The sequence below is a fragment of the Tachysurus vachellii genome, chromosome 3, assembly GCF_030014155.1.
Source record: "Tachysurus vachellii isolate PV-2020 chromosome 3, HZAU_Pvac_v1, whole genome shotgun sequence".
NCBI lineage: Eukaryota > Metazoa > Chordata > Actinopteri > Siluriformes > Bagridae > Tachysurus > Tachysurus vachellii.
This window is the reverse complement of record NC_083462.1, coordinates 24,254,055-24,498,861: the sequence shown is the minus strand read 5'-3', so window position 1 is coordinate 24,498,861 and position 244,807 is coordinate 24,254,055. Positions and strand designations below refer to the sequence as shown.

At 39.0% G+C, this 244,807-nt stretch overlaps 10 protein-coding genes, 1 long non-coding RNA gene and 1 other non-coding gene across 28 annotated transcripts; 7 read left to right on the top strand and 5 right to left on the bottom strand.

Moving 5' to 3' along the window:
• The first annotated feature begins 4,156 nt into the window (after positions 1-4,156).
• On the top strand, positions 4,157-51,643 carry myt1la (myelin transcription factor 1-like, a). 4 transcript variants are annotated; one of them, XM_060866380.1, is made up of 24 exons: positions 4,157-4,365; positions 16,366-16,487; positions 16,686-16,740; positions 17,820-17,853; positions 19,266-19,328; positions 29,224-29,687; positions 31,112-32,089; positions 35,710-35,844; positions 37,744-37,834; positions 39,775-39,882; positions 40,921-41,141; positions 43,231-43,287; positions 43,443-43,726; positions 45,030-45,248; positions 45,796-45,914; positions 46,052-46,120; positions 46,215-46,277; positions 46,843-46,926; positions 47,019-47,240; positions 47,336-47,427; positions 47,564-47,667; positions 47,754-47,897; positions 49,428-49,490; positions 50,105-51,643. In XM_060866380.1, exons 3-24 carry the CDS (start codon positions 16,686-16,688, stop codon positions 50,243-50,245), a joined length of 3,810 nt encoding a protein of 1,269 aa, XP_060722363.1. In that variant the 5' UTR covers positions 4,157-4,365; positions 16,366-16,487; the 3' UTR covers positions 50,246-51,643. The 4 variants fall into 4 exon arrangements, with proteins under 4 accessions (XP_060722363.1, XP_060722365.1, XP_060722364.1 ...); XM_060866382.1 differs by lacking the exon at positions 43,231-43,287 and having other exon boundaries at positions 16,686-16,731; XM_060866381.1 differs by lacking the exon at positions 43,231-43,287.
• Positions 46,925-77,785, bottom strand: LOC132843218 (uncharacterized). Its single transcript, XR_009648106.1, has 3 exons — positions 77,478-77,785; positions 51,607-51,652; positions 46,925-47,222 (listed from the first exon to the last, which is right to left on the bottom strand). It is a non-coding gene; the product is annotated as an uncharacterized LOC132843218 (long non-coding RNA).
• cep43 (centrosomal protein 43) lies at positions 58,424-77,959 on the top strand. 7 transcript variants are annotated; one of them, XM_060866386.1, is made up of 20 exons: positions 58,424-58,549; positions 60,069-60,122; positions 60,214-60,268; positions 60,365-60,453; positions 63,959-64,096; positions 64,590-64,619; positions 67,842-67,898; positions 68,154-68,224; positions 68,609-68,658; positions 68,760-68,821; positions 70,305-70,385; positions 71,423-71,485; positions 72,760-72,959; positions 73,338-73,406; positions 74,100-74,171; positions 74,302-74,411; positions 75,522-75,587; positions 75,730-75,766; positions 77,496-77,574; positions 77,785-77,959. In XM_060866386.1, the coding sequence occupies exons 1-20, from the start codon at positions 58,466-58,468 to the stop codon at positions 77,857-77,859; spliced, it is 1,542 nt and encodes a 513-aa protein (XP_060722369.1). In that variant the 5' UTR covers positions 58,424-58,465; the 3' UTR covers positions 77,860-77,959. The 7 variants fall into 7 exon arrangements, with proteins under 7 accessions (XP_060722369.1, XP_060722368.1, XP_060722367.1 ...); XM_060866385.1 differs by having other exon boundaries at positions 74,082-74,171; positions 75,733-75,766; XM_060866384.1 differs by having other exon boundaries at positions 74,082-74,171.
• Positions 77,960-78,091: 132 nt separating this feature from the next.
• Positions 78,092-82,176, top strand: ccr6a (chemokine (C-C motif) receptor 6a). Its single transcript, XM_060866391.1, has 2 exons — positions 78,092-78,260; positions 79,745-82,176. Exon 2 carries the CDS (start codon positions 79,760-79,762, stop codon positions 80,918-80,920), a length of 1,161 nt encoding a protein of 386 aa, XP_060722374.1. The 5' UTR covers positions 78,092-78,260; positions 79,745-79,759; the 3' UTR covers positions 80,921-82,176.
• A 643-nt stretch (positions 82,177-82,819) lies between these two features.
• On the top strand, positions 82,820-82,893 carry trnai-aau (transfer RNA isoleucine (anticodon AAU)). Its single transcript has one exon. It is a non-coding gene; the product is annotated as a tRNA-Ile (tRNA).
• Positions 82,894-83,263: 370 nt separating this feature from the next.
• Positions 83,264-94,792, top strand: acbd3 (acyl-Coenzyme A binding domain containing 3). The gene is made up of 8 exons (XM_060866379.1): positions 83,264-83,602; positions 85,991-86,132; positions 87,711-87,851; positions 88,512-88,670; positions 89,399-89,573; positions 90,803-90,989; positions 91,199-91,483; positions 91,967-94,792. Exons 1-8 carry the CDS (start codon positions 83,335-83,337, stop codon positions 92,176-92,178), a joined length of 1,569 nt encoding a protein of 522 aa, XP_060722362.1. The 5' UTR covers positions 83,264-83,334; the 3' UTR covers positions 92,179-94,792.
• Positions 94,793-97,561: 2,769 nt separating this feature from the next.
• On the top strand, positions 97,562-193,513 carry nhsl1b (NHS-like 1b). 5 transcript variants are annotated; one of them, XM_060866371.1, is made up of 8 exons: positions 97,562-98,013; positions 177,110-177,262; positions 180,210-180,340; positions 181,862-182,048; positions 183,498-183,629; positions 184,988-188,167; positions 189,503-189,620; positions 191,362-193,513. In XM_060866371.1, exons 1-8 carry the CDS (start codon positions 97,728-97,730, stop codon positions 192,023-192,025), a joined length of 4,851 nt encoding a protein of 1,616 aa, XP_060722354.1. In that variant the 5' UTR covers positions 97,562-97,727; the 3' UTR covers positions 192,026-193,513. The 5 variants fall into 5 exon arrangements, with proteins under 5 accessions (XP_060722354.1, XP_060722357.1, XP_060722356.1 ...); XM_060866373.1 differs by lacking the exon at positions 97,562-98,013 and adding an exon at positions 145,020-145,513; XM_060866372.1 differs by lacking the exon at positions 97,562-98,013 and adding an exon at positions 145,020-145,555.
• A 638-nt stretch (positions 193,514-194,151) lies between these two features.
• On the bottom strand, positions 194,152-197,835 carry hebp2 (heme binding protein 2). Of its 3 annotated transcripts, none has more exons than XM_060866376.1 (5): positions 197,704-197,835; positions 197,451-197,551; positions 197,209-197,344; positions 196,025-196,205; positions 194,152-195,910 (listed from the first exon to the last, which is right to left on the bottom strand). In XM_060866376.1, the coding sequence occupies exons 2-5, from the start codon at positions 197,520-197,522 to the stop codon at positions 195,724-195,726; spliced, it is 576 nt and encodes a 191-aa protein (XP_060722359.1). In that variant the 5' UTR covers positions 197,523-197,551; positions 197,704-197,835; the 3' UTR covers positions 194,152-195,723. The 3 variants fall into 3 exon arrangements, with proteins under 3 accessions (XP_060722359.1, XP_060722360.1, XP_060722361.1); XM_060866377.1 differs by having other exon boundaries at positions 197,451-197,530; XM_060866378.1 differs by having other exon boundaries at positions 197,451-197,604; positions 197,704-197,824.
• Positions 197,836-201,546: 3,711 nt separating this feature from the next.
• Positions 201,547-207,760, bottom strand: kif25 (kinesin family member 25). The gene is given in 10 exon segments (XM_060865106.1): positions 201,547-201,834; positions 201,919-202,080; positions 202,606-202,754; positions 203,410-203,430; positions 204,398-204,499; positions 204,620-204,726; positions 204,959-205,062; positions 205,629-205,770; positions 206,325-206,451; positions 207,744-207,760. Coding segments are annotated over 10 exon segments (1,086 nt in total). The 3' UTR covers positions 201,547-201,679.
• Positions 207,257-213,304, bottom strand: acat2 (acetyl-CoA acetyltransferase 2). The gene is made up of 9 exons (XM_060866370.1): positions 213,138-213,304; positions 211,415-211,549; positions 210,856-211,037; positions 210,413-210,530; positions 210,104-210,247; positions 209,866-209,988; positions 209,546-209,700; positions 209,225-209,335; positions 207,257-208,176 (listed from the first exon to the last, which is right to left on the bottom strand). Exons 1-9 carry the CDS (start codon positions 213,178-213,180, stop codon positions 208,006-208,008), a joined length of 1,182 nt encoding a protein of 393 aa, XP_060722353.1. The 5' UTR covers positions 213,181-213,304; the 3' UTR covers positions 207,257-208,005.
• A 493-nt stretch (positions 213,305-213,797) lies between these two features.
• On the bottom strand, positions 213,798-221,705 carry wtap (WT1 associated protein). Of its 2 annotated transcripts, none has more exons than XM_060866368.1 (8): positions 221,508-221,705; positions 220,246-220,283; positions 219,432-219,487; positions 219,279-219,337; positions 219,056-219,183; positions 218,036-218,214; positions 215,732-215,886; positions 213,798-215,092 (listed from the first exon to the last, which is right to left on the bottom strand). In XM_060866368.1, exons 1-8 carry the CDS (start codon positions 221,515-221,517, stop codon positions 214,434-214,436), a joined length of 1,284 nt encoding a protein of 427 aa, XP_060722351.1. In that variant the 5' UTR covers positions 221,518-221,705; the 3' UTR covers positions 213,798-214,433. The 2 variants fall into 2 exon arrangements, with proteins under 2 accessions (XP_060722351.1, XP_060722352.1); XM_060866369.1 differs by lacking the exon at positions 221,508-221,705 and adding an exon at positions 220,916-221,092.
• A 660-nt stretch (positions 221,706-222,365) lies between these two features.
• sod2 (superoxide dismutase 2, mitochondrial) lies at positions 222,366-224,601 on the top strand. Its single transcript, XM_060866367.1, has 5 exons — positions 222,366-222,510; positions 223,114-223,316; positions 223,455-223,571; positions 223,722-223,901; positions 224,230-224,601. The coding sequence occupies exons 1-5, from the start codon at positions 222,482-222,484 to the stop codon at positions 224,373-224,375; spliced, it is 675 nt and encodes a 224-aa protein (XP_060722350.1). The 5' UTR covers positions 222,366-222,481; the 3' UTR covers positions 224,376-224,601.
• The last annotated feature ends 20,206 nt before the right edge of the window (positions 224,602-244,807 follow it).

Here is a 244,807-nt window from a genome sequence, read left to right as displayed (position 1 = left end):
GTATGTATCTGTACAAATAGCCCAGTGATAGATCAAAAAATGTTCAAGAACATCTAGCATCTTCCAAATAAACCCGTAAAGAGAAAATTTAGCTTGTATTAAAAACAGTAAAATGGATGTTTGATTACTGGGTTTACTACATGAACTAAAGTTGTGAGTAGAGAAGTTAAAAATGTCATATGATACATATATAAGGCAACTGGATTTGCTGTTGTTGCATGTGATTCCTAATCTACATAAAGTTGAGCAAATCTCACCTTACTTCACGCATCACATTGTCGCTTTGCTGCTTGTCACTATTGCTGCAACATAGTACATCAAAAACGCATGATCGGCTGTTACTAGTGTGAACGTAGGGTCACACTCCCACAATCTGTCATGTCCACACTCGCATCGTTCATTCCCCTGACTATTTACATTTTCTAGTAGCTTAACAGTAGTTATTCAATAATTGATGCATTCAAATATGCTTTGAAATTATTAAATATAATCATCTTGAATTTATAAGAAGTGGATCTATATTTTAGTGAAAATAGTTTCTGGGCTTGGAAATCGATCAGAAAAAAGGAAAACATCTTTTTAGGGGTCTATAGAGAACCACTAAGGGTCCCCCTAGAGGTGAGATAGTTTTTTATTCTTTCCTAAAAATTCTTGATTAGATTATGCTGTTTTGTGGTGGGTTTTTTGGCCCATTAATCTGCTTTGGTCATACAGACCTGACAAGCCTGACAGTGAGAAATAAGAAATGTTATAAGGGTAGTAATACAACTGTGTGTGTGTGTGTGTGTGTGTGTGTGTGTGTGTGTGTGTGTGTGTGTGTGTGTGTGTGTGTGTACCTTCTGTGGAAGCAATTCAGGTCCTATGAGGCTCCTCCAACCTATCATTCTGCATTTGTCTTCTCTGCCAGGGAAGACATGTCTGCCCCCACCACATCCACACATCCATACACCACTGCCTCAGCTCTTTCCCCATGCCTGTGTATGTCTGTGTCTCTCCACTTCTCAAGCTCCCCAGCCTATCTCCTTTAATTACTGCTTATGGCTCCCTACACCCCCCTTCCTTTCCTCCTCCTCCCCAAATCCCCACCTTCCCTAGCTGCATCCAGCCACTCTGCTTCTTTGTGCCTGTCGCCTCTATTGATGCTGTTTTTCCTCCAGCTTCTGAGCTGGGATCAGTCTGCTCTTCCTGGTTTGGGACTCAGAGGAAAAAAGAGCCAGGCTGATCTCAGACCAGTATTTACAGTTGCTGTCACAACCTGTGCAGCCTTTGCAGAATAAAACTGAGAGTGACTGAGATCAGCGAAAGCACCAGACACACTTGCAGGCTTCTCCAAATGGCAGGCTTTGATGCTGGGGCTGTGAAAGAGCCTTGAGAGGGGTGTGATTGCTCTGTGTGTGTTAGTGTGTGTATAATTGTGTAGTGTGGTGTCTATCGATCGATCTGTTTTCCAGGCTGTGACAAGAAGGCTGTGCGTTGAACACAACACACATAAAAAAGCCCATGTATGTACAATCTTTGAGAGAATTTGTTTATAAGAACCTTTCCTTTTCCAGACAGTAGTTATAGGTTTATAAGTAGTCAACCCTGTTATTTACATCAATGTGTGGCTTTTTGAACTGGGACGATGACGTAGAATACCCTTCACAAGTGTCCTCGGTGTCAGGTGTTTTTGTTTTTTTGAAGCCAGTCTACCTTCCTTTAATTAGCCTCTCTATTTTATGCTGGCCACTGTGACATTTCCTTGCTGCTAATTCACTGATTAAGCCTATTAATGTGAATACAGAGGCATTTCTAAGACAGCTGCCAATATGTACAGTACATGGAAGACAGGCAGTCCAGTTGCTCAGTTCATCTGTTTACTCAAACAGAACAGATATAGAGGAGAGATGGAGCAAAATAAATAAAACTGTTTGTCTCCCAAACTGCCTTGTTTAGCTCCTGGCTGTCTCATGCTAAATCTGTGTGTGACCACTTCAGTGTTTCAGTGCAAACGCATGATGGTCTGTTCTTTTTGGATTGTACACAAGTCTATTAATTGTTGCCAATGTTGCCAAAACCTGTTTTTGTTGCAGTTTGAGTTTCTGATTCAGATTTCAATAACAAAAAATCTGATTCTGAATATGATTATTGTATGATTATATAGCCCTGATAAAAAAATTGCTCATTCTAATACAATACAAAATAATATTTCAGTCTGTACTAATTCTTCTGTTGATAGTTTCTGATTTAAAATGATCCGATTTAGAATGATTCTGATTCTTTAAATCATACAAAAATTAGTTCTAATCCTAATTTTCTCTCTGATTCACTGTATGATTCCTATTGTCATTTTGATTCCTAGTGGTTAACTGTGTTCTCCACACTGGAGAGAATCTAGTCCATCCAGATCACAGCTCACAAGAGCAGACGTCTGCCTCTAGGATGAGACAGAATATTACGCATTATCAGTAAACATACATTGAATTGCCAAGATGAATGTACACTATATGGCCAAAAGCTTTCAGACACCTGATCATCACGCCCTTATTTGGGAATTCCTCAAACTGTTTCAAACAGAAGTGCACACAATTGACTAGAATGTCTCTGTATGTGGTAGCAATAAGAATTTACCTTTACTGGAACTAAGGTGCCTAAACCTCTACCAGCATCACAATGATGTTAACCTTGAAGACTGAACACTTTTCAAATGAGCTGGAATCCTTACCAGGCTTCCTTGTCCCACTTCAATAATGCTCATGTGGTTCAATGAGTAAATCCCCTCAGCCATGTCCAAAATCTAGTGGAAAGCATTCCCAAGAGAGTGGAGGTTATTATAACAGCAAAGAGGGATTAAATTTATAATGGCATTCTCAAAACACACATATGGGTGTGATTACCTACTGCGTTTGGCCAGATTGTGTGTATAGTGTGCTATTTACATATTCCATACAGCTGATAAACATTAAGGCGTTTCAGAATCTGAGTATGAATCGGACACTGATTTATTTGTATTCTAATTCCAGTACCACTTTATCAGAGCCAGTACCACACCATTAACAGGTTGTTTTTCAGTTTCTAACCTTAAGAAGCCATCACTGACAAAGAAACAGCACTGATTTACATTTACCATAAAGTGTTGAATGTAGGCTTTATATTTATTGTGTTTAATTGTCCTGGATTTAAAAGTATTCACTTTCATTGATTATATAGATACACGTACATGCTGCATGTTCTGTGTCCTTGCCCAGATCTTTAAGGTTACTGTCCTGTGTATAAAGTGATTCCGAATCTGATTCTGACTCTGATTCGAATTCAGCAGGCACTGCTGTGTGTTCTGCAGACGGAACTGTCCACTCCTTTTGGGATTTCAGCACCAGGAGCTGTCCATTAGCTGATCCTAACTCCACACACACACACACACACACACACACACACACACTAGGGGATGTTTGCTTCTAGGATTGCTTTGGATTAAAGCAAAATTATCTATAAAAATAAACTTCTACTAATCTATAAAAAACATTAACATATTCTAATGTTATATAATCTGTATATAATCTCAAATTAAATCTAAGTAGAAAAAAATTCTGACAATATGTAATCAGAGAAGACTCTGTCTCTGTATAGTATGTACTTATATAATATCAAAATCTATGGTGATGAATTAAGAAAAGAATTCTTTACCACCAGCACCACCACCCCCCTCTCTCACGTGCTGTGGTCTAAAAAAACTCTACAGTCCTGACTGAATACAGCAGAGAGAGAGAGAGAGAGAGCACGAGAGAGATGAAGAAAGTGTTAGATGTTTTCAACCTGCCCTCAATTCCCTCACAGGTTGCCTGGTGGAGAAGAGAAGAGGTAGGCTAGGTCTGGCTCGGCATGCTCCATCCGTCCTCCACAATTTCACTGCTGCTGCCTCTGCTGCTGCTGCAGTGTAGCATCGCTTCTTGAGGCTTCAGTCGAGCTCACGCTTTCTTCCTACTGCCTCGTACATTCTGCATCCAGCTCCCTCCCCTCCATCTCTCGCTCCCCTCCTTCCTGTCTGTCTGTCTCTTTCTCGCTCTTCCTCCCACCCTCTCTCTCTCTCTCTCTCTCTCTCTCTCTCTCTCTCTCTCTCCTCTAGAGCGGCTGCAGCTCCCCCGCTCCTCCACTCCCTCTCCCTCCATCTCTCCAAGTGCTGGCGGAATACACTGAGCTCAAACAAAGAAAGATTGATAGAACAAGGGAAGAGAGGAGCTTAAGAGCAAACAATAAGGGAGGATAGATAGAGAGAGAGAAAAAGTGTGTGTGTGTGAGAGAGAGAGAAAGAGAGACACAATCGCAGCATTTCAGGCTACAGGAGAGAGGAGGCAGACTGAGAGAGTGTGTGAGAGAGTCGCCATTTCAGTAGGTTTCGTTTTGTTCACTTCTTCTCTTGTTTGGATTGAACGTTCTTATGATCCAATCAAAATTACTGAGTGCGTATATGTGTCTAGATGTTTTGGTGAATGCTTGTATATGTGTGTGTGTGTAAATGTCTCTTGATGTATGCATATCTGTGTGTGAGCAAGGGAATGGTTAGATTCATGTAGAAATCACTTGTGCATTTAAGCACACTGAGCTGCAGACTACTTATCTAACAAAGTGATCACGACCGATTCAGCGCATTTGTAAGACTGATGCTAGCTTGTTGACATCATGCTTGATTTGAAAGTCGACTTTTTTTTTTCCAGTGTCAGCATCTTTTCAGCCTGACAGAAGAAATTTATGAAAACTAACATTGCATTTATCTTGATCATGCACTCATTCACAGGGTTGCTTCATGACTCATAGCAGAGTGACAGAGGTAACTTTTTATTCTGAAGATATATCTGAAAAGTATCTGAAAGTGTTTGGAAGAAATTTGAACTTGAGCAAGTTGCAGCTACATTTTGCTGGACAAACTTTCACTTGCCTGAGGTTGGGCGTATGTAAAGGAAGCCTTACGGTATGTGAAATACAGATTACAGATGCTGCGTATTTATTGTTCTTGTATGAATGTTTTACATGTATGCTTTTTTAGGTGTTTGGAAAAGATCTTTATTCATAAACAGCAACAATTTTTCAACTTACATCTTAGGTAATTTGTACAATTTAATTATTGCATTGCAGGTCACAGAATTCCTTTTTGTGTGCAGTAGTAAATATGTGTTATTAAATATTAACTTGTAAATGCATTAAATCAGTTGTTTATATGTGGCTGTTGAACTGAGAAAACTTCTTGCCATTTGTGTGATTCTGCTGAGCTGAATTTTAAGAGTCTGTTATTGTATCAGTGCTATGCGACTCCTGCAGACCTCCAGACTTAAAAATGAACAGGTTTGCTACTCAGAATAACAAAAACATGTTTAGATAGTTTATCACTTCTGATTTTTTCTGTCTCTTTTTATTTATTAAATTGTTTTTACCCAGATTTATTTTTTGCAACACTGTCCCTTCCTGAAATTTAAAGTGAAGGACAAAGTTAATATCTAAAGGTCCCTTGCTTATTATTCATTTGCAAAGTATATTAATTTTTTAATACTAGTAGGAGACGCTCGTTATTTATGTATGCGGAATACACACACGCACACACACACACACACACACACACACACACACACACACACACACACACACACACATACATACATATACATATATATATATTATAGAATCAAATCCTTATTTTAGTGTTTGGAATTGATCTCTTTTTTTTGTATCTTTTATAACGTGAGGTCAGTTACACATTCTTAATGCTTTTTTATTGAGGCTTAATGGTCCAGCATAATGCTGGTTTCGAAATTTCTTGCTAGACTCTGAAACTTTTGAGAGTTTGTATGTATACACACACACACACACACACACACACACACACACATGTGTATAAATATATATATATATATATTTCTCAGTTCATATATGTATATGTATATAGTATAAATATATATGTGAATTTCAAGGTAGTTGCTTGAAAATAAGACTAATTATGGATTTGTTTGAGCCCATCTGAATTATCTGTCTGTGAGCTGTATGACCCCAGAGGGTTTTCCTGCCTCAGTGAGCCAGACTCAGTGAGTCATTAATAAGATAGCTGGCTGAGAGGGGGAGAGAGAGAGAGAGAGAGAGAGAGAGAGAGAGAGAGAGAGAGAGAGAGAGAGAGAGAGAGAGAGAGACGCCCTGCCTGTTTCACAATGTTTCAAGCTTAATGAACACCCCCACCCCAATATTCACACACACACACACACACACACACACACACACACACACACACACACACACACACACACACACACACACACACACACACAAGCAGAGTCTGAGCTGTGGCTGTGGTGGTAAAAATAACCTATTTGGTGAATGCAGCTTGGAGAGGAGCCGTATCAAGTGTTTATGGTCGTGTAACATACATGCGTGACATAATTATCTCATTGATTTTCTGACCTGTTGTCTCCAATCATGGTCCGAGGAAATTCCTCATACCTTATGATTTTGTTGGTATTTGCTGTGGGTGTACAGAGCTACAGCAGTCCCACTTAGTGATATGAGTGACACACTAGCTGCAGTGTTTCCACAGCTATTTAGTTCTGCATAAACACACACACTGAGAGAGAAAGAGAGAGAAAGAGAGAGAGAGAGAGAGAGAGAGAGAGAGAGAGAGAGAGAGAGAGAGAGAGAGAGAGAGAAAGCTGCCTTTGGCTCCCGATCTACAATATTATACCAATTCATTAGAACTACTCTGAAAGCTCAGAAAAAAGCCATACTGCTGTATTTTAACTCTATACATATGTTTGTGTGTGTGTGTGTGTGTGTGTGTGTGTGTGTAGGTGTGTGTACGTGTGTTTGCACGTGTGTATATGTGGGGTTTTATGGCGGTTTTATGCTATTTAGCATTACAGCATTTGCTTTCTTTGCATCCTCAGACAAATGCACAATGTCTTTGCCAGTCCTTGACTGTGATTGCAGCTTTGCACAGGTCAAAGTCTGTGCTCTGAATGAACCTCATGCATAATATAAGCATGTCATGAATCAAAGAACAATAAGAAAATTTTTTACTGAATTGACGAGGGTCAGAAAGAGACTCTTACTGTACCTCCTTTTCATCCTGTCACTTTTTCCAAGCTAGTAAAATCGCAATTGTATGAGAGCATTAAAACCTGCCATCGAACCTACATTTATAATGACAATCAAATTAGTGCAGCACATCTGACCAGAATGGAATAAGATATGTGCTCTCTACTCAGATATTTGCTAAAAGCTGTAGAGAGAGGAATAGAATTACCATATGGTGGACCAGTGGAAGTTATTCTCGAAGGACACAAAAAGAAACGAATGTAGAGCTAGATAGAATATAGATTTGTATATAGTAGTTTCTCTAAGTTGAAAGCAGATTCGTTGTCATGTATGAAGAATGCATAGATGATAACATGCTCTACAAAGTTATAATGTAGAATAGACAGAGACGATGCTGTTTATATTCCAGAAATGCACCGTAAACCGCACCATTCAGCCTCAGTGAAGATGTACAGCATTATCCAGGCCTCTGCGATGACAGTCGAGCTGTGCAACATTACTAAATCAGTAGTCGCTAAAACCTTGTTTTGGATATTAGACCCTATGTCAGGTAAAAAATAACACACAAACGTCTGGACTGTTACACTAAAATAATCCATGCCGGATGTGATGTAATTATATTTGCTCAACAGCACATTAAGAATTAATTAGTTATTAAGAAATCAGAAAGTGCAAACACATCTGTCCTGAATTCTCTTACATAATGGAAACTTACAGACTGTTACAAAGCGCTGACACCTGAGACTCTGTCTGCAAAAGTTACATAAACATCTAACGGTGCTTCAGGAAAACGACAATTCTACAATTTTTACATTTTGTTTTGAATCCGTTATATTTCCATCATTTGGAGCTTCTGCCATTCGAGTCCCTGTCAGTGAGTTATTACGATACATAACATTAGAGCTTAATCCGTTACAGAAAATGAATTCACTGCTTCTGAACCAAGAACTCAACAGCACTGTGGTGTAACTTCTTAAAATAAATACAGTATATTCTTACTTATCTGTAGCTGTAGTGAACCTGAGAACAATGTCATTTCACTTAAGATATTAAATTAGTATTTATCTCTTAACAAGCTGGAGGCGACGGTGGCAAAGAAAAGCTCCCTGAGATGATATGAGAGGGAAACTTTTAGATGAACCAGGCCCAGAAGGAAACCTCATTCTCAATTGGGTGACACTGGACAAGAAATAATGTAACTGTAAATAATGTCCTTTCTAATAGAAACAGAAGACATGCAGTCATATAAAAAATTAATGAACTTTCTCTTCACTTAGTTCTTACACTTTTCCTGTTTAGCTACTAGTTGAATCTTTATTTATCTTGCTAGCTGTGATGTTGTGTACCATGTTACACCAAGTACATAAAAAACTTCCACATGAACTGCTCACTCATGTTGCACCACTTCAGAAATCCAAACCGCAACGCCATATTCTCTCTCAGTATAGCTGCGTTCATGGAGATTAAGCTTGCATGTAATTATGGTGTAATTTTCTGATGGAAATGTGGATGTGGTATTTTCACTATTATCCTGCATTTACATTGTTTGTATAAAACTTAAATCGTTAGCCTCAGTCACTAGCTACTGAATGCTCAGTGTCAATAAATCCTAGTTTCCTAGCAACAGTACTTTCATGACTTTAACCACTTGAAAGTGCTCGGTCTTTGCCGTCCAGCACAAATTCACACGTTCCATTTAAACACAACATTTACTACAAGTAACGCTTGATGTCTGCACTGCATGTAATTCAGCCTCCCAGAATTCATCTATCTTGCTTTTTTCATCTATATGTTTTTTCTTTTTTACTGCAGTCTGATAGAACAAACAATCAGAGGAACAATACTGGAAGATTAGAAGCAAGAAAAAAAAGCAATAGCATAGCACTTCTCTTGCATATGGACCCCTGCAAGTTCACTTTCAATTCACATCACTGTAACTGAATCCATAGTGGAGCTCTGGTTGTTCCAGCACACACGTACAGTGCATTGCCATGCAGCACACACCTCTCCCTCTCACTAACGATCCTATCTGAGCAGGCGGCGCGTGTGCAGTAAGCCAGACAGAGATTGCAGTAGGTGCATTAAAAGCAAACTTCTCATTCACGGCCATCTGATGATGTGGATGATGATTCAGACGGATCTCAGAGAGGCTTTCTGTACCTGAGTCTAGGTAGCGTGATGAGGCCACTATCCTGCTAGTGAAGCTGAAAAAAGGTGGGAGGCAGGGTAGTGGGTCGGGGGAGTTGTTGGGGGGGCAGAGGGAAAGCTGTCATCATCACCCTGCTCTTTGAAGGCAAAAAAGGACTCTGTGTGTGGGTTTTGCGAGACGGGGCATTTTTCCTAATTACTCATCTCAGGTGATTATATGAGTCCTGTCTGGTTTCTCTCACCTCTCTATGCTCCTCCAAAGAAAAAAGGACATAGAGTACATTAGGATGCCTAAATTGGGACAAGTGGCTACTTTGCAATTACAGACAGGCAGACAGTTTGCAGGGTTTTTGTAGTGATGGACTGGCAGAAGAAAGGGGTAGTGGAACAGTATTTTAAAAAAAATATGTATTGCATCCCAGAGCTAGCTAACATCGTTCATTTTATGTGATTTTTTGTATGAGCTATGTACTGCACCATTATTTGGTTGCAGAAACGATATAGGTTACATAATAATAATAATAATAATAATAATAATAATAATAATTCATCCGATTTACAATGTTGATGTAACGTGAGAAGTCAGAGAGCTCAGTTACATCATTTTTCATCTCGAGTCATGAATGTCTCCATCTTCTTTTATTAGCAGCTAATTATCCAGCTAACTGTGATGAGTGACGTCTAGATTCCTTTTCAAAACCGTGAACTATACAGTCGGTGTTATCCACTTGTTAAATCAATATGTCTCTATGCTGAATGAGCTTAAATAAAAGCCAGCAGATACAGTGTAACTCATTTAAAGTAAAAGAATTAAGAAGTAAGAAGTGCTGCTTTGTATACTGCTGAATTTGTATGCAGCTACATTGAACAGACTTCACATGAAAAACCTGCAGTTAGAGAGAAGGAATTCTTTGCTTTGGCTTAGTCTTACGAGTTATGATCTTTAGTCGAACACAGTGTATGGGAATAATTTTTTTCATTCGCATTGAAAATTGTTTAAATTTATGTTCACAGATATTTAGCTAAATGTGACCTTTCTGCTTTTGTGTAACTCTATAAGATAGAACATAACAACAGCTTAAAAGCTAATAGTTCAGTGTATAGCAAGTAGACAATAAAATGGCATTTGACTCAGTAACGATAAAAAGAATAACTTGATAAAAGTGCCTGTTGTAATATGATTTCAAGGACGCATCTGGTACGATTGTTTTTAATCTATTAGAAAAAAACACATAGATTTATATCGGATTAGAAACCGGGAAACGTGCAGTGGAATTCATTCTGAGAGCCCTGATGTTATGAAAAGTAGTTCATGTGTAGAAACTGTAACTGTTTTTTTTTTGTTTTTTATTTGTTTTAATGTAATTCAATCATCTTCAGTAAGTGGTGGGACATGGGACATGGTGGGATATGGTGGGACATGGGACATGGTGGGACATGAGACATGGTGGGACATGGGACATGGGACATGGTGGGACATGGGAACTCTGCGGTTGAGGCAGAAACACACCCTGAACAGGACACCAAACTTACACAGCACTGCATAATGTTCAATCGACGTTTAGAACATTTCTCCAGTAATCCTAATTCAGAATAAAGGATTTAGTTCAGGCTAAATCAAGCTTCTTCTGCTTCCATGACGTGTGCAGGAAACCTCTGCTGTTACGCAATCACTGTGTTTAACAGGGCATCGGTGAAGATTTGATAAAGAACCACATTGAATCTATTCTGTCATAAAAGCTGGCTAGGTTGACATATTGTAAGCACAGCTCACATGCAGACACACACAGACACACACACGCAGATATGCAGATTAATGAACGATCAGTCTGTAAATCAAGGAGCTGGCTGCAGGGATCTTTTCCAGACGTTGTTTGGGAGAGTCGGACAAGCAAGCAAACAGAATGAGTCACGAAGTGGGAGAGTGGTTATTTTTACCACACACACATACACACACGCACACACATACAAACAAACAAAAAAAGCCACGATTCACCCAGGCCACTGTGCAACTGGCTAACCAGAGACAGATTTGTATTGGGCGATATGAGGCAACACCTCCATTAGAGTCCAGTGCGGTCCCTCAAGCATGATGACTCAGCAAAAACACAGTGCTAATTATTCATTAAAGCCAAATGTCTCCACAGAACACGGCAGCACAAGCCTCCAAACACACGCTGGAACATATTCCCCCATAGCACAAGTAGGTACGGTGCTGAAAATGGCATTTTAACAAGATGAGTAATTTTGGTTATTCTTACGTAAATGGGAGAAGTCGAATAAAAATGGCAAATTATTGCGTATAATTATGCGAAGGCCTCTAGCCTTTTCTCTGAGCATGAGCAGCGCGAGCGAGAGAGAGAGAACTAGATAGATAGATATATAGGTAGGGAGAGACAAAGAGAGACAGAGAAAGAGAGACAGAGTGAGAGAGATCCTGTCTTAGCTGGTGGTAATTAAAGCATGTTCTTCTCCGTGGGATGCAGTAGAGGTCTAGCTGATTGCTCCATGCCATTGCCATCTCTAAACGCGCTGTGAATAAGACATAGAGAGAGAGAGAGAGAGAGAGAGAGAGAGAGAGAGAGAGAGAGAGATAGAGAGAGAGAGAGAGAGCGCAGGGAGCAGCACGCTGATTAAAATCATATTTCCTCTAAGTCTTGGCCCAATCTGCCCTGATTTGCCTTGCTGATTAGCACTCACTCACGGCAAACCAGGAGATCCAATCAACAGCCGGAAACCGGTCACCACTGTACATTACAGCGAACACATTTATGCAAACAAATTATTTAGTATGTTTTTAATGTCCAACAAACTACTACAATGGCCTAAAAACATCTCCACACCCTTCCGCTTTTAATTAAACCTGTCGGATCGTGTGAATATACATAACATTCAATGTAAAAACATCCCTTCATACACTCAGGAGAGATTGAGTAGTAACCGAATGCATATAAAAAGTGCTTATAAAAAAGCTTTTACTTGTGACTTTACTTTCTGGTTCTCTATATTGTCAGTGATTTATTAAATAGTAGACAAATCTGGAAAAAAAAATACAACATAATCAACTCTAACAGTTATAAGGAGAGGGATTTTATTATCAAATTCAGATACTAGTCTTTGTCATATACTCAGAGATTTATTAAACATTAGCTCAGCCTGTCTAAATACAGCTAGCTTCAGGTTTTGCGGCAAAATGTCCGCAGCTACAGTTTCATGGCTTCTGCTGCCTGAGATGGTGCTAAATATTGTTTATTAGATGTTACCAAAGAGTTACAAAGCTATATCTTTTTTTTTTTTTTTTTTTACAAGATTTCTTTGTTGACATTCGAAAGTATTTTCTTTGTAAGTAACTAAGTATGGTTGAATGTGATAACGATGAGTTTTATTTTTTAGAAATTTTAGTAGATTTTATTCATATTCATCTTTTTTACCTGAACATATGCTTGTTATATAATCTTTAGTATTTTAAGTCTTTAAAATCTAGATACATATTTGTAAGTGATATAAACAGACCACAAATGGACCTCAATTGTGGAATCACCCAAATGATCTCACCACCAGTCAGCTAGAAATGGAAAAAACTGCGGTGCACTAATTTGTACGAGCAGAATTAACCATCCAAGCATTTTTAAATTAAGCATTTAAAAAGATTTTTGTGTTCAGGGGTGAAAAGGAGACAACAGCAGCATGTGTACACACTTTTGTACTTTTGCATTCTGTTCGAAATAGAGAAAATAACTGCCTGATCAAGGTGTACACAGCAAGTCAATCTTTTACAGACACACACGCACACACAGACCTGTGGAGAGAAGGCTTGGTGAAGCCCTCAGGCTGCTATGGTGCAGCGAATGTGCTGTAATTGGCAGGTGTGGTGTGAAAGAAGGCAAACAGACAGTGCTGCACTGTGGCCTGCACTGTGAATACGATATGAGAATCAGGGTGATATTTTCACCCGTCACCTGACATTTCGTGGTCTTTTCTCAAGTTAATTTTGAGTGTTAAATGTAAGTGTTTCATTAATAAAAAAATCTCACTGTTGTAGATATTGGTGTATGTGCATCATTGGCACATAATAAGCACAGATTCAGGATATGAAGGAGACAAGAAATCAGCTGCTCTTTTACATTGATTCTGTTTCTTACATGTCCATGGCTAGCGAGAAATTAAACTCACATGCCTGTTTTAAAAAAAAATAAAAAAAGGCCAATGCCTATTTCTCCCAAAAACATTCATTTATGTTTAGTCTGCTTAATCGTGTGTTGAAAGGGTCGGTCATGGCCTGGTGTTACCCAACAGCAGGGATCAGTGGGCCAAAAGCTTTTCTTTGTCCATGAAATGACGTTCCTCTCCCTCCCTTGGAGGACATAGTGTCTCAGGGAGGTTTTGCCTCTTCTGTCTTTGTCAGAGAAGACTTCTAGCACCTCGGTTGCCATTGACAACGTGTTGGTCAGATCTCCTGCCGTTGCCAGGCATCATTAAGACTTGCTGGCATGAGCTTCTCTGTCTCCATGAGTAGGCCTTGTACATGGAAACGGCAATTAAAGATCCTCTCAGCCTGATGGAGGAAAATGATGCCCTGATATGAGGGGGTCGAAGGGAGAGGAAGGGAATAGAAGGAAATGGGAAGGAGGTGGTGAGAATATGACTTTGTTTCTAGGTCTATTTTGGGTGGATGAAGTGGTTGTGTGCTTAATGGAGGGTGACTTATTCATGCTGAGGATGAAGACATCATCATGGATAATGTTTATGTTCATAATGTTCATGGGAAGGCAAACAGATACGTTATTTAAATCAGATTATACGACTGTTGGCTTCTCTGATGGTATTTGACACTGAACTACCTCAAAGCATTGCATTATATTATATTATATTATATAATATATATATTTTTTTGAGTTTCTACCACTCGAAACTGGGTTCTGGGCAACAACCAAAAATTTAGATAACATTATTCTCAATATGCTAATCTATGCCTAATTTTAAACAGTGCTGTTTTTTATGCTCTCTTCTCTTCCGAAGTCTCAGGGTAAAGTCACCGGAGCCTGTGTTTTTGTTGCAAGCTGCTGTTACATGGGCAGTCGTGCAGCTTATGGTGAAGAGCTCTGGTGTTTGTGCTCAGAGAGCAGATGAAAGCGAGAAAACACCATTAGCCTCAACTCACAGCTCTCAAGGCTGATTGGAATTCTTCCTGATGATTCCACGAGCATCTCTGAATTACTGCAGGCACCAACACACAAACACATCCATTCTGCAGTCACCCAGAGTGAGTCAGGCTATTTGACGCAGGCAGTGATAAAGCCTGAAGTCCTTGTCAAGCTTCTAATTGAGCCATGTTCCAGACATCAGTCGCCACCAATCAGATGCTGTCTTTTTTATTTGTTTGTTCGTTCTGATGTGCTAAGCAAACTAAATCCCTGACTTTATAAGAAAGCTTATGTTTATCCTTCTGACGTGAGAAAAATAAAATATCTCATGACACATGACTGATATTTAAGGACACTAGACAAGGAATAACCATCAAAGTAAATCAAATGAGTCACATTACATGTGCTAACTGGTTTGAGGAACACACGTGAGTGGAGGTTTCATACAGACCAGGAGAGATGTCTTAATAAATAAAAATGTTCTACCTTATGGAAGTTATCTATGGTCACAAGCCCAACCAGTTGGTTACCGCTTTCTCCCGGATGAAGTGGTCTTTGTTTTCCCTAGAACCCTACAAAAGCCGGCCAACTTCCAGAAACTGCAGCAACAACAAAAAAAACATGGTGTTTGTCATAAAATGAAGCAAATAATCCTCTGGAATATGTGAAAAGAAAGTGGAAGCATAATCCCTATTACTACTAATAAACTCCTTATTCACTATGTCCTTAACCAAAAAATCCTTAACTCTTTAAAAAACCCCTTTTTTCCCACTGTCGGCTTGCATAAATTATTTTTACTTTTTGGATTCATCAAAAGTCGAAAAATTTTACATAAGCCAACTTTCTGTAATACTTGTAAGAATTCGTACAGTCTGTGGCAGAACTAAAAGGTGACAAAAATGATATTCCTGGTAAAAAGGATTTGTGTCAAAAGCTCTGACGCAGATATTTGTCATAAAGTTCATGATGACTGATAAAACAGTACAATTTCCTGCATTTATAATCAATTTATATGAATAGTTACGAATAATAAGCTTGATATTAAGGGCGCAGATAGATCTCTTTATACGCTTCCATTAGTATGAAATCACCTGAACTCTAATCAAAATTCTTATGAATTTTACATGAGTAAATTTTACAAAGGGGACATGTGTGTTTTTGTGTATCATTCCTTATGAAAGCCCTAAACACTTATTATCAGTATTTGTCTTAAAGTCAGTCTGACGCATGACGGGAATCAGACGTCTGGTGAAACAAGACGTGTTCTGCAACAAGGCTGCAGGTGCACTAGCCACTCATGGCGAGACTGTCTTTTGAGACGGCAGGCATAGAGGTTTAAAAGTGCAGTCCCTGTCTCGACCAGCCACCAAATAATAAGCGAGAGAGAGAGAAAGAAAGACAGGAAATGTGCAAGAGGGAAGAGCAGAAAGTCGGCAGAGCCTGCTTTGGGACTGTGGCCCACTTTATGCAGGGGAGCACTGTATCATATTATATGAGACAGATGGGAGCTTGGCAAGAATACTAAGCAGTGTTTTCCCCATTTATGGCCAGACTGAGTTCGCCAACAGTGGCTGGGGTACAACTTCAGGCTCAAATGCATCGATCCAACCTGCTGAAGAAATGACGAGTGCTTTCTACATCATGCAACGTCCTAATATGAGAGAACATGGGCCGAGCGCGTATGTGGTAGGAGGTGCCGTGATATTCACAAAAGGACTGTGCTTCAATACAAAAAAATTTGAGTTTTTTGTTGTTATTGCTGCTTTCAGGACATGTCTCCTGACCTTGCAGAAGACACACACACACACACAAATAGATACAGACATAAGACACATTCACCCAGCAGTTATTGTGGTAACTTGATTTGTGTGTACTGTGGTGGTGTGTACTGCTGGCTATAGATCTATGCTTTATCCTGTAAACAAATTTCATGTAAGAAAAACAAACTGACATTTATGCTGAAAAAGTCTTATTCACAGTAGTATATGTTTATTACTTTTTTCCTCTTTTATTTTTTAACCAGAAAATGAATTTTGAAGAAGATCACTATCACTGAACACAATATAAGGGACATTTCAGCCAAGCCGCAGGATCACCAGAGGAGAGCTCCAGACACCGCTACCCCACCCTCACTCCTAATCTCAGGTAGCACTGCCTGAAATGTTCCACTGTGTGCTTGAATGGCTTAGGCAAGTCAAAATAGCAGAGTTAGAGTTAGAGTTGAGAAGTTCTCCTTCATCCAGAGCCTCATAATGACAGCTCCAATGAGAAATAGTGAGAAGAAACAATGAGAGCATGATCCAGTCTGGATTGCTGTATGCTCACGCTCGCTCTGTTCTGCAGATGGAGGTGGATGCAGCCGAGAAGCGCCATCGAACACGTTCCAAAGGTGTGAGAGGTATAATGCTGCATCTGAACTCACTCACTCTCTTAGTCTCACTCACACACTCACTCACTCACTTTGACTCACTCACTTACTCACTCACTCTGACTCACTTATTCACTCACTCACTCACTCACTCACACACTCTCATGCACTCAGTCACTCACTGTGACTCAATCACTCACTCACTCTGACTCACTCTCACTCACTCTGATTCACTTATTCACTCACTCAATCACTCACTCACTCACACACTCACACTCTCATGCACTCAGTCACTCACTGTGACTCAGTCACTCACTCTGACTCACTTATTCACTCACTCACTCACTCACTCTGACTCACTCTGACTCACTCACTCTGACTCACTTATTCACTCACTCAATCACTCACTCACTCACACACTCACACTCTCATGCACTCAGTCACTCACTGTGACTCAGTCACTCACTCTGACTCACTTATTCACTCACTCACTCACTCACTCTGACTCACTCTGACTCACTCACTCTGACTCACTTATTCACTCACTCACTCACTCACTCACTCACTCTGACTCACTCTGACTCACTCACTCACTCACTCTGACTCACTTATTTAGTCACTCATTCAGACACTCACACTCTCACTCAGTCACTCACTGTGACTCACTCATTCACTCTGACTCACTTATTCACTCACTCACTCACTCTCACTCACTCACTCACTCACACTCTCACTCACGCAGTCACTCACTGTGACTCACTCACTCACTCTGACTCACTTATTCACTCACTCACTCACTCACTCTCACTCACTCACTCACTCACACTCTCACTCACGCAGTCACTCACTGTGACTCACTCACTCACTCTGACTTACTCATTCACTCATTCAATCACTCATTCACTCACAATCACTGACTCCCACTCACTCTAATCTAGTACAATAGACTACTTCTTTGTAATTTATATTTGGCCTTTTATGGCGATAACATTACATTCCACAGCGCTGTAGCTATACCACTGACACTGATATGATTGGACAAGTTAATATTACTATGATGGTGATATTGATGTTTGTTCCCTCTAATTGGCTTTTCTTTTCTCTTTTAGTTGCCGTGGAGACTGCAGCACAGGAGCTGTTCAGGTTAGTCTGGATGCAATGAAAGGTGCATTAAAAACACAGGAACCTTCAAACCACCAACGTATTGCCAATGAATCGGCCGCTGAATATCCAAAGCGGACCTTGTATTACACAGCCTCAGCAAAAATACAGACAGCTGTGTACTTTTGATACAGTTCGATATGATTCATTTCATATGACAAGTACCATAAGTGCAGTTTTATAAATAAACCTTTTATAAATAAATGTTTACAGTGTTTCGTAAGAGCATATGATTCTCCCAGTTAGTATTCTTAAATATCCCTGAACTCTTAATGAAAACAGGCAGAATAACAAGAATGAATGGATTGGTTTTCCTCAAGGGTGGGAAAGAGATTTTATCAGGCTTGCGCTCCCCTCACTTCTGAAGCTATAGTGCCACTCTTGGCACACTTTACAAGCCTTTTGTAATGGCAGCATCTCCATCATTAAGAAGTATTTAACACCCATGGACCTGTAAAAGGAGCTGTAAAAAAGGTTTATTTTTATATTGTCTTGTTACTCTAAGATGTCTTCAATTAAAATGACACCACCAAGGACGGCATGGTATATGGTATATGATGTAAGAAGACACTGAATAGCCGTTGCCTCGTTCTCTTTGTCACATCTCTTTTATTTCTTCGCTATACAAGAGAACAAATAAATAATCCACGCTTTCTCACTAATGCCACCGACATGAGCTGCTGCCTCAGCAGACTGGTCCAGTGTAACACACGGGTCACCGGTCTGGATCCGACACAGATAATAGGCAAGGATGATTTTGGCAATGAGAGATAAAATGCTTGAAGGGTACCTTTCTTATTGATGACCTGCGCCATGCGAATGAATGTGTTGCATTCTCATGAGGCATTTAAATTTTTTTCTTATCATATGTAAGACCAAGAACTTGATCTTCAATTGGTGCATTGCCAATCAGAGACAGAGATATATTAGTTTGGCTAAAAATAGAAAGTGGAGCATTTGCTGAAGGCTCTGAAGGTGCTGCATGGTGGTGTGCTCTATGCAGTCTGTGGTGGTAGAATAAGGAGGATTAGGTTAACGGGTCTGACCGCACATTCGAGCAGGTCAAAGAATCCAAATCTGGCAGCATTTCAGTGTTGCTTTTAGTTGGCTGGTGGTCTAAATAGAGCAGCCAGAGAGTGAAGTATGAAATATGAAATATGCAGCCTAGTGAGTCACCAACCGGGAGGTCACTGACAGCTCCGTAAATTTGCAATGAAGGCTGATGTGCCTTGGCTCAAATGCTGAGTGAGTGTGTGCGTGTTTGTGTGTGTGTGTGTGTGTGTGTGTGTGTGTGTGTGAGAGAGACAGAGAGAGAGAGAGAGAGAGAGAGAGAGAGAGAGAGTGCAAGTGTGTGCCAGCATTTAAAATTAATTCCTTCCTCCTCTTGTCTACAGCTGTCCCACACCAGGGTGCGACGGGAGTGGACACGTGAGGGGCAAATACGCCAGGCACAGGAGGTAAGAGTCACAGCAGCCCAAGAAACACGGTGAAGAAAAGGTTTACAGATTTTTGGTAAAAAGGCAGATTTTTTTATTCACAGACTTTATAAGTCTCTTTGTCAACACATCGCAAAATTCATATTTTTCTATTTAAAACAGATTTTCCCCAGACTTTTGACAAACAGCTGACTCAGGAAAACTCAAAAAAAATAGGCTTTTCAGCACGAACATTTTAGATCTGATTTGCAAATTATAGAGGATGATATTTTACAGTCATATATATATATATATATATATATATATATATATATATATATATATATATATATATATATATATATGAATCTACTGGATTCGTTTGCATATTATGCCGGCTCATATTCAGTATTTATGCATTTTCATGACAGGGCAGAGATGTTCCTCAAACATTTTTCCTTATATACTTTTCTTTAACATTGAAGCTTTTTACATTATTAATTATTCTCCATGGATTTATTTATTTATTTTGTAACTTTTGAATTATTTTAAACTTAGATATCCCTTGTCACAGAAACGTAAATCTACATAAGTGAAAAATCAAGAAGATTCGAAATACCCAAGGGAGTTCACTACATTTAGACATTTTATAAATGTTTAAAAAGTGTGATGTGTTTAGTATTTAAAGAAGATGTAATTGCTGGTAAATCGCTGTTACGTAAGAAGAATAAGACACATTTGAACTGTAATCTCACTCCCTGGATTGTTTTCCTACACCAGCTCAGCCCAGAGCTTGTTATTATTTACTTATTTATCAGAAGAAATAGACTTCTTGATATTAATGCTGAGTGGATATGAAATACAAAAAAATGCAGACTAGTAAAGAACCTTCTAAGTTTTCTTAAAGTGATCTATTTTATTAATTTGTTACCTGGTTTTAAAAAAGTATAGAAGCGACTAGTTTACTAACTTTGAAAGAGAAGAATAAGAATAAGACTCATTTTACTTTCACGCCACATTTACTCCAACAAATCCTACTCTAATTAAAGTAGTGCTTGACATATCTGAACAACCGCATTTTTGTTTTTTTATCTATTTAAAGTTTTTTTTGCTTTGTTTTGTTTTGTTTTTATTTTTTGCAAATGTTACAATCAACCTTTTTTTATTTGTTTATGTTCATGGTGAATTTGAACGTTTAAAAAAATATTGGTGCCAAAATTCCAATGTAGTTTGTATTCTAGAAAAAATCCCTGTTGGAATGCGAAAGAATTTCTGTAATTATCCAGTGAAGAAATTAGAGGTGGGAATTCAGCAGTCAGTGCACACCAGCAATAATCTGGCTTATTGACTCAGCTCTTGAGCCAACGGTGTAAAGCCACCATCCAATTAGCCTGTTAGCTTGGCACATTCCTTAAAAATGCACGCTCCGTATGAAGCAACACAGTCTCGCCGCTCTGTGAAAATGGGAGCAGTAGATAAATAAAAGTGATGTTAAAGCATAAAAGCTCTGTATTGTCTGGCTCACCGCTATGCACGGATGCTCTTACGCGCCTCTTATTAGCATGTTTCAGGAACATGTGTGAGTCTGGCACCATTAATATGCTAATCAGCTTGAAGAGGGTTTTTGCAGAAAGTGTGCTGCTTGTTTCTGCATGTTTTTCTTTTTGTTACTCGCCTTTGCCAGTAGGCTTAAATAAACAGCGACTCAGACACACCGCTAGACCATGACCCACAGTGACTTTTACGTCAGCTAGGGGAGGACACGTTTAAATGTTTTCTTAGTAGGAAAAGATTTCCAGTTGAATATTGAAAGGAGTTCATTTATTGCTACATCTTGACATACAGTAAGGATGAGGAATCTTCTTAATGCTGATGCGTGCCCTAGTGTCCAGACAGGGCTTTTTAGCAGAACTGAATTATGAAGGTCCAACTGCTTTATGACTGCTCTTTTCTAACACCATGTTTAACTTGATGCTGTTTACTCCAGCGAGAAAATAAGGAGGAGAAGAAAGGTGGTGTGTGTGTGGATGGGGGGTGGGGGTGGGGGGTGAGACTGATGGCTATGATTCTGATGTCAACCTAGCAGCGGGACCCTGTGAACTGCAAGACGTAATTGCATTTCTGCAACAGACAAATGACAACTCCAGGAGACCTCTCACTCAAGAGGGGAGTGTGTGTGTGAGTGTGTGTGTTGGTGGGTGGGTGGGTGGGTTCATACCTGAATGTCTCTGATGAATTAACAGCAGTAGGAGGGAAGGGATTGATGCGCCGGTGTTGTTTCTAGAGGCCAGGCCTATACGTCAGGGGCATCACAGGGATGCCGTGGCACAGCTGTAATGAGGACACTGTATCACCTGTGAAGAGTGCACTGCATCTGCTTTGCCCTAGCCAGCCATTACAAAACCATGATGACAAAGCAATTGCTTTTTCTGGCCCTTGCTTTTCTGTATATGAGGTTAGCTCATGGCAAAGGTTCTTTCCCCTTTGGAGGAAGGCTAATGTATAATGTATTACGAACATATAATCTATAAGGCTGCATTAATCCATCTAATAGCCTTTAGAGCCAGAGGTTTTCCAGCCGGTGGTATGTGTATGCGTACACACATACCTGAGGTCTTCTGCATCTCGAATCTGCTAACAATTCCAACTACTGTAGTTCTGTGTATTTCAGGCAAACAGACAGCTACAGAGAGACTAAATCATCACAGATAGTGACTCATTATACCTGTCCAGTACACGTCATCTGCCTGTGTTACTGAATATATTGCTGTATTATTGCACTTAGCAATCCAAAGGGGACCAAACAGGGATAAGAGGTAGTGAGGGAAATTGCGAGTTGCTTTATACACTTTTTTGAGCTTGTATTCATTTCCTCCGTAGCCTATGTGGGGAAGGCGGTTCTAAAAATAGCTCAACACAAAATAGTCCAAAATCGCACCTGCCTTCAAAAACGTGATTTTTTTTTTTTACATACAGTACTTAACTCAACAGTCATTTTGTTTCTAAATAAAATAAATTAAATAAATAAATAAATAAATAAATAAATGCTCACCTCTGGCTTGCTCATTGGGGATAAATTAAAATTTAAATTAAGCAGGTTTTTGAGGACAAGCTTGATTAATAGGCTTAATATTTGTTTGATTATAATCTCCTAATCAGCGATATTAAGTCATTTTGTCTATATTAAATATATTTTCTCTTGTTAAGAGACATATTTTGTAGTGTGAGTACACACTAATTTTTAACCTATCATATGCTACAAACTAATGATTAGATGATATCATTGTGGTAACCAGATTCCACTGTAGCTTCTGAACCTGTGTAATAAATTAGCAAGATAGAAATATATAATATTTTAATAAACAAACTCTTTCTACTGTTCAGTAAATGGCTAAGAATATGATCAAATCAGATGTTAAAACCCCATGACTGTCTACCTGTAACAAATACATTCAGACTGGTGGGGAATGTGTAATGGTGTGGGGAATGTTTTTACTGAGCCGCTTAATATCAAATCGAGCCACAGCCTATTTGAGTATTGTTACTGATCATGTGTATCTCTTTATAGCCACAATTTTCCCATCGTATAATGGCTTCTTCCAGCATGATAATGTACCGAGCATGCACTATTACAAACTGTTTCCATGAACTGAGAGCTTAGTGTACTGTACATGAAGAACTGAGTCTAAAGGAATGAGCATCACTGTATTATTATTATTAGTGTTCCTAATAAAGTGTCCAGCCAGAGTTTATTATTTTACATATTCACGAGTATGTTAAAGACTCACATTCAATTTGTCTTACATGTAGAATGTTTTCTGTGGTCAAACTGTGGTTTTTAAGTATTTTTGCTAGCAATTTGTTAGTCAAGAGAAAAAGGGAGTTGCTGAGTTGCCAGTTTTATGCCCTGCTTTCGATTTCTCTTCAAACCCTCAGACTTACTGCAGCTCTTTCTATTTCTCTTAAGCACTCTTCTCAATTCATTTTAGCTCATTATCTTTGTACATCCTCACTCCTTTGTCCTTCTACAACCCTTTCATTCTACTTCCCCTTGTTTTCTTTCTCCCTCACCCCACCTCTCTCTCTCTCTCTCTCTCTCTCTCTCTCTCTCTCTCTCTCTCTCTCTGATGGATGATGACTCACATGGACCGGAGCTGGATAATTCAGAGCCTGACAGGTAGCACTCACTAAAAGGATTGTCAATGAGCCAAAAGCTGTGGCAAGGTCCGGCGAATGATAGTGTTGGGTTCCTTTCTGTCTCTTCGTTTCTTTCTTTCTTTCTTTCTTTCTTTCTTTCTTTCTTTCTTTCTTTCTTTCTTTCTTTCTCTCTCTCTCTCTCTCTCTCTCTCTCTCTCTCTCTCTCTCTCTCTCTCTCTCTCTCTCTCTCTCTCTCTCTTGCTCTTTCTCTCCTTCCACCTGCATCTCTCTTTGCTCATGTTCTTGACAGACGGAGGTATGTGCTCCACACAAACACTTTCCTCCTATGTGATGACTGCCGGTGACAGGTTTTCAGGCATCATGGATCTTTTTTTGTTTGACTTTCTTCATAGCACAGGAATTTCCAGCAGCTGATATTAATCAGTTAAAGCTTTTGAAGCATGTTTTTTTTGCAACTATAACTAAAATGAGTACCAGAAACTCAGGAACAGGGTGGACCATAAATAAATCTCTGAATGATAGACAGATATAGATATAGATATAGGCATCTAATTTACAGCATCAAGCTCTAATTTGCATCTTTGCACGTCGCAGAAGAGGAACATGCTTGTGCGGTAGTTCATTTCTAACCAGCAGCACGCCAGCAGATGGGCTCTGGACTGTGTGGGAGGCATATGCCATCCTTTTCTCCTTTCTCTTGCTCTCTCTCTCTCTCTCGCTCTCTCTTTCTATCTCTCCCTCTTTCTCTCAGCCTTGAAGATGGAGACTGTGCGGTCTGTTGGCTTTGCCGCTTGTCAAGTCACTCTAAATTGCCAGTGCTATACATGCAGAGGGCTTGTGAGGGCTTGTTTGTTATCTATGACTGGTATGTAATTTCCTCAAACTGTTTATTCAGCTGAGGTTTAGCCAGATGTCACTTTTATTTGGATGATGTTCATATTTAGTTCATACAATACACATACGAGCGTGCGTGTTTATGATCACTTGCTGTATAAATCGCAACAGCCCCCTGTTCACTTGATACCCCCGACGTCCCCATGCAGCCACCTTCCGTCTTCCCTTCATCTCTATTTTTATTGTAATCTACCTGAGGAGATAGTGAACAGATGGGCAGAAGTTTCAGGAGACTTCATTGTCGATGAAATGCTTATACACAATGTGACAATCTCCTCCTGCATGTTCCTACTCGGTTGATTGAGGCTGAGAGAAGAAGGCCGAGCCTGCGAGACAGACTGAAATGCTTAGCGCCGGCGCCTCTTTTGTTCTCTTGCTGGAACGGCTGCAGAGGATGGGAGGGATGCCTGTCAGACTTGCGATCACTGCTCTCACTCTCTCTCTCACTCTCTCTCTATCTCTCCCTCCCTTTCTCTCTCTCCCTATAGCACACTCTCTTTCTCTCACTCTGTCTATGTCTGTCTGCTCGAATGGCAAATCCCACTCCGGAGGGGGCAGATCACCATGGCGACGGTGCCTTGGCACGCATGCCTGTGGATGCTGCAGTGTGGAGACACTGAGACTATGCGCTCCTATAGCAACTCGTGCTGGGAGAGGCAGTGGCAGGCCCCCTGCACCGAACTCCCGGCTGCACGGGAGCCTGATTTGAGGATCTACGCAATGCCATTGAGACAAAAGAGACACTCCGTTTTTGAAAATGCTCGTGGCAGTCAGACCAATTAAAGTTGATGAAAAAGAAGAATTTTTACTTGCCATTGTTCTGCAATGCAATTTTTATTTTTTATAAATTTCACATCTTTGAATGGAACAAAAGAATTTTCCATGACCTTGTATGAGCTCCTTCGGATTATTTATTTATAGTAATTCTCAATTAAAAAAACGTGTTCAAATATCTATTCGGAATTTCTTATAAATGCCTTTCAACAGTCTATAGGTTATGCAGCAATACTGTGTCAGTAGCTGTAGAAATTATGGAAAAGAACAGGCTCCAGCAAATAGTCATTTTTTGACATTAGTAGAGTTCATCGGAGCATTTGTCCGCCAGGAGTTGTCTGGGGCTGAAGTCATTATTTCTCTCAGCAGCACTGAAAGGCTCACAGCCTCTCTGTCTCTCTGTCTCTCTCTCTCTCTCTCTCTCTCTCTCTCTCTCTCTCTCTCTCTCTCTCTCTGTGCATAATTACAGCAGCCACACTCAAACCCTGCCTGCACTGCTTCCTCATTCAAATGTGGTTTAATTACCTGTGGAATTTTAATTGGCGTGGCCTGCCAGTGGGAAACGCGAAGGTGTGCGAGGTCACTCCGTGCGCCTCATAAATGCTCTCCCCCACACACACGCGATCTGCTGGCTGCCTGCCCGTTAAACCCACCACCACCACCACAAGTGCTCTATGTTCTACACAAATGTTCAGCATGCACACAACTGAATAAAGGTGGAAATTTCAGCCGCTTGTTATTATACACTTTTGCCATTTCAATCCATTTATAAGGCATTTAAATGAGAAATGTCAGCGGTGGTTTGCAAGCAATCACAGGCCTCACTTTACTCAAAGGCTGTATATTATTCTTTGCCAAAGGACTCATTGAAATCAGAACTGCCCTTTTTGTGAATGATTCCTCAGCATCAGTAAGTATTTAAAAAAAACAAGACCAACTAACCAGTACAATAATGCATATTTAACCTGAATATCAGGATGTACAGCATATTTCCTTCAACAACTCATTTAAGAGGAAGAGGAAGGTTTAACACGTCATAAAAATGACGGTGTTCCAATACAAATGTGTTATTACAGTAAGAGTAAAGAGTAACTGTTGATAAGTCGTATTTTATGGCCATGTGAAGAATATATATTTTTATTATAAGATTTTAAGTTAAACTCCTTAAACCCCTTAAACAACTGGCTTATTTATCTTAAGCATCTTTATCGGCGTCTACTGTATTTTTTATTTTTATTTTTTTGGTAGCTGCAGTGAAAGTAATTAGTTCCTGTGAGTTTATGGGAGTGAAGCTATATTTTCTGAGCAGAAAAACATCAACAAGGACAAACCCTTGTTTTGTACTGTACACTCTTACGTACAGCATTTACAGGTTAGTTTATAAACGCAGACAGACGTGAGAGTAATTATTATGAACCAAGGTTTATCAAACTTTTCCCAACTCCATTTTACTGTAAACTAAATTCCATGACACAACCTGAGAGAATACTCGACCCGTTAGATTATTAGTGTGGAGCCTGTTATTATCACTGCTGTGTGGGGAGTTTTTGGGAGCGTCTCAGGAGCTCGCACCAATGATTCACTCCAATCCTCACAGATCCTGGTTTTTTTGATGCAGCACAGGTCAGAGTGAGCGGCGTCAGGAATGCTGCGCTGCAGTCAACTCATTCCCACAAGACCTGAAGTCCCTGGATCACAGCTAAGGTGCTGGTGTGGGACAGGGGCCCTGAGGTGGTGATGCAAATGTGTCACAGGCAGGAAAATAATGATTACACTAAAAATGTACATGAGGGTGATTTTGGTTGTTGGTGTTCAGTGTAATAGATCACAGTTCAGTATTGCTTTAATTCAGGGCCTGTGAGGAAAATCTTTGCAATGAAACCATTGAAGAAAACTTGGAAAACTCTCTGTTGTATGTTAGATCCCTTAAAACATTCAAAATAAAAGACTGTTTATTAATAAATCAGTAAAAGACACCTAAAACAATTACTACATAAAAGAATGTGATTTGAAATAATATAAAATTATTATTATTATTATTAGTAGTAGTAGTAGTAGTAGTAGTAGTAGTAGTGAAATAATAATAATAATTATTATTATTAGTAGTAGTATAAAAATTACTGAATGATAATTTATAATTCATAATATTATAGTATAATATTACAATATTAATATTTTATCATTTATAATTAACACAAACTAATTATTAAAAAGTAATTATTCAAATTGAAAATAATTTTATAACTGTCCAAATTATAAAAAGAATATATGTACTCATTAATAATAATAATAATAATAATAATAATAATAATAATAATAATAATAATAACTAGAATGAACATTTCCTGAAGAAAATGTGAATGGTGCTTGCATGTGGCAAGTTCCCCTCATCGGGCTGAGTGTTTTGATATATGACATGTCCATGTTGTGCTAACTTTTTGATTTCGCTTATTTTGGGGGCGGGGCTACATGTGACGTCATTAAAATACACGTGAGGAAGTTCCCCTCATTGTTGTGAGTGTTTTGATATGTCACATGTCCATGTTGTAAAACAGTTTTTGATTTTGCATATTTTGGGGGCGGGGCTGCGGCACAACCTGAAGGCCAGTCGGTACACCAATTCAAAAGTTTGTTCAGAGTATCACCCTAAAGGAGCTGGCCGAGTTTGGTGTAGATCATTCGAAAGCTTGCCAAGTTATAAACCTCCAAAGTTTATAATGGGAGTCTATGGGGAAAAAGCCCACTTTGAGACCCAGTACCGGAGGTACCGGTACTCGGATCGCTTAGAAAAGTCATAGCACACCTCTCCTCAATGAGCCAGTCGATTTGACACGTCATTCATGGGTCTAGGACAAAAGCTGCGGGACAAGTTACGCGTCAAAGTTTTGTCCGGCGCAATAGTAATAATGTTGCTTTGCAAGCACCATTAATTATTATTATTATTATTATTATTATTATTATTATTATTATTATTATTAACATCTGGCCTGAATGTTTTCTGTAATGTTTTACTTAAATATACAAAACATTTTTAAAGCTTGTTTTCCGAAATGAATTGAAAATATTAACCTAATATATAGGAAAGAAATGATTTTTTTTATTTGTATCAGTTAATAACCCAATTATTTAGATTAGTAACTGATACAAATAATCCTAATCCAATTATTCCGTATGCATCTACCCTTTATAATCACCATCGCAAAGCCCAACCACACAAGTACACTCTCTGATGCACTCTTATGTACAGTATATATAATGTAGTGCATGAATGTAGAGAGACATATAAGAGTAATTACTGTATAGTGTCTTCAGGGCTTTAGTGGGATGAGTTTTGGACCCAGCAGAAAAATTAGCCTCATTATTTAAATGTGTTCAATTATATTCCTTTTTATTCCTGACCATTCCACCTACAGGGACATTACTGATAAAGGCTGTTTTTTTAGTTGTTGAATTATTAGATTGAACGTATTTTAATTAAATATTTAAATTAGCTAATAACGATAAGATCTGAATGATAAACATAATAATTTTGATAATGTTGTGTTGTGATTACCACCGCATTAAAAAAAAACCCAGAACCATCCCCTGGTTTGCGTGATGTGCTACATGTTTGTGAATCACTTTGGGCTACAGCTCTAAATTGAAAAAGATGAACCAAAATCCTGCCGATCCAGAGTCGTAGTCGATTGCTGATTCACCACCGAGAGAGCAGAACCTTCAACTCTCTTGGCAAACCACAAACAAGTCCTCTCAGACAGAAATGGGATAATTAATTTTATGAATTCCACATTTAAGACACATAATTGTGCATGCTGTTTTGGGCCAATTAAAGTGGAATTTCTCAACAGCTAACGATAATTATGGGATTTGTGTAATTGAGGGCTGTTTGGATGACTTTAGCTTACTCCATTTTGGTTTTGCAAATGCGGCTGGACAGATTCAGGAATCTTGAGGCAAGTGAGTTTGTACTGTTGTTATGAAAGAACGCTTGCTTTTAATATCGGGCTAGATGGTGCAAAACATCTTGCGTTAAAATGAGTTCTGTTTTGTTTTATGATGACTCAATAGAAAAAAACCCTTATCCTTCCTGGTGTTTGCATGCCCGCTGCAGTGTTTATGGATGCCCTTTGGCTAAGAAGAGGAAAGGCCAAGAGAAACCGCCACAGGAGCCGGCTACCAAACGGCAACCGTTTCTAAGCATGGCAGATGGAGAACCGGTGATATACGACAACTACGAAGCTATGGAAGAGAGTGAGGAGCGAGAACAGGAAGAGTTAGATGAAGATGTGGAGGAAGAGGAGGAGGATGGAGAAGACGGAGACGACGAAGAAGAGGAGTGCTCCGAGGACAATGATGAGGCTGGCGAGGAGGAAGATGAGGAAGACGAGGAAGAGGAAGATGAAGGAGAGGTCGAAAGGGAGGAGGTAGAGCAGATGGAGGAAGAGGTGGAGGAAGATGAGGAGGTGGTGGAACAGGACGGAGATGATGAACAAGAGGAGGAGGGAGAACAGGAAGAGGAAGATGAAGATGAGCATGATGAAGAGGAGGAATATGAAGAGCATTCTCATCATCAAGGTGAGTCATTTCTGCTAGTGTATAAAACAAATCTGACGTATATATATATATACTGTATATATATTTTATTTCATTCATTTATTTTTTTACTTAGCGCTGAGATTTTTTCTTAATGCTAAAAAAGAGAGATTTTCACTCTGCTTTCCAGTGTGATTGATTTTAAATTAAACAATGTCTATGAGGTTAAACTCAGATTTAATTTGAGCGTGTTTACATCTTGGAATAACATATGCAGAGTCAGGAACTTGGCTGCTTGTTTGGTTCTTGGCTGTCTGTTCTGCTTTGCATAATTAATTCATGCAGAATCAAGAAATTCAAAGGCCCAGAGTTGATTTCAGATAGGATATTTACATCTGGAATGTGTTGCTGCTGTCTCTAGACATGTCGCTCAAAGACGTGTCGATGTCAGAACTATAGAAACTCTCAGTCACACTGTCACCCTGCTAGACTCAACATGCTATTAATTGACTTCTTATTCAAGAAATCCGAATGTAGCAGCTAAATTCATTCAATAATAATTCTTTTATTCATTAATTTTCCTGAATGTGAAAGTTTTTGTTTCAGGACACATAAATGACTGAAGTACAATTGAATCGTTCCACAGTCTGTGCTGGCTGAGCAGCACTTAGCATTCTGACTACAGTGTGGCTGAGAGCAGGGAACATCCCTTTTACTCCCCTCTTGAACTTGTGAAGCCACTGATTGCTTAGTATGCATCTCGGCCTCATACTCAGACTTCCTCCATTGTTTTTGACAGTCTGTTCGAAAACAGTGGAGAGAGGGGAACTCTCTGCGTTATTAACTTTGTCTCCTTTCACATGCACACTGCCATTTTACAGGTGTCAGGTACATTCAGCTCCCCCTCGCTGTGGTAACCGGCTCCTCCTGAGGTTATTTCTGGCTCTAGAAGCAGAGCATTGCATCCTCCACTTATCCCTGCAGTCTCATCCTCCTGTGTCCCAAATACGTGCAATATTAAAATCCCTAAAGGAGAAATGAGAGATTTTCAGCATTACTTTCCTCACAGTTTCTTTAGTGTTTTGGGCTTTTTCTTTTTTTGTATTTTTTCAATTTACATCGCAGATAAAAAAAACAACAACAAACAGATAATTTACCATTGATTTCATGTAAAACTGCAGACAATTCTGAAATTTTGTTGCTCTTGGTAGCAAATGCCACACAATGCTAATAGTAATAGCCATACAGACATATTTGATTTTACAGATTTTCAGGATCAGACACCTACGCTGTATATGCAAAACACTCAGCCATTGCAATAGAAAGATTCTTGACATTCAGTTGTGAATCTCCAGAGAGAAATGCTGCTCTCTTCCATTTTTAGAAGGATGCCCTTCCGAGTTTATGTGCAACATGTAAAAAACATGTCCTGATATGCTGGTAAAATGTTTATCCTCTTACTTTAGAGAACACTTACTCCAGTTGTGGACAATCAAAGCCCAGCCAGATGTTTGAAAAAGACAACAACAACAATAACAACACAAACAGTGAAGAATATGAGAACTACGATGAGCTTGTAGCTAAGTCCCTGCTCAACCTGGGCAAAATAGCAGAGGACGCCGCATACCAGGCCATGACAGAGTCTGAGATGAACAGCAGCTCGTCCAACAGTGCCGGGGAGGACGAAGATGAGGATGATGACGATGGTCCTGAGCGGAAGGTTGAGTTAAGTGTGGACCTGGACAGTGACGTGGTGCGGGAGACGGTGGACTCACTGAAGCTGCTGGCACAGGGTCACGGAGCTGTGCTGCCCGACGATGGCTACCCGGAGACTGCTCCTGGCCAGGAACACCACAACGGCCAGCCTGAAGAGAACGAGGAGGGTGTGTGCCTTAGTAGTCTGGAATGTCTGAGGAACCAGTGCTTCGATCTGGCACGCAAGTTAAGTGAAACACAGCCACCCGAGCAGACAATGCTGCACCACCAGGCTGAGCAGCAGCACCTACAGAACCAGATGCACCTCCACCTGCCTCGCTACGAGAGTTGCCAGCAGGCACCGATGGAGCCTCAGAGACCAATGGAGAGGACCTACTCAGACATGGTGAACCTGATGAAGCTTGAAGAGCAGCTCAGCCCAGCATCCAGGGGTTACCCCTCCAGCTGTGCCCATGAAGGGGATGAAGACACAACGTCTGTGGCATCAGAGCATTCAGACGAGGCCTTCGACATCACCAAGGGCAACCTGTCACTGCTGGAGAAGGCCATCGCTTTGGAGTCAGAGCGTGCCAAGGTTATGCGTGATAGGATGGCGTCAGAGCAGGCAGTGGCTCGGAGGGACCATCACCGGCTCCATGGGGAGCACAGCCCCAGGCAGAGTAGTGGAGCTGAGGAGCGTAAAGCCCGACTACATCATGATGGGGCAAGAAGAGCCTATTACCCTAAAGGTAATAATAATAATGTACAAAACACAATGAAAAATATCTGGTATAAAATGTATTAGTTGAAAAGCAATGATTGACTAGAACATCCTAATTCAACACCACAATAAAATTAAATAAAATAATAGCAGAAATATAAACACCAATAATATTAGCATTAATTTAGACATGCAATTATAAGCATACATTAAAGCAACACAAAAAAACATTTTAAGGCTCAGTCTTCATTCAAACTTGGGTCACAGCTAACAAAAACAGGTCTTAGAATGTATGGAAATGTTTATATAAAACCTTCCAGATTTGTGTTGAATTTCTACTGAAAAAACACAACTGTCTACAGAAGTGTGAAGCCATACTGAATTTTAAAGTACACTTTAGCATGGACACTTCAAAGTTTCACTCATGTACTCATGAGCAGCTATTTCCACTTTTAAGGCTAAGAGTGAAATGTTGACACGGTAGCCACAACGGCACACTTTGTGACATGAGAACAAAGCTGTTCTTGCTTGCTTAGTCTCTAAAAAACAATTACAAGCAATCAGTGGACTTTAAGTTTAGCCATTTTAGTGAATAAAAATCCCTCAGTCAGGGTCTAAAGGGGTTACGGAGCAGCATATTTTTATATCTCCGAGGTGTTTTAGTAAGCGTCTTTGCATTAAGTCTTAGCTACATTACCCCAGTGGCATATGTACTAGCTGCAGGACTCCTTTAATGAGACAGACACATTATTCTGGTCGATCTCAGACGCTCAGATTGCAGTGGCAGTGACAGCAGAAGCAGCAGCAGCTTACGTTGTTAAAATAGGCCTGCACAGTAACATCAGAGGCTTGCCTTGTCAGGCATGAGTAATGGCAATCTGCACGGCCCGTTAGGACAGCAATTCTGTCCATGGCCTATTTCTCCAAAACTACTTTGATTCACACCCTCCTCCTCTGGGAGAGACACAGCTATGCTACGTGCTCTTATTATTATCTGTAAGAATCTGCCAGACTGTATCAGCATAACGTTTTGCAAAGGGTCGTTACGGTGTTCTCATCCTCTGCTCACCTCTAGATACTGGCCATTGTAATATTGCTCTGGCCATTGCTCAGGCTATGAAGCTTGCAGCCATATCTAAACACTATATATTTCAGTCAGATTGCAGCTCTGCATATGGAATAATCAACTCAACTCAAAGCATGACATGAGCAACTAGTGAAGCATTATGAAGCTGGGCTTTAATAATATTAAAGAGAAAGTCTTGACTCTCGTGTTTGGACTCCTCAGACCTGCGGCTAGACGTTTATAGATGAAGCACGAAATTAGAGTCATTTTAATATTATTTTCACTACGATTAGTTTTTTGGTAACTGTTTAATTAAAGGTTTGGTAATAAACTATTTATAAGCAAGTGATAGGAAGTTTATTGCTCGAAGATTGATTGAATAAGTGTTAGTTCGTATAATAATGAAGCAGATTTGCAAGGATTTTATCATTCTTTTCTCTCCACCCAATCTTCTTTATAAACGAATAAATGACTTTATTTACAACGTTTTTATTGCCAATTGCTAGTTTTATTGCTAATGATTATATAACGCTATGAATTAAATAACTTTAATTCAGCTTATTTATTATAAGATTTTATCCAGATCCTTAACTGTATATAAGTTATTTAAAATATATTTTAACTTCATGCAATGCTGACATCAAACTAATCATTATTAAACTTTATTATCAAATTGTGGATGAAAGTGTTACTAGTTTCATTGATTACTTTTGGCTAATTATAAATGTATTGCTCCATGTACAAGACCAAATTGCTTATTATATTTCATTATTTCAGTATAAATATGTTTTTTCAACACATACATAAAGACTGTCAGTACCTTGATTACGGAACTCGATTAGGGTTGCCTGTTTTGTACATTTTAATTATACAGTCCCAGGTATAGGGGCCAAGTCCCAGTGCAGGATTCTGACGGTGTTAGTGATGGTGTAAATAAAGATGCTATTAAGCAGTGACAGTCTGGATGGTCAGGACGAATTTCCATGTTCGACTGTAACAAAAAAGAAAACAAAGCAAACTCTATTAACATCCAGTGAAAGAAAGTTCCAAACTCATTAACCTTATATTAGCTTAACTATTTTGCATTGTTTTCCATATAGTTGTTGAATAATAAACGTCAGAATTCACATAGGAGCCGAAGAAGTTAATGATTCAGAAAAAAGTAAAACTCATTCAGTTTGCCACTGTAAATGTAGGGGAAATAAATCCTTCTTCCAAAGGTGTTTAATACAAATACTGTATATATATATAAATCTTATAAAAAAAAAAAATAACTAACATATTGTCATCATCATCAACAGTTACAACAATATCGTAAAACAAACCTTGATACAACAATATCAAGTAAAACAAACCTTGTGCTTTTATACGAGAAATATTTGAGAAAGTGGCTTTACTGTCTGAAGGAATGACAGCTTTTTGTGTGATGACGATTTGTAAAGAAAGACTTAGAATTATAATATATTTCCTTGCATCATATCTGCATACATGAGGATGGCACAGTACTGAGTGCTGCAAAGTAAAATCTATGTTCCAGCAATGGCAATGACACAAGCTTGGGCTGAGAAATCAGGCTAGCTAACTAGAGCTTTGCACAACATTTTATTTTTATTAAGAAGAAGAGGAAAATAATTTTGAACATAATCTTCATGAAGTAAAAAAATTCTTTAGATGATTAATTGAAATAGCGATCAGCAGATTAGTTGATCATCAAAACAGTTGTTAGTATCAAAGTGTGAGAGCACTCATGAGAGCAATCATAATTAATCATGAAAAAGCAATTAACAAAACTTTTTTAACCAAAAAGGATCAGAGTGCCTATGATGCTGAGCACAAAATTTCTTCTAAATTTCAAAGTCACCTTAAAACTTATTTTTTCACCAGATAGTCATTACAGTCAGGACATATCTTTTACGGGCATCAGTGATGAAAAACTGATCTAATTAAATAATAAAAAAATAAAAAAATGAAAAGTTTTATTGTGCAAATATTTGTTTGCAAATATATATTTATTCATATTGAATAAATGAAGTATTAATCCAAGTTAATACTAATATTAAATAATACTGGTCAAACTGAGAAAATTGTAGTCAAAACCATTAATTTCTGGTTGAATTCAGACTTTCCAAGTGGTTTTCTCAAACCGCCATGTATAAGTACTAACCATTTTGATTCATAATACAGACAGGATATGGTTAGTAGCGTTGTGGAACCACTTTCGCTGTCCAAATCATGCGCTCAGTTTTTAGAGAATCTTTAAAGCCTTATTTAGAGCGTAGACAAAAAAGCCTTTGAAGGGAAAAGCCTTATTAGCTGCTTTGACTCAGGTTTAGTCATTATACATTATGACCGTGCATTTTTAATGAAATATGAAATTCCCTTAGCTGTAAAAGCTAACACACATGAAGATTATATTCCTTGGAGTGCAAAAAAAAAGTGTATGGTATATTCACTAAGTATGGCAACAATTTAGCCAGTTTTCTTTATGTCCTCCTGTTTGGAGGGTTAATAACATGACATAAAAATCCAACTTCGAATTAGGAATTGTAACAGTATGCGGAAATGCTCTCTTTATTCTGCAGATCCTTCAAGAGGTGAGAAAAAAGAGAGCAAGTGCCCCACCCCAGGGTGTGACGGCACGGGCCACGTCACGGGCCTGTACCCGCACCACAGAAGCCTGTCTGGCTGCCCTCACAAAGACCGCGTCCCACCAGAAAGTAAGAGCAACCAGGACACGCTGTGGTTATTTACTGACCTTTTTCACACACTTGTGTTTGCACAAATGCAGAATCGTAAGTAGTAGCGGTTTAAAACCTCCACTGACACTGTTGAACAATGGTGACAAACAGTGCTGCAATCGCTGCAGTGTCCTTCAACGCACAAACAAGTCAAGGAAACATCCGTATTTTAGCTTTCACTCATTTCCCACTGATGAAAAAGTAACGGCTTGGATGAGAATGAGCATTTTAAGAGGCAGCACATTTAGCTAGCATTTATCTGTAAAAGTTATTCCTGCTCGATTGAATGAAGCAATCAAACTGTTGTCTGGCAGCACACACCCTGATTGTTGCTAATGCTAGAGTTTATAGTTTCCATGCTTATCTAGCTAGGAGTAAAAAATTATAGCTAGCTATTTCCAGCTTAATCTGGAAGATCCTGTTCACTGTTGTTCATACATTATATGATATAACGACACATTTGTTGTGAAAAAGGTCCATTGCTGTAAAAGTCCTGAGTGTAGTTACACTTTCGACTGGTATGGGGTGCTGTTTTATTTGATGTGCTTGTTGCCTGAAATGGTTATTGTATGTGCTGTTGTTCTATGCCTCTTCCCAAATGTGTGTTTGATGGCTAAGAAAAGCAGCTTGTTTGTGTGTGTGTGTTGTGCTTTGAGTTGGATTACATTGCATGTCTTGGTGTTGCTGATGAATTGATTGAGTAGGGAACTGAGGGAAGTACGGGACATATAACAAGCCAGCTAAAGACTAAGTTTAGATTCTACACCGTAAAAGAAAAGGCTGTTATGAGTGCATGATGATCATAATAGCTTACCATTTCGTGAATTTTATTTTCACAAAGCCAAGTGAATTAACAGTAAAGTTCATCCAATTCTTCAAAACTGCACATGAAGCTGGTCTCATGAGGAATGGTTTAGTGGAATTTGGGGATTTTGGATTATGGGATTTATGGGATTTTATTTTAGTTTATAGAAAATGTTCCAAAACTACAATTGTATCAAGCGCTGAGCATGTCTTGGATTCACATCATATGGAAATGGTAACAAGTCTGTTCTGTTTTTCACATCTGACCTCTAAGTGTTCCTTCATTCAAGGTGTGATTTTTTTGGGAGGTTTAATTTCTCCAAAGAACCTGGAAGTGAAGCCAATGGTACCATTTTTGAAGCAAATAACACCTTAAACTTGGTATGTTAGTGTACATTTATTTTAAAAAATGGATTACAACTGATCAAATATGTGTTATACTATATGTTACATGAAAGCTACTTAGTAAGTAACAAAATGTGTTGCACTGGTGCCTAATATCTAGTATTATATATTAGTAGTGATACAGTATTGCTTCTAAATCAGAATAATTTAGTTTTACTATGTTGCCGACTCTTTGTGTAAACTGACTTGACCAAATTTGCAAGAGAATAAACCTGGTAGTATATTACTTATAAAAAATACCAAACACTCATCCATAAACAGATAACTGCTACTGTAAATCCTTAGAGCAAAAAACATTTAGAGCAAATTTCAGTCATTAACTTGGTCACAAACTTTTACCATATTGGGTGAATTTTTCTTTTGAAAGACTGGTGAACTTCCACTCCGCAAGGTGAAATCCATTTCCAACTTGTACTTTGAGAATTCTCTGTTAGCATAACGCTGCACGCTACTAACATGTCTCTGCATTTAGCTGCATGCGCTAATTTCTGCATGGCCCGAATGATTTATCTTTCACTGTTTTTTTTCATGAACGTTATGCCAACTGTCTTCAAACAGCTAACTCAAACTCATTCAGTCTAATTAAAGGCAAAGCTCTTCTTTCCACCTTGAGTGTTCCTAACCTTCACTGTTTCTGGCCTTCTCCTGTCTTCTCCTGTCTTTCCAAAGTTCTTGCAATGCATGAGAATGTTCTAAAGTGCCCGACGCCTGGCTGCTCGGGACGCGGCCACGTTAATAGCAACAGGAACTCGCACCGCAGGTGAGTCATTGCCCTGAGGAGCTGAAGAGGCTGAAAGCGCTTATTGGTTAAGTGCTAGTGCAGGCTCAGGCTGTTTGTCTCAAGCGGTTTGTCTGGACAGTAGTAAAGACTGCACAGATGTGAAGAAGTGTCTCGGTGTCATGGCGTCTTTGACTTGCCGAGAGAAGTGACATGGCATGCCTGAAATTAAATCCTTTAATGTAAAGCCATTGTTTCTAATTCAGTTGTCATGCTTCAAACAAAATAATCTTATATTGACTATGAATGATTTAATCACAGCTGTAGAGACAGAATTGTACAAACTCTAGAATAATTAGTAACTATTTATTTTTTTAAAATACATTTAAAATGATTAGTTATATTTCATCACTAATTCTACCATACACACTGCCAACATTATACTTTTATATATTAACATTTAATGCATTTGACACAATTTTCAGACAATGCAAATGATTAAAGTGTATTAATAGACACAAAGCAGAATAAGACACAATTGTACCATCTCCTGTGTGCACTGGCCCACACACCCACACACTCAGCTCAGGTGCAGGTCTCCTCATCATGTGTACAGCTGTGAACTCCTGATCTCTCAGACACAGCTTCACACTCACAGCCGCTGCAGGCCATGTTATATGGAACAGGTCCTGTGGGACGGACTCACACCCACAGCGCCGGTGTTAAACAGGTTGAGATACAGGGAAAAGAAAAAAAATTAAAAAATAACATATAAACGTATATATATATATTTACGTGGTAGAGTATATGTGCGTATCTGTATATGTGGCTGCCGTGCTTTGTCTCTTGGTTGTCATGGCAACTCGGCATATTGATGGCGGTCCTGCTGTCTGCCACTCAAGATATTTTCTTTCTTTTTTTCTTTTACTAATTCAGAAAGTGTGCAGAACTATATAGATTATACAGACAGACTGTCTTCGTCTGTTCCACAGATGCTTATTTTTAAGAACGCTTGAGTGTATGTGAGTGTGTGTGTGTGTGTCAGTGTCTGCTGTGCAAACAATGTGTTATGATTAAAAATATGCAAGAACACAGCAAAATAGACAAAGAGATGAAGAAGACATGAGGTGGGGAAGCAGAGTGAGAGAAGCCTTATTGGCCATGTTGTAGTTCTATGTTGCAGTGCTACAACCAAAAAGACCAAGATAACTGTAACGCTGAGGCTTCATGCTATAGATAGAATAGAACATACATAATTCTTACATGTTGTTTTTATTACTATTATTCACTGACGCATTCAGTGTTTTTGCATACAGTGGAAGCGATTGAATATACTGACTAGAACAAGCCTTATCGTGTGTCTGTGTGTGTGTGTGTGTGTGTGTGAGTGTGAGTGGGTGTGTGAGTGAGTGTGTGTGTGTGTGTGAATGTGTTAGTGTGTTAGTGAGTGAGTGTAGATATGTGTTCAGTGTGTGTGTGTGTGTGAGTGATTAAGTGTAGATATGTGTTCAGTGTGTGTATGTGTGTGTGTATGTGTGTGTGTGTGTGAGTGAGTAAGTGTTGATATGTGTTCAGTGTGTGTGTGTGTGTTTGTGTGTGTGTGTGTGTGCGTGTGAGTAAGTGTGGATATGTGTTCAGTGTGTGTGTGTGTGTGTGTGTGTGTGTGTGTGTGTGTGTGAGTAAGTGTTGATATGTGTTCAGTGTGTGTGTGTGTGTGTGTGTGTGTGTGTGTGTGTGTGTGTGTGTGTGTGTGCGTGAGTAAGTGTGGATATGTGTTCAGTGTGTGTGTGTGTGTGTGTGTGTGTTTGTGTGCGTGTGTAAGTGTGGATATGTGTTCAGTGTGTGTGTGTGTGTGTGTGTGTGAGTGAGTGAATGAGTGTAGATATTGTTCTCTGTGTGTGTGTAAGGTGTGCGCGCGCGCGCATGTTTGTGTGTGTGTAAGGTGTGCTACCACTGAAACTATTGTCTTCCTGGTGTTGCAGTCTCTCAGGATGTCCTATAGCAGCTGCTGAAAAGATTGCTAAGGTTCAGGAGAAGCACCAATCCAGTGACGGAACCAAATCCAATCAGGCATCCGACCGCGTGCTGAGGTACGGCTTACACACTCCCCTGGGACTACAATCAATCCCACACCCTACACACACTTATATGCCCCATTAATAGCACCTTTCAAGAGCACAGGCCATTTTTTTCCTCTAATAAAAATCAGTCTTGTACAAATCATTGTTTAATAATTGCACTTCCTGTCAAACTGATGGAAGAATATTTTTAAATAAATGCAAACAAATCGAATGTAAATATATTTATTCACATTCAGTTTCCAGAATCTTTATTTCATGTTTCTCTGTGGTATAAATACAAGGTTGCACACATGTAAAATCCCTTCGTTTTCCATGGTCATGTGGAAAGAACTTCCAATACAACAAAGACTAAAAGTTATTGAGCTGCACATATCAGATACTGTAGTATATAAGAAATAACATCTAAAATACTGTAAACAGACAAAACAGCTAAATTGCCAGGAAGAGGAAAGCATGAAAATACTTTTCATATGCTGAGTGAAAAGAATGTTAAGGAATACAAGGAAGATCAGTGGGCCAATACATTTGAAAACAAAGAAGTGCCTTGCAACAAACTGGACTACTTGAGAAAGTGTTTTATTTTTCATTTGTAAGCTTGGGGTAATATGTTATATCGGGATTTATAATCTCAAATTAGCTCATAATTTGGAATTTAAAACATAATTATTTTTACAAGCGGGGCAAATAAATATGGAGGTGCCGGTATATTTATACATATACAAATTAATATACACAAATGTTGATGCTAGTATGTATTGGCATCAATGAGATCTGAAGTGAGTTTCTATATAGTTTTGGAGTACCTGCTAAAATGTGATAAGATATATAATTGAAATTAATTAATTCTAATTAATCACAGTATTAAGCTGTAATATACTGTTAACATACAAACATACAGGTTAACATCCACCCAAATTCAGCGTAGGTCTACAACGCTGAAGCTATAAATTCATAGCAGCGTCTCTGAGCTAATTAGCCTTTCTGCTAGCTCTGCTGATGCCCAGGCCGGGTTTTCCTCTCCCGCCTGTGTCGATGATTATCTTCCAGGCCTATGTGCTTTGTGAAACAGTTGGAGATCCCACAGTACGGTTACAAAAATAACGTCTCCACCAGCACGCCCCGCTCCAATCTAGCCAAGGAGCTGGAGAAGTACTCCAAGACCAGCTTTGACTACGGAGGCGGCTACGACGGCCAGCCTCACGCCTACAGCAAGCGCTCGCTCACACAGAAGAACCACGGACGAGACACTTCACCAAGAGGATACGAGGGTGAGCGCAACCTGATTACACTTTGACGTTTCTGGGAGTTCATTTCTGAGGTACTGGGGTAACAGCTGGGAGCGAAATAATCGTCAGTGTTCTGAATTTATCCTGAAAAAAAAAAAGCTTTTTATCAAAAAAAAAGTCAAATTTCTCCCATCAGCACTGAACACTATCAACTTACTGGATGTAGATTCTTTTTTTCCTTGCTGTAGTGCTGCTTTGCCTCAAGGTTGAAAATATCCAAATATTTGGCAAGCAGCAGTGAAGGCATTATTCTAAAATAATCAGTGTAGGTCAGTCTTTTTTTATACCAGTGTGAGTTCTTATTGAATGAAAAGACAATGGAGGAGTTGGAGTTCATAAAATAATTTCTAGCCTTCAGAAACAACCAAAAAAAAAATAAATAGCTTGCTTCTTCAGCCTCAATCAAGTCATACAGACTTTTAAGTACAAATAAAGACTTAAACCTTATCTGTATGTAACTAAATATAACCTGCGCTGTAACCCCGGGTCATCAGTTCCACCATCAGTGGAAATAATTACAGTAACTTTTCTTGTATTTACCGCAGACTGCTCCATGATCAGATATACAGAGAAACAAAACAATAGAGATACTAGATATTTTTTCCATAGTTAGACAGATCCTTGTTGATGAGCATTTTTCCAGTCAACCGACTGCTTATAAGAGCTACTGGACTTTTCAATTGCAGAAGGTGGGATTTGTCTAAATACACTTAGGAAAGCATTGCAGAAAACGAGTTTGTTGAAGGTCCCTGAATCCATCACATGCATGATTCGAACGTTCAGCCCAAATGACTAAAACGACTAGACTATTTTTAAACAGTGTTGAAGTTCATTCAGTCTAATTTACATTACGTTTCTTAAGTCTAATATTTCGGTCTTACATCAAAGGTTATTTTAGGGTTTGTTTGTTTGGGTTTTTTTTTTTCATTAAATGGCTTTCTTGAACTTTTTTTAGCTTTTCATGAAAAAAATGAAGTAAGAGAATCATTAAATAAGATTTCAGGCTTGTTTTGCACAAAGGCCAAAAATAACTCCTAAAAATCCACCAAAATTTACCCTTTACAATAACAGTACGTGAATAATCCAACAATAATACAGAAATGAATACTTACCTAAATATGAACTAAAGTTGAGTTAAGGCATGGACTAACCACGAACTAATAAAGAGCTAAATTTACAGTAACTCTGACGTCAGTCTTATGAATTCATGCATGAATAACCACCACCTTACAGTAAATACATGTTACTACATGTTTATTAGTTAATGTATATTGATGTATGCATTAACACATAGGTTCAAACTACATACATCAAATCTCTTTGGTGTGAGAGTAAAACACAGGAACATACTCATATTCAACACAGGATTTAAATGTTGATAGATAATATGGTCTGCTAATGAATAAATGTCAGTGTATTAATTTCACTCTTCTGGGTAAAGGAGCAGAGCCCCAGGGCCCGAGCCATCCAGAGCATGCACTAGACCTACAGAGAGATTGGAAGAGAAATGGATGTATGACGCAAAACTGGTTCAGATGCAATTATTGGTGTTTATTATTAGTATGTCTTCCTACGCTCGATAAGGAGGATCAGTGTAAATTATGAATGTAATCCAGAGCCATCCAGTGATGTTTGTGTACGTAGCTGCATATGGCAGATGATATAAACAATTTGAAATGATGCAGAGATTTTCATTTATATTCGTTCTTATAGAACATGTTTGAGATTACCCTGATGTGTTAATTAATATGTTAACTAACAAATGTTTTAACGTGCTTAAGGTGGTCGGGTTCCGAGTATGTCGTGGTTATGCTCTTAGCTCTTCATTAGTTCATGATTAGTACATGCCTTAACTTAGCCCGTAATTTTTAAGTATTCATTCTGGTGTTAGTCCAGATTATGTAGATTTGTTAGATCTTGAATAATGTATGTTTTTTCCTGCAAAATGTCTGTAAATGTGAAGTATCTCTCTCTCTATTTCTCTTACTCTCTGCTTTCTCTCTCTCGCTCTCTCTCTCTCTCTCGCTATCTCTCTCTTTCTCTGCTTTCTCTCTCTCTATCTCTCTCTTAGACTCATTTGCTCTCAGCATTCATCATGGAACATCAGACCATCCAATAAGCGAGTCTTGTAGGTGTCTACCTATCTACCCATCTATTCATCTGTTGTTCTCTCATTTTCCGACTTTGCTTGAACTCTATGTCATCTATCATATCTCCTATGTCACTGTGTTTACTGTACATATGACAGTAAATTTGCTTGTGTGTGTGTTTGTGTGTTTACAGCCAAGCGGTACTGTAAGACCTCGAGTCCTGCCAGCAGTACAACGAGCAGCTACGCTCCCAGCAGCAGCGGCAGTAGCCTGAGTTGTGGGGGAGGAAGAGGAGGGAGAGGAGGAGGAGGAGGAGGAGGAAGCAGCGCCAGCAGCACCTGCAGCAAGAGCAGCTTTGACTATACGCACGACATGGAGGCCGCTCACATGGCCGCAACCGCCATCCTCAACCTGTCCACGCGCTGCCGAGAGATGCCCCAGAGCCTGAGCGCCAAAGGCCCTGAGCTCCTCGCACAGGTGAGCCCCAAACACCTGTTCTCACACGCACAGACTGCTATACCTGTGCTGTGATTTTCTACTTCTGTGTCTCTGTACTTCTCAGTACTTCTTAATGACACAATTTCTTGCTTTTTATTCTATCTTTCTATTAATTCTATCTTTTACTTCAGCATCTCTGACCCTGGGCTTCTCTTTATTTCACACACAAGGACTTTTCTGTGTTTCTGTGCCTGCATGAGCAATTGATTTCCATGCCTTGGAGTTATTCTGAGTTAGTCTCCTCGATGCAGTGTTAGTGTATAGCTCGAGTGGGTGTAAAAGGTGTGGTGTTTTTCATGCCACATTGAGCTCCACTGTGTGATGAACAGCTCCTGATTTCTATAGTGACACGCTGAATGCAGAGATAATACGAACGGTGAGAAGCAGCATCCGACAGCTGAAACAGAATTGGTGCAGTATCAGCCGCCTGCCCTCTCTATCATTCGCTTTTATTCCTCTGTCTCTTCTTCCTTTTAAATCTGCCCATCTTTTATTTCTCTCTCTCTCTCTCTCTCTCTCACTCTCTCTTTCTCTCTCTCTCGCTCTCCCTCTCTCAACCTTCGTGTCACTCACTCTCCTCTGTATGAGACAGTTTAAATTGATGATGCTTTTAGCCCTTGTCCAGGCTTGGCCTGTTTTCTCATTGGGCCCAATAGGAAGGGTGTGACCTCTCTGTTAGGACGCTGAGGCTCACTGTAGTCTAGAGAAAGCAAAGAGCAGGATGACTCAGATTGAGCACTAATGAGAGTCTATAGATGGAGATGTAGAACAGTGAATGGTGCAAGATCATGCTCCTATTTTTTTCATTCTCTTTTCCTTTCTTTCTTCTGTTCCTCCTTTCTACCACACCCTTATCTCTGCCATGTATTTCACCTCTTTACCATTCTTAATTTTTTTTTCTACTCTTTTCCATTTTTCTTTTCAGTCTTCTCTTTTTATTTCCTGTTTCTTCCACTTTTTATTCATCTCTTCATCTATGTTTATCTCCTCTCTGGCCATTTATATCTTTGCATATTTAAATGAATTTCTTTTCATTTCTGTGCTACCGTACATACATTTCCATTACTCTATTCTTCAAATCTTACCATACTCTCTTTTCATTCTCACCTCTCCTCTCCTCTCCTCTCCTCTCCTCTCCTCTCCTCTCCTCTCATATTCTCTCCTCCCACTCTCATCTCCTTTTCTCAGTTTCTTCTCCTGTTCTCTCCTCCTCATTTCTCTTTTCTTGTCTTGCCTTCTTTCATTCTTCAATGCTCTTTGTCTCCTCCGGTCTCCTGTCCAGAGTCCAGTGGAGCAGGAGGTGGAGGAGAGTGGGACTCTGGACCTCAGTGTGGGTCGTGCAGGTGGCATGGGTGAGGGCACAGTGCTCACGCCGCTGCAGCCCATGTCTCCTCAGCGGCAAGCACTGCTCAACAGCCGCTGCTACCAGATGAGCCCAGACTGCTGGGACTTGCCAGTGGACTACAACAAGATTAAGAGCTTGGACGAGGACCATAAAGAGGTACGGCCTCCAGATCCCACCTGGGAACAGTGCTGCTTTATTGGAGTTTATACAGATGGATGGGAGACCAGGATCTGCTAGTGTTTAGTTGGTCGCCATATACCAAGCACTTTAGTGGAAGACAGTAATCTCTCAGCAGATAAAGCAGATACGAGATATATGTCATATTTTACATTCTGACATATGGTGTGTGCCGTGGAAAAAAACCCAGGGAGGAGATGGCAGAGTCGTGATGTGCCACCAAAAGACCTTTAGAGACATCTAGTGGTAAAGACTGGAAGTGCTTGCTGAGTGATTTCATTTTATTTACAACTTTAATTACTTCGATTTTTGTTGAAGCAAATTGAAATTTTAGTATCGAAGACATTTAATCCAGCAAATGTAATCTAGTAAATTGTGATTCATTGATATCTGGTCCTCGACTGAAAAGGATTTGGAATGAAAACTCCCAAATGACTGTAATTTAATACCACACTAGGATTGATCCTTATACATAGGCAACATTATTATTTATAAGTGCTTTATTGAGTTTTTCTGGCTTTGCTAGGATGAGCTGGACCCTTTCCAGGACTTGCTGGAGAATCAGCAGTACCCGGGTGAGGTGTCCCTACCCAGCCCCAAACATAAGTATGCCCCCTGCAAAGAAAGCAAGAAAGAACTCCTCACGTAAGAAGACTGACTTTACTCTCTTTATCTAAAAAAGGTTTTATCACATTGTTTTCTGAACTGTTTTTTTTTCTGTTCTTTGTTTTTTTTTGTTTTCTGTTAAGTGTCCATTAACTCTGGTTGAATTTTCACCCCAGACTCTCTAGTTGCCAGTTAGCTGATAAAGGCATGCGTAGTATGATGACAGCAAACTCACAGGATTTAAAGTAAGTCTTTATGATAACATGCTTATGTGATATATTGTGTATTCCTGTGCTGAGCAGACGTTTTCACTGGATACTTGTTCATGACTGTTTTTAGGTGTCCTACTCCAGGTTGTGATGGCTCCGGGCATATTACAGGCAACTATGCCTCACACAGGAGGTAACCACACACACACACACACACACACTTAAACAATTTATTTGTATCCACTCTGCAAAGTAATAATGCAGGACATGAAGATCCAGAAGAATACATCATTCTATAGTTATAACTGTAGATTTTTAAGATGATCAAGGATATGTGTTGCAACAACTTCTCTATATATGACCGATGCTATTAACTCTCTGTAAAAATGTTCAGTAAATAAATGAATTTTTAAAAAGTTCTGGATCAATGAATGTCCAAGCTCCCTATACAAGTGCCTCCAACATTGACATTAAATTGGGGTGGGGATATATATATATATTATATATATATAATATTATATTAATTATTTATTATATATTATATATATATATATATATTATAATATCACACACACATATTTAATATTATATTAAATATTATATATATTATAATATATATATATATATATATATATATATATATATATATATATATATATATATATATGCCAATTACTCTTGAGTTGCTGTATATTCTTGTAGGGAATGTTCTAGAAACAATGTAAGAATGTGAAAATGTAAACTTTTTTCGATCGTAGTCTGTCAGGCTGTCCCAGAGCAAAGAAGAGTGGAATTAAAATCATTCATAACAAGGAGGACAAGGACGACCAGGAACCAATTAAGTAGGTTTTTAATTAAGTGTATGTCAAGAATATCTTCTTTGCAGTTTGTAATAAAAGATCAACGTTAGCATGTGTACATTATTGTATTGCAGGTGTCCTGTGCCTGGTTGTGATGGTCAGGGTCATGTGACTGGGAAGTACGCGTCTCATCGCAGTGCATCCGGCTGCCCACTTGCGGCCAAGCGCCAGAAGGATGGCTTTGTGAACGGTGCTCCATTTCCATGGAAGTCTGGAAAAAACGATGGAATGTCATGCCCAACACCTGGGTGTGACGGCTCGGGACATGTCAGCGGCAGCTTTCTCACACACCGGAGGTTTGTATGGAAGGGGGATAAGGACACATATAGACACAAGTTATGAGAAGCATAAATGATTTCTGTAAATCAAATACATGTGTTTCTGGGTCCAGTCTTTCTGGCTGTCCACGTGCTACTTCAGCTATGAAGAAAGCACGGATGACTGGAGTCGAAATGCTTACAATCAAGCAGCGTGCAAACAAAGGTACATCATATGTAAATTAATTGTAAATGAATCAACATACATGCTGAAATGATTTCTCATTGTGTAGTTGTGTTTAAACAATGTCGAGTCACAAGATTACACTTTTGGCTTTAAGTCATGTTGCGCTCATGTCTAGGAATAGAGAACGATGAGGAAATCAAACAGCTGGATGAAGAAATCAAAGATCTTAATGAATCGAACAATCAAGTGGAGTCAGATATGATTAAACTTAGGACACAAGTAAGCTTTTTTTTTTTACCTACTTCTTTCACTGCAAACAATCGTCTGTCTGAAGTCTTAGCAATCCCTCCTCCTTCCTTGCCCAGATCACCACTATGGAGACCAACCTGAAGTCCATGGAGGAGGAGAACAAGGCCATTGAACAGCAGAATGACTCACTACTGCATGAGCTGGCTAACCTCAGCCAGTCGCTCATCAACAGTCTGGCCAACATCCAGCTCCCTCATATGGTACGATACAGACAGACAGCTCATCACCTACACACTACACTAAACACTTTATCAAAGGCTCCTGAATTGAACTCAGATCTAAAATGTTAATGCTAGAGGATATAACAATGAAAACCACATTTAATGGCTTGCAAATTTAAAACAGCACTCAACAGTGAAAGTTGTTTGGGTTCCCATGTGTGTAATGGGTCACTAATACGGCTGACTTTCTGCCATCTGCTTCTTTATGTATGTTGTTGAGTTTGTCCCAGCTCCATATGCTTCTGTGCTTAGGTCACTTTCCTTACTGATCATTCTATGAAAACAATCTCACACCTCAAATGACTGTCTTTCAGTTGAGTACGAACATGGCTTAAAGCGCCGGCACATACTCACGCGTTATTTGCTCGGGGCTGCTTCATACTGCCTGAGACAGGGTGTGATTGGACAATCCCTGTTTTTAATGCCTGCCATGTTGCTAAACAACTGAAACATGTCCTTTCTGAATATGGCTCCTCAGTTCTCCACCTCCACCTCCAGTGAAACGGGATTCAATCCGATAAGTCTTGGCACTCCTCACATCTCACCTGCATCGGATGACTGTTGGTTGTTTCTGTGCTGTTTCTAGTTCTCTACATTCTCCATTAGGAGTCTGAGGCAAACTTGGACACACGGGCCCTTATTCCTCAAAGTGTATCTGTCGCTCAGTTTTGGTGGATCTATCCGGTATCGTTAAACTCACGTCTGCTCTGAATGCATGTAAATTTTAGTGTAGTGTTTAAACAACCTGGAAAACGCTTTTTAATAATAATAATAACAATAATAATGATAATCAGTATTTTTAGTTGAATAGTATTATTATAGTTGCAATACTAAGAATTAAATTTAAAAAATGATCAAATAACATTACTAATCACAGATCTCAATAAAAGATCTTCCTTTTATCGCAATGTCTAGTGTCATGAGAGTTTGTAAAGCTGAATCAGAGCAACAGCCTTGAATCTTTATTAGTTTTATTGAGTAATATTTATCCTAGGGTTGCGTACGTAACTAGCATTTTAACAAGAGTCATAAAGTGGGCTGTATAACAGCGGTATATACTGTATTGCACAAACTACTTCATATGTCACTGTGTGACTTTGTACGAATGTCTCGGTAAGCATGTGGATGTGCACGTGCATAAATGTTCAAGAGGTAAAATAGTTAGTCATTGTTAGAAACTGATTCTTTTCATTAGACCTTTTATAAGTGTACTACTCTACTTAAAAACCTATATATTTACATGTAAATAAGGGGACTGGCTCTTTTTTTTTTGACGCCTCTTTCATGAATCTCAAATTTGTTTATGTCCTTGTGCACAACTCTGCGCTCTTTTCTAATGCAGCTTTGACAAATAAGGGCCACTGTGTTTCTCATGTCCACACTCAACTTTTGGCTGTCCATTCTTGTAAAGTATACAGACATTATTCGTTGAGATCTGCAGCATTTGGGGGGAAACAAAAAAACAATATGTCCAGCTAATAGTATTCTCTCTACACCTCTCCCCTGTAGAAACCGGTGCCACTGAAAGAGGCCCCTGTTAAAAATTACTGCTGTTTACAGATGCCCCACAGAGTAAGACATTCATTTTCCACAGTCTAATTTATCCTTTTATTGCTCCTATTATTTTGTTCCCTATAGCCCTCTTTTTCTCCGTTACACCCTCTGTGGTGTGTATATGCAGTTTATCAAAATAGGTCCATATGTGTTTATATGAGTTAAAAAAGAAGTATAAAGTGTATAGATTATAGCTGACATAGCTAGTGTATGCAGCTGGAGTTACACTATGAGCCATATTTACTTGTTTTCTGATGTTATGAACCAGACATTATTACATTTAAGTAGTCGGTGCTGGTTGATAGTCTTGCCTTCCATGGCCCTGCAATTTGTGTTTTTATTTCACTAGTATCAGTGCTGATACACTCATATGCATGATATTCACCATAAGGCATGCACTCATAACACATGCTTTTTTTTCTTGTTAAGTTGTCCATCTCTTGATGTACGGAGTATCCAGGACAGTTTAGAAATCTTATTGTTTCTTTGTTAGTTTTGCCCTTGCAGTTAGGATGCACAATACAATCCTTCCCTAAGATGTTCCACTTCCCTGTCTCATGTTTGTTGATCCATAAATGCCTCAAAAAACTTCTCCCTTCGTTGGCTTTCATTGATTCCAATCTGTTCCACAGGAGCCGATGAACGAGCAAAATTTTGACAGTTACGTGAGCACTTTGACAGATATGTATACGCATCAGGACCAGTACCAGAGCCCTGAGAACAAAGCCCTGCTGGAGAACATCAAACAAGCTGTGCAGGGCATCCAAGTGTAGCTCCCTGAGCCACTGCCACGTTTTTTTAAGGGCTTGCATTAAGCAAGCACTGATACACAAAAAGAAAGCAAACGGAAACAAGGAGGAAAAAAAAAAAACATGTAAAAAGTATGGATATCGATTATGTTTTTTGCTGCTGTAATTAACTGTATTATCTTTCATTATTTATGATTCTGTTATGCTTTTGAGGGGGAAAAAAACATGAATTATTTGTTGCCTTGCTTTAACGATGATTACCAATGGCAAATGTTTTGAGGATCATTCATGTTTTGTACATTTTTCATATGACCTGACATAATGTGATGTACTGTTTATAGCTGCTAATGTATGCACATTTTAGTGTATATGTATTTATTAATTGTAAACAAACAAAAAAAACATTCATTGTTTTAAAAGGCTTCACGACAAGAAGGAAAAACATAGCGCTGAAAATGTGAAAGGATGGGAAACGTCGAGGGCAATCAGCTAACATAAGCTTTTCCTTTTTAAAATAAGAGGAATTCGAGGCGTACAGTGTAGGTTGTTTAATGTATGTTAAACCGCTATTTTTTTTTTAAATAATATGAAAAAATTTCATAAAGGTACGTCATAGTGTTCAAAGCATTTTGCAGCCGTCAGTGTGGGCACTCTAATGAAGTACATGTGTTGCTCTTTGAGCGTTTAATTGTTTCACTTTCAGAACATAAAATGGATAAAAATGGATAGACAAAAAAAAAAAGTACATTTTTGTGAAACATCATGACACGGAAACCCATTGGTGCATATCCCAAGATTGTGAGAGAAATATTTCATAACTTCAATCATCCATATTGTATATTCTCCAAATGTGATTCCCATTTGGTTAACTCCAATCACTATGGAAAATATTAAGGAGACAATCCAGCATAAATTATGAATTTATGACCGTAAAAAAATATTAGTAGGTAGTAAAATAGCTTATCAGCAATATATGACAATGATTCAATCATTTATTTAGATATGGGATGCAAAAGTTCGGGTATATGCAATTTCTTATTGTAAACATCACAGAAAGCTGATTAATCTTTTTACTAAATGTAAAGTATTGAGTTTTATATAAATCTTTTACTACAATCATGTGTTAGGGTTTAAACATGAGTGAAGTGATCGAATCCAAATGGATGAACGCATATGCATTATAATTTTACATTTCTCATGTTCTGTTTTGCACAGGGACACCTTTGTTTCCATGTTTTGATGTTATACTGTACGTACATATATTCATACCCACACACACACACACACACACACACACACACACACACACAGGGAGGTGCCCAGAAACTTTAATGCAGAGACTTGCTTTGTTTGTCAGTGTTAGAATAAATATGTGTTGGACTTACAGGGTTGACATCACTGTCCAATTCATCACCATGTCAATGCATTATCCTGTAAAAAAAAACAAAACAAAAAAAAAAAAAAAACTGTATATCAGCATCAGATGCAAAGCACATGACATGTTTCTCTGTCAGCATTGCAGATATAAGCATTATGGGTATGTCAATTCAGAGTACCATGTACCAAGGGCAGTATTTATTACACTTGTGGAAATCTGTATTTTATTATCACATTCTTGATTTTTGGGTTTTGTCTACGGTGAATCCGAAGCACTTTAAAGTCTGAGAATCACGGAAACCGAAGCAAGGTTTTACAGAAGCTTTGTAATAACTTGGACAATGGCATGTTGTACAGGCCTAAAATCCTCCAATTCACCATTGGGGGATGACTATAAGAGCAATCGGTTCCAGAGCGAGCAGAAATGTTGACTGGCATGACCGGTTGAAACCACTTCATGATGTATAAGGAAATATATGTGCACTCAAGACTTGTAGACAGAAATGCACTTGACCTCAACATATTAAACTCCCCAAGCATGTCCCCATTTTTTTAAATATTGACAACACACGCTGGCATTAAGCAGTATCGTATTAATGCTTAAGTTTAGTGGCTTAAGAGTCGGTTGTGTGTACTAAGCATGATCTTCATAAAATACATCAGGTTACCATGCTGTCACCATTATTCTTAGCTATATTCTTTATTCGTTTTAAGCTAGTGCAGCATTTTTATTATTTTTTTAAAAAGAAGTCACGCCAAGGTGCTAATCATTCTCATGTATCATGCATTGGAACAGAATAACAGATCAGCTTCTTTCTCTTCTCTCCAAAGCTTTGTGTATGCAGCTGCCGATGTAGTAATGCTTCTAATAGACTGATAGCAAAATTTCCTTTCATAACCTCCCATTACTAATTCAGCAGGAAAAAGGACAATAAGCACAATTTTGCTGCTCACCTTTTGTTCTAACATATTGTAGTACCTAATTAAAAATGTTATCTGTAACTATTTAAATAGAAAACACTAAGTACAGTATCACATGCCTGAATGCGGAATACTTTTCTTATTATTAATTGTGAATTCATCAGGTTACAAGTTTCCATTTGAAAAGGACTTCAATGAATCATTTTAAAACGATTTTATATTCGAAAAGAAACATGGCTTTTTTCTTATCTTGCTCTCTAACTCTAGCTCTTTCTTTTTTTTTAATTACATGGCATGATTTTGGTTGATATGATACTTTCGGTTGATATGATACTGTAAATGTTTAAGATCACAAGTTGCAGTGATATTTCATTCTGAAATTGTGAACTTTGTACAATTTTTATTATGCTGGTGTTGACATCTCTTAATCAATAAAACTTGTGTTGCCACATGGCATATCTCTTTGTTTTGGTGTTAAGATCGAAGGAAAATTAAAGTCAGAACTTTTAGCGTTTGACGGAGATGCCTCTGCCACCGAGAGTTCTAGTTCTGCATATTACTATTTTGTATGCCAAAAATAACAGAGTTTATAGAAAGAAAGCTATGCTCTGAATTAGCAGATAACAAAACACAAAATACAAAACATTTGCTTCTTATTATGCTAGTTGATGTTAGTCGCTGATATAAACTAATGTAATCTATTGTACAACTTGCCAGCCTAACTAACTTCCATAGATGTTATAACTTTAATAAATCATAAATACATTACCATATTCACGTACTGAATTAATATGCGTTACTCAGCAAAGCTAGTTAGTTGAGGCTACATTCCTAAGATACTGAATTGAACTAACAGTGGTACCTAACCATTATGCCATGTGGTGCACTCAGCTGGGATAGATCTGCATGGCCAGGCCGTGACCCATGTGATTGTTGTAGATAAAACCACTTGGAGACTATCAAAGCATCTTTGAACTGCCATTGTGTCGGTCAGCTTTGTGCTCGGGTCTTCATCAGTGAACATTTGAAGACACCGGGAGGAAGGAATTACTGTAAAATTTGTAATGACCTCAGAAACTATGCTGACCTTTCGGTTCCTCAGGAGCTCTTGGTTGCTTAACTCCACTTGACCACATACTGCTGTATACAGGACAATATTTACGGTTACATTATTTACTGTCCAGTGTCACCCAAGTAAGGATGGGTTCTCGTCTGAGTCTGGTTCCTCTCAAGGTTTCTTCCTCATATCATCTCATGGAGTTTTTTATCTTTGATAAAAATCAGTGTCAAATGTTAAAAGTGAATTGAATTAACGTCATATCACAGGGGTATAGCTCACAGCTGTGGATCATTCAAGAGCTCACCATCTCTCTCTCTCTCTCTCTCTCTCTCTCTCTCTCACTCCCTCTCTCTCTATTTCAAAGTAAATGCATATCAGGGGTCTCCAACCTTTTTTGCCTGAGCCAAGAGCTACTCATATTATATTATTAATATCAATTATTTATTTAGATTATTGTACCGATCTAGACCAGCTAAATACGTTATGTTTGTGTGAACATTTAAGAAAAATCAGTTATTACTGCCAAATTTTGTTCATTCACATTAATTCTGTTATTTATCAGCAAATTGGTCCCATGTCACATCTGATAGCCTCAGCAAGACTGAAAAAGACTTTTTTAGGGAAATAATAATAATAATAATAATAATAATAATAATAATAATAATAATAATAAAACCAAAACCTGAAATTTTATTGGACTTTATGTGATAAAATAATAGTATTATTCTGACATTTTTATGCAATTTCAGTGGTAAAAATAAAACATTACTTTACTACAAAACACCACCTGCTCTAAGAAATATCTACACACACCCTTTCTTCATCTTTGTACAGCAGGATATATTTATTCACCGGTTTTGCTTAAACAGCTTTGTAGCTTTATTCCTAACGCTGTCGAATCCCCAGCAGCTTCGAAGATGAATGGATCTGCCATATGTTTTCTTTATCCTTTATCCAAACTACTTTAATTTGTGTTTATAAATTGAAGTTTATATAACGCTTCCATGTACGGCCTTGGTGCTAGCTCATGCATGAGGAAAGGAGTATGATTTGTCCGTGGAGTCAGATCTTAATGAAACACCAAAAATGGAGGTTATGGGTGTTATTGAGTTAATTTCATTTTATCAATTTGTACATATTCTATTAACCTTTAGGTGAGCTAATAGAAGTTCAGGAAATATGTGTGTAATCAGATTCAGCTCTATCAGACTTTCTGTCCCTTATGTGAGCATGAAACAGTTACTAAGTAGTGGGGATCCTCTTCTAGAGCTTTCACTACTACTGTTTCTTTTTCTATAATCACATATAAACAGATATAAACACATATCCCAAACAGATCCTGAACTCTAGTGTTTGGTAGAAGACTTTCTGAAGATTAATTAGAAGTCTGAAGTTAGAGAAAACTTATTTACACAGAATGTTTGAGTTGAGTTTGTTATGCTAGCACAAGCTGGATGCAGACATGTTAGTTGAGTCTCTGCTTTTTAGAGGGAAATGTTTACTGTGTGTTGAATGCATTTTTTACTATCCTGTGTGTGTTGAATGCATTTTTTGAATTTTAACTTACAAGCATTGTTTTGTAAAGTTTCAGTTAATGTTTATTAAAAGCACTGATTAAGCCATTCCACCAAATAGAAGGCATTTATATCTCCAAGTATAAATGGGCATTAATATGTCCTGCAAAATACTTTTTGTTATAAAGCATAGTGTCCTGCACCTAGGTCTAATAACAAATTTAAGATCTTCATTTTCAAACATTGAGAAAAACTGAAGTCCTCACTTTCCTGCCTTTCGTCTCTTCACACTCACACTCATCGTGATGAAGTGCTTTGAGAGGCTTGTCATAAGGCACATCAAGACCCAGCTACCACCTTCACTGGAGCCCTTAGTTTGCATATTGTCCAAACAGTAATTATTGATAGCATTCTGAGCAGCTGCATTTGGGAATTGCACCATCTTGGATCGCAAGACCCTGATAACCATAAAATAGATAACCATAACATTATTATTAACTGTGTAAATGGCTTCATAAGTGTGTGTGACACATAAACACTAATTAAATATTAGACATGAGTCAAAACAGTGTGCTAGTATATTTTTTCTTATTGTCTGACTAATAACAAGGGAGTACAAACTTTTTTATACAGTGGTACTTGAAAGTTTGTGAATCTGCATAAATATGACCTTAAACATTGTCAAGTTCTAAAAGGATATAGGTAAAAGTAGTAAAATGAGTACCCAATTAAACAAATGAGACATCATTTATTTATTGAGAAAAAATCTATTATTTATTTATTGAGGAAATATTGCATATCTGTGAGTGTAAAAAGTGTGACCCTAAAAATTTATAAATTTAACTGAATCTCAAAAATAATTTAAAATGAATTTCCGAAGGATTTTCAGGGTTTCTTAGTATTTATTGTGCACTTGAGCTGTCATGAACGTCAAGGATTTGTATAAAACATAACGATATATGTCTTATCAAATCCATAAAAATACATAAAATTCATAAAAATACTTATAATTCTAAAATAATATTAAACATTAAAATAAGCCAGAAAGACTCAGTCCTTGTCATATTCAATCAGGTCTTCATCCTGTTTCTCTCACATCTAACATGTCAGACTACGTGTACCACCTACTTCTCTATCATCTAATACATGTCTGACCTTTGTTATGAGATAATCAATGTTGTTTTCTTCACCTGTGGGTGGTCATAATGTTTTAGTTCCTCAGTGTACAATGGTCTCTAATGTCACTCTCTGACCTTTGTTATGTTTGAGATAATCAATGTTATTCTCTTCATCTGTGGGTGGTCATAATGTTTTAGTTCCTCAGTGTATAATGGTGTCTAATGTCATTCTCCAGTGCTACCCAGAAGAAGACAGTGGAAGAGTTTCCAAAGTTTCTTCCTTCTGCCATCTGAGGGAGTTTTACATCTGTACCTATATCTAGAAATCTGTAAAACTGATTTGGGATGAGGGGGGCTTAGTGGTTAGCACATTCGCCTCACACCTCCAGGGTTGGGGGTTCGATTTCCGCCTCCGCCTTGTGTATGTGTAGTTTGAATGTTTTCCCCATGCCTCGGGGGTTTCCTCCGGGTACTCCGGTTTCCTCCCCCGGTCCAAAGACATGCATGGTAGGTTGATTGGCATCTCTGGAAAAATTGTCCGTAGTGTGTGATTGCGTGAGTGAATGAGAGTGTGTGTGTGCCCTGCGATGGGTTGGCACTCCGTCCAGGGTGTATCCTGCCTTGATGCCCGATGACGCCTGAGATAGGCACAGGCTCCCCGTGACCCGAGGTAGTTCGGATAAGCGGTAGAAAATGAGTGAGTGAGTGATTTGGGATGTAATGTCTACTGATAAAATAAGACAGATATATAAAATATGAAATATTTTTATCGAATTGAATGACAATAAAGTGAATAAAAACGAAGTCAATAAAATTTAGTAAAATGAACTAAAGCAACTAACTGTTGTTCTTAGTTTTTCTATTGTGTATAAAAATATTTATTTAACCCCGGGGTTTAATGAGGGGTGAAGAGACATAATTCCTAACTTTTCTTATGGCTTTCATTAAATCTATTCCACTATTTTGTCTGAAATCTGGTGCTCTGTGGATGAAGGTAAAGTGTGATGGATAGTTAAAATGTACTAACATTATTGTACTATTTTAATCTTACACTAGTTGGAATATACTGAGGAAATCATTGTCCAGGCGTCTCAGAGAAATCTGCTTCCTCTCCATTCTTAATTATTAAAGCATATGTATGAAACTTGTACCGTTCACAGGATAAAGAGAGACTAAATACCATCATCATTATATAATATATTGAACTATTTGTGGGAAACTTCCTTTTCACCAGTTCTCTCTGGGTTCTCAGTGTCCTTGTGTTAAAAATGATGAATGGATGAATCTGGTTGAACAGATAGATAATTATCTTAACATATCAGCAGGATAATGACCACACCAAATAAACACTCTTCCAATTTTACATCCATGTCTACAGCACCATCATATCAAACTGTTTACATGCTGTTTTGCACACTGTTTTTAGCTCTTTGCCCATGCTGTCTCACATTTCAGTTGATTGCTGTTTTGCACAATACTTTACATTATCTCATGTAATCTCATGTAATAATACTGTGTTCATTCCAGTATTTCCGCACACGTACTATTGTTTGAACATACAGTATTTACACTTATCAGGGCTGTTTTTCTGTATTGTCTTTTGTGTGGTGTCTTATATTTTTTGTTTGGACTGTCTATTGTCCTTCACTGTCTTTTTGTCTTTGTCTTTTGTCGCACTGTTTGCTCCAGGTTGCACAGACACACTTTATGTGGCTAGGACTAACTTACTAAGTCCTTAGCTCTGTCTTTGTTTTATGTAACACCATGATCCTGGAGAAACGTTGTCTCGTTTCACTGTGTAATGCAACAGCTATATATGTTTGAAATGACAATAAAAGCTTCTTGACTTGACTTGACTTGGATATGAACACAATCTTACAGCAACATATTATAGAGAAAACACTTTTCTAGGTGTTCTTGTTCTCAAAGTACTGAAATCTGAAGTCCTGAAATCATAACAGATTACTTTCTGAGCCCTGCAATACACTTTATATACAGTATGTCTGTAACAAAACTTTTTGTGTGACATACAAAATTAGAAGAAAAAAAAATTTCATTAAACACGAAAAAATTAACAATAACTATAGCTATGTTACATAGAGATGCTGAAAACTAGTGAGCAGAGCACACAGGGCCATATGGTGTCGCGCATGCGCATTGACGCTGAAACGGTGACACTTTTATTTATTTATTTATTTATTTTTCCCTGAGAGCCGGTAGAGGGCTTGGTGTGGTCACGTGACCGGAATTAAAGATGTCTGCTACAGAAGAAGACACTGAGCTCAGAGACCTTCTGATTCAAAATTTGGAAAACAATGGCGTTCTTAACAAGATTAAGGTACTTATTTGTTGTTTATAAGTAAATGTAAACACACACAGTGTTGACTGTGGTATTCAGCCCAGCAAGTAAATGCTAAAGTTGTAGCTAACTTTGTTAGCTTAGCAGACTGAATGTCAACAAACCGTATCTATGGTGTTACCTGTCGGTTAACGGCTAGATTGTGTCCTCTACAGCTAGTTTGATTACTTTAAAAACACACATGTAAAAACTACTTCAGTGTTTAACAGAAGTAAAAACAAACGCTCATTAATCTCAAATATTGACTTAAGTCCCTAAAAATGAAAGCGCAAAAGCGTCTTGATTCACCCACCATTTTCTCATCACTATTGATGATGGTATTATGAAAGAAACCTGATCTGTTTGACGCACAGATGAACAGGTGTGTGTGTGTGTGTGTGTGTGTGTGTGTGTGTGTGTGTGTGTGTGTGTGTGTGTGTGTGTGTGTGTGTGTGTGTGTCTGTCTGTCTGTCTGTCTGTCTGTCTGTCTGTCTGTCTGTCTGTCTGTGTGTGTGTGTGTGTGTGTGTGTGTGTGTGTGTGTGAGAGAGAGAGAGAGAGAGAGAGAGCTGGAAATAATAAAGCGCTGCTGCATCAAACTCTTTAGCAGGTCACTGTCAGCACGTTGAACTGGACTTTTTTCCTGCCTCTGCTACTCTAACAGTAGGATATGAATGCTTTGTTTTCTTGGTGTAGAATTCTCTCTAGGTGAAACAGGTGAGTATGTATAACTGAAATGATTAGTCTAAAATAATAACACAGTACTTACTGTGCCATGAGATATAGATTATTTATGTCTGCAACTTAGCTTCAGGTTTTGTGACAACCCAAAAACACATACACAATAATAAAAGCAAAATGAAAACTGTCTGAATTAGGCCTTTACAGTAATAATAGGGAAATATTAGTTAATTAAACTAAGACCCAGTAACTAGCTGTGTTTCACAGACCATCTTCTCGTTCACTGTTGACTTGTCATCGTTAACGGTGGTATTTTGATTAAAAGGAATCTGATCTATTTGACGCTCAGACTAAAGGATTAAATGTGAACGGAGCCACTTTCAGAACAATGAACTGGATTTTTCTGCCGCTGTCTTTTGTTTAGTTTGTTACATGCCATAAATATGTAATGTACTTGACAAAATACAGAAATTGTGATCAGCAGGTAGTTGTACAGGATTGTGGGCAAACTGATCACTACAGTGGAAAATAGACCAAAGGAAAAATTGGCATTGAAAGAAGATTTGATAACGACAACAAAAAACATTCAACACAGTTTTTTTAAATTATAATACAAACTTTTTTTTTAGTCACTGAAGAACCTAAAGTTAACTACAAAAATTAATATTCACATGTTTAGAGCTTCTTCACTCACACTTTGAGAGCATGCATGAGCCCTGTATGGAACGACGTTGATGGAATACTATATATAATTTTATTTATTTATTTATTTACATGCACACATTCATACAGGTGATTAAACACTGTTTAACAGATTAGTGTTTGTTTGTCTATTTACAGGCTGAGCTTCGAGCTGCTGTATTTCTGGCTTTAGAGGAACAGGACAAAGTTGAGGTAATTAAATACAGTCTAACTTTTAACATTTTACACACTGTGAATGTCTAAGATTCTGAATATCTGTCATGTCTCGTTTTGGCCTCACCAGAATAAAACTCCACTTGTAAACGAGAATCTGAAAAAGTTTCTCAGCACTAAAGACGGCAAGTTATTTTTTTACTTAGCATTTTTTTTGTCAGTTATTTTGATTAACCAACCTACAAACACCAGTGTCTTAATTATTCTGTAATTCATTGCAGGACGCATTGTGACCAGTTTAATCACAGACTTTCTGCAAGTGTTCAATCTGGACTTCACCCTTGCAGTTTTTCAGCCAGAAATTAACACGGTATTACGATGTTTATTACTTCTAAGGAAAATTTGTGAGACTGGCTTTTATGTGGTAAGGAAATGAAATTAATCTCCTTTCCCTTCTACCGCTTTCATTTTATAAATGAATGATATTCTACGTGCCACCTTGTTCTGTTTTCTTTTTCTTTTCTTTTTGTTTGTCTTTAAATGTCTCGGAGGTTTATGAGTCGTAACGCTTTTTGCAATTGTGCAAATTCTCAAAGAATAGACTACATGATTGGTTGCAACAAAAACCTGATTGACATAGATCCTCTTTACTGTCTATCATATGAAATGGGCTATTCTTCATCATCATAGTCTTCCTTGTATATTACATCAATTATTTTTTTCTTTATCTATCTACCAGAAGAAAAAAAGAGCTCAAAAGTTCAATGGTGGCTGACTGAAATTCTCCTATTGCTTATATTTCAGCTATGTGATAAAAGTATAAAGCAAGACTAATACACACACAAACACAACTTGAGAACATCATGTGAACATAAAACAAAGTTCATTATTTGCTTACTCATTACTCACATTCTGGCAGCTGTATTAAAACACCTGCTCAGATGAGAAATTTGTGTCTGTGGAAAAAAATACAAATGTTGTGGTATACCAACATCCAGCCACTATGTGGGGACATCCCTACTGAAAAGCCTCACACCAATATTCAACTAACATGGTGCATTATCACGCTTAGAAAAAGGGCAAATAGTGAACATAATAAATTTGCACATGGTCAACAACGATACACAGAAAATGCTGCTGCATTCAAATGATGCTTGGTTGGTATATAAGAAGCCAAAAGTCTGCCAAGAAAATATTACCCACATGATTACACCAACTCCACCAGCCTGAACTACTGACACCAGGCAGGTTCATCAGCACACATGATATTGTAGTCACTATTCTAAAATTGCATAGCCTCCTCTATAAGAAAAAAAAAAAACAAACAAACTTTTTTTCCTACATTTCCTGTTTGCTTGATTCATGTCGTGATGATCACCTTATTGTTTAATTGAGTTGTTTACATTTACGGCATTTAGCAGACTCCCTTATCCAGAGTGACTTACATTTTATTTCAGTTTATACAACTGAGCAATTGAGGGTTAATTACCCTTGCTCAGGGGCCCAGCAGTGGCGGCTTGATGGACCTGGGATTTGAACTCATGACCCTCCAATCAGTAATCCGACGCCTTGATCACTAGGCTACCACATCCACATTATATTATGTCATGTCCAAGCATAAATTTGTATACATAAAAAGAAACTGCTGTAGCTCTCTTTATATTCAGTGATTTAATTCTGCAGGATTGCATATTGGTTTTTCCTCTGTTATGCTCCCAGTAATGAGTGTAGGTAATAAAACCATACCAACTCAACACACACAAAGAAACAAAACTAAAGCATCCATTATTGACGTAAATGACAGACGAGTGAGAAGTTCTTTAGTTCATCACACAGATTTCCCACTGCACTTTATAATAGAAACATTCTCCTGCCTTATATTGTGTGTATTGTTCCTACAGTGAAATGAAGCAATGCTTTCTATAGCATGTGGTAGTCTGCAGTATGTTTGGTGTTTACTTCATGGCTTACAGGACACTGCCTCCTAGTGGACACACTATTATCACATTATGTGGGATTATGAAGGCTTCGCCCCAGACATCAGTGTCATGCTCAGTTTGAGGCCTGCTTTCACTCGTCTGAGTTTCGCTCCTGCTTCCTTTGTCTATCACGTGTAAATCCCATGTGAATCTAATGTAACATGCTTCAATAGTTCAGCTTTTCTCTGTTCATACCTACTGAAAGCTGCACACCTTCAAATGGATTCTTGTGCTCGTTTTAACTTCACCAGCAAGCCTCACTTTTGTTTAAGTGGGTTTTTTTGTTGTTTTTTGACATGTGTTTTACAGTTTCTGGTATAATTGAAACAACAGTGGCTAGAGTATTGCTTTCTTTTTTTTTTTAATTGTTATCTTGATTCATTTGTTTTTTTATTTTTGTGATGCTGATTCATCAACACAAACCAATTTAGTTTCAGTGGAGTTTTTATTTAGAGATCATAATAGAGTTTACTTGTGCAAACCTTCCCCAATACACAAACTGCATATTGGACGTTTTCTTCCATTATTATTATTTTTATTTTTATTTTTTTTTCATTTCATTTTCATAGAACAATCACATTAACGTCACAATGTCAGGTGCATCATTCAGTCAAATTCTTTTTTCCATACTATACTATCCTCAACAACAGTGTTTAAACTTATCGCACTCTTAGTTCCTGACCTAGTGAACTAGTATGAGGATGTAAGATAAGATAAGAGAAATTTTATTGATCCCACAGTGGGGAAATTCACTTATCACAGCAGCTCATTGACAGTTAAAACACAGGTATTAAAGACTTACAATAGGCAGAAAGAATATAAAGCAATATTTTAAAAACAAAAATGCACAATAACATCATTGTAATGCAGTGTTATAAAGTCTGATAGCCACTGTCCAATGGGCATCCCAGGACAGAGCTGGTTCTCCTAACTAGTTGTTCAGACTCTTTCTGTCATGCTCTGTACTGCCTCCCACCCAGTAGACTACGGCGTAGACAATTGCAGAGGCCACCCAAGTATTCAAAAAATGTCCTTAATAATGTCCTGCACACTAAAAAGGACCCTAGTCTCCTCAGCAGGTGTAGGAGACTCGGGCCATTCTTGTACAGAGCATCAGTGTTATTCAGCCAGTAAAGTCTATTGTTTAAGTGGACACCTAGCCTAGTACTTAAACCTAACCACCAATTCAATGTCCAAGGCCTGGATAATCCCTGGTGTGTGGTGCGGTGTTCTTCATCTCTGATAATCAGTCACCATTTCCTTCGTCTTACTGGTGTTCAAGTGCAGGTGGTAACACTCACACAAGTCAAAAAAGTCCTTGATGATGTCCCTGTATTCTTCTTCATTTTTATCAGATACATATCCAACAATGGCTCTATCATCTGAGAACTTTTGGAGGTAGCAGCTGCTGTAGACTCACCTGAGACACAGTCACACAACCTTACATACTGTGGTCTCTTGGCGAGGCAGTTGATTGTCCATGTAGCCAGGTGATAATGCACCCCTGACTGCTCAAGCTTCCCATGCAGCAGTGCTGGCTGTATCGTGTTGAAAGAATAGGAGTCTCACAGTGCTCCCAGTGGTCTCCAGGTGTATCAGTGCCTTTTGCAGCGAGTAGATCAATGCTTCCTCCACATCGATGCCAGGACGATATGCAAACTGCAGTGAGTCAAGCACTGTATTTATTGATAGAGGCTTCGCAGCTCTTCAGTAAGTCGCTCTAGATAAGGGCATCTGTCAAAAGCCTTGAAAGGCACTGCGTATGAACTGTATAAATTCACTCAGATCATCAAACTTTAAGTCTTTTTGAAACGTGTTCCAGCAACCAAACATGACACACTTATTTGAAACACTTGTATTAGCAGTAATGTTTTTCGTCCATCCTGTGTTCCCTAGGTCAGTGGACTGGACAGTCGTGAAAGTTTGTCCAGGGAGTTTGGCTTCTCTGAATCTGAGGGGAATAAGAGCACACCTCTGCTCCTGGAGTTAATTAAGAGAGGAAGAAACAAGGAGAAACTCTCCATTTACTCAGAGGTGACTGTCGTTTCTGACTTGAGAAGAAAAATGAATAATTGCTGGAATAATTCTCTAACTTAGTCAAATGCATTGTCTGTCTCTCTCTCTCTTTTTCTTTCTTTCTTTGTCTCTCTCTCTATCTCTCTCTCTCTATTTCTTTCTTTGTCTGTCTGTCTCTCTTTGTCTGTCTCTTTCTCTCTCCTCATTTTTCTTTCTCTATCTCTTTCTCTCTTTGTCTGTCTGTCTCGTTCTTTCTTTCTTTCTTTCTTTCTGGCTTTCTTGTTCTCTCTCTCTCTCTCTCTCTCTCTCTCTCTCTCTCACTCACTCACTCACTCACTCACTCACTCACTCACTCACTCACACTCTCTCTCTCTCTCTCTCTCTCTCACTCACTCACTCACTCACTCACTCACTCACTCACTCACTCACTCACTCACTCACTCACTCACACACTCTCTCTCTCTCTCTCTCTCTCTCTCTCTCTCTCTCTCTCTCTCTCTCTCACTCACAGGCAGATCGGGACAGAACACGTATTCCCAAGGTAATTCCTCTGTACATTACGTATATAAAGACACATTGCTGGGCAGGTTTTTTTTTTTTGTGAGGTAAAACAAAGTGAAACCACAGATCAAACTAAGATGAACAAAACTTGTCCAGCAGACAGATCAAACTGAGATGCGAAGAAATTCTCCATAAACAGCTGCTGATTATTTGGAGTTAATCAGAGTACAGTGATGCCTCGAGATACGAGTTTAATTCGTTCCATGACCTTGCTCGTATCTCAAAACAATTTTCCCCATTTAAATGAATTGAAATCCCATTAATCCGTTCCAGCTCGCAAAATTCCACTCCAGTTGTTTTGTTTGTGTTTTGAATATGAAAAATGTACAGTACCTGTGTTTATAAATGACAAATATTGTATAAAAACATACAGTAGTAAAAGAGAATGTTAAAACAAATAAACTGGTTGTACTTTATGGAAGATGAGGGAGGAGTAAACAGGTGGAATTTTGTCTCGCACGTACACTTTCGCTTTCATTCACTTACTCGCTACTGTACACTCTTAATGCTACTTTATACTTAAATGGAACTTAACTAAACTTCACTAAAATTAACGAACTTAAATCAAGCATCGTGTTAGTTCTGGCAGGCCACGTCGTCAAGTGTGAATCAGCTGTTAATCAGCTGTCCACGACGCGCACCAATCCGGTTACGACATCCATATTACCCAACCATTTAAATTCCCATTCATAGAGCCGCTCTAGCGCTTTGCTGCTGCCGCGATCTAAACTCCCTCCTCCAACCCCGACTCCACCATGCCGGAACCTGTGTTCGTTGTACCAGTTTACGTCATAAATCTCCACATATTTTTCTCTCTCTCCCTCTCTCTCTAATTATTTAATTATTTATTTATCAATTCATTCATTTATTACTTTCCAAAAACACTTAAGCGAGCATATCTAATACTATGCATGATTAATGGTTCTGTTATACGGGGGGTCTATTCTATTTTCGCTGCTTTCTCCGCTCTGTCCGTGCATGCGCACGGGCGCGGGGATTCTTGCCCAGAACAGAACCATACTGCCACACTAACTGTATGCATATCATCTAATAAATTCTCTTTTGACAAAGTGGTCCTGACAGAACTGAAATTCTCTTAACTTAACTGAACTTAATTGCTACAATTTCTGTTTTCTTTACATTAATTTTGCTTAATTTTCTTCATCGCTTTTCTCTTCACTTGTTTTTGCCTTTTTTGTCACTCTTTCCTCACTAACATCTGCCGGTCGTTTTAATAAAAACCTGACCGGTCGGCACATCAAATGCAGTGTAGTCGCACAAGTGAAATTTTTTTAACGGATCCAACGCTTAAAACGGATCCGCAGATGGTCGGCACCTCACGCAGCCCCTTTGCGACTCTCCATAGGAAATGAATGACTTCCTGTTTATCGCCGTCGTTTGTCGTGTGCAGTGGAAAGGCGGCTTTAACCGAGTGAGACGCTGGAAGCTGAGGCGGGGGAAACAGCACACGTGGTTGTTGGGATCTTTGTTTCGGCAGCGGCGGCTCGGATGCTCGTATCTCAAAAATTTGCTCGTATCTCAAGCCAACAATTTGGTCGAATCATAGCTCGTATCTCAAAAAATTTGTATGTCAGAGCACTCGTATCTCGGGGCATCACTGTAATTTCAGCGATGACAGCTGTATGATCATTACTGTGAGATTGGCTTGAATGCGATTGGTTCTTTCTGTACACAGCCAAATCCCAGTTATAAAAGGATATGCAAACGTTTGCAACCAGGCCATGGTAACTCCATGGTAACTCCCCCCATTTTTCTTAAAATGTTATACGACTTTAATTGTATATGTTGTAATTTCACTTTGAGGATAGGAAAACGTACTGACATGATTCACTTTGGTTTCGTTTTTTTACATCATAAAAACATGCCATTTTTGACAGTTATAAAACACTTTATATGTCCATTATGCACATTCAACCTATTTTATACTCCTACAGCTTAGAGTTCCCACAACCGAAGTACAGTTCAAATTCATTGTTGTAATAAAGCCAGTTTCTCAACCCTGAAAGATGTGGTTGATCTTGGGTTGATTCGTCTCATGCTCTCTCTTTACCCCTACAGATTTGTGCCCTAGATGTATTTAGGTCACACAAAGGAAGGAGGAAGTAAATTAAGGTGTTTAGAATTGTCTGAATTCTGTTCAGCTACATTTTGCAAAACAACTTTGTCCTACTTCTGTGCATCTGGTATCTTTGCACTTCAGTGGCTTTACTTGTCATATGTCTGATTATTTCCTTGTGAAGTAATACGCAAATGTCTTGTACACTTTATATACAAAAAATGTTATAGACATTTATTTTATAAATTCTGCATTATTCAGTACAAAATTTGTCAGGAAAGGGTAAAAAAATCTTTATTTTTTTATTAATTGATACTAATTAATAATCTTAAGAGACCAACTTAGAAAAATTATAATGAAGGCTCCGGATTTTGCCTGCAAAATAAAATGAAGTAAGTGCGACAGAAAACTCTCTAGAATGAACTTTTTTCAGCTAATTTCCTTATAAAATTTATATTTCCACAAAGATTATACCTGGGATTATACCTGTAATTTAAGGAGAAAAAACACATCAGGGACACATCACATGAATTATACTTAACTTTTAGTTTAATATTGTTCATTGCCAATAGATTTAATTAGTTTTGTGTTTTTACACCAGTTCCGGTTGCTGTGAAGACTTTTTAACGAAGTCGTTAAAGCTGGTTGTGAAACTAGTTTACAGCTGCTTTTATACCACAGCGCTGTTTAGTCAGGAGGTCTTGATTAATTTTCTATCAGTCACATGAACTTTAACTATATTTCCAGCTGCAAGGCAAATCGTAGGTGTACATCAGTGTACTCATTTTGATACAGTTTTTTATCTGTAATAACGCCTTACTATAAGCTGTTTTTTTCTCTCTTTAACTTCATGAAATAGAAAGATGTTTATAACCGCTTTAATTAAAATAAAAATGTGCTTGTGCCTTTCTTAAATTCATTAAAAGGGGATTATTGGCAATTTGCTGTGCTATAAGGAATAAAACACTTCAACACGCATGCTGTTATAGAAAATAATCATTGCATCACACCAGCCTGATTATCTTCCTACAACAGCACGTCCGTAGGCCTTGTGTGTGTTTATTCCTTACATGAGAAATGTCTACAGCTTGTATTTCTATAACAAAAGACTGTTGGTTATTTTAGGAACTGTCTCTTCGTCAGATTGCTGAAGCACAAAAAAAATATGACTGCAAATGCAAGGTAATTCTGCAGCAAGCTGTAACTTCCTTAATGTCATATTTTAACAGTTCTTTTGTTTAGAAAGCTGTGTAATTCTCCTAATGTGATTTGCTGTGTGCCTTTTTTAATTTTTTACATTTATTTTATTTTATTTTTTTTCCTAGCCAGGATAAATAATGAGTAATAATGAGTTTTATTTAATATATTATGTATTATATATTGTATTTGTATTTTATATATCGTTATATATGTGCTTCTACTTGATTATTTACCCAGGATAGGAGTGGTGGTTTAAGCAAAGACGAAGTCATTGCCGTTTTCATAGAGCTTTTCCCCAGTTTTAGCCGGTAAGCTGCCACAGATTACACTGTACACCAAGAAGCCACAAGAGGAATTGGTAAAGTTGTTTATCTGCATCTTTATCTGATCTTATCGCTGACTCTCATACAATCTGTACGATTATGAAATCAAGTGTGTGAGGTTTCCACCACAACTTCTTTGTGGCCTTCTCTTTTGACTTCGCCTACACTGAAATGCCAACCATTTATCAATAAGCCTTTGAATACTAATATTTAGACACTTTTAATTAAATCCCCATCATCATTTAAGATATTCATATTCAATTAGCTATTCGCTTTTTTTTTTTAATGTGACTCCCATATTCATAACTCACCTCCAGTAAGAACAACAGTTAATAGCGTATTTTGTGTTTGTCCTGCTGCTAAATGAAGAGGCATGCTGGAACAATTTGTGGCTGATGAACTCAGAGCAAAAGATACTTGTGAGTATACTTGTGTGTGTGTGTGTGTGTGTGTGTGTGTGTTACACATGGTGGCTGCAGTATGGGTACTGAGGTTTTCTCTCAATTTTTTTTTGCCCTAGCTGTAGACTTTCAGGAATTCTTGGGGCTAATCAAACAGCTTTACTGTCAGTGCAGAAGTCTGGTAAGTTCACTTATTATTAAAATTACAAACTAACAGTTTAACAACATGTAGAATTTATATTAGATTTTAAAGCCACAAATTTTTGAATGTACAGTGTAATATATATTGCTGATATTAATTTCTGACAAGCCGCAGGATTACTTTCTTATTACTGATAGATTTCAGCTGTGTCTTGGCTTTCCATGTCTATTTGCACCTCCCTTTCTTCACATGTTCAATGTGTTTTCATTCGATGTTGTTGCACATAAGTTAATTTCTGAGTTTATTTGTTTTGTTTTTTTTATGGATGGATTGCTTAGGTTGTTACAGACATCTGGTGAAAATTTCAATACTTGGTTGGGGCTCTTTTTGCTTTAATTACTGCCTCAATTCAGCATGGCATGGAGGTGATCAGTCTGTGGCACTGCTGAGGTGGTATGGAATCCCAGGTCTCTTTGACAGTGGCCTTCAGCTCATCTGCATTTTTTGGTCTCATTTCTCATTTTCCTCTTTACAATACGCCATAGAGTCTCTATGGGGTTCAGGTCTGGTGAGTTTGCTGGCCATTAAAGCACACCAACACCATGGTCATTTAACCAACCTTTGGTGCTTTTGGCAGTGGGGTGAAGAATCCTGCTGGAAAATGAAATCAGGATCTTCTAAGCTGGTCAGCAGAAGGAAGCATGAAGTGCTCTAAAATTTCTTGGTAAACAGGTTCCGTACTTTTGGTTTTCTTTTGGACCAACACTAGCAGATGACATTGCACCCCAAATCATCACAGACTGTGGAAACTTAACACTGGACTTCAAGCAACTTGGCCTCCAGACTATAGGACCTTGGTTTCCAAATGAAATACAAAACTTGCTCTCATCTGAAAAGAGGACTTTGGACCACTGGGCAACTGTCCAGTTATTCTTCTCCTCCTTAGCCAAGCTAAGACGCCTCGGACGTTGTCAATGGTTCAGGAGTGGTTCAACAAGAGGAATATCACAATCTGTTTGTGGACCCTAGCCTCAGTCCATGCCTTGTGAAGTTCAACCAAATTCTTGAATCGATTTTACTTGACAAGCCTCTCAAGGCTGCGGTTCACTCTGTCGGTTGTACATCTTTTTCGTCCACACTTTTTCCTCCCACTTAACTTTCTGTTAACATGCTTAGATACAGCACTCTGTGAACAGCCAGCTTCTTTGGCTAAGAATGTTTGTGGCTTACTTTTCTTGTGAAGGGTGTCAATGATTGTCTTCTGAACAACTGTCAGATCAGTAGTCATTACAATTGCTACAATTGCATAAAATCATTACAATTAAAAGTACCAAAGACTTAAACTACTTCAGTCTGTGTGTACTGAATTTATATAATACACGAGTTTCACTATTTGAGCTGAATTACTGAAATGAAAGAACTTTTCCACAATATGCTTATTGAGATGCACCTGTATATATAATGTAATATAACTATATATTATTATTTAGGAATCTTTAAAAAAATCTGTATTATTTTGTAGGTTGCCAGTGATGGGAGTGCTGGAGTTCACTCTGTGAGTAAAGTTACTGAGGAGAAGATCAGTTCATCACCTACCAGCAAGGTTAGATCATTTCGAGTCCATTTCCAGCTGAAACTTATGTCCACTGTCTGTTAACAGATCGGGTCTCATGGATGTGACAAGTGTGTTTTTGACAGTCTTACATATTCCTTCACATCATCATTCGTTAGCGCTCTTAATCCTATATGCTTTAAATGATACCGTTTAACCGTAATATTTAGAAAGGACTGGTTGCGTTTATCGTATCAAAGGCAAACATGTCTTTCTTTGTTTGTCTCATAATGCACAAAGGGGCTTCCCCTGAAAAAGCTTAATTCTCATTTCTCAGCTCTTCATTTTTTTAATAAATTCTCAGTGACTAGAAAGCCTACATTCTGTCTGAACGTTTTGTCCGACTGGCCAGAGATGTAGACGTCTGTGTGTTTTAATCAAGCCTGTAGTTCTATTGTAACTACTACAACTCCATTGCACTGTAATTCAGTAAGCCACACAATTTCTGAAATTGTTGACATATTTTAAAAGAAAGGTTTATAAAGTAGATAAAGATCTTCAAGTATCATAGCTCAGCTCAAAAAGGCAGCCCGAATATCAAGACTAAAACTCATTCTAAATAGAATTCTCTTTAGGATAACTATTGTTCTACTATTATAACTATGTAGTATATGAATGTAGTATTGTGCAGATTTTATTTATATGCACACCGCAGATATGTGAGGTGAGGAATTTCAGTAAAATATGAGTAAAGTACAGTCGTGTTTTGGCATTTGGGAACTTAGCTCCATTAGCAGCATCTTCTGTCTTTATTTTATGTTTTTTTTCTTTCTTTTTCATTTTTTGTTCCATTTACACTGTGTCTGTCTGTGTGCCTGTCTCTGTGTGTTCCTGTCTGTGCATGCGTGCGTGCGTGTGTGTGTGCGTGTGTGTGTGTCTGAGACATTATCGGTCTTTTTTTGTTGTTTTTTTTTTTTTCCTTACTGTGTGTGTGCGTGAGTTTATTACTTTTTATTACAGCTGAGTGAGTTACTTCAGGTCCGGGTACTGAGTGCTGATGTTGGTTAAACTTGTGTTCTCATATTCAGATACCCAGGTATAAGGGATTTATAAAGGCCAGTGCAGCACAGGAAGAGCCACCTGGGTTTCAGGTAAAGCAGGGTTGGAAATGCTAGCACAAGCCTCTCGCACCATCTCATCCTGTTGCTTTCTCAAGTAACAAAAAAGGAGCTTGGATAGTGTTCACATGGGTGCAGAAACTGTCTGCCAAATCCTTTAAGCCTTTTCTGTCACTCTGTTCTACCCAAATCACACAAACATGGAAAACACGACTAAATTAATGCAGCCTTCCCATTAGCACAGGAAATGACTCAGCGCTCCAAACAGCTGCTTCACTTACATAAGCCTTTCAGCTTCCATTAATCAGTGATTCATTTAACATGACTCTCCGGTCTCAGCTCTGTATGAATCAGCATGATGTTCAGCTTGTGGCCTAGTTTTAATAATGCACCAGAAACAGTGGCCATGTGTAGGGTGTGTTCCTGTTCTCATGCCCAGTGTTCCTGGCATGAGCTCCAGATCGAGCGCAACCCTACCCAGGGTGAAACAGTTTTTGTGTGTGAAGAGCATATACAGTGTTAATACTTATTAAGGATACTCATCCCAAGTGGATAACACATCTGGACTTAATATAGAAGTGTGGCTAGGAGATTTCTTTCTCATTAGCATTTATTACTTTTTATTCATGTCATGTTTCTCTGCATTACATGTTCTGGTTACTCATAGCTGGATATTTTTTTCTGGGCCAGTTTTGGAGATGACAATTGTGTAGCCTACTCTTCTTGCTCCTGACGTCACAGGCAGCATTTCAAAGTCCAAATGTCAAAATGCCATTTCATTTGAGAATGTGCCGACCACCTTTTTTTTTTTTTTTTTTGGTCTATTTAATCCTTGATTGATTCAGCACTGGCAGTTGATCAGTGAATTGCATGAAGCCACATTTCATCTCATTCCACCCACAGCATTTTCGCTTCCTTATTCTCCTTTAAGCTAATCTCATTTAAAGGTTCAGAACAGCTGAAAGACTTTGGAGTCTAGTGGCACCTCAGGCTCTGTAAACAGATAAAAATCAAATGATGTGAACCATTGATTTCCAACCATTTCGTCCAAGGAGGCATCTCTGACTGACTTCTCTGTTATCGATTCCAAAAGCACCTCGGCTTATTCCTACATTCAGGTGTTCTAGCCTAGATGATGCTCATGCATGAGTGTTGTTTTATTAAGCTGGCGCTCTATTCGTTTACGTTTCGAATACCACTATCTTCAGCTCAGATTGCTAACCATACATCTCAACTGATTAAAAAAAGTGTTAAATGTGTAATTAGCACAGGAAATGTGTGATGTTTCTTTGGTGCTTCTACCACAGGCTGGAGAACCACCAAGTCACAGTGAGTCACTGATCTTTCAGAAGAGCAGAGCTTTTGTGGCCAGTGAAGGGTTTATAACCAGCAGAAACGAACCCTCGGCCCTGAGGAGACCTCTAGACCTGGGCCTGGAGGACGATGATGAGGAAGGGGACTCATTCTTTGATGATCCTCTTCCGAAACCTCAGAAAACCTATGGCTGGTAAGAACAGCTATTTGGAACAAATTTTTCATCACTGTACAATAATCCTCATATCAGCAGCATGTTTGAGGTTTCAGCTTGTTTGAACAGACATGTGTTCTTTTACTTTTAAATGCTTGTAAATGACACAGCTAAAAAAAATTCACACTCTATTTTTTTAATGACACCCATTCCATGTAGTAACTTGCATTTATAAGAGATTTCTAAACCATTTAACTTAAGATCAAAGTGCATTTTTATCATTAAAAGTAGTAATGTGTTTTAAGAAGCTTTGCTTCTGTTTCATTAGAGGTTTTTTCATCAACTGTTGCTTTATTTATCATGCCTTCCTTACATGCATTTTCTCTTTTATTGTGGCATCACTGCACTGGGGTACAGTAGTTTACCCTCCACTGATAAGCCATACTCAGGGCAGAGACTTTCTGAAAAGAGCTTTAGTCAGAAAGAGTAAGTATTTCCTTTATTCTCAGGGTGCATTAGTTGCTTCCACCAGCTGACTCTGAGCTATATGTCTGATTTTTTCCCCATCAGTGCTCCTGTCAGCTCTTGGTGCTTTTGTATTCCAGCTCTGTTGTCTACTCAACCTCGTCCTTCCTTTCCTTTGTTTCTCCCTTTTTACATGTTTCTCCCGTTCTGTCGCTGCCTGTCGTCTGTCTCTGCTTTCTCCCCTGGTCCCGTAAGGATCCAGCACTCGCAGAGGGAGGAGAGCCTGGCAGGGCCGTCCTTCTCCAAAATGAGGAGGGGTACTAGCCTCAATGAGTGAGTGTGCATGGAGTGATCACACTGCCATTCTAGCCCACTGCAGCCATCTTACCCATGGGTGCAAAACCAGGCTCTCTGGCCCTTTGGTGCCATGGACTCATCATTAGTGCATTATAAATCTCTTGATTTTAAAATGGTGTGTTGTTTGAATGAATAATATAAATTATGCAAGCTGATGACCTGATCCTTTTTGGTTCATCCTGATCCTTTTTGACCTTTTTCTCGTCTTCTGCACATCTGTGCATCATTTTAATCTTCAATGTGTATTGCTGCTCTTGTGTGTGTGTGTGTGTGTGTGTGTGTGTGTGTGTGTGTGTGTGTGTGTGTGTGTGTGTGTCCGCACACTCTGTCTGGCCTCAGTTTGTCTGCTATTGGCAGTGACACTGAGGGTGATGGAGAGGACATGTTCTCAGATGCTGAGAACAAGCCCAGCACTAACTCTGAGCCCAGGTGAGCCAGGCTCTGCTCTTCCTACTAACTTTCTCTTTCCATTTCTCCTCACATGTTACAGAAATCCATCCCACCTGTTAATAGACATGCCACAGTCTCTAACTGTCTGCTGTCTCTCTGTGCCCTGTAGGAGATCAGGATCCACAAAGCCAGTTGGTTTAACTCCTTCACTCCTGTCCGATACCTCACTGTTAAAGAGTGCAGAACACAACCTAAAAGACACTGTCCCCAGTAAAGATGGTACGAAAACAGGCACATGCCTGGAAATCCAACTACTCGTACATTGTCTGTAGTGGAATTGATCAAACTACAATACTCTAAACTCCTGTATATTTATAATCCCCAGACTTTCATTAATGTCTTTACTTACACTAGCAACTGCTCCTAAAGCATCCACTCACTATGTCTTACAGCTTATTTAATCCTTACTGCTTAGACAGTCGCATCTTAAAGACATATATTTAGACAAGTATGAGATCAGAACTGGAAATTAAGCTGGTTGTTGTAGCTGATTTAGCAGAAACTTTAAACTTAAAAAAAAAACACTTGTGGTAGAAAATATATAGTTCGTCTTTTTTTGTTTTTGTTTTTGATATGGTTATATGGTTAGAAATATTTGTATTTATACAGTAGTGTATTTCTGGTTGTATTTCTGTATTTTATGTGTTTATATATGTGTTCATGATGCATATATACAAAATTGGCATTTTGGGCAGTATGGTTCAGGTTAATTGGACAAGTCCTAAAATACAGTAACTGGAGAGAGGAAATTGAAAGGTGCTTAAACTAATCACTGATGGATTAAATGTGTATTGAATGCTGGTTTTATGAAGCCTGGTAAGAAACTGGAAATTGAGGCAGACAGGAAATCTAGAACCTTACTACTGTATTCATAAGATCATAAGAATAGATAGGTGGGTATGTGGGTTGGTTGGTAGGTACTTACTTACTTACTCCCTTCCTTCTTTCCTTCCTTCCAGTATATACATGTAGATACAAAGATTTTACACTGTACAAAACTATGCAAAATATACAGAAGAAATATTCAATTAGATACACAAAATGTACCAATATATAAAGAGATGCAGATTATGTATGAATTGATGCTTATTACAGCTTGATGTTGGTGTTTCTTTCTCTAAATCCTTTGCTGCTTCTGCAAGACTGCAAACGTGTTAGATTGCAATCATGCTTTTACTAGCCATTTAAGAATGTTCAAAAGTTACAGTTGAGTGAGTGTTAAGTCAGAATGCATGTATGAATGCATGTACCCTGATAACACATCTTGCAACAGATTGACACTGTGGTTTTTAACATTCTTGTTTTGTTTTTTTCTCATACATGCATTAGACTCTAAAGAAAAGGGCCTTCAGGGTTTAAAAACTCTGAATAAGAAAGCTGGATCCCCTCTGCCCGGTGAGAGATTTTTCATTCTTATGCTACATTTAGTGTAAGATTTTTGTTTTGTTTGTTTATGCGTGTTTTATTTTTATTTTTTTAAATATGTAGAGCATGTTTATAGCGTTCTGTTTTAAGACGCCTCCTTTCGTTGTTTCAGCAGACGAAGAGCTTGATTACGATGATGACTTCAACAGGTTAAGTTCATTCTGCTCTGTATAGCCTGTCTTCTAATATTTCCACTGTGAGACATGAAAGTGAAAGAAACTGATAAAATTGAAATAAGTGATTTAAAAAAAAGCAGAGGCCCATTAAACCAAATTGAGTTCACTTAAAGGAATGTTTGTCATTTAATTTGAGATATTAAAAATAATTTAAAATAATACATAATTAAGTATAAATATATGGTAGCTATAAATAAAGAATATATATACGTGTATGTGTGTGTGTACATATATATTACATATATACATGATTAAAAAAATTCTGATCATTTATATATATATATATATATATATATATATATATATATATATATATATATATATATATATATATATATATATATAGAATTTAGAATATATCAGAATTTTTTATATATAGACATATATTTAAGATGATTCATATGAATTTTATTTTTATTTATATATATATATATATATATATATATATATATATATATATATATATATATATATATATATATATATATATATATATATGATCAAACAAACAAAATTATACAAACTAATATTAATGTTTAGGGTTCTCATGCAGAATGGTGCAAGTTGTTAAGAAAAAATAAGACTTTTATTGTTATTACTATTAACAGCTTGTTGTTTTTATTATTAAATGGCTTGTTGATAATAATAAAATAATAATAATTAAATCAGATTAAAAGAATGAATCAGGTTAAATATCTCTTATTGGGCAAAAAACTGTTATCTTTTCTTTACAAGCTCACAAGTGATCTGCTCACAACACACACTAAAGTTGATCTAAGTAAACTTAAAAAAAAAAAAAAAGGGAACAACAAGTGATGCCAAGAACTAATTATAAAACATAAATGCTGTTTATTCGTAGAGTAAATCAATTGAATCATGGGTAAATTATGTCAGTCACCAAAGTCATCCAAAATCACATACTGTGTCAGGTACCTACTGCATTTGATTCAGTAGCTGATACATACTGATCAGTACATGTCTGCAATATAAATACAATCCAGACATATTGTATCCATCATGTTGGCTTTGTTAGGTGACATATGATGCCAGATTAACCACCAAAAAAAAAGCAAATGTTTATATTTTTTTTAATTGACCCTTCAACAAGTTACAATTTACTCAGGTATTGTTAAGCAAGTATTTCCACCGACTCCACACTTTAGAATCTTAGCAGAAGAAATCGATCATCTGGGAATTTCTTGCCTACTGGTTTATGAATACTGAGACTCTGGACATATCAATACTTTGTCATTTTTACGTACTGAGCTGTAGGATAGTATGGATATTCAGGAAAGTAGGATATTCAGCTGTAGCTGATGTGCTATTATTTTAAAATAAACCACTTGTGGCATCAGATCATGCTGATGTTGATTGTTTTTCTATTACAGCCTGCCCCTAAGTGCAAAGTAATTTAATTATATACTAGTTATATTTCTTTATTTATTATTATCATTGTAGATTGGTGATGCTCATGTTTTGTCCTTTGCAGCTTAAAAAAAATAATAGTTTAATAAAATAATCTGAGTGTGTAGTTTAGTTAGTTTGAGTGAACTGAGTGTGTAGTTAGTTTTTGTAGTGCACAAATGAACAAAAGCAAGTAAAGAGTAGCAGATTGACTCAGCCCAAAACAGTAGACTCCTTTTGTTGTTATTTGTTTTATTAAAAATAAAAAATTCTCACTTACCCTCCAATTCTTCCACAGTCACAACTCAAAGACTGAGCTGAGCATCAGTGAGGAGATCGAAGAGGCCTCCATCGAGGGACCAGATCTCAGTGACAGGGTAACTCCTGATAAATCTCCTTCATGTAGGCTCTTAGTGTAGCTTTATTAAGATGTGTAGGTGGCTCTTACAATACCAGGTATTGTATGACAAGCAGTAACACAGCCTGACACCTGTACGAGTGTGTTGTGGTTCTCTGCAGCATAACAGATACCAAAGCTTCAATAATTAAAGTCTCTATTTCTGACTCGTCTGTGTCTCTTCCTCCAGCTTGAAGAGATCACTCAGGATGTGAGCGTGTCTCAGACGAGTCAGGCTGCAGATTACATGGAAGACGTGGCGTGACAAGCACTAAACAGCTCATCCTCTTTTTTTTTGTGTATTTATGTAATTGTGTAAACTACATGTCAGCAGTTCCTATTAAAACTCGATTGTTCATGGTTGAGTTCCTTTTTTCGGTGGTTTAAGTATTTGCTACGTTTCAAACCTGAAACGTTATTGATTTTTGGTGTATGAAATGCATCAACCGTGTAAATTAGCCCAACATTGCTGTGTACATGTGTCTATAAAGCTAAATGTGGTGCTGGATAAGAGATCATAACATCAGCCAAGACATAACACGGCGATGATATTTAAAAGACTTCCAGATTGAATCAAAGACTCCACCTCATTCAGGTACGTGCACGCACACGTTGTCGAGCGTACAGTCTCGCACATCAACAGCTGTGAAGCAGACTTGCAGCAAGGCAAGTAGGCATTTTTGTTTCCTCTTTGCTTGCTTTCATGAGAATTTTTTATTTTTCATCTTGCAATAGATTGTTGTTGTTTTTAACACTGAATTAGACTCTAAAACTCTAGACGTCTTGTGCTTACACTAAGTCTAATTAAGCTCCTAAGTTTGTGTTTTTAGCTTATTTTTTTTTTTTAGCTTATTGTTTTTTTAGGTTATTGTTTTTTCTATTTATTTTACTATTAACTTAGTCAACAAAATTATTATTGTTAATAGGAAAATTGGGGTGTTCAGTCTGAAAAGGAATAATGGTCTATATTGTCAAATTTTTAGCAAAACCCATAAATGTTGGTTTTGCGACTTGTTTAAAAGACTCCATTTGAAATTTAAACCAAACATATTTTTACTACATGTATTCATTTATCTCATTTATCAATTAGCTCTATACATTTTTCCACTTTAATTACCAGCAAGAAAAAACATGGAAGTTTCTAACAGCCTGAAATAATCAATTCAAATCAAATCAATAAGCAATATAATTTAAAAAAAATTAGGCTTCATTTTAAATGTGTACTTGATTGTTGGCTTTTTTTTGGAGCCTAATTTCTCTTTATTTTTGAACTGTCTATGCACAGAACATAATTTGACATTTAGTAGTTCTTGTTTTTTTGAGTATTTGAGGTTGGGATTAATCATCACGGTTTCAGTCGGCTGCTTTAAAATGTGCAGGTGCTGATCTGTGGTAAATGTGTATTTCAAAAAAAAAAAAAAGCCAATAGCACACAATCCTGTGGTTTTAACCCATCATGGGTTTTGCCTTATTTGGGACAATTTATCTAAAAACTGGCAAAGGAATGCAATGCCAAAGCACAAAAAAAAAAACATAGTTCTCTGTGAGTTCTGGTACGCTGAATCCTTACGGTAAAACTCTGAAAATTCTTAAACTTTATATATAGGTCATTGAGACTAAATCTTGACTCATGGCTCTTGGTGGCTTTTATAACATGTACGTGACCTGATTCCTGCTAATTTCCTACTTTTGCATTATGAAAATGACAACTTAGTTCAAAGCAACAGTAAACCTTCAGATTTTTCATCATGATTACACAAGGTGCTTTTTGACATTGTGTGTACCACATTGCCTAGTTTAAAAATGACTTTTTTTCTCCCTTGCGTCTTTTCCCAAACCACTATCGCATATTAAAGGTGGTTTTGTGTTTAAGCTTTTATATCCATGGCTTGAAAATTTTGTGTAGGTTCAAAATCCAGGACTGCCCTTGAACAAGAACCTCAGTTCCTAGACTTGGATCATTCAAAGAAATTTAATCAAATCTGAAAAACTGAGAAATGTAATAATTCATTAGTTTTTTTGCATTATGCGGTTATGGGGGGAAATTTCTCTGACAAAATGAATAGGTAAAAAGACAAGGACAGTCATAATTGTGTTAACTTTAGTTAGATGTTTTTTCCCCCTCATATTTTTTATTCTTTTCTCCACAGTATCAAAAGATAAACATGACTATGGAATATGCAGATGAAAGCAACTGGGAGAGTCCATGTGAAATGAATAGAAATTCATTGAATAATAATGTTAAGTACTATCTCCAATACTATGTGCACTCACTTATCTGCATTGTGGGATTTATTGGCAATGTCCTGGTGATCCTTACATATGCTTTCTACAAGCGCACCAAGTCCATGACGGATGTTTACCTACTGAACGTGGCCGTAGCAGATGTCCTGTTTGTGGTGGCTCTGCCTCTGCTCATATTCAGTGAGCAGAATGACTGGGCTTTGGGTGATTGGTCCTGCAAGCTGTTGCGTGGCATCTACAGTATCAACCTCTACAGTGGCATCCTACTGCTGGCTTGCATCAGTTTAGACCGCTACATGGCCATAGTACAAGCTCGCCGCTCTTTCAGGTTCCGCTCGAGCATGCTGATCTACAGTTACTTTATCTGTGCATTTGTCTGGATTTTAGCCTTGATTCTGACTTTGCCCACCCTCATCTACTATGAGCGCTACAAACCTACTGACTCAATGCAAACCTTTGACATGAACTTCACAAGTACTGAGGACTACAGCCAATGGATTACAACACATGCACCTCTATCAAGCCTGCACGTAGCGCAGCATGTGTGCTTCTTCCGCTTCAACGACAACGACACTGCAAAGCTCTTCAAAGTGCTAGTGCCGAGTTCTCAGGTGGCTGTTGGGTTTTGCTTGCCATTGCTGGTCATGGGCTTCTGCTACTCCAGTGTGGTATTTACACTCCTGGGTGCCAGAAACTTCCAAAGGCACAAGGCTGTGCGTGTGGTCCTGACGGTAGTGTTGGTCTTTATCACCTGTCATCTGCCCTACAATGCGGCACTGTTGTATGATATCATTTACATGTACTCCAATTCAGAGTGCATGGATCAAAACACCACACACCTGCTGCTGATCCTCACTGAAAGCCTGGCCTACCTGCACTGCTGCCTCAACCCACTTCTCTATGCCTTCATTGGAGTAAAATTCAGGAACCATTTCCGCAAGGTTGTGGAGGACCTCTGGTGCCTTGGGAAGAGCTACATTGGTGCAAGACGTGCGTCTCGGATGACCTCCGAGGCATACTTATCTTCCCGGAGGTCTGTGGACAGCACAGGGAATGAAAATGCCACCTCCTTCACCATGTAAAAAATTGGCTCTCCCTGGTTAACAGTTAATGCTGAGGTGTCTCTGTGTGTGTCTCTGTGTGTCTGTGCCTCTGTGTGAGTGTGTCTGTGTCTGTGTGTGTGTGTCTCTGTGTTTGTGTGTGTGTGTCTCTCTCCTTGTGTGTTTGTCTCTGTGTGAGTGTGTCTGTGTGTGTGTCTCTATGTCTGTGTGTGTGTGTGTGTCTCTATGTTTGTGTGTGTGTGTGTGTCTCTATGTTTGTGTGTGTGTGTGTGTGTGTGTGTGTGTCTCTGTGTGAGTGTGTCTGTGTGTGTGTCTCTCTCCTTGTGTGTTTATCTCTGTGTCTCTGTGTGTCTGTGTGTGTGTGTCTGTTAATAAAAGTTTAGTCATTGCAGAAAGAACGTTTTATATTATTCATGTTTTGTTATCCCTTTTTTGTACAATGTGTTTTAATATATATTGAAGTCTATTGTCACTTTATTTCATAAATGATATGAGCTTCAACTAAATAAATATGCCCCGCTAATTTTATTAGTAATATCTTCCTGCACCAGTGCAGTGTGCTGTGTGTTTGATATAGCTACTGCACGCACACACACACACACCTTTTACCTGTCTGGTTGCTGAAGGATACGTCCAAGGTACCAGTAAAAGGTCATTTCTGAGCAGATGATATTTTAGGGTGTGATACTGGGGTGAGTGCATCAGGACCAACAGCTTGCTGAGCTTTGTGAACAATATGAAGCACATCTGCAGCTACTGCTGGTGCACTGGACATGGATTTGAAATTATGTATATAAATATAGTGCGGGGAAAATTTAAAGAAAATGTTAGAGATATAAATAAAGGTAGTTGTAGCAGTCTCTTGACATGTTGGGAGTCTTTAGAACATAATCTTGTTTTTCTCTTGTTCTTGTTTTAATCAAGTTTACAGCTTAACCCAAGGTTTTATTAAAACTTAGTCTTTTTCCTCAAGGTTGCTATCCTATTGCAAACTAATTCAATAAACACCAAAAAGAAACTTTCTTTTTGCAGAGATAAATATCACATCACTAATACTTTAGGTCTGCTTCATGTGTTCACCTCACACGCTGTGACAAGATCTCTCTGAACGAATCAGATGACTGTACGCTATAAACCCCCTAAAACATCACCAGATAGAAGTCTACAGCATAAGGCAGATGGAATTTTCTTTTTACTTCATTTAGTTTTCAAGATTATGCCGTTATTAATGATGTCCTGTTGCAAATAAAAAAGAGCTTTTGCTGATTCATGCTGAAGATTTAGTCCTAATTTATTCCTCCCTCCTCACAAGGAGACCATGAACTATACCTTTGAAACAATTTAAGAACAAATACAGGCCCAGCGTTATTTCATATGGAGGGTCATGGGGGGTATAAGAGATTTGAGAAGTCTTTTCTGTCTCGTTGCTGCCACCTTTTGTTGCTTCAAGTACATGTGAAGCCCCAGACATTAGGGAATGATCTAATACTATTACTACTACTACTACTACTACTACTACTACTACTACTAATAATAATAATAATAAGAAGAAGAAGTTGTTTATTATTATTATTATTATTATTATTAAATAATATAATAATAATAAAGAGGAATGGTTTTTCCCCCATGTATTCACAAACATGGATTTGATCATAACTAATATTAGACATTCCAGTTCCTAAATAAGAGTTTCTCTTTAAAACCTATTCACTGAACTGCTAAGATATTTTTTTTATGAAGTTAATAGTAATGGGCGTGTAGGGGGCGGAGCTCTTACATATGGAGGCATGTCGTTATTTATGAATGAAACTCGACATTGATTGGCTGACGCTCTTAACAAATAAACCAATTATACCTATTGCAGAGCAGAATGCTTAGATGTGAAATAAATTCCTAACCAAAGGGCGGTTGCACCTACCAGGCCGGTTAGCTCAGTTGGTTAGAGCGTGGTGCTAATAACGCCAAGGTCGCGGGTTCGATCCCCGTACGGGCCATCACCTGTTTTCTTCTCTTAATATACCACGATTCATTCTACTTTTGATAATAAACGACACTTGTCAGTGATGGAAATCAGTGGGAGCACTTAAGTATAGCATGAACTGAACTTTAAAAATGTCTTGTGTGTAGGCGCACACTATAATAAAGCTTATTCTGGGTCTGATTCTGAAATGGTGTTAGGAGATACATTTCTGCAGGACGAGGTGTGTGCCGGTAGATGGCGCTAGATACATATACATTTCTGCAGGACGAGGCGTGTGCCGGTAGATGGCGCTAGATATATATATATATATACATTTCTGCAGGACGAGGTGTGTGCCGGTAGATGGCGCTGTGCTTGCGGCTGCTATTCATTGCTTCTCTCAAGAAGAAGCAGAAATCCGGCAACTCTAAAGCGGAAGTAAGTACGTGGCCGGACCAGCTGACGTTTCTACACGATGGCGACTGAGGTTCAGAGCGGCGACCTCAACGGTGGAAATGCGAGCCGTCTCGAAGTTTCCATCGACGGCTTGACACTGAGCCCGGATTCTGAGGGAGAAGCGGATCACACGGACGCTGTCGGGCCGCATACAGACACCCACAGCGACCCGGAGCCGAGTCCCGATGCACCGGGCGACGGGGAGCAAAATACCGAGAGCTCCGTGGAGATGATATGGGGCTTTCCTTTATTGGAGCTCTACGGCCTGGCGCTCAAATTCTTTAAAGGTACACATGTGCTTCATTTACACTCTCATACCTGAGACCAGTTTCGTTCCAAACTGTAAAACTCTAACGTTTAAGGCTGTTTATATAGCCGAGTCAGTTAGCATGCTAGCTAACGAGCTTAGCTTAGCTTCTTCTGTTGTGGCTAGATGTTATTAGCCGATCAGCTTTTGCGTGTTATTTGCTGTTTTCAGTGTCGTTCAGGTCGGTTGTCGTGTCACTGGTGATTTGTGTGTGAGTTTTGTTGTATATTCGTGTTAACGGTGGGTTGTTTACTGATGTTTAGCTCTACAGCTAACAGCTAGCATTGGCTAAAGATGGCTAAAGACGAGCAGACTGGTTTGGCTGGTGCGACATGTCCGGTCTCAGTGATCGTGTTACTTTGCAAGCTCATTATAACGCAGTCTGAATCCTTCACTTCATTTAAAGTGTGTTGTTTTTTAAAACCACGTTAAAATCGTATCATTAGTTGAGCTGTGAGCAGCAGGGAGATGCTACATGTCCAGTTCAGAGGAGATTTGGATCTTTAGACAGACTGGATTTATGTAAAAACACTGAACACTCACCTCTTGATTGATTGTTTTTTTTTTTTTTGTTTGTTTTTTTTTTTAAAGAGAGTAAAAAAAAGCTTTTCTAAGGTTGACCTGTAAATGTAGACACACTTTCACTGGTGTGTGCTGTTGGGAGACTCAATAGAGTGAACACAAGGCATAAAAACCACACACTGAAATGGCATGAAACATCTTATATTTAAAAAAGCTAAAGTTTGTGTCTTAAAGTTTTAAAGTGGCTGTAAATACATTCGTTGTGTAATCGTTGCTCTCTGACTTAAACATGATCTCATACACCGACAGCTACAAGGAGTGCAAAATGTTCATCTCAAACACTCTTTGAACCTAAATAATGACATCTTGTAAAAAAAAAGGGCAGCGTTATATCCCAAATAAATATTTACCAGACATTGGAGGGGCTAATTATTTAGTAATTAACTGATATTACTAAACAACATGAAATAGTAAAAGTGTTTAATAGGAATTGTAAAAGAAATCACTTGTTTTTTTGCCTTAAATGCTGTTACCAGTTCACTTGATTGCATGTAAACACAATGATTGAAATGTGAGCAACTCTAAACTCTAATCTGGCAACTCGTTCTATATGCACATTGAACCTTTTCTACCCTTTTTTGTAACGTCAAGCTTGTGATTCAGAAGTGGTGTGTTTTATACGCAGTAGACTAAACAGGGTGTTTTTATTTTGTTTTGTTTTTTAAAGGGCAGCACATTGTTTTTTGGCTCTCCAGCTAGCACTGAATTTGAGCCAGCATTGCAGAGATCATTTGGAGAAAACTGTACACTATCCATACACTAGCAGCTAATTACAGCTGTTGGGTGTCTGCTGAGTTTTTATCTTGACCTCAATGTTATCCCACTGTCCTTCCTGATCACATTTCTTTTCATTGACCTTGAATTGCGCAACATTAAACCACCAGTTTTCCAAACGTAATAAGTGCCATTAGATACATCGAAGTTCAGAGGATGTTGATTTGTTTTCTCTTACGTACGACACATTATTGTTTCTATAGTGACTGATTCATTTTAGTAAGGAGACGTTAACGTTTATGGAAGAAGTCTTTTTTTTTTCAGTGTTTTTTTCTCCATCTCTAGGCAGTCAGTATGATGTCCATCATGAGAGAGAGGTTTATGCATTTTGACAAACTTTTTCAAGCACTTTTCTATAGAAACAGAGAATCTCACCATGTTGTGATTCATTCCTTACTAAGACTGTTAATCAGTAACGATGTAGGTCTGAGCGCCACACTGTCTTGAGACTGTAAAGGGTTGACGGCTCATTTCTGAAGAATTTGTTTATATTCTGACAACTTAGACTTCCTTGTACTCACTGGTTCTGCAAGTTTCTGCAATAAGACAGCTGTGTGATTAAACCTTTTCTGATTGCATGGACCTAAAGCTCATACTGGCTGCGGTTGATTTAAGAGGTTGTGCACGGTATTGATTTCAAGCACTTTTCTGTAGATTATGCGGCTTGTGTGGATGCAGAGTTTAATGCATGAGGCCTTAGGAGTGGGGAGCAGAGGTGTTGGTGCATTAGAGAGGGTGAGCTGAAGGAACAGTCAAACAGCCAGGCTGTAATAGACAAGGCAGCCCACAAAAGTGCTTTTACACGTAATCATCTCATTATCTCTTTGTTGATTGTCTTGAGATGATGTCATTATTTGAATAATTGAACTGTCACTTCAATAAGTGATCACCAGAGATTCAGTAGTTTATATGTCAGCTTGTATACATCCATAACTGCAGCATAGTCCATGTACATAACATAAACACAAATGCTGTTTCATTTCAAGACCTGCTTTGCTACTACTTCTTACAGAAAAAGATGGAAAGGCCTTCCACCCAACATATGAGGAGAAGCTGCGTCTGGTGGCTCTCCATAAGCAGGTGTCTCAGGGACCCTACAATCCAGACGCCTCCCCTGAAGTGGGTTTCTTCGACGTGCTGGGAAATGACCGCAGGTAAGCTTCATGATTTCAGTCTTGATCCTGTTCAAAGCTTTTCTCTAGCTGCAGTGACTGGAGCAGGAGGTAGCGGCTTAAAAAACAGCATTTTTAACGGCTTTCTAATTATCATCATCGTTAACACAGTTAATTATTCATAACAATTAAGGGGAAGTGGGTGGGGCTTCAAGGAAGTCATGGTTAAAGGTAGGGTCGCCGTCGTTTGAAAGCCAATGTTGACATATCACCAAAACAAACACGCCCTTAACCCAAATGGGTCCCACCCCTGTATTGATAGCTCCACCCACACATACACCAGACAAGTATAACCCAAGTACACACTTTGTGAGCTGACGCTTGAAACCGATAACGGAGGAGGTTTAGACGCACCAGGCTTACAGGGTGTAGAAAGAAATGTGTCTTTATCATAGCTGAAGGGAAGAACAATACGATTGCAGATAAACAAACAAGCAAAAATGATACACAAGCATAATCATGCAAAGGACGGCATATATTAGTTCTGTGAAACAAAGCAAAGCCAACGTTACTCACCTATCGAGAAGGAAAAAAGCAACCTCAGCGTCCCATCCATCAGTTCTCTCCAGCGCTGGAAAGCTGATCCTATATTAACACGGGTTCTGCTTCTTGCATTATCGTAAGCCTTTCTTCGCTTTCTTCCTTTGTTTTTATCCTCCATGTCAATGTTAAAACCGCTTTCTGCTAATGTCACACGTGTACTGAACACTCTCTCCGCCCATATTGACAAGACACGCCCCTTTATGCTCATTGGCTACACGTTAGTTATGTAATTTTGTTTGGCGGCCCAAACTTTTTCTGAAGCATTTCTCAAACAAAGGAGACCCCACCTTTAAATGTTATAGATTTCACAAGGTTCTTTTGTGCCTTATTTCATGGTTTAGTAGGACACATTTGGCGTATTTTTGACACTCCACGGTACTCTATGGTAAATGATGGTGCTCCTAGGGCAAGTCTGGTTATATACTCCAATAATAATAATAACAATAATAATATAATTGGATTAAAAGCCACTGAGTAAGGACATTAATAGCTCGTAATTCAAGCAAATGCTGATTGGTTGAGAGGGCGGCTTTAAATCGTTGCCCCAGCACACGGCCTAACCCCAGAACTAGCACAACATAAACATCAAGCAGTTAAAGGATGAGCTAGTGGGTGCTGTGTGACCTCCGTATAGTGACAGTGAAGATCCACCGATTCTCAAGATTTTCTTCTGTTCTCTCTTTCTTTTTAATGTTTGTTGACCATTCTGCTCTTTTCCTTATGTGTGAGGATATTAACAGATACCTTATGCATACAGCTGTGTACTGAATTTGCGTATTCACTGTTTAAATCAGCTCCAAGTTTTATACAAATTATACACAGCCTGATGTTCCCGATCAGCTTCCATTTATTATTTACCTTCTCTCCCTCTTTCTGCTGTTTAGTGTGTTCAATGAAGTGAAATGAAACGTACTGATCACTGCAGTGATTGATTTACTTTTCTGTGTCCTGCTCATTTCTAACTACGGTCCTGTAACTGTGCTGCACTTGTTTTGCGTTGTAATGTGTGTGTTTCAGAAAAGAATGGGCGTCGTTGGGGAACCTTGGGAAGGAAGAGGCCATGGTGGAATTTGTCAAGCTGTTAAATAAATGCTGTACTTTATTTGCACCGTTTGTCGCATCTCACAAGATCGAAAAAGAGGAGCAAGAGAAGAAGAGGTGAGGCGTGTATTTGTGTGTCATTCCGGGGAGGTAGTAACCGCTAGCCGCTGTAGTAGCTTTGCTGTTTGTTTATTCATGTAACGAGAGCAGAAGCACTCCTGCTCTTTGGACTGTAAACAAACCCACAAGTACTGCGTATGTATGTCAGGGCACTGACAGTGACTTCTGACTCAATAATTTGTTCTTTGGATTTCTTTGAAAACACATTTTTGCGGGTTAACTTGAACGCTTTCATTATCGCCTGTCGTTTCTATCCCCAGCACCATGATTACAGATTTTATGTTTATTTGTGTTAAATGTGTTAAATGTGTCATGATGGTTCATCTTACTGCTGCATTCTGTCTGTTTTTTATATTGTACTTGTCCTGTATATTAAAATTATTGCACCAATTCTGCTCATTTTTTTTTGGACCAAACATTTAAATGAATCACAGTTACAAAGCCTTCTCCTGTTCCTGCAAATACGTTGTTTTAATTCAGACGAGTCTTTTCACTTGCCACATATGTTTTCTTTCTAAGTCAAGAAAAAGTGTTCACATTGCAACTGGAGGCTTCCTGTGCTTGTAGGTGTATTGCATTTTTATGTGTACAGAAATGTAAACGTGTAACACGTTGTCGTGTGTTTAGTCTCATATCTGAGGTATTTGTCTATGCCAGGATTGAGGAAGAGGAGCAGCTACGCCGAGAGAGAGAGGAGCTGGAGCGTCAGTTGCAGGAGGAGGAGCGACGCCGGAGGGAGGAGGAGGAGAGACTGAGGAGGGAAGAGGAACAGAGGAGGCAGGTTGAGGAGGAGCGACTCCGTGTAGAGCAGCAGAAGTGAGTGTGAAGAATTGCGGACACTCGACTGACAGACTTTCTACTTTTTTTGATACGTTTATATGTGTGTGAGACACACATCAGACATTCAGCCAACAGTTCACATGTTTGTGTGTGTGTGTTATTTTTGTGTGTGAGTGTGGTTTTTTTTGTGTGTGTTTTTTTGTGTGTGTGTGAGAGAGACACCTATCAGACATTCAGCCAACGGTTCACATGTGAGCTTCTATGACACTTTTTTATTTTTCTTCACTAGGAGGAAAAAGCCATGAATTGAAAGAGAAACCTTTTATATCAATATTGCACAGTGGAAGATTTCTGATATAATAAAGAGTAATGATGTATAGTAATGGCAACATTAATAAGAAATATAATAAGTGATAAACTTTACTGTTTTAAATCATTTTAAATCGTTAATTCAACCAAATAAATTAATAACTATAAAAAGAATCCACCCAAGGATAGTCTTCTGTACAACACATTTAGAATATTAACAACTCCTGCTTGTCAGAGGCAGGAGAATCAGCCCTCTGTGTCATGGCCTCGAATAGGTACAGAAAAGTGGCCTGTTGTTTTGCTACAAAGATTGTGAGCTGAAACAATAAGTGATGCTCAATATCCATCTAAGAGCAGGTCTAATGGTCTCAGACTGCAGGACGGGTTTCTAAGGAAAGAATTTTAGCAGTTCTTAAATGCACACTTACTATGTCGTGTCCCTCTGGCACTCACAGGCAGCAGATCATGGCTGCATTAAATGCACAGACAGCCGTGCAGTTTCAGCAGTATGCGGCGCAGCAGTACCCAGACAGTCCCGAACAGCAGCTCATTCTCATCCGGCAGCTGCAGGAACAGCACTACCAGCAGTACATGCAGCAGCTCTACCAGGTGCAGCTGGCCCAGCAGCAGGTATGGTAACATACTGAGATTATATTATCTCTCTAATAGGTCTGAAAGGAACAACACACAAAGTGGAATGCGGTACAAGGAAAAGAATCGGTGACAGTGGTGTGAGAAAATAACCAGCACATCTCAGGGTTTCAATTCTCATAAAACAGCAATTTGTTAATCATTTTACTGTTTCAGCTAAATAGTTTGCATCATATTTGTTACATTCAACAGACCTAAAGTGGCATGTAATGATCATCTACTGTAATAACATTCGTAGGTTAAATAGTTATTTTATTTGTCTCAGAAGGTCTACAAAGAGCCGGTATGGATACATGTTGTAATTCCAGCCAATCAGCAGCCTCCATCGTTTCCACCTGTAAGGTTTGGCTGAAGTTGCACCGGCTCGTTTACATTTACAGCGTTTGGCAGACACCTTTATCCAGAGCGACGTACAAAAGTGCTTTAAATCTCTAGCATAGAATAGCTGTATGGACCCCTAGGGGAAGTTCATTCCACCACCTTGGTGCCAAAACAAAAAAGAGTCTTGTAGTATACTTAGCTCTTACCCTGAGAGATGGTGGGACCAGTCGAGCAGTGCTGGTAGATCTGAGGGTGTGGTGCAGTGTGAGGAGTGATGAGGGCTTTGAGGTAAGAGCGAGCTGGTCCTTTTTGGCTTTGTAGGCAAGCATCATTGTTTTGAATCTGATGCGTGCAGCTACTGGAAGGCACTATCACAGCAGCAGGGTGGTGTGTGAGAACTTAGGCAGATTGAAAACAAGTCGTGCAGCTGCATTTTGGATCATTTGCAAAGGAAGAGTTGCGTTGCAGTGAGTTGCAGTAGTCCAGTCTTGTGATGACAAGAGACTGAAGTACCTGAGCAGAAATGGCAGAATCCTTTTAATGTTGTAGACAAAGAACCGACATGAACGAGTCACATTAGCAACATGAGAGGAAAAAGGACAGTTGATTGCACATGGTTTCCCCAAGGCTGAGAGCTGTGACTGAAGGGGAGATTACATCATTGTGCAGGGATATTGCAAGATCCTGACCTGGGGATGAATCATCTGGGATGATCAGCAGTTCAGTTTTGCTGGGATTGAGCTTCAACCGATGAGCCATCACAACGATATATCTGCCAGACATGCTGAGATCCGAACAGAAGCTGTGGTATCTGACAGGGAGACAGTTGGTATAAATTATTATTATTTTTTTTTTTACCAACTGCCTTTTATTCTGTTTTCTTTTAGGCAGCTCTGCAAAAACACCAGGAAGACTCTATAGTTTTCTCCAAGTTAGAGGCGAGCGAGACGTCGGCCTCCCCCGTCGGTGACGAGACTCCCACGGTGAACGGCCAGGCAGAGTCGTCCATTGACAGCATAGATCGAGAGCCAGAGCTGGAGCCTGCAGAGGAGGTCACTGAGAACGGCCCAACAGGTGGGAACGCTCAGAGAGAAGTCAAGGAATTATTTTGCTTTTAAATGCATTCACATTTTACACACGTTTATTGTCTTGAAGTGGATTCTGTTCTTCACTTTCATTTATTTTCCTGCAATTGTTTTATTTATTTATTTAATAGACAACAAATATTCCTTATGTTGCTTTTACAAACTACCTACACTCTATCTCTGGTTCTACCCCTCCAGACTCTCCCCCAGTGATAGCAGCCCCCTCTATGTGGACACGGCCGCAGATCAAAGACTTTAAGGAGAAGATTCGCCAGGACGTGGACTCCGTGATCACGGTGGGACGAGGGGAAGTGGTCACCGTTAGGGTCCCCACTCACGAGGAGGGCTCCTATCTCTTCTGGGAATTTGCCACAGACCATTATGATATCGGGTTCGGTGTCTTCTTCGAATGGACTGACACCACCAATGCCTCAGTCAGCGTGCACGTCAGTGAGTCCAGTGACGAAGACGAGGATGAGGACGGTGAGGGGGGGAAAACTTTTTTCATATCCACACCATGTTATTTTTTATAGATATATACTTTATGTATGATCATTACAATTTCATTACATTTTACAAAAATAACGGAGTGTAAGAAGGCTGATGATGATTGATGTTCCCTTAAACTGTTTTGGTTCTTGACAAACAGTCTGTCCTGACGACATGTATGTAGTAATTAGGTCTGTTGTCTAATAAACTCTCACCATTGATGAATCCAGTGAGGAATAGTGATGCATGCACTGACCTGCGTTGTACCTAATATCTAAAGTATTTCTTTTTTATGAATTACATAATTTTTTTTGTGAGATTTCAGGAAACGGTAGCATTTTTGGTAATGATCAAGCAGACATGGTTTAAAAAAACTACTTACAGAAGTAGAATACACAGAATCCAACCTTCTGAATAAAATTAGCAGGACTGATTACATAAGAAGTGCTAACCAGCTAACTCTCTCTCTCTGTTTAGAGCCTCAGAGTGAGGAGGAAAAGGCCAAGAAGGAGGCGGGGAAACCTCAAGTGGATGAGATCGTGCCGGTTTACCGGAGGGACTGCCATGAGGAGGTATACGCGGGGAGTCACCAGTACCCTGGTCGTGGCATCTACCTACTCAAATTTGACAACTCGTACTCCCTCTGGAGGTCAAAGAGTGTCTATTACAGAGTCTACTACACTAGATAAGCCTGGGATCAAGACTATGGAGCAAAAGTGTGTGTTGTGTGTGTGTCTCTGTGTGTGTGTGTGTGTGTGTGCACACGCATGCGTGAATGTGCATATGTGTATGGGGTGCGTCTCGTTCTGTTCGAGTTTAGGACGATTGGCCTCTGATGTATCCGTGGCACCTCTGTTTTGCACTCTGAAAGGCGTGCTCTAGGATTCTGTGCTTGTCAATGGTATTGTCTTCTGTTCACAGTGTGAGTCCATGTTCTAATGTCATCTAAAGAGGTGCTTTGGCCACTAAGAGAGCTGTTTGTGTTCATTCAAAATGACCCATCTACTCGATATCTAGGGAGTATGGTTATAAATTAGACGAGTCTTTTGTGGGAATTAATGAATTAATGCTGCTTTTCTGCCTTTTTTTTTTTTTTTGCTTGGACCAATGCTTTTATTTCCTTACTTTATTTCTTAGAAAGCCCACATGATTTCTAGCACCACTCTATTGCAGGATGCTTCCTGGGAGCTGTTTATTAAAGTGGCCTCATGGCTGTTTGAATATTCATTTCTGTATAGTATTTTTCAAAAGCAAGCCCTTCATCTTCTTAGTGAAAATGTCTCTCATTCAGTTCTTTTTTTATGTATCGGTGCATATTCCAAAGTTTTCATATGCTACATTACTGAAAATGTAAATAATAACATGCACTGATGATGATGATGATGATGATTATTAGTAGTTACTGAACACTTGCAATAAGTCAGGCCTTTATTTAGAGCAAGTTCAAATTCAGGACAAAAATCTAGTTGATATTAATATTCGATAATTAGTTATTAGTGCGATATCTTGTGTAACAAATTCTCTTGCAGTATAATATCTAAGAGGAAATCATCCCGGTGGGTGTTTACGTGTACACATACGTGCTTGATATATTAACAGCATAATATACGAGCAGGCATGTCGGGAAGTAAATGTAACGTCACCTCACCTTTTTACCAGTTACACTTTTTTCTAAGTTATTTTCTATTAACTTAATCATTCTGATCTGATTCTCAATTGAAGACGTAGTTCACGTGCTGATTCGATTTTTATTTGATTTTACAGTTCTTCCGTGTCAGTACAGCCTCGTGTACGTTCTAATGATATTTTAGTAAGGTTTAATATCATCACCATTATCATTACCACCATGTGAGCAGTACAATGAGGCTCCTTTTAGTGGAAATAAATGTGCTCTGGCTTTCTAAAACACTGGTCCAGGTGGTTGTAGAAAAGCAGCAACTTCCTCTTTTAGGTGAGCACTGGAACATCTGCCAGCTGTCTACACATCTGTAATAGTAATAATGCATCACATATCAGCGTACAGTACAGGTTTGATCCAGGACACAATAAACCAGTGATACATGACTTTTCTACTGAGAAGGTTGGGGAGTAATGAATGTGAGGATTAAACAGATATATAACTTGCAAAGAAAAAGAATTGTTTTTGCTTAAAGTGGTTGGATTGTGTGTAAAGCGTTTCATAAATATTTATTAATCTGCCTTGTAGATTAGGGTCCTTGATGTCTGTCATATTACATAGAATATCACCCAACTCTTCACTCTTCTGCTTCTGATTGAGCTTCTCATCTCTTTAACTGGTCACTTTCATCATTTGTAGGGTTTTGTTTTTTTTTTTTTTTGGTTGATGTTTTTTCCAGAATTCTGGGTTCTGTAAGCAACACTCGTGGCATAACTGTGTTCACTCTGTGTTTTGTTTTTTTCTTTGGTCTGTCATTGTTACAATTTAAAGCGCATAGATATATAAAGCCACAAAATCTAAAACAAAGTAAATTCCTGGTCTGATACGTTACACGGACACTTATCTTTATTACCAAATAACCATTGTGTGTTTTTTTGTCTTATTACTGTGGCTGCCAGACTAATTACAAGAAGAAACGGCTGAATCTGTGAGCGCTTTGACTGTTTCTGCTTTTTATTGGTCGCTGGCAGTTTTGAAAAGCATTTCCAGAGAGCATTGCTGTAAACTCATCCATTTATGTGCTCAATTCTGAGCTGTCACTTAAAATGGCTGTCCTTTAACATGGTAAAATGTTGTAACACACAACAACATCCGTCATCGGTTTAATTGAAATATGAAATCATTTTTTTTCCTCCTGAATGATTTATCCATCATGTTTGTGAGTATATTTATATAATGAATGAATGAGTGCAAAAAAAAAAAAGAGCCTGTGCACAGTGCTGTCCAGAGCAGTGATGAGAGATTGACACCCGGCAGCAGCCCAACATCATTACAGTTAACAGTAAAATGTGTACAGAGGTTTTTTTTTTTGTTCCTAATTTTATTTCTCTGTGTTTTTATTTTCCATCTGCTAAGTCAGGCCTTTGTAAAGTGGAATGTAACCGAGAGCCTGATCTTGGACTAAGGACTTTTGTGAAGAAAGATGGAAATGTGGTGAATATCATATTGTACATTTTCTCGCATTTGCAAAGTGAAAAATCAATGTAAATTTCATACCACGAATACATGAAGTAACTGGAGAGGGTTTTTCTTTTTTTCTTTTGCATTGATTGTCATGGATGAGTTCAGGGATGACTTTCCTTGAGAATCATATTTAATCTTGATTAAACCCAAGTTCATCTGTACTTTTATGACTGTGATTTAATGTATTTGGTGTTTGTACTTTTGGATGCCATCAGTGCTCTGTCTCTCTCTTGTCTATCTGTCTCTCTTTCTGTCTCTCATGTCTCTCTGTCTCTAGTAGTCTCTCTCTCTCTTGTATCCCTCTCTGTCTCTCCCTAGTCTCTGTCTCTCTTCTCTCTATTTCTGATTTCTGATTTGACTGCATCTTGATAATTTTGTCTATTTGTCTCTCTTGTCTCTCTATTTGTCTCTCTCGTCTCTCTCTCTCGTCTCTCTCTCTCTCTCTCTCTCTCTCTCACACCTCAAAACAGTTTTTATACTTGCTATTCTTTGTTTCTTTCATTAGTAACTTTTCAATTAATGAGATTCAGATTAGATTCAGCTTTTCCACGGAGCAAAGTACAAGCACAATGCCGACATGCACTTAACATCTAATCAGAGCAGTGAAACGGCGAGTAGCATTAATTGTGAAGTGCATAGATAGAATACAATGAAGTAGTGTGGTGTTAAAATGCAAATGAAAGGATGTGTGTAACCGAGTCTGAAGATATAGATTCATGTAATGGAATCCAGGAGAGTACGGTGCATTGAGCAAAGGTGTAACTGAATAGAGTTAGTGGTGATACCTAAACAGCAACAAATATACTTATAGAAACTTGATTCTTGTTTGTATCAAGCATCTGAATGGGTTAGAATTTCTTTAGGAGATCTTGCTGTTTCTGTACAAACAGCATACACAAGCGTGTAGTAATGCGCCGATCAGGATGCTTCAAGAAAACATGACTGTAGTCAGCATTCTTAAGGTGTAGGTTGTTAGTCATTATTTACTTTAAGTAGAAGAAGCCTTCTGTTGTCTTATACAGTACAGTACAGAACAAAGAAATGGGTTCTCCATATACTGGTTAGGTCAGGCTGAGCCATTAAACAGCATCAGTGTTGTAATGTAACGGAGTAAAATACTTCGTTACTCTACTTAAGTAGAAATGTCACGTATCTGTACTTTACTTCGCTATTTAAATTTATGTCAACTTTCACTTTTACACCACTACATTTCCTAGATAAAATGTATACTTTTACTCCGTTATATTTCCACTAAGCATCTTCGTTACTCGTTACTACAAACTAAAATCAGAAGAAATGTGTGCGACTGCAATAAGGGAGGTTTGGCGAATCACTGCTCCTAGATTGCATTACTCTTCGCACGCTCTACGGAGAAGCACAGGTACGCGCAGCGTGCACGCGCATTCAGAGCTGGAGGCATTTATCTATAACGTTAATCGGCGGAAAGCCGCAAAGACGGCAACCAAAAGCAGTGAAATTTCACTATTCTTATTACCAGAGTTGTAGCACAAACAAAATATTAATGCAAACAATCCATTCAATACTAAATAAAAATAACATTTATTGATTTGATCTTTGTCTTGTGAATATTTTTTATTAATGACTGCATTCATTGGACACACTGTATAATATATAATATAAAACTCTTCTTGTTTTAAATTCTCACTGAGGGCTAAAACCCCTTAAGATGAAATACTATAACCGCAACTGCTCTTATGCCTACTGAAAATCACTGAAATTGTACTTTTACTTCAAATACTTAAGTACATTAAATATCAGAAAATGACTTTTGATACTTAAGTACAGTATATATCAGATACTTTAAGACTTTTACTTGAGTAATATTCTAAAAGGTAACTTTCACTTCTACCAAAGTCTTTTTCTAGTACGATACTTGTACTTTTACTCAAGTATTACTTTCAAGTACTTTATACAACACTGAACAGCATCCATAAAGGCTTTGCTCAAGGGCGCAACCACAGCAGCTTGGTGGTGGTTGGACTTAAACCCCCGAAATTCACATCAGAAATCCAGAGCCTGTGACGAAGATTTAAAATGTATTATTACTTTAAGAAATTAAGTGACAGGACGTATTGTTTTTCTAGTATTTTCTTTAAGTTAATACCACAAGGGGGAGCTGGAAACTTACACTCCTTCCACTGTTGTAAAATGACATGTAAATAAACAAAATGTTTAATTATTCATACACTGTCAGTATGCTTTAGAGAATTAAGAGGTGAATGAAACTGTAAAGGTGTTCTTTATATTATTTGTATAAATATGTCGATCTTTAGTTAAACTGCTGTAGCTTATTTATACAAATATTGAGCATTAATATTGAATAGTCCACCAGTGATGGGCAATAAATCCAACATTATTTACCTTATTTTAAATTACAATTTATTTTCTTCAACCCAATGTATCTTCAATTTCTACAGATAATTATTAAAGCTTTATTGTAGAAAAGCATTTTATTAGAAGTGACATCATACTTACTAACACACAGTTATTTAAGAAATCTATTAATGCCTTTACATATTAGTCAGTTTGTAATATATATTACATGCAGCTGTGATGATTTCTCAATACAGAAAAAAAAACTTTAATCATATTTTATTTTGGGAGAAGTTAAAATATAGTCCAGAATTTGGTGTTACCCAGTTAAAATATAGTCCAGAATTTGGTGTTACCCAGTTAAAATATAGTCCAGAATTTGGTGTTACCCAGTTAAAATATAGTCCAGAATTTGATGTTACCCAGTTAAAATATAGTCCAGAATTTGATGTTATCCCCCGGGTTGCCAGATTGGACGGAGTAGTTTTTGGAACGTGAGCTTTAGACTCCAGTTCCGGGATCTACAGGTGGTTCCTCTGAGTGTCTCCATGTTTTCCCCACACACTATTCTCAGTCCACACACACACACACACACACACACACACACACACTCCACTCACTTCTTCCAGCCTTTAATCACGGCATCATTTGAAAATCATGGCGCGAGTCGCACTTCTTTTCCTCTCGGTGGACTTTTTGAGAGCTTAACGAGCTGCTTGTGTATGCAGAGTGAAATCTAGAACCAGTTGTTAAAGATAAAACATGCCTTTTTACGAAAGGACGGTGGAGCCGCGGCGGTTGTGCCGGTTGGAGGTGAAGGACGGAGGTCACGGCACCAAGCTGTTCGGGTCTCTGGATGATGTGAGCTCGCGGGCGCTCGCGCTGCTCCTGCGGCAGCTGAGTGACGTTTCCCGGCACGCCAGCGACATCTTCCGCGGTGTGGAGCTCCAGGCTGCGCTCGTGTCCCAGCGGAGCGCGCGCATCCAACAGCGCCTGGACAGCTTACACACCACTGTGCACCAGCTCAACCCAAAGCAAGTTAAAGTCCGTAAGTGTGACAGCTTTTACCTTCTCGTGTGTTTCAGAACGTGCATGGACATGCATTAAAGTCTGAGTGTTTTGTCACTGTGTTTACGTTAGGAGCAAATTAAAGCAGCATGACATGTCGGCTCCTTCTACTGAATCTTTATTTATGAGTCTAAATAAACAGACAAACTCGTGTCAAGCTCATAACACTGTCACCATGACAAGTCTACAAGCATTAACTTTTTAATACCAGACTGTATTTATTCGTTGTACCTTACATTATATAAAAAATAGAGCAAAAGTTCATATTATAACATTTTTTTGCTCAGTATCAGAGGAGTCGATATGAATCGGTTGTTTTGAACGATTCTTTTAGGTTTTAGGTTCTTATTGTTTTGCTTCTCTATAATTTGTCTGTTTCTCAGCATTTGATTAACATTTACATCTTACTGGAATACTTTTTCTGAACGATAAGCAAATGTCACTCCGTGTGTGTGTGTGTGTGTGTCATGGTGTGTGTGTGTCCGCGCGCGAATCCAGCAGTGAATCAGTTCACCTGGAATGTTTCTTTCTGAAGAGTCAGTAAAATGCAGGTCGTTGCTGTTAATGTGTGTAAGGTGTTACGTGTAGAAACACATGGCGAGCTGTGTTTCAGAGCTGAGGTTATGCAAATGTGGTCATTGTGATTGATAGATCTGTCACAATGTACCAACCATCTGTAACACACAGACACACCCACAGACACACACACAGACACCCATTTCAACCGTTCAGTCGTTTTTGTCATACACACAAACTGACCTATTTAATTTCTCCTATTAAATAAATTCATAACAGCAATAGCAGTGTTTAGGACACTTCATATATATATATAATGTGTGTGTGTGTGTGTGTGTGTGTGTGTGTATTGCAAAAAAAAAAAACACCATAGTGTCATCTGGATTCTGGAGTCTCTATGTGTACACACATAGAGGATGTAAGGTCTCTATTGAGGCTACCACAAGGCTTGTGGTAGCCCAGTGGTTGGTTAAGGTGTTACAAAAATCCACATTTGGTTCCTCTGATCATAGACCCCAAAGTCGGGAAGAGTCACCCAGTCAGCAGTTTATAACAAGGCAAGCCTATCTTTTGTTTCTAAGTGTACACACATGTTGTGACCTTGAAATCACAGGATCTAACTATCGACTCTAAGATACTGAGCCTAAAACCTTCACACATTTAAGCAATGGCTTGTTAAACATGCACTGACTGTCCACTTTATTAAGAATACATGTTCACTTATGCACTCATGAAGCTATCTAATCATCTTGCAGCAGCGCAATGCAAAAAAAAGCAAGAGCTTCAGTTCAGGATCACTTGAGAACCAGGAAAAAGTGTGATTTCTGTGCCCGATTGTGGCATGGATAATGATACCAGATGGGCTGGTTTTGAGTATTGCAGAAATTACTGATGCGTATGGAATTTCAGGAGCAACAATCTGTAGAGTTTACACAAAATTGTATGATCAACAGTTATGTGGGTGGAAACACCTTGTTTGGTAAGAGAAGGCAGAGGAAAATGGCCAGATTGGGTTGAGCTGTCAGGAAGGATAAGACCATAGAAGACAACCACGGTGGGTTCCGCTCCTGTCAGCCAAGAACAAGGATCATGGGCTCGAGTTTCATGTCTGATCTGAACATTAACTGAAGCTCTTGACCTTTTTCTGCATGCTATTTTGCACTGTGTTGCTCATGTGATTGTCTGATAGGTTTACATGCATTAAAGAGGATGGTGAGTGTACATATGTGCATGTGTGTGTAAAGAGAGCTATCAGACGGATATATGATGCATGTTCATAACATATTTATAACATTAAAACGACAAGTCGTGTAATTTCAAGGTCTTGTGTGATGCATGTTTTGACTATGTTTTTGGTCACTGTGTTGGAAACACTGACCCCCTTGTAGTTTGTTTTCTTTAAACCTGTCTTTCTGGATTGGCTTTGTTTTATTGAATTTAGTGGCTCATCTGGTGAACATGGGCTTAAGGTAAAGATGAGGTCATGCTATGGCAAATAAATTATAAGCGATTAAATAAATCAACCAGTTAAGGCTCTGGGTTGTTTTTCGGAGGATTACGGTTCAAGCCCCTGCACTGCCAGGCTGAAACTGTCTGGCCCTCAAGGGCCCTTAACCATCTCTGCTCCAGGGCTGCTGTATCATGGCTGACCCTGTGCTCTGACCCAAACCTCCAAAGTTGGTATATGTGAAGAAAGAATTTCACTGCGCTGTAATGTATATGTAACAAAATGAAGGCTTCTCTAATATTTTGCTCTGTCACAATTTTACTTTGCTAACAATTTGGTTAATTGAGAAACCGTTTACAAGTCACAATTTTTTATTTTATAACGTAAACACTGTCTGTTTGCAGGCTTTCAAGTGTTTAAATGTTGTTCATATCATACAGAGGGGGTCAGTACACCAGAACTAGACATATGCAACATAACGATAATTGTATTTACGTGAGTTTAAGGACGATTAAGGATGTATATCAAACTCAAGACCCTCAAAGCACTATTCTTTATCCTGTTCTTTCTCAGAGTCTGGGATATCAGAGTTAATCGACAGAATAGATAATAATATCATAAATAAACAAATAAAATAAAAAAAGACAACTGGCAACAGGCAATAGAGTTTGACTTCTCTGCAGTAGATGATAAATAACCAGCTTGCATTAACAGTATAATGGATGTTCAAGCCCAAGGCTATAGTCTGACTCCTGTTTGCATGACAAACAAGATCAAATATCATTTGCTTTTTTTATATAACATTAATACCGTGTCAGCGTTATTAATGACAGAGGCATCCACATCATTCCTGCTGGCGTCGAGTTTGACTTGTTTCTGGAATAAATCTTTTACTTTTTACATTACTGATACCGATTCTCTGTAACATCATGAGCTCCTTTTTTGTACTATTGACATCACAGGTGAGAGAAAAGGAGAGGCGTGTGAGGGAACAGCTGTTTATCATAGCAGGTATAATGTAAGTCATAACAGGAAGTAACTTGTCTCACATAATTATTAATGATTAAAACACATCATTCAGTGCTGAATAAAAAGTTTGAATCATTGTCAAATCTTTGTGGTATAAAAGAAATAAAGCCGTTTCGGGATGGACAGACCCTCCTCTGTTTGTCAGGCTGCATTGCACCACTTACAGAGGGTCACTCGTCGTGTGTCCTTCTTTACTTATTGTGCCGAGAGTCAAATTAAAATAAATTAAAACACAGTAGTCTGCTTCTGAACTTCTGATAGCATAAATAGCTCAAGTGTTAACCGTGTATGGAAATTCTTTTTTAACCTCACTCTGTCTGCGTTTATGACAGAAACCACATGCTTGTAACACCAGTGTCTCAAGGGCAAAGCTGCCTACTGAGACTTAATATCAATCACATGTAAAAGGAGTTTAACTGGCTGTAGTTCAGGCCTCTTAGTTCACACAAAGGGTTTTATTGGGGAATTTAGCTCCACTACACAAACACACACACACACACACACACACACACACACACACACACACACACACACACACACAGAGTAATCAGAGGCTTTCCTCTCTTTATCCTTTAGATAGGTGTGTTTAGATAGATTTGCCACCACTTCTGCTTTAACACCCAGTCTCCTGATATATCCACTGTCTGGTCTTCTCTAGTCATCTAGAAAGATCTGAGTGACATTAAAGCAGCAGCAGCACCACCACCCACATTAGACCACCAGTGTTTTCCCAACTCACTGATCTGCACTGTGTGTAAATTATAGCATCAGCACACAGCCAGTGTGTTTAGACTCTCTACCACACTGTTCTTTGCCTTTCTTCTTAATTATGTGTTTCATTACAAGCTCCTGTGGTCACATGATTACTTGTTTGCTTGAGTGACTATAGGGCAAGTTACTGTTGTCAGTGACACTGTCATGTTTTAAACACACACACACACACACACACACACACACACACACACACACACACACACACACACATTATAGCACTATTTAGATGAACAGGCTACCTCTGAACCAAACTAGAGCATGATTACTTTATTATATAATACTTTTTTTACTCCGAGACACATTTGTTTTTGGACATTTTTATGTTTAAATGTGGTGGCATGTACTGACCTCAAGTAAGGAATAAAGCATATTTTCCAGCTCCAACCATCTATTTTATATTAACTAAAACAGTGTAAATGATTGTAAGCATAAACAAAACCAAAATAAACACAAAGTTATAATTATAAAATTATAGCAGCTATAAACAGACTTTACAAACATGTTACAAATCGCAAAATTGTCCATTCTGAAGAAAAAACCCAACAAAATACATTTAATTCTGACGGTTACAAAGCACTGAAACTTAAGATTCTCTCTGTAAATGTTAAAGGGCGGCTGTGCCAGGTGATTACAATGAACACATTTATATAAACCTGTGATCCGTCACGCAGCTGATCTGAACACCGTCGAAGCAAATCCGATTTGAGAAGTCAGTAGCGGTGTAGTATAATTCATAATATAGTTCAATTCAATTCAATTCAATTCAAGTTTATTTGTATAGCGCTTTTTACAATGGACATTGTCACAAAGCAGCTTTACAGAACATAAACATAAAACAAAAGATAAACATAAGGAGAAGTATAAAGAATTAATTTAATAAAAATTCAAGATATATACAGTTCACAGTGTGTATGTATGTATGTATGTGTGTATGTGTATTTGTCCCCAATGAGCAAGTCTGAGGGCTCAGGCAACAGTGGCAAGGAAAAACTCCCTTAGATTGGTAAAGGAAGAAACCTTGAGAGGAACCAGACTCAAGGGGAACCCATCCTCATATGGGTAACACTAGATGGTGTGATTACAAATATACAAGTATCACAGAGTCCAACTGGAGCCGGTAGATCTGTAGATGTCTCAGGGTTCTCACAGAGTCAGCCTTGTCTCAGTGGAGGTCCAAAAATTTCAACGCACGGAAGACGATCTTAGCATGGGTGTCTCAGCATGGGTAGAAAAAGAGAAGAGAAGAGCAGTGCATAGGGATTAACATATCTGCTGTTCATAAGAATGTGCAAGTCTAGTGTGATAGTGCACAATATTTATGGGATGTATTATGTGTACGCCTGACTAAAGAGATGAGTTTTCAATCTACATTTAAACTGTGAAAGTGTGTCTGAGCCCCGAACACTATCAGGAAGACTATTCCAAAGTTTGGGAGCTAAATAAGAGAACGCTCTTCCGCCTTTAGTAGACTTAGATATTCTGGGGACTACCAGGAGTCCTGAGTTTTGTGATCTCAGAGAGCGTGAAGGATTGTAACGTGTTAGAAGACTAGTTAGATACATGGGAGCTAAACCATTAAGAGCCTTGTACGTAAGTAGCAGCAGTTTGTAATCAATTCTAAACTTAACAGGTAGCCAGTGTAGAGATGATAAAATTGGGGTTATATGGTCATACTTTCTTGTCCTAATGAGAACTCTGGCCGCTGCATTTTGGACTAACTGTAGCCTATTTATTAAAGATGCAGGACAACCACCTAGTAATGCATTACAATAGTCCAGTCTAGAGGTCATGAAAGCATGAATTAGCTTCTCAGCATCAGATACAGACAGGATGTTTCTCAGCTTGGCAATATTTCTGAGGTGGAAGAAGGCTGTTTTTGTGGTTTGGGCGACGTGATTTTCAAAAGACAAGTTACTGTCTAATATAACACCCAGGTCTTTCACTGTCGAGCTACTAGTAACAGTACATCCCTCTAATTGGAAATTAAGTTGTGAGAGTTTATGTGTACTAGTTTTTGGGCCTATAAGTAGTGTTTCTGTCTTATCGGAGTTTAACAACAGAAAGTTACAGCTCATCCAGTCTTTTATCTCTCTAAGGCATTGAGTTAATTTGGACAATTTAGTTATTTCATCTGGTTTTGATGAGATGTATAACTGTGTGTCGTCAGCATAGCAATGGAAGCTAATCCCATGTCTTCTAATAATGTTCCCTAATGGAAGCATGTATATCGAGAAGAGCAGAGGTCCTAGAACTGATCCTTGAGGGACCCCATAATTAACTGGTAATAAACTGGAGGATTCACCATTTAATTCTACAAAATGGTATCGATCAGACAGGTAGGATCTAAACCAACTTAAAGCCTGTCCATGAATACCTGTGTAATTTTGTAAGCGATCTAGGAGAATGTTGTGATCTATAGTGTCGAATGCAGCACTAAGGAAACAAATGCATATAGAAACAAATGCAGCGTAAAGGACACGTTATGCACCTTACATTTAAATTTAAATACGTCGGAAATAAAGGCTTTATCTCAACCACACAAACAATGTTCAAAATAAAAACACAGGGATCCAAACAAAACACAGGGATATTGATGTCATAAGTGCCGTGATAGTGGTAGGTGTTTGCCTGAAGTCTGCCCTCAGCACATTCAGTGTTATGACTGGCTAGAATATATAGAATAATATTTTTCTGCACTAAAAAAAACAACAGGAAATTGGAAATAATGCAAGTGAAGTCTTCAATCTACAAATGAAATGGGGGGGGAGCTGAAAACATCGATGCCTCAAGTCCACCACACTAAATACAGTTTATTCCCTGAATTGTTTCATTCTGTTATCCTAACGTTAAATAGTTATGTCAAGTGGTGTTTTCTTTAAGATTGTATTTCCAAAATTACAGTCCTCACAATCAAAGCATACGAACAGCAACGTTTCACAAAATCTAGACTGCACCGTGACCTGTTTATCTCCAACAAACATAAACCAGTTCTGTCTGAGGAGTTAAATTGATTACACACACACACACACACACACACACACACACACAACAACACAAAACAATCAGCAGCCCAGTAAATGGCCCAGATACACGATGAAATCTCCTTCTGAGTGGAGTGTTCAGCTCGTCTGCATACAGCAGTCAAAACTCAGGGAGCATTTTGCATCATGATGTCAGAGGTGTTCACCACTACAAGCGTGAAAAGCAAGGTACACAAGCACAACACTCAAGAGTAATACACAAACACGCACAGTGTACGTGTATGTTCTGCTATACCTGTGCTTAAAACACACACATTTATGTTGTTGTTTTTGCTTTTCTATGTTTTTAAGGCTACCTCCTCATTAAGAACACGCATGTTTGTCCTTTTTAATCGTACCTAGGCTACCATAGTGCAACCCTTATGTTGCTTACAGAGAAGGTTTACCAAAGGTAGTGCGATAGAAACACAATATCAGCACAACAGAAGAGTGATTTGTCAGCCTTTTTTCAGAAAATGAGTCAATTTTTTTTAATTTTACATCCAAATAATAGGTTGAGCTACTTTAGACGGCTTCATGTTAGGGCTACTATTAGATAAAGAAAACAAATAATGTATGAATGCCTCAGACTTCAGGATGATTAGCTCCTTATCTGAGTACATTTTTAAACGCTTTAATTTAAGTTCACTGTCCACACTCAAAAAAACTTTCTGGCTCTGTCTCCTGCCTCCACTGATTGGAGCCAGTTGCAGCCAACGTTTCAGACATTACCACCTGATTTGGAAATATGGAGATATTGAGAAACCGTATTATATTCTGTAGAGATGATACACACGGGAGATTTGTGCCAAGGAAAGATTTAGGACAACTGTATTAGTTGCCTTTGTAAATTTGCTCAACTGTAGTTAATACAGCAGTTGAGAAACAGTATTAGAGAAATTCTACACCTCCTGGTGTGATGATGGCTCGCTGCGCTCTGGGTTTACTTTTACCACCCCAGAGTTAAGTATTGTGCAATAACGGTGCAAAAGCTGTCACGTTTGAAATCGATTACTATTTTCATTCATTAAAGACTGACGCATTGATCTTTTTTATTTCGTTTCTTGTTACATGTTATGTTGTGGAATGTCAGCAAAACCATCATCCCAGGATGATGTTCTTTCAGTTTTGACTGAAGATAATAAGCAAAAAAAACAAAACAAAAAAAAAACAACAATCTTTTAGTTTATAGACAATTAGAGAGTGTACCAGCTCCAGTGTTTCATGTCATAAAGATTTTGGAGATTGAGATGATGCCAACCCTGTGAGGATCCTGAGGCATCTAGAGATGTACCAGCTCCAGCTGGATTCCGCTTCATGGAGATTTCGGACATTCTAAGAAGAGATGCCAACTATATATGGTTTGTGAGGACAACAACCTCCTCAGACTGTATATTTATAATCACACCCCTTCATTGTTACCCGAATGAGGATGAGGTTCCCTTTTGAGTCTAGTTCATCTTAAGGTTTCTTCCTTTTCCATCTAAGAAAGTTTTTCCTCGCCACAGTCTCCTCAGTCACCTCAGTCTTGCTCAATGGGGATAAATACAAACACTTTTAAATATGTCTAATATTAATTATTGTATTATATTAATTTCTGTATATTATAAAAATTTTGTTTTATGTTTCTTATGTTCTGTAAAGCTGCTTCGAGACAATGTCCATTATTTAAAAGCGTTATACGAATAAATTTGAATTGAATTGAAGTTTGATCCTGAGAAACATTAGCAGTATATCGGTTTTTGTTATTAAATATCTAACTGAATTTTAATCCTTTTATTATTAGTCTGAGATTATGTGAAGCGTCTGCCGTACAAGTTTTACAACTTCGGATAGAAACTCTATCATATTAGAACAAGTGGATTTAAGATAATCCTGAGATTTGCCTTTGCAGCCTGAGCTGCTGCCAGAGACGTGCTGTGAACCTTTTGGTCAGTCAGGTATGACGATCAGAGAACAGATCAACGGTACAGATTAAACTAATACATGCAACGTCTTTTCCATTTATCCATAATACAGTTCATCAGTCTGTATTATGATGCTGTGTGTTCAGGACGAATTCGTATCCTGCTCTAGGGTTTGCAAAGTAATTAGTGCACTCTGCAAACTTGATACTGTATGGTGTTTTTTTTTTGTGTCTTATATATTTTTATTGCCACAGCGTGAACACGAACCCACCACTACTTTCTCCAGTCTGTGTTTCTGATGCTGGGAAAAAGGCGAGTGTGCCTCAAGCTCTTCTGCCTTAGTGGAAGTGAAGAGCTGCCAGCACAGCCTGTAGTGAATGAGACAAAACAGAATAATTACCATCTGTGGAAGAAGGTCTCTGAAAGCGTGCTGGATCATATAGTACCTAGAGAAGGAGGTGGAGTCAACTAGGGGTTTACAGCCAAGGCCATCAAGGCTAAGTCTTAAGCCTGCTCCTGGAGGAGTCCTACCCTGCGTTTATAAGCATTTTCTCTGCTCCATCACACCTACAGCAATGCTGGAGAGGACTGTTAATTAGCGAATAGTAAACAGATGTGATTGAGATAGGAAACCACCCAAACGAAGGTGGTTAGGAAACACTGGAATTACGGCTGATGAGGGTGTGATACATTTTTCCTAAAATTCATTTGTATTCACTACACTATGAAGTAAGATCTACAATTGAGCTTCGTACGCTCTAAAAAGTCTGATTAAAAAAAGTCTGATTACACATTTATTTACGTAGTCCAGATTAATTCAAGTCTGCTGTCTGATGCAGGAGCTTACTGTCAAAATCTGTGTATTCTGATTTGCTCTTTTTTTTTGCTTTTGCTAGATTTGAGTTCTGCAGTTACACTGAGCCTTACACGTGTGACTATAGTGAGTGTAATGTTCTATGCGGCTTAAATAAGAGTCTCGTCTTACAATGAAACTGGAAGAGTTTCAACTAAAACTAGTGTTTCTGCCGTTCACTTGACTGGAATGCAGCAGTAATATTGTGACTTTGTTCTGAGCAGGTCAAGCTCTTTTGTGGTGATGCACAGACGTTTAAAGATGTCGTCATTCATTCAGGGTTCAACGTAAACATCAGGAAATGCTAGGCACAATAGGATGAGAGAAAGAGAGAGAGAAAAGCTTTATTGTGAAATGATGGGTTGTGTCTCGTTTCACCAGAGCTGCCGTGATTAGCAGGAATGGCCCTGCCTTTGTGCACGGGTGGGGCTGCGTGCCCTGGTGTAGGTGGAGGGTGTAGGTGCGGATGTGGAGCGTGGGCTATTTTTTGTGGTGTCGATGCCGGACTTTGCCTCCTTTTCCTCATTTCTGGAGAACAGGCAAACCCGGACGAGGGATTGGCTGAAGTAGACGAGGCCAACAAACCTGTACAGTAGTGATGTATGCATTTTATGCACCTGTGTACATGAGTATGTGCTTTCAGTCAGTTTTGGAAGCTGCCTTTATAGTTAACTTTGATGAAGTCTCTCTGGACTCAACATAGATATGTACCCAATCCTTCTGTGTGTGTCTCTGTGTGCGTGCGTCTGTGTGCATGTCTGTGTGCGCGTGTCTCTCTGTGTGCCTCTGTGTGTCTCTGTGTGCGTGCGTCTGTGTGCGTGTCTGTGTGCGCGTGTCTCTGTGTGTGCCTCTGTGTGTCTCTGTGTGTGTGCGTCTGTATGTGTCTGTGTGCGCGTGTCTCTCTGAGTGCCTCTGTGTGTCTCTGTGTGCGTGCGTCTGTGTGCGTGTCTGTGTGCATGTGTCTCTCTGTGTGCCTCTGTGTGTCTCTGTGTGCGTCTGTGTGCGCATGTCTCTCTGTGTGCCTCTGTGTGTTTCTGTGTGCGTGCGTCTGTGTGAGTGTCTGTGTGCGCGTGTCTCTCTGTGTGCCTCTGTGTGCGTGCGTCTGTGTGTCTCTGTGTGCGCGTGTCTCTGTGTGTGCCTCTGTGTGTTTCTGTGTGCATGCGTCTGTGTGCGTGTCTGTGTGCGCGTGTCTCTCTGTGTGCGTCTGTGTGTCTCTGTGTGCGTGCGTCTGTGTGCGTGTCTGTGTGCGTGTGTCTCTCTGTGTACCTCTGTGTGTCTCTGTGTGTGTGCGTCTGTGTGAGTGTCTGTGTGCGCGTGTCTCTCTGTGTGCCTCTGTGTGTCTCTGTGTGCGTGCGTCTGTGTGAGTGTCTGTGTGCGCGTGTCTCTCTGTGTGCCTCTGTGTGTCTCTGTGTGCGTGCGTCTGTGTGAGTGTCTGTGTGCGCGTGTCTCTCTGTGTGCCTCTGTGTGTCTCTGTGTGCATGCGTCTGTGTGAGTGTCTGTGTGCGCGTGTCTCTCTGTGTGCCTCTCTGTGTGCCTCTGTGTGTGCCTCTGTGTGTCTCTGTGTGCGTGCGTCTGTGTGCGTGTCTGTGTGCGCGTGTCTCTCTGTGTGCCTCTGTTTGTCTCTGTGTGCGTGCGTCTGTGTGAGTGTCTGTGTGCGCGTGTCTCTCTGTGTGCCTCTGTGTGCCTCTGTGTGTGCCTCTGTGTGTCTCTCTGTGTGCCTCTGTGTGTGCCTCTGTGTGTCTCTGTGTGCGTGTCTGTGTGCGCGTGTCTGTCTGCGTGCCTCTGTTTGTCTCTGTGTGCGTGTCTGTGTGCGTGTGTCTCTCTGTGTGCCTCTGTTTGTCTCTGTGTGCGTGTCTGTGTGCGCGTGTCTGTCTGCGTGCCTCTGTTTGTCTCTGTGTGCATGCGTCTGTGTGCGTGTCTGTGTGCGCGTGTCTGTCTGCGTGCCTCTGTTTGTCTCTGTGTGCGTGTGTCACTGTTCTCCATCCATCAGTCACTGTAAGGTGCTCAGAAACACAAACACTGCTGCTACATGTGACCCGCTCATACCCCTGGTGCTCATGTAGTGGTCCTGGTTTATTAATATGTAGTTGTGCCTTGAGTAAGGAATAACACATAAACAGACCTGCTGTGAGTGGTGTGATACACAGACAGTCCAGTGATTTTCCTAAAACAGCACAGTTTAAAGTGTGTTATCCATCTTTAACCCTGCAGTTTGCATTTTTAGTGCTTTATAGTCTAACTGAATGTTGAAAGTGCGGTACATTCTCTCTCTCTCTCTCTCTCTCTCTCTCTCTCTCTCTCTCTCTCTCTCTCTCTCTCTCTCTCTCTCTCTCCCTCTCTCACTCTCTCTCTCTTGTCTTTCTCTGTCTCTCCCTGATAGACATATAAATATATATCTGGAATCTTCTTAATCATGTCTTTCTCTCTCTCTCTGACTCTCTCTCTCTCACTCACTCACTCTCTCTCACACTCACTCTCGCTATGTCTCTCACTCTCTCTCTCTTTCACTCACTCTCTCTCTCTCTCTCTCTCTTTCTTTCTCTCTATTGCTCTCTCTATCTCTAATGATTGCACATCTTACCTTTTGTTTTACTTTGTTAAACATCAACAAGTTTATTTTAAATCTGATCTCAGGTTATTATGAGTCTTCAGTTTTGTGGAGATTTCACTATACAAGTCTCTGTGTGGATTGTTGAGTTATTTCTGTAGCTGAAGCCATAACGTAACAGAACTCATTAACATAAATGTATCAGTCGTGTTACAGCCAGGACTGTCAAAGATAACACACACACATCACATCAGATTTGCGAATTCAGCCAAGCTGTGGATGTGACTTATACATACATATATGCTCTGATCAGCTCTGTGAATAACATCCAACTTCATCATCAGTTCTACTGTGTGATGTAACGAGGTTAGACGTCTGTTTGCTTTGCCCTTTCTCCTGCCCACGCGTATCCACCCTGTGTGTTAGTTCAGCTTGGCTTTTGTGCTCCGGGTCTAGTGCTGTTGCTGACGGGCAAATCCAGAAGCTATTGTGTTTGAGGACACATCTCTCTGCCTAATGCATTAACTCGAACAGTTCAGCGTACACAGACCAACACAGGCACCTGCTTCTGTAACGCATGAAAGCTTACTAAATACCAAACCTGTCACGTACGCCGGAAACCTCTCACCTCTCACCACGGCTGGTCCACATCTTTTAATAATTGCTGATCGGTAGCTTGTAATTAGATAGCAGTTTGTCTGTTGGCTAACAGAAATCCATTGTTTAGACTCTGACACTTTATTTGTTTGACCTTGTTCGGATTGAGAAAGCATTTCCTGAGCTTCCCTCTTCAATCCTGACAGCTATTCAGCGAGTCTCAGCCTCTCCCTGTTCACATCGGAAGCCGTTCACATCCATCTTAACCGTGTCACGTCGTGGCCGGCTGGAGTGTGTTTGGATTAAGAGGTAAAACAGACTCTTTTTAGGCTGAGGTCAGAGGTGAAGAGCGAGCCATCTTGAGAATGCAGAAGAGCTTGTTTTCTCATCTCTCGTTATTCATGATAGAATAATCTGCCTTATTGTGCACAGGTATTTAAAAAGAGCATGATAGTAACAGCACGGTACGAGCAGGGTTTTAATTTTCCCTCCTCTAAATATATCAAATGACCATAAAACTGCTGATTATTAATAACTAAATACCATGAAAATCTGTAACATTTTTATTAGCCCTTGTTATCAACAACTGAATCTATTAGCATGTTGAAACACTCTTAAATCTTTTAGATATATAATGAAAAATAAGCTAATAATTGTTGGTTAATTTATTTAACTCGTTCTTCTTTGCTGTATCACTTCAGAGACCTGGCTGTTTACCTGTCAGTTACAATCCTGACACTGACGCTGGCACATACAAGTTTTCTCATTTCATTTCCCTTTTTTGTGTTTGTTGTAAATCATCCTAATTTGCAGATGCATATGTTTTTATTATAGCATATTATAGCATTACTCACAAATCTTAATTATTATCTGAGAGAATTCGAGTAAAACAAGGTTTATTTTTGGTGCTTTTTAAACCCCAGTACAAAACCTGCAATGGTCCAAAAAGTGGAATTAACACAAGGGTGTTATTTATATGCAATGATTGAGATTCATAATATTTGAGTTAGTAGATTTTTTTAAAACACTGTGTATGGAAATGAGTTGAAATCACATCTGCAGTTGCAGGATAAGTCTGAAGTGTATTTTATCTGCAAACTTGAACAGTTGAATGTTTGCATAGTTCGTGTCTCAGTAGCTGTGAATTACTCTGAAGAGAAGAAATGCTAGGAGAAATAATGTGTTTAAAGTGTGTGTGTGTGTGTATGCGCGCGTGTTTACTCGTGCAGTATGCGGTATACAAGTATGATGTATATTTGAAGTATGTGTATATTTGTACTGCCAGCACATGCTACATAATGCACATACTGTGGCACACGTGACACACCTCGAAAGTAATATTTCTCCCTCCGTGGCGACTCTTTGAGGGTGTGTGATTGTCGTACAGCAGGTGAAGCAGGCTCATCTTACACCAGCACAAAGCTTGTGTATTGAGGCCATGTGGCTGCGCCTCACTGCTCTGATCCTCACCGCTGCCATGCTCAGTAAAAATAAACCAGGGATTTCCAACACATCTGTCACTCGGAGACTCTTATTGTTTCTCCTCATCCCTTTACCTCCCACAGCCAGTCTCGCTTCCACTTCCTGTTTCCTTTCTTAAAACCTCACTGATTAAGTGCTGAATGTGGAGATTTCCTTTTATCACTCAAGTTGCTTTTTAGGGGTGGTTTATTTTTAGAGCAACTCCGAATGTATGTTTATCTCTGTTTCTCCCCCTGTTTTTTAGTCAATGTGTGGGTATATATGTATGTATATACAGTTGTATATACAGTTGTATGTTCAGTTCAATTCAATTTATTTGTATAGCGCTTTTAACAATTCATTGTCTCAAAGCAGCTTTACAGAAGTATAGAAACAGAAGAAAAAATATATATAATAATAATAAGAAGAAGAAGTAAATAAATGAATACACATATTTAATGTTTAAAATTAATTTAAAAATATTAATTGAAAATTTGAAATACTATATATCTCAAAGATGTAGACTTAATGAGAAAGCCGGAGGTGATGGTGGCAAAGAAAAACTCCCTGAGAGGACATGAGGAAGAAACCTTGAGGGGAACCAGACTCAGAAGAGAACCTCATCCTCATTTGGGTGACACTGGACAGGAAATTATGTAAATGTAAATAATGTCCTTTCTACAACAGTTTATAATAGTGCAACAGAAAGATCGTGAGGAACTAAAGGGGCAGCGCAAATTCTGAGTTCCCCACAGACTTAACACTAACTTCTTCCTGCCAAAGTCTTCAAATGATTGCTGATAAAGACCAGACCTTACAGCTAACTGACTGAGTGTACCACAGGTGGTTGAGTGGTTGAGGTGTTGGACTACTAATTATAAGGTTGTGAATTCAAATCCCAGGACCACCAAGCTGCCCCTGCTGGGCCCTTGAGGAAGGCTTTTAACCTTCATTTGCTGTTGTATGATTTAAAAATGGAAGTCGCTCTGGATAGAGGCGTCTGCCAAATTTCGTAACTGTAAGTGTCCGGGTCTTTATGTTTACATCAAGTATCAGAAAGGGGAAAATGTCAGATTTCAGAAGCTGCTGATCTGTCTGTAGAGTTTACAAAGAAAAACAAAAAACATCCAGTTCCACAGAACGGAATGCTTTGTTGATGAGAGAAGTCAGAGTCAGGCTGGTCCGAGCTGACAGGGAGGCTACTCCAACTCACAATCACTCTGTACGGCCACGGTGAAGAGAAAAGCATCTTGGCGACCATCTTGGCATCCAGACAACCACATTGGATTCCACTCCTGACGGCCAAGAACAGGAATCTGTGGCTACAGTGGTGCATGAAATTGAAGTTTTCATTGAAAAGAACGTCCTCTTGTCTAATAAATCTTGATTTCTGCAGCAGTTCATCAGAATTTAGTATGAAGCCATGGACCCAACCTGCCTTGTGTCAACAGTTCAGACAGGTTATGGTGGTGTAATGGTGTGAGGAATGCTTTCTTGACACACATTGGGGCCCTTAAATCCCGATTAAGCATTGTTCGAATGCCACAGCCTGTGTTACTAACCCATGTGTGTTCCTGCAGCATGACTGTGAACACTAACTAACTTTGCTTTACAAGCATAGTAAATGCACTGCTAGCCTTAATGCTCTTAGCCTTTATGTGTTTATTACACAGTGTAATTACAAAAAAAAAAAACCAGACAGCATAACAGACCAAAGCTAATGATCTGCAAAGAAACACAGGGTTAAACAATAACCATGAGGTCTTTAGTGTTTAACGAGCAATCTCGAAGTTCAAGATCAGCACCACGTGGGTGAACGTGTACAAGGGGAGTCGAGCGAGCATCGCTGTGTGCTGATGGGAAATGAAGCGTGCTACTGGAGAAATACGCTGAACAAACAAACAAACAAACAAATCACAGAATCATCTGCCTCTTCGGTTCTATAATGCCAGTTTGTCGATAACTTTTTATTTTTTGTATTTATTTTATTTATTTTTTAATAGTAAATTATTTTTCTGTTATTTTACTTTTGTCACTGCAACTTTTCCAGTTTACTGTTGCTGGAGAAAGAACCTCAACAGAATTAAAGCCTCGGCAATTTCTAGGAGTTCTGCAGTTTCTTGTTTGAGGCACTTGTTGTTTTTAAATGTGCAGTGGAAAGTGTTAGTGAAAAGCGATTCGTTATGCTTTAGACTGGGAAACAAAACACTGAACCACAGCAGGTTAATGGCCACACACACACACACACACACACACACACAAAGAGAGAGAGTAGAAACCAAATGTTGCTCTTGTTGGAAAGTGTGTGTGTGTGTGTACATATATATATATATATATATATATATATATATATATATATATATATATATATATATATATATATATATATATATATAAAATGTGTGTGTGTGTGTGTAACATTTTATTTTTCTGCATCAGTAACAGCTGCATCAACTCTGTTGATGATTTTCTTCTGATTTGCTGAAAAAGAATTAAATACCAAAAACATTTTTTAAATAAAATTTCCTGCAGTATTTTTATCTGTTAATTCCATTCCTAAGTTTAATTCAATCTTTATATCTTATTTGCATTTAAACTCTGGATTCTAATCAGAATCAAATTCAAAATCCAAGCAAGCTGGTTGTATAAAACACTGAGGCTGAACTCTTTTTGCTCAGCTTTTGAACGAGGCGAATCTTTTTTGTGGAATCAACTCCAAAGCTTTGGGCTTGACTTTTAGTTTTCAAAGACTGGAATCAATGAATTGACTCTTTGGAATCAACTCGATGAATCGCCACACATCACTGAAACACAAGTCACATACACAATCTTACACAGTATAACATGTAGGAGAATTTTTTTTTTTTATTATGACTGTACTTAATATAAAAATAGAGCTAATTAACACTAAGGTAAAAAAAAAATAATAAAAAATAAGGTACAGTTAAATAAAGTAAAAATAGAACAAATAGGGGAATTTTGGTTGAAATTTGCAGTAGAAAAATAAACATATAAATAGAGAAGGTAGTATTTGAATAAAGTGATTGGGTCTGAATATGGTACAGTGATGTGTATGAAGAGCAAAAATATGCATGTAGCAGTGTACAACTGTGCTAATGGCTGAGGTAGAGGGTGTTATGGCAGAATAGTTCAGAAAAGGTCAAAGCTCTAGGTGTTGTCCTGTTTGAGGGCATTGCCTTGCATTAGAGGTTTTCACTGCCATGACATGGATTAGCTTTTGTCATATTTTTGTTTGCGTACCCGCTTCCACCTTGTGTACATGGAGTTTGCATGTTCTTCCCCTGCCTGGGGGGTTTCCTCAGGGTACTGCAGTTTGCTCTGTCGGTTCAAAAACATGTACTGTAGACTGATAAATTGCTTATCGTACGGTATTACTGTAGACTGCATGAATGTGTGTGTAGGTTTGCGCGATCCTGCCTTGCGATGGTTTGGCACATTGTCCGCGGTTCAGGTTCCCGGTATAGGATAAATGGTACAGAAAACAGATGGGTGGATGAAGTGAGAGTGCACCACATACAGTGTATACTGCTTCACAACAAACTAATCAATAACTTTTTTTTTTAATTGAATTTTATTGTTTATAAATAGCAGCCTTAGATAAAGTTAATAATAGTGTAAGTGTCTTATTTATTAAATTTATTTCTTTATTTATTTGTCCACACTAAAAAAAAAAACAGCCAGATAATAAACGTACTGTATGTGCTGTCTAACAAGCAGGTTGTGTTGAACTGGCAACATGAACATGTACTACACTAGTTTATCACTACATGAGTTTAAAGCAGGACCAAAGTAGCAGTCTAGCTACAGCTAACTCATAAGGGAAATCATAACGGAAAAGGTGAGTAACACCACAAAGTTTTTTTCTTACTCTCTCTTTACTCCCACTGCTGACACACACACACACACACACTTCCTTCACAGCTGTGCTAGCGCTCCTAGATACTGTTCTCCAAGAGGATGTTTTTCAGGAAGGATAGTTATTGTGGAAACTTGGTCTCGCCAAAAAAATCACATTGCACAAAACCCCCTCCTCATTTCTGCTGGTTATGCAGAATGTTGAGTGTGGGGTGACACTTGTAAGTGGCCAGATCTATTTATTTTCTGATTCTGAGGTTATGAGCAGTGTAATGAGGGTGTAGTTAAGGCTCTAATATTTGTCCGTTCTTCCAGACCTTGTTTAGTCCTGTGGGATTACAGAGCACTAAAAATAAGAAGCTGTGTTTCTCCATCTCATGTGCTTGCTGACTTTTTCTTTGCTTGCATGGTTCTGGGTTGTTTTACTTCAGGGTTATTGACACTGCTGGAGCAGCTGTGTGTGGATTGTCAAGGGGGAGTAGACAGGAATTTGAGTCTGATAACTATATACCTATGTATATATAGCCTACACGTCTGTGTAAGCCACTGCAGTCTCGGTTCAGAAACGTTCGACTTCACGGTGTTATGAATAAATCAGCCTGCTCTTCAGAGTGAGGTTTTGACAATGACCCTTCCACACAGGCTGTGTTATAAGAACTGCTTTTATAGAGGCCAGTCTTTTAGCCACAGGGGAAGTGTCCATTCCATCCATCTTCTTCTGTTTAAATGAACACACAGCATTTTGTCCTGAGCATACAGAGAGTGGTGTGTGTCTGCACCACAACAGAGGAATTCACTAAACAGTCCAGAGCAGAACGCAGACGCAATGATCCTTCTAGGGAATATGATGCACAGCGATCCTCATTTTTAGGACAGAGTGGGATCCAGTCGTACAAATATGCAGCATTTAATGTGATTATAAGGTTATGTTTTCAGATCTTCTGCCTCAGTGACTGATGTGTGAGGGAGATGAAAGGCAGGCAGTTCCAACACACACACACACACACACACACACACACACACACACACACACACACACACACTGGACAGAGGAATTTTTCACACCAATTTACATTTTAACACATTTCTCTTAGAGAAAAGGCTTCTTACTGCTTACATTTATACAACACATCTATATTGCCACCCTAAGGACATTTGTCATATTCGATTTTTAAGCAACAGTGCTATTAATTTCCTTACTTGTGATTGGTCAAAAGCGTTGATTCATTTTTCTGTACCAGCACAACAGAGACAGTGTTTGTGACTGCAAGGGAAATCAACACACTTCCTCCAAAAGATCCTTACAAATTATTAGCATATTATCTAACAGGTAAATTTGTGTGCGCGTGTGCATTTGTGTGTGTGTGTGTTTTGGTTGTGGAAGGTGTTGCAAATTTATTTTTATCCTCTTCCTTTTCATTCTCTGACTTCCTCCTTCTTCTTTTCACCGCAGAGATCAAGTTTTGGGAGTTATTATCAAGCTGAGTACAAATTTTACGATAAGGAAGCAGTAATATAGGTGCTGTGGTTTTAGGCATGAAACGCCGTCTTTATTAGCTTGTGGAACACAGAACAGCAGCTTTCCGGGTCAGATGTACAGCTGCACACGGCTCATATAATGCGTGTGAAGAGTGAAGTTAAGAGTGCTTTTTTCTGGAAATCTATTCCAGATCTCTGCTTCTGCCCAACCTCACACACCTCTGTGTGCATGTTAGTGCCAGGTTTGTATTTGCCAGTCAAACACTGCAAGTGTGAATAGATTCTTGTGTGGGTGTGTGTTTGGAGGTGGGGGGGGGGGGGGGATTTTCTGGAGGAAGAAGCATGCATATCTGCTTGAAAAGTGTATATTTTTATTTATTGATATATTTATTTATTTATTTTTACTCCGCGCTTCTTTTTACTGTTGTTTGTTCATATCTTTGAGCTTATTTACAGAGTTGGGACTGATTTTATTACTGTATGTAGGAACAAGTCTAGTGCCTAAATGTATGTTACACACAGTAAAACCAAAAAACAAAAAATCGTACACTTATGTTTATGTTAAAATTCTGAGTCATGGTGTATATACTCGTCCCATTCAGGGTGTATTTCCCAGTTTTACCTCCGTGTTCAGGATCCACTGTGACCCTGACCAGGACAAAGAGGCTACTGAGGATATATGAAATGAATGATTAAATCTTAACAAAATAACAAATCACAGCTTGTCAAAGCTCCAGTTACTGCTTACTGCGCTTAAATGAAAGCATGAGACAATAACACAAATACAGTAAATCATGGAGCCATATGTGGTCACAGTTCTATCGGATGTCTTCCTAGCTTGAAGATTGTCCTTCGCTTTCCTTCCTTCACCCAACATCATTAATGCTCTCGTTGCTGAATGACCAAATTCCCACAGACACACTACAAAATCTAATGGAACGCCTTCCCAGAAGAGTAGAAATAACTGCAAATGACGACTAAACCTGTAAAGAAATGTTCAAACAGCACATATGGCTGTGATGGTCAGGTGTCTGCAAACTTTTGGTTATATTGTGTGTAACATGTTGATGATAACATTCACTTCTCTGACTGACTAGTATATGTTCCAGGCTTCAGGATATGATTGAACACTGAGTGCGGTTTCGGTACACCCCCTACCTTACTGTGTGTGTGTGCATATATATGTGTGTGTGTGTGTGTATGGGTGTTGAGGTCACTACTAGTGTTTCCTGACTGTGACTGGAGTTTGAATAGGGAGTTGAAGACAGATCTCATGTTTCAGTTGAGTTCATCTCTACAGGATGTCTTTTAGGCAGCGTTTAGCTGTGTGTGTGTGTGTGTGTGTGTGTGTGTGTGTGTGTGTGTGTGTGTTCTATTCTTGTTTTAATTTTTTTGCTCTAGAACTCTGTATTCTCTATAGTCTATATTTTTAGGAATAGCATTTGTTAACAAACTGACATACTGAGAAAACAATGTATCTGAGAGCAGTGGAGACATTTTGATGGGAGTAGAGAAGTTTATGATGAACGCTCACTAACGACATAACAGAATGTGTTAATTGGCCTAGGGAGTGGGAGTGGGAGGGGGTTACCAGAAGCAGCTGCTTATTTTTTTTGTATTCTGCAGAATCCTGGGGCCTCAGCACATCAGTGTCCTTTCCTCTCATTTTCTTTTTCTTCCCTTCCTCCATTCCTTCGTCCAACCCCCACTCACCCTAGGGCCATATGGGGACACACCCAGGTGGCCTTTCATGTGGTGCGTTTTCTCTCTCCAGTAGAGATGCCTCTATGGACACACACATAGCCACATCCACACCATGATGGAACGATGCGCCTCTGGCTCAGAGAACTTCCACATGTTTCACAGAGTGGCACCAGGAGCCCATCAGCGATGCCAATTAAAACAAAGGTGCAACTGTCTGCGTACACCAAAAGCCCATTTCCTCAAATAAACATCTTCCAGCGCTATCCATGACCACATACAGTAGCTGGCCCGTAGTCTGTTTTAGTTGAGACTGAAGAAACACAGGCTGGAAAGGCCAGAAAGAGGACAAAAGCTTTGTCAGCTCGACTTGGTGTATCTGGATGACGAGGGGAAACCAGAAGAACCACGAAACAGCCTGTTTTCATCTCCGTTTTTGTCTTTGGGATTGATCTGTAGACTGGAGTGTGACACTCCCTCAGTAATCATGCTCTCCCAAATGGGCTTGGTTTCACTTTGTTCCCAGACTCGCATTGGTTTTAGTCTGTTTTCATATCTACTGTGCTGAAAAGCGCTATAAATACAACTTTATTTAAAGCCATGCAAGTGTGTGAGATATATTGGGAGTTAGGAGCCAGGCCTTGGTTTAGCGCCAGGGTGGTGGACCAAGACATTTGAAATGTGCTTAAATCATACGATAAATAAAATGCCTTGTACAAAAATTCTTGCAAAATGGTGAAAGTTTCAGTAGTTAAGTTACACAAGTGTCACCTTGTTGTACACCCTCAAGACCAGGAGGGAGATGGAGTGAGGGATTTGTGTCTTAACCTTCAAAGTACAGAGACAAAACCCTGTATGAGATTTAATTGAAGCAACTCAGATATCCAAGTAGAAAAAGGAAAAATTATATTCTTTCACGTCAATGAATTATTTACAAATTTTACTTTGACATGAGCCTTAAAATATCCCATGATGACTTGTGAGCAGGGAACAAAGTAACAGCCTGATACTCTGATAATAGCGAAACTATGATTTTTTTTTTCTTTAATTTAGCCTTGAGGAAAAAATGACTGTTGAATAGCTTGAATGAGCAGCAAAACATACTTACTGTAGCATCTGTACTGCACTTGTGCTAGACATGCTTATATTCTGGTAGATCGTATTAACTAATACTCATAAAATGATTAATTTGCTCTTTGAATTTTTAACCTCTCTATAATAGATTAGCAAATATGAACTCGCTCCTAGTATTTACATTTCCCATGGCCACACCCGTTCTTCGTGCCTGCTCAGACTAGAGTTCAATATTTTCCTGCACTTCTGCAGATATTTGGAAAAAATGCTTTGTTTTGATTTGATTTGAGTCGCGGTTACTGGACGTAGTTTGTTTCCATTGTTTTATCTCTTATATGTTTGAGTACCGTTATACTTGAGGGGGAAAAACCACAGTAGAGATAGACCATAAATATTTTCAGAGTATTCTTCTCATGAAAATATACATATATATACACACACACACAAACACACACACACACACACACATATATGGGAATGTCAAGGCCTCTGTGAGTCATGCTACTTTTGGGGCCAAGGCTGTCTGACATTCCCTCTGTATCTGTAGCACTTTTTTCGTTTCTGTAGAACAAAGTTCCTCTCATTGCCTCTGTTTTTCTGCACTGACTCATATTTATGGTGAAGAAGAGTGCTTGTGGAACTGGCAAGATGAATATATCCATGTTTTAGTGAATTGTTTCAATATTCCATTCAGTGTAGTTGAAAGTTTTTTGTTGCATTGAAGTGTATAGCGGTGGCTTAGTGGTTAGCACGTTCGCCTCACACCTCCAGGGTCGGGGTTCGATTCCCGCCTCCACCTTGTGTGTGTGTGTGGAGTTTGCATGTTCTCATGTTCTCCCCGTGCCTCAGGGGTTTCCTCCCCCGGTCCAAAGACATGCATGGTAGGTTGATTGGCATCTCTGGAAAATTGTCCGTAGTGTGTGATTGCGTGAGTGAATGAGTGTGTGTGTGCCCTGCGATGGGTTGGCACTATGTCCAGGGTGTATCCTGCCTTGATGCCCGATGATGCCTGAGATAGGCACAGGCTCCCCGTGACCCGAGGTAGTTCGGATAAGCGGTAGAAGATGAATGAATGAATGAATGAAGTGTATAGTATATTAAAGAAGAGTACTAAAACCTCTGAGTGGAGTTTTTGCCTGAGGGGCAGGGATTGATGGATGATTGGATGGATGGATGGATGGTTGGGTGGTTAGTTGGGTAATTGGTTGGATGGATAGATGAATGGATGGAGGGTTGGTTGGTTGGATGTATGGATGGAGGCTTGGTTTGGTTGGATGGTTAGTTGGATAGATGGATGGATGTTTGGATGGATGGATGGATGCACTAGGAATGGTTTCCATACTAAAAGTTCACCACAGTGAGACCACAGGCATTCAGGGTCATGTAGACGCCATGGTGTCACTCAGCTGAAATCTCATAGACTGGAGTCCCTTAGCCTCTCTGCATGCCTACTCTGATCGCAAACAATCAAACTTGCACGGATAATATAGAGGAACTTCAGAAGTGAAGGAATAAGTGAGTGTGACTTGTGTTTGTGCTATTGCCGAGAAATTTTATTGGATTAATTAAGGGGCCAAGCATAAAGGTGCATAGGTGCATCTCAATTGTATTTCTTCTTCTTCTTCTTCTCCTTCTCCTTCTTCTTCTTCTTCTTCTTCTTCTTCTTCAGCTTTGACTTTGTCTCCTATTTGTGAAGGACTTACTCATTCATAAAAATGACTTGGCTAAAACTTGCCAAATAGGCAGATAGATGAGAACAATTTCTTTACATCTAATACTAAACTTAACAAAAAAATGCTTGGGCCCATTAATTGCTGCTTGAATTTAGTATATCCGAAATATTAAGTTAACCAGAACTTTAACTTTAAGTTTTCAGTTTCAGTGTTGACTGAAATCTCCCATTTTTTTTATATTAAAATAGGCAAAATATTTACATTGCTAGCCAAATAATTAGATAAACAGCTTCAAACCTTATTAAACAAGAGTTTCTTTGTCATTTGGAGATTCAATTTGACTGGAAAGTATAAATTAAATCAAAGCAAATTATTCATCCATTATTCATTGGGACAAAAACAAATTAATTAAATGTGGCACATGAATGAAGAAATACATTTCTAGCACTTGAGATTTAGTAGTCTGGGTGACAGACTCCAGCCCAGGGTTTGCTTGAAATTTGATTTCTGCTTCACTCTCAAATTTTCCTTTGGTGCACAATAAAAGGGACCACAGCAGGAATCACTTTCTGTCTTTCGGTCTAAGAATATGTTATAAGCGCACTGTGCGTGTAACTTTAGAAATAATCGTCATTTAAAAATATACTCCTGTATTTTGAGGCAAAATATTGTGCTACAGTTATTATAAAAACAGAATTAAAATATAAGATTTTAACGACGACTAATCTGATAAAAAATATACGTATAATCAATACCCAAGAATTATAAATGCAGTAGAAAAAACAAATATATTTTTTATCTGGATTTGTAATACATATACTATGAGAGAAAAAATTGTTGTGATTTTGTAAGTCTTACAAACATTACTAGGTTCCTAGCTAGTAGTGATGGTAATTTGAATTAATATTAAAGATATTAAAAAAGTGTTTTCTTGTATCTTTGAGTGATTAAGCCCACACTCTTGTAGTGAGGAAACAAATGGATGAATCTTCAGCAGTACAGTGACCAGATCTCAGGAACCACAGCCACACTGTGTACTTTAACACCATGATGGACTGAGCATCAGGCTTCATTCTCCTGCTGTCTCTACATCAGTGTTATTAGATGTCCTCAGTCCTCTTAGTCCTCGGTTTAGAATATTTGGGCGGGAGGAAAAGGGGCCCTTCCTTAGCAACCACGCACCTCCCTAGATAGAACGGGCATCACCTTGGCAACCTGCCCGGTGGGGGTCACTCTGGTCAGGTCTCTGTTAATTCATTATTTTCTCTTTCTGTCTCTCTTTAATGGGGCGTGTGTGTGTGTGTGTGTGTGTGTGTGCATGTGCCTCATCCATGCATGCAGCCAACCATCGCTTTGACACTAGAGAGCAGTTGCAGTGTGTGTGTTTATTTGCTTGTATATGTGCATGGATTTGTAGTGCAGCTTTGTGTGTGTGTGTGTGTGTGTGTGTGTGTGTGGGGAGATCGAGGGCATAAACGGTCACGGTCATGCCTATGAGAGGGATTATTCTTTGGGGCCTCAGGAAGAGGAGGAGCCCCTATTCAGGTATGTAGCTGGAATGTGTGTGTGATTTATAAGAGATACTACAGTTAACAGGCCATTGCTTCTATAGTATGTGTCATAACGTGCATTTAACAGTATTCTAGTCTTTCTTCATACCATTATTAAAGGATTACTGAGGATTTGACTAGTGTTTTTCTTTTATATACTCGTCATGCGTATGATTTTTTTTCCAGGTGGGAAACCTTCTGTTATTTGTATGGGGTTTCTGTATCATTAATGACAAAAGTATATATTAAAAGAAAGTAGAGAAGTGAACAGTGAACCTGTAAAATGTGCTGCACAAATCACATTCATATTTGCAGCAGCCAGTTTATAACTTTTTCTGATTCGAATTGATCCCAATTTGAGTTCATAGAAAAATGTCTTCTAGATGTTGTGGTGATATTCACGTAAAATCTATCCGTAATGTGTAGCGTGTAATGTGTAGTGTTTGCCTCATTGGGCACAGTGGATTTACGAAGCTATTGGAATTTTATTTTTATCCCTTTAATTACCATCTAAGTGAATCAGGAGAGCAAGAAAGCACAATATAAACTTCACATACCGAATATTTGTACAATGAAACATTTGTTACATTTTTCGCCTTATAACAATAAGTCTATTTTAGCATGTGTCTCTTTTGGGTGCATCCCTGTCATATATCATGCACAGAGCTGACTCTGGAGCGGCTGTGCAGTTTTCTCGTCTGGCTGAAGGCATGATAAAGCACAAACGTCTGTCTTTTGTCCCTAATATGTTCTTGTCAGTTCCTGGAGTCCTGCATGACTTTTCCACTCATACACCAACTAACAGCTGTTAGACTGACGTCCTGATGATAACAGCAGCTTCCCTTTATATGTGTGAAACAGTTTTGCATACAGAGTGAACAGGTACTTGGCCTAACAGCAGGGTTTATGCTCTCCTTCTGACCTGTGCAGATTTGATGGAGCGGGAATGCAGTGCAGCTGAAGGAATGTGCACTCTTTTGTGCAGTAATATAACCACTTTCAGAATCCCCAACTCATACTCAATGAACCTCAAAGCACCCCAACACACACACACCCACACACACACACACACCCACACAGCTACCAGCAGCTATAAAGTGACCATTGGTAGACTACAGCTTATCCTCCCTGCTCTTACTCAGGATTATTCACACACACACACACACACACACACACACACACACACACACACAAACACACACACCACACACACAAACAATGAGAGCTTCCCCCTCAGTGGACTAATCGGACCCTCAGTGGACTATATCTGGACTTGTATGATTTTGGGTTGTGAGAGCAAGTCACAATCTCTAGTTTTGTTTTGTTAAGTTATTTTTTATACATGTCAATATTATACACATCACTGAAACTCTGAAAGATATTTTTTCTGCTACTATTTTTTAAATGTTTAAAATCTAAGACATACAAGACACACACTGGATCAATATCGATGACTCAGCATTTTCTGTGCATATGTGAACTCGACAAATATTTACTGTTACAATTAGTGTTTCTTTATTATTTTGTACAGTAGTGTTTGTGTTTATTTTTTCTACCTGAGGTGATGTTGATGGTTTGGCAGGTTTTGCCTTTCACTTCAGCTTTGTTTTGACTGCTCTGTATTTCATCCAAATTGTAGCACTCCAGCAAAAGTTAAGCAACTATTCTGAGTGACACTTTTACACATTGTGTAAAGCAACTATTCTGAGTGACACTTCATTCCACGTCTATTACACTGTGGTACAAGGGTCGTTGTGTGAAGTCCCGTGAGTCACTTTGGTGTATTGACACCTAAAGCACCTGAGAGCTTGTTGCCTTCTGGGTTATTTAAATCAAGAGTGAACATGGTTTTGTAGTATGTAGTGTCTCGATCCATCTCATGCCACTAGTTCATCAACACCGCCTCCTGCCTGAATCTCAGAAACCACTGAGGTCAAGAAAACCACAAGAAACTGAGAATTTATTGAGTATAAACCAGGAATAATAATAAAAAACATTACTTAGTCTTATTTGGTGAACTCTTAAATTGGTGATCAGTCATTTTCTTAATGAAGCAGTTTGATTTCACAGTTTGGTGTCACATCATGTGTTTATTCAGTGTGTATGAAATGTCTTGTCATTTTGAATGAATTAACAGGTTTCCCTTTCTTGCTCTGTGTTAGCATCAGACCTCTAAACAATTAGCATATTATAAATGCATACACTTTTATAGGTTCGTTCAGTTTATATAAAATTACCAAGCACACCTTAGTGAATTTTGATAGGTCGTGCTGATGTTATTAGTGTGTCTGGGTCTAGCTGCTGAGGTTAGCTCAGGTTTGTGTGATTATATGCCTAATGGAAAAGGTAGGAAACCTGCTCGATGGTGAATGAAGCACCAACGAAGCAGACTCAGACCCGGTCAGACCTCTTAATCCCTTTGTGAATCAGATCACACAGAGAGGAGGTGTGGTACTACAAACTGCTACATATCTACTGATTCATGTTTGGGACTATAGTGCTCTGCAGATGGGATAACATTTCTGACATACACTCACCACTAAAATGGAATAACATTTCTGACATACACTCACCACTCACCACTCAGGGATCTGAGTTTACAGTGTGTGCGGTCTCACCTCACCCCAAAACTGAAGACTCAGAAAACTGAAGACTGTAAAAGAAAACTGAAGATTTAAAAAAAAAACTGGTCTGTTTTGTCTGTTGAATTCCAATTTCTGCTACTACATGCAGATGGAAGGATCAGAATTTAGTGTTAACTGTAATAGGCCGAACCTGATTGAGGCGTCTAGTGATGGTGGTGGTGGTGTAATGGTGTGGGGATCTTTTATTTTAGCACACATTGGGCCCAATATTACCAGTCGAGCATTATTTGATTGATGACTGCTGCTGACCACGCATCCCTTTATAGCCATAATTTACCCTGCTGATGAAGGCAACATTCCGCATCTCATGACAATGAGTTCAGTCAGTGTGCCTCATTGGTCAAGATGGGATTTATATTTACAATTAATATTGGCTTCTTCCTGGTAATCTGGTATTGTCTGCCTACTGTTCCACGGAATGGCATGGTTACTGAACATGTAAAATAACACTGTAAGTTTTTATACACAAGGTTTCAGTTTCGGTGCATATCCCATCAAGATTTCTGCTGCATAGCGTGTTGTGAAATAGCTTCCAGTCCCCAGCCATTCAGGGTGAGGGATTCACACCGCGGTGCCATGTAAGCCATGAACTCAGCTCGGCCGAAAGAGAGGAATGTTCTCGAAACTGGATATGGAATGAGGGCTGTGTGAATGACCTCAGGGTTTGGGCTTGATGTGGGAAAAACCACACTGTTAGAAAAGAAAGATGCCTGATTGTGCACATGTTTGTGTTCTGCATGTGAAACGGTTGAAGTGTTTACCCTGTAGTGGCTTTCTCAAGGGCAATCCATGGAAAGAGAAATAACAGGACTTCATAAATCTTGCTCTTCCATCTCATCCGATTCACTTCTCTTTTGTTCTCAGATTCCTGCTGTACATAGTGTAATGTATCTGCTAGGGTTACTGATGGAAAAGTGGATAGGCTGAGCCAAGGTGTGTATGTGTGTTTGTGTGTGTGTGTTTGTGTGTTTCTTTTATGTGAAACAGAAGCTGTGTCAAACATACAGCAGCCCTTCAGGCAGGACTTTCCCTCCTTCGTCTCCTGACAGTTATTACCTCTAATATTTTACAGCTCATGCCGTCCCATGGCGAGTGAAACGGATCCATCTCACTTCAGTCTTTCTGCCTGTCTTTCTTCTCTTCCACTCTTCTGTCCGTTCACTTCATATGCATCTTCTTACCATTGGAAGAAACGTTTCTGTCCACACCAACCCTTTCTTTTTTTTTCTTTTTCCTGTGAGTGAGTGAGTGAATGTGTCCACAGATAAGTCATGCACTTGGACTTTCTGTGGGATTTAAACTGTCTTTAGCATCATGGTGTCTTTTTGCAGAACCAGAACTGCTTGTCAGCCGTTCTCCTGTCTCATCTCATGTTTTTAATTCAATTACTTTAAGTCAGTATACATAAAGCACACTGTTGATTTATTGCCGTCAGTCACTCTTACAGAACAGGTGTGTCAGCGATCAGTGTGCTTAAAGACAGGTTGGGTTTAAACTGGGGGAGGTGAAGGCTAATGCTGCGTTCACACATACAGCGACTCTCGGTGACAAAGTATCCAGAGATCATTCGTTTTTATCGACAGCTGTCGATGACTTCATCAACTTGACAAAATTGCTAAAAGTCGAACTTTATTTAAATATGGAGTGACTTGTTGCAGCGAATACCAATAGAAGTGAAGTCAGTAGAGTGCATGTAATTTGTGGCAAAGAGCACACACTGCTTCTCCTTAATCTCATATATGATGCATATACAGTATATACTCATACATTTTATATCCATTTACCGAAACCCCCTCCAGAATATTTTATTTTTACCAGGAACAAAGCTGCTTAGTTGTTAAATGGATTGCTAGCTGCTTCACCAACTGATAAACAATAGTAGAAACTAAATGTGTAGTATAGTGTTATTTATGTCTGTACTTTTGAGAGTCACAAACAGCTGGAACCAAATTCCTTGTGTGTGTCAACACACGGCCAATAAACCTGATTCTGATTCTGATGTTACTTTGGCAACTAGTATTAGAAATGCCTACTGGCGATACAGCTGCATGAATGAGCTCACAGACACCACGAATGGCTAGTGGTGCTGGGATTGACGATGCAGAGAGACTACAACCGATCCAACCGAGAGAGCATGACCAGTATCACCTCGGCCGTGGATGGCTGTGGTCATTTTTGTCTTCGTCACTTTACAAACTCTCACAATTGTGTGTGTGTGTGTGTGTATACCACAGGCTTATTCCAGTGTAGTTCTAAGTTGTAGCAGGGATTCAGCATTTAGGAAACATACAGTTCTTTAAGTAAATTTCCCTCTTTGCTATCTGCTCTAGTGGTCTCTCTCTCTCTTTCTCTCTCACTCTCACTCTCACTCTCTCTCTCTCTCGCGCACGCACACACACATACACACCCACACACACAAAAATCATCAGTCAAATAATGGCTTCATCCCTCAGGGATAAACGTGTCCTAGCACAGCACAGACATAAACACATTAGTGTCCTGTTATTGGAAAAGCACAAACACACATGCAGGTTGTGTGCGTGTGTGTGCACATGAGTGTGTGTGCGTGTGTGTGTGCAGCACAGGTTAAAGTTAGTGGCTGTAATGTGGCCTTTTGCTGATTAAAGCTCACTGTGGGAGCATGGTTTACACTTCCCTCTCTCTGTGAACAAAGAGACCATTTTCAAGAGAGTGAGAAATGAAAACCGAGCAGGAGAAAACGGAAAGCTGGAGCTGAGGCTCAAGCGTACTGGAAAAGAGGGAAGAAAGAGCAGCAAGTCTGACTTTTGTTAGTGTGAACAAAATGTAATGTATTGAAGTCCAGCTCCGGTGATATTTTTTACTGTCTCTGTCTGATTTGAAACTATCACTATACTTAAAAAAAGCGTCTTCTGTTGCAAGCTTTAGACGTTACATACTGCAGATTTTTGTGTCCTGCGTGAACAGTCTTGACCTGGTAACGTTTTTAGAGGGAGAGGAGTCTGCAGGACATTTTATTGAACCCTGGGTTTTGTGTGTGAAAGCGACCAAGCTGTAGCTGTTCAGGCCTGAGTGCTGAGTTGTAAGACTGAGTGTGTGACAGATATCAGCTGCTCTTCATGCCGGAGGACACAGCTGGCTACATGTCCACACGTGCACACAGGATCCTGCAGCTGTGATTTTCTGATTATTTCGCATCCAGTATTTTTGTGTTTGTTGTTTGTTGGTTGTACATCATGCAACAGACAGCTGTAGCAGGCAGTAGAGGGATGGCCGTGTGTCAGCCGCTCTATTGTCACGGTAACTAACGGTCGCCATGTGTCTGGGTGATCAGCATAACACCGGCCAGACACAGCAGTCGAACCTCCCCCATTTTTCTCGCTTTCGCTTTTGGCCTTTCTCTCTATTGTTTTTTTTTTTCTTCTTTCACCTCCTCCTAAATCAGGCTGTGGAGAGTGGAAGCGTATGGGACGTTGACAGAGAGATGGAGAGTGTGTCTGAGCCATGGCCTCTCCTTGTCTTTAGTGCTTATTTAGAGAAGACCAGCTACTAGCAAGACTAGCTACTACTCAGGTTTCCTCTCTTTTATTGTGCTTAGAAGCTGATGAAATCTCTCGATTATCCCCATCAATCTATCTACTCTCTATCTCTCTCTGTCTCTCTCTCTCTCTCTCTTTCTCGATCTCTTTCTCTCTCTCTCGCACTCTCTCTCTCTCTTTCTCTCTCTCTCTCTTGCACTCTCTCTCCCTCTCTCTCTTGCGCTCACTCACTCACTCACTCACTCACTCACTCACTCACTCACTCACTCACTCACTCACTCACTCACTCACTCTCTCTCTCTCTGTCTCATCAGGAAGACACACAGCTGCTTTTCAACTCATTTTGCTGCATCAGTAGTTAGTAGTTAGTAACCTTAATTGACAGGTCAGATTAAATAGGTTTAAAATTGCCAGTCATACTAAAGCAGCAGAAACGTGTGTCAGCTTGAACTGTGTTAAAAACAAAAAACTTGGATATCTTTACAATCTGACAGGGAGCTGCTGATGTGATGTTCAAATTTTCACCTAATCGTGTATCATAAAATATGATATTTTTGTGATCTCACCCACGCTTAATCTTCCTGTAGTTCTAATCAAGGAACTAATGCAGCTAATATGGTAAATGGAAAAAATGGATTTATTCAGAATATCATAGAACTAAACTAAATGTAAACAAAATTGAAGTTCGAATAGATGTTCATCGTTTTTATGTGTACAAGTCAGGTATCAAAATAGTATTTAGCTGCTGGTAGCTGCATGTGTATGTGTGTGTGTGTGTGTGTGTGTGTTTGTGTGTGTGTGTGGTCAGCCGTCGTGAACACTCCACAGAACCGTTAGGATTTTGGGCAGAATGCCAGAGACGCTGGCATCGGATCAGTGGAACGTGCGGGAATCTCTCCCAGGCTCTTTCACCTCCTCATCTGTTTTTCAAAAAAGCTCCCCAGGGATGCCAGGTTTGTTAATATGCTAATCTAAAAGCAATTCCTCTGCTTGTATAAGGCTGACGGACAGCAAGTAAAAGGAATAAAGTATTATATAAATAAAGTAAATAAAGTGGAGTATTTTGCTTACAATGTCAAACATTAACATCATTCACTACTGACTATTAAGATTGCGTCAGTTTCATAGACACAGGAAGTTTAAGTCATCCTGTTAGGTCTATTATATAACTGCTCTGATAGGATGTTAAAGCTGAGTGTATAATTTATAATTCATCAGTCATGCTACAGATATTGTAGATATTTTTTATTTCATATCATCAGTGTAGATAAAACTGGAGTTTGACTCACTGGGATTCTCATGTTGTTCTTAGTGTAAATTGGGAGATTTATTCAGTGTGTGAAGCGCGTCACATCCAAACATTTGTTCATTCGTTTGTTTATTCATTCATTTGTTCATACTCGGTAAGCGCTTTATCTTAGTCAGGGTTGAGGTGGATCCGGAGGCAATCCTGAAACTATGGGCATGAGCTGGGAACACGTCTGAATGGGACACCAGTCACCATCACAGGGCAACCCATACACACACACAAACACACACACACACCCCTACACCTGAGCCTGGTTTCTCTCAAGGTTTCTTTATCATCCCAGGGAGTTTTTCCTTGCTGCCGTTGCCCCCGGCTTGCTCATTAGGGATAGATATATAGTATCATAGTATCGTAAATTTTAAGTTAATATTCTTTAAATTATTTTTAAACTTTGATTTTTTTTGTTCTTTTTATTATTATATATACAGTTGTGTTCAAAATTATTCAACCCCCAATGCTGTAAATGGTTTTAGGGAATTTAGTGTACATTTGTAATTGTATTCAGAATGAAATCCTACAAGGACTTCTTAAAGAACCATATGCAACTAAAATGACATCAATTAGTTTTGTAATACAGTAGTAAATGTTTCTTTTGTGAATTCTTCATTGACATAATTATTCAACCCCTTAAAGACTACCACTCTGAAGAACAGAGGTTCAATGAAGTGTTTTCAATCAGGTATTGAAAACACCTGTGGATATCAGGGAGCAGCAATAAAGCCTAATAAGCACCAATTAGGCAGCTTTAAAATGACTGTGATACTCAGCTCCTTCTAGACATTTACTGGTGTGGTTACAAACATGGTGAGGTCAAGAGAATGGTCCAGGAAGACAAGAGAACAGGTGATTACTCTTCACAGGAAGGGCAATGGCTATAAGAAGATTGCAAAGATGTTAAACATACCAAGAGACACCATAGGAAGCATCATTCGCAAATTCAAGGCAAAGGGCACTGTTGAAACGCTACCTGGTCGTGGCAGAAAGAAGATGCTGACTTCGACTGCTGTGCGCTACCTGAAGCGTAGAGTGGAGAAAAGTCCCCGTGTGACTGCTGAGGAACTGAGAAAAGATTTGTCAGATGTGGGTACTGAAGTTTCTGCTCAGACAATACGGCGCACCCTGCGTAATGAAGGCCTCCATGCCAGAACTCCCAGGCGCACCCCCTTGCTGTCCCCAAAGAATAAGAAGAGTCGACTGCAGTATGCCAAAAGTCATGTGGACAAACCACAGAAGTTTTGGGATAGTGTTCTGTGGACTGATGAAACAAAATTAGAACTGTTTGGGCCCATGGATCAACGCTATGTTTGGAGGAGGAAGAACAAGGCCTATGAAGAAAAGAACACCTTGCCTACTGTGAAGCATGGCGGGGGGTCAATCATGCTTTGGGGCTGTTTTGCTTCTGCAGGTACTGGGAAGCTTCAGCGTGTGCAAGGTACCATGAATTCTCTTCAGTACCAGAAGATATTGGATGACAATGTGATGCAGTCCGTCACAAACCTGAGGCTTGGAAGACGTTGGACCTTTCAACAGGACAATGATCCCAAGCATACCTCCAAGTCCACTAGAGCATGGTTGCAGATTAAAGGCTGGAACATTTTGAAGTGGCCATCGCAGTCACCAGACTTAAATCCGATTGAGAACCTCTGGTGGGACTTAAAGAAAGCAGTTGCAGTGCGCAAGCCTAAGAATGTGACTGAACTGGAGGCTTTTGCCCATGATGAATGGGCGAAAATACCCGTAGATCGCTGCAAGACACTTGTGTCAAGCTATGCTTCACGTTTAAAAGCTGTTATAACTGTAAAAGGATGTTGTACTAAGTACTAAGATTGAATGTCACTTGGGGGTTAAATAAAACTGATAATGATGTGAGCTCAGAAAAGACATTTGTGGTTATTTCATTATAAATGTTATGTTATATTTGTCTGACCTACATGTGCCTCTTTGATTTAATTGTAAGCAGGATGACTGAATGATCATAATCAATGTCAAACCGACCAAAACAATCAATTTCAGTGGGGGTTGAATCATTTTGAACACAACTGTATTTATTTCTTTTTTGTCTATCTTCTGTTTCCATACTTCTGTAAAGCTGCTTTGAGATAATGTGAATTGTTAAACGTGCTATACAAATAAATTGAAGTGAATTGAATTGAAGTGAAGTGAAGTGACAGAAAATTCACAGAAACACAGACTATAACCACAGCTTGTGACCAAAAGTGAGAAAAAGGGACATGGGCCAAGAGTTGTGTCCAAAATCTAAGCTTCTGCTTTAGCACCACAGACCTGTACAATAACTTTAACGCTAAAGCTGCTTCTTTTTTCTCTCATCACTTGTGAATAAGGTCCTAAACTACTTAGACTCCTCCAGCAGAAGTAAAATATCTCCTGTCCCATGTTTGCTGTAACTCTGTAAATACTTTAAAAATCTTTGTGTGTTATTCCGAACACTTATAAACTGCTTATAGATGCTGTGTTGTGCTGTAAAATTCAGCTATTCATTCTCTTCAACTCGTCACAGGATATGTAAACGATCTGACTTATGTTAAGATGCAGGTGTGTAGGTCTTGTCCTTTAGACAAATCTTGTCCTTGTAAGTAATTTATTTAGACTTCACATGCATTGGACATGCAACATAAAGCTTTACAGTTAGTATTTTACTGTCTATTCCTTCGTATTCTTTGCTACAGTGCAGATAAACATCGTCCCACGGTGTATCCTGCTGAACTTCCTGTATGAATGTGCAAAATGAGTGTGTGTGTCCTTAATTCTCCTTGGCTGTACAAAACACCTCTGATGGTGTTTGCGCAACAGACAGAGCTGTGAGAAATGTTGTCCTGTTGTCATTCCATAACAATGTGCTCACTCTGATGACTGATGAGATGGCATTCAGGCAGGAAATTAAGGCCCCGATGGCACTTCCTGTACGCACACGTGGGCACACACAAACAATAAAATACATACGTGTGTGTGTGTGTGTGTGCATGTACAGAAAGTGTCCTGGGCTGTTTCCTTACAGCCAGAGCATTTGGGACGTTTCCGTTTTGATGTTCCTGACAGATTACTCTACACCTTCAGTACATTTAGTAGTTCTGTGTCGCTCTGCGCTTTGACCTTTAGTGCTAAGGGTTCAAAGAGAGCGGCTGTGGTGCCATTGTCTTGATAGACCTCATACCATCAAAAGATCGTCTGAGTCCAAAACAGGAGAGACTGTGAAGTCATTTCAGGAGAGAGGCTGTGGTACTATTGTGTTTCTATAGAGCTCATACCATCAAAAGGAAGTATGTAAATATGTAATGAAATGTTAACATCGTGGTGTACAGGCAAAGACAATGTTCAAATATGACCTGAACTGTGCACAATCATATTTAAAGCAGCATATTTTACTTTATATCTGATTTCTCAGGCAGAAAGAAGAGAATTTTTTAACACTGACATGTTAGCTGACACGATGTTAGCTGGTTAGCTTTCACATGCCATCGCACCCTGTATAGATCTATAAATGCTAGAGTAGCTCTGGTGCCTGGGACAAGCAGTTCAGCTGTAACTGTTGTGTCGCAATACACACATCAGTCTTGGGGCGATCTGGAAGAACTGTTACTGATAGATAGATGTATTGTAGAATGTTTTACAAGGATTGATTAATTAGTGTTCACAGATGACAGAATGTACTGGATTGAATGTGTAGGCATGTGGAAACAGGACCGAAACCAAGCAATGCAGAAACAAAGCTGTTGTATAGCTTTAGTGCTACTACAGGCTATCGCTCACTGCTTAAACATACTGAGATAAAATTAGACACATTAGACAGACTTGAATAACATATTTTACATGTGATGCCAAAAAAATCAGTGTAGCAGTAAAACAAGATGTCACATTAACTGTTTTTACTACAGGCCAAGAAAAGTTTGTGTCCAGCATTGAAACTCTTTGTCATGTCATACTACATAGTCTGGTTAATGGCTCTTATAAAAGTGTGAAGTGTCTCATATGAATTCGTAGTGTTTCTGTTTTTACCTAGCTGACTTGGGGCATTCTATTCATAGAAACATTCCAAAAATGATCTCAAACCCATTTCTCTAAGCATCTAATATTTGAAGGTGTTATCTTCAACCACTAAGATTCTGTATAACATAATCATCTCACACTGAAAGATAACAGTGTCCTGACTCAGTTTATATCAGACTAATATCAAAGGTGATAAAATATGAATAATTCATTTGTTTATACTGATTGAAAATGTCCCATAAGTGGATTTCCAATCCAATGAAACATCATTATATTGCTATGAAATGGTACTCTTACTCTTAGTACACAAAAAAGTTCATATCGGTTTAAAATCTATGTTGATGTTCAGTTGATTGTCTCAGAAATTAATGTTTCACTATCAAACAGTTTGTTTATTCATTTCACATGAATGCACTTTCTGAAATCTCGCTCACTGGGAAACTTGTCCAGCAGCATGCTGTATAAACGCTCCTTTGATTCATATGGTTCCTAGCTAATGAAACATTTTCATAAATCACACATGAAGACACCTTTGGCTATCGCCAGGTTAACCGATTATGTGGTTTTGGGTGGAACAATGAGTCGACTTGTAATGAGTAATAAGTTGCAATACGCTGATCTTAGATTGTGTGTAAGTGTGCCATTGGTAAGCTGTCCTTTTCATTTCAACCCTATGTTAGGATTTCGGGTTTCTATAGAAGCAGCTATTTTGAAAGATGATCCATAAAAAAGGGCTAAAATTTGAAATAAATGATTTCTACATGGGTTAATTTTTCTAATCATCAGTCGTCCAGTTTCAGTGACTGTTTTTATAGCTTATGGTCTAATGCTGATGTAGTCCAACATCCTCAAGGTTCGACATGATGCGAGTTCAGAGATGCCATTTTGCTCACCACAAACATAAAGGCTGGATATTTGAGTTACCATAGACTTACAATCAGCATCGCACCAGTCTAGGCTCTCTCCTCTGACGTCTCTTCAGCAAGGTGTTTCCACCCACTGAGTCGCCTTTGGCTGGATGTTTTTCTCCTTTTTGTTTAAACTCCAGAGAGTGTTATGCATGAAAGTCAGAGAAGATCAGCAGGTTCTGTAGTAAATAAACATGCCTACCATGGTCAGATTAACCGAGATCACATTTCCAATATTCTGGTGTTTCATATAAACATTAACTGAAATTCTGCAGGGGGGCACGGTGGCTTAGTGGTTAGCACGTTCGCCTCACACCTCCAGGGTCGGGGTTCGATTCCCGCCTCCACCTTGTGTGTGTGGAGTTTGCATGTTCTCCCCATGCCTCGGGGGTTTCCTCCGGGTACTCCGGTTTCCTCCCCCGGTCCAAAGACATGCATGGTAGGTTGATTGGCATCTCTGGAAAATTGTCCCTAGTGTGTGATTGCGTGAGTGAATGAGTGTGTGTGTGTGTGTGTGTGTGCCCTGTGATGGGTTGGCACTCCGTCCAGGGTGTATCCTGCCTTGATGCCCGATGACGCCTGAGATAGGCACAGGCTCCCCGTGACCCGAGGTAGTTCGGATAAGCGGTAGAAAATGAATGAATGAATGAATGAAATTCTGCATGATCGTATGCAGTGCAGATTAATTGGGAAAATTGTATGAATGTGCAAGTGTTCCTAATAAAGTGGACAGAATTTGTGGAATGATGGGTTTTAGTTATTTTGTAACTTGATTTTTTGTTGATTTTTGTCCCAGAAAAGTCAAGAGCTCTTAGTACTCTGTGATTCTTGGGGAAATTCTATATAAAAGCATATCGCATGTTGAGTAGGACTGTATGAGCTCAGAGCAAAGAGTGAAGGCTCTACATCTTCTCATGCCCCAGTTTTTTCTCAGCCTTGAAGAAAGTGGTGCTAGAAGAACTTTGTCCATCCGTCTGCGTCAGTATTCCATACTGCCACATTTCCTGAAAATGTGTAGCGAGAATAAAGACACCAGTTCACAGGAAAGGGAAAGAGTGTCAACAGGATGTCCCGAGGAACAGATGGAAACTAGACACCACCCCCCCCCCCCCACACACACACACACACACACACACTTACCCCAACAATCAGACACTGAAACATCCACTCTTACAGGATATGAGCACATGCGCACGCTGCCTGTCAATTAGGAAACTAGAATTTCAGATAATCCTCCTGCTCTATATAGTAATTGTCTCATATATTTGTAGTGTGTTAATAATAGTAAGCGCTTTTAAAGGCTCTTTTGTTAGTATGTAGTATCATTCGAGCATGGGTGTGTGCATGTACCTGAGTCATGCTCTTAGACAAGTTTAACATGCTTTAGGGCTGAATGTATCTCAAGCAGTCAGACTGGTTTGAAAATTTTTGTTTCTGCTCATTGAAACATCAGAAACATCAACGTCAGAATTCAGCGATGTAATTAGACTTAGAATTAGACACGCCCACAATACACCATTCATCTCATCTATACATGGTCAAGGTTTAGCTCTGAAGGATCAAAATCTTTCTCTCTTTATCTTCGGATGAGTGTTAGTCTTCTGCGAAACCAGGCATGACTGGAATTCCTTTAAAGACATGGGTAAAGTTAAGGATTTGGCATCGCTAAATCCCAAAGGCAGGACATGTAGAGACTTGGGTGTTAGACAGATAGTTAAGCGAGGTGGCTGTAATGAAGCCCGAAGTCTGCATATCCCGAATAGAATTTGATTTGTTGATAGTAGTCCTGGTCCTCCAGGACTTGAGCCTAAATACACACCCATTGAAGTGTGTAAATACCATAGAGATTTCATGCTCTGTGAGTTTTTTAAATTTCCTGTTTCTCTTTCTGCCAGCTCTTTTGTAAAAGTGGGTTAGATCTGGCAGTGAGCCATGTCCTGCCATATTCTGCCTTGGTCTCTCTTCCTGTATGTTCGCTACAGGCTCAAGATGATACTGATACTCTACCGCCCTCTAGTAGCTCATCTGAAAATGACACTAAGGAGCTGAATTGTATGTTGGTCTTTTAAAAAGGTAGCAGTGCAGCTAAAAACATTACATTGCAGCTACCTCAGGCTTCACTCCAAACAAGTCCACAATAACACTAATAAAAGTGTGTTACTCCATATGAGGGGTAGAGTATAGTTTGTCATTTTAACAGTTGACTGTGGAAGCATTTTCCCGGCTTTAATCCAAAACATAAGCCTTTATTTTCACACATATAAGTACGTTATAGATAAATAGCTGGTCATAGCACAAACAGATCCAGACTTGTTCAACAGTGACAGATTGACTTTGACCTCATAACCTTCTGATCAGCAGGCTAGAACCTTCACCACTGCACAAACACTGCATCATTAAGCTTCACTTGTATTGTTGTACATAAACAGAAAAATAGACTGCCATTTTATTAGAAACATTTTATTTAAACCTGCTTATTTATGCATTTAACTAGCCATCCAGTCGTGTGGAAACAATGACATGTAAATCATACCAACACATAGCAATAGCATCACGTAAGCAGGAAAGCTCGTATTGAAATTGTATTGTGTCCAATTTCGGTGAGTCTGTGCGGAGTGAGTGACTGAAAGAACGAATGAATCACTGAGTGAAAAAATGAGTGAATGAGTGAGAAATTAAGTTAATGAATCACTGAGTGAATAATTGAGTGAATGAATGAATCATTGAGTGAATAATTGAGTGAATGAATGAATCATTGAGTGAGTAAGTGAGTGAGTGAATGAATGAATAAATGTTATTTTGGTAAAGTTTTGGTGATGAAGAATGTAGCAGCTTTTGTATTCTTTATCATTTATATTCTTCACCTCTCTCTCTCTCTCTCTCTCTCTCTCTCTCTCAATCTCTCTCTATCAACCCCAAACAGCCTATTAAACAGTAATTATTTGTGATTGAGGCTTTGCGGTTGAAAAAGATTTAGGTGAATTGAACAGGCTTTAAGTAACTGTGCATGTCTCAGCGTGGAGGATGGATTACTTTCCATGTGTTTTCACTCTATTTGAAACAGTGGAAGCTGTGGTTTTGTTTTAAAGAACCAGAGGTTGGAACCTTGAGCCGAACCCTTAAACTTGCCGTGTGTGAAACTGGTCAGTGTTCTAAAAACACTCACTGACTGAAAAAAAATGTCAGAATAAAATGACTCACTGACTTGTAAAACAAAGGCTGTCTTTAGATTTTTATTCTTCTCACTGAACCACATGCACACAGATGGCCTCGAAGCTAGACTAATTGTGGGAAGTATATAAACCCAGCTCAGAGTAGTGGCATGCCGGGGTGTCTGGGTAAAGGTTATTAAAGCTAGGAATTATGGTGTGGAAGAGAAACTGGAATTCTGTAAGGAATCACTGAAGGTTTCCATTTGCTACGTGTAATGTACTGTACTTGTTTTTGACTCTGTATATACATGAATACTTATCTCACTTAGCGAGCTAGTACTTCAAAGACATTTTTATTATTATTAAGTAGGAGGACAAAATAATTAAGCATGACGGCATTTTTAAATTTAAGCTTATTTATAGAAAAAGTGCTTTAATGCCATAGTTTATTGTGCTATTGATATCATATCTCTCAGCTCTACCATCTGCCAGCGAGTCTAAACATAATGACTTCTGTCCATCATGTAGCTGTTTCCGTGTGACCTCAGGCAATCTCTCATGCCTGATCAATAATTAGTTGTCTTCCTCACGAGACTTTGTTCTTCCTGCCATTAGACGTTGGCGTTATTGTTTCTTCTTGTAAACCACGGCTGTCTGATTAAGTGATTTTTCCAGAAATAACTGAAAAAATGTCTTGCTATGTGAAAGTAAGTCATTCGGTTATCTTGTTGAATCTTAGTAGATGTTAAAGGTTTTTTTCATGGTGAATCTACACTGATCGGTCATGACGTATTGATCACATATCGATCGTATCGTGTAACTCTGTCTGCCTGCTGTATGTTTTATTTAATGCCAGCACAACCCTGTCAATATGGTATTAGAAATGTTTAGAAGTGTGTGTGTGTGTGTGTGTGTGTGTGTGTGTGTGTGGTTGCATGTTGTGCATGCACATCTATCACATACGTGTGATATGTATATGGTATGTGTTTAAATGACCTCCATGCAGTGTTCTTCTTTCCTGCTACCCAGGCCTTCTCTTCTTTTTTCACATCTTCCCGCCATCTCTAGCTCCCCTTCTCCGCCCCTCCCTGAGGCCTTGGACTGGGCAGGTGGAAGCTAAAGCTGGAATGCTGGAGAATGCACCCAGTACCGCTCATCATGCACATACATGACCTACAGATCATGTCCCACCACTCACGTGGCAAACTGATATAGAAGAAGCGTGAGATAAACCAGGACACAGACAGGAATAGAGAGCAAGATATGTCGATCCTGAGTGAGCCTTCTGTGGCCTGGGGAGTATTTATACACCATTAGAGGTGAAGGCCAACCTCTGTGTTGCTAAGGAGGGGCAGGTCAGAGGTCAAGCTGAGTGTTTTACGTGGAGTTCTGTATGCACCATTTTCACGATTAATTCGTCTCATACACGTGAATGTTTTAACACAGTTTTTAAAATGATCGGTTTGAAATTGCATGAGCTTATCTAATTATTCCATTCTCCTGTACCGCTTATCCTACACAAGGCCACAGGGAACCTGGAGCCTATACAATGGGACTCGGGGCATAAGACCTCCTTTGGATTGTATGTGCATTTATTTTAAATAGCTTATTATACAACTAATTTGTAGGTCTTTTTACCACACGAGGGGCAGCACAGTGGAGTGGGGGGGATTTGGTGGGGGTGTCTATCACTGCCTGGGTTCAGTCCTGAGCTTGATGTGTGGAGGTTCACATGCTCTTAACATTGTTCACATGCTGTTAGTGTTGAGTCCAGGTACAAAAACATTGTCCAAAAACAGGCAGATCAATGGACTGGCCCTAGGTGTGCATGAGTGTGTACAGTATTTGTCCTCAGTTTAACCAAGATTGGTTGAGTATCCTCCATGACCCTGACTAGGAAAAAGCATCTCATGAAAAACTAACCACTGAATGTTTTAACATATGTTTACTTACGATTAGACAAAATGGAAATAAACGACTCATTTTGATGAAATATCTTTTGTTCCTGCCTACCGATATTGAATAGGATCAGTTGTTTAGTCGGAATGTATTGTCGAGGTTGTATTTGCTGACTTCAGGAAAGTAAGGAAAACCTCTGCCTGATTTATGAACATGTTAACAAAAGATCTAACGACTGGAAAAAAGAATCGGTTAGAAAGATTGATTCCCGACACTCTTGTGGGACAGTGAAACACACTGAATCCTTGTTGTGTTTATTAACTCCACTCCTATAACAATTTGTTTATTAACCATGATGTATGTCTTCAGTGTAGCCCTAGCTTTGTTTTTAGCTTCATTCAGCGTTCTATACTGTAATAGACCAAATGTTTAAATAAAGCTATTTATGGTGCTGAGATGAGTTATGACTCTTCATCTATCTCTCACTGTTTCTCTTCATCTCAGCAGTCGGCTCTTGATGCTGGTGAATTATTAACGGCGTGTGAGGGTGTGAACGGCCTTTGGTTGCACTGCTCAGGACAAAGGTTTGCCGTCTGGGTTTGTTTGTGTGTCGGAGGGTGTGTATATTTATGAGCAGGCTTTATGGATATGGATGAGATACTGTTCCTTGTACAGTTGGGCTGCAAGGGTCAGAGGTCAGTAAAGAAGGATGGTGTTTAAATTGTTTAACGATTAAACTGACAGCACAGTGTCCCGAACTGATTCTGTTTGCAGTGCACAATCAACGCAATATGTACTGGAGACCTTCAGACCTGTGTTCACTGAGTTCTAGATCTGAACAGCTATATGCAAATATTCAAAAAGGAGTTTTGCTGCTTTCACTTGGAGCCCTTCTGTAGCCTGGAGCATAAATTTACACTCGTTTATATCAGGGCCATCAGATTACTTTAAATGTTCTATTCTTCTTTTGATTGATTTAAAAGGAAGTATTTACACAGCAAATGTAATGAATAGCGCTAGATTATGTCATTGTAGCACATGAACCATAAAAGATTGAAACTGTGGTGCAGGAAAATAGAAATAATACTAGAATTTTATCTAGAGACGGAAATGATCCAATACCTGCGAGCATATCAGGCTCATACCAGAAATAAAATGGTTGGCACTCGAATCAGAAAACAAGCAAATTGCAAGATTGGATTTGGATTTAAAAACATTTATTTGGACCTGTAACACATCTATCAACAGAAAGGAGTCCAGTAAATGTCTCTCAGACATTAACTGCTTTAAGAAAATACTTGATTCGATTCATAGATTATTACAAAAATTGATGGAAATTGTAAAATACATCCTAAAGATCATTAAGCTCAAAACTCTGGGAATGGCTTTTTCAGTGCACACAATTTAGGCAACTGAACATATATATATATAAAGGATATCTAACAGCCTTAGTTTAGCCTTAGCCTCATTCTAACAGCCTTAGTTTTCACACAGATGCGCACATGATCTTGCAAAAACATGGTCCTGCTGTTAAAGCTTTTATAAACTCTTGGCATGTATGGCATGGAGAGATGTAAAGACTGGAATAGAGTGTAATGCTGCTGTGGTGAATCTCTGAACCAGACCTCTCACCTCTCACAGCTAGGGTTGCAAAATTCCAGGAATTTTCAAGGCTGGAAACTTTCCATGGGAATTAACGGGAATATATGGGAATTAACGGGAATATATGGGAATTAACGGGAATATATGGGAATTAACAGGAATATATGGGAATTAACGGGAATATATGGGAATTAACGGGAATATATGGGAATTAACAGGAATATATGGGAATTAACGGGAATATATGGGAATTAACGGGAATATATGGGAATTAACGGGAATATATGGGAATTAACAGGAATATATGGGAATTAACGGGAATATATGGGAATTAACGGGAATATATGGGAATTAACGGGAATATATGGGAATTAACGGGAATATATGGGAATTAACAGGAATATATGGAAATATACTGGGAATTAAAAAAAAATGCAGAGTTGCCTATAACAAGGAATTTAAATGTAGTTAAAAAAATCTTGCAGCATAATTGTGTTTAAAACAACAAGATGCAATTTTAAGTTGAATTTGTACCCTGCATTCCTCTGTCACTTGCACACATCACACTGCTTACTGGAGGGCCATTGAGGCCAAACCCCCTGCATGTACTTGCATTCTTCCATAACATGCACAGTAACACTTTATTTTAGGGTCATTTAACTAGTTGCTTATTAGCATGAATATTAACAGAATATTGGCTATTTATTAGTGCTTATTAAACACATATTAATGCCTTATTCTGCATGACCTTATTCTACTTTCTTAATTGTACCCAATACCTAAACTTAATAACTACCTTACTAACTCTTAATAAGCAGTAAATTAGGAGTGTTACTACATGCACAGATAATTTGATGACCCCCCACACACACTCACGCCCCCCGAAAAAGAAAAAATCCATTACAATTAAATCAATCAAGACGTCATTTTTAATATTTCCTAGAATGCATGTCTGCTTATGACCAAACAAAATGTTTATTTATATTTGTATATGAGATTTTATATAATATTAATATTAATAATTTATATAAATTTCCCTATATTTCCAAATAATTCCCATAAATTCCTGTAAATTCCCATAAATTTCCATAAATTCCCGTAGTTTCCAATTTGGAATATTTCCAAAATTCCCCAGATTAAGTTACCGTGGAAAGTTTCCGGAAATTTACCGGAACTTTACCAGAAACTTTCCGCCCCATTGCAACCCTACTCACAGCAGGGTGTGTGTGTGTGTGTGTGTGTGTGTGTGTGTGTGTGTGTGTGTGTGTGTGTGTGTGTGTGTGTGTGAAGAACTTTGCACCTGTTTTTGTGTTCATGTTTCAGCCTGTGTATGCGTGTGGATAATATCATTTCTATTTCAGATCGGGTTTGTTTAACAGACAGATCTCTTCAGTCTGAAGCTGCTGTGTGTGTGTGTGTGTGTGTGTGTGTGTGTGTGTGTGTGTGTGTGTGTGTGTGTGTGTGTGTGTGTTGTGTAGTATGCATTTGACTGTAGAGTGTAAGCGGGTGGTGCTTCACCAGTATTGTGCTTCTCAGCCCAAGCAGCTCTGCTTGTGGCTACACACCTGGGCAGGGAGGAGGAAGGAGGAAGTGCAGCCAGGAGTAGGAGGTGTTAGGAAGTCGTTGCCATGCCACTGACTGGGAGGAGCAAAGATCAGAGAGGTGGAGATCAGAGAGTAAATACTGAGCCAGTAGTTAGGGGGTTGGCGTTTGGGTCGTATTTCAGTAGCACTCCTTCTGTTTGTAATCCAAACCTCACAATCGTCCAGCATGTTTTCACAGAGGAACGGTCACTAGCCTTAGGCGAAACTCTGAGCTTTATCCAACACAGCAAGGGTTTGGTTGTGTTTGTGTATTTCCCAGCAGCAGGTGAGCACAGCCACTCAAATTGGGAAGTCTGGAAGAGGGTTTCCGGCGTGCAAAGTGCGCTGAAGTGCTCTGAGCTGTCAAACACGGCTCATTACAAACGCAGTGACCACCGGATTTAAAATACTACGACAAGAACAAAGGAAGTAAGCTGAAGCCTTATTCATCCACTCATTGCTGTGTGACGACTTCATTCAGGTGATACTCAGGTTGACTCATGGATAGACAAGAACAAAAGGAGGACTTTGAACCTGAAGTTTGAGGACAGCTGACAGCTTGTAAAAGCCAGCTGATCGCCAGACACGTTCAGGATCTTTTATTAAAGATCCCTTTTCCTTAAACTTTGGTCAGCTAAACTTTCTTCTAGGGACTACACCCAAATCCAGACTGAGCTGTGTGGTTTGGTTGTGTTGGGATTCCTTTTTTCCACTTGGAGCACAGTAAAGAGATTGGTGTCAGTGGGGAAGACCAGCCTGCTATTCCTCTTTTTCCGTCATGCCGCTTCGGTTAATTACACCTTCTGGGATTTTCCCTTTGTACCAGGTTCTCTGACATGCATCCTAGGATCAAGGTAATGGATAGAAATCATCAGACTCTAAGAACTGTATCTATTCTTTATCTATGACTGAGCCAATATGGACAAATGAAGTGTCCATTATGGTGATTATTGTGCAGCTCTTCAGGATCTGAATATCTGAGAAAGCCTTGGTGACGAGACCTTGGTGTGATTTATACCTCAGGATCTAAAAGCCTGAAAAGTGCTTGTGTTTTCTCTTTCAAGACTGATCATGCAGCTGTGAGGTCAGGTGGCCCTCTGTCCATTTCAGGTCTTGACCCTACTCAACCCTACCTCCATCTCGCTCCCCCTTTTTTTCTTGTGGAGCATGCGGAAGGAGAAGCACTCAGGCTCTTTGCGCAAGGAGAGGGACAAGAAGGAAAAGGCCGCCACAGTCACTCGCACCCTCAGCTGGCTCAGCGGATCCTCTCTTTCACGCCAGACCCGCAAACTGTTCCGCAGCCACAACGACCTAAACACATTGTCACGCACAGAACACAGGGATCAAGTAAAAGGTGATGATGATGATTGGGTGTATGAGCCCCAACACTACATAGGTGAGGGGATGATTGTGTGGGTATTTATCTAGCTGCAAGATTGTAATATAAGTTGGTCTGCTTTGGACGTTTTATTCATAGTTTGATTGATTGCTTTGTGACTTTAGCATTAAGGAGTTTTTGTGTTTAGTTGTCAGTTGGTCTGGCACTTGTTTCTAGATGCTACTGTAAGCATATGTTTTTCTAACACACACACACATACACACACACATATACAGAGTTTTCTAATACTAGATTTACCATATCTTCTAATCCCAAAGCTCTTTTACAGATCTGAAAGTCAGTGTTCTCCGTGTCATGTCCTCATGTAGAGGCCAGAATACTGCAAAGAATTTGCATCAGAATGGAAATTAGTCTGCACTGCCTCATCCTGACACATACAGAAAAGTCCTGAGCATGATGGGTAAAATGTAAAGTAAAGAATGAATGCATTGTTCACGGATTTCTGATTCCATGTCCGTGAAATGTGCCATACTGAAACCAGCATGTTTTAGCCAGCCGGTTTCCTCCTGTATCCTGTCTTGGTTCACACACACACAGTGTGTGTGTGTGTGTGTGTGTGTGTGTGTGTGTGTGTGTGTGTGTGTGTGTGTGTGTGTGTGTGTGTGTGTGTGTGTGTGTGTGTGTGTGTGTGTGTGTGTGTGTGTGTGTGTGTTGTAAAATCCTTCATTGTGTCTGCAGTTAATGTCAGGGCAGGAAGTAACAGGGTGAGATGTTTACATGTGAGGAGAGAATCGGATCACTGTCCTGATTTTATGACAGGTTTTTCATTGTATGTAAGTCGTTGACACTAGTCTTTTATCTGCCAGGAGGTGGTGGGGTGGTGATTGGGGTTGCTGCGGGTCACAGAGCATAAGGATGAGCGTGCGGAAATGGGAGATGTCACCAACTGGTGGCGATGCGAGTGTAAAAGTGCATGCCACTGAGGGGAAGCTTTACTCCCTGCTCAAGCTATAGCTACTTTCATACACACAGCTACAGGACCAGGATTGAGAATCACATTCTGTATCTAAATCTACTGCTTTTTACATTCATTGTAAAAAGCAATGTAAAAGCAGTGAGAAATTCTTCGTAAGGTAAGCAGGTTGAAAAGAAAGGATTTTGACTTCATTGTGTGTGTGAGTGTTTGTCAGTGTGTGTGTGTGTGTGTGTGTGAAATGTGTGATTCTGTAAAGTTTAAAATGGAGTGTATGTCATTTCTAAGGCCTGGATGTAACTGGATCTGTGCAATAGATGGAAAGAACAGCACTGGGTTCATTGAGTCACTCCATACACATTATAAGGAATAATTGGGGCACATTGTTTGGCCTTATAAAATAAATCCTTTTTGTCTTCTTTGTATGTGGGCAAATACTTCTATTTTATTCCTAACCACTGCTTTCTGTGTGTTTGTTTGTGTGTGTGTGTGTGTGAGTGTGTGTGTGTGTGTGTATATTGTTTTGCAGTATAGCAGTAACTCTACTCTGTTTGTAATAAGAGCTGGTGTCAGGCCCGTGTTGAGGCTGAGCTGGGTCCCGTTTGTGTGCATTTGGAGTTAATATTAGTGCTCTCTGATTTATGATGGTTCCTTGGCTTCAGCCTCTGACACCTCAACTCTCACCTTCACACGTTTCTCACCACCGATTACCCGTTTAAAACATTCGGGGGACTTTGGGTGCTTAACTTAAATGACTGTTAAAGGTATAACAGTATTATGTTCATTAGGATCACTAGGTTTTAGGAAGTAATAAATTAGTTACCATAAATGTTCTCTTTTTTATCGTCTGAGCTTTCCACAGTCTTTTTTCTGATCTTTTGCTCAGTAAAACTTTCTACACAGTCAGCCACGTGTTCCACCGATCACAAATCCGACTGACTTTATTTTAGCTGCAGCATTTTCCTGAGCCAGTCCATGCCTATATTACACAGTCCAACTAGCCAGGCACAAAGAATAGTTTTTTTTCCTCCTGATATATTTTATGAGTAAAACCATATGAACAAAAGGTCAGTAAAAAAATGTTTTAATATACCTAAGGAAATGTCGCCGTCTTTTCTAGGATTAGAGAAAATTTCATATCTTGAACTCCTTCCATGACAAAATCACCATCCTGTCTCATGTTTCTTTTGGAATACCTCAGATCAGTTACATGACATTGTTGACGTTTGACAGAAACACTCTTACTGTATGTGCAAGGCTTCTGTGGTGTGTTCTTTTGTGGTTTCATAAATGTTGCATATTTCTCTTAATTCGATAAGTGTCTTAGAAACTAAAAACTGATTGAAAAAATAATGACGTAGGATCAAAAAGGATCATTTTAAACTATGTTAGAACCCAGCTGCACAAACTATTACACATGAGGCACCGTAGGAAGACATGACAGAAAATTTGCTCTGAAATCCCATATACAGTATTTAGAAAAAATATAATTCTACTACTCATAACTTCTTATAGTTGTAATTTAAACTGTGTATTTATACGACTGGCACTTACACACACGGGCCTGGTTAAAGTGCCCTAAATGAGGCTCCAGCCCTCTTTTTAAATAGAGCCTGTAATTATGGGTTGTCAGACCCTTGTAGTAGACCCATAATTTCAGAAGTCCAGTTGCTGTGTGACAGGATGTTTTTGATGGCAGTGTGCTACTCTGTGCCGATGTCGATCCTCTGTGGTGCTGTCAAGTTTGTGTGGCAGTGTTGTTCATTGTGTTAGGAAGGTTTTTGTGACAGTTTCTGTGATCCTTCCTGACAGTGAAGATTTTGCATGAAATTCACAATATACTGGACCCTAAATCTGTGTGACACTGCTTATCTCTCCTGGCAGTGCTAACATTATATGGGCTTTGTTCTACGTGATGAGTCACTGCAGGCCTTGTGTAGAAATGATACTTCTCTGTAACATTGCTGATCGTCACAGGCAGTTCTCAACCTGTTTGGCACTGTTGATCCTCTGAGGCAGTCCTGAACATCTGAGGTAGTGCTGAACCTCTGAGGCAGTTCTAAATCTTTAAGGCAGTGCTGATCCTCTGAGGCAGTGTTGAACCTATGAGGACGAACAACCAAAATTAAAAAGGCCAAACAACTCGCATGCCATTATTTAATCCAGTCACATGCTGTACTTTATCCAACCATGGTTGTTAATATGCAAATAAGATGATAAGCATTGATGCAAATAAGGGCATTAACCCAGGATTTGATGAATGTACACTGTAGAACGTGAGATTATAAATACGCAGGATTAACTGTTAACCCTAGGTAATGTAAGTATGAGCAGTGTGAAAGGTGAAATTAGGTAACTAAGGGTTCTGTTTGCCTGGGGGTTAGGGTTAGGGTTAGGGTTAGGGTTAGGGTTAGGGTTAAGGTTCTCTCTGTCTTATCACATCCATTCAGTGCATTCCTGGCTGTGTGCCAGCAATACTGTAATCCCAGAAAAGCACATTATTGCCTGTTTCCCAGCATTATGAGACGTCATAGTATTGCATAATATAGTGGAGATACATCTTAGGATACATATATGATTATATTTAAAAATTTAAGATGGGAAAAAATTCACAATTTTGACCAAAATCCTCTGAATGCAAGAACATAGGACCCCATAAACTATATAAATAAAAAAAGGACTAGATGGTTTGACACTGAGTACTAAGTTTCTTTGTTTTTAAACCGAGATCAGCCCTGATAAGCTCTCTGTAGCTTGCCTCTGCGTGCAGAAATGTACTATCTGATTACAAATTGCAGGGTGTACGGTAAATCCACACTGTGCTGGTTACATGCATTCATACCCTATCTTTCCATTGTGAGACAAGCTGCAACAATCCAACAGCATTTTGTACACTGACATCATGTCCTTCTAGTTATCTGTCTGTTTTCAGACTCCAGAGTCACGTCAGCCAGAAGCCTTGTATTTTCTGTTGCGTATTATTTGTAATGTGTGACTCCAGTTAAAATCGCACAAGATTTTTGAAGATTATCAGTCAGGTTCTGGTGTGCTGTCGTTTCTGTTCACTACTTTTATCATGAAGTTCTCTCTCATCTGTGTGCACTCCTGTATACAGCTCCTGTGTTCCTGTTGCTATGTGTTGTTTGTTGTGTATACTTCACGAATAATGTGCGTATCTTTTATTCGTCTCGACCAAATGATGGTGAAGTTGTTAGACTACTGATCAGAAGGCTATGATTTCAAACCCCAGGTCCACCAAGCTGCCACTGCTGAGTCCCTGAGCAAGGCTCTTAACCCTCAATTGCTCAATTGTGTAAATTGAAATGAAATGTAAAAAAAAAAATAATAAAGTCTGCTAAACACGTTTCTCTTAGTGATGGGGTGCTGCCAGTATTTAATGATTTACCCACACAGTGTGGATTTACCGTACAACCTGCAATTTGTAATCAGATAGTACATTTCTGCACGCAGAGGCAAGCTACAGTACAGAGAGCTTATCAGGGCTGATCTCGGTTTAAAAACAAAGAAAATTAGTACTCAGTGTCAAACCATCTAGTCCTTTTTTTATTTATATAGTTTATGGGGTCATATGTTCTTGCATTCAAGATGGATTTTGGCCAAAATTGATGGATTTCATCATGGGGTCATAATTTTCCCCATCTTAAATTTTCGTCTCAACCAAATGAAATCATTAAATACTGGCAGCACCCCATCACTAAGAAAAACATGTTTAGCAGACTTTTTTTTTTTTTTTACATTTTATTTCAATTTATACAACTGAGCAATTGAGGGTTAAGGGCCTTGCTCAGGGGTCCAGCAGTGGCATCTTGGTGGACCTGGGGTTTGAAATCATGACCTGATCAGTAGTCCAACACTTTAACCACTAGGCTACAACATCCAGTGTTTATAGCTTGTAAAGCTACTCTAACTGTTCCTCCATAGGAGAGTCTTCAGAACAGACCCAAGCTGCATTACTATAAAAGGCTGATTACATTGAAGCATAATCAACACGAAACAGCATCACATCAACCCTTTGTTGCTATATTTTCCCATAACTGCATGCCCTGCTGTTATATTCCTTAAACACTCTATTAACATACATTGTGATGAAGATGTATTGTATCATGCATATAATTGTAATACTCAGACACTTTTTATTTTTAAATCCACTTCTTAGATTTTGTGGTAGCTCTGTTTTCTCTTTTTTTGATGGGTCATTTTTTTTTTTTTTTTTTTTTTTTATCTCTGTCAGCAGGTTTTGCTCGTTCTCTGTTCAGGGTATTTGATTGTGTCACTGGAAATCAATGAGCATTATAGGTTCTGTACTGATGCTCCACTGCTTGCTGCGTTACTGCTGATTGTACTTGTTTCTACCCAGCATCTTCACGGACCGAGTGTGAGCTTCTGATTATTGTAAAATGCAGTGTTGTAATGTAACGAAGTAAATATACTTCGTTACCGTACTTAAGTAAAAATTTCACGTATCTGTACTTTACTTCGCTATTTAAATTTATGTCAACTTTCACTTTTACACCACTACATTTCCTAGATAAAATGTATACTTTTACTGCGTTATATTTCCACTAAGCATCTTCGTTACTCGTTACTACAAAATAAAATCATAAGAAATGTGTGCGACTGCAATAAGGGAGGTTTGGTGAATCACTGCTCCTAGATTGCATTACGCACGTCCGCACAAATCACTGCACGTCCGCACACTCTATGGAGAAGCACAGACACGCCCAGCGTGCACGCGCAGCCAGAGCTGGAGGCATTTATCTATAACGGCAGCAACCAAAAGCAACCAAAAGCAGTGAAATGTCACTATTCTTATTACCAGAGTTGATAGCACAAACAAAATATTAATGCAATATCAATACTAAATAAAAATAACATTTATTGATTTGGTCTTTGTCTTGTGAATATTTGTTTATTAGTGACTGCATTCATTGGACACACTGTTTGTAGAGAATGCACACATACATGAACTGATTTGATTCAAGACTGGCATCATTACTTCATGCATAAAATTTTGGTGTCCACTTTTGCCATTTAATAATACCATAACTTTTGGCTTACTATGTAGTCATATAATATATAATATAAAACTCTTCTTGTTTTAAATTCTCACTGAGGGCTAAAACCGCCAAAAAGATGAAATCCTAGAACCGCCCCTGCTCTTATGCCTACTGAAAATCACTGAAATTGTACTTTTTACTTTTACTTCAAATACTTAAGTACATTAAATATCAGAAAATGACTTTTGATACTTAAGTACAGTATATATCAGATACTTTAAGACTTTTACTTGAGTAATATTCTAAAAGGTAACTTTCACTTCTACCAAAGTCTTTTTCTAGTACGATACTTGTACTTTTACTCAAGTATTGCTTTCTAGTACTTTATACAACACTGGTGAAATGAATGACTTACAACTTACTCATTTGTTTGGCTGTCTGTAAAATCCTGTCGGACGTCTGTGGGGGTCTCAATTCTGTCAAGCTGTTTGTTTTTTCCACCAAAACGACAAGGAAATTATTGTATTTCTCATGTTAAACAGCTGGATTAGGAAACTAACACATGTAGAGTCTCAGATCATCTTTGTTTGAACTTTGCCAACTAAGTGTGATTTCATAGCAGATTAAATGTCAGCCTATGAGAACCTACATGTGATGAATCAAATATAAGCCTAATTAATTCATTAAGTAATCAGATATCAACGCACAATTGTGTTGGTTGCCTTTATATAGTTAACATGCATCCAAAAGACAAACATATCGTTTTTAGAAATGTATTTAGTAGAAAATGACACACATTACTATTTCTGGGACCTCAGTTACGGAGGATTTCTGATCATTTGGGTTTGAATATTATTCACTGGCCACCAGCTGTTGTAGAAGCTGCTGGATATGTTTGGATGAGTACGTGTGTGTTGTCGTATCACACTGTTTGGCAGAGACAAACTTGTATTCTGCTCTGAAACTGCTGACTGGCTTGAACATCCTCAAAGCAACACACTTCAGTGTCTGTGTGTGTGTGTTTGTGTGTGTGTGTGATAGTAAAATTATTGACAATAGGAACATCCAAAATAAAAATTGAATTGATAAAAGGATAATAATCTAATTGCTGGTCTGGGAGGAATAAGAATGGAGGCTGTGCCAAGAGTTTCTGTGGTTTCTGAGCTGGCTGCATGCCATGGTGTGTGTGTGTGTGAGAGAGAGAGAGAGAGAGAGAGAGAGAGAGAGAGAGAAGGGGGGTGTGTATCCGAGGGGGAGTGTCTTTGGTAAATGGGAAGGAAGCACGAACAGAAACAGTGAATCAGTGAGAAGTGTGTGTGAGTGGTTGATATGTGCTGTATGTCCCCAATGTCATCAGAGAGCAAGAGCCATGTCCTGTGTGAAAGGTAAGTCTGTAGCTGTGTTTGAGTCATATGCATTGTTGACTCTTTGTGTGAGTACTCTATGTGTTCATCAAGAGATGTAGAGATGTTCGTACCTGAATGATGACATACAACTGCCAGGGAAATAAAACGTGAAGTGCAGGATGTTCTTCGGTCTCTGCGTTCCCATATATCTAAGTCCATGTAGCAGAAAGAGTCATGCGTCACTGTTTGAATTTTTTGTGAAGCAATTTTTTTTTCACCTGGACATATGAAAAATATGTACTGAAATTATGAAACAACTTTTAAGATATGAATTCACGTTCTACAAAGTTAAGGTGATTATCGTTATTGACAATAGTAATGACAATAGATTTCTTCGGCTGCTGTACATCCAGTCAGTTGTATTAGCACCCTCTTATTGACGTGGTCATTCAGTGGTTAGTAAGCAGGACAGTTTGCTTTGTGTGGCTCAGGGGACGTGTGCTTGTCCATATGGGGTTCTGGTAGCTCTTAAAGTCAGATTCCAGTTCCATTAATTAGCAAAGAATAAAGTCTCTGGACAAATGATACAAATTATTAGACAAATTCTAACTGATAACTGATCATTAAATTGAAGTGCAATGTCACTGATTGTGATCTGGAAACATCAGGAGTTGAGACTCGTCCAGTATCACAATTGCTACTGACGGTGTACCAAAACGTCTGAACTCCATCTGAAAAAAATGGTATTAACTTGTCTGTGGTTGTTACCAAAGGATGAATCTAGTATCACAAAATGTGGAGTTGTGTAATTGATCCCTGGTTTAGAAGGAGTTGTTCAGTGTGAACGTAAACTTGTAATTATGAGCTCCTCCCCCGGGAATCAGCCCCGAGTCAGGTCTGAAATATTTGTGCGTGTTTCTGTGTCTGTGCGCCCGTCTGTGTGTGTGTATGTATGTGTTTGTGTGTGTCTGTTTTGTGTGTGTGTGTGGGGGGGGGGGGGGTGTCTTTGTGTGTGTGTGTGCGTGTTGCATGCATGCTGTAGCAAAAACCTTTCATTTTAAATTCTTGGAATTTTTTAATAATATTTAATAAATATTTTTTATTGCAGTATATATTGCATTTTATTTTTTTGGTATATTTTAAACCTGGATTATACCTTCTGGAGTGTGTGTGTCAGCTGTTGCCAGTTGTTGCACGTGTTATGTGTCTGCACAGCTGTTCATGTAGCAGCTCTGTATTCCTGCTCTGTCTAACTCGTCTCTGTTCTGTCTATTTATTTGGACACTGAAGCTGTTTAAAGACGTCTTTTGGCCATGAGCAGTGAGACGTTGGGAATCTGGAACACCTAACGATATTGTTGATCTTATGGTGTTGCTGAGACCTCACAAAAGAGTAAAAGAAAAACTACATTAGATATTTTTTGTTTACTACAGATATTTTCTGTAATCTTCGAACAGTGACTCAGTGTGTTTTCAGACAACAGAAGCCGACTTAGTCATCCTAAAACTTCCGTCGGCTCATGCTGGAGACCGAATATCTTATCTTGAGTCATGGACAGATACTTTTTGTGTCAATCCTGTCTGAAATGAAGGATTACTCTGAAGCAGATGTTCTGAATGATCCACACTGACTCATGAATCATGTGAACATATAAACATGAATAGCATGGGAAATGAGGGAAACCGTCATATCACGATGAAGAGATTTTTATAATATCAATATTAAGATTTTTACTTACTCATGTAAGAAACCTTAGTGACACATTATTCAATATTCTTGTGAGTGCTCTGGCAGAATCACTACATTCCTGCGATGTCTTACTGACTGTCCTGTTGATGTGTCTCTCTGCTTCTGCTACAAGCTTCCTGCGGTTCTGATTCAACTACTGCTTCTGTGGCTAATACGACATGGACACTCTAAAAAAGATTAAAGTTTCTGACCAAGGATGATCCTTACTTGAGTGGATATTTTCACCTACATGGCGCACATTGGTTCCTAAAAAAACTGCTGCTTTAATCGATTTAAAATAAACATCTTTTCTTTTCTGCACATTAAGCACTGCTTACTTCTACATCTGTATACTGACTTACAATCTCAATATCTAGATGCTTTGATTCATTTCTCAATTAAATATAGGTAGATAGATAGATAGATAGATAGATGTGTCAACAGTGGCAGATTGGCAGTGCAGGGACTTGAACCCTGATCCTCCTATCCACAGTCCAGAGCCATAACCACTTGAGCCACCACTGGTTTGTTTCCTGGTGCGTCATCATGTGATCTTAGTTAGTTTTTCCTTGGCACAGTCTTGCTCATTATGGATCTAAATCTACATCCAGATGTCTGTAAATCTGCTTTGTGACTGTGTGGTGTTAAAGGCACTATACAAATGCAAACGAATTCAATGCAATTTATATCACTGTTCATGGTAAAAGCCTGATTGTTTGAGCCACATAACTGAACATTACTGTTAAAGTTGTGCTGTTAATGTCCCAGGTTCATTCATTCATTCATCTTCTACCGCTTATCCGAACTACCTCGGGTCACGGGGAGTCATCGGGCATCAAGGCAGGATACACCCTGGACGGAGTGCCAACCCATCACAGGGCACACACACACTCTCATTCACTCACACAATCACACACTACGGACAATTTTCCAGAGATGCCAATCAACCTACCATGCATGTCTTTGGACCGGGGGAGGAAACCGGAGTACCCGGAGGAAACCCCGAGGCACGGGGAGAACATGCAAACTACACACACACAAGGCGGAGGGGGGAATCGAACCCCCAACCCTGGAGGTGTGAGGCGAACGTGCTAACCACTAAGCCACCGTGCCCCCCAATGTCCCAGGTTTTGAAATAAAAATCCTTGTGAGTGATGTCACATGTGCCACATTATGGGGTGTTTATAGTGCTGAAAGCGAGAGAGAGAGAGAGAGAGAGATTCCATGTTTCTTCTCTAATTTATATGTGTGAATCTGAGTGGATGTGAGAATTACAAAAAAAAGGGTGACTACACATGTGAAGTTGAAAGAAGAAAAACTGACAGCATCAGGATAAATATAGACACGCACGCGGTCCTCTAATCATACCCAGCAGTGCAAACTTGACATGAAACAAACTGTCTGTTTTCAGCCTATTTTTCTGTCGGTAGTTAATCTAACTTCATCATCAAATCATGACCATTAATTCTAGTCACATTGGCTTTTAATGGTCCTTGAAAAGAGAGATTGGGCTGTAAACTGTATAAACTGCAAACTTTATAGTATCCACATGGGATCAGGTAGAGCATTAGGATGGGCCAGAATGGACACCACGTCAGAGTCAGGAGTAATGTGTCCACAGACACACACACACTCATACACACACTCAGAATATAGACACACATGCAGAGATGAGAATGTAATGCAGACAACTGCCATTCTCATGTCATGGATCTCTTTGTTACTAAACGATTCTGCTCATTCTGTCGTCAGTGAATGAACTGCGCATACACATGCATGCACATACACACACTTTAATCACATTAAGCCATAAGCCATATGCTCAATGCCTAGATTTAATAGACAGTAATGTGTCTAGTGTGTTGTTTGATCTCCACTAAATACATTCATGGCATTTAGCAAACGCCCTTTGTAGGCAAACATGAGTGAAATAGTAAACTTCTACTATTTACAGTAAAATTTAAAGTAATTTTTTTTTATTTAACTGAGTGTTTATGGTGCGAGCAGCCATGCTGATGTGGTGTCATTTGCTGAACTTCCGAATTACACAGCAGTATATTTAATTATATACGTACAGATCAGTCTGGCAACCAATCAGTCTGTGACTAGTATGTGGTGCGAGTGACCAGCAGAGGGAGCTGTTGCGGTGTTGTAATTTCACTGCTGTATTTTCACAGCTTTTAAAAATGGATTTTACCAAAGTTTTTAAAATAGACAGTTCTTAGCCTGTTAGGAACAGCTACAACACTTAATTACAAAATGTTATAAGTGTGCGTGTGTGTGTGTGTGTGTGTGTGTGTGTGTGCATGAAGAGGGCCAGGGACAGTTAATCTGCATTAAGAGATTAGCCCTGGACAGAACCAGAACGAGGCTGGCCATACTGACCAGAATTCACTGGGACAGAAAGGCTAATGGTCAGCCATAAGCAAATGTCCACCACAATTAACAGTAGATTTAAATGTGTGTCCATGGTTTCACATTGGATGTGGAATCCTGAGCTGTAATTGTTGTCTAGCCTTCCCCAGAGCTCAGCTACTATTTTCAGACTGCTGTGCTTGTCAAGTCAGAATCAGATTTGTGTGTAACCTGACACTCCGTGCACTGGACTCTTTGTTTAGCAAAATCAATCCCATTCAAGCGAGCAAAGAGGGGAGGAGGATGAGGATGAAGAGGGCTCATCTTTTGACAGCTGCAGTAAGCAGGATCTTACAGAAGTGTCCCTGGTGGGCTGTTTAGCCAGCTCCTGCTGCCTTCCCCCTAGAGTGAGTAGGGGGTAGTTGGGATAGCTGTGAGGTGGGTGAGAGGGCGGGAAAGAGGGAGGGGGGTTGAGCATTAGGACCACCCCCCAGGTCTTAGGAACCTGCAGCACTCTAACAAATGTGCAGTGCCTGACTGATCTTACAAGGCCTGCTATGAAGAGAGACAAGCCAGGCCTCCAGCGCCAGCCAGAAAATGGGCAATGCTCAGGCCCTGCCTCAGTGCCAGGCTTCAAAGCTGGGCAGCACTTGTAGCCCCCAAGCCGAGGGCAGCTTCCACCGCCAAATGCTGACCAGAGCTCACCAGAGACACGAGTCACTGTGGACCAATAAACCTGTTCTGAGATTGGCGGGTAGAGGAGAGCAGGAGTATTCGCTCAGACGCACTCAGTCCTGCCGAGAGAGGAGATCCAGGTCCTGCTTTTACTGTGAGTGCTTCAGATCCTGTTAGAGTGTTCTGGGTTTTTCACTAGAATAGCTGCAGTTTTATCTAAATCTTTTGATTTTCTTTTTGCCAACTTTGCAGTAGATAATTAACTAACTACTGTTGTACTATCTACTCTTAGATAGTATAATATCATTGAGTTGTAGAGGGTTTGTAAATACTGGTGAAGAGTTCAAACCAGTGTTATAAAATGAAGGTGAGAAGTTGAAATCCATGTTTTGCACCTGACCTGATGTCATGCACGTTAGTAGCTTTTTCAGACAGGCAGCTTGGTATTTCATTCACTCATAAACATTACATATTACATCTTTTCCTGTCCACAGCATACACATCATAACTTCTGTTACATTTCCGTATCATTCAGAAACTGCTTTTGAGATTTTATTCTGAAAACTGAAACTCATTATCATTCATGTCCTGATCATACGTTATGTTATTGCACAGTTATAATAAAGATGAATGTGAATTTCGTCGCTGTCGGGCGGAAACCTCGTATGTCCAAATTTGGTCAATTTCATATTTTTTCACATATCGATGCTATTGGTCAGTCCCCACGTGGGTCTGCTATTTTTACAAGTTATTAACCAATCTAAAGTCTTGAAAATAGCTTGAGCGCAAATCTCATAACTCCATTGGACACTTCAACTGTCCACCTCTTCCTCACTCCGCGAGAGAGATTCGCGGCATATTTCTCCTTAATAAGAGTACGAACGAATCGACACGTCTTCTGAGGTAAATGTCTTCAAAACACTGGGCTCAAAGAAAAAAAATCTTGACCCCCGCTAGTTCTGGTGCTCGTCTGAGGACAGGAATTTAGCGCAAGACAATCCACTGCAACGCGGACTAAACCCTGTGCACTGCAGATAAGGTACGGCGTTTTTTTAATTTCCTGAAAATAACGGTTTTGGAGATACGAGGATTCCACCCGACAGCGACGATTTGCAGATTCTAATCGTACATCTTAGAATTATAGTCTACAGACACAGCAGTGGTGAAAGATGTCCCAATTCTGATTGTAGCACTCATTATGAATACAATAAACCTTGTATGTGAGAATCCCGAGTTTCCAGTTAGATTAAACAGAACTAAACCGTGGAAATAATATATTTATATCTGTGGCATTTCTGCCATTACTGATTTTAATCAGTCTAACATTTGTGTGTTTGCTACTTTCTTAAAATATTGGTTTCTTTTTTTTTTCATCACTGCATCTGGTGTGAATGCTTTTGTCCCTTTACCCCTGCACAGATTGTCTCGATCTGACTTGCTGACCTTTACCCTTTAGAATGGTGCCGGAGACCCTCTAGTTTAACCCCTCCAAGGCCTTGTCCTATCCTCTTCTACATAAGGAGAGATTCATTCACTCACTCTCCAGTCAGAGGCGGTTTATTGATCTTTGATAGCAGCGCACATCGGGACTGGACTCTCGTGGCCATTCATGATTTAGTGCGTTCCCTTTCTCACTTAATGTGCAGTACAAAAGGTGAACCGTTCTTCACGTGTGGGTGAGAGAAATGGCTGTTTCATTGTGAGCTACTGGAGTGAGGTTAGAGATGTGTAAACTCTGGTTCCAAACGCTGGTTGGAAACACTTAATAAATATAAGTACTGTCAGGGGTTTTCCTCTAGCTAATGATAATTGTGCTAAAGAAAACTACATGAATATTTATGATAAATGTGATTCGTTGTTTATTCTGGGAGCCCATGACCGAACCTCATGTACACAAAGGTGATTATAGGCTGGTATGTATTAGAGGCGTAACTTTGTGTGTACCAAGCAGCAGCAACTCGAATGGGATTGTTCACATAATTGGCTGCATATTTTATCTACATCTGGAGGATTCAAATCAGTATCCACTAGATGGCACGTCAATGCTATAACATCCCTGTTCATCCGGAGTGCACATTGACGTTATATACACCAACAAACTCTGACCTTACATTCAAAAACCTATAAATCTCTAAAATGAAGAAGACCTGTACGCAAAACAGGGCTATCTGTCCGTTTGAAAGCTACACGAGTTCTGTAACTGTAACTGATTAGTATTTCACCTCAATAATGGTTTAGATCAGTACATATATGATATTTAAAACACAACAATAGTTTGTTTAGTCAGTCACGATCCTTGTGTCACGTTGCACTGTACTGGAGGTGTAGCATTAGTTTCTGCAAGCTTTCACAAGTGCAGGACTGCAAGATATGTACAGCAGCCATCTTGTTTACACATAGTCAAAAGCTTGTATACTTCAGCCTTGTCCTGACCTAGTTTCCAAGAGAGCATTATCTCTGTGACCTGTAATAAGTTGATAACTAATGTACATAAATAGCAACATGTCCTGAAGTGATTTATTCCGCTAACACTATAGCCTTTTTGGTAATGCTAACAAATTTGTATTGATTTAAGAATAGCACATCGTACATTTTATCCATCAATAGTGCTGTTTAGTGTTGTGGAACTACTTTAAAGTTGTGGTCCTGTTTTGTTATTTCTTTTGAAATATTTTAATTCATTTATTTATTTTGCAGCTTGTCATGCTGCTAAGAAAAGGGAAAGTGCAACGACCTCCAGCCTGAATGGGAACGTGAACGGAAACATAGTCATAGCTTAACCTCTTCTGCAAAGTGCTGACAGAGTCGATGTAGATAGTCGGTATGGTAATCCTATTTTATTCCGGTTGAATGTGCGGACAGGGCAGCGCTGTGTGTCTGTCTCACACTAGTCTGAGATAATACACTGTGACAAGGCAAGATGCTGCTCAGCTCCTCACTGTAGTTTGTTCTGAATACACCAGCTTTCCAGTGGGCTTAATACTGACAGTCAGCTCATGCTTATGGACACTTGTCACATTTCCACATTACTTCTAAGTATATGTCCTGGACTATTTGTGTGTGTGTGTGTGAGAGAGCTTGATGGTTTTAGACCCAGACAAGGTGTTTTATCGATTATCTCTAAGCCCTTATCAGGTATTCCGACACTTGCAGTATCTCTCAGGGGAGGACAAACAGGACACGGATTTTCTTTGTGAATCAGGGATGGAAAACAAATTCTTATACAATTCCAAAGGGCTTTACTCTCTTTTGAGCACATCTGTTGCACATTATTAACCACTCATATTAAATTTCTTTGACTTTCAATGATCATAAAATGTTTGCTTCCAGAGGACCAGCTAATGTCTCAACTGGGAAGCACGATTCCAGACTTTTCAGACTTTTCATTGTGGCACTATATCTTTTCTATTGCTATTAATGGGAAAGTGTGTCCATTGAATATTAGAAATCAGTATAGTATAAACGTCCTAGCAAAACTGAGACGCTGAATCTTTCACATTTGTAACACTCTAGCACTAAAGAATCGGGTTGACTTGTGAATACAGCGACTGGATTTTTCTAAGGGATCATGAGCATTGGTGTTAACCAGTGACTAAGACTCCAGGCTAAGAACTTTCGTTATCATCATTAGCCTACTGATCCTGATCCAGATGAGATGGGGAGAAGGATGAGAAGGGCGGCAGCCTGCAGTGTCGCTTTCACAATTTACCCCATCACCCCTTCACTTCACCTTTGTCTTGTTTAGGGTTTAACCATTTATACATAATGATGGGCAGTCTTTGCTATTCAAGTGATAGTGAGCTTAACCAGTAGAAGTGAAACTGCAGCACTGATCTCTTCATGTTGTCCCGTGTGGCAGTGCAAGGCTCCTGGGCAGGGTGTGGAGGAGGGTAGGTACACTTCAGCAATCAGTCGTCTTTCCTATTGTTGGTGCCAGGCTTAAACTGTGAGAGGAGTAGTGGGGGAGTTCTGACCCCTTACCGGGAAAGGCTGAAAAGAAATTCCTGGTCTTTTGCTTTGCCTGACTAACTCTTGCAGTTTTGGTTAAGCACCATAACAAAAGTGTATTGTTGCATGGTGCCTCCTGCAGCCTCTCACCATGCTCCATATCCCCTACTGGAAACAGGGTCAAGACAAAAGACAAAGCAAGCTTGAATTTTACCTCCCTCACCAAGGACAGGTGGAGTTCCACAATCTGGACAACCTCACTCGTACTCTTCAACTTTTTTTTTCTTCCCTCTGTTTCCGTTCCTGTATCCATCTGATGGGATGTGTACATGTGATACTGGTAGGCATCTGTTAACTAGTAAACATTGTCAAGTCCTTTTGGTGTTGAGCAAAACGATGCTGCATAATGGCATGTCACCATGAAAACAACCAGTCCGTCAAAGATTTATTCAAAAAAAATTAAATAAATAGTAACTAAGAAATGAATTCAATAAATAATTGATTTAATTTAGGGCTGTCAACAAGCAGACCCAGCACCGGATTAAAATAACTGAAAAAAATTGTTCTCAAGCTCATAATTGTATTTTAAAAAATATAACTCCAATTCTAGTCATCATCGTGAATCATTACAGCTTCTGTAGCCGATACTCTGCTGTGGTTTCTCCAGCCACATGCATTTGTGTATGATTATTAAATGTGAGTTGAATACCACTGGTCTAATAGTGATTTCACACTGCTGGTGTGATCATGGCGTTTCTTTATTAACTGCTTTTGTCTCTGGGTTACTTTATTGTAGTTTGCATGATTAGTATTAAGGTGTGTAGTAGTAGTCTATACAGCGTGATGCACAACTTTGGAGGACAAAACTGCAAACTGCATCAATACATTTTAATGTTATTGACGTTAACATTGCAGATATTTCCTCCCAAATCCCACTCCAACCCATCAGATACTAAACATTAACCCATCCTGAGACATTCAGTAGCATCTTGTGAGCTAATAATTCTGTAATTGCATTTTTTTTTATTGCCATGTGGTTGGTAAGCTGTCCATGGGTTAATTAATACACGCGTTAGTTTTAATCTTGCTCCAATGCTAACTCTGTCACCTACTCCCACTCCATCATGGTTAGCGTGAGCCTAATCAAGTCCTTCTGGCCTGGTTTATTTAGTTACAGCTCTGATTGGACCTCCTCTTCCATTACAGCTTCAATAATCGAGTTGTGCTTGGCAGATAGGTCTTCCTGATGTACATAGGATTTAAAGTCATTTTATTTGAAGGAGTGTCAAGCAAACACAGCAGCTGGGTTCAGATCCCTGGGACAGATGGCATCCACTTTACCGCTAATCTTGTGTCAGGGCAGAGATCCAGAATAAATCAAATGGTTTTCAGAATTGCACTTGTTTGTGGCAGTAGACATAGATGGTGATTCATTCTTTACCCATCTTATCCTACTTCTAACCTGTTTACTGTAAGCAGGTTCCCCTCCCTCTATTGTTCTTTATCAGTAAGATAAGATGATGTTTGTTCTGGATTTATTTAGAAGTCACACTGCCCTCTACTGGTCATCAGTATATTTACATTTATGGCATTTGGCAGGCACCCTTATCCAGAGCGACTTATGTTTTTTTATCTCATTTTATACAAATAAGGGTTAAGGATCCAGCACTGGCAACTTGGAGGACTTGGGATTCGAGATCACAACCTTCAGTAGTCCAACATGTTAAACAAATCCCCAAAATAGAATAGAAGCCTTTATTTTGTCACATATACATTACAGCACAGTGAAAATCTTTCTTTGCTTATCCCAACTTTGGAGGTTGGTGTCAGATATGACACAGCACCACTGGATTAGTGAGGGTTGGGGGCCTTGCTCAGGGGCCCAACAGTGGCAGTATGGCAAGGGCTGTGCTGTGAACCCCAATCAACCGATCAACAACCCAGAGCCTTAGCCACATAGCAGTGATGACGCAGAATTTAAGAAATGTACACATCATTCACATTGTCACATTTGTGTTCTCTGACTGTCATGATGACTTAAGAACTTCACTACTGAGAAACTCTGAAGCAGCTGAAGCTATTCGCACTCTTGGGCACAGGGTTTAGTTTTTATGGCACCAATAAAGACAGACACAAGGTGTCAGGTGGTTCTGACATGTACAGTGTGTATTATTGATCAGGTTTTCCCAAGCCCAGCTTTCACCTAAATGCCATTAGTCTAGAGGTCAGAGAGGGTTAATTGACTTGTGCAGGCGACTGTCTCTGGGGCATAGAGAAGCATGGAGTGGATTATTATGGACCTGCTCTAAATTGCATTGTGAATGAGAGGTGACTAATTATAGAAAGTGTGATCTCTGCTAACTAGCTTGGGAGGCTTTGTTTACCTGCTTTACCTGGACACACCAGTAAACCTTTTTAAGAAGTTGCCCTGGTTGTGATTGGTATAAAAACTATACTATTGTAAGATTTTGTTAATAATACAAAGCTTGAAGATTTTGCTATTACTAATTCACACTCCTCTGATCGGGGATTCATCATTTCATTAATAAATTGCTGTTTATTGGGGTAGGACCAGGATTTGAATAAAGTGTGCTAAAAGAGATAAAAAATGGATGAAGACTAAAGGATATGTTGGGTAAAAAGATATTTGGGGGTATTTTGCCATCAAATAAAATGGGACAAGTGGTGTGTTTTTAAGTGGTGCTTGTTATTCTCTCCTGCTAATGGACTAGTATTGCCATGACAACATCTCCTTCAGGCCAGCCAGCCCAGCCCAGTAAGTTCATTAGGATGGCACAGAGCTACACACACACACGCACACACACACACACACACACACACACACACACACACACACACACACACACACACTGGAGGCTCTGGAGGTTGAGCTCACTACTGCTATAAGAATGTATACTATTGATAACTGTAAGCACAACACCCTCCACCACCATCATCATCATCATCTTCATCAAAACACCAGTCGAGGGAATATCTTTTGAAAGAATGTTATTCCTCCCTCCAGTACAGGTTGAGAGAAGCTGTCTAGAATGTTCAAGCTGTCTGATCATCTGGTATATCTTGTAATTTTCCTTGTAGCCAAAGGTAGTGTTCGTGCTGTTAGTCACTAGGTGGCGCCAGTCTTCAGAGAAATGAAAAAAAAGACCCGTCCCTTTAAGATCAACCTGCTTTGGCTATGACTGAATCACTGAGGTTTGGGTGTTAACTGCTCTCTGTGCATTGTAGTTATATTTTTGGTCTAAATTTAATACTACTCTATACAGACGAATGTTTCTTATACATATATAGGATATTATTATTTACAATTTAATTCTAGTTAAATATTCTTCATTTAAATTGTAAAATTGTTTCAACAATGTCAACATACGTAAAGCATTCAACACTGCAATAAAGCCCTTTACACCTTGCTACACACTTTCGAAGGCAGCATGGGGGTATTGTTATCCTGAGCCTCCAACTGAAGATGCAACAGCTGTGCTGTCACAGCTCACGACTCCACACGTCTAGCTGTTAGGAAGCACCAGCTGAAGCATTCGTTTACTTTATTTGCTAAGACGTCCGGCTCTGTCGCGTTACTGAAAACCACTAGGTGTTAAATTGAACTGAAATGAATCTCATGGCTGAATAAACCGTATTGGATCAGCAGTAAACTGAGCTGAATTGAATAATCGTTCGCTTCATTCTTTTGTGCTTGGGTCTGATCACAAATTACGTTTTGAGGTGTCTATTCTACGGTTTGAAAGATTTATTCACACCCCTATAAACAGGGTTGTGTATAAGAAAGTGAATAAGATTACAATATAGACAGCATTTTTACAACAATGAATGAATGTAGAAATATTGCTGTGCTTGCTGTTCATGTTATTCCACATATTTATTTCAGCAGCACTATGAGTCCTCTGTGTACTTATCATTTACACAAAACTGTGCTTTGGGTTTTATACATAATACAGGAACGAGGAACAAGGGAGGCTTTTAACTGCTCTATTTGATCAGTGTATTAATGACACTCCTCTGGGAGCTACTAGGGAACAGATGAAAGTTATCAGATCTGGCACTTTCCTTTGTTGCTGTATGTTTATTTCTCTGCAGTTCGGTCTCTCTGAGATGGCTCATTAGAGAGTAAGTGCTGTTGAAGGAGTGTTTTTAAAGCACTTCTTTTATTACCACCACCTCATAAGGTGCCAGGACTTATAAACACTTATAAATGTTTAAAGCGTCTCTGATGAAATTGGAGGTTTAAATGAAACTGTCAGAGATAGCATAAAATCTTGTTCAAAATAATAATAATAATATTAATAATAATAATAATAATAATAATAATAATAATAATAATAATAATAATAATAATAATAGAAGTAATTCTTCTATTCTATTCTGTTCTATTCTATACCCTTTGAGAGTAGTAAAGTTTATTAATCATTAAAAAGCACCTCATTAATATGGCATTAAGGGTCTGTAGTGTTGGCATTGCAGCTCTCCTGAAGATCTTCACCGTTAAAGCTGAGTGTGGACGGAGCTTAGACAGACCAAGGACTACTGTAGAGACAACAAGATAGTTATCGCTTGTGTATTGTTATACAGCATACATGCAGTTGGGTGTGTGTGTGGGGTGTGTGTGTGTTTAGTATCAGTGTGCTCTGGTTAACTAATGAAGTGACGAGCTCTGTCTCAGTGGGACATCCTGGTGTCATGGAGTTTCCACAGCAGCCGTGACTCAGGTGTCTCTGTGGACACGATCAGCTTCATTCACGTCATGTAAGAAAAAGAGAAAAGAAAAAATATCAACTGGGAAATTGTATTCACGTCGACCTACAAAAACTGATTTACAGTATTTTTTATTAGTTTAGTCAATTACAAAGACAAATTTCACCGCCTGATTTAGTTCTGTTAAAGATGAGAACGCAAGCTGCTGACGTGTTACAAAGTCTGCTATGTGATCGTAAATGCAACCAGCATTTTTCCGAACTAAAAAAACAGCATGTTTTTCTGCTTTTCAATTAGTGAGACGTTTTCCTGTCTTACCAAATTTTCCCACATGATATGAAAGCTTTATTATTAGAAAAGATAAGTGTGTGTGTGTGTCCAAGATCTTTGTTAGCGTATTTCCACTGAGAGGAGTGTAGACAGCAGCTGTGTATGTCACTTTCAGTCAAGAGAAAAGTCTGATTGATGGTTACATGAGAATTAATCATAATCTCGTCATTGTTTTTGAGTCATATCACTGTTTCTACATTACAGATGATACAGACCAGGTTATTGTTGACTGGGAATGTCATCTTGAAGCAGTAATCTTAAAGGAAGGAGGAGTCGCATTTACACAAGCACACAAGCATATATATCTTCACTGTTGAGGGTTCAGGTCCCAGGTGAATAGCCAGGCGTGTGTCCTTGAGCAAGGCACTTAGCCTAATTCACCCGCCTCTCATCTCATCTAATGCAGTGTAGAGCCTCAGTGCTCTTCCTACACAGCTGACTCTAAGAAATACGATCATCTAGGACACATTCAAAGCTATAGAACATTTATTTATTTATTTATTTTTCAGCTGCTCCCTGTTCAGGGTCGCCACAGCGGATCACGTGGTCCGCATATTAGATCTGGCACAGGTTTTACGCCGGATGCCCTACCTGACGCAACCTTCCCATTTTTACCCGGGCTTGGGACCGGCACTGAGAGTTAACACTTCAGGGGTTGGGTTAGCCGGGGCAATGAGCTCGCGAGATCCTGCCGCTGGACCACCTAGGGGTTGTAGCTATAGAAAATGAATTGGGGTAAATTATATTAAGGCGGTGCTTTCTGGGTTTGGGTTAATAGATATGAATGTTTCTGGTTAGTGAAGTTTTCACACTAATTATCAGTCTCAATATAAAGACTAGCCAACTCTTCAGATTTGCCCTTGGGACTGAAAATAATCATTCTTTGGAATCTAGGCTAGGAGATATACACGATGCTAAAAATGCAATGTCAAGACGCATGTTATCTCTTGCTGTTATTCACTTGCTGTGTTGATGTATAGAGGTTGTGTGTCTTTTGTGTCTTTTTGGCTTAGACTGTCTTTTTGGTTTCCAGTCTGTAATAAATATAAGAAACCTCATCAGAGGTTTCTTAAACTGAAGAAATGAGTAGGTTAGTGTCAAGCACTAAAAGTCCTGCTGGTCACGATAGCTCAAACCTGCATGTAAAGTAAGATGTAAAGTAAGAGTGTTGTAAACAGTTGGTGTTACTGATGATTCCAACAAACTAACCAGAAGGAGGAATTATATTTGTACAGCAAATTCCCCACAAGAATCTACATGATGTAACGATTCAGCTGTTAAACCAAAGAATGTGGTAGTGTTTTGATGGAAAAGGACACAAACCCCCCCCCCCCCCCCCCCCCCCCCCCCCCCCACACACACACACACACACACAGGCCCTGAATTCTGCCAAACACTAAAGAAACTAAGCTGACGATTTAACCTCCTTAGTTACTCCACACCATGACTCCAGTGACTCCATGGAGAAACAGTCGCTGTGTGACGGAGATACATTACCAGTTGCCCAAGTCGTTTGTAAAGGAGCATTTTGGTCATTACATGGTCATTAGATTTGTGTCATTACATGGTCATTAGATGTGTGAGGGCCTCTGTTGTTATTTTATAGCTGATTGTAATTCCTGTTAACAAAAGAACACTGATTCTATCAGAATTGCCTTTCACACACATTTACAAGAACCAGCATGACTTTAGCATGAGCGACTTGTTATATTTTGACATTATTCTGTGTGTGTGTGTGTGTGAGCGTGCGAGTGTGTGTGCGCAAGTGTGCGTGTGCTCGAGTGTGTGTGTGTGAGAGAGTGCACATACACGATCCTAAACTCAATTTTTAAATGAATGCCATAAGAATTCCACAGTGCAGGTGCTCTTTCTCTGCTCTTTTGTTCTCTTTTCCTCTCTTCCCCAAAGCCTTTCTCTCTTTGTTTTTCTCACAGGTGTGGCACTTTCGGTGATTAAAGTCACTTCAAAGTGACTTTGCTTCTTTCCACTTCTGATTTTTTCCCCCCTTGCTTTTAACACCACGCCTTTATCCTGATTGTGCCATAAGTACATATACATATATATGGCTGTTTCTTTGCGATACTTGTTTCCTCAACACCTGGTGTGTTTTGCTGGTGCGTGTAGGTTCCTGCTCCTCGGCATGGTGGACGTTCAAGTCTTCAAGTCATGCTCATCTGAGATGCATGCTCTTAGGATTCCCACTCTTCCCCATGAATGCCTTCACAGGGAGGCCCAGGCCTTTTATTCTGCCCTGAGCTATTGTCATTTACACACACACACACACACACACACACACACACACACACTGCAGCAGATGCTGAAAAAACTCACAGGACAAGATTCTTAAAATACAAGTTCACCCACAGCTTTTTCAGCTAGTTTATGTTTGCATTCCCATGCACTCACTTTCAAGTAGTTTAAGCCACATTCACTCTCACTTTCTTCTTCAGAACACAAAACACACTTCATCTGCCGACAGGTTTCAGCATCAACATCAAATCCCAGGAATACAGAGTAAATTCAGTGAAATTTGTTTGATAGTACATGACTTGCTTTTTTCTTTTTTAATTCTTATGCATTTTCTCTTTCTTTCTCTTTCTCTCTCTCTCTCTGTCTCTCTCTCTCTCTTTTTCTCTCTCTCTCTCTCTCTCTCTCTCTCTCTCTCTCTCTCTCTCTCTCTCTCTCTCTCTCTCTCTCTCTCTCTCTCTCTCTCTCTCTCTCTCTCTCTCTCTCTCTCTCTCTCTCTCTCTCTCTCTCTCTCTCTCTCTCTCTCTCTCTGGTCTTCACTCTGATGGTTGCTGTGATTCTTACATTCTTACAAAGAAACAAGTCAGCCGTGAACATGGAACTGACGTGAGCTTTAAGAAACAGGCAACAAATGACTGAAAAGAGGAAAGAGATACGAGAAGGACTTTGCCAGTGTGACCTCCTGTTTACATGCTTAGGGTGTGTTGGAGGTGGCTGGGTGTTGCTTTAGCTGTCGCTTGTGTTCACTCATGTGAATCTGTGTCAAAGCTACATGGGAAAGCAGCCCTATGGTCAAGTCATTAGGACTCACTTTGAAGACATGAACATAGTCGGTGCCTCTCGTTCAGCAGAGTAATACGAACAACATGATCTGTGCTGTAGTATGATTATGTTTCTATGTGGCTTAGTTAATAACAGAACGCCAGGTAGTAGATCAAATCATCATTCTAAATAACTGTAAAAACTGGGATTATTTCTCAAAGACATACTAAAAAGTCTTTTTCATTCAATTCAATTTATTTGTATAGCGCTTTTAACAATTCCTACTCTCTCAAAGCAGCTTTACAGAAGTATGGAAACAGAAGAGAGAGGAAAATATATATATATGTATATTTCCTATATATAGGAAAATATACATATATATATATGAAGAAGAATAAAAAAATGCATAAAATAAATAAATTAATATATACAATTAAAGTTTAAAATTAATTAAAAAATATTAACTTAAAATTTATGATACTATATACTTATCCTTATCCCTATCCCTAATGAGCAAGCCGGAGGCGACGGCAGCGAGGAAAAACTTCCTGAGAGGATATGAGGAAGAAACCTTGAGAGGAACCAGACTCAGAAGGGAACCTCAATAATGTAAATAATGTCCTTTCTACAACAGTTTATAATAATGCACCCGAGAACTCTTCAGCACAGACCTGATTGAACTGCATCAAAACTTTGTTTTATATATATATATATATATTTTCCAGTGTTTGTGTTTGTTACTCCAAATTTTTCTTTATTAGTCTGTAAAAAAAATTATAGTATAAAGTACACACATTTTATTTCAAACCATTAAACCAATCAGATTAGGTATATGGTGTATGGTGTATGGAGTATGGAGTAGGTATATGGTGAAAGAGCTAGCCATTTAAATAACTGCTAGTAAAGTAGCTGGCGTTTGCCTGAGAGAAAATTAAATGGGAATTATTAGACCTTTATCAAAATAAATATAATAGATAGTGAATAGAAAGATAATGCTACATACAGAGAGAATGATGCAACAGATTTATGTGCATGTGTATTATTTATGTGTAATTACGAGAGCCCTGCTCTCTAGATGTGATGGATGGCATAGTCTTTCTCCCTATGTGGCATTTGTTTTAGCAAACCTTCTCTGTCCTGTTGGTTTTACAGTGAAATAACACAAGCACCTGTCCTTAAACCATCTCTGTTATCACACGTGCACGTGTTAATGTCTCTGTTACTGCTGCATGAGGACAACAGTGCTACTGACTAGGAACAAATGTAAAAGCAAAAAAACTAAACATAAATATAAGAAATCTTAAATCAGTGTTTATTATAATATTATACCTTAGAGGCAATGAGGAAAAGGAGTAAGGGAAGTGCAGAGAGAAAGAACAGCAAGGTGTAGAGGAGCCAGTAAAAAAAAAAAAAGACACCTCACAGTCTCTTTTCACACAGATGCTGTGCTGGAGCTTGTTCAGGAAACCAGCAAACCTTTTTACAGTAATCATGTCTATGTACTGGTTTGAGAGTAGAACCACTACATAGTATTTAAGCATTTTCTAATACACAGCTTAATATAATTACTACTCACAAAGCAGCTTTACAGAAATCTGGATCTAACTTTTACATTTTAATTAATTGATAATATCTTATTCACACAATATTATTATTATTATTGTTATTATTATTATTTATTTATTTATTTTGTAGTAGTAATAATAATAATAAAATTATTATTTGTATTAATTATTTTAATTAATTTATTTATTAAGAGTCTCTCCTAAGCGGGTGACATCACCACGTCTTGTTGGAACCAAATAAAGTTTATATTTATCCTATTTGACAGACGCTCTTATCCTGAGTGACCTACAGAAGTGTATCAGAAAATACACCTGATACTGGTTCACTAGGTCACACACTAACAAAATCATCAGTCTAAAAACTCAACCCAAAAGCATTGTTAGAATCAGTGACTTCTAGGGGGCAGTTCATTCCACCACCCAAGGTGCCAGAACTGAGAAGAGTCCTGATGCCTGCCTTCACTGTACCCTGAGAGACGGTGTGATCAGTCAAGCAGTGCTAGAGGATTCTCACAACCAGACAGTTTGAGGATCGGTATCAGAACCGGAAGCAGATTTTTTTTCAGGTTGTGGGATCAGAAGGTTCGCACTGAATCGTGTCAGTGTTGGCTGGTTATTGATGAGCAGTGAAAATAGAGGTTTGTGTGTTCATGTGAAGCGTTTGTTAAGAATTTTTGACCCATATAACGGGTTGGGGATGTAGCGATACGAGCAAAATAATGTCTCTGTGTGACTTTCTGCTTGCCATCAGATTTATGTATATGTTTAAGCCCTGTCTACATATTTCATATGTATAAAAACATAACAATCAATGGCTTTATGAACCTTCTAGTGACTGCAAACTCAGTATGCCTCATTTATGTCTGACCTTGTCTGCTCCTGGACACACACACGAAGGCTTACATATACTGTAAACACACAATAATCATGTGTCTAATCCTCCAGTTTGAGGCCATGTTGGAGTGAGCAAAGAACAATAGCGTGTTAATTACAGTACCCTGTGCCCGAGCCAACGAATAGTGTACACGTGCCAGATAACAGGAAACATACCAATGAGCCACAATCAGATGGAGATTCAAATGGAGAATACAAATCAATTCATTCCCACTTCAGTTCAAACACATTCAATAGAATAATACAACTACTTTTAGTTCAGTAAGTAACTAATATTAATAATTATTTTATTTTTTTGAATTTTTGAATTTTAATTCATAATTTTGCTACAGTTAATACACAATAATCATAATTAGAGATAAACCAACAACGACAGTACTGCATGATTTAAGTTTTAATAAGAACAGGGAGATCCGAGCCTGCGATCTGGAACAAGCAAGGACGTGTTCAGTACAGAGTTAAAAGTGTCTCTGTTTCCATTTGGTGTTGAGATGAAAGAAAGCCCATGCAGACACTCTCACCCACTGACACACTTCCCTCCACATTACCTCCATGCACTTGTTACACACCAGTCAAGTAAAGAAGCCTTGTTTTTACAGAGTCCAAAGCCAGCGAGGCAGACATGGGCTGTGTGTGTGTGTGTATCGGTGTTGTGTTGGGGGAAGGGTGTCCTGAATGTTGGCTCTAATTCAACCATCATTTGCAGCTCCATTCAGCTCCAGATTGAGGCTCCGATCGGCTCCTCCTGCCATTCACATCCTTCTGCACTCCCAACCCCCTCCAGCCTGCTCCTTCCCAATCAAAAGAAACAGGGTCACCATGAATGTCTGCATTATTCAGGGGGTGTTTAAGTGTGTGTGTGTGTGTGTGTGTGTGTGTGTGTGTGTGTGTGTGTGTGTGTGTGTGTGTGTGTGTGTGTGTGTGTGTACGATAGGCAGGATATAATATATATTATAGATTCAGTGGCCCTGTGCTAACACAGCAAGCCAGTTTATCAGTAGGAAAACCTCACCGTCTGTCATTAAGCAAAGCCTACATGTGCCAAAACATGCACATTTGTCTTACTATCCATCTGAGAACCTTCCATTAACATGATTATTTATTTAACATGAATGTCATGCTTACATCCGAGTCTAACTATAATCTCAGTAAACAAAAGGAAACCTTCCAGCTCTTTTACTTTAAAAAATATAATAATAATAATAATAATAATAATAATAATAATAATAATAATAATAATAATAAACGCATTCATAATCACAAACACAAATCCCAGAGGACAGAAATTAAAAAAGATTATTTTACATTCACTGTTAATTAAGCAGACGTCTTATTCCTTCAGAATCTATCCCAGGATTTATATCCTTTATATATGCTCACTGTAAAGAGTGTAACATAACACCGTTGTAGAGCCTACGTAGTTGTTGTGCACTACACAGTGTCTGTTGTTAATGTATGCTTTATATTGAATAGCAGGTAGAGCTAATGTTATAAACTATGTAAAGATAACATGTATGAATGCTGATAAATTTCTGAAAATCATATTGGCTTTACAACTGTAACCGAAAGGGAGGATGTACCACACAGACACACACACACACACACACACACACACACACACACACACACATCAGTAGAGAGAGTTCCTTGGTTACCAAAGCATAGATGAAAAGAAGAACCCTGATCCCCCAGGGTGTGTGTGGAAGGGAGGTAGTAGTGTTTCCCAGGGTTGGGCTGTGTGTGTGTGTTGGTAGGAGGGGCTGTGGATGTGCCTGTGGACTGTGATGTGATGGAGAGTAGTAGACAGTTCTGAGGGAGATGAACAAGGCAGCGTCGCTCGTCTGGCTTTCCTGATAACTAGGAAGCTGTGGCAATTACACACACATACACACACACCCACACACTGAAATAATGGTGTTCATCGGGACTTCGCTCAAGTCTATAATCAAATACTTCAAAAGGAAGGGTAAGGTGCTACTTGTCATTTATTATTAATCACTTGATCACACATGATATAATGTGTGTCTCTGTGTGTGTGTGTGTGTGTGTGTGTGTCTTCTCCAGCATGGCATTCGATGACTGTCAACAGCATCTGTAGTTCCCCATAGCAGTGTGTTTAGAGTCATATAGTAAAACAACAGAGTAATAATATAGAAATAAATACCACAAGACACATTTTTGAAAATAACTTTTCTTTCACGTGATCTTCTACAACACTTTGGAACTATGTTGGGTTTTACAGTTAGAGTTTTGGTTGCTGATTAGATGCTATGACTGTTTTTATTTTATCTTTTTTTTGTTTAAATACTTTTTGACGAAGTGTTTTTGCAACTGCAGTTTGTTCACGCAACTCAACAGAATATCTCCAAAGTATGGTGATGTCATTTTTCCACCTTATTATATGTCTGTGAGCAGATGTTATGGTGCACGTGGTTTTTATGCTGAGATACTTAAAACAAATAAATAAATAAAAGAAAAGAAATCAAGAGAAAGTCAAGAAAAAAATTATTCCATTGCCTTGATTTGTGTCTATCAATAATTTGCCTGCTAGATTCAGTGGTGTGTGTGAGACAGAGAGAGAGCGAGAGAGAGCTCAGGAGGATTATCAGGCCTCTGAATGGACTCTGGGAGCTCTGAGTTCAGACTGATGTGGAGATTGATGTTTAGGACAAAGCAGGTTTTGTGTGCTGCTGTGGCGGCCTGCTCTCCTTTCAGCGCCTGCACTCGGCTCACATTTGTCTCATTGTGGGTTTACTATTTTTGCAAGGACTTTCTGCTGACTTGTGTTTTTCTCTACATGCAAAACTTACACCAAAGCTCAGAAAGCATAATGAAATCTTTTGAGTTTATGAAGGCCAGCTCAATGCCCTCATACTCTCAAAAACTGTCTTGTGTTCCAGTTTATTTGGGATTCTTTGATCTCTATTAGAGCTAACTTGTAGCTAACTATTAGAGCTTCTTGTACACACACACACACACACACATAAACACAGGCACATACATGTTCCTCACCCAGTCCCGACTGCGCTTAGGCTGATGCTTTGATATTTATTTTTTGGGAATATCAAAAGGCTTATGATGTTCTTTGAAACTCATTCTTTCCCAGAACAGGTTGGTGTGTGTGTGTGTGTGTGTGTTTGTGTGTGTGTGTGTGTGTGTGTGTGTGTGCTTATCCTTGGTGCACTTATTAGAACCTGTGTGGGTTTGTTGATTCTTTGAAAAGCTCTCTCAAGCTCTCTCTCTCTCTCTCTCTCTCTCTCTCTCCCTCTCTCTCTGTGTGTGTATGTGTGTGTGTGTGTGTGTGTGTGTGGTCATGCAGTATGATGACAGAACCAGCTGCTCTTGATAATTGTCTTGTTTAGCTGTTCACACATTTAGCTGACCACTCTAAACACACACACACACACACACACACACACACACACACACACACACACACACACACACTCTAGTTATTTGCAGGACTACATGGAGCCTGAGTTTGTAGTATTAAAGATAGATGCAAATAATTCAGAAGCTACTAAAGATAGTTTCTTTCCCCACCAGTTTCTTTCATGTTGTCACTTAATCCTGCAGGTGATATAATCTGCATGGAGCCGTTTTATTACTACCCTCGATTTAAGGATTTGTTGTCACCTGATCTTGTGTGTTTGTGTGTGTGTGTGTGTGTGTGTGTGTGTGCTATTGCTGTACATACAACATATTCTCTTACTACAGTAGTCTATCAGCACATGATTTGAATAAACAACCCGTCTTCTCAACAACAAATCTCCCCCAGTTTCACATAAATCTGTGAATTAAAAAATAATCTGATCATATTCTAATATTCACACACTGATCATATCCTTTACTTTAAATCCCAGATAACGTTAGCTACATTTTATTTGTGGTGTTGTAGAGTATTGTAGAGTTGCTGATCAATCTTGCTGAGTAAACAATCTCTGCTTGTAACTACGCCAAGTTCCAAGTGGTTTAGTAAGTCCATTGTTTTAGAAGACACTACCAATGTAGGTATTTATAAAGCACAACGAAATGTTTGAAATTGAATTGAAATGTACCTTCATGGCGAAGACGTTAAACTGACTTGTCTAATCTGACTTGAACGCTCACGTCTCTTCACTACATACACTTGAAACAAATGAAGCGTCGTTAGTATTTTACGTTGCGTGTGTGACAGCTGTGATACCTCATATGGCTCCTGCTTTGCTTTCTACGCTCATTTTGACGTGCTCTGGTCTGCCACGCCTGCTGGATCATTCCACTAAACTGCAAACAGGTTTGCAGTAGCTACTGACCAGCAGTGAGAACTGATGTTTAGTGGCTGCTCACATAGCGCCTGTTTTAACAGCTTTCCTGTGTACTGTAAATGAGCTCAATTACCAACTGCATGGCACTCACTCAGTGCAAGAGTCTGACCGCTGTCTTACCCGACGCCTATTCGACTTCTTAACAGCCGGGTCGCACCTGTGACCCCCCCCACAGACTCCACAGACCTCCTCCTGTTTACTAAACCCCTGTTTCCTCTCTCACACACCCGACCACTTGCGTTTCTGCCTCCTTTCTTTAAGCGTGTGCATATCTTAACAGTAGGGTTCTTCCCTGAAACTTTTGCCCCCAGCTGCTCTTAATAGCCCATTTGCAGCTTTAACACACTTCTCTGTGCTTAGACACCACAGGACAAGTCGTTCAGGATCTCCTCCTCAAAAGGCGTGTTGTTGCATGAAGCCAACAGGGAAAGTGGGTTTTACAGCAAACTGTCATGCTGAGTTCACAGATGGACAATGTGAGCAGCATTTGGTGGCATGCTTTTTTGGATTTTCACTTGTCGTAGCTTGAGTTTTATTATGTGCAGTGTTGTCAATGTATTTTGTTGTATTGGCATATCTATAGAGATTGTAGATTTGGACACCTGTAGCTGCTTTTGCTATTGCTGAATGGACCAGATGATGTTATGGGTGATGATAAACATTCACGTCATTGATATCTTTTCGAAGATCTTTTTGTTTTTGTCTTTTAACCATTACTATGTGTTTGGTCCACAGCTGTGTCAAATCTGGATGAGGAGAGCAAGTGGACAGTTCATTACACGGCACCATGGCACCAGCAAGAAAATGTGTTCCTGCCCTCATCCAGACCTGCCTGTGTGGAAGAGCTGCACCGACAAGCTAAAGTCAACCTCAAAACAGCGCTCAGAGGTGAGATTCCAACACCAGAGCTTCAAACCGATTCATATAGCAATTGTTTTTCAGAATGAACCTGCTCTGTTCCAGATTGAAGGCTTTACAAATTTACAGCTCGGAAGAAATGATATAAAAGCCTGCATGTCAAAATTTACATTTTTATAAAATATGTGACGTGGTGCAGCAGGTAGTTTCTTTATCTTGCAGCCCCGGGGCTGTATGTGAGGAATTTTGCTTGTTTACCTCGTATGCACGGTACTTCTGGGTCCTTTAGTCTTGTCCTACCTTTAAAAACCTGCTGGTAGGCCTAGAAAATCTATACTGCCCCTAGGTGTGTGTGCACGCGCGTGTGCGTGTGTGTGTGCACGTGCAGGATCAAGCGCTGAACTGGTGTCCTGAATTCCTGCCTAGTGCCCAGTGATACTGAGATATATTCTGGACACACTTACACACTGCACCTAAAAGTAATACATTTTTGTTTAGAATCTGCTGTGTGGTTGTATCTAAATGCATTATTCAGCTTGGGGATCATCAGAGCTGTAATGCAGCAGATAAAACACAGGTATAATCTACTGGTCAGCTGCAGGCCAACGCTCCATGGACACACTCGTGTTTGTGGTGTGGAGGAGATCTGACGTCAGCTCAGGTGATCTGTTAGGAGAGAACATGATTAGGGATGAGGTAAGCTCGATCTGATCCTGAGTCAGTACTGGTAACATGAGCCGACAGACTTTTAGTGAGCAGCGTGACAGCTGGTCAGTGAGCTGGCTGATTAATTGTACAGTAACAGGTGTAGAAGTGAACTGACAGAGAAGCGACAGAGAGAGAGAGAAGAAATAAAGTGGTAAAGAGAGAGATCAATCCTAGGTTCAGAGGATGGAAAAGAAAGATTTTGGTGTGTGTGTGTGCATGTGTGTGTTCACGAGAAAAAAAAAAAAAGGGTTGTGTGTATCAAAAGAAGGAGTGGTCTCCTGAGTAGAGGGAGTTTACGTATCAGATGACCTGGTTGGGCATCTTACGTCTGTTCTTTTTTACCTTCTCATGTTGCTTCTCCCAAGCTCTAGTCTCTTTATTATTTTGATCTCACACACACACACACACACACGCACACACACACTTTTCTGTGTTGCTGGTCACTTTGATCACGGCACTTTGTTATATTGGCCTGTTTCTTCATGTTCTTTTAGAGCTTAAGGCAGTTTTGCATCTACGGCTCAGTAAGTAAGCAGGAATAAGTTTGGTCTTGTGAAGTTCCATAAGGACAGGTGTCTCAGCTGCGTGTAAGACTGACGTACCACCCAGTCGCAGGTGTTTCACGGACACTCACTATCCTACCTTCACTCTGATTAGCAGATAAACTACCACGGTATTATAGTGGAATAATACATTGCATTACAATGGAATGGAGAGAACACTGCTAACATTAACAGCCTGTTATCACCATCAACACCTAATAAATTCCTCTCGGGATGATGTTTATTTTGGCTGCTGAGCATGTTAACACATGCAATACTCGTCGATGGAATGTTTTGTTGAGAAAGAGGGAGTCTGTTATGTGTAAACTGCTTAATGTGGTTTAAAAAAAGCTATGATGCTTTATTGTAAGAAGGGACCGAAACTGTGCCTAAGATTTTGACTCATTTTAAAGCCCTCACTCATCATAATGTGTTGAATGGTCTGCCTTGTCCATCTAAAGACTAAAACACTGTCATGTCCTCATTTATAAATCTATCCTGGGTCTACTTCCTTTATATTTTCAGACCTACATCTGTCAAAACAAAAAAAAAAGCATGCAGGTAGCTACAGTTTTCCATCCCAAGTATTTTTTCCCCTGTTAGTTCCATTAGTGTGTGATTTAAATGTGACTTAAAAAAAAAAGATTGCATAATTATGTACTATCATAATGTACAATTATGTTAATCTGTTCTATCATGCAAAATAGATGACAGGCAGAGCTACCAATGTTCAAATGAATATAACATAGTCTTTCTTTTAGGGAAAAAAGTTAATGTGATAAAGGACGAATATGATTATATCATGCCCCATAGTGATATGTTCTGTATTTAACAAACCTGATTTGATCTCGAAAATAAAACAAAGAATGTTGTTTAAGCCGAAATCTCATATTATTGTAATTATATTTGTAATTGTGTTATTGTCAAGAGTTTGCCTTTCATTTACAATGTTCAGGTTACTAAATGTGGAAGTCCGTCTGTGTCAAACGTCCCCTGTCTGCATTCATGGAAAAATAATAGCACTCTTTCCACTGCCTCACGGATTTTTAAAGCTGTGACAGAATCAGACAAATGAGTGGCTCATAAAGACTGTAACACCGAGCTGATTAGAGGCGATGGTTCTGCTATCTGAATGTGTGAACGTGTCATTTTGTGTAGACACACTTATATGCATGGTTAAAGGAAGGTATTGAATGAGATCTGTCTGGATACCAAAGGGATGTTGGGTTGCCGTCTGTAGCAAGCGGCATGAAACTGAGACACACTCTAGAGACCTCCTCACACCCACCCACGCAGACAGGCTCACAGGCGTAGACGTGAGACATTCCACGTAACACGTGTACATATTTTATGTGTTCTTTTATATTCTTATTCAAATACAAATATTTTTTTTTATTCTTATTATTATTTCTTTATTTTCTGAACTCCTCAAGAAGTGCTGTTGTGTTTTTACCACTAGAGGGAGCTCACTGAATACTTTCACATGCATGCCTGATATTTCAGGTTGCCTTACCGTAAATGACTCAACATGTATCCGTAGTAGTTTATATTTACACTTGTAGTGTTTGGCAGATGCTTTATTCCAGAGAAACTTAGATTTATCTAATTTATTCAAGTGAGCAGTTCAGAGTTAAGGGCCTTGCTCAAGGACTCAGCAGCAACAGCTTTACTATATATTAAGCTTTAACCGAAATATCTTTGTTTATGTTGTGTTGTGTGTATTGCAGATTGTGATAAGCTGAGGAAGGATGGCTTCCGGAGTTCCCAATACTACTCCCAGGGCCCCACGTTCTCAGGCTCCGCCCACTCCCGCAACAGCCAACTGGAGGATGAGGATGAGGAAGATGTCGATGATAAGGTGAGACACTGTGGCTCATGCAAACACCATCAGCTCTAAGCATCATGAGACTGAATAATCACAGTCAGATTCGTAAGTGGAGGTCAGGAAAAGCTTAAGTGACAGGCATGGGAATGCTTGAAACTGTTGTAGAATTGCTCAGACCCCAATTCATCTATTAAAAAGTGTGTTTAAAGTGTTTAAACACTTGTGAAATAATCTTGGCGGAACAAGGTTAGTGAACCTGATAGACTTTTTTCACCACAACATTCATTTTTTGTGTTAAGTGTGACGGAGATGGCTGCGCATGAAGGTAAAAATAGCCAGTGAGAAAGATTAAAATATGTGCGGTTCATTCTACGTTGGCTTTGTCTCGTTTCCTTCATGCACTCCATACATTCCTCTGTTTTCTCTCTCTCGCTTTGTGCTTTATTAGTGTTGGCAGCCATGTGTTGCTGCATTGTGAGGGCTGGGCCTCTGGAGACACACCACACCTGTTACTCTCAGCAGAGGAAGTGCATTAGTTTTATTTACAGAGAACTTATTGAGTATAAAGATGAGTAGCTAACAAGAAATTTCTTGTGTATGTTAATCAAAACTATTCGAAAACCTGGTTTGATTATTAGCCTGTTTCGAGAGACTATCAGTTGTTTATTGTACATAATTCCTCTTGCTGTTCTTCATGCGCTGTTTCATATACAAATCCAAATACCTCCACAGACTTTGCGTATGTATCCTCTGACACTTGGTCCGGCCTTCGATATGCCACCCTGAGATTGTGCTGAAGTCATGTGACTGCTCTACCTCTTATGTATACTTATTTTTAATCATTTAATTGCTCTTTGCCTCACTGTGGTCATATCTGAATTTCTGGGGTTTTTGTGTACCTCTGTGTTTCTCATGCTTCCTTCACCATTTATTTATTCTATCCCTCTGTAGTGAGTGGCGTTGCGAAGTGAAGTTTATTGCGTCTCTTAAATAAAGTCTATAGGTTTTTGTGCTCAAAACTGACCGAACTGCATTTTGATTTCATTCTCATCGTCATATATTGCCAGAGATTTGCAAGCACAGCGTTTTTGTAGTTTACATTGTTGTGGAGGATTTAAGGTGCCACTGTGAGTGTAAGATTCCATCTGCGGCAGATTTACTCATCGTTGTTAGCTGTGATCTGATTTAGGATTCGCAATGCTGGAACAGTTTTTCTGCCTGTGTGAATCACACACTTGTCCCTTGTTTCCTCTTCTTTATGTGTGTGCGTGTACGGGTGTGTGTATATGTGTTTTCACAAACTTGTCTGTGTTCGTGTGTTCAATTGGCCGTGAAACTGCTCTGTGTACTCATAGACCTTTAAAAGGTCAGGAGCACCATAAAGTGCCTCAGGTTGGCAGCGATTAAAAGAGGAAAATGCCATCCAGGAGCCATCTACTGCTTATTCCTTCAGTTTCCATTATATAGTTTATCTCTGTTAGCTTTTCAGGTGTGCCTCATCTAGTCTGAAACCTTTCACCTAACGCTAACCTCTTCCTTTTACTTTTCTTCCAGTCGATTTCCTCCTCTGCAGAAGAGGACAAAATCTCCAGCACAATGAGGGCACACACTGCACTAAAGTCTGAGGGGGCTGAGGTGGATGGGCAGGAGTCATGCTTCACACCCTTACCCACTCCGGAGGAAAAGATGAGACAAGAAGCTCAGGCCATTCTGACTGACATTGTCCCCATCAATGTTACAGGTAAAAACGACACTGATATCTGTAAAATGGAGACGTCAATATTTACCATCGTGGCCTTGGCTGAAATCAATTTTTATAATATCAGATTGTGAGGTGTGGTAAAGGATCAAACCACAGAGTATTTGATCTTCTTTTCTAGAAAAATATATCTTACTAATAAAGATAAGCTCATTTCACACTTATCACTATTTTGTGCGTTGCCACAACAGTTGGGTTATATGTCTGCATGCACTAACATAGTAACACCTGAATATCTTGGTAATATATGGAGTCTTTACATCATTTTCTCTGTCTCCCTGTTTACCACACTGACTTTCTCCGTACAGGTTTACAGGTATCTGTTTATATTAGCACTCATTCTCTTTCTGAGCTCTAGAATGAGGTTAAAGATGAAGTATTAATCCATCCATGTACACATCACATTCATGTACACACACATGCAGAGTTGCTGGATGTCTAAACCACATGAAAATGCTGCAGTGTTCTCTGGCTCAGTCTATCAGCAGTGCAGACAAATTGCTACCTATAAAATACTTCAGTGATTAATTGAAAAGGTCACAACTGAGAGAAGAAAAACATTTGAAAAACCTCAGAGGTTACATCTGTGGAAAGTGGCGCATGATGCCACAGAGAGTCAGCCATAACAGTTAAAATAACAGTAGCATTATACGTTAAATTGTTTTAAGACAACAAATGAAAAGTCTGATCATCTTGTACAGACACATCTGTGCTGAATCACAAGATGATGAAGACCTGTATAATTAATTGCATCGTTAGACAAATCAATGAAATCGGTAAAGTGCTCTGCATCTTTAAACTACTAATCAACTGGTGATATCCTGCTCATAGGCAGAACTTTAAGGCCTGGAATCCTGATGTAGAAATCATTTTTTGAGGAAAAGCTTGTTTTATCAGATGTTTTTTTTTTACTTTGAGGGTCGCTTTATGTACAAGTACACAGCAATGACCATGACTATTTTATTCAGATGTTTTGCATCCTCAGAAATGTCCAGAAATCTAATACTGGTAGAACAAGTGGTATAGTTTCAGGAGCAATCATTAGGAAATCCCATACATTTGTCCAAAGCTCTATATTATTATAGTTATAGTTAATATTAAAAGCAATTTTTTTGTTACTGTTATTTCTTTTAAAAAAAAAGTAAAATAAGCAAATTTAATGAGCCGAATTATTTTATTTGTTTGTCCAGAAGTGGCATTTCAAGAAAGGCCTCTTCTCTCACAATGGAGTCTTTCATTGTGTTTCCTCATTACAGTTTAAGGTTTTAAATCAGTTTAGCTTCAAAATTTAGATTCCATTCCATATTTAAATTGTCTTGTGCATTATGTGTGTTCATTTGTGCATATGGGTATACTCTGCATGAAAAATGCATGCTCGTCATTAACTGCCTGTCTACTCTCCATCACCTTCCCTCCTCACCTGGTCTCCAGGGGAGACGTTTGACCGTCAGGCCATTGTCCGTCGCTCGCTGATAAACACAGACACTCTGGCCCGTCGGCCCAAGAAAGTCAAACGGAGAAAGACTATATCAGGTTTGCCTGACAACGTTCAGCAGGAACTAGGTATGGTAAGGCTCTGCCAGTTTCCACCGTGCTGCTCCTGCTTTGCCTGCCATCATCTAGACTTCATGCTGTAGTATAGCGACCAGTGTCGAATGCTTGCTAGTCCTTCATAATCTTTGCGAATGTGCAATCATTTTGGTTCTGTACTTTTTGTTCTGTTTTAGAACACTCAAATCAGAGTCTGATTTGAGCATCCATCTTTTCCCAGTCCAGCTCCATGTAATACTATTTACATGACATCCCCATCACATGCAAGCAGCTTCTAGTGCTTTGCTTCATTGCTTTTATGTTTTCCATTTATACAGTCCGAATTCTTCATTAAACATTTGTGTTTATTTGCACCATGCAATACAATCTTTACTCCTGGTTCCCTGTTTTTCCTGTTAGGTAGCTAGAGCATTCAGCACCTGCTTTCATCTGTAATCTGTTTTTTTGTCTAATGGATCGTTGCCCCTGGTTCCACGAAAACCTGTCTTGTGGATGTGTATTTGAGTACTGATATGTAGTTATAGTAGTGAAGATGATATACCACAATCTTGTGTAGATTCATCTATAGGCTTTGAAAATGTTGCAAAAAGAAAGACTCGAGGAATTTTCACCTGCCAAGCACACATAGATTTGTCTAAAAACATTGAATTGTTTCTGTTTTTATCACCTCTTCTTTCCATGTGCATGCTGGTGTCTGCATTGAAAACATTAAGCCCCTGTAATTCTTTGTGTTTATGTACTCTGCCATGGGCATCTGCTTTAACCATCCTAATCTTTGGGCAGAAGGGTGTGGGTATAACAATGTCCTGATCCTGGTTCATTCCCATTTCAGTGTTTATCATCATCTTTTCATCTACATGTAAAAGATGATGAAACAACGATGTTGAAGCAATTGCTGGGCGTGGGGTCTCAAAGTTTGTGTCCCAATGTTATATGTGAGAGAGAGAGAACGTATATACTTATATTGTTATTGTCCATGCTAAATGTATAGTGTTATTTATGTCTTTACTTTTGAGAGTCACAAACAGCTGGAACCAAATTCCTTGTGTGTGTCGACACACTTGGCTAATAAACCTGATTCTGATTCGAATTTAATTGTCATATTCTTGGTTCTAGGCAAATGCAAATTCACTCTTGCACTCTCAGGACTTATGGTAGTCTGCCTCTAGGCCATCACTTATAATCAATGTTTCCAGATATTAACATGTCAGATGTGGGTGCAGCTAATCAAATTAATTAGTGCTCTTAATAGACAAACTTCACTCTGATTGACAGCAGATGTCAGGAAAGGGCAAGGTAGAGGAAGGGGACAGGGAGCAGCTTTAGCAATGCTCATGAATGTCTCTCATTACTGTTTTACTCCACTGCAGCTAAAGGACGAGGAGGGGAGCTCCGACCACAGTCCATGTTTATTCCTGGACAGTTTTCAACACTGGAACGTTCTGGCAGTGTATGTTCTACACTAAGGCACTCCATGACTAAGGATTCCGGCTGCCAGACCGAGGAGGTAAAAATTGTTCCACCATCTATGAGAAGGATCCGAGCTCAGAGAGGCCAAGGAATTGCTGCTCAGATGGCTGGAATGTCAACATCTGCCAACAATATATCCACAGTTCCAAAAGACTATTCGCTTGGATCTCCTGTGCATGTCATGGCTCCTCGATTTAATGGTGATCTGCAGCGCTTTCACAGCTTGCCACGGGGTGCGCGGGTTTCTTTGAATGCAGAGCTCCTGAGTAGCAGTACTTCATGTAGGCCAGAAGATAGTGCTGTACCAGCATCTCGGCAGATTGGAAAGCTCCAAGCTGATGAGACTGCAGTTCACATGAGGAATAGCCCTAGGACTGGCACTTCAGCCCGCCCAAAATCCCAAGAGGTGAGGGGATCACATGGGGACTGGGGGACTGCCTGTGTGGTTTCTTCTCATGCAGCCTACTCAAAGTCATTTATCCCCAATGCAGCATTGTCATGTTCGGCTGAGATGTTTGCCCTTCATTCTACGTCTAGCCCAGCGCAGCAACTGAATGCAAGGCTTCTAGGGATATCCTCAGGTGTCAATGGAGAAAGCTCCACCAGTGTGGCCACCAGTGTTGAGACAGGAGATACAGACATGCAGGAAGCCCGTCAGTCAGATAGCAGCCTAAATAGTCACAGTACAATTGCTGCAGGAACAGCATCATCAGATGAACAGTGGATTTATGATACCCCTGAGAATGTATTGCCCAAAAGGCCACTCACCTCCAGCTGCTCCACTCCTATTAATCATCTCTACAACAGTCTGGAACGCTCCTCTAAAGGTACAGACTCTAGTTCACTGTACTCCATGGACAATGATGGTTACTACACCTCCATGCATTTGGATTCAGGCCTGAGGCCAAAAGGACATAGCATTGCAGGCAGGGCAGCACGACATAGTATGTATGAGTGCATAGGCCAGCCAGGAGACCGTAGCAGCATTTACAGTGATCAATCACTGTCCCGATCTATTTCCCTCCGTAAGTCTAAGAAGCCACCCCTTCCTCCGGCACGTACAGACTCACTGAAGCGTTTGCCTAAGAATAACAATGGTGTTAATGCTAGCAATGGGTCAATTCTTAATGAGTCACTGATTGCTACACTTCAGCAGTCACTGCAGAATGGGTTGAAAGGGAAAGGGTCTTTGACCTCACCATCTCAAAGCCCTTGCAGTGACTATGAAGACCCCTGGATGCTGCGGCCTAGGAGCCAAAGTAGCTTAAGTGCAGGCAGTAGTGGTGTGTCAGCTGCAGGAGTAGCTAATGTTTATTCCATCTGTCATGTCACACCTTCACACAGTGACACCAGCAGCCTGCGTTCTGACTATGCAGAGTCTTGGGGCTATTACATGGAATACCCTCGTCTGCATAGTGATCAGGCACAGTCACCAGCACATACTAACTCATTGTCTAATGTAGGACAGCCAGGTAGCATGACAGATAGACAACATATCCACAATGATACTCAGAAAACTCTTCCTCCTGCTCAGGGGAATATGTCAGCAAAGCCTCAGGCAAACACATCTTCACCAGACAGGGTGCATCGCTTAACCTCCCCTTCAAGTGGATATTCAAGTCAGTCCAACACCCCAACAGCTGGCACTCCTGTTCCCTCTTTCATAAGGTCCATGTCACCCTCTGGCTCAAAGCCCAAGCCACGTGTGCCTGAAAGGAAGTCTTCTTTGCTCTCCTCTGTGTCCATATCCTCTTCTTCAACATCTTTATCCTCTAACACTTCAGATTCTGTTAGGAACAACATCCCCCCTCTACCTCCACCTCTTCCTAATTCATCAGTTTCACCACTTATCCCTGAACCTTTCCCTCCACCTCTTCCCCCCTGCAGTCCTGTGTGCGCTTCAAGTCAGACCTTTCCACCTCCACCTGCTCCTCCTTTACCCAGCAGCCCACAGCACGCTGTATCCGTGAGCCCACTCTCCATAAATTCCTCTCCAGAATTTCCCCCTCCTCCTCCTCCAGAGGTGTTGAATGACCATAGCATGCTACATAATGGATCTTTTAAGCCCAGTTTTCATCCCCCACCACCCCTGTCTCCTCCCCCTGAAAATGTACATATTCCACCACCGCCACCACCATCCTTGCCCACCTTGACTCCAATCATACCTGCCTCAGCAAGCCTAAAGGGAATTAAAGACAGACTCAAATCAGTAAACTCGGATAGAAAGTCAGTTTCTGTCAACTCTGAAGAGATTGGCAAGTCTACCATGCCACTAATAACTCCATTTGCCCTCCAAAGTGTGCAGCTTCGGTCAGTCAAACAACCAGAGAATAGGGAGGACAGCAATAAATCCCAAGAGGTGAAAACTGAACAGATTTCTACTAAGCCTGGCACAAAAGAGAAATTTGAAGAGTTAGAGGCCCAGACTGTTTTGCCCCTGGATTCTTTCTCGAATCCTGAAATAAATGAGACTTTAAAAGAGAATATAATTACAAAAGACAAAAAGATACAACTTTATAAGGCAAACTCAGGACAAGAAATGCCCTATGAAACAAAGAATTATCCTTCAGATGACTTCATTAGCCATACTCTAGCTAAAGCTGAGGTGGATGGTATGCAGATGGAGAGAACACAACAAAACAACACAAGCAAGAAAAAACCTCCAGTGTTCTCCAAGAAGCCCAAATTTCCCCATGTCTCTGCAGCTGAACCTGAGCTTAGAGTAGAGTACAAGCAGACACTGGACAATGTGGAAGATTCTTCTTTTCAAGTGGTTTCAAATACTCAAAAAGAAATGGCTAATTGTGCACCTAACACAGAGGTTCAGGAATCCCTGCCAGTGGAAGAGGTAGAGGAGAATGATTACAAAAGTTCTGCTGAGAGTTCCTCGTGTGAAAGTAGCATATGTCCAACTGCTGGTCAGGTTGAAGAACCCCCTCAGACTCCCACCATTCAGGAATCATCTGCAGTGGATGGTGCAGTGGGCACTTCAGAAGGAGAAGAAGAAGAAAATGGAGATTATGATGATGAAGAAGATGAATTAAGTAGCACTGCAGGATCAGTCTGCTCCAAAGATGATGGTGAGTGAACATTTTCTAATTTTGCTCTCAGTGGTCATTTGTAAAACTGTTTGACAGAATCATACATTTTTTAGTACTTGGTTCTTTTTTAAATGCTGGAAACACTAGACACATGGAAAATGGGAATAACTTTGAGATTTACTGTAGGACTAATGAGCATGGGACAAGTGTGTACATTCAGTCAAGGTTAATTGTGTCATATGGCGAGTAACCAGTTTTAAGGGCTTGATGAGTGAATTAACATGGTTAAAATTAATATTACTTTGTACTGAATTTCACCTTTCTGGAGGCTGTCAAGGGCAGTGCAGTTGTAAGCATAATGTTTGTGTAATTCTGGTGAGCTGAGGCAAAGGATTATGCCACCGCCTCTCTCACGAAACAGGGATTGTGGCACGCTGCAGCAGCAGTCATTGGAATGAATTGTTTATGTTCCTCCTGTCTGTACTGTCACTTGTCATACTTCTGTCATTCTCATGTACTGTTCCACTGACTCCTGTCAATCCCGAACCCTCTCTTTTCCTTCAACCCTGCTTTGTTTAGCCTATTTCATGCTGACTTTTTTCTCTTCCGTATTCTTGCATCCTCCTGTATCCTCACATCTGTTACACCCGCCCTTACAGCTCTCTCCCTCTGTCCTGCCCTACACATTACAGTGAAGATAGGATGGGGCAGTCTTCCCAAGGGCTGGCCGTTTAGAGTGGAGGGGAGGGGTGTAGAGGGAGGGAGGGGGAGGAAAGAGAGTGTATAACGTAGCCTACATCTTCTCGGGAGTGCAGATGAGAGACGAAAGCAGAGAGGACAGAATCAGGCAACTCAACTCTGATGCAGAGCTGGATTCATCTGTGACAATGTAAGAGTAAAGAGAGTTATTGACGCCTTTTAAAGTGTACGTTTGCCCTTGAGTATGTTGGAGACTGATAAGGTGTCTGTTAGAATGCTTGGCTTACTCGGATAGGAGAGATCTGTCATTCCTTAGCTTGTCCTTTTTCTGACATTGTATATGGTTTGCAGTTGTCATGTGAGTGAGAGTTTGTTCTATCCGGACATGTAGGTTGTATTAGACTAGTTTGTTCTTTCACTTGTGCTACACGTACATTGTTTCCATGCATTAGATATCTCCCTCCAGAATGTGTGGTATGTGTTTGTCAGACATACAATCTTCCAGCTTTGTGTAGATTCAACATGTTTTTGAGTCGGACAGCCTCTGTGCCATTTCTGGAATGTATGCTATGCATGCAGTGTATATGGATGTGGGTGGTTATTTTCCTTCTCCATAAGCAACAGTACAAGCTTTCACAGCTGTCAATATTCATTTGTGCTTCATACGTCTTTCAGGTGAAGTGTTCGAATCCAATGCATCAAACTCCCCACAGACTCCCAGCATTAACGGCGAAGACATGGTGACTCCCACACGGCCCCGCACCACAGAGGACCTTTTTGCAGCCATTCACAGGTACACATCCTCCATGTTGTTTCAGTATCCTTATCTGACACCCATCAGTTCTCTCCTCAACTCAGTAGAGTGCACATCCTTCCATAACTTAAAACCAGTCTGTCTCCCTGATTCTCTAATACATCCATCAAACCTGGAATGTGGCAAGAGGCTCCTCTGGTTTCTTGGTCAGATTATAAAGTGCTCAGATGCAGGATTAACTGCATTAAGAAATGAAAAATAAGATCATATAGATCCATTCATTTATTCATGCACACAGCCAACAAACCAAGTGTCTGTTCAAATGTGTTCAATTTTGTACACTGCATGGATTCTAAGTTGTGTTTGTGCTGTATGTTACAAATGTAGCCACACAAACCCATGTACAATTACAGAAACAAATTATAAGCAAACTGAACACAGTTTGTGTGTAGATCACAATCTCACACTTTTTCATAGACATACAAATGTTAAACTTGAAATGGTGGGTAACAGTGTAGTGTCTTAGTAATTCCAGCTGTGTATTTTTTATTTTTTGATTTTTATCATGTCTTTTTATTCATTTAAATTTCAACAAGATCTGTTCTATTTAATATCAATACATGTCATTATGGAATATCTTTAAAAAATAGTTGTATTTTTGTTGTATCAGTTCTACTAGTAATTCTTTCTCTGCCACCTGAAAGAAATGATTAAAAAAAAGGTGTTTCAACGCAGTATGTTTGCAGTAAGAATCTAATCAACTCTTACCATCCATGTTTATATCTGAACCTAATGTCTTTGGTAGTTTTGGTCTGCTCTCATAGCTCTTCAATGTCCTCCATAACATTTCATATTTTGTATGTCTCCTATATTAAGATCCATGTATATTATTATTTTATCCCATTTGTTCCTGGCTCCCCTCATTTCTCTTGTCCACTCTTCTGCTCAGCTTAGATCGTGAATGCATGAATGTCCCTCAGCCCCTGAGGTGCGACCTGGCAAGTAATTGGCCACTGGTGTTTCCCATCTTGTGGTGATGGCACAGTGGGATTACCCTTATAATCTCTTAGCAATGGCATACATTTCTGCTTTATTCCCCTGCTAATCCCTCACTCCAGTAATCTAAAGCACTGATGCAGATTTTCTTTCAGGATCTGTTGGCTAATGGGCATAACGCTTAGGCACCACCCTCAGTGAAGAGAGGACATTCTCTTCTTGTTTACAGGGATCTGTGGCAGTTTTCCCAGAGTGCCTCGTTGTTTAATTCCGCTATCCCACGGCTTGCCTTACTATACACACCCCACCCCAAGATTGCAATGTGTGCAGTTCTCATCTTTATGTTGGCTTTTAAGAGAGTGCATTTAAATAAAAGGCATTAATATCCAACAGCAAGTTATTCCTGCTCTTCCATTACCTTTGTGCTGCAAAGGCATTAACTATGTGAAGCTCTGCTGGTTTTAATAAGAAAAACTGGAAGCAGAATTGATGGAGGGTGGATGCTCATCAGAGAAAAATTAATCACAAAACAAACCCTATTTAGATTTGCTGAGCTTCAGAAACGCCTGATGTAGGATTAGCTTTGCAGTTCAATTTACAGTAAAATAACCCTTATTACATAACAAGTGTAACCTAACATGTTAAAGCTGCAACCATTGTTAGCTTTTTAAACACAGCTTTCACTTATACTTGAAAGTTGTTTCAATTTCAATTAAATAATAAAAACGGTTTTTATCCTCATATATCTGACCATTCCTAACTCTCCAGTGTTTGTACTTTGCAGGTCTAAGCGGAAGGTCCTGGGTCGTAAGGAGTCAGATGATGACCGCCTGCGAGGTAACTCATCTCCACCGGTCACACCAACAGGACCGAGTCCTTCCTTGAATTCAAATGTGCCTCGTCAGACAGGTTCCATCCAGCGCAACCTGCGCAAATCAGCCACCAGCAGTGACACCTTTAAGGCACTGCTGCTGAAGAAGGGCAGCCGCTCAGAAGGCAGCTTTCGCATGTCTGCTGCCGAGATGCTACGCACAACTGACCCACGATTCCAGAGGACAAGATCACTAGACTCCTCTCTGGATCCCACTTCACCAACAGCAGGCCTTGACAGCCCCTGCTCTTCCCCTGGTCGCTGCAAGAGGGTGCCAGAGGACTGGCCCCGGAATGAGGCTATACTACCACGTTACTCTCTGTGCTCCCCCTTGTCCCCGCCCTCAATGCTAGGGCCAAAGTACAGCCGATCCCGCACACCACCCTCTGCTGCAAGCAGCAAGTACAATTCCCGGAGTCGAATCCTTAGCAGCCCCATGACCGTCATCTGTGAGAGGGAAGGAGAATTAACTGAGAGTGGAGAGTCACTGGATGAATCGTTTTCGGTTTCCCCTTTAGTTTCCTCTAGCCCAATCCCTCAAGACTCAAATGGCACTTTATGTGAGAGGGAGAGTTGACGGAAATGACTTTTCCCCCCCACAAAAGGGAACAAAATGAACTTCGTCACAGTAACAGTGACTGGCTAATGGCAGCGGACCAGTGGACGGACAGACAGGGAAGATGGTAGTCTTTCTGTCCCCACCGTCAAGGTTCTGGGCCATGCTACACAAATCTGGTTGTATAGTAGGAGATATGCAGAGCCAAAAGGTGCCTCCCTCAGACTGATTTGTGTGTGAAGTAGATCCCATTTTTGTCACAGCTCTTCAGTTTGTCACATCTGTACTATTTTTGGTCCTGCAAAAGTGTGAAAGTGCTTTTCTTTACAGTCGTACACTTATTTCCATAAATCTTATGTTAATTCTGTTCTAAAACTTAATTCTGTTTGGTTTGCCTCTCAATTTCCACTGTTCACATCAGGAATGGTATATTGGGAATGTGGAATCCGGGCTGAATGGCATGTGGGAATCAAACTTGAAGGAATTCAAAGCAAGTCATCCATTTGACCAGTGGATAGATTGACTTTGCTTTGTGGAATGCTCAGAGTGTTCTCGAGGTTGTAGTCCAGTTCTGCAGTAATGCACCTGAAATGACTCCCAAATACATGTTTGGATATGGTCCATTTCAGACCGACATACACACTGTCATGAACTTTGGAAGCCATGTTAGAGGTTTTTCTGATTCTGCTTATTCCTGAGAAGCACTGGTTGTGGGAAAGTGACAAACAGATTCAGCAGAATGTATTATAAAGGACTGCTGAATCTGCACATGTGAAATGCAGGCTGAGAGGCTTCAGGAAAAAAAAAGAAATTGTGGGGTTTTTAGTGTGTAGTGTGTTGCACTGTGTTTGTGTTTTGTCTGTTGGGTCATTTCAAATGTTCTGCTTGTGTTGGTTGTGATGTCTTTCTACAAACAAAGAGAACACCTACTTGAACCAAGTAACATCTGTTTTGTTTGTAATATTTTTTGTTTTGTTAACCAAAGAGTTTAAAGTATAAATGTAAATTTCACCTGCTGTAGGGATTCTGGGTAGCTCAGACGCTTACTGGACTGGAAGCAATAAAATGTCTTCTGTAAAGCTTTGCTAAAGATTAGCTTTTACATTTCTTACGTACTAACTCCTCTTACATAAAATCTCACTCACGCAGTTTTATACTAGATTTTGTATATAAACATAAATATTAAGAAATAACCTCTGGATTTATTTTCGAAGAATTTGTACACCCTTGTTAGAGGAAGTGGCTTACTTTTTGTAGAGTATTTATTTTAGATTAGCCAGAATCTGAAGTGATTTATGTGAGGGATTTTACAGATCTGCAGCTCAGTTAATAATTATGTATTAAGCATAACGTCACTGTTTTAGACTCGTGCCGAGTCTGATTTTGAGGCCTTTAAGTCTTGTCCTTTTCATCCAATAAACCAAAATCACAGTGACAAGGGGAAGACAGCTGCTAACCCTCCTGTGTATGTCTCTCTAATAAATAAAAAAAAGGTGATGTTTAAAAATGGCCCATCTCTGTGTTTGATTCACTGCCACCTGTCAGCCAGTCGGAATAATCACACTCGTCACGTGAGTCTCCATGTCACCCAGGGCAGTTAGTCATTTCTAAAGGTTTCTGTGGGGTCAACGCTTATTGCTCTGTCATGTCCATTTCTGTTCTCGCATCACTAAGTCCAAAAGATAACAAGCCCTTTTTTGATGATTAAGTCTTCATAACTTCTTTTCCCCATGTGAATAAATAATGCGGCCTCATAAGATGTCTACTTAAATCCATGTTCTAGATTATTCATTCTCAGAGAAAATCATTTGTTGATCTATTTTCATCTGTGCAAGAATTCATTTGCACAGTTGATTGTAAGATCTTGTTATAATTGTAGTCAATCATCAAAACATTAATCTTCTTGACCAAAGAAAATTATGACCAAAAAGGGCTCTGAATAAATGAATGTAATTCATGATATATATATAGCTGGGATTTGGCATGGGATGTAAGGTCATGACATGGCGAATGAATAAAGATATGCTTAAATACAAATATCCTTTATGCATAAAGATATTGGATTCTGACATGGCTCTTGGCTAAGGTAGGAAATGTAAAATCTAAATATTTGTTTATATAAAAAAGTAAAAATTCCACTAAACATCTTTACTGTCATGGTGTTGTGGTTTATTCAATCTAATCACTAGTTCTATTACTGTTTACAATTGGAACACAAAAGCTTTTTTTTTTTCTTTTTTTTTAACGAAACTGTCTTGGATACACATTTGGACACTCATGGCTTTATGATGCACTGCCAAAGAAATAATAGATCCTCTTAGTATTGTGGCTCAGCATCAGTAGAGTATAATTGAGTTTTCACACAGTGCTGAGTGCATGAACATGATATTCAGGCAATATTTGACTCTAAAATAAACCTGATGACAGTGCAGAGTCTACATGTGGATCAGTGAAGTTTTGCTCCTTGCAGCTGTGCTCGTGTCCTTAACACCTTCTAAGCTAAAATCATCCACATTCAGAGAAATTTAAAATACAAGCAAAATTTATTACAGAATGAGTAAAAGTTGAAACATTTAATACCAAAAAAAAAAAGCCACTATTTTAATAGAAAGTGTATAATTTCACATTTAGTTAATATAATCGATAATAAATGTAGAAGCATTTTGTTTATGAAATTATTATTAAATAATCAAATTCAGTGTAGAATTTAAGAGTTAAGAATCATAGTACTTAATGGCTTTAAGTTGGAAAAACAGGAATCTGTAGTGGAATGTTCACATTAAACTGGTTATATGATTAGTGATAAATAATGCCTGGCCACACTAGAGGATAATCAGGCTGGTGATTATGAACCTTTTCTTGGTCATGAATAGTTACCCTCCCCAACTGTCCTGTAGTTTGGGTTGTGCAAGATCTAATATTAAACGCTACAGTGTTCTGAATGGACAGTCATGACCAGCCTGATCGATATTTCTGGCATATGGCCCTTAACCAGAACAATGTACAAAAATGTGTTACATTTTCTATTAATTAATACATTGATCTAGTATCCTCACTATTAAAAATATTAAATATTCACAACCTCAGGCAATGAGCTGGAAAACAGACTGTCTTACGTGAAAACAATCTTAATATCATGCCTAAATGACTGGGTTGAAAATGGGGAGGTGGGGGTCAAGTCAATTTAGTAATCACTTTGGTCATATGCTAATTCCCAGCCACCAGCCATCTCTCCTCAGAGAGATCCTCAGCTTCTCTCCCACAACAGCTACCGGAGGTGATGCTACACCTGCTTCCTCCTTGGCATGAGGCGAGCCAAACAGATCTGTTCAAAATGCTGCTTATGCTGCATTACAGGGCAGTGAAGCACCCTCAGAGAAAAGTGCAAAGAAAATAAGCTGCTGTTTTTGGACTATATAAATCTTCTAGTGTGGTCTAGGCAGTAGTGCAATAAAAATCACAAATATAACACAAATCCATCTAAAAAGATAAGCAAAAAAATAAAATAATCATTTTTAAAAAAAGACTGTAGGCTGTCTCACACAGTGATTATACAAATTCTATAAGGATTTAATGATATTTGGCTTGATATTAGACATATTAGTGGTTTGAATTCATGATTATTAAAAAACGTCTCATTAGTAGCGTTTTCAATAAAAAAATCCAAACCAAAAATGACCTTTATCACTCACTATGCACCCTGTAAACCATTTACTGACTCACTCCTCTCCCTCCTCCTGTATGAGCCAGACTTCGTTCCTGCGGTTGACAAGCTTGAAAGGACTGTCATAGCCCACACGGTAGTAGGGAGCCTCTTTGAATTTCATTCCATCCCTCTTCAAGCTCTCAGTCAGCTTCAGTAACTCTTCACGGGTGTTCTGACTGTTAGCAAAACCTCCAAAAGTCCTAACACACACACACACACACACACACACACACACACACAAAACCCCAACCAATACATGAACAATGCAATTTAAAGCCTCGTACACTGTCGCAAGTCTGCTTTAATGTAAATACCTGACAAACACTGTGAACTCCTTCCTGTTCTCGAAGAAGATTTCAGGGATGCTGGGTTTGGGGGGCTCGGCCTGGTGCTCCTCAGGAAGGTAAAAGGACACAGTGAAGGAGCTCTCACATGATGGTCCATCTCCAGGGTTAATAAGACAGGTCACTGGGGAGGTCATGTCCACTTTCACCTCTGATACAGAGAGCATCATCAAAGTAAGTGAACTAAAGACGCCATTTTACTTCTTTCACAATTAAGCGCAGTTCCCTCTCTTAAATAAAATCTGCTATTAAAAGTTTCTGATCGTTCCTATTTTCTCCAGAGTAAATAAAAACGTTGTACATTTACAACATTGTTGGACATGTCATGGCTGATGCATAAAATAAGTTGCATTCTACAAGTGACATGATAAAGAATATGCTGTTGTGCTGACTGTGGCGTGTAACAATGTTTACATATTTGAACATTACTCACATTAAGATAAAGTCCTTGCTTTTTTCTAGTACAAAGATTACTATGACCAGTTAGTTTATAGGGCCACGGAATGTTTATGAGCTATTTCTTTACCCAGCAAAGTCTTTTAATCACATGAACAAGAGGTTTTAATCTCAGCTGGACTAAAATCCATAGCTTTGGTGATGTCAGCATGTGGAACTGTATTTAATTTAATGAATGAACCCACTAGCTTCCTGTATCTATGTCTGCATTTAAGATTTCAAAATGTAATGCGATATGAAACGAAGAAACCCAAAAATACTGGCTTGTACCTAGTGGCGACATTAGAGCTTTTTATTATTTATTTTTATTTATGTAAAAGTGTAGCTCAACTGTTATGAACCCTGAATGTTTCCAGCTTCCCAAAACAACTAGTTCAGCTCCTGAACATCTTAAAACAAGAAACTGGCCTTTCAGTAATGGAACCAATGACTGCAAACATATGTTGCTAGGTGTGTGGTTAAAACTATAAATGTTTACATTCACTAGGCAGAAAAGTGTTTACACCTCCAAGCTTCCTTTAATCACACTTTACTATCTTTAAATTGTTCTTTAACAAACTAACAGAAGAGCTTTGTTGATAACCGTGCCATCTACAAGAGATAGTTATTTGTTTAGGCAAGTTCATCAACCTTTGATTGAGGGAAACAAAGTATGAACAGACACTAAAAGATTCAGTGAAGTAGCAGGCACATCTCACGCTTGTCATTATTCCCCTGGATGTATTTGAAGAGTCTCCTAAAGCCAGTGCTTAAGGCCTCGTCCTGCTCAGTGCCACTGACTGTAGTACTGACCCACTGGGTGGTGTTATACTTCCTTACTTCATAATCATCTCCCTGAAAAACACACAAAATGTAGGTACACTCATGCATGCATGCATACAGAAACACACAAAGTTAAAAACAAGCTTGGGTATCTAAGATACTGTTATAATTGACCAACCTTGCTTTTTTGAGGAGTGTATTTTGGATTCTCGAAACCTCCAAACACCATTTTTCCCATAGCCCTCAACATCTTCTCCACTTTTACACCAACACACAAGGCTGGGAGTAATAATAGTGTTCAGGGAAATGATACTCGACGTGTTTTAATGGAACTGTACATTATACTTAGTTAACTTTAAATTCATTTACTTATGCAAGTGCAAATATTGAATGTTTATCTAGCCGTTTAAAAAAAATAAAGCGTTTCCTACCTGTTTCCTGTGATGGTAAATTACAGAAAAGTAGATTATTAGTTAGTTTAGTTGCAGTTGAGTCAGTTGTTATGTTACAGGTTATCTAACGTTGTGCGCGTGACGCAGAAACCACTTGTGTAATTTTTACTCTTGACACGTGACGCTTTGCATGCTCCCCATTGGCTCTGCTAATCGGCGCACCATGACGACGTTTCAAAACAACCGGAAATACACATACCTGATATTAGAAATCCTATGAACAAGGTGATTTAAATGTAATTGAATTTGCACGACATGAATATTTTGTTAAAACCTAAATGGCTAAAAATGTTTTTGTGTAAAGAAGAAAGTTTTTGGTTTACAGTCACCTCAGCTTTGAGGGCTCTCAAGTTTTGAGGACAGGCAAGAGTTTTCACCAACCCCTATATATATACATATATATACATATATATATATATATATATATATACATATATATTAGAGAGAGAGAGAGAGAGAGAGAGAGAGAGATTATGTGTTGTTTATTGTAAGTGTTTGTTGCCTTTTTGGACTCCTTTATCATTTGTAATGTTGCTCCCATTTAAAACAGTTCGGCTCAAGCCCAGACATTTTTAGGGTCATGATTGAGGACAATGTCCCGTCCAGAGACAAGCTTCGTGTTGAGGTTGAGGTTGAGGTTTTGTTCAAACCGACCATCGAAAATACCCTCTCTACTGAGGATAAGTGTCAGGCTCGACTAAGAGCTCCAGGTGAGACGCGCTTGATTCCTGCCCGGTTCCATAGAGACAGCGGTGCGGACTGATACATTTTGGGCGCTGTGGCTTATTAAATATATGATAAATAGTCAAAAAGTTTTTCTGCGTGAGAAATACAATGTGTGGCGGGAGAGTGTGACGAAAGACCGACATGCGTGACTGTCACTCTCAATGCGTGACACTTGACAGCCCTGGGTGGAATTCACCTTTTTGATTTTGATTTATCCAAACTCCAGGTGAAACTATCAGCATTCCATCAACAAGTACTTTTATTTTGGAAATTGGCATATACACATAATTCTACACCTCATAATGCTTCGATTTGGAACAACAAATATATATTGCACAAGAACAAATGTTTATGCTATAAGAACTGGCTAAGCAGAAATATATGGTCAGTGAGAGATCTAATAGATGAGAAGGGTAACATTTTAGACTATAATGCCTTTACATTGAAGCATGGCTTTACCTGTGACCCGAAAGAGTTCTTCACTGTAATTAATGCAATACCTTCTGGGATAAAAATGCTGATGAGATAAAAATGCCCTTTCTTATGCTAAAGTTAGGTCAGTTCTTCCAGCTTTAAACTTTGGAGATACAGTGATACCTCAAGATACGAGTGCATTGACATACGAATTTTTTGAGATACGAGCTGTGATTCGACCAAATTTTTGCCTTGAGATACGAAAAATTTTTTGAGATACGAGCATCCGAGCCGAAGCCGCCGAACAAAGACCCACAACAACAACGTGTGCTCTGTTTCCCCACCTCAGCTTCCCGCGTCTCACTCGGTTAGTGTTTGTGTAGCTCGCTTTGTTAACACTTGTGTACAGCTGTATTTTGTGCTTTTATTTTGCGTACAGTACATCTTTGTCGCATTTAAAACCATGGGTCCTAAGAAAGTGAGTGTAAAGGACAGTGCTGTGAAGAAGAAGATGATGTCTATTGAATTAAAACAGGAAATCATAGAAAAACATGACCAGGGTATGCGAGTGAAAGACTTGGCGATGCAGTACGTGCGGAATACATCAGCAGATGTTAGTGAGGAAAGAGTGACAAAAAAAGGCAAAAACAAGTGAAGAGAAAGCGATGAAGAAAATTAAGCAAAATTAATGTAAAGAAAACAGAAATTGTAGCAATTAAGTTCACTTAAGAGAATTTCAGTTAAGTTCATTAATTTTAGTGAAGTTTAGTTAAGTTCCATGTAAGTGTAAAGTAGCATTAAGAGTGTACAGTAGCGAGTAAGTGAACGAAAGTGAAAGTGTTCGTACGAGAAAAAAAGTCTCCTGTTTACTCCTCCGCCTGTTTACTCCTCCCTCAACCTCCGTGCGCATCTTCCATAAGCTCAAGTCGTCTGATCTCCAATGTAAATAATACACTTTATAGTAAAACCAGTTAATTTTTTTAACACTCTCTTTTATTACTGTATGTTTTTATACAATATTTGTCATTTATAAATACAGGTACTGTACATTTTTCATATACAAAACACAAACAAAACAACTAGAGTGGAATTTTGCGAGCTGGAACGGATTAATGGGATTTCAATTCATTTAAATGGGGAAAATTGCTTTGAGATACGAGCAAATTGAGATACGAGCAAAATCACGGAACGAATTAAACTCGTATCTCGAGGTATTACTGTATTAATATTAAAAGTGATACTTGTACTAACAAGTATATAAGGCAGGTCGTTTTAAAAACCTGTTACCCCTGTCAGGTTAAAAGAAAAACATTTAGATCACATGTTTGATAAGAATACTGTAAAATATCTTAGAACTGCTTATTTAAGTTTTCCTGTTCCTCCTAAAGCAAAAGAAACACACTTCAAAATTTTAAATGAGATTTATCCTTCTAATAATTTCCTAAATCAAAAATTTAATATAGAAATTGTCCCCTGTTCCTTCTGTGATAGCCATTCTGAAGACACGGATCATATCTTTTCTTCATGCTATTTCTCTATGCTATTAGAACTTCCCCAGAGATGTTTTTATTTCATTACATGATACTATTGAACATTTTACTAAACATATAAAACATACAGGTGTTAAAATAAGGATTCCTAGATATTCCTTCAGAAACAGAAAATAAAGATATAAAGACATAAGAAGCCTGGAACTTGTAAAGAGTCAGTCAGTGTTTAAAAGGTGATCTGAAATGAATGGGAAATATATCATAAGGAAAGAGCACACATTATAAAAGGATGTATTATATTCAGCATCTTAGTGCATATTTTACAACCACGCACTATTAAATGATGATATTTCCCTAGTGGTCATTTACTCACAACATTATGATGTCACCAGGCTGCATAACTTAAGCATAATTTACCCTTCAAGTGATAATAATTCATAAAGAATGTTAACTACACTGTTATTGTTTTTGAAAAACTCTTGAACTGATGAATGTCTTCCCAGATGTAACTGACTCCAACAATGTGTATTTAAAAATATTTACTTAAATACACAAACCTACACCAAATACACACAAGTATAAAACTGTTTACATGCTGTTTTGCACACTGATTTTTTTTTTGCTCTTTGCACATGCTGTCTCACTTTTCAGTTGTTTGCTGTTTTGCACAATACTTTACCTCAATGTAACTGCTGCTATAATACTAATGGGTTCATTCTAGTGTTTCTGCACACACAATATTGTTGAACATAAAGTATTTACACTGGTCATAGCTGTTTTTGTGTGCCTTTTTTGTATTGTCTTGTATTTTTTTGTTTGCACTGTCTTTTGTCCTGCACTGTATTTTTGTCTTGTCTTGCACTGTTTGCACCAGGCTGCACAAATGCACTTTATGTATTTAAGACTAACTTACTGTACTTTAAGTCCTTAGCTCTGTCTATGTTTTATAGCACAATCGTCCTGGAGAAACGTTGTCTTATTTCACTGTGTACTGCATCAGCTATATACACTGTATGGTTGAAATAACAATAAAATCTTCTTGACTTTACTTGAAGAATTTTGTCCTGTGCTTTATACAAGCCTGTAACAAAAGCCGTCTGCACAACATAGTAATTACCTTAAAACACCACATTAAAATATACAATACTCGTATTTTTATACTCATCATAAAAAAAAAGATGTGGTGTCTCATTCTCCATGTGATATCTGTGCTGTGAAGTCTCATGACCTGGCTTCACATCATGAAACCTCACACATAGGTTGATCTCTTAAAAGCTGTACATTGACAGGTTTTATGATCTGTGCTATTTTACTAGTCTGCTGGTTTACTTCCTCTTCAGCCCAGCAGTCCTCCTGTCTTGGGTGTCTCTCTGAATCTGTCTGGCTCTGCATCCAAAGCCCAAACTCTGCAAAGTCTCTGACAGAAAGTGCTGAGTGCGAGACACACAGAGTACGTCAAATGCAATCACAAGTTTATATTTTTATTTGTAAATAATTTCTCAAAATATTTTGATCCTCTCATCCACTTTAAAATTTTAAACACACCATTTTCCCTAATTATCATGCTCACCTAATGAGCCCTGTAGAAGGTGGGTAATTTTGCTGTTACGGTAGGGCACGTGGGAACGTTGCTCTGCCAGAGCACTCAGAACATCAGACAAAGCAGAGAGACTACAGTTTATACAGGAGCTCTCCCACAAAACTGCTCCACTGACCCCTGATGTGCCTACAACAAACACGTTCATTTGAAAAACAGTTTTTCTTTGGGGAGCACAGAAATAGGGAAAAATTGGAAACTTGGGATTTTAGTATCAGACATGTGAGGTTATGTTTTTGCAATAAAATTAATCCATTGTTCAGTCTTATCAGGAAAGTGTTGGTGTTGCACTTGATTCTTCTGAAAGCCAAGATTAACTAATTAAACAGGTGGAATTACATGTTTCCTTATATTTTCCTATTTCCCCATTAATTTTACTATTTGTAGACGAATGAATTGGGTCATTTTGCTATTTAACTGTCACTTAGAACTATATAGATATAGAATGGATAATTGATGGGCTACAGTGCTTGTGTCTTTGTGGCCAGTGCAACAATCATATTATAGTTGTCTGTGAGAGACGGTTGTTGTTTTCATATCATTTTATATCATGTTCAGTTTCTTTGTTTTTTACACTGATAAGAGTCAGTGGTATATGCAAGATAATACCTGTCGTTAAAATGCTTGGAACTTTGTAACTGACAGAATTCTTACCTGCACACTCACTGCCTGACAGATCAACCAGCTGCAGCTTTGTTCTGAGTGGTTCCTGGGGTACAACCTGCCAAGAGGTGAAAGGGGCAGGGTGAATGGCAGGGGGAAGACTGAGGGTGAGAGCCAACAGCTGTAGTGTGAGGAGGCGGCTCTAAGAGCAATCCACGCTGAACATTCTGCCTTAAATTCTGCAAATTATGAGCTGCAACATGCGTGCACACACACGCACACACACGCACAAACACACACACACACACACAGGTGTTGTCAATTAATTTCTCACACTGCTCACACTTGCTCTTTGTCTGTCTTCAGAACTTTATTCTAATCTTCTTCACATCCGTACATGGAGTTTACTTTAGACATTTCTCTTAAATGCATAGACTACATAAGCTACTATTTGGACATGAATGTGCAGATAACACATTCTGCAGATAAGAGAGAAAAGTCGTTAAAGGACTGTTGGATGGTTTGGCCTTTTCAGATAAGGCATTTGGATAAAAGACTGTTTCTTTTATAAGCTCCCAAAATGTTTTCAAATAAAGTAATATATTTTTGAGCCTGTGCTTTGTACATCAGAATTACTGGACTAAAGTAATGAGTGAGTGTATGTGTGGGGGTGTGAGAGAGAGAGAGAGAGAGAGAGAGAGAGAGAGAGAGAGAGAGGGAGAGAGAGAGAGAGAGAGAGAGAGAGAGAGAGAGAGAGAGAGAGGGAGGGGGAGAGAGAGAGAGAGAGAGAGAGAGAGAGAGAGAGAGAGAGAGAGAGAGAGAGAGAGAGAGAGAGAGAGAGAGAGAGAGAGAGACAGCTGCATCACCTCTGCTGAGCTATGAACCAACCTGAAACACACACACGTTAAGGATGGGTAATATGGTGAAAAATGGCCATAATACAGTCACAAAAATATCAGACAATGTGTCACTCTCACGCACATAACATTGGCAAATTAAAATTAAATTATAAAGTAATTATGGTATTTGTGTTTTCTTTATATCTTTTCAACATCTTTGACAGGAACCATAAATAATAAAAACATTATAAAGTGGTTGTTAATACCGATGACACACAAAGCAACGATCAAACAAATTAACACCTGTGCATAACACTAACCAACACAGATTCATCCAGAATCCAGACACTCATTACAGACTATAGGAAGCGTATAGAGGCTGTTATTTCTGCTAAATGAGGCTCTCCTAAATATTGGTGATTTTTCTGTTGGGGTGCCCAAATTTATGCACCTGTCGAATTTGGTTTTGATGCATATTGCGCATTTTCTGTTAATCCAGCAAACCTTATTTCACTACTGAAATATTACTGTGTCCTTCAGTTATTTGATAGATCAAAATGAAATTGCTGATCCAAACACCAAAATATTCATTCATCATTCATCTTCTACCGCTTATCCGAACTACCTCGGGTCACGGGGAGCCTGTGCCTATCTCAGGCGTCATCGGGCATCAAGGCAGGATACACCCTGGACGGAGTGCCAACCCATCGCAGGGCACACACACACTCTCATTCACTCACGTAATCACACACTACGGACAATTTTCTAGAGATGCCAATCAACCTACCATGCATGTCTTTGGACCGGGGGAGGAAACCGGAGTACCCGGAGGAAACCCCCGAGGCACGGGGAGAACATGCAAACTCCACACACACAAGGCGGAGGCGGGAATCGAACCCCCAACCCTGGAGGTGTGAGGCGAACGTGCCAACCACCAAGCCACCGTGCCCCCCACCCAAATATTTATAAATGAAAATCATGGAAATTTTCAGGGGTTCCTAAACTTTTGCATACAACTGTATGTAAGACAGGGCACTTCACTAGTGCCTTTGCTGGTCGTGATGACTTCTGTCTTAACCCCCACTGCTGCTCCATCCTCATACCACCTCTGAGGATGAAGGCCTGTAAAAGTAAAACATAACTCACATGCACTAGTACTTCTGCACACTTATACTGTCATAAATATTGAGCCACTGAAGTAGCAGCTAAATAAGCATTAGGAGTACAATGACTGATTGGGATTTTTCCCATTAGTGGATAAAGAACAGTGGATGTAGTCAAAAGGCAGGACGGGGCACACCCTGCAGTGCACGCTAATATTACCCCTATGCTCCTGAAACCCATATAAATTAACCAAAAATACAATTATTTTACTGATCCTATATTTTATACTTTATTACATCCATTACAGCTAAAGTATCATGGCACTATAAAATCTGTACTATAAAACTTGAAAATGTTTATGCAGTATAGTGTTATTTCATACAACAGGTTTAACAAGGCATTATTTACATTTGTTTAAATTTCATAAACTAACAAAATCAATAAGCAAATCAGGAGCTTACGATTAGTGTGTAGAGTATCTCCCTCCACCTCATCTGCTCTGATCTTTGACTTTCCTTTTCCTCTTGTAAAGAGTGTTCCAGAGAAGCCACCTGTGCCTGTAGCCCTATAATGACCAAACAAAAAGCAAATGAAAAAGTGAAAAGTAGTGACAATAGTAAAAAAAAAAAAAAGTGGTATATTGAGCTCTATAGTTCTACAAGCATTATAGAAAGAGGAAAAACTTTTATATTTTTACATTAAGTACTAGATATGTTTTAGGTTTAATATAGTGTTATCACATATATTAAGGTTCTTAAATTTTAATCAAGTGTGTGTGTGTGCCCTGCGATGGGTTGGCACTCTGTCCAGGGTGTATCCTGCACAGGGGGTATTGGCACAGGCTCCCCGTGACCCGAGAATAGTTCGGATAAGCGATAGAAAATGAATGAATGAATGAATGAAATTTTAACCATTTTTTCTTTATTTTTAGTTTATTTACCCCTGATGACAATCAATCCACCTTTTATATAATTATATTATATTAATATAAATATATTTATTATATAAGGGTTGGTTTAAGGCACTTAAGGTAATCAATCATTGCAATGAATGATACCTGAGTAGTTACATGCTGGACCAAAGTTGAAGAATGTAAAGCTGCTTAGGAAATTTATTTCTATAGTAACTTACTTTGAGTGTCACCAACCTGGTCACTCTGGACCGCTTTGCTGATAATGCCCATCCGCTCCAATAGCTGTTTGCTCTGCTTCTCCAGTTCTGTAGCAAAGCCCACGTATGCAGCTAAAACACCATTCAAATCTTTTTTCAAAGCCTGAAAACAGTGTCATTTTAAAAACAATCATGGATTTGGAATTGTAGATAGTACCACTTGGAGACCATGGTGGTGACTTTAAACAGCTGCTTCCCAGGTTGGACTTACACTCGGGTCTCCAGCTCTGAACATTTAATGGCTTCAGCAGTAAGGACTTAGTTGATACAGAAATTACACTGATTTATAAGTTTCTCAAAAGCTACTGGTTATACAATTCCACCTGACTATATATAGTTGTAGAAAGTATTTGTAGTTGTATTGATTCGTACTCTTCATGATCACCCAGATGAGGCTGTGCTCTCTCAAGGTGCTCTTTCTTCATCTCAGGGAGATTTTTCTTACCATTGTTACATCAGGCTTGCTCAATAGGAATAAATATTAAAATTAAAATTCTATGTAATTTTGTTTCGTTCTGAACTTTGATATATTTCTGCAAAGTTGCTTTGAGACAATACAGATCTACACAAATAAAACTGAATAACACTGAATTAAAAAATGTCATACATTACATATATAAACTGATAAAGCACAGCCACGGTTTCATGTAGCCTTACCTGGACATGTGAGAGAAGTTTGGTCAGGAGAACAAGAGTGCTCTTTCACACATTTCCCTGTTGTTGACAGTGCCTTTTAATCAGAATTACATCCTCCTCTTGATCCCATCGAGGTTTTTTCCATATACTGGAGCAAGATTAATAAAAGATGAACATATCTCATAAAATAAAAATTCAGCTACACTGCAACAAACCAACTATCAGAAAACTGATCTTCCTTGACTTGGAAAATTTCAGCATACAGTATCTTTTTCCTCAGAATGCTTCCCAAAATGTTGAATATTTATAGAGATTTGAAGGTTTTTTTAATTTATTTTTTATTCTTTTGTTCTGTATTCATCCTATAATAAGGATGCACAAAGAATTTGGTCTCTATTAAGAAAATGCAGCATTTTGTAAAACCCAGAAGGTGATGATAGAGAAATGGCTGCACCACAATAGGCCAATTAAAGGATTAACTGCTTTCTAATATAGCTGTCTGTCAGTACACATCCTTCCCCACTTTGCACAGAGTATTGTTATCTACCATTAACTACATAGCAAAGAAATACCATATATACCTGCAGTTAACCAACAATATTTTTTTCCAGCATAGATCGGTGTTTGATTAGCGTATTCCGCATTATGAAATATATTTATCTTTGTCTTTACATTGTAGTCTTGATGAAATCATTTAAAAAATTTTTATTCCGTCTGGGAATCGAACCCAGGGCACAACAATTAATGCACAAGGACCTGCCGATTGACCACCCGGGGACCATTATCCACAACTTTAAAGATTAGATATTAAAGGAAGACACTTCACCAGGTAATTATAAGGATGTAGATCATTTTTTGGATCAAACACACACACATATACATACACACATCATAATTGCCTGTGGTATAAATTATATTACCAGATAGATAGATAGATAGAAAGTGACAGTCTGCAAAGTGTAAGATTTTTTTTTATTATTATTCACCGAGTTTAATATGTAAACATGTTTTCCCTTAAGGCTTCAATCCAGCATATAGAGTATTTCATATACAGGATTCATCAGGCTGCTGACAGGAAGCACAGGACTGAGGCTCATTCAGCCTTATGGCACAATGTAATATGTAGGCTAAGGCAAGTCTAAGGTAGAATACATTTATTAATTGATTCATATAACTAGTAACTATTAATACAATTAAAAATCTGACTTGAGACATACAGTGAGACTCTAAGCCAGATAAAAAATAAAGCTGTAGGATCTAAAAGGAATGTTTGAAATTAGAAGCTTTCATTTCTTTTAGCTTCATAGCTTGATATTTAAACTGAGAGTTGTTATTTGCATCTACATTCAATACATTTTTAAGTAGTTTTCTTTACTAAGATAACAGTGCTTGTATAATTTTAACTTTAGTTTTTCGGTTTATAGCTTAAGATATCTTAACCTCACAGCATCTGCCATTTTACCCCAAGCGTTGTAAACTATATAAACGTCAGAGAAGGACAGAGTTTTTTTAAAAAAGAGATAGTGTTTGTTAATTAATTCTTCAGAGAAACCCATTCCCTGGTTGCATAAGATGGCTAAATGATAAAAATATAACATTTTCGTAATATAATTTAAAACAATTTCAACAAATTAATGTACGTGTGTAAGACCTGGTCTAGTTTTCTAGAACAGCAGCTGGTCAACATGTGTGTGAGGTGGTCTTAAATTCTATCTACACACATAGCAATTCCCATTCCTCCTCCGATACACAGTGCAGCAACACCTTTCCTTCCACCAGTCCTCTGAAGTGCATGTAGGAGGGTCACCAGCACCCTGCAGCCAGACATACCCAGAGGATGACCCAGAGAGATCGCTCCACCACAGACGTTCACCTGCAACAGTAAAACAATCACAGCCATCAACACACGGTACATGAATTAGTACAAACTAAAGAGCGAGAAGGGAATGTGGCAAGGCAGTGGTTCATTCCTTAGTTCTCCTCAAACATGAAGACAAAAGTTTAAATATTCAACAGTAACAACAGACATCGGGATAGACTTCATGTACTACATTGACATAGCAATAAAATTTATATATACACCTTGTTGGACATTCCATTGCATTCCAAGCTGCCATATATAGTTTGCGGTATATTTACACTATATATTTGCAGTATATTAGCAGGATGACTTTTGGAAAGATTTCATGATAAAATAATAATAAATAAACCTTTATGAATGAATAGTGTATGCAGCTGAGATGTAATGTGTAAAGCCGTTGCTACATAAAATTGATTTTGAGAGCTATTAGATAATGTTGTTAAGCATATTACATATTGTTATGAAAATGTTCATGATAATAAACACATCATTACATTCAATTTTGTCTCCTATCATATTTAATTTTAAAAAAATGACATGACTTTATTGCCTGAACAGAAACAGCTTGCTAGGAGAAACAATAGCAGTATATAGAAGTTAAAATTTGTGTTAAACATGAATTACCTTTTAACAATTTATCATTAATTGCAACTACTGAAAACAACCCACATTTTCTTTATCAGTGCAAAGATCCTATGATACAGTGCCGATTAAAATGGTCAGCAAAAAATAGATTACAAAACAAAAGGTTTGTCATTAGTTTGTATGCATCAGTGACAAGCCACTAGGTGTCCCCACATAGACACCTTAAGGATACACATACAAAAAACAAACATAAAAAAACAATGCATACCCAAATCTCACCCTTGTTCTGTGGATAACCTCAACCGGATGCTGTAGAATTGGACCTAAGAATTGCTGCTGCAATCATAAAGGATTTTCTGTAGCTGGTTTATGGCCATGTTTCTTGTTAAAACAGCTGTTCATTCTGGTTAACATATGTTTCTCACACATGCTTTTCACATGCTTCGAGTTGGGCGAAAGAAATAAAATTGACAACCTTGTCGGGATTCAGGCCAAGTTCCTGAACCACTGCAAGACACTGAGCAGCGAAGGCCTCATTGATTTCATACAGATCCACCTCAGACAGCTGCCAGCCAGCCTTCTCTGTCTAGTTAAACAGAACATGAATTATTGATTTATCAGTAACTGAAAACCTTTGTATTTACAACAATGTACCTATATCTAAAATATAACTTGAAAAACTATAAGTGGATGCTTTAAAACCAAATTAAACAAAATAGACAGGTTGAATAAAGGTCGATATTTTTGTTTGTGTAACTGTATGACTGGCCACCTGTGGACTATAAGAGACACTCACTGCTTTTCTAATGGCTAATATTGGCCCTGTGCCCATGACAGATGGATCAAGGCCAGTCTGGGCCCAAGAGACAATCCGTGCCATTGGTTGCAGACCACGCCTCTGAGCCTCTGATTGGCTCATGAGCACGGCCGCTGCAGCCCCATCGTTTATACCTGTGAAAAAGAAGACAGAGAGCAAATAATATCTACCGTAGACAAAATGATGAGAGACAGAGTCTTTTTGTAAGTGCAAGACTGTCTTGCTGAGCAACATTTAGAAGTGAATGAACTCTGGGTTATTTAGGTAACCATGACTGAAGATCAGTCTTGTTTATTTACCTGATGCATTGCCAGCCGTGACTGTGCCAGATCCGTCCTTCAGAAAACAGGGCTTCAACTTGGACATGACATCCATATTGCTCCCATGGCGAGGAAATTCATCAACTTTAACTTCTACTGGACCTAATAATAATAATAAATAAATGAATCTCTGACCAGCCAAATCTGAAGGGGATCTGGCAGATCTGTAAGATAAAATGTAACATAACTGATTAAGATAACTGTTAAAGACGGTTACCTTTTCTTGAAGGAACAATAACTGGAACAATCTCCTGGTTAAAGAAACCAGCCTTCTGGGCTGCCTCGGTCCTGCTCTGTGAGGTGACAGCATACTGATCCTGAGCTTCTCGGGTCACACCCCACTGCTTAGCCACGTTCTCCGCTGCAGAGGGACAACAAAATTAGATATCATAAGCCTTGTAATACCTTTCTGTTCTATAAAAGTGTATTTGTACTGTTCTGAACTGGTGTGATTAGAGTGCCAACATGAATATTCATTCTAAAGTACAAGTGATGCTTGGGAAATGTCAGTGCTGGTTAAACATACCTGTGATACCCATATGGCATTTGTGAAATGCATCTGTGAGTCCATCTGCCACTATAGAGTCCTGCAATGTCGCATCTCCCATCTTTAATCCTGACCTCATTTGCACTGTGTGAGGTGCCTAAGGACCAACATGCACATTAAAAAAAAAAACTCTTTTTGATATGTTGCGGTCCATTTATATTTAAATATTCTTTTTTCATAGTTCAGCCCAAACAGGTGAAATTAATATGAAAAATATGATCATTTCTGTGAAAATGCCTTCCTTTCTAAACTTATGTCTATTTAGCTACAGACATCTCTTGTTTGAGGAGGTGCCTATTTTTTGCAAATATTTATACTTGAAATTCTTTTGCTCATTTCCGCTGAAAAGCTTTGCAGCATCTGCAACCAGACTGCGGTACACCATTTTTTGATGGCTGAGCAGAACTCAAAACTTTACCTACCTGGCTCATGCTCTCCATGCCCCCTGCAACCACAACTATGGACTCTCCCATTATGATGGACTGAGCTCCAAGACACACAGCTTTTAGACCAGATCCACAAACCATCTGACAGCTCCACGCAGGCACAGGGTATGGGATTCCTGCCGCAACACTAGCCTGCCGTGTAGGGTTCTGTCCACTGCCTAGAAACAATTGTAAAAAGTTAGCATTGAACATGCATTCCGTATGTCCATTACTTACATTACTTCTTAAAAATACTAAGTAAAGTTTGAGACCGTGCATTCTTCTTACAATTAGACGGTGGAACAAGATATAAGGTTATGAAGCAAACATCAACTGTAATGTCTGCACTATAATACATGAACCCTAAACAAACCTTTTAAAAAATCTTTAAATCACCAGATAAATGAATAAAATGTTAAATTAAAACAGTGTGCATGAGTGCATATTCTAGACAGTCATTCCCCAGTTTCTTATTTACAAGTAGCACGGTAAATCTCTACAGTTTTGCCACCAAGGTAAATAGCTTAATAACTAATTTTTGCTGTAAACATATTACCTGCAGTGAGAACATGTCCCATGATAACCTCAGATACCTCATCTGGCTTTATATCAGCCCTCTTCAGGACATCCTTAATGACTACTGTAGCCAAATCAGATGATGTTACACTGCTCAGTGCCCCATTAAAGGATCCTTAAAAGACACAAAGTTTGTTATGTTATTTAAACCACAAAGAACTACACTCTCATTTTTATATTACTCTCATACGTTATACTAAAAATATGTAACTAACATAATCAGGAGCAGCATTAAAGAGATTTGTGAAACAGAATAACTTGTGTGAAAGAAAATTTATTAATTTATTGCTTCTGTTTATTATAGACATTGATATCAGACCAGTGATAAATCTGCCCTCATAATAATTCACAATATAATGTTCATTTCTATGCAGAAATGTATTCAGTTTAACTATATACAGGTGCATCTCAATAAATTAGAATGTCGAGGAAAAGTTCATTTATTTCAGTAATTCAACTCAAATAGTGAAACTTGTGTATTATATAAATTCAGTACACACAGATTGAAGTAGTTTAAGTCTTTGGTACTTTGGTACCAAAGCTTCCATACCACCTCAGCAGTGCCACAGACTGATCACCTCAATGCCATGCCGAAATTGAGGCAGTAATTAAAACAAAAGAAGCCCCTACCAAGTATTGAGTACATATACAGTAAATAAACATACTTTCCAGAAGGCCAACAATTTTTATTGGTATTATGAAGTATTCTAATTTTTTAAGATAGTGAATTAGTCGTTTTTTGTTAAATGCAAAAAGAGCATCATCATCATCATAATTAAAAGAAGCAAAGACTTAAACTACTTCAGTCTGTGTTTACTAAATTTATATAATACACGTGTTTCACTATTTTAGTCGAATTACTGAGATAAATAAACTTTTCCAAGACATTCTGATTTATTGAGATCCACATGTATAATGTGAGATATATTATTTATGTTACTGACTACCAACTGACTGCATAACTACAGTCATTTAACCTTTCACAATGTGTTAACCTGTGTCGGTCAATCTCTCGTTTTGAGTAATTGATTTATTAAAGGTTTCGTTGTTGACAATGGTTAGGACATTTAAATGATTTTTAAAAAAGTAATTAATATTTTACAGGGATCCACTGCAGCATATAATCAGAGAATTTAAATGTTCTTATTCCCATAATCCTCGGAAAAGTCCACTTCTGGTTGATGTGACTTCATGTGAATATTTAAACTAGTTTATGAGTGAACGTTCAGTTAACAAAGTTTTATCAACTAATATATAACGTTTTCAAACCTTATAATGAATGATCTATGGGAAAAAATATTTTTTCCTTTTAAAATCCAGTCTAATCACGAGCGACTCTTTGTGATTGGCCAAAGCCAGATCATCAGATTAAAGCGCTCGTGGTCCTACAACAACTCGACCAATCAGAACTAGAGGAACCTGTTCCCAAACGTCAATAAACCAATCAAATCCCTTCTACGACCAACTCATCATCACCACAGCCCTAATAGGATCTGCAAAGTCTCATGACGAGCTCATACACGCAGCTGATTAACGTATAAAACTCAGTAACAATACAACAATACAGAGAAATAACCGTCAGTACAGTATTAGATTATAAAATGTCAAGATCCTTTAGCGATCAAATAAAAAACAAGGCGTGTATTTCTTCATTGTCACACACAAGTGATCCAGTAGATCAACACAAAGCAGTGAATGATTACCTATTGGCGTCCTGGCAGCAGACACGATCACTACAGTGTTCATCTCAGTCTGCTGGGTGCTGACAAGAATCTGGAAATGAATTGAATTCCCTGCCCACAGAGACCAGTGAAGATCCTAGTTAGCATGAAGCTTCATTGATTTTTACGGTCGCAGATAAGAGGGAAAATCCGGTGAGCCTTCAGAAACCTCCTATCCAACCTGTCTTCAGCGCCATCTATAGGTCTGGATGAAAAGAGATCTTCACCCTTAACCTAGTGGATCTCAATCTCTCTCCTATGACTGTGAGGAAGATCCAGAGAAGTTTCAAGCTACAAGTTCTATAAAATATGCTTCGAATAGAAACATTTACATTACACACCCTTAGCCAGAGCGACTTACATTTTTATCTCATTTTTTATATAACTAAGCAATTGAGGGTTAAGGGCCTTGCTCAGGGGCCCAGCAGTGGCAGCTTGGTGGACCTAGGAATCGACACTGGACAACCATGTAGCCCAAGACCTTAAGCACTAGGCTACCACATCATTTGTGTGATGCCGAAGGCAACCATTTAAGGTTTTAAGTATCTTTGGAAATTAGCGTCATTTCTTCTAGATGTTGCTTTACATGACTTTATACCGAGTATTCGTGAAGTTATGTTAAAATGATTAGACAAACTAGAGTTGATATTAAAAGCTTTTATTGATATTTGGTCAGTACACGAAATGAATTGAAATCAGAATATGAATACAACAAGATACATCTCAGCAAATCTACTCACAAATTAAACAAAAACTCATCTTTCCATGGAGATAAAGTTATTTTTTTATTTAAAAAAACAAAAGAAAAAAAAAAAAAAAGTTCAACATCAAGTAACTAAGGACATTCTGAAGTAAGTAAAGCAAGTGTAGAACTTGCCTCCTGACTTAAACTTTATTGTACAGCAGATGTTTGACTTGTTTTAATTTAGTGAGCAAATTAAGTATAGACAGGGTGATTTTCAAATAACCTTGAGCTGTATTTAGCACATTTTAAAACCATAAAACATATTTATTCTCATGCTGCTTGTTTATTTAATCCATACTGCTCAATCAGCTTTGTAATATTGCAAAATATTAACAACTATGTAATATTGCAGCTATGTTATTTTGCAAAAAAAAAAAAAAAAAAAAAAGGTATGACTGGAAATTGCTTTAAAAAAAAAAAAAAGTGTCTGAAATTTCAATTCCTGAAAAACAACAAAAAAAATCTAACTGGCCCTAAACATGTGGCTTATTTTTTCTTGCCATGAGTATAAAAAAACAACACCATTTTAAAGATTACAAAACGGACCCTGTGGAGGGGTTGGAGGCAGCTGTAGCAACAGCTGCAGAGTCCAGCCCATTGTGAGTGGTGTGATGTGTGCCTGTTGTCCTGGTGTTCTTGGTGACTGTTGTGGGCTCACGGGAGTCAGTGTTGGAGTCTGTGTCATTTGAGTGCTGAGTCACTGATGCCTCACTGCCTGTTGGAGAGTCCACGCTCTCATACCCCGCACTGAGCGTCCCATAGCCATCCCCTGTGCCTTGGCTCGCTGCGCCCTCTGAGTGGTTAGACAGTTTGGCTCCACTTCCGTGGGCAGGGCTGGAAGCACAAGGTGATCCTGGGTAATCCTCGTCAGCACTACTTGCCTCCCGAAATGGGCCGGAACTGGACAAACCTCTCTGGTTGGAACCGTTGGAAGGACCGTTAAAGATACGGCCGCAGTCTTTTGCCCCAGTGGAACTGCCTGAGGGAGTAGTTTCAGTTTCAGCAGTAGGCTCAGAGGTACTGGGAGGAGAAGAGATATTCCTGCTTGGACCTGCACCACTAGTGGTGCCCAGAGCCTGGGCTTGCTGAGATAGCTGTTGCCTGGTCTCCCTCAGTTGCTGCTGGAGAAGGAGGATGGTACTCTGCATGCCTTCCACCTCTTCATCCAACTGAATGATAAAGTCGTTCAACTCTGAATAACAAAACATAAGAACTCAAACATAGAAACATAGCAAACCGTGATGTATTGACTGTGATAAAGCAGTCAGCAACAGTGGGTCATACAAAAAAAAAGGATCACCAAATACTGCATGTAGTAATAAAAAACCTCATGTTGCTTAAATAAAATTAACTGAATTGAAGAGCAAACTGAACAGATTTTACAGAAGTACTGTTTGTAGCACAACAAGTCTTCCTTACAAGTATGACAGTTATCCTCTGATATCTGTTCAGTTTGTTAACATTTCAAATACACTTGAAAATTTAACAAAGAAAAAAGTGAAACTCTATTGCCAACAAGTCTAATCCTTTCAGACATATGACAGTGTTGACACCTTCTCCCTATGTGGATCAATTAAAAATCTAATCAGCTAGTTAAAATTCCATTAAAAAAAAAAAAGAAAAGAAAAATCATACAAATATTTAACCATTCATCCCGAGATACTGTTCAAACAAGAAAGTCAGTTGGCTGCATGAATGGACAACCCGAAATCCCAGTGGTGGAGACATCATACAATTATACAGAAACCATGCACAGTATAACTATGAGCAACTGCTTGGGTTTTTGGCCCACAATGGGTTAAAAGAACAACAAAAAAAAATTGCATCTCACCATCTTGACTGCTCTTGAGCTCCTCGCTGTACTTTTTCTGCAGGGCAAGTTCAGCTTCCAGCTGGGCGATGCGGCCCTGTGACAACTGCCTGCCCAGCTCCTGGTTCTCTTGGATCAGCATGCGACATTTCGCCATCAGCTTCTTACCAGTCTGGCTGCAAGGGAGACAAGTCTAACATCACATGGTGAACAGAGCCATAAGCACAACAAGGACAGCTGGAGTAACTGCCAAGCTGTGGCAACAGTGCAGGATAAGTTCCATAACATCACCTTGGTCATTAATCAAATGATCCAAAGACATTCAAAATGGTATGTGGGGTAATGAACATTTATGTGGAACCCTAAAAGATGAGTGTACCAGTAAGAAGTCAAACTCAATGCAAAACTCTTCCAACCCATAGAGGAACGACGGACCCAATAAATCTCAAAGTAACATTTGACTGGCACCAATTAGAAATGCACACACTCCAAATATACATGGTTTTCCAAAAATAACGTAGTAGACCTCAGCATTTTCACACTTTAAGACCATCTCTGTAAATATATATAGAAAACAATTGTGGCAAATTTGTGTTCGTTTTAAATGACACTGGACTACATGTGCCACACAAATACCTACAGTACCCTGTACGATAACATTAAGAAACAAAACATAGCATTAACATTTATGTTTTGTGGCCATGATCAGGGTTACCACAAAAATGCTGCTTTATGACTGACTATTGGCAGACTACTGTATGTAATATGCATGTCTGTATAAATACTGATGGAGATATACTCTTCTGTTCAAATATTTCTGGAGTTCAGTTTCAGGAGTTTGAATACAATTATTATTCTTCTTCTTAGGGCCAATCTGAATTATTTTGAAAACAGTTGAGTACAAGAAGTTACACTGACGTTCTTTAAAGAAGCCGATATTTTCAGTGTAACAAGTTGGCAAGCATTAAATGCTAAACATTAATGACTATAACAATGGTGGCAGCTCAAACCCTCTGACCAGAAAGATAAATTAGAAGAATGGAGATGAAAAGATAATGTTTTGGCTGAGATGACCAACTGTGCAAACATGTTAACCGTGTTCTAATTTTTTTATAACTGTATTTTAGATTTGCAAACATTAAACGCAATGGTGAAGAATTAAAGACAATGACATCAAACAGCTCTGCAACGGAAATATTTCACAAGAAAAACACCTGTTATTAAAATTAGTACCCTTACTAAACACTCTAAATATGCACTTATATTGCTAAAATGTTGGAGTTGAAAGTTGTGATCAAACGACACAGCAGCATAGACATACATTTAAACAGCTTTAGTAATTACCTCTAAGACACATGGGCATTCACATTGAAATAAAAAGCTTGCACCTGCAGCAGTGTATTAGCAGTTCATCACATTTTAACACACCCTCTATCAAGTGTGGAAAACCAATCAGACCCAACCAAAAAAAGAAAACACTGCTGTAAGTGCATTTCCCAGAACAAACAACATAAACAAAGCAAAAAATATAAAAACTATGAACACAAAGAAAAAGAGGAAAGGAAAAAGTTAAACACTGTACCGTCTCTTCCACCAGCGAGATGGTTCTTAATGTCTCTGTAGACCACAGGGTCTTACACTTTCCCCAAAGTATTACATCATTAGAAATGCTCTTCCCCCAGAGTCTTATGATTACTCCTCTCATTGTATTACATCACTCTACTGTCCCCCTCCCTCAGGTCATTTCTAAATTCTTACTGAGAGTCTTAACAGTTCTACACTGGTAGGGGCAAAAGGTATAAGATATGCATGTGCAACATTCTTTCATGGGGTGATATTTTAAATGTTCAATCAGTGATTTTTAAACTACAGTTCAATCAGCTCCAGAGCAAATGTCTTGCTCAAGTCTCTCTCAATGGCCGCCAACGATTTATTAGAGCAATCTGTCTAATATAGGCTGTTGGGGGGCTGGAAGGAGGGGTTGTTTCCGTGGTGACCACCTCTTCAGGAACAGTCCCGATTCCTTCAGGCCTCTGTACCATGAGGGGGTGTGTGGGGAAGAGAAAGCTGAAACAGTGTCACCTGACCAAAACTGGCTTTTCAGTTTCTGTTCTGTTTCACTTTTACATTACAGTATGATAATAGCAGCACAGTACAAGAGAAAAAAAATGTCTTTCTGTGTGTGGCTTTTAAGTCTGAGTCTCGTTGTGAGCATAGCATTTCAGTCTTCCCCCACCATTATTTGCACTCCTGCAGTGGAGAAAGTGAGGGGGTGAGTCAGGAAAGTCTTGACTTTTGTTTGGAGGGGGAGTTATTTTAGTTTACCTATCAGGTGTAAATTTCCAGGCACTCAGTTCATTTTGGGCTTGCTCCAGTTTGTCTTTAGTCTGTTCCAGTTCGGCCTTCATTTTAAGGAAAAATAAGTTGATGGCTGGGTCCACCATGGAGGATCTCAGTTGAGCCACACTGGGTTGCTGAACTTGCTTCAGGTACTGGATCTGCGTCTGAAAGCAGACAAACTGTGTTAAAATCAACAGAATCCTCACATCACTCATACATTTTATCAGCTATAAGACCAACAACCAAGCAATTAAACTAAGAATTCAGAGGATCAATTTGAAAAGAACTAGTTGGTAAAACTAATTTGTGCTACTAACAATAGTACAGCTACCAAATGGAAATCAATAGCAATTGCATCAATAGAGATAAAAAAATTAAACAATGTTAAATATATTTAATATCTATTCTGATGAAGTCCTTCTGTGGAAACCATCCAAACCTACCACTTAAACATATACATAAAGCAGTATTATATGTAAATATACAATAACATGTATAGAGGCTGCTATACACAGGGCTTGTAAGCCTCTTCATTCATATTATAAAAATATTTCAAGGTACCACCATGAAAATTAGCTCCAAACTGGGCATGGCTCAAGCTGACTGACAACAAAAGCCAAGTCGTTTCCCCCTCATGTTGTCTATTATATTATGTTGATCTTGTGAAACCCCTACAGAAAAAGTGTGAGAAATAAAATAGTGCCCTGTTCTTTTGAGGTTGTTTTAAAGTTGGGGGAAAGAAAGGAATAATTATGTTTCGTGACACCCCTGTGCATGTTTTAGATGCCAAAAATAAAAATGGCTAAAGCCTGGCAGCAAACTCTTGAATGGCTGTCTTTTATTTAGAAATCTTAAGAACATAACCTTGTATACAATACAAAGCTAATAATGTTACATGTCACCATTTACATTAAGGTATTGGTCATATATGAAAGATACTATTTCTTTACTGTGGACTAAAGTTACTAAACTATGAAAGAAAAACCCAGAAAGTGAAATACTTACTGTACATTCCTGCATTTCCTGTTCTTTTGTGGCCAGCCTCATCACAAGGATGTTCTCTCTTCGTGCCGACTCTTGCTGCTGTTGCTTTAGCTTCTCCTCAGACTCCTTAAGACCAGTCACGTCATTGGCTATGATAATTTAGATGTAATATGCAATTAGTATATATACATGAATAAAAAAATAGCATGAATACATGCAAGACAAACTACCAACATTTACTTACAATTTAGATCAGCATATTTTGCTTCGAGCACCTGGACATACGCATCATGCTGTTTCCACCTAAAATGTTAAGGCAAGTTTTTAGTGTACATTTGCTTGTGTAAAAGGAATTCAAGGAAATGAACAGTACTAAACACAAAGCAGTTATCCTTACCTTGCACACAGCTCCTCCCTGGTCAGGGTCTTCATGTCAGATTCACTAAGGCGAACCTAAATAAAAAATGTATTTATCAGGAGACAGTACTGTAGTAGCTCTAATTAAATGTTGCTAGTTCTATCATTTTACTGACAAATTGGTTTATCAAAGCATGTTAATCACATCCTTTACTTCATTGCTAAAAAGAGTAATGGAGCAGTGGTATGGTACTTTATACTAACAAACTCAGATTCCCAAAGCGTCAACATTTTTGCTAATACAAAAAATAACACCACTGTTATCTCGTAGATTGAGTACAGCATCTGCTGTCTAACTCTATGGTGAACATCTCATTAGGATAATTAAACTGAATCGCATGAGCAAGAGTGTGTTGTACTGTAGGACTAAGGCTGCACAACAGTTCTATAAACTGATTGAGACAAACAGTTAAATAAACCAGTGCTGTTATAGCAAACATCGGGAGTCTTAAATGCCACAGTCTTGGACGTCCAGTCAAAGTAGTGAACTGTTGTGTAACATTGAACGCCAATGGAAAATGATGAGAAAGAAACTAAGCGCCTGATTTATTTTTAGGAGCCAACAATAAAACCTGGTCGTTTATTTACTGATTTTTTCCATCCTATCAAACACCACTGTATCTGAGCAACGTCCCCTTGACATCATTATAACACAAAACCACTAACTTATCAAGGGAATAACGAAAACACAGAATCAGCTACAAATACTAAGACCCGGATTGCTACAGACATTACAAATATCTAGATATAAAGAAAATTAAGGTGTTTCAGGGTGGACTTTTCTTTCAACTCACCTTCTTCGGGAGAGGTTCTTCATTAGTCATCTTGATCTCTGCAAAACGAAAATAGAGAAACAAGCAATGAGAAAAATCACAGAAGACATGTTTCTGTCCATAGTGATAAACGTACGTCCACACGTGTCATGTCAGCAAAGCAAGCCTCGCGAAAGCTAGTTAGCTAGCTAGCTAGTAGCAGCTAGTAGTTAGCTAGCTAGCTACATTCTTCCTAAACCGTTAGCTCGTGTCTGTTAAATTCCCGTTAGCTATTTGCATCAAACTAGAAAAAAAGCGACGTTATCTATCTGTAAGCTTCCCAGAGAATCGCTACACACGGTCCGTAATCTGCCGCTATTATAATTCCTCAGTGACGGATCTATTAGCATTAGCGTTAGCATTGCTCAGTCGAGGCTGCAAATAGGCGAATTAACAGCCAGAAAACAAACGGCCATCAATTTGTTTTTACACACCGTCACTACACACACAAAAAATAAATAAACAGACGCAGACGAGCAGTTTGCTGCTATTTAGACTGGTCACTTAGCTACCTGTCGCTTTCGTGTTTTATCAGTTTCTTGCTGTCACAAAATGGCGGAAAGGGAAGAGACTCTCCCTACGAGCAGCACCGCGCTCCTCGCCCATGTTTCTCACGAACAAAGCCAAAAAACAATCTAGGTTTGATACTTACACGCCCCAGAATTAGACCAAGACGACCAGGAATTCTTAAAACGTGTTAACGCTCCGCTTCTTGTCGATTCTATCAGCGTTAGTAAAATAAACAAAGCGAAATTTGGGTTTAGATTGACGCTCGCGCATCCGCCATCATTCAGAAAGACCTCCACCACCATGTATCACACGCCCCTACTGGTTGCCATGCTTTGTCTGCACGCGTATCTCGGCTTATCCTGCGATCTGATTGGCTTGAAGCCGACAGACTGCGCGCGAGCAACATCTATTAACCAATCGGAGTGCTAGAGGCGGGTTTAGCCTGAATACAGGTGGGAATAAAATACCCTACTGGTAGCTAATGCGCATGAGTGACAATACTTGTCTTCAGCTTTTAGTAACAAAATAAATAAGATCCAAATTTAACATATATCATGTACATGTTAAAAGCGTGCAAGTTATTGCATAACGTATGTACACAACTAAGTTTGTTTTCGTTTACAAAGCAATTAGCCAAATAGCTAAAGGAAGTAGCATCGATACAGTCATCTAATTTATTATCTAACCAACATCGTGACTTAACGATACGTTAAATAAATGTTTAGCACACACACCATCGCACATGGTATTGTCAGGCTGCTCCACGTTCAGTGCCCACACGTCGTCTGCTAATATCAAACGTGTAAACAGTCGGCAAATCTCCCAATATTCTTTTCAGATATTGCAAAAACAGCGCGGAACAACATGAATTAAATCAAAAAACAAAAACAAGCATCACAAGCAAGGCCAGCTAATAGCATGGCTTGCATTCAAACCAAACAGAGTCGATTCACTGATTCTAGGGATTGGGAAAGTAGAGTCGGCTACATATATTCGGAGTCGATTCCATAGTCAATAGGATTTTGCACAGGTTCTTGTACTAACAGTCGTTGTATAAAACGTTAGTCATCGTTCTTTGGTAAACTTAAAGTATCTTAAGAATTTATGTCAGATCCAGGCTTATGTCGTTAGCTATCTAAAGTTCATTTAATTTCAGAATTTGACATCAAGATTACACTGTTAATTAAATCGGTACTTGCTTCGGATGTTGCGTCGTTCATAAAAAAAGTATTAAATGCGTAAATAATACTGAACATATTTTAAGTCATTTGCTGACCTCTGTTTTGTTTCGAACTTTGTTTCAAACGAGAAAATATTGTGGAATCGACTCTTGTATTCGATTCAATCGAATCCCAACACCCGTATTCAGAGTCGTCTGGAATCGAGCAGTCTTATTGCATTCACGGGGGATGTGATTCAGAGATCCGTTATTACTAACAAGAGAAAAGTGTGTAGAAATAAAGTCAATGCAACGTATGAAGTGTTCATCCGTGACGTCTTTAGAATTCGTCACAATCTAGTTGCCGTGAGTCGTGTAGTGTGCAGTGCAACCCTTTGTGCATTATTACTGTCCTACCTAAAGACACAAAATGGTACGTTCCTCTCAGGTTCAAGTTGAAACTTCAAGGGCAGGTTATAACCGAAGTCAGTGTAAAAGAGTCAGTTAACGTTCAACTGCTAAGTGTGAACTGAAAGAAGAAGTAAGAGCATGTTGAGCAGAATCGGACATGTTCGCAGGTAATACTAGACACGTAGAGTTGCAAAAGCCTTTACAAACTCTATTACGTGTTAAGTATTTGAAAACAACGACGTAAACATTTAGCTTAGCTAGCAGACGTTAGTAACTCGTTAGCTAAGGCATAAAGCGAGTCAATTTGACGTAAAGCCCTGGTTCAGTTTCAGTAGTCTGACATTTATAATTTGATTGGTTTCAGTTGTTAAAGCATTAAACTTCATACATTTCCAGATTAGTCGTTTTTGGCTGTTATACTTGTGGCACGTGATTCATTTGTGCTTGACGTTAGTCGTGTAACAAACCCCATTTAGAGGATTTACACTAGTTAACAATCTAATCTAAGTGATCCAGTTAGTTACATGGATACAAAGCTTTATTAATACTTTGTTATTGCACATAACTAGGTCATCTGTCTTGGTAAAAGTGTGCAAAAAATCTAATTGTTCTAATACAGCTTCAGTACCACTGCACTGATACCCTGTAGGTCCCCATTCACGTACTGTATATTTAGGATGTTCATTAAATATAACTGGATTTTAATCTACATGGGAATTCTCCACCTCTTTGTTATTGTGCACGTGTTTAAAACCATGGGCCACGTTTAGGTGTGCAGATGGCTTGAATCCCTTGCTGGGCATTTTGGCCTCAAGACAGAAGCACACACTCCCAGATCTTCCATACGACTACGGCGCACTGGAACCTTACATCTCAGCTGAGATCATGCAGCTTCACCATAGCAAGCACCATGCAACATATGTCAATAACCTTAATGTCACACAAGAGAAATATCAAGAGGCTTTGGCCAAAGGTAAATAAGAGTTTATATTACATGCATTTACAAAAAAAGAGGTTTACTAAACTATAAAACTAAACTTGTTTTATAAACTAGGTTGAAAGTCATTTGTCTCTTGTTTTCTCTGCCCCCTTTAATCATTTTCTCCTAAAGGTGACGTGACAACACAAGTAGCCCTTCAGGCAGCACTGAGGTTTAATGGTGGTGGTCACATCAACCACACCATCTTCTGGACAAACCTGTCTCCGAATGGTGGAGGAGAACCACAGGGTCAGAGATGCTGTACACTTTCTTCGTTCTACATATTCACAAAATGAACATTACAAGACACTTTTCAAGCTGTCGCATAGCTCTTTATAGAATTTTTTTTGACATGAGCCAAATAAATATATGTAAAGGCATACTGCATTTTCCCACTAGGTGAGCTGATGGAGGCCATTAAGCGTGATTTTGGTTCATTCCAAAATATGAAGGAGAAAATGTCTTCTGCTACTGTGGCGGTTCAGGGATCCGGGTGGGGATGGCTGGGCTTCGATAAGGAGAACAAGAGGCTGAGAATTGCTGCGTGTGCAAACCAAGATCCTCTGCAGGGAACCACTGGTAAGGATATTCAAAAAAGAAATGGAGATGAAATTAATAAGGGTGATCAAGGAAATATCTCTCTATCCACACATTTAAATTGCAGCATAATATGCACATTATCATTATTTATGTGTATTTAATTGGGCACAACTGCTATTGTGAAATAATTTCAAAACTCTTATTGCAGACTGCTTCCGAATATTAGGCAGTAATAAAAAAACATTGTGCTACAAGTAGTGATACCAGACACACAACTAAATGAAACACTTTATCCATGTCATACATTCTCTCTCTCTCTCTCTCTCTCTCTCTCTCTCTCTCTCTCTCTCTCCCCCCCCACCCCCAGGTCTCATCCCACTACTTGGCATTGATGTCTGGGAACATGCATACTATCTTCAGTACAAAAATGTCAGACCTGACTATGTTAAAGCCATATGGAACATTATAAACTGGGAGAATATTAATGAGCGTTTTCAAGCTGCCAAGAAGTAAAAACATCACATAATGAGATAATAGAGATGTGATGGTTTCAAAACACACAAACAATACACCACATTATTAATGTCAAATTACATAACAGCTAGTAAAAGAAGAGGTATGATAGAGTTGGCTTTGTCAAAATAAGCGCAGTTTATCTGAATTTCCTTGACTCTCAAGTCACTAAGATGATGCAAGTTTGTTGATGCAGTATGTGTAATTAAACCATTATTTAAACTAATTTGATAGTAATGTGTTTACTTCCTTTAAAACATTGAGTTTGAAAGCTCTGGGGGGGGGGGTGTTTTGTTTTTGTTTTGTTTTTTCTTTCTTTTTTAAATAAATGTGATGTGTATACAAAGACTGAACATTTGGACTTAATCATCACTGTATGCCTCAGACCCAATTATCTTGAGGAATGGAAAATGGACCACTTTCAGAAAATTATGTCATGCATCCTGAGTTATGATCCATATGCAGACGTTTGTGATTTAATCAAACTTTAAACCTGGTAATACTTGACTTCTATAGTTAAAATGAATTATTTTCTGGCATGATGACTGAAACATCAACATCATTTTAGGAAAGGGATGAAACCTTGCGTGTGAATTAAGAACACTCATGTTGTTTTTCCCTGCGATGGGTTGGCACTCCGTCCAGGGTGTATCCTGCCTTGATGCCCAATGACGCCTGAGATAGGCACAGGCTCCCCGTGACCCGAGGTAGTTCGGATAAGCGGTAGAAGATGAATGAATGAATGAATGAATGTTGTTTTCCTATATCACTAAGCTCACCAAGTGATTTTATTGATTATTCACCACCCCTTCCCCCTTTTTATTAATTAAATTAAATGTAAATAAAATTGCTATCTACAGTACCATCAGTGAGCATTAGTGTAACAAATGTAGTGAAGCTTAGGAATCACAAGGGGGCGCTGTTTGCTGTTCACAACCTTACATGCTGTTCCCATGTCAGTATGGATATTGTGATAGTAAAGTTGGACATTTTTATTTATTTAGAAGAATATATTTACAGCAAATTGTCTGAACGTACAGATAGATTTTATACAGTTGGCTTGGATATCCGTTTAACGTGTCCGTGTTGGAAAAATCACTCGTTACAGTCACATGTTACAAATGTCTTAATCCACTTGAGGTTCTTAGTTCATCCCTACACCCTTTCATTTACTTCTGGGTGGCAGTTAGTATATTCATTGGATCAATAAGCAAATGTGACAGAAGGAGAGAAAGAGAGCGAATATGGGTGGAGGGGTCTTGGTCAGCTCTGTTGTACTAATAGAGTACGCTTTAGTTTTAAAAGAACTACTTTTAGATGTTTTATTGGAGTTAACAACAAAAATATAAAATAAAATAACTTCCAGATGGTTAGTGCACAGTGAGCTAAGTCACCCCTTAATCTACAACCGCAGTCTGTAAAGGGAAATCACATCACTTCTTGTACAGAAGTGTCTTGTACAGTCTGTATTATGTTGTCTTGTATAGTATAGTGTTATTTAAGTCACAAACAGCTGGAAGCAAATTCCTTGTGTCTGTCAACACACTTGGCCAATAAACCTGATTCAGATTCTGATTCTGAATCTTCCCATTTTTCGTCCATCCATCCTTTCATGCTTTGTTTTGTAGTGTGGCATGCCACGCTTTGTGCCTGTATCATTTGTGCTCGTATCAGAACTTTGTATCAGTTCTCAGGTTTCAGTTCTGTCTCTTTTATAAATCCGCTAGACTCCTTCACCGAAATCTTTGTGTAGACGTGCTACTGATTGGTTTAGACAGCTTGCTTATTTGTTTGGGACAGGACCTCTGCCGACTGTTTAGGAAACAACTGCATCATGTTCAGATTCAGACTTCAGAGAAAATAAGACTTTGTAATTACGTGATAGCAAATGGCTCAAGCAGGCAGCTTCAAAGAGACCTGCTGTCTGTGGTACATATTCACAGGCAATATGGCTTTCCTGGCTAAGCTGGATGCTTTCCACTCTCCTGTGATTTTGGTTGTAAATGTGCTGCGGAAGCTCAATGCCAAGATACCTAAACATAACAGATTTGACACAAAAAGGGAATTAAAAGGGCAAGTGCAAGACTAATGGTTACAGTTGTTGTACTTTATTATTTTCACAGCTTTATTAAATTATCCATTTCAGTTCCTTCATTTCCAAATCTCCCACTCGCTTCATCATCTCCAGTAAGTGTTTTATCCTCATTAACACAGTCATTCACACCTTTGGGAAATTTAGCAAAACTGACTTATTTATACTGGTATGTTTTGGACAGCAAGTGGAAACTAGAAAATCCCCTTACAGGCAGTATCCCAAACTCAAAATTAGGGCCCTGGAGCTGTGTTGCAGGTATGCTATCGACAGAGATATACAAAAAAATATATTTACACCCTTATCCAGAAAAACTTACCTTGTTTATTCAAATGAACAGCTGAGAGTTAGGGGCCTTGCTCAAGGGCCCAGCAGTGGAAGCTTCGTGGTCTTGTGATCACAAAGCCGAAATGATTGGTTCTCTGTAACCTATCCTTAAGGTTCACTTCTGACACCATGTATAATATTCTCTATAATTCTCTTAATGAACACGCAACACACAGTCATGTATAACTGACATGGCGAACGCCATTTTATTATTTTTCCTCATCTCACCTCACGCGCCTCATGGGCAATGAAGTCCCTACCATTACAATAACCACTGAGCCGAGCTAATATTTCCCAGTAAGCTGACACTAAACAATCAGTTGAACTCATAAAGTACACCAGATCATTCAGCTGCATTCAGCATAAATCTTTTTCTTTTGGAAACTATAATACTTGTAAAATATAATGACATATTCTATTATATACAAGTAAAATATGGATCCTGGTATATTTGCACGAGTAACCTTAGTTTTATCAAGATCATGGTACAAAACCGAGCATTTACACATGCAGAATGGTGTGAGAATACTTCTTTAATTATCTTTAACCTGAGCGGAAAAAATGGCAAAAATCCATCGAACAGTAGCCTTTATTCTGTTCAAACCACTGCCATGCATCAATGTGGTGTACTTTTTTCCTTTTAAATGTTTCTGTCAACAGTTAGAGATATTTTTGTTCAGAAATGCTTCCATGCTTTTGTTTTCTAGCGTAGCATGCCGTCCTCTTTGCCCTTAATTATGTTGGCCAACATCCTGTTCTTTTATTCATGTTAGAGATGCATTAACTCACTAGACTGATTGTGCGTGCATACTCCTCTTCTAGTCATTCCACATGTTTTTCTGTTGCAATGAACTCTGGTTTCTGACTGGGTCGTTCAAAAATGTTGACCAACTGAGCAATTATTTAATCAGCCAGTAAGGTTGCAGCAGCACAATGTATAACATCATGCAGTACATCTCCAGATTGTTAATTAAGTGTTCACATTAAACATGAAATGAATAAAAAAATATTTTAAAAATGTTCAAAAGGCTGGTTTGACTATTTCAGAAACTGCTGATCTACTGGGATTTTCTGGAAGTTTACACAGTAGCCTCATATTCCTGCTGTTATACACTTCATTTTCCATAAAATCTTTCAACTCAGCATTAGAAGGAAGTACCTTATAAAGCTTACAATAAAGTAAAAAGTAAAGAGAATACCAGGATGCATTACTTTCCGCCTGCTTCTGCGAGTACTCCAAATGATCTTTTATTCCTGGAACAGAAAATCTGTGGAAAATATCTGTTCTGAATATGGAGCATACTTTGATTTCTACCCATTTGCCCAACCAGCTGCAACATTTCCCTGCTAAATAAATGTATGACTTTGTAGGGCAAAAATAAACCACAGAATCACCACAGCCAACCTCAGCATAATCCAGAATCAAAATATGACAGTTGAATGATCTGTTTCCAGGGCAGAAATATTTTTTTAAAGATCCTGTTCCAAAAAGAAGCTACAATACCAGACACATTTTTTTTAAAATATCACACACATTATTATATTACCAGTCGTCTTGCCTGTTCTCCTGATGTACCCAAAAAAGAGTAATGGGGACGTTCGTAGAGAGAGTGGACGTCAAAATACATAAATAGGATAAATCATAAAAAGAATATGTTTCACATTAGTAATGTGCTTTCCGTGTTTGCTAATACTGTTAAACAACTCCAAAGTACATATGGGATATACTTATAGTATATTCATAGTATAGTCATATTACCTGGTCCTTGTGAAATATCACTAAAATATCATTTTCTTTTGAAATAGAAAAGAAAAGTAAGACGCTTGTTATGGGGTAGCACAAATACTTTTTTTTTTACTGTCATTTGCATACACCTGGAAATGGAACGGTCAAAGGAGACTTTAATATGAATGGAAAAAATGGATGGATCCCCTTCACAGGCATTATAAATTTGCCTGCACTGGCATTATCTGTTGTCTATGGGACTGTTGACGCTTCATATGGCAGTGTATTTGGGAGGTTCCACAGCTGAGGATCAACAACCACAGAGTCTCTTTGTCTCACTCACTTGGATCAATCTCTCCTGTTTTTATCCTGGCAATTAAAGCTGGAGAAATCCTGAGATATAATCCCTTTAGATTTAATCATGAGGGGGAAATTCGTGGATTTGGCAGCCTGTTTGAATCCAGCAGTAACATAGGATAAAGGCCAGAGTCTCAATCAAAGAGCGTAGACCGAAGGAAAATGAAAAAGAAAAGTAAATGGTATATATACTGTGAAGATGCAGAAACAGAATATCACAATTTCCAACATGTCTCACACATGATGCTAGGATTCTGCCAAAGAATTTCCATTTGCATCTGCAAGGAGGATTAGTTTAGAAACATCACCTAGATTTGTAGCTGTTTTGTGTTGGTGTAAAAGTAAATAATATAAATGGATATGTTTATGTCTAGGGGGGCACGGTGGCTTAGTGGTTAGCACGTTCGCCTCACACTTCCAGGGTCGGGGTTCGATTCCCGCCTCCACCTTGTGTGTGTGGAGTTTGCATGTTCTCCGCGTGCCTCGGGGGTTTCCTCCAGGTCATCCAGTTTCCTCCCCCAGTCCAAAGACATGCATGGTAGGTTGATTGGCATCTCTGGAAAATTGTCCCTAGTGTGTGAGAGTGTGTGTGTGCCCTGCGATGGGTTGGCACTCCGTCCAGGGTGTATCCTGCCTTGATGCCCGATGATGCCTGAGATAGGCACAGGCTCCCCGTGACCCGAGGTAGTTCGGATAAGCGGTAGAAGATGAATGAATGAATGAATGTTTATGTCTAGTGGAAAGAGAAATCTGAGTTCCAGGCCATGTAGACATTTTGTATTTTATGGGCACTGATTGATTAAATTGAGTTCATTTTGTATCCTTGAAATACATATCCAAAGATTTTTGGAAATTCCATCCAATGTGTATGTGGCTGAATTCAACAGATTTAAGCCATAAAAATGTGTTTTTTGCCAGCTGCCAACATCATGTTGGGTATGGAGCCTGATTTTACAAAAGTTGTGGTAAAAATGAGCAGCCTAAAACTTAAAGCTGTCATAAACCTGGCTTGAATAATGTGTTTTTCTCACCCAGAGTTGTTGGAGAGCTATGTTCAATATCAACACAGGCTGTAACCTAATCAATTCACTTTTGAATCAGATACAGGCTGTCAAAATAAATGTAAAGTTACTACGCTGTCACATCAGCAGAGCAGAGAAGAGTACTGAATAAAGTTATATAAAGATGACATAATCCGACAAAACATTTCAATAACAAGAAATTTAGCGAGTCGATTGAAACTGAATGAATTAATCAGTGATCATTTCCCAGTGATGAGGATGAACAGAGATCAGTCGAGTGAAGAAATGATGATGAGGCTTATGTTTAAATATTTCCAGTAAATTTTACCTCATGTGATGAGACAGATGCTGATAATCAAAGTGATTACTCATTTCCTTTTTATATGTAAAAGTACTGTACTCAAGGTTAGGTAAGCACAGACTAGCTTTCAGCAATAAAATATTGAGTATAAAATTATCATTGTAATACTAGCCATCTGAAAAACATCTGTATTTGACTTTAGATAAAAGTTTATTCTCATGATTTTAAACTAGTGCCATGTCAGTCCATTCAGAAGCATTTTCTGTTTCACATTTGAGGCAAGTTCATGACACGTCATCATATCTATCACGCTTGTTCTTTCACTCAAATGTAGGCCAGAATCATGGATGGATAGATATACAGACATACAGGCGTAAAACCTGAAAACAATCATTCACATCTTTTCCAATCCATGTCCGAGAATATTCAATTCAATTCAAGTTTATTTGTATAGCGCTTTTTACAATGGACATTGTCTCAAAGCAGCTTTACAGACCATAAACATAGAACAGAAGATAAACATAAGGGGTAGTATAAAGAATTAATATAATAAAAATTCAAAATATATATAGTTCACAGTGTGTATGTATGTATGTATGTATGTATGTATGTATATGTATTTATCCCCGATGAGCAAGTCTGAGGTGACTCAGGCAGCAGTGGCAAGGAAAAACTCCCTTAGATTGGTAAAGGAAGAAACCTTGAGAGGAACCAGACTCAAAGGGGAACCCATCCTCATATGGGTGACACTAGATGGTGTGATTACAAATATACAGTCAGACAAGGGTTGTATTGGTGTAGGGATCACATGGAGTTCAGATCTCCTCTTAGTATCACAGAGTCCAACTGGAGCTGGTAGATTTGTAGATGTCTCAGGATTCTCACAGAGTTGGCCTCATCTCAGTGGAGGTCCAAAAAACTTCATCGCACGGAGGACGATCGGAGCTGGTACAATGTCTGGGTGTCTCGGCATGGGTAGAAAAAGAGAAGAGCAGTGCAGAGGGATTAACATATTTGCTGTACATAAAAATGTGCAAGTCTAGTGTAATAGTGCACAATATAATGGGATGTATTATGTGTACGTCTGACTAAAGAGATGAGTTTTTAATCTACATTTAAACTGGACACTATCAGAACACTATCAGAAAGACTATTCCAGAGTTTGGGAGCTAAATAAGAAATAACAAAGGAAATACCCATTGTCCTGCATATTTTGTTATTTCCCTCAATCCAAGACACCTGATTCAACTTACAAGCTAATTAACAGCCATTCCTGAGTTGAAATGGGTGTGTTAGAGCAGGGAAAACACTCAAATATGCAGGACAAAGGGAACGTTTGGTAACCTGTAGAGTAAACTGATAAAAACTGAGATACTGGATTATTAATTTTGCAATTTCTGAGGCAAAGAATTGGCACATTTTAACAAATTGGACCCAGAACTCTGTCTTTATTATTGTCTACATATTGATATCAGTTGTTTCTTGTTCTCTCTGGCAGCTCAAAGCAAACATCTGTCCTGGCCAGAAGAACAAGTTGAGGTGGATCTTGAGTCCACCAGAGACAGATAAACACATGCACACACAATGGACTGGGATGCATGTGATCTAGGTGTGTTTAGCTCCTCTCAAAAGTTATGTACTAAACTATGTAGTAACCTTGTATAATAATACAAATGTATTTTAAATAAATAAAGATACAAGACTTTTATTTGTCTGGTAATACTGATGATTCTGAAAGTCTCTGGAGAGACAAACAAAGCTGGTAAAATGTGAATCATTTCACTTCTTTTATTGTTGTTTCAGGCATCGCCTCTGTTACTCTGTGCCATAATACCCAACCCAAATACTTTGCCCTCAAATTATGTTAACTCAAGTTAAAAAAAAAAAACAACCAAATGTTATAATTAGTCATGGAAGATATTTTGTATCTTGCAATTGTGATGTAATTTTATTCAGTTGTGACTTGTTTCTTGTAACTATGCTTTCACTTATTGGGTTATTTGATGATATTTTCTCATTGTGGCAGAAACAAGGTTCCTAACTTGAATAGTGGAAAAGAAAGAAGAAACAGACACTATATAGAATGCATTCCCATTTTTGTAAAATATTCCTTAATTAAATTGAAATTGATCTGAAGCCAGTTTAATCAAGTCCACTAAAATACTATTAGAGCCCAACATCACAAAAGTCCATAGTGTTACCTCCTCATAAAGTGGTTAATCAGTATATAAAACAAGTGTAGTCTAAACCCAACAAACATGAAGGATCTACGTAAAGAACAGTAAGCAGAATATTCCCACCTGACAGAAAGACAAGAAACACAATAATCATTAGAAATAAACATCATCAAATGATGTCAGATTGGGATTTATTTTTAAAGCCAAGCTACATATTGAAAAATAAAAGCTTTAGCTAATAAAGTGCTGAGGTTTTAACATGGGGCCATATTCTTCAAGGTAGTGAAGCTTGGCCAAGCTTTCCTGTACAAATTGCTCTTTTCCCTTAAGTGGAAAAAAGAACCTCAGCCTAAAGAAAAACACTGGTGCTTACAGGTCCCTGCAGAAAAAAGTTAAATTCATATGCCAAATTGTGTGAGTTGTTTGTTCTCAGTTAGGAATTTATTTCAAGTATTTAAGTGGAATGTAAGTTAACATAAAGTAGAAGGTGATTTATTTAATGTTACCGAATGACAAACAATCTTTTAGAAACAGCCACATAGGCAGTTGATGGAAAAATGCTAACAATAGACTTTCAATCTCTTTATGTCTCTGGATCATCACAACTATCGAATCCATTTCAGCAGTAGCCCTCCCCTTTTTCCAGTGCATTTGCTGTTGACTATAAATATGGCTGTCAGTCCAGGTTAAGAGTTTTCCGCAGGCTTCTGGAGTGGTCAAAAAGCCCTCTGGGGTTTTTAAGTGTTTGGAAAACGGACTCATCTCCCAACTACATTTACCTATTTACTTTCTCTTTCTCTCTCTCTCTCTCTCTCTCTCTCTCTCTCTCTCTATATATATATATATATATATATATATATATATATATATATATATATATTTTTTTTTTTTTTTCTCTCTCTCTCTCTCTCTCTCTCTCTCTCTCTCTCTCTCTCTCTCTCTCATTTTCTTTAAGGAATTCCAGTTTAACTTAAGGGGATGAGAACATTTTATTAACTGTGTGCCAGGAAAAGAGTCACACATTAATGCAGGGTGTTGAGTAGAAAACAGACAGTGAAATTGAAACCATACAGTCAAACATGTATTGAGTCGAACATACTTCATTTGCTTTATTGCCAAAATTTATATAAAATGTTGCACAACCTTTGTTGTAGGGGTACCAGTTATTAATCCAAAGAAACATGGTGATTGATTAAGGCTAGTTGCTTTTAGTATCTGCTGTCCAGGTGAGTATTAGTCATAGCATCAGATCTGGGCCTGGAAGTCAGGTGACATGATGATTCTAACTTTTAAATCTTGCCTGATTTGTTAATCTGTAAAGCAGTTAGTTCACTCAAAAGAACTGTCAGTAAGTGTCACTGCTAATGCATGCAAGCTTGTCTCTTTACCTGAGAATGTTGGGGATAAGTGTTGTCTTGGGATGATTTATGATTACGCTTGTGGTTCCTGCATGTTGTAACTTTGTGTGTAAATCTATTTGTGTGTGAGTGTGTGCATGTGTGTGATAGGGATTCTTTATCATTGCCAGGGGATTTTCCATCAGCAGAACATTAGACAGAAACAGATGCTCTTCTAGCTCAAAAGCCAGGACACTGGAGTGGAGTATCAAAAATAACCCCTCAAAGCATTACATTTTTTTTTCCTTTTTCCTTTATGCTTTTTTGCTGGCTTGGCTGTTTCTTTGTTTACCCATTTTAGCATTAATGGCTGTTCCATTTTATGTTTTATCAACGGGTGTACTTAAACATTCCTGTCTCCAGATTTTGCATTTTAGATTAATGTTGCGATGTAGATTAGGTAGACATTTCCTGTTCTTGTTTGTACAAAGCATCAATCCAGAATATATAGTATTAGAGAAGTGAAAACCTCACCTGCAAAATGACCCCTTATTGCCACTGGGCCCCATAATGCAGCTATGACATCATTTTTTTTTTTTTTGCTATTTCAGGTTTCTGAACATTTATTCTAATAAACATATATGGTCTGAATATTATCACACCTAATGTGCACAGAGAAATAATTGGTTATTGGAAATTAATTGGTTCTAATCTTATGTTGCTATAATATTCTGGAGTCTGACCCAAATACTGTTTATTGCTCTGTTTATATTTAATTGTATAAGCCTTTTTATTTTACATATGGAATTAAATTATATTGAGTTCCCATAATTATTGTTACTTATTTTAAACATTTTATTCAGCTACTTCTATGAATTGTTCAGAAAATACAGTGAAACTAATAGGAAAGTTATGTTACTGACAATTAGTCATTGGAGTTTAGGGGATCAAACACCCAAAACTGACTATATTTAATAACCCAATTACCATGTGTTGATATTGTGTCTTTTCTGAAGACTCTTATTCATGATGATTTCCCAACAAATCCTCAGAGGTTAATGTGAGTGCAACCTGTACTCATAAGACCTAAAGCTGTTACAGCCAGCTTTTAGCCCGAACTCCAAGCAGTTAAACAAACCATCTTACAATTAAACCATCAGTGTTGTAGTTTAGGTTATGTTGAAGGTTATGGATAAGATTGGGATGACATTTTCAGAACCAGCGGAGTGCCAACTGATAAACGCTCTATAAGTCCTATAACTACTAGTTACACTTGATTATTAACATGTTGAACATGTTGAACTAGTTAAACAATTGTTAGAAATGAGGATGTGTCCTGGGTAGGTGGAGTATCAGTGTCCAGCACCTAACATTTTTCAGCACTCAACCAGATTCTTTCCTTTTTCTAGTAATTAACAGTGATTTAGTTTTTGTTTTCTGTGCAGTGTGACTGGAGCGAGTCTGTCGGCCAGCTGGGAGTGAGATCTGCCCAATCACACTTTGTTCCAACACCTTGGTACAGGATGTTTTTTAATATGTGGATAATCGTTATTATGTTGTATATTACTTTTGAAACCTGTCTGCCAGGAAATTGAATGAATGTGTGACACTTTTATATTTTTCCATGTACCCTATGACGTTCCCTACAATGAGTTAATGAGTTTTCAAGATGTATTTCTGAAAGGAATTTTTCAAATTTAATAACTCTCAACCATAGCCAAGACAGAGAAAGAGCACTGGGCTTCCAATGTCTATGTTAGGTATTACAAAGTATTGTCTTAATGTATTCCTAAAAGTTTAAATCACACAAAAACAGTGCCATATGTGACCATTTCATTTAATCTCTGTGGAACAACTATTTTTAAACTACACAATTTTCTATTCCTGTGTGTTACCAAGTATGATTCACTAAATGCTACTGTTATTCTTCCATTGCCATCAGATCACCAGGAACACATCAACTCCAGCAGTCTTTAACCTCTCAGGGAAAAATATGTAAGATCCAGTGTTTCCCATAATGTTTATCCCTCTGCCTGTCTGTCCTTTTCTCTATCACTCTTATCACCCTCTTTCTCCTTCTTGCAATTTGTCATGCCCCATCTGTCTGCATGCACTTGATCGTAATTCTGGCACAGAAGCAAATCCTGATGGAAAACATTAAAATATAATTCATGGTGTGTGATGAGTCTGCAAGCATGCAGATAAGACTAATGTCTCTGCTACGTAACTGTCTGGCCGTCCAGATGTTTTTCACTCTTTTTTCTTGTCTATTTTAGCATCTGTTTTTCTCTGCTGTTCTCTGAACAGGATTATCATGAGTGTCATTTGTATCTTGAGAGTGGAATGGTTACATCATTAGATGATGCAAGGTGATGCAAGAGGTGATTTCTGCTCAATACCCTCCCCACAGATATATATATATATATATATATATATATATATATATATATATATATATATATATATATATATATATATAAGCATTGGTTTCAGTAAATATTATAAATTATTCAGTACAGCAAAATACAGTGACTACACTGAATTTGTAATTTATATAGATATAAAAGTGAGGAATACAAGTCTGGGCTACCGATCAGGCCAGAGTGCCTTGGGTTAAAACCTCTATGATTAAACAATGCTCATAGATGGTGCATACACAACACACTTAAGGGTTCCTATAGTTGTTGCTTTAGACTTTATCTGACACATATAGATTACAGTTCAGTTATTTTCTACAAATATTAGTTATAAAGCTGGGGTCAGACAGCAGCAGAGAGGGTCAAGGGTCTTGCTCAAGGGATCAGTGGTAGCAGCTTGGCAAGACCTGGGGCTTAAATCTTTTGATCAGTAACCCAGAACTTTAACCACCACCACTGTCCCAGAGACATAAGTGAAGATCCTTTCAAGGTTCTACAGTGTAACCTTTTGTTAAAGATTGTACAGAGAAATCATTGATTACATAAAATCAAGCAGTGATTTTAAAGTTTAAAAACAGTTACCATAGAAGTCTATTGTAAACCAATATGCTTTGTTATTTCAGTGAAAAATTTCAACCCTTAAATATATCATCTCTTCAAATATCCATTGATCCAATCGTCTTTTTTCGGGCTAGGGGTCTTCACAGCGAATCATCTGTTTCCACCTAACTCTATCCTCAGCATCTTCTGCTTTTGCACCAATTACCTTCATGTCCTCTTTTAACACATCCATATATCTCCTCTTTGGCCTTCCTCTTGACCTCTTACCTGACAGCTCCATCTCCAACATCCTTCTACCAATTTAACGATCACCCTCCTATGTTCAAACCATCTCAATCTGTCCTCTCTGACCTTGTCCCCAAAACAGCCAACCTGAGCCGTCCCTCTGATGTGCTCGTTCCTAATCCTGTCCATCCTCGTCACTCCTAAAGAGAACCTCAACATCCTCATCTCTGCTTCCTCCGTCTCTGCTTCATGTCTTTTCCTCACTGCTAAATTCTCTAACCCATACAGCATAGCTTGTCTCGCTGCTGTCTTGTACACAAATATCAGTTAATTTTAATATTTATATGTTTGTTATCTCTTGAAAAAGATGTCCCTCTGAAGTTTCTAAAACATGCCAGTAGATGGATTGGCTGCTTTAAATTGCTCTGAGGTGTGAATAAGTATGCAATGGCTTGTGTGAATGGTGTCATGCAATGGACTGGTGTCCCATATCTGGTGTATTTCCTACACACACCTAATGTTCCTTGAACAGGCTTTGGATCTACGGCGGTTCCAGTGGTTACTGGAGATTAATAAACGAATCTCTATTTTTGTCCCCAAACTTAATGTTATTAATACATTTATCTTGTGGTGATTTTTTTTTGGATTCTACTAAATTGCATTTCGTCTTGTGATTTATAAATTACAGTATTCTGTAGAGGGTTAAGTGAAATATGAATTGCCTGCCAAAGCAGATTTGATGCAAAACAATAATTCCATGTGGGCCAATTTGTTCTTACCCAGAAATGCTTCTGTAAATTAAGTCTATAAGTGTTTAATCTGATGTACACCATTCAACCATTCGAGTACTTTTAGAGCATGTAGCTCAGCCTTTCTGAGCAGAAATCGTACATATGAAATCCTATAGAAAAGCTATGGTCAGCCAAATGGCCAGTATTTCTGTACAATGTGGTTTAACACATTTAAAAGTAAATTATACAAAACACAAACATACTACACATTATATACAGCATATGATAGTCTATATACACACTATATGGCCAGGAGTGTGTTGACACCTGACCATCACATTCATATGAGGTTTGTTGAACATGCCATTAAAGAAATAATCTCTCATTTGCTGCTATGATAGCTTCCACTGTTCTTGGTTGGCTTTTCAATAGATTTTGGAGTGTGGCTGTGACAAACACTCCTAAAATCCTAAATGTTTTTTTATTTTGGTTTGTCCATCTGTGACAGCATTTACAACACCAGGGTCATCAGGAGGGCCCACAACACAACGTCTTCACACTTCTGCCATCTGGGACACGCTACATGAGTGTGAGATCAAGGACAAAATGACTCAAAAACAGCTTCTATTCACAAGCCATTAGACTCCTGACCAACACTTAACACCACTACCTCACACCCCATAACCCCCTCTGACTGCAGCCACACAACTCACTGAGCACCTTAATCTGTATATACTGTATTTTTCCATACATTTCATTTCCATTATTTATTTTTATTCTTTTTGTAAGGTCGACATGCAAAGTAAGAAATTCATTGTAAGGTCTAAACCATTGTGCTTTCACTGTGCTCATGACAATAATAACCTATTGAATCTTGAATATTGTCCTCTCTGATATATTTGAGAACTAATTTTGTTCACGGGGGCACGGTGGCTTAGTGGTTAGCACGTTCGCCTCACACCTCCAGGGTTGGGGGTTCGATTCCCGCCTCCACCTTGTGTGTGTGGAGTTTGCATGTTCTCCCCGTGCCTCGGGGGTTTCCTCCGGGTACTCCGGTTTCCTCCCCCGGTCCAAAGACATGCATGGTAGGTTGATTGGCATCTCTGGAAAATTGTCCGTAGTGTGTGATTGCGTGAGTGAATGAGAGTGTGTGTGTGTGCCCTGCGATGGGTTGGCACTCCGTCCAGGGTGTATCCTGCCTTGATGCCCGATGATGCCTGAGATAGGCACAGGCTCCCCGTGACCCGAGGTAGTTCGGATAAGCGGTAGAAAATGAATGAATGAATGAATAATTTTGTTCACCTGTTCCTTGATTCCCTATATCTCTGACTGTGTCCACCTGCCCTGTTATACATTTATACATAAGTTTCCTTGAATGTTCTCATGCTTCTCTGTTTAGGTTCACCTGTTTCCCTTGATCAATTAAAATAATTCTACCCGCTGTATTTCTCCATATCTGTGCATAAAGTCCTGTTGTCAAATGCTGTCAATTCCTAGTACATTGTAGGGTTCTGAGTTCCTTGTGGCTATTCTGATTTCGATACTGGCATGTTCGTTTGTTTCTGAGCAAGGATTATTCTGTTATCTCTGTCTGTATGCTTTTGACCTCTGCACTGAAATCTGGCTTTAATTTTTGGATTGCCCCAATAAAGCTTTTGCAGAGACTACACACATGTGCTTTGTCTCTAGAGATTGTACATATGGTGAATGTTTAGCGACTTCATACACTAATCTAAAGCCTGATTCTACATATTAGAGTAGAACAAGAAAATCTCTTTGTGGCTAAGTTGCAAACATCTTATATTCGCTAGACAAGTATGAGGATGGACTGTGGGATCGGAAAATGTGGAAAGTGATGTTTAAAGCTAACTAAACACCTGGAAGAACATTATGACATCCTTATACTCCTGCCACTGAATGTTTAGGAATCCACCCACTAGCATCTCTAAAGACTATAAGGTTGATTCATTCTCAAGTGCCTGTTAAATTAGTTTACATTACATATAAGAATTGGAACTGGATATATGCCATTTATGTACTGGTGGCAGAAGATTCTGAAGAAGGAGCAAGTGGTAACTGTGGGGCTCGTGTGATTTACTAGGCAGTAACGCTAATATTCCACCTGCAATGCATTTAAGCCATGGGCAGGCATTTTGTTGGCCACTCCTGTGTTTTATTACTCTGACAAAGACCAAGGCAGAAAGAGGGCAGCATGTGAGTTTTTCCATTTCTCCTTACAAAGATCCAGCATCTGTGTTATGCATCTGCTTGTCATCAAATTACTAGAAGTAGAAAGTGGAAAAATGATCCTGATTAAAACCAGTAAAATGATCTTTAGTGGTGTGCTTCATGCTTTTCATTTTGCAGAGAATGTCCAATTATAATAATTATTTCAGGGGTCATATGAAGGCAATTCATTATTTAATTAGACTGTGTTAAATAAAACCAGAAGACAAGTATATATTTGCTATGGTGTCTTTTAAATCTGTTTCATGCCAAATTCAGGTAAATAATAAGCTCAACTTCATATAGGGGAAAATACATAATTTACGACATTATTTACTATCATTATATATTAGGTACACACACACACACACACACACACACACACACACACACACACACACACACACAGTTTCTTTTATTCTTTTTTATGTGTAAAGAGTCATATTGCACATTATGGGTCCTGTGAAATATCATGCCTTTGTCGATCTTTCATGCACATTTAAGTTGTAAAGCTGCTCTCTCTATTGTAAGATAAACATACATGCCAAAATCAGATTATATTGAAAGAGATTCTTTTTAGGGTTTTTATATCTCTATAATATCTGCTGTAGGTCTACAGACAAACAGAACATGGCTGTAGAGCCACTACCTCACTCATGATTTCAGAGCCTCACATTGTGATGACATAAGGATTTCCAATTTCTTTCAGAAAAGTTACTGTGACTGAGGTAATGAGCAGTTATTACAGGACTCTATTCACTTTGGGAGGCATAAAAGCCTCATTTCAGAGCTTACAAGTGGATAAAAAAAAGTCCACAGCAGACATCATCTTAGTTGACTATTATATGACATAGACCATAGGTCTGAACTTATTATACAGTTTTTCATTCTAAGGCATATTGATTATAAATTAATCCATGCAGTGAAATTAAAAGTATGTCATTGTGATGGTGAGGAGATCTTGACCACCAAAAGAGAGATTTTAAAGGGATAAATTATACAAATGTATTAAAAATATATCAGAATAAATAGAAAGAAATACACTGCAGGAAAATCGAGGTGTAGGCTGTCTGCTTTTGTGCTGGTGTTAATAAGGACAGCTACTTCACAGTTAAATCTGTTGGAGATGGGCTGGCCCTCATTACAGAGAGGCTGTCATTCCTTCCTAATGATTTATAGCAGTTGTTAAAGAGAGTGAAAAATGAGCCTCAGATCAAAGATAAATAATAGGAAAAGGTGAAATGAAATAAAAGTAAAAATTATTTTTAGAATTGGAAATAAAAGAATAAAAATTTCCTTGTATGTGTTTCCTAATGTAAGCGCAGTTTAAAGTAAACAGTCGCATAAATTCTCAACAAAAACATCATCTGTTCTTATTTTCGTAGTTCTCTCAAAGTCCTTAAAGTACTACGTTTGATAATTTATCGTGCCTTAATGACACTTTTCAGCTTTGTAGTTTCACCTCACACAAAAATCTGTATTTTCCATCACTTGATTAATATCTGGTCTTAGACAGGATAACAGCTTCGTAGAAGATGAGGTGCCGAATGGAAGAAAAGCCAAAGCAGAAGTCATCCACGTCTATTTTATGAGGCTATAAAGGAGCGGTAGTGGCCCGCTGGTCCCTGTATCTCAAGTTACCGGTCTTGTGCTGGGTTTTCTTCATACACAGCACCACCATAGCAGTGACTACATGTCGAAGAGAGTCACCAGAAAAGTATGGGTGGGAAATTATTCAGACATTAGTCTCTCAATGGTGGCAATTCATTCTTTTCATTCTCTGAAAATGTGTTTTTCACTCCCTGTATAAAGCATCACACATAGACACTTTCTATAAGCTATATGGTATTTATAGATAATTTATTTGTTTTATGTTTTTTTAATGCTGATGAAAATAATTGCCCTGTAATTATTTAGAGTTTAAACTTAAAATTAAATATGAATTTAAGAATTAAACTCCAAAAGCTATCTCACTTTTGTATTCCGAATTTCATTTAAATATGTAGGATTTATGGAAGCTTTGTGGTGCAGCAGGTTCCTGTGCACTGTTTACTTTTTACTAGAAATCAGTCCCATTTGTCGGATGTGCTGGGCCAAGAAGTCCCGTCCATAGATGCCCCACCTAGCAACTTAAAGGACTAAAGGGAACTGCTGCTTATGTCTTGATGCCAGATACCACAGATTTTGGTAAGAATTTCTTGTTGTCTTGTGGAGTCTGTGCTTGGATGGGTTTTGGAAGGCACAAGGGCGACCTACATTATATTAGGCAGGTGGTTTTAATGTCATGGATGATCAGTGTATGGCACTATTCTTCTGTTAATAAAATATAATACAGCCTTTTAAAACGTGAATGTTTTAGAATGTGAAATTTCAATTGGCTTAAACAACTGAACAAATTAAACATATTATTGTATTTATTTGATCTTTAATATTTTCTTTATACAGGTAGCTGATTCAATGAATTTGGAAAAAAGAACCAATTCAAGCACACAGAAAGCTTGCGTCTCATGGGAAAATGGTCACAGATGTTGTCTGTGTGTCCCACCTAATAACACAATACTAAATAGCCATCTGTCTGCTGACTGCAGCGAAGTGCTTATATCCATGTGTCTGGCAGCTGTGTTAGGGAGGGGGCAGTTTATGTAACACAGCAAATAATATCAGTATCGCCATGTGTACACAGACTCAGTGCCTCCAAATTATGAACATCTATCTAAATGAATCTGTTTGTGCACTTTCCTACAGCTTAGAAAACATATCTGTTCTTTGAAAAAGAGTTCACGCAGTCCAGGTTCCTTTTCATGTTGTATTACTTCTATGACTAAGTTGGACAAGTGCTTTTGAAAGTTGACTTTGTCCTGGAAAAATATCTGGATGGAAAATAACTACAAGCATAAACATTAGGAAACATTGTTCATCATTTCTGTTTTGCGAGGAAGAAATGGTTACATGCTTTTTTGTTTGAAAAAATCATTTAAAAATAGGCATAAAACACTTGAGGTTTGAACACAAAGATAGATAAATAAAGAGATGTAGCAGAGGAAAAAATAAATCAAGTGTGAAAACAATATTTTATTAATATGTTGTATGTTGTATCAGCAGTGTTTAAAATGCTATAGTTTTTCCCCCATTGCGTGGCCCAACTTTTTGATCCTGTTTGACCATAATCTTGTGTCACGCAGCTCCACTCATGGGTAATCATATATTTGTTACTCTGAGAATACATAATTATACCAATTATGACCATATTGACGGATGTAGACTAGACAATGCTGGAGAAATAAATGAACTTTATAGATCGGCTGCTGATAAGAGTTATGAGGCCAAAAGCAGTGTTGAGAAATCAGGCACTCAGTAGCATTGACTAATAATCTAAATAAGTCTAAGGAATGATTAAATTCAATTAAAATCAGAAATGATTAAAATCTAAATTTCCATGAAACAATGATTTATAATTTCACTCAGAACTTTGCTATAATTTTTGTATTTATATGATATTGTACAGTATATTCAACCTTAAGTAAACCTAGGTCATAATATTAAATGCAAAGTTTGTGTATTTCCTATCAGATAGTCAAAGTTGTTTGCTTTCTTTTTTTTGTTTTTTTTTTTCTAAAAATTGTAGTGCAAGCTTTTTTAGTTTAACACTTATACAATTAATTTTTGCAGAAGCAGAAGATTTTGATTTTATTTATTTTTTTTATTTAGAGCAGCAAACCACTCCATTTAGTGCAGGAGAGATATTATGGCACATAACGGTAAATGCAACAAATAATAATGGGGGTTTATTGTGGAAGGGATTGTATTTAGTTATCTGTGTAACACAGAGAGGAAACACAGGTGCAAATGCAGTTCAAAGCTTTAAGGAAGATCACAAAACTCAGGACTTCTGGTAGTTCCCAGAATATCTAAGTCCACTAAAGGTGGTAGAGCATTTTCTTATTTAGCTCCCAAACTCTGGAATAGTCTTCCTGATAGTGTTCGGGGCTCAGACTCACTTTCCCAGTTTAAATGTAGATTAAAAACTCATCTCTTTAGTCAGGCGTGCACATAACACATCCCATTATATTGTTCACTATTACACTAGACTTGCACATTTTTATGAACAGCAGATATGTTAATCCCTCTCCACTGCTTCTCTCTTTCTACCCATCCCGAGGCATCCAGACATTTTACCAGCTCCGATCGTCTTCCGTGCGATGAAGGTCTCGGACCTCCACTGAGATGAGGCCGACTCTGTGAGAATCCTGAGACATCTACAGATCTACCAGCTCCAATTGGACTCTGTGATACTAAGAGGAGATCTGAACTCCATGTGAACCTTACACCAATACAGCATTTGTTTGACTGTATATTTGTAATCACACCATCTAGTGTCACCCATATGAGTATGGGCTCCCCTTTGAGTCTGGTTCCTCTCAAGGTTTCTTCCTTACCAATTTAAGGGAGTTTTCCTTGCCACTGCTGCCTGAGTCACCTCAGACTTGCTCATTGGGGATAAATACATATACATACATACATACATACATACATACATACATACATACATACATACATACATACATACTGTGAACTATATATATCTTGAATTTTTATTATTCTTCCTTATTATACTTTTATTATACTTTATTTATACTTCTCCTTATGTTTACCTTCTGCTCTATGATTTTGTTCTGTAAAGCTGCTTTGAGACAATGTCCATTGTAAAAAGCGCTATACAAATAAACTTGAATTAAATTGAAACTTGAATTGAAGATAAAGGCAGAGGTATCCAAAACACATGTGTGGGTCAGTCAGTATATTGTGGAAACAGAATATACTGTACTAGGCAGAAACAAACCTATGAAACCAGAAACAGGCAAAAAACAATCACAGACACAGGCTTGGTACCATAAACTATCACCGTGCACCAACTGATTACACATTTATAACA

Coding starts and splice junctions, on each gene's coding strand:
- myt1la (XM_060866380.1), top strand. CDS start 16,686: ATGGAGGTGGATGCAGCCGAGAAGCGCCATCGAACACGTTCCAAAGGT. Junction 41,142..43,230: donor TTCACCAAGAGGATACGAGG/GTGAGCGCAACC, acceptor TCTCTCTCTTAG/ACTCATTTGCTCTCAGCATT. Junction 49,491..50,104: donor GTTTACAGATGCCCCACAGA/GTAAGACATTCA, acceptor TCTGTTCCACAG/GAGCCGATGAACGAGCAAAA.
- cep43 (XM_060866384.1), top strand. CDS start 58,466: ATGTCTGCTACAGAAGAAGACACTGAGCTCAGAGACCTTCTGATTCAA. Junction 71,486..72,759: donor AAGAGCCACCTGGGTTTCAG/GTAAAGCAGGGT, acceptor CTTCTACCACAG/GCTGGAGAACCACCAAGTCA. Junction 72,960..73,337: donor CCTCAGAAAACCTATGGCTG/GTAAGAACAGCT, acceptor ACTGGGGTACAG/TAGTTTACCCTCCACTGATA.
- ccr6a (XM_060866391.1), top strand. CDS start 79,760: ATGACTATGGAATATGCAGATGAAAGCAACTGGGAGAGTCCATGTGAA.
- acbd3 (XM_060866379.1), top strand. CDS start 83,335: ATGGCGACTGAGGTTCAGAGCGGCGACCTCAACGGTGGAAATGCGAGC. Junction 86,133..87,710: donor GTGCTGGGAAATGACCGCAG/GTAAGCTTCATG, acceptor TGTGTGTTTCAG/AAAAGAATGGGCGTCGTTGG. Junction 88,671..89,398: donor CTCCGTGTAGAGCAGCAGAA/GTGAGTGTGAAG, acceptor TGGCACTCACAG/GCAGCAGATCATGGCTGCAT.
- nhsl1b (XM_060866371.1), top strand. CDS start 97,728: ATGCCTTTTTACGAAAGGACGGTGGAGCCGCGGCGGTTGTGCCGGTTG. Junction 98,014..177,109: donor CCCAAAGCAAGTTAAAGTCC/GTAAGTGTGACA, acceptor TTTGGTCCACAG/CTGTGTCAAATCTGGATGAG. Junction 183,630..184,987: donor CAACGTTCAGCAGGAACTAG/GTATGGTAAGGC, acceptor ACTCCACTGCAG/CTAAAGGACGAGGAGGGGAG.
- hebp2 (XM_060866376.1), bottom strand. CDS start 197,522: ATGTTGAGGGCTATGGGAAAAATGGTGTTTGGAGGTTTCGAGAATCCA. Junction 196,206..197,208: donor CCAGGGGAATAATGACAAGC/GTGAGATGTGCC, acceptor TCTCTGTATCAG/AGGTGAAAGTGGACATGACC. Junction 195,911..196,024: donor GAGTTCACAGTGTTTGTCAG/GTATTTACATTA, acceptor TGTGTGTGTTAG/GACTTTTGGAGGTTTTGCTA.
- acat2 (XM_060866370.1), bottom strand. CDS start 213,180: ATGAACACTGTAGTGATCGTGTCTGCTGCCAGGACGCCAATAG. Junction 211,550..213,137: donor TGCTGCCAGGACGCCAATAG/GTAATCATTCAC, acceptor GTGTCTTTTAAG/GATCCTTTAATGGGGCACTG. Junction 209,336..209,545: donor TATTAGCCATTAGAAAAGCA/GTGAGTGTCTCT, acceptor CTGTTTAACTAG/ACAGAGAAGGCTGGCTGGCA.
- wtap (XM_060866368.1), bottom strand. Junction 219,338..219,431: donor AGGGAGGAGCTGTGTGCAAG/GTAAGGATAACT, acceptor TTAACATTTTAG/GTGGAAACAGCATGATGCGT. Junction 219,184..219,278: donor AAAATATGCTGATCTAAATT/GTAAGTAAATGT, acceptor AAATTATCATAG/CCAATGACGTGACTGGTCTT.
- sod2 (XM_060866367.1), top strand. CDS start 222,482: ATGTTGAGCAGAATCGGACATGTTCGCAG. Junction 222,511..223,113: donor AGAATCGGACATGTTCGCAG/GTAATACTAGAC, acceptor GGCCACGTTTAG/GTGTGCAGATGGCTTGAATC. Junction 223,572..223,721: donor TGGTGGAGGAGAACCACAGG/GTCAGAGATGCT, acceptor TTTTCCCACTAG/GTGAGCTGATGGAGGCCATT.